Here is a 246,094-nt window from a genome sequence, read left to right as displayed (position 1 = left end):
TCCTTTTACAAAAGGAAGTGTATTTGCCAGCACATAGCAAGGGAACAAAGGAGGACTGATAATGTTGCATTTACACCTGTAGCTGCTTCCATTTTACAAATCTGTATATTTAAGTGGTGCCAATTGAATAGTGACCACCAATGAGGGATTAAGGGGAATTTCTCCCTTGATCACTCATGTAAAGCCCTGGGTCAAATGAGCACTTTAGAAAAAGTTGTACCTGCCTTTGAGCTGGTGCAAAACCAGATGGGATTTTTTTTTAACACAGACATGTATTCCCTGTATGAAATGGGAAGATTTTTGGCCAAGCCAAGCCACACCTCCTTGAAATCTCTGTATCCTGGTGATCTCCAAATGTAAATAGTGGCTTTCTGAAATGGCCATGTGGACATGTATGTGATCTGCGTGTGTAACTGCTGCTACATACATGTGGAAGTGAGGCCTTGGGATGCTGTTACACGGAAGAGTCTCTAGTAGGTTAACAATGCACTGACCAGGAATAAAGAGCAGGTCAAAAATCCCTACTAGACAGTGTTGCCCTGAAAAGCCAAGACAGAGTAACTAATCACAGCATGAATCAAACGTGACACATTGATTCTAGTACAGAATAAACAGCACATCTACATACTAGTAAAAGATAAGGTTACATCAAAGAAATCAGTTTTTTGGACTTTTTCATATTTACATTTATTTATTAGGATTTATTTACCGCCTTTTTGAAGAAATTCACTCAAGACGGATTACAGTAAGAATAGATCAAACATGAGCAATAGACAATTACAGCAGTAAAAATATTCAAATAACAATACAAAGTATGGCATAGTTACTACGTACAATGTCAACAAAATACATAATAGAACATTTTAATTGAATTGATAGTGAAGGGTAAGGCAAAGTTGTAACATATAGATAGGTAAGAGAGTAAGTAAGGCGACAGATTTGAAGAAAGTTGCACATGAGGTCAGAGAGATAGTAGTAGTAGTAGTAATAGTGGTTAGGTGCATACAAGTTACAAAAGAATCATTTCTGTCGATTAACAATCACTTCCACCAGCAGGCCTCTACCCGCTCCATCTATCCATACAGGTTTCACAGACTCTGCCACCCCTTTTCTTCCCCAAGGCTGCAGCTGCCACACACTCTCCCACCCACCAAGTCTTTAATTTAGCATGTTCCAATTGGTTGAGATGTGTCTCCTGGAGTAGCGCAATATCTATTCTCTGTCTCTGCAGCTGTTGTAAGATTTTTGACCTTTTAATAGGTGAGTTAATCCCTCCTACATTCCAAGTTACAACTTTCACCATATAGAACACTCTTTTCCCCAAGCCTTATAGACAAGATACTTAGTAAGCAGCCCTTAGGGGGCGTCCCAGCCAGCACCCCTCTCAGGCATCCGTGTCCTCGAGGTCAACAAAATGTAACATGGTCTCCCACCAATAACCCGTGTTCTTTTCTTCTACCACCCAGTCGACCCCTGACCAACCCTGTAATAGCAGGTTCCTCCTCCCTCCTCTTCCCATCCCCCCCCCGACCCTTTACCCCCCTCGAACCACGTTCCCCTAGCGGAAACCATCATTTTTAACGCCTCCCCATTCTCCCTCCTATTATAACAAAAGTACCTTATACCAGCTACCCATCCCCCACCATCCCTTAACAGAGAAAAAGTTAGAAAGAATAATAATAAAAGAAATGAAGAAAAACAGGCATTTCAATCTCTGTACATTCATGCTTCACCATAGCCTTGCAGATTACTTCTCCTTTGTTTCTATAATACTTTCCTCTGCTTTGTGGTAGAGTTGCACCTTCTCTTTGTGCTCTCTATAGTCCAGTGAGACCACTATTCACCTTGCTTATTTCCTCATATAGATGTATTGTATCAAACGACATAGTCAGTCATCTTGGCCCATCTTATGATGGTTCAACTTCAGAGTCCTCTTTTTCAAGTTGTGCCATTTCCACCGACTCATAAATCTTTGTCGTCCCCTTGTAGGTAACTTTAAGAGTGGCCGGGTACATCAGCACGAAACAAATCTTCATAGAGAACAGTTTTGAGGAAATAGGAGCAAAAGTCTTGCGCTTCGCTGCCACAATGGAAGAGTAATCCTGGAACCACAAGACTTTTTTGTTGTCATAGTTCAAAGTCTTACCCGATCTAATACGCTGCAAGATAGCTTGCTTATGGGCCAAGTTCAGCACACACAGTATTACCACTCTTGGCCTGGGTACGTTGTGTTCCCACTCGATGTGCTCGCTCCACGCATAACGGCCCAGGGCCATCTTGCAGCTGTAGTTCTCTCGTGAGCCAGCCCTCCCAAAAACTTCCCAGTTCTCTGTCCGTGATTGACTCAGGTAATCCCACTAACCTTAGGTTGTTTCTTCTCGATCGGTTTTCTAAGTCATCTAGTTTTTCTTCCAGTGATTCCACTCGGGCCCTTAGTTTGTCCTGCGATCCCTCAACTGTCAAGACCCGATCTTCCAGGGCGCTCGTGCACAATTGGAAGGCCACGCATTCTCTAGCCAATTCTTCCAATTGAGTATGCATCCTCTCCAACTTAGTGTCAGTCAGAGTCAGGCGTCTTTCTAAAAAGTCCTCTAGCACTGTAGTCATTTCCGATGTTATTTCAGCAATCCAGGTGAAAGACACCGAGGGGCCCGCCGGGCTCACGGGAGCCGCCATCTTGTCTTCCGTTTGCCTTCCCCTGCTCTTCTCTTTACTCATATTTCTCGCCGTCATTCTGTCCTCCAATACCTCAACTCGGGTGCAACTATGTCCTACTGAGTTTGTGATAAAAAATTAGTGCAACTGGGGGAGCTGATCTGCTGTACAGACTCGGAGGGAGAATTTGGGGGTCGGAGAAGCTCTCAGCAGCGGCTTCTCACGAACATGGTGTAATGTGATCCCTCCCATGTGCACATTTTATTTACATTATACAAAAACTTCATTGCCCTATTCTGAATATGCTGAAAAATCAGTTGGAATTAGCAAGTATCAGCCTACATTGAGGGGCTTACGGTTATCCAGCCTGGTACTGCAAAGACGAAGAGCGTATTTTTTCTAAGAACATTAAGAAATGTCTTAGTGATTGAAGAAGTTTGACAGTTTGGAATTATCCCAAGTGTAGTAATGGTCTACATGATAATAATCTTAATTCCACCTTTACTGTCTGACATGGGAGTGACAGATTTCTTACCTGACAATGAGACAACTTCTGTTCCAAAGATGCAGTTTTAACGTAGGAGACAGAAGTCAGGTATCTTAATATCTGGGGAAACGGTTTGAAATGAACTTCTGCCACTTGTTCCTAACTCCAGAGCAACTAGGATGTTCTGCAATTTAGATTGTAAGCTCTGTTGAGCAGGGACTGTCTTTTCATGTTCATTTGTACAGCGCTGCGTAAGTCTAGTAGCGCTATAGAAATGTTTAATAGTAGTAGAAGTAGTAGGTTTGTTGGCCTGGAGCAGAGAATACAACAGTAACTCTATTCGGTCATCCAGCTCTGCTTCCCCCCTTCCGCTTCCTTTTTGTCCACAAATAAGTCCTTACTGCATAGTTACCAGTCCTGTCCTTCCCCTTTTTTTCCTTCATTGAAACAGAAACGCAAACCATTAGGCACACTAGGCTCCTGCCTAGGGCAGCAAAGAGCAGCTGCAGTTAAAGCAAAACAATAGATCCTGACAGCCACAGAAAATGCAAAGAACCACCAATGCACACTTTTACCTGCAGGAAAGATGGGCAGTTGTCAAACACCTCATTTACTTGATCAGATGGTTTTTGGAAATTATTCTGTATATACTGTATTTAGGAAAGATTACTATATAAAAAGTGATACGCAAGTTTGCATTTTTACAAGTGATCATGATTGTTCATCTTAATTATCAGATTCTCAGGGGAGACGGTTGGCAACTAAAAGTTAATTGAAGGAGGTGCAAAGCTGAAGGTTTGCCTGGGACCCTGAGCTGTGGAGGAAGTACACGACCCATTCAACTCCGACTCCAGTTCCCCCAGTTATTAGGCTTTAAATTGTTTTTTTTTTTTGTTCTGGGTGTAAAATACTGTCATTTAGCAGTACTTTAGTTCCAGGGCAAATATATGTGTATGTATAAGCATAAATTTACCATATATTATCATTTTGAAGCAGGAGTAGGAGTCTGTACATTTTTACCAACTCCGACGTCACCCAAAATTGCTTCCGTCTCGTAGCTCTGTTAGGACTTTGCACTGGCCTTAAGTTGGAGGCCATAAACACCCAACATCAATCGAGATAAAACGTGAACAGGAAAGCAATTTGTGTGAATAAGTTAAAAAGGGATACTGCAGCACAAAGTTGGCAGACATCAAGATACATGTTCTGTTTCCCAACAGATAGTAGGACTTGGTGCTGCCATGAGATAAATAGCACAGGTTAATAACTCATTCCTTAGTGCTGGCTCAGGAAAAGCAGGAACCATGCTGCACCCTCTAGAAACCCTTCTACCTGCTTGAGCAATACAAGAGAAAAGTCCCTAAAATGACCCTACAGGGCAGAGCTGGCAGGTCACAGTATATAACTGTCAGCTAAGGGACCCTGAGCCAATGCAGCTTTGACAAACGTCCTATTCTTTGCATAGTAGCAGCAGGACAATGATGAAACGCACACAGCAGCACTGCCCACCAATCACGTGACCTGGGGAGCATGTGATCTCTCGATGGTCACGCGGGTTGATGCTAATCACGTGCCGCATGTCCCCGGGGAAGCTTCTATGCAGATGCGGGGCTGATATAAGTTCTCAGGGGTACGAGGTAAAGAGCTGAATATGTGAATTCTGAGCCTGCAGTAGAGATAGACGGGCAAGGGAGGGCTGGAGAGGACAGAGCAGGAGGATTGGTTGTTTGCATTGGGATCTAGTTGCTTAAACTGATTTTTTTTGTACTTGTTTGTTTACTCAGGTCAGGTGCTCAGATCCGGAGATCGTGTCTCTTCTGCAAGAGGAACCAGCCCCAGGCTGTCTCTGTCTGCTGGCTTATAAGGTAAAACCCCAGATCCCACTAAAAGTGGATCCTGGAGATGATTGGAGCTGACTCTGTGGGTGCTTGAGCACCCCCAATATTGAAAAAAATTCCTTGTATGTGTCCAGGGAGGGGTTATTTCCATTGGGCTTAGCACCCCCAATAATTTTGAAAAGTTGGCTCCAATGCGGGAGATGTAGTGGATCTGGGTTTTAATCCACTTCCCAAAATAATATTCCGTCAAGGCAAACCAAAGAAAACAAACACCAATTAAATACCAGATTGTTTTCAAGTCCCTTTTTGGCCATGCTGAAGTCGAGGGACACATCATGTTGGATAATTCTGTATGGATAACTTGGCTCTTTGACTTTAATAACTATTTTAAAATGTGATTTATTGAAGTTTTATTTAATCCGCAGGATTGGAAACTGATGGTACAGTCCTGAACTCAAGGCTCTTTCTCCCCACAGGTAGGCGACTTACCTGCCTGCAAGAATGTCGGTGCCAACTGAACACAAAAAGTCTCCACGGCCCTTAGAAAGAGAGCTGCTGGCAGCTGCTACTCCACAGGGCAGGCGGAGCGCTGCTTATATGGTGTTCGGATGTTTCCTTGGCTTGGCTCTGTTGCTCCTTTGCTGGGATTCACCTGTTTCTGGAGCAGTTGTGGGTGGCAGGGTCCTCCAAGCGGCTCCTGTGGAATGGAAGACGTACAGACATATCCACGCTCATGTAGGGGAAGAAAAGCAGGCACACAGGCATGAAGAAGTACCAGCGATGGAGGCTGAGACACCTCCACCACCTCCACAGTGCAATATCTGCCCAGATAGCAGGTTTGATTGTGCACTTGGGAAGATCCTCACAAAAGCACAGTGTGAGGCCCGGGGCTGCTGCTTTCTCCCTACTGGCAGCAACCCTTATTCGGGGCAACCCTGGTGCTTCCTGCCATCCAACTACCCCAGCTATGAAATGAAGAATCTTACTTCTACAGACAGAGGCTACACGGCCACCCTGAGTCGTGCGTTGCCCACCTTTATGCCAAATGACATCCCTGTGCTGCAGTTGGAGGTGCTGTTTGAGACTGCAAGTAGGCTGCGTTTCACAGTAAGTAGCGGCGGTGTGGGGGAATCCAAGGCATGAAAACGAGGGGGCATGTAACCACTGACCACTCTGGCTACCAGCAGCTCGAATAAATAGGGCCTTCTGATTCTCTAAGCTGGAAATATAAGTATTTTCATAAGGCGGTGTTTGACATTTTTGAGGCATAAACTAAACTTCTAAACATCTTTTTTTTTTAACTGTTTAACTTGACAGGCAACACACTTTATAGAAAGAGTAATATACAAAGTGGTAAAAAACAAAAGGCATTACATCCCAACAAATAATCAGCAGGACTGCATAGACCACTCCCTTTCCCACCCGCTACTTCTCAGTGGATTTAACTGTTGCGTTGTTAGATTTCAGCATTCTATATGACTGAATTTCTTGATGAAACTGTATTCTGCTGGAAACTCCCTGCTCCTAGGCCAGCAACAGGTGGAGAACACTTCCACTATTGTCAGCCCAGCCTCTGGACAGCACCTCCCCCCCCCCCCCCCAACAGATTCTCAACCAGCGGAAAGCTGGTGTTGCAGTTCAGGTTAGCGGAGGGGCAATTTGCAAGTGGGAGATTTTCAACTTTGTCCCAGGTTGGCCAGTCCACAGCCATCTTGTAAGTCCATGTCAGTTGTCACTTGTCCGCTAGAATCGCTGTAAGATAGGGAGCGCGGTTTCCCTGGAAATACACAGTAATTCTGCAAAATATCTCTTCACTGTGTCCATCAAAGATCTCGAGGGAGGGTTCACAAGACGTAAGATCTCGAGGGAGGTTCACAAGACGTAACTTCTGATCTAATTTTCTAGAATCTTTGTGTGTACATGAACAAACTCCTCCGGGTCAGTACTGAAAATGACCTGTGTGGTACGAGTCCTATAATAAATGCTTAACGTTTGGATGTATAAATTGTTACAGCCCTTGTGTGGGCTTGGGCAGGTTCTGAGGAGAGGAGAATATTTTATATGGAGAACGGTGAAGTTCAGCTGTTGCCCATTCAAGAGCTGATGCGCAAAATTGTATGGTAATATTAAGTGTAGTGCCAGCATCGCCGAAGATCCACATTTCTCATCTATGTTAAGTGATGCAGCCTGTGGTTCCCCTGAAAACTAACCTGTCCGTGGTTAAGGCAGCATTGCAGGTCCACAGATCCACTAGTTGCGCCATCTTCTTTCCCCAGACTTATCTAATGTTGTCTTCTGTGTGACTGCAAATCTGCTAGAGCTTCCCCTAGTTCCTCCAGGGTTATCGTATTCAGTTTCATCAGCCCTTTACACTGAGCTTCGAGTTCCACTGGCTCTGTTCAGTCACAGCCTCACCAGAAACCCAAAGTACATTCCCTTGGAAACATCAGTGCAGTCTCGGCCGTCACTGTGGGGGAATTCTTGCATTCCCACCACTGTTCTCAGCGCGGCTGCCTGCTCACATCCAGGTCTTTTGGGGTGTCCTGCAATGCTCTAGGCTGAGCAAAACCTCCACGTTGCTTGTGGTGAGCAATGTCTGCCGTTGTCACCAGCTTGGCCCCTCCCCTGTACTGCTTTCTGTGAAAGAACAAGAGGTCGAAAACATCTCTTTCCTGTCCTTAGTTGTGAATGGCTTATGGAGCTACTACACTTGTGCAGGGCTGTTGAGAGGGGGAGGCGGGGGGAATTGGCTCAGTCGTGCAAAGGGGGCCCGGCGCTGGGGTCTCTCTCCTGCTCCTGGCGGGACCCAGGTGCTCGCGTCCCGACAGAAGCAGGAAACTGGCGCTGGGCCCCCCTTGGAGGTTGGGGAGGACCTGGCGGAGAAGACACAGCGGGATGTCTGGTTTGGTTGGTGGGGGTCCCTGCCAGCAGAAGATGTCTTCCTTCAGCGCTGCTCTTTCCTCAGCCGCATTGCCCTCAGGCCGCCACGTGTAGGTGACGTGAGAGAAAAAGCTGCCGCAGAGGAAAGAACAGCGCTGGAGGAAGACCTCTTCTGCTGTTGGGGCCTCGGGATCCCCGCCAGCCCAAGGTATTTGCAGTTGGGGTAGGCGGGTGACGATTCTGGGTGGGGGGGGGGGGCGGCAACACTACTACTACTACTATTTAGCATTTCTATAGCGCTACAAGGCATACGCAGCGCTGCACAAACATAGAAGAAAGACAGTCCCTGCTCGAAGAGCTTACAATCTAATAGACAAAAAATAAAGTAAGCAAATCAAATCAATTAATGTGTACAGGAAGGAGGAGAGGAGGGTAGGTGGAGGCGAGTGGTTACAAGTGGTTACGAGTCAAAAGCAATGTTAAAGAGGTGGGCTTTCAGTCTAGATTTAAAGGTGGCCAAGGATGGGGCAAGACGTAGGGGCAAGTACCTGGCAGAAACCCAAATAGTAGCAACATTCCATGCAGAACCCCAAAGAGTAGCAAGATTCTAGAATTCTAAAGAATAACAAGATTCCATGCAGAATTTCAAAGTGTAGCAACATTCCATATAGAATCCCAAAGACTAGCAAGATTCCATTCAGAATCCTAAGTGCATAAGTATTGCCATACTGGGACAGACCAAAGGTCCATCAAGCCCAGCATCCCGTTTCCAACATTGGCCAATCCAGGTCACAAGTACTACTACTACTACTATTTAGCATTTCTATAGCGCTACAAGGCATACGCAGCGCTGCACAAACATAGAAGAAAGACAGTCCCTGCTCGAAGAGCTTACAATCTAATAAAAGAGCTAAAAACAATAGTGTGCCTATACCACGGCTTAACAGGTCCTTTAGAATATTATAATTCTAGTAAAAGTGGCCCGTTTCGGAGAGCAATGAAGCAGGCGCTAGCGAGGTTTTGTTGTTTTAGCGATGTTGGCAACAGCGGTGATCCTGGGGGAGGGGGGCCTGCCCCTGCCCAGTCTCTCCGGCGGCCCTGCACTTGTGAAGGTTTCAATGTCAGGCCCTAGATGGGATGAGGTTACCTCACCTGTGCTGAGAACATTAACCTGCCTGGAAACAGGCTGTGGAATTCATGTAAATAAATTAGTCATTGTATGTACTTGTTTTTCAATATCTCATTAGTAAAAAAAAAAAAAATCCTATGTGCAAATGAATTATTTTAGCATTTCTTTGGGGTTTTAAATGATAAAGCTCCAGTTAAGAAACAAGTCTTTCACCAAATGATGCAGGAAAAATCCCCCTGCCCCTCAATCTCTCTCTTTCTTTCTCTCGGATCTGCTTTTGAGCTTTTTTCCTGGACTTTGAAAGCTGTAGGGGCAAGGATAAGGAGAAAGGTGTGTGTGTGGGGGTGGGGGGAGGGGGGAATCCAATAAAGACTTTATGAAAAAAAACATCATAAAACAAGCCATATCAGTCTTACATACCAGTATCCAAAACAGCAATACCAAATCCAAATTTCATTTTTATACAGCATCAAGACCCCCTCTACCTGCCAGCATTGAACCTATTTCATCCTGCTGTTTCTCCCCCCCCCCCCCTAATTCTAACTACAGTTTCAAGCCTCACTAAAGTGTACAATACATAGCAACAGCAGCCACTCCCAGTACTTGGCCCGTCTTGCTTCCCTGTTTTAAAGCTTTTCTGCCTACTCAGCTGGTAAAGGGATGGGCTTTGATACACCTCATTTCTCTGGTGCAATTAAAGCAGTTTGCATATTACATGCAGGTACCTTCTAGTAGGTTTCTAACCTTCTGTTCCTGGAGCAATGAAGGTTTAAGTGACTTGTCCAGGGTCACAAGGAGCCACAGTTTGAAACTGAACCCAGTTCCCCAGGATCTCACCTGACTGCGCTAACCATTACACCACTCCTGCACCCCAATAAAAATTGTTCATTCTGTTATAGTAGTCCAAATACCTAGGGGAGGGGGAAGAGGGCAGGTGGTGGTTTTTGTGGGAGGGGAAGGGGAGAAGGCAGGTGGTGGTTTTTGGTTGATGGGGGAAGATGGGACAAAGCAGGTGGTGGTTTTTATGGGAGGGGAGGGAAAGAGGGCAGATGGTGGATTTTGTGGGAGGGAGAGGGATGAGGGCAGGTGGTGGTTTTTGTGGGAGGGGAGGGAGGAAACAACAGATGTTTTTTTGTGAGGGGGAAGAGGGGAGAAGGCAGGTGGTGGTTTTTGGTTGATGGGGGAAGATGGGACAAAGCAGGTGGTAGTTTTATGTGGGGGGAAGAGGGTAGAAAGCAGGTGGTGGTTTTTATGGAAGGGACAGGGGAGAGGGCATGTGGTTTTTGTGGGAGGGAGAGGGGAGTGAGCAGGTAGTTTTTGGGGAGGGGTGAGGGCAGGTGGTGGATTTTGTGGGAGGGAGAGGGAAGAGGACATGGTCTTTTTTGGGGGAGAGGGCAGGCTGTGTTTTTTTGGGGGGAAGGAGAGAGCAGGTGGTGTTTTGGGGGGGAGAGGGAAGAGAGCAAGTGGTGTGGGTTTTTTTTGGAGGGTAGAGGGCATGTGTGGGGTTTTTTTGTGTGTGGGGGGGGAGATGGTAGAGAGCAGGTGGTGTTTTGAGGGTAGGGGAGAGTGTGGTGGTAGCTCCTGGAAAAAGTGTGTTTGAGTCAACTGAAAAAGGTCATCATCAATAGGATCTGGACCATGAAAACACTGAAAAATAAACGCCTAAATGTATCTGTTTCCTGCCTTGATTTCCAGTTCATAAGCTTGATAATCTCTCTGTTTATTCTATACTTCAGCCTGGCACAGGACTGCTGTAGTGGACTGGGAAGCCCTTCCCTAATGGTATCTTTGTTTTTAGATCAAAGATCCAGCTAAGAACCGCTACGAGGTTCCAGTCCAAACCGCGTCTGGGAGTGGCTGGGCCGCTGGGAAGCTGTACGATGTCCAATTCTCTGCTCATCCCTTTGGTCTCATTATACAAAGGCGATCCAGCGGGCTGGTTCTGTAAGTGCTTTTACTGATGTCACAACTGTGGGACAGAGCTGGAAGGGGTGTGGAGAGCCGAGTCGGACCTAACGAGCTCTGTGGTGAAAGGTCCTCCAACTTCCCAGGTCGTTGATACAACTCTGGAATTAAAAACCTGAATGTCAGTTGTTAAAAAGAGCAAATTATTTTGTGTTTTTTTTTTTTTTTTGAATAGTCGTGTTCTATTTGTGTCTTTTATTTATTTATTTATTTAAAAAAAAAAAAAAATGCCTATCCTGCACCATGCCATGGTTCAAGGCGGGTTACAACTGTTACATACATAAGTTTACATGTCCAATACTAGACAAACGACATTCCCTAATGCAGGAAAATCATAACATCTTTAACATCATGTCTATGTTAGTTGAATGCTGTAATGCATTGTTTATTAGCCAGCTCATTTTCGAAAGTGATCGCCGGCCATCTTCCGACATAAATCGGGAGATGGCCGGCGATCTCGGAAAAGCGACGAAATCGGTATAATCGAAAGCTGCTTTTTTGACAGCATCGCCGCTTTCCCGTTGCCTCGCCGGCGAAAGTTCAAAGGGGCATGTCGCCGGCGAAGCGAAGGCGGGGCATGGGCGTGGCTGCAAGATGGCCGGCTTTCGCGGATTAATGGAAACAAATGGCGTTAAGCAGTATTTTGCCGGCTTGGTCCTCTTATTTTCACGACCAAGCCTCAAAAAGGTGCCCCAACTGACCAGATGACCACCGGAGAGAATGGGGGATGACCTCCCTGTAGTCCCCCAGTGGTCACCAACCCCCTCCCACACTAAAAAATACAAATCAAAACCTTTTTTTTACCAGCCTGTATGCCAGCCTCAAATGTCATACCCAGCTCCCTCACAGCAGTATGCAAGTCCCTGGAGCAGTTTTTAATGGGTGCAGTGCACTTCAGGCAGGCAGACTCACGTCCACCCCCCCCCCTACCTGTTGCACTTGTGGTGGTAAATGTTAAGCCCTCAAACCCCCCCAAAACCCACTGTACCCACATGTAGGTGCCCCCCTTCACCCATAAGGGCTATGGTAATGGTGTAGAGTTGTGGGGAGTGGGTTTGGGGGGGGATTTGGGGGGCTCAGCACCCAAGGTAAGGGAGCTATGCACCTGGGAGCTTTTTTTTCGTATTTTTTAAACATTTTTAGAAGTGCCCCCTAGGGTGCCCTGGCATGTGAGGGGGACCAGTGCATTACAAATGCTGGTTCCTCCCACGACCAAATGCCTTGGATTTTGCCGGGTTTGAGATGGCCGGCATTTTTTTCCATTATCGCTGAAAAACAAAACCAGCCATCTCAAACCTGGCGAACTCTAGTATTTGGCCGGGCTAAACCATATTATCGGAAAAAAAAAAAGATAGCCGGCCATGTTTTTCGAAAATACGGTTCCGGCCAGCTGTTGCGCCGCCGCCAAAATAGATCACTGGAAATCTATTTCGCCGGCGACGTTCGATTATGCCCCTCTAGGTGTATCATTAGTATTATGCTAACATTTTTATTTATTTGTTTGTTACATTTGTATCCCACATTTTCCCACCTATTCGCAGGCTCAATGTGGCTTACATAGAACCGTAAAGGCATTCACCAATTCCGATATGAACAAATACAAAGTAATTTCGAGGTAGAATAAGGTTCGTATGTGACAGACACGTTAGGGGATCGTAGAAAGGAAGAGTTATTTTATGTTTGTTCCGAGCCTTGGTTTCGTTGTGTTGCAGGGTGTAGACATTTATGTTGGGTGGGTAGGGTATGCCTTTTCGAACAGGTTAGTTTTGAGAGATTTCCGGAAGTTTATGTTGTTTTCACGGCTGTTGGTAATGGAGATTTAGGTACATTCGCGATGATCCCGCTATGTTCCCGGTTGGTAGATCTTTGAGGTCTGTCATGTATTATATTGTATTATATCTCTGATATTTGAATTCGAACGCTGTTAAATGCAGTTTCACGGTAGTTCTAGTATTTGGTTTCAACTTATTGTTTTCAAGTTTACCTCATTTATTGTATTTATGTTTATGCTTGGTTATTTTATACTAGCCGTTGAGCCCGTGACAACGGGTTACTTTTGGAATGGGGGGGTTACCGAGCCCCCCCCCCCCCCCCGGAGTCGCCGCCCCTCCACCCAGCCCGAGCAGCACTGTAAACTTGCAGCAGCAGGCACATCAGCAAAGCTGCCGTCGGGGCGGGCTTCCTTCTCTGCCTGTGTCCCGCCCTCGTGTGACGTAACGTCGGCGAGGGCGGGACAAAGGCAGAGAAGGAAGCCCGACGGCAGCTTTGCTGATGTGCCTGCTGCTGCGTGCTGATGTAAGTTCACAGTGCTCTGGCCAGATGGAGGGGCGGCGGCGACTCCGGGGGAGGGGGAGCGGTTCCGACGTCTGCAGCATGCCAGTAGAGACTTCCTTCTCTGTCCCGCCCCCATCATCACGTATTGAAGCGGGGGCGGGGCAGAGAGGGAAGTCTCTACTGCGCATTTGCGAGTGAGTACGGTCACTCGCCGTTTATATGTTTGATTATTGTTATGCTGTTAACAAAATTGTAAGTTTTATGTTAAACTGTACCTACTGTACACCGCCTTGGGCGAATCTCTTCATAAAGGCGGTTAATAAATCCCAATAAATAAATACATTTAAAACTCTAGGAAACCTGAGGCAGCACTGGAGTTTCCTTCTGTGCCCGAGATGCCCTGGCACCCCCCTCCTCCACTTTCATTCTTTGTGTGGGGTGGAAGGGTTTCTGCCTTGCACTGAGTGTGCTGTGTGTTCCTGTGTTTCAGCTCATTATTACCCATATTTTCTTCCTCCCTTTCCCAGCCTGAACACCACCGTTGCTCCCCTCTTCTTTGCTGACCAGTTCCTCCAGATCTCCACCTCGCTGCCCTCCCACTACATCTTCGGGCTTGGCGAGCACTTGACTTCACTGATGCTGAACATCAACTGGTCCAGAGTCACTCTTTGGAACCGGGACATGGCACCCAAGGTAAAGAAGGCAAAAATGGGGGTTAGGGGCAAGACTGGGGCAACAGTTTCCCTAGTCCGATTGGCGTTGCAGGAACCAGGGAGACATGTCTGGCCAGACGTGGGTCAGGATCCCATCGGGCATTTCTTACTTTCAAGTTTAAGTAATTTTCTATCCCACCAATCTGCAGTGTGTCTTGGCAGCTTACAAGCTAAAAATGGGGAGAAAAGGAAAGAACACATAATATAGTAACCCAACTAACAGGCTGGCGCAAAGGGAAACTGGGGAGAACTACAATATTGATTAGGAAAGGAAAGGAAAAAGGAAGGTAAACACATTCCAAGCTTCCAGAAAAAGGTAGGTCTTCAGGTCTGTTTTAAGCTGTTTTAAGGGAAGGTCTTTAGACGTAGTGGCAGTTTGTTCCAAAGCTGGGGAGCTTGAACAGAGAAAATTGAGTGACGCAGTGCGACAGTGGGAATAATGGAAAAGGGAGGGGTAGTTAAAAGGCCCTGATGAGATGAGCCCAGGGGTCAGAGTGGGCAGTAGGAAACAAGATATAGCAAGAGAAGGAGCATCCGGGCAGTGGCGTAGCAAGGGCGGGGCGGTGGGGGCGGTCCGCCCCGGGTGTCAACGGGTGAGGGGGTGCATCCGTCCACCCCCCCCCCCTGGCATAGCGCCACACCCCCCCCCCCCCCGACACAGTCCCCACCTGCCTACGAGCTCCATCCATCTGCAGCGCTGCTATAAAGAAGAAATCACTTCGTCGGCCCTTCCCTCACTCACTGTGTCCCGCCCTCTGACGTAACTTCCTATTTCCTCAAGAGCGGGACACAGTGAGTGAGGGAAGGGCCGACGAAGCGATTTCTTCTTTACAGCAGCGCTGCAGATGGATGGAGCTCGTAGGCAGGTGGGGACCGTGTCGGGGGGGGGGGTGGCGCTATGCAGGGGGGGGGTCCACGCCGGTGGGGGGGGGGTGCCATCTTCGTCTGCAGATGGACGGAGCTCGTAGGCAGGTGCGGACTGTGTCAATGGGGTGGCGCTGCACCGGGGGGGGGGGGGGTGCAGCGGCGATCCGCCCCGGGTGGCAGCCGCTCCCGCTACGCCACTGCATCCGGGTTATCCCCCATATTCAGCAGTTCAAGCAGGAGAGGTCACCTGCAGTCCTGGGCGGGATTCAGGACAGAACTTTGTTTACACTGATTGCCTTGCTGGTTCAGATGCTGATATTATCTCAGCTTCATTATTGTAATGTTCTTTATTTAGGCCTATGTGTTATTAAATCAACTTACTACTACTTAACATTTCTAGAGCGCTACTAGGGTTACGCAGCTCTGTACAGTTTAACAAAGAAGGACAGTCCCTGCTCGAAGGAGCTTACAATCTAAAGGATGAAATGTCAAGTTGGGGCAGTCAAGATTTCCTGAGTAGAGGTAGAGTGGTTAGGTGCCGAAGGCGACATTGAAGAGGTGGGCTTTGAGCAAGGATTTGAAGATGGGCAGGGAGGGGGCCTGGCGTATGGGTTCAGGGAGTTTATTCCAAGCATGGGGGTGAGGCGAGGCAGAAAGGGTGGAGTCTGGAGTTGGCGGTGGTGGAGAAGGGTACTGAGAGGAGGGATTTGTCTTGAGAGCGGAAGTTACAGGTAGGAACGTAAGGGGAAATGAGGGTAGAGAGGTAAGGAGGGGCTGAATGCTTCAGCCCACTTAATTTACAGGATTAAGAAATTTCATAGTGGGTTTCACCTTTTTTAGCAAAACTACACTGGCTGCCTGTAAGGGCGCAGGAATTGTTTAAATAAGCTTGCTTGTTGGTCTCTCTTTTGAATTAGTAATCAGCTTCCCGATGGTTCCGTCATTGAGTCATTTTTCTCGTTTACAAGATCAATTGTTGCTTCACCCACCCACATCTGTGACTTTTGTTTTTAAATTTAATTCTCTACCTTTATTCATAAGAACAAATTTAAATTATCTACCATTTCGTAAAAAGCTGAAAACTCTTATTTTGTAAAATTAGATCAGAATGGTTTGGGGGTTTGTTATAGCTTTTTCATTCTTTATTTATTTTTGTTTTTTGCTTTTATATTTTTCTGTTTTTATTTTATTATTTTGTAATGTGGTGTTCTTTTGTAAACTGCATTGGAACTTGAAGTGGGATAAAGCAGTCAATAAATGCTGTATTGCTAATGGTATTGCTGAAGCTTTAGGGCCAGATGCACTAAACTTAACGAGCCAGCAGCATGGTTTTTAAACTAGTTCTATCTGGTTTAGCATGCAAGTAGTAAACGGGACGTGCACAAAAGGGTTCTCTGAGCCATTTTCCTGTCACGGTAGCAGCTAACGAAAATGGAATGCAAAGCTATTATAATGAGCTAATTACTATTATAATGAACATGCAATGCGATGCACTACTGTTTCTGACCCCATGCACAAAAGCAGTCCCTAGTTTTACTGTGGAAATTTTAACGGGAGGTCTGGACCTGCCGGTTCTTCATTATTGCAAGTAGGAGAAGGGGAGAAACAAGGCAGGAAAGATGGAACACACACAAAAAAAGTACACCGGCTTACACGCAGCTTCTTTGTGTGTATGAAAGCCGTGCCATGATTCTTTTCTCAAATGATATTTTACAGGCAAGAAATGGGGGGGGGGGGGGGGGGCAGTAAATGTAAAGCATAAAAGTAATGGTGACTTACCAAAAATGCAAGGAAGACAAAGGTCAGACAGCCTCTGCTGGGAAACAGCATCCCCCATGCTTAGAAGCACAACAGAGAGACCAATTGGACAGTGTCAGCCTGGGATGTCCTGCCCACTCACTACTGGAGGGGGACACCAGGAAGTTCAGGTCCAATCAGCTCACAGCTCTAGAGTGATGTCATCAGGGAAGCCCTGCAGGAAGGAGGAGTTGGGACAGCAGCCAGCCAATGAGAGTCCATCTTCAGAGAGATGTGCATTCCAGGATGTCAGCCGGCCAATAGAAGGAAGCAGCAGGAATAGCTGGAGGTGGAACCAAGCCCAGATGCTGATTCCTCAGAGCTGAGAGCAGCAGCGAGCATATTCTAGGCTTTTTCCACTTTTTCCCAGCAGTGGGGAGGCAGGAAGCCCCAACACAGGTCTGTCCACCCCCCCCACCCAAAAAAAAAATGTGCTTTTGTGCTTGGAATTAAAAAAAAAAAAGGGCTACATTTACTGCTTTCATACACACAGCTTGTCTGCGTGTATGAGAGCTGTCTGTAGCTTGCGCAGAGCAACCATGCATAGCGATTGACTGTTCCGCGCAGCTCACCGACTGGCTTCCCCCATATTGCATGCAAATGAGCTGGGTCACAAAAGCAAAGAGCAGCTCATTTGCATGTGATTCTCTTTGTGAATCCCTCTGTGTTTCTAAATCGGTAAATTTTTACCGATTTGGAAACGCAGACGGATTTTTAATGGGACCTTTGTGCATCTGGCCGTTTCCAGTACAGCTGAAAGCAGGGGATGCTGAGAATTTGCTACTTGTATTTGTAAAGAGGGCAAGGAGAAACCCGATCCTGTGGCCAGTACAGATTCCATGGCCTGAACTGAATCCAGGGTTGACACTCTGCTCTGTGTCTTTAGTCAGATGGCAATCTTTATGGCTCCCACCCTTTCTACCTTGTCATGGAGGGGGACGATTCTTCGCATGGCGTTTTCCTGCTGAACAGCAATGCGATGGGTAAGTGCCCTATTCCCAGAGGTTTTCTCCCCCCCCCCCCCTCTCTCTCTCGTTTCTTAGTGTATACTGGAAAGATCAGTGGCTCTTGGCCATGACCTTCCTTCCCATGGGAAAAGGGCTTCCTGTTTTCAGATTTCTACGTGCCTAGTTAAAGGTGAATATGGTAGATAAGTCTGTAAAGCCTGGGGTTATGCGGGTCAGGAGTGAGGTGTACTAGCAGGGCTGTAGGTACCCTTTCTTTTTACAGATGTGAGGCTAATCCCGGTATCTCTTTCCCAGATGTGGTTCTGCAACCCGCACCTGCGCTGACTTGGAGAACAATTGGTGGAATCCTGGATTTCTATGTCTTCCTAGGTCCAGAGCCTAAGAGTGTCGTGCGACAGTTCCTTGATGTGATTGGTAGAGTATTACAGCAGCTTCCACCCACGAAGTGTCACAAAAGCTAGCCACTTAGCACTCCTGTGGCCTTTTTTTTTTTTTAAATAAATGGAGTGATCTGATCAATTGTCATTCCCAACCACTCCTTCTTAAGATGGTGGCTGTGCCTTCCAAAAATGGGATTTATATCTTAGTTTTGGGCATGAAGAATTAAAAGGGAACGAAGGTTTGGTGCTCCAGTACAGAAGCAGGAACAGAGATAAACACAGGGTTCAGGAGATAAGAGCAAAGAAGGAGGAGATAGGGAGAGTTGAGAATGTGGGGAGAAGGATGGAAAGAGACAGTGTAGAATATGGGGGTGATGAAGGAGAGAGACAGGTCAGAATACAGGGGTGGAGGAGAGAGACAGTGTGGAATATGGGGGGGGGGTGGAGGAGAGAGACAGTGTGGAATATGGGGGGGGGGGTGGAGGAGAGAGACAGTGTGGAATACGGGGGGGATGGAGGAGAGAGGCAGTGCAGAATGCAGGGGGGGATGGAGGAGAGAGACACAGTGCAGAATATGGGGGATGGAGGAGAGAGACAGTGCAGAATACGGTGGGGGGTGGAGGAGAGAGACACAGTGCAGAATATGGGGGATGGAGGAGAGAGACAGTGCAGAATACAGTGGGGGGTGGAGGAGAGAGACACAGTGCAGAATATGGGGGATGGAGGAGAGAGACAGTGCAGAATACGGGGGGATGGAGGAGAGAGACACAGTGCAGAATATGGGGGATGGAGGAGAGACAGTGCAGAATATGGGGGGGGGGGGGGGGGGGAGATGGAGGAGAGGGACACAGCAAGGCAGATGATCCGCAAACTCCAAGATGGAAAACAACAAAGCAGATCAGTGGAAATTAAACATAAACTTTATTGGATAAGCACCTTTAATTAAGACTAAGCCCGACACAGGCCGTGTTTCGCCCAGCAGGGCTGCGTCAGGGGCTAAATAAAACAACAAATAAAGATGGCCAGGCATTAAGTACAGTGTATAATATTTCTAGTAGGAAACTTACTGAGATCGAAGAGAATGTCTTGAGTAAAGGATTGTCATTTGTACCAGCGCCTAAATATAACGCATTCAAAACCAGGATTGAATTGTTTAAGTTTATAAGAAAACTAAAAATTATGGAATTTTTCTGCAAACATGAAGCTAAATATATTGATCAATCAATAGTGAAAAATGATAGCAAATGGGTTCCACCTGGTAACACACACCACTTGATACAAACATTTGAAACTGTTGTTCTTAATGACATAACAACACTGGAAAAACAAAGTAACAGAAGCAGGATCTTTTATAATATGACTGTTTCTTTTACACGTCTCTCCTCCATCCTTTCTACTACTACTACTACTACTTAACATTTCTAGAGCGCTACTAGGGTTACGCAGCGCTGTACAATTTAACAAAGACAGACAGTCCCTGCTCAAAGAGCTTACAATCTACTAGACAAGTGAACGGTCGGTCCGATAGGGGCAGTCAAATTGGGGCAGTCTGGATTCACTGAACGGTAAGGGTTAGGTGCCGAACGCAGCATTGAAGAGGTGGGCTTTAAGCAAAGACTTGAAGACGGGCAGGGAGGGGGCTTGGCGTAAGGGTTCAGGAAGGTTGTTCCAAGCATAGGGTGAGGCGAGGCAGAATGAGCGGAGCCTGGAGTTGGCGGTGGTGGAAAAGGGTACTGAGAGGAGGGATTTATCCTGTGAACGGAGGTTACGGGCGGGAACGTAAGGGGAGATGAGGGTAGAGAGGTAGTGAGGGGCAGCAGACTGAGTGCATTTGTAGGTAAGAAGGAGAAGCTTGAATTGAATGCGGTATCTGATCGGAAGCCAGTGAAGTGACCTGAGGAGAGGGGTGATACGAGTATATCGGTTCTGGCGGAATATGAGACGTGCAGCAGAGTTCTGAACAGACTGAATGGGGGATAGATGGCTAAGTGGGAGGCCGGTGAGGAGTAAGTTGCAGTAGTCCAGGCGAGAGGTAATGAGAGCGTGGACGAGAGTTCGGGTGGTGTGTTCAGAGAGGAAAGGGCGAATTTTGCTGATGTTAAAGAGGAAGAAGCGACAGGTCTTGGCTATCTGCTGGATATGCGCAGAGAAGGAGAGAGAGGAGTCAAAGATGACTCCGAGGTTGCGGGCAGATGAGACGGGGAGGATGAGGGTGTTATCAACTGAGATAGAAAGTGGAGGAAGAGGAGAAGTGGGTTTTGGTGGAAAGACGATAAGCTCGGTCTTGGACATGTTCAGTTTCAGGTGGCGGTTGGACATCCAGGCAGCAATGTCGGATAAGCAGGCCGATACCTTTGCCTGGGTCTCCGCGGTGATGTCTCCTCCATCCTTTCTCACACATTCTGTTGAGTGAAGAAAAGTTTTCTCCGATTCGTTTTAAATTTACTACATTGTAGCTTCATCGCATGCCCCCTAGTCCAACAGACGGTTCAAGTCATATCTCCTCTCAGCCGTCTCTTCTCCAAGCTGAAGAATCAACCATATTCATTACAATCACGGCTCCACCTTTGTCTGCTGGCTTAATGATGATACTAGGGTCTTTTTGTAATAACTTGACTGTAGAGAAGAGAAAGATGCAGTCAAGGTATTACAAAAAGACCCTAGTGTCATCATTAAGCCAGCAGACAAAGGTGGAGCCGTGATTGTAATGAATATGGTTGATTCTTCAGCTTGGAGAAGAGACGGCTGAGAGGAGATATGATAGAGGTCTATAAAATAATGAGTGGAGTTGAACGGGTAGACGTGAGGCGTCTGTTTACGCTTTCCAAAAATACTAGGACTAGGGGGCATGCGATGAAGCTACAACGTAGTAAATTTAAAACGAATCGGAGAAAACGTTTCTTCACTCAACAGAATGTGTGAGAAAGGATGGAGGAGAGACGTGTAAAAGAAACAGTGAGGAGCCCAGGGTGTTCAAAACAGCTGTGTAACCAGTGGCATTTTAGTCTACAGCAGGGGGTTCTCAAGCCAGTCTGATTTTAAAGATACCCATAATGAGTATGCATGACATAAATCTGCATTCACTGCCTGATAAGAAACACAGACCTTAAGAAATATAAGAATATTTAGAATTCCTAACACTAATTCCGGTCATTGCTAATATGAGAGGCCTAATAAAAACGAACAGATGTCAGATGGTTTCAACACTCTCCAAATTGTGGCAAAGGCCAGTTCACTACCCAGCTGTAGATGTCATCACAGAACTTAAAATATACAACCTTAAAGATGGCAGCAGAGTTATGTTCTCGATGGAACCAGACCTGTTGCAGGAGATGGTGCCTTGATGGGATGGTCTTTCCGAGGTGCTGCATGCCCCCCCCCCCCCCCAAAAAAAAAAAAAATATATGTACTGTTTATCATTCATGGCTTTCAAGTCCCGATAGCAACGTAGCTGGTGAGTAGGTGAGGGGCCTTTTGTTGCGGTTCTAGGCCCAGTCATATGGATGATCTCCACGTCATCTCCAGATATCCCCAAAATAGGGTACCAGACTCCAGGTGGTCCTGGAACTGCATAAACAATGGTCTTTCTTCAAGGGCTCCTACGTTCTTCCAGTCAGGTTCTTGGATAAGTCACTGCACACATGGTTCTATCAGTGTAACAGTCATTAGCACAGAGAATGTATATGAAATCACAATCCTGCACCACTGGCTTGGTCAGATTAAGTTCTGTGATACACGTGTTAAACTGTGACTTGGGCTATAACCCCTACAGACCCACAGTGCAGAACTGGGGAAGGATAGAGTGATAAAAGCATTTTGGTGGATGCTTGGAATGCTCTCCCACGGGAGGTGGTGGAGAGGAAAACAGTAACGGAATTCAGACATGCGTGGGATAAACATAAATGAATCCTGTTCCGAGGGAATGGATCCTCAGAAGCTTAGCCGAGATTGGGTGACAGAACCGGTGGTGGGAGGCGGGGCTGGTGGTTGGGAGGCGGGGATAGTGCTGGGCAGACTTATACGGTCTTTGCCCAGAAAAGGACAGGTACAAATCAAGGTAAGGTATACACAAAAAGTAGCACATATGAGTTTATCTTGTTGGGCAGACTGGATGGACCGTGCAGGTCTTTTTCTGCCGTCATCTACTATGTTACTATGTATATGCATTTGCTCTACAGGGTGGACATGTGCCTTTGCTCTGATGTGCTGACGGAAGGGCATTGCAGTAAATGTCCAGTACTTCTCTTTCCATAGCTCTCTCAGGTGCTCAGTGATGGTCACTTGTTTCTCCATAGGTTATCCCTTTATGCCGCCATACTGGGGCTTGGGTTTCCACCTCTGCCGCTTTGGCTACCCGTCCTCCAACGTGACCCGCAGCGTGGTGCAGCGGATGAGAGAGGCAAAGATGCCCTTGGTATGTCCCTGGTTGGGGGTGAGCCGTGCATCCTGTCATATTGAACGTCTGAATTTAAAATAAATCTAGGGAGATCTCATCTGCACTGCATATTTACCATGGGAGGAGGTCTATCAGTTAAGCGATTGCTGGGTTGAGTGTTCCCCTGGGAGTCTCTTTGTCCCATTACCCTCCCTTCCTCCCAGTAGCTCCACTGACCACAGAATAACAGGACACAGAATCTGTATTCAGTTTAGGGCTCTCACCCGTTGAATTCTTATACGCTGGGGTGGGAGTGGTTGGAAAGGGCATGAAGGAGTCCCTGTAACAGTGTATCCTGCTCTGCACTTGGGGGGTAGTGGAGGTGGGTGTTCAGGAGATGGGTGAGGAGGGATACTGGGAGATGGCTGGCCTGCTGCTTAGCAGAATTCTCTTCTAACGATGGTCTCTGCTCCTACAGGACGTTCAGTGGAATGATTTGGACTACATGGACGGCAGGCGGGATTTCTCTTACGACCTGAAAAACTTTGGTGACCTCCCAGACATGGTGAAGGATTTCCACCAGAAGGGCATGAGATATATTGTCATAGTGGTACGTGGCCCCCAAGCTCTGTCTCTGGAGATATCTCGACCTAGTTACTTCCCTTCTTCAGGGACATTTCACACGTAGGAATCCTTAGTACCTCTCAGGCCTGTGGAGCCTGTACACCAGCCCTCTGTCTCCAGCTCCTCTAGCTTTTTAACTTCCATCCCCGACTCTGACTCCTACTATGTGTAATAAACTTAAGAGAAATTTGAATAATTACAAAAATGTAGGATATTTCTTCATGTAGATCACAAAATATATTTGAAGTTTGAACAAAAAAATTCTGTCAAATGAAAAAGTTTTTCTTTTGAAGCTGGAGTCGGTACGTTTTTTTTTTTTTTTTACTGACTACACCCAAAATTGCTTGACTCCGCCTATACTGCCCTAGTCAGCAGGATGGAGACACTATGGGGCTCAAAGCTAGAGAAAGTCCCTGGGCTCCAATCCCGGTCTGCTGTTGATGTCTCTCTTTGGTCTGTCTGCTGCAGATGTTGAAATCGGGTGGACGCACGGAGCTGTGATGTGCTGGATTCCATGTTTGTCCTCCTCTTCCTGTCTGCATATTCTTTTTGCGCAATAAAGATGATTTTTCATAAAGCGCTTTGATAAAAGGTATTATATGAAATGGGCATCTTTCTTGTTCTGTTCGTTCTACACAGGATCCAGGCATCAGCAGCACAGGGATGCCTGGCACCTACCCTCCCTACGATGATGGGCTAAAAAGAGGTGTCTTTATCCTGAATTCGACAGGGCAGCCGCTGATAGGCAAGGTGAGAGCCAGAGCGAGGTGGGAAGGGAGAAGATGCTGAAAGATGGTGGGGAAAGTGGAACAAGGAGAAATGCTGAGAGGGAGGAGGAGACCCAGATGTGGAGCCAGGAGAGCTGCAGTTTTGGAGGAGAGCTGGAGTTAGGAGAACTTTGGATAGACAAGAGCAAAGATGGAGCCAGGGAGGGGAAGAACGAGGGAGAGACATGGATGTGGAGCCAGTGGAGTTGTTATGGTTTGAAGAGAGCTGTTTCTGGCAGATGCTGGTACAGTCTGAGGGGTATTTTTGTCGCATCTCCCTGCTTTTTTCACTGGTTCCTCAGTGTGTTGGTATTGCCTGTCTCTTCATACACTGTAATTTTGGTATTTCAGTGGGTCTTGTTTAGCAGTGTCACAGTGAGCCAGTTAACGGTCTCGGTCAGAATCAACGTCCGGCACTTGAGAGTTGACTGACATTGTTCATGAAGTTTATTGCTTTGAGCTGTCCGTCATTTGGTCATCTCTCTCTCTCTCTCTCGCTCTTTCTCTCGCTCTCTCACTCTCTTTCTCTCTGTCTCTCGCTCTCACTCTCTTTCTCTCTGTCTCTCACTCTCTTTCTCTCTGTCTCTCGCTCTCGCTCTCTTTCTCTCTGTCTCTCGCTCTCTTTCTCTCTGTCTCTCTTTCTCTCTGTCTCTCTTTCTCGCTTTCTTTCTCTCTGTCTCTCGCTCTCTTTCTCTCTGTCTCTCGCTCTCTTTCTCTCGCTCTCTTTCTCTTTGTCTCTCTTTCTCGCTCTCTTTCTCTCTGTCTCTCACTCTCTTTCTCTCTGTCTCTCTTTCTCTCTCTGTCTCTCACTCTTTCTCTCTGTCTCTCGCTCTCTTTCTCTCTGTCTCTCTTTCTCTCTGTCTCTCGCTCTCTTTCTCTCTGTCTCTCGCTCTCTTTCTCTCTGTCTCTCGCTCTCTCTCTCGCTCTTTCTCTCTGTTGCTCTCTTTCTCTCTGTATCGCTTTCTTTCTCTCTCTTTCTCTCTGTCTCTCGCTCTCTTTCTCTCTGCCTCTCTGTCTCGCTCTCTTTCTCTCTGTCTCTCTTTCTCTCTGTCTCTCTTTCTCGCTTTCTTTCTCTCTGTCTCTCGCTCTCTCTCTCGCTCTCTTTCTCTTTGTCTCTCTTTCTCGCTCTCTTTCTCTCTGTCTCTTTCTCTCTCTGTCTCTCACTCTTTCTCTCTGTCTCTCGCTCTCTTTCTCTCTGTCTCTCGCTCTCGCTCTCTTTCTCTCTGTCTCTCGCTCTCTTTCTCTCTCTCGCTCTCTGTCTCGCTCTCTTTCTCTCTGTCTCTCTTTCTCTCTGTCTCTCTTTCTCGCTTTCTTTCTCTCTGTCTCTCACTCTCTTTCTCTCTGTCTCTCTTTCTCTCTCTCGCTCTCTGTCTCGCTCTCTTTCTCTCTGTCTCTCTTTCTCTCTGTCTCTCTGTCTCGCTCTCTTTCTCTCGCTCTCTTTCTCTTTGTCTCTCTTTCTCGCTCTCTTTCTCTCTGTCTCTCACTCTCTTTCTCTCTGTCTCTCTTTCTCTCTCTGTCTCTCTTTCTCTCTCTGTCTCTCACTCTTTCTCTCTGTCTCTCGCTCTCTTTCTCTCTCTCTGTCTCTCTCTCTCTCTCTCTCTCTCATACAGGTATGGCCAGGTCCTACAGCATTTCCTGATTTCACCAACCCAGAGACTTCCAATTGGTGGCGTGATATGGTGAGGGATTTCCATGCCAAGGTGCCTTTCGATGGTCTGTGGATTGTGAGTATTGTTCTTCCATTCCCGCCTCATACTTTTGTCCAGTTGCAAAGACACAATCTCCCTGCACATCTGGGACTGTCTTGGTCTGAATTTTTTTTAACATTTTAAGATGAATAATATTTATTTTCATCCTTTTATTACTCATCCAACATTTTAGGGGGTACTGGGCTTTAAATGGCCACTTGTGACAGACTCCTACACGTCACGCATTCGGGTACGTGTGCGTACATTCGTAGAGGCCTGGACAAGCTCACACTCCTGCAGATGTGGAATCTGTGGTTTATCTATTTAAGCGGGGCAGGAAAGTTGGACATTGGACAACCACTAAGAACAACTACTACTACTATTTAGCATTTCTATAGCGCTACAAGGCGTACGCAGCGCTGCACAAACATAGAAGAAAGACAGTCCCTGCTCAAAGAGCTTACAATCTAGTAGACAAAAAATAAAGCAAACAAATCAATTAATGTGTAGAGGAAAGAGGAGCGGAGGGTAGGTGGAGGCGAGTGGATACAAGTGGTTACGAGTCAAAAGCAATGTTAAAGAGGTGGGCCAACATAAAAATACCGGTCACTAGCGACACAATATAACCAAAGACCGTAACGGACATTACCTGACTCTTCTTCCCCCTTTCCCTCTCTAAGTTCCCCCCAAATGTTTCCTACCATACTTATATCTCATTATAACACAATATCACTTTGTATTCATTCATACTATGTATTTGTTCAGTCCGTAACCGGCCAACGCCGTTAACGGTTCTATGCAAGCCACACCGAGCACAGGATGAAAACAGAACATGATTCATTGTCTTGAGTAATCGGGGGCCGTTTGAACTCATGTATTCCTTCTCCCAATGACAGGACATGAACGAGCCCTCCAACATGGTGTATGGCTCTATGGATGGCTGCCCTGACAATGAGTTGGAAAGACCCCCATATGTCCCAGGTAACCCCAAAGAGAACCTCCAGGAATATTTCTCTGCATTTTGCTGCTCTTTGATTCTCTGTTCTTATTCATGGAGAGTGGGGGGCTTAGTGGTCAGCCCTGCTCGCCCCCTTTGGAAGCTGTGCAGTTAGAGAGAAGTGCGTACGATGAGTCACGTTCTTCAAGGTCTCCTACGTTCTTCCAGTCAGATTCTTGGATAAGTCACTGAACTCATCATGGTTCTATCAGGGTAACAGTCATTAGAATATATGTAGAGGTAGTGTTGTGTAGGGTTCCCACACCTGTTGGTCAGCATTTTACAGGACCAGGACACTGTACCAGTGACTTCACAGTGAGAATCCTGAAAGGTAACTTTAAAACCATACAAGAACGTAAGACCTTTGAAGTCAGAATGATTGAATATTTTAACACCCAACAGAAAGGACTTAACAAGGATCTGGGGTTCCTAGCCCATTATAAACCATAAAGCTGTATGTCTCTGTTGATCACCCCACCCCTCACCTATCCACACCCATCCTGTTAGAATATCAATGATATGCTTTGATGTCCCCATGCATACCTCCGACCCACCCCCATCCTCCCAACCTGTCAGACTGTCATAGTAATGCTTGAATGTTTTCACTTATATACACTGTCAGCTAGCACATTTGCTTATTTCCGATCTGACGAAGAAGGGCAACCTTCGAAAGCTAATCAAGAAATGTATTAAGTTATGTCCAATAAAAAAGGTATCATCTTATTTTCTTTTCCATGTTTTATTTTGTTTGATTTCTATTGATAACCTAGAATATATGTGAAATCACAAGCTTGGTCAGATTAAGTTCTGTGATACACGTGTTAAACTATGACAGAAGGCTACCTCTCACGCTTTTGTCATGTACTGCGTTACCACAGATTGTGTTGGTTGTGCTTAGCACTAGAACTAGGGATGGCCATGCACAACTTCCCAAATCTTCTTAATCTCTAGCTGGGACTTGAATGCACACTCTTTGAATGCTTTCAGGACCTGATTAATTTGGTGGGGGGGGGGGGGGGGGCTTGTGGCTGCCTTATTTATTTAATTTCTTTATATACCACCTAGAACTAAGTGGTTTACAGTTTCTTTCAGGTACTGGCACTGTCCAAGTAGTACCTGGGGCAATGGAGGGTTAAGTGACTTGCCTAGGGTCACACGGAGCTGCAGTGGGATTTGAACCTGGTTCCCCAGGGTCCGCAACCCCGCTGCACTAACAGTTGGGCCACTCCTCCACTCCACTTATGGTTATGCCTTTGTCTGTCTTCTCTGTAGGGGTAGCTGGGGGCAGCCTGAGCTCGGTCACCATTTGTGCCTCCAGCAAGCAGCACCTGTCCAGTCACTACAACCTACACAACCTGTACGGACTGACCGAGGCCATCGCAACCCATAAGTGAGTGATCATGATGAGCTCCTACAGCGTCCTCTGTCTCCACACAAGTACTGCATGTCAGGGGCATAGCTATACTTCGGCAGGAGGGGGGTCCACAGCCCGAGGTGAGGGGGCACATTTTAGCCCCCCCCCCCACCCACCGGTGCCGCCCCTTTCGACCCCCCTCTTCCCGCTGCTGCCAACCCGCCACTGCTGCCGTCAGGTCCCTTTGCTGGCAGGGGTCCCCAACCCCCGCCAGCCAAAGTCCTCTTCTCCGGCACGGCCTGCTCTTGCAGATCAGCAACACGGCTGCGCCGGAGAAGATCAGCAACGCAGCTGCGCCAGAGAAGAGGGCTTCGGCTGGCGGGGGTTGGGGACCCCCGCCAGTAAAGGTACCCAACGGCGGTGGGGGAGGGTTGGCGGCAGAAGGGGGGGGTCAAAGGGGTTGGCGGCAGGGGGGCCCATGCCCCCGTGGCCCCACGTAGCTACGTCCCTGCTGCATGTCTCTTACGGCACATCACTGCTGTGTGCGGAGAACCCTTCCTTCCAATTTGTAGCAATGGGTCATGCAGTGCAGACTACAGCCACGGGGGGGCAGCACCACACATTTTCAATTTTGTTAAAGCCTCTTACTTATAAATACATTTGTAGCCATTTCTTTGGAGTGGGGGGTGGGGGGGGGGGATGAAAACATTCAGGTGGAAGGATGACCACATCTTTGTGGCAGTGAAGACCCTGGATTAACTGCAGACGCTCCCCGTGTGTGGTTCCAGAGCTGGGAAAAGGATTTACAAAAGCTGTGTTGAGCAATTGATTCCATCCTAGATGGGGTGGGTGGGGGGGGGGGGGGGTTGGTGGTGAAGCTAGATCAGGGCTGCTCTAAGATTTGAAGATTCTGGGTCTGGTACTCCGGATAATAACGAACAAGGGTGGAAAGTACTGTCCGAACCAGTTGGCCCCCTTCCCCATCCTACTCTCCCTCTCTGCCCTGCCCCCTCCAAGCACTTTCCTTCCCTTATGCATAGGGTGCTGCCTAGCTGATGATGTCTCTCTTCCCCCCTCCCTTGTTCTTCTGCATCGCTGATAATACCCCTCTTTCCCCCACTCCCTGGCTCTTCTGCATGCTGCATAGCTGATAATACTCACCTGACCCTCCTCCCTTCCTGTTATCTGTGTTGTGTAGTTGCTAATTTCCCCCCTCCCCCTCCCAGTCTTATTTGTGCTGATGATGCTGCTCAGGCCCTTTCTCTGCCCCATGTCCTAAGCTGCCTGGTCCTTCCCCTGTCTCTTGCTTGGCACTCTGTGTAGCGGCCCCCTCCCCCCTCATAGAGTACAGAAAGCATCTCCTCCACCTTCCCAGGTCCAAATCTTGGATCCTAAACATTGGGATATAAATGTCATACTGCTAGCAGGGCCAGCTCAAAGGACTGTGGCTCCCTGAGCCAACGTTTCCATTGGCACCCTCCACCCATAATGTGATACCTCTCTCTCTCCACCCCCCTCCCCAGCTCACGGTGCTGGTGATCAAGGGCGCCAAAGTCGCAGTCCAGCCTCTGTCCCTCTAGGAGTCTGTACTCACACCCCCCTCCACCTCTCTGCATCCCCCTAGGAACCCCATACTCCCCCCCCCCACCCTCCCATAAGACTCTAGGAGCTGGGAGCACAGGGTTTACCTCTCACTGGCACATTCCTCCTGTTCTGAAGAATAGTTTTTATTTGCCAGGGTTGAATGCTTCTGCTCTCTCCTTTGCACAGTTCTCTGGTTGATGTCCTGGGGAAACGCCCTTTTGTGATCTCCCGGTCCACATTTTCAAGTCATGGGCGTTACGCTGGACACTGGACTGGAGACATTTCCAGTACCTGGGAGCACCTGTACTATTCACTGCCAGGTAAGTTGCTGCTTTACTGGTTGGAAATGGTCAGCTCTGGAAAATGCAATACAGGGACCAGGGATTGACTGACGCAGCCATGAAATTCTCTCCCCTGTCATCAGCTGACTTTTACCTCAGGCAGCCACTGGGGTTAAAAACATGGTAGAGAAGCTCCAAGGTTAGAATCCTAAGTGGAAGGAATGGGGGGTAACCAGCAAGGAGTGGCAGGTACAACATAAGTACATAAGTAATGCCACACTGGGAAAAGAGCAAGGGTCCATTGAGCCCAGCATCCTGTCCACGACAGCGGCCAATCCAGGCTAAGGGCACCTGGTGAGCTTCCCAAACGTACAAACATTCTATACATGTTATTCCTGGAATTGTGGATTTTTCCCAAGTCCATTTAGTAGTGGTTTATGGACTTGTCCTTTAGGAAACCGTCTAACTCCTTTTTAAACTCTGCTAAGCTAACCACCTTCACGTTCTCCGGCAACGAATTCCAGAGTTTAATTATGCTTTGGGTGAAGAAACATTTTCTCCGATTTGTTTTAAATTTACTACACTGTAGTTTCATCGCATGCCCCCTAGTCCTAGTATTTTTGGAAAGCGTGAACAGACGCTTCACATCCACCTGTTCCACTCCACTCATTATTTTATATAAACAGAGGCGTGGAAATGTTTTCAGGTTACCCACAATAAATATTCATGAGAGAGATTTGCATGCACTGCCTCCACCTATGCAAAGTGGCAGTTACAATCTTAAACAGGATGCTGGATAGTCCAGCACTGGTGGGTGGCCATTGATTTAAGGGTGTGGTAAGTAATTTTCTCTCCGGCTTTCCTCCTCTCTAATGTAACAAGCTGGGCTGCTTCTTGGGCAGTGGGAAGCTCCTGCATCAGGCGGGAAGGGCTGGTGTGGATAGGAAACCAGGCTGGTGACTGATGGATTTCAGGATTCCCAGCTGCAGGTGGTTCTGCAGAGCCTAAAATAGGCAGGATAGCAGATTATCCTTAGAGGTGTGTGAGGTGACGCCACCCTTGAGTTAGATCCCATTGGACCAGTTTTACATGGCTTTGGTAGGTGTGAGCTGCACTGATGTGTCTCTTCATTTCTGTGCATGGTTGGATTATTACGCTTGTGTGTACACTGGACAGATAACTGTGTGTCATAATGAAGATGCTCAGTTAGTCCTAATTTTAACCCACTGACAAATCCTTCTGTGAATGGGAATAAAGCCAGGCCAAGCGCAGCCCTGTTCCTCATACCTCAGAGCTGCTCTGTCACGTCACTCTGCATACCAGGGATGTTTCCAGGTACAGCTGCATCACAGCACGTTTGCCAGCAGCCCCCTCCCCCCCCCCCCCCCCCCACCAGCGCTTTTTGTCTCAACACATACAGGGTTGGAGCTAAGGTAAGAGGGGCTTCTGGCTGACTCCCAGGGTTTGCACTGCTACACTCTGTCTCAAGGTTTATTAAGGTGATTAACCGTCTCGGCCATGTCCTAAAATGAAGATTCAGCGGTTTGTAGAACAGGTGGGCTGTTTAACTCTTAGCAGTTAGTCTTGATTTGCAGCTGATTGACTGAGGCACAGGTAGATAAGAGTCATTTTATAACGTATGGGGTTGTTATGTGCATAAATTATAAAAATGGAAAGTATGCGAATACCATCCCATGAGAGGTTGACATTTTTTTATTTTTGTTACATTTGTACCCCGCGCTTTCCCACTCATGGCACGCTCAATGCGGCTTACATGGGGCAATGGAGGGTTAAGTGACTTGCCCAGAGTCACACCAATGTGGCCGCGCAGGCTTCTGCTTCTGTGAGTCTGACGTCCTGCACGTACGTCAGACTCACAGAAACAGAAGCCTGCGCAGCCTTCTACATGGAATGTTGCTAGTGGAATAGCAACATTCCATGTAGAATCTCCAATAGTATCTATTTTATTTTAGTTACATTTGTACCCTGCGCTTTCCCACTCATGGCAGGCTCAATGCGGCTTACATGGGGCAATGGAGGGTTAAGTGACTTGCCCGGAGTCGCAAGGAGCTGCCTGTGCCTGAGGTGGGAATTGAACTCAGTTCCCCAGGACCCAAGTCCACCACCCTAACCACTAGGCCACGCCTCCACATGTACATTTGCGGCCATTCGGAGGCATGCGTGCGGTATAAAATAATTCATAAACTGAACCCCTGTCCCAGCCCCTCCCCAGGTCACACTTAGCCACTGGGAGTTTTTCTGCAGTACAAAATTACCCCAGAGTGACCTCTTGGACTCGGACAAAGTCAGTTGACATATCGGGGATTAGAACTCTGAAGTGCATAATTCCTGTCTCTTGACTCTCCCCAGCGGTGTTGCTTTTTAATATGTACGGGGTGCCACTGGTCGGAGCAGACGTTTGTGGATTTAGTGGTGATACAACAGAAGAGCTGTGTGTACGATGGACCCAGCTGGGAGTTTTCTATCCGTTCATGAGAAATCATAACGATGAGAGGAGCCAGGTGAGCAGCAGTTGGGGGCGAGGAGAAGCCTGGTCACAGGAGTGGGCAAGAAGGGGGGACCAGCCTGGTATCAGACTGGAGGGGGGGGGGTGTGCTGCCCTCTGATCAGTTTAGCGAGCACATAAACATGAAAATCATGAGGTGGGGGGCGCTGAAAGTAACCCTGGCCTTCGATGCAGAGATGACTGAGGGGGAGCTACAGACAGATATACCCAGAAGAGAGGCCTGGTGATAGGAGGGAGGGAAGGAGGGCTGCACAGATACCTGGGAGGAGGTGGGGGTGTTCAGTTTTTGATAAAATGTAAATGCCAGCTGCCTAGTGTCAGAGGAAACCTTTGAGACACCAAACAACAGTCTTTAAGGAAATAAGAATAGTAATTTTGGTAATGGCTGTGAAGGAAGAGGCCAGAAGTCAGCTACTCCTCAGCCGACTGCATGTGAACCCAGGTAGCAGATTGTGAACAGTACTGAGAGAAATTCACTGGAGACAGGACACCAGGGACCCTGCAGAATGAGGAGCTGTGATAAGGCATTTACACTGGTGAGGGTCAAGTTTGGTTTTGTACAGGGGAACACCTTTTTGGTTGGAGATGTCCAACAAATCAGTCTCCAGGCCCCGTCCCCAAGCTCTGTATTGGGCAAATTATTGGTTGAGCTGTGGCCCCGGTGGCCTGTTCCACTTCCTCTGCCGTTTATCTGAGGATAACATATCTTGTAGACCCCCTGTCTTCTCACCATTACAGTAAAATCACAGAGGATCCGAAGAGGTTCTCTAAAAGGCAGGTTGGGATGTGTGAGAGACGGGACTGCACCTCTCGGCCTTTCTTGTGTGGCCCTGGGACTCTGGCTGCAGCTTTAGCTCATGATTGAAATCCCTTCCAGCTACTGGGACCAGGGGCACCTCCAGCTTTCACAGACAGACAGACTCACAGTCTCACTCTCCCATTCACCCTCACTCCCTTAAGTATTCTCTCTCTCTCTCTCTCTCTGTCTGTCTCCCTCGCTCTCACTCTCTCTCCCTCTCTCTCTCTCCCTGTCCCTCTCACTCTCCCTCTCTCTCACTCTCCCTCTCTCCCTCTCTCTCTGTCTCTCCCTCCCTCTCCCTCTCTCTCTCTCTCTCTCTCTCCCCCCCCCCTCTCTCTCACTCTCCCTCTCTCTCTGTCTCTCCCTCCCTCTCCCTCTCTCACTCTCTCACTCTCCCTCCCTCTCCCTCTCCCTCTCACACACTCTCTCTCTCTCTCTCTCTCTCTCTCTCTCTCCCCTCTCTCTCTCTCTCACTCTCCCTCTCTCTCTGTCTCTCCCTCCCTCTCTCACTCTCCCTCCCTCTCCCTCTCCCTCTCTCACACTCTCTCTCTCTCTCTCTCTCCCCCCCCTCTCTCTCTCACTCTCCCTCTCTCTCTGTCTCTCCCTCCCTCTCCCTCTCTCACTCTCTCACTCTCCCTCCCTCTCCCTCTCCCTCTCTCACACTCTCTCTCTCTCTCTCTCTCCCCCCCCTCTCTCTCACTCTCCCTCTCTCTCTGTCTCTCCCTCCCTCTCCCTCTCTCACTCTCCCTCCCTCTCCCTCTCTCACACTCTCTCTCTCTCTCCCCCCCCCCCTCTCTCTCTCACTCTCCCTCTCTCTCTGTCTCTCCCTCCCTCTCCCACTCTCTCACTCTCCCTCCCTCTCCCTCTCCCTCTCTCACACTCTCTCTCTCTCTCTCCTCCCCCCCCCTCTCTCTCTCACTCTCCCTCTCTCTCTGTCTCTCACTCTCTCCCTCTCCCTCTCCCTCCCTCTCCCTCTCCCTCTCTCACACTCTCTCTCTCTCTCTCTCTCTCCCCCTCTCTCCCTCTCCCCTCTCTCTCTCTCCCTCTCCCTCCCTCCCTCATACACAAACGTTACCATGCAGCTGAGTGACTTCTGAATTTCTTGTCTTTCTGCTTTCAGTCCCAGGAACCCTATGTTTTCAGCGAAGTAGCACAACAAGCTATACGGAAAGCCTTAAACCTGCGCTATTCGCTGCTGCCGTACCTCTATACCCTCTTCCACAAGGCACATACTGCTGGAGAGACCGTGGCTCGACCCCTCTTCCTTGAGTGAGTGTCTCAGGTCTGGACATTAAATCCTAGGCTACGACAGCACAAGTGAGTGTGTGGCTGAGAAAGTGAGCAGGATTCCAGCGTGTGTCCTCCTTGTCCCCGATACCTCACGTGAGCAGCACGTCAAACATGCATCCTGCTGGTGTTTGGGCCTGTATGACCTCTGCCGCTGAAAAGTGTTTCTCCCATTCCTTTCCTTTTCAGTCTTCCTCTGTTAATCTTTTCATTGTAAGAAAAACGTTTATTGAAGCCTGGTGGAGGAGGTGGAAAGATGAACAGAAGTCAGACAGAGGATGAACTGTGTAGCGATGAGGGTAAAGCCTTTAGTCACATGGAATCTGTGGCTTGGCACCAGGAATGAAATTGGGAAGACCAGTCGGGCATCATGGTCCTTGGTTTCTTCTCTCCCGTGCAGGCCACAAGGCTCTTCCCATCACTCGCTGGCAGGCCTGGATTTGACACTTTGGCATCTCTGGCAAATGCCATTAGGACCAATCCAGTTACAGGTCAAATGGACTGGGGGGGGGGGGGGGGGGAGGGGCTGGTGTCTTGGAACTGCCAGTGCTGAGTTTTATTCTAATCTGTCACTGCCCCCTAAGCGGCAAACCTTCTCCCTCACGCGCAGGCTGTACAAACCTTAGATCTTGAGAGAGGCCCAGGCTGACACGTCTCCTCCTGTCCCTCTCCGATCTCCTGTGTCTAACATGTAATATCACCTTTCAGATTTCCTTCGGACCCAAACACCTGGACTGTGGATCGCCAGTTAATGTGGGGGGAGGCTCTTCTCATCACTCCAGTCTTGGAGAAGGGGAGGACTGAAGTCACCGGCTACTTTCCCCCAGGGACCTGGTATGACACAGCAGCAGTAAGTGTAGGACCCAGTTCCTAGAGTTTCGTCAGTTTAAGATAACTTGTCTGCTGTTTTGCTCCAGGAGCGATACAACGCGTATAAAGTATTATATGTACACTAGTAAAAAAGGCCCATTTCTGACACAAATGAAACGGGCGCTAGCAAGGTTTTCCTCGGAGTGTGTATGTTTGAGAGAGTGTATGTGAGAGTGACTATGTGTGAGAGAGAGTGAATGTGCGAGTGTGTGTGTGAGAGAGAGTGAGTCTGGGTGCGAGTGTGTCAGAGAGAGAGAGTGTGTGTGTGTGAGAATGAGAGTGTGTGCAAGTGCTTATGTGAGACAGTGTGTGAGAGAGAGTGTGTTTCACACAGATACAGTGTGTGCGAGAGAGAGAGAGAGAGAGTGTGTGTGAGACAGACTCTCTGTGAGACTGAGTGTATGAGACCAAGAGAGTGTGTGAGTGACTGTGTGACACAGACTGAATGTGATACAGTGTGTGAGAGAAAGACATTGACTGTGAAAGAGAGTGTGTGAGAGATTGTGTGTGTGACAGAGATACCTCCCCCCTCCCTCTCTGGTGTCAGCCCCCTCCTCTCTCTCTGGTGTCTGAACGTTACTGTGCAGGACGCTGAGCTCTGGCTGTGCTTCAAGGAACTGACCAATCCTATTTAATAGAATGCACCTCCAACATTCTGAAGCCGAGAAACCTCGTGTGGTTGGTCACTTCTGCTTGTGACGAACCCGGAAGTACGTGATGTCAATTCAGGAGATGGATACAGAGAGCAGGAATGCCTCAGCCATGCAGTCAGCTTCAGAAGGTTGGAGGTGCCTTTTATTATATAGGATCATTAATTAGCCGAGATTGGGAGGCAGAGCCGGTGGTGGGAGGCGGGGCTAGTGCTGGGCAAGACTTCTACAGTCTGTGCCCTGAAAATGACAGATACAAATCAAAGTAGGGTATACACAAAAAGTGGCACATATGAGTTTATCTTGTTGGGCAGACTGGATGGACCGTGCAAGTCTTTTTCTGCCGTCATCTACTATGTTACTATGTTGTGTTTTTTTTAGTTCATCAGTATCCTTTACAGATCACATAAAATATATATATAACTCATAGTAGCATAACATACAGACAAAAGAAATCATGCACCAATACTACTGAAACCCTGTTCATCAAAGCAAATATATCAAAAGTAATGACCTGAATATGAACAACACCAAAAGCCACAGGAAGATCAATGTGCTGGTAAAGTCGAAACATGCAAGTACTTGTGACGTATCAGAGCAGAGCAGAAATGCTGGATAAAGGAGGTTCTGCCACTAAGAATCATGGGAACACTGGCAAATACGGTAAGTCTAAAAGCAAAGTCCTGTACATAAGCACCGCCATACTGGGAAAAGACCAAGGGTCCATCAAGCCCAGCATCCTGTCTCCGACAGTGGCCAATCCAGTCTTCAAGAACCCAGCAACCCCCCCCCCCCCCCCCCCACAAATAAAAAAAATTAATAATGTTCAATGGACTTTTCCCTCAGGAATCTGTCCAAACCCCCTTTAAATTCTGTAAGGTCAGCTGCTGTCACTACATTCTACGGCTACGAGTTCCAGAGTCCAACTACACGCTGAGTAAAGAAAAACTTTCTCCTATTGCTCTAAATCTACCATATTCTAGCTTCATCTTGTGTCCCCTGGTTTTGTTGTTGTTTGAAAGTGTAAACAAATGCTTCACATCTGTCCGCTCTACTCACTTCTATCATATCACCCCTCAGCCGCCTTTTCTCCAAGACTATAGATGCAAAAGATGTCACCGTTGGAACAGTCCTGTGCTGTGGCCAGTTTTGAAAACAGCAGGGTCTTGAGCTGTCGCTTAAACATTGGGGTGTGTAAAAGGGGCCCCAGGAGCTTATTTATTTATTAGGATTTATTTACCACCTTTTTGAAGAAATTCACTCAAGACGGTTTACAGTAAGAATAAGTCAAACATGAGCAATAGACAATTACAGCAGTAAAAATATTCAAAGTATGGCATAGTTACTACTTACAATGTCAACACAATACGTAATAGAACATTTTAATTGATAGTGAAGGGTAAAGCAAAGATGTAACATATAGATGGGTAAGAAAGAAGGAAGAGTTAGAGAGGAAGGTGACTGATTTAAAGAAAGTTGCTCCTGAGGTCAGACAGATGGTTAAATATTATCTCAGTTAGGGTAGGGTTGGATATTCCAGAGATTATACACCAGCAGTGGAAAAAGTGAAAGACTGGATTTTTGCCAAGGAAGGAGAGTTGAGTACCTTCAGAGCTAGGTTGATAATTTGTTAGAACTGTTGATAAACGGTGAGGGATGCGAGTTACAGAGACATTAAAACATCAATAGCCATACTTCGGCTCCTTTCGCTACCCCCTTCTATCTCACTTGTACTTCTTTAAGGAGCTGAGTCTTCAGGACCTCATGGAATTGTAAATAATGTGGCGGCTCTTTCGCCTTTTGCATCGGACTATTCCAGTATTCTGGAATCACTCCCGCAAATGATGATGATCTTATTTTTTTAAATCTGTAGATCTTTGGCTCTGGGATCACTAAGTTCTGGCATTGGCCTAATCTGAAATCTGGTGTTCAGGGCCGGCCCTCCCAGTGCTCGACTGTGTTTTTGGCGCATGGCCGTACTTTACAGCCCCTACTGGACTTATGTAAACGAGGCCCTGCAGTGAGCGTCTACACAGGATCCCATATCCCTCCACATCCCCCGTAAATCACAGGGCCCAAGGCAGAAATGTGGAACGATAAAGCCTATCGCTGAGCTGCATCTCTTACATCTTCAGACAGGATTGAGGCCTACAGTTGTTTCCCTGTTTAAACACCCTTAACGCCAGCCCTGACATGCAACTTATTAGGCTGGGTAAACACTGGTAAGCCCGAAAAGCTGAACAGTTTAAACTTGATTCATAAATCTTTGATGGGCTCTCTCTGTCCCATGATGATTTTCCCATGATCTTTGGTACCAATTATTATTATTATTATTTTTTTTTTAATATATTTAAATTTTTTAATTAAAGAGAGTAGGGCCTGCTGCCAACCTTTAAATGTTCTCTAAATTATACGGTACGTTTTTCGGCAGTTCTAAATATCCATATTGCAGTAGTCCAGGCGGCTTAGTACCACGGCCTGCATTACTGTTCAAAGGTCTTGTGAGCAAATTTTGTCATGTCATTTGTGACTGGGCCTCTGCTTTTCACCACTGCTGAGTCCAAGATGATTCTCAGAATTGTCATTTCACTACAAAGCACAAGTTTTATCCTTCACATCTAACCTCTGACGAGAAGCTCATTGTAAGAATATTGCAGTATTGATAAAAGCTTGAGGGAAAAAAAATCACTTCACTTGTGAGAGTGGGGAGATTAGACATGTATGTATAACTACCTTTCCTTTTTATTTGTCCCCCCCCCCCCCACCCAATGCTGTTTGTTTAGGGAATTGCCATTCACAGCAAGGGGCAGTGGGTTGATCTGCCAGCTCCTTTGGATTCAATCAATGTCCATGTGCGGGCCGGGTACATCCTTCCTGTGCAGGTGAGATTCCGGTACTGCAGCGTTAGTGTGTGCTGGGTACCGCCTCCCTCTGCAGGTGAGACTCCGGTACTGCAGAGTTAGTGTGTGCTGGGTACCTCCTCCCTCTGCAGGTGAGATTCCGGTACTGCAGCGTTAGTGTGTGCTGGGTACCGCCTCCTTCTGCAGGTGAGACTCCGGTACTGCAGAGTTAGTGTGTGCTGGGTACCTCCTCCCTGTGCAGGTGAGACTCCGGTACTGCAGAGTTAGTGTGTGCTGGGTACCTCCTCCCTCTGCAGGTGAGACTCCGGTACTGCAGCGTTAGTGTGTGCTGGGTACCTCCTCCCTGTGCAGGTGAGACTCCGGTACTGCAGAGTTAGTGTGTGCTGGGTACCTCCTCCCTGTGCAGGTGAGACTCCGGTACTGCAGAGTTAGTGTGTGCTGGGTACCTCCTCCCTCTGCAGGTGAGACTCCGGTACTGCAGCGTTAGTGTGTGCTGGGTACCGCCTCCCTCTGCAGGTGAGACTCCGGTACTGCAGAGTTAGTGTGTGCTGGGTACCTCCTCCCTGTGCAGGTGAGACTCCGGTACTGCAGAGTTAGTGTGTGCTGGGTACCTCCTCCCTGTGCAGGTGAGACTCCGGTACTGCAGAGTTAGTGTGTGCTGGGTACCTCCTCCCTCTGCAGGTGAGACTCCGGTACTGCAGCGTTAGTGTGTGCTGGGTACCTCCTCCCTCAGCAGGTGAGATTCCGGTACTGCAGCGTTAGTGTGTGCTGGGTACCTCCTCCCTCTGCAGGTGAGACTTCAGATCTCCTTAGACACACACTGGAAACAGCAAATATCTTTCGGCTCCAAGGTGAATTTTTTTTGTTTGTTTCTTTGGTTTCATGCTAGTTTCCAGGCTACACAACAGAAGAGTCACGTAGAAATGGAATGTACCTGGTTGTGGCGCTGACAGAGGACGGAGAGGCCCGTGGCGAACTTTTCTGGGACGATGGGGAAAGTCTGAACACATTTATGAAGGAGGATTATACTCAAATCCTATTCCTGGCAAGCATGGTGAGTGGACAGTGGCTGGAGGGAAAACCCTATCCCAGCAAGCAGTTACTGCGCCTGTAAAGGGAAGGCTGGGAGGAGCATCAAAGGCTTTGGCATTGCGGGAACAGGGAGATGATATGAGGGAAACTTACAGGTCATAATTGGCTAACTTGTATCCCTCCTCCAGTACAAAATCACATCATTTCGTTAGGAAAGAGACTTAACAACTGCTTCCTCTCCCACATCTTAGCCAAAATTGGGTGGCGGAGCAGGTGGGGGAAGAGAGGTTGGTGGTTGGGAAGCGAGGATAGGGGAGGGCAGACTTATACGAGGTCTGTGCCAGAGCCGGTGATGGGAGGCGGGAAATACTGCTGGGCAGACTTGTACGGTCTGTGCCCTGAAAAAGACAGGTACAAATCAAGGTAAGGTATACACATATGAGTTTATCGTGGGCAGACTAGATGGACCATGCAGGTCTTTTTCTGCCGTCATCTACTATGTTACTATCTGCACAGTTTTCCCAATCGCCGCCCTCTCATTCTCTTTCACAGGTATTTTTATTTCTAGAAGATTTTTGAGTGAAATGCCCTCAGGCTGTAATTGCTCTGAATTAACCTAGGCCAGCGCCTTTGTACAGATCGCGGCTTTCCAGCGCTTACCTTGTCTTCTCTCTGACCTGCACCACCTCTGCCCTCTCTCCAATAGTCTTTTGCTACAGATTGACTGGCTAATTAATTGATTTCATGCAGAATGTGGTGCTGAGTGAACTGATCCACGTAAACAGCCAAGTGGATGGACTGATGCTGCAAGAGCTGAAAGTGCTCGGAGTCCCGAATCCCCCCCAGAAGGTTCTGGTTAACGGAGTCTCCAGCAGCGATTTCTCCTATCGTCTGGACACAAAGGTAACCCACTTCCCTTGCAAGGTCTGTAACAGTAAAGCAGTGGGAAATGGCATAACCTGGAAACTCTCTCCAGTGTGGGGTAGGTAAGAAGCAGGGCCGTGTGTAGAAGGGTAGCTGGTTTTCAGTCCTACTCGAACCCGAATGCATCCATATTTACCTGCAAAACAAAGTGTTTGCACTGGCTCTCGGGCTCAGGCTGCAGCACAATGCGTTTTTAAGTCCGACTGCTCCGTGCACCCTGCAGAGGAAGGAAAGAGAGCAGTAGGCTCCCGTTGGCCATAAACTAGCCAAGACCATTTCTGTCCCATTCTGGGGGCCAGTGAAGGTACTTGAGCCAGTGCACTTTCGCCAGCCCTGACCAGTCTTGTAGGTTCGGTAGAGTCCCTTTTTTGTTTAAGGATCTGGCTCTTGCAGTCCTGTGTGTTCTGTACTGGTACCAGCTCTGCTCATACCTGTCAATGGTGAGCTAGACTGATTCCACTCCCTCCTCTGCGTTCTCCCCCCCCCCCCCCCCCCCCCGAACAGCCCTTCCTAAACTCATTGATTCTTCTGTGCCACGTTTCATTGCAAGATCTAGATCCACTCACTGTTCATAGTGCATTAACAGAACCATGGTGGCCATAGGAGCCGACTCTGTGGGTGCTGTGGGTGCTTGAGCACCCCCAATAATGAGAACATTCCTTGTATGTGGCCAAGGACATGTTATTTCCACTGGGCTTAGCACCCCCAATAATTTTGAAAAGTTGGCTCCTATGATGGTGGCAGAGGTAATAGCTGTTCAGCCAGCTAGAAGACGTGAGGATCAAGTGATTGAATGTGGGAGGGAAGCCTGGGTCAGGCTGCTGTGACAGAAGAGCAGGGCTAGGCCGGAGAGGGTGGGGGGAGGAGGAAGCGAAGAACAACTAGGGGTTTGCTAGCTGTAGGTGCAGTGAGTTGGGGGTGGGGCAAGGCAGAGAGATTGAGGGATGGAAGAGAGATGGAAGGATCTAGATCAGAGAAGGCAGAGAGATTGAGGGATGGAAGAGAGATGGAAGGATCTAGATCGTGTGGCTGAGGTGACTGAAGCTGGCAGAGGAGTGGATGGAGAGGGAGGGATAAGGACGATGAGGAAAGAGATGGGAAAGAATAAGCTGTGAGGTTAGGGTGAACAAGGGAAGATAAAAAAAAGCTGAGATATGACAGAGCCACTGTCCTTGTTCCTTTCCAGGTCCTGAGCATAGAGAACCTCTCTCTTCCCATGGGAAGGCAGTTTGTGATCGCGTGGATATATAGCTGAACTTCCAAGACCCACCTTTCTTCACAGATTCGCTATGCGCCTTTGTTTTCTTGGCTGCTGTTCCTGGAGTAATAAAACTTGAGCGGGGTGGGTGGAGGTTGAACTGATCTGCTTAATTACTTGTTGGAAGTGTGGAAATGGTTTGTGGTTTATTGAGCATTTGATTATACCACCTTCCACAGAAAAAACAATCAATGTGGTTTACTGTGAACAAAATTACCTAGAGTGAAGAAAGGAAGTACAAAACAGGGCCCTGCCAGAAGAAAAGCCTAAAAGCAAAGACTAAGACTTATGTAACCCAGTGGAAAACCTGCCGATTTCTAATTTGGAAACCAGTTTATACCAGTAGCCATTGCAGTGTATGTGGCTCCAGCCCTGGGGTGAAGGATGAGTTGCACTGACTGGTGTGTGGGGGGGGGGGGGGGGGGGAGATGATAACCTCCACTACCTGCTCCTCACCTACCTGGACCCCAAAAGTCTGCTGTGGCATTTTTCAGGATCGTAGCTTGAGGCTATCTGAGGTTAGGCTGTGTTTGAGCGCACACAAGCTCTGAGCTACCTCTTGGAGCTGCTTTGCTGTCTGATTTGGGGTTTCCTGAGTCGGTCGCACCAGCAGAATTTGCTTTCATTAAAAGCGTTCTCCAACCCTTGAGGGTCTCGCCGTGATGCTCTCTCCTCCCTGCCTCTTTTTCCGGAACAAGCACATGTGATGAAGTGGCAGCAGAGGGTCATGAGAGTAAAATACCTGGAAAAGATATTAGGTTGAGAGACTCTTGGTCAGTATTGTTCTGGAAAAGTCTTATTTCCATATTTCTCATCTCAGCGGTGGTGGTGGTGGAGAAGGGGGGGAGGGTTAGGCCTGAAATGAATTGCTAGATGGCGGCTGTGCCTTTTGGGAAGGGAGAGGATTTTGCACTTTTGTGTCCTCTCCTGCCTGTTCTAGGAGAAAAAAAATCTAAATAAAAATATGATTGGTGTAAACAGTTGGGGTGATCTGATTTTCAGAGCTTGGGCGCAAGGCTTCCCCTGAACCCTCCTTGTCCCTCTTCCCCAACCTGAGGTCCTTTTGCATTCTAATAAGAAATGAATTAGATATTGGAACTGTGTAAAAATTCATTTTTGATCCAGCTGAATCCTAAAATGGGTTTCTCAAAGGCAGGCCCGTGCCAAGGGTCTATGCCCCCCCTCCCCGCAGACGAACTGTTGGCACCCCCCCCCCCCCCCGCAGAAGAACAGTTGGCGCCCCCCCGCAGAAGAACAGTTGGCGCGCGCGCGCCCCTCTCCCCCCCCCCCCCCCCGTGAAGATGATCGCTGCGCGCCCTGGGGGCCTTTAAATCTTTTACTTGCAGTCGCAGCAGCGTCTGTGAAAGCGGAGCGCTGCCGACGTCTCCCTTCCCTTCGCGCTCTTGGTTCCCTCAGTGTCCGCCTTCTTCTGACGTCAGAAGAAGGCGGGACACTGAGGGAACCAACGAGTGCAAGGGAAGGGAGACGGCAGCGCTCCGTTTTCACAGACACTGCTGCGACTGCAAGTAAAAGATTTAAAGGCCTCGGCGGCGCGGGGCGAGGGTAAGCACTGCGGCGGCGCCCTCCAGAGGTGGGCGCCCTCCTGCGGTGCTTACCCCGCTTACCGCATCGGCACGGCCCTGCTCAAAGGACCAGACTGTACAACACTGATTCCTAAACTCCAGCCAGTCAGGTTTTCAGGATATCCACAATGAATATGCATGAGAGAGATTTGCATACCATGGAGGTAGCGTGTGTAAATTGATCTCATGAATATTCATTGTGGGTTTCCTGAATACCTGACTGGCTGGGGTTCCTCAGGACTGGTTTGAGAATCACTGCTCTACATTACTGAAGCAACGGTCAGCTCTTCCTTCAGGGACGCACACACACGATGCAACAACATGTTCAGTCTGTCACATGGTCCCCATGCACAAGAGACTTGTGTTGTCATGAAAAGTGCTGCTACCTTGAAGCTCAGTAATTCTTTTGGGTCGGTATCGAGGTCCACGGAGAGTCCAGCTGTCTACCATGCTGTGTATGAAACACATTTAAATAAAAGAGTAAATAAATCTGTTCCAGGCAGTCTCTGAGGAATCCCGTTCCGCCTCCTAGTTTAGCCTCCCACGGGCTGTAGCTGAGCTCTCCTGGGTCCCTGAAAAACCTGCTTCTCCACTTAATGTCTCTCTCCTCCCTTTCTGCTTCCTTCCTCCTGGAAGACTCACTATGCCTGTGCCTGACAGAGTGCAGAGGACACCCAGCTGCAACACTTCTGACTCTGGTGAGACCGTCTTGGATTTGGGGGTGTCACTGACAGGAACAGGAGAAGGGGAGAGAGGGAGAGTGTAGCAAAGGGTAACCAGAGAGAGCAGGGTGGAAGATGCAGATCATCTGAAAAGGAAGGAAGGCTAAGAGCGAGAGTGCCCCAGGGAGCCCCTGCTACATATCGTATGGGTGAATAAGAAGCTAGTCTGACCCTGTCGAAAAGAGAGCGCTGAATAATGGTCCTGTAGTAAAAGTGGGGGGTGAAGGGTGAGAGCTTCAGTACGAGGCTAGGGGGGGCATTTTATTAACCCTGTATTACGTTGTCAAGTTAAAGTAATTGTATACAGAGAAATACAGGTGAACAAGAGGCATTTGAGAGCTTAGCTCAGGTGCTGCTGAAATGATAAACTGTTGAATGGATTATGTCAGCATTTGTGTCCAAAGCTCTAGAGAGTTGTAAAATTAAGACTGGGAAAAGGATAAAATTGACAGATCTAAAAGGCCTGTCATATAATGAGTACTTAAACCCGTTTCACTGATGTATTTTGAGCCATTTCAGCAGCCGGCTACCCCTCCACACTGCACAAAGTGCAAGTTCTTATTACTGACAGGGTCAGCCTAATCACTAAAGCAAACTAGGTCATTTGCCTAGGGTGACAACACCTAAGTAACAGTAAAGCTAGGTTCTGACAGTCACATAAACCATGTCATTTTACTCAAGGGAGGGTCAGCAGTTTTCAGGGATGGTTAATGTGCTAGTCATGTGTGATGAATTTAATTACGAAAATCTCAGGGAGGCCTGAACAATGATGGTGAAGGCTCCAAGCTGAAGGGAGCTGATACCCTTCACTGGCCCGGTATGCTGGACTGCTTCCCTCTGAGTAGCTGCGGTCAGGTCCAGTGCAAGATACAAGATAACATGAGCTGATGCTTATGGGGGAATGTTTTTCGAAGCCAGATCATGAGGTCAACAGTGAGGATGTTCTAATGCCTTTGTATCTCTCCATGGTGCAACCGCACCTCGAATATTGTGTTCAATTCTGGTCGCCACATCTCAAAAAAGATATAGTGGAATTAGAAAAGGTGCAGAGAAGGGTGACGAAAATGATAAAGGGGATGGGACGACTTCCCTATGAGGAAAGGCTAAAGCTTGGAGAAAAGATGGCTGAGGGGACATATGATAGAGGTCTATAAAATACTGAGTGGAGCTGAACGGGTAGATGTGAATCACTTGTTTACTCTTTCCAAAAATACTAGGACTAGGGGGCACGCAATGAAGCTACAAAGTAGTAAATTTAAAACAAATCGGAGAAAATATTTCTTCACTCAACGTGTAATTAAACTCTGGTATTTATTGCCAGAGAATGTGGTAAAGGTGGTTAGCTTAGTGGGGTTTAAAAAAGGTCTGGATGGCTTGCTAAAGGAAAAGTCCATAAACCATTATTAAAATGGACTTGGGGAAAATCCACTGCTTATTTCTGGGATAAGACCTGGATTGGCCACTGTTGGAAACAGGATACTGGGCTTGATGGAACTTTGATCTGGCCCAGTATGGCAATACTTATGCAGTGGAGTGGAGGAGTAACCTAGTGGTTAGTGCAGTGGACTTTGATCCTGGGGAACTGAGTTCAATTCCCACTGCAGCTCCTTCTGACTCTGGGCAAGTCACTTAACCCTCCATTGCCCCTGGTACAAAATAAGTGCCTGAATATATGTAAACCACTTTTAATGTAGTTGCAAAAACCTCAGAAAGGCGGTTTATCAAGTCCCAGTTCCCTTTCCCTATTTTACATGGAATGTTGAAACTATTTGAGATTCTACATGGAATGTTGCTATTCCACTAGCAACATTCCATGTAGATCAGCAACGCGGTCGCGCAGGCTTCTGTTTCTGTGAGTCTGACATCCTGCACGTACGTGCAGGACGTCAGACTCACAGAAACAGAAGCCTGCGCGGCCGCATTGCTGATCTGCAAGGACAGGCTTCTACATGGAATGTTGCTAGTGGAGGAGTAGCCTAGTGGTTAGTGCAGCGGACTCTAATTCTGGGGAACTGGGTTCAATTCCCACTGCAGCTCCTCATGACTCTGGGCAAGTCACTTAACCCTCCATTGCCCTTGGTACAAAATAAGTACCCAAATATATGTAAACCGCTTTGAATGGAGTTGCAAAAACCTCAGAAAGGTGGTATATCAAGTCCCATTTCCCTTTCCCTTATGACATCACAATATCAGAAGTGAGCCAAGTATTGGGCAATCAAGCCATTGTGACATCACTGATGAGGTTGGCTCTTATTGGTGGAATGAGTGGAGGAGTAGCCTAGTGGTTAGTGCAGTGGACTTTGATCCTGGGGAACTGAGTTCGATTCCCACTGCAGCTCCTTGTGACTCTGGGCAAGTCACTTAACCCTCCATTGCCCCTGGTACAAAATAAGTACCCAAATATATGTAAACCGCTTTGAATGGAGTTGCAAAAACCTCAGAAAGGTGGTATATCAAGTCCCATTTCCCTTCCCCTACATAACCTTATGTGAAGACACAGAGAGGGAACATCAGAATGCCCCAGGAACATAACCATTTGAAATTAAAATGGCCAAAAATTGTACAAGAAACACAATTTAGCAGAATAAGGACAGCTCAAGCAGGTAAACTTGCGCACTCAGCTTCAGCCAGGACCCCCATTTAGTGGTTAAATTTAGCTTCCCCAGACTGCCTTCTGCTTGATTTGTACAGCTTATAATTCTACGCACACTGATATAGGCAGTTTAAGGTAAAAGGCCATTCATTTTTGGTCATTTCAGTATTCAGAAGCTTAGTGATAAGGGATGGGGGTGACGGGGGCTGAACATTGGATTAAGCATGCCACAAAGCCTGAGCTGCATAAACAGTAATCCACAGTGGCTCAGATTATATCCTTAGTAATGTGGACTGTCAGAGCGGTGCAGACTGGAGAAGTGATCATCTGTCATACTTGTCACCAGAGTAAATGGTGGGACAATTTATTTATTTATTTGTTACATTTGTATCCCACATTTTCCCACCTATTTGCAGGCTCAATGTGGCTTACATAGTACCGTAAAGGCGTTCGCCAATTCCGGTGTGAACAAATACAGTAATGTTGTGGTAGAATAAGGTTCATGTGTAACTGACACATTAGGGAATCGTAGAGGGGAAAAGTTCTTATATGTCCATATCGAGCTTTGGTTTTGTTGTGTTGCAGGGTTTAGGCACTTAGGTTGGGTATGCCTTTTTGAACAGGTTGGTTTTTAATGATTTCTGGAAGTTTAGGTGGTCATATGTTGTTTTCACGGCTTTTGGTAGTGCGTTCCACAGTTGTGTGCTTATGTAGGAGAAGAAGCTGGATGCATAGGTTGATTTGTATTTGAGTCCTTTGCAGCTCGGGTAGTGGAGATTTAGTTACGCTCGTGTTGATTCGGATGTGTTTCTGGTTGGTAGGTCTACATAGTAACATAGTAACATAGTAGATGACAGCAGAAAAAGACCTGCATGGTCCATCCAGTCTGCCCATGACAAACTCATGTGTGTATACCTTACCTTGAATTTGTACCTGTCCTTTTCAGGGCTCAGACCATATAAGTCTGCCCAGCAGTATTTCCCGCCTCCCAACCACCAGTCCCGCCTCCCATCACCGGCTCTGGTACAGACCGTATAAGTCTGCCCTCCCCTATCCTAGCCTCCCAACCACCACCCCCTCTTCCCTCCAACTGCTCCGCCACCCAATTTCAGCTAAGCTTCTGAGGATCCATTCCTTCTGCATAGGATTCCTCTATGCATATCCCACGCATGTTTGAACTCCGTTACCGTTTTCATCTCCACCACCTCCTGCGGGAGGGCATTCCAAGCGTCCACCACCCTCTCCGTGAAAAAATACTTCCTGACATCTTTCCTGAGTCTGCCCCCCTTCAATCTCATTTCATGTCCTCTCGTTCTACCGCCTTCCCATCTCCGGAAAAGATTCGTTTGCGGATTAATACCTTTCAAATATTTGAACGTCTGTATCATATCACCCCTGTTCCTCCTTTCCTCCAGGGTGTACATGTTCAGGTCAGCAAGCCTCTTTTCATATGTCTTGGAACGTAAATCCCATACCATCCTCGTAGCTTTTCTTTGCACCGCTTCCATTTTTTTAACATCCTTCGCAAGATACGGCCTCCAAAACTGAACACAATACTCCAGGTGGGGCCTCACCAACGTCTTATACAGGGGCATTAAAACCTCCTTTCTTCTGCTGGTCACTCCTCTCTCTATACAGCCTAGCAATCTTCTAGCTACTGCCACCGCCTTGTCGCACTGTTTCGTCGCCTTCAGGTCCTCAGATACTATCACCCCAAGATCCCTCTCCTCGTCCGTGCCTATCAGACTCTCCCCACCTAACACATACGTCTCCCTTGGATTTCTACTCCCTAAGTGCATCACTTTGCATTTCTTCGCATTGAATTTTAATTGCCAAACGTTAGACCATTCTTCTAGCTTCTTCAGATCTTTTTTCATGTTTTCCACACCCTCCGGGGTGTCCACTCTGTTGGAAATCTTGGTGTCATCCGCAAAAAGGCAAACTTTACCTTGTAACCCTTCGGCAATGTCACTCACAAATATATTGAACAGAATCGGCCCCAGCACCGATCCCTGAGGCGCTCCACTACTCACCTTTCCCTCCTCCGAGCGAACTCCATTCACCACCACCCTCTGGCTATGAGGTCTGTCATGTATCCGGGGCTTCGCCATAGATGATTTTATGAACCAGGGTGCAGATTTCGAAAGCAATACGTTCTTTAATTGGAAGCCAGTGCAGTTTTTCACGGAGGGGTTTGGCGCTTTCAAATCGCGTTTTTCCAAATATAAACCTGGCTGCCGTGTTTTCAGCGGTCTGAAGTTTCTTTATAATTTGTTCTTTGTATCCTGCATAAATTGCATTGCAGTAGTCTACATGGCTTTGATTGTATCAAATTGCAGAATGTTTCCCTTGGGAAGAATGGTTTCATGCGTTTGAGTTTCCACATTGAGTGGAACATTTTCTTTGTTGTAGATTTCACTTGGTTCTCTAGTGTAAGGTAATAAACTGTTTTCATTGTGATCAAGTCAGTTTTTCCCAAAGACTTTGCACCATTTTTCATAGTGAAAAGCCTGCATATTTTCAGCGGGTACAAATTACCCACCCACATTACACCTGCTTTTTGAGTGGTTTTTTTTCCATCAAGTGTAACACAGAGCTGAGAATGCAACCTTCCTGAATTACATTCCTCCGACAGCCTCCAGCTACCTTCAGGAAAAACCTCCTCAAAATGTGCCTAAAAGTTCTCTTAGCGGCTTTGAGAGGCAATTTCCAGGCCAATTACTTTTGCAGGTAAGATGACTCTTTCCCGGCTTAACTGCTTTGGAAAATGTACTGATCGTTAGCAGAGAATGCAAGAGCAGGTTGCATTACATCCAAGCTTTCAGCAGGATTCAAGTCTGTAAGTCCAAAAGGGGGTTTCCATACAACATGAGCTTCTCACTTTAGAAAGAGAGTTACTATCTGTCGTACAAGGACCAGGATGGGAAGGCAAAGAGGAGCATTGCAGAATTCTGCCTCTGTTCTCGGGCTTCCTGCTCACCAAACTCTGCCCAGGTAACTGTGTCAAGTCCCAGAGACCAGTGACAGCCAAGGGGAATAGGAGAGTGCCACAGAATAAAAAGAGCATGAGCCACGTACCCAGGAGTAAAAGTGCCACAGAATAGAAAAGGGAAGAACCACGTAACCAGGAGTAATAAAATACCATAGAGTAGAAAGGGTAAGAATCGCATACAGGGGCATAGCCAGATCTCACGGTGGGAGGGGGCCAGAGCCCGAGGTTGGGGGCACATTTTGAGTGCCGCCCCCCCCCCCACCTCTCCTTGAAACCTCACAAACACCTTTGCTGGCGGGGGTCCTCAACCCCCGCCAGCTGAAGCCTTCTTCAGCGCGGTCTCCGGTGTGCACAGGAGGAGCAAGAAGAGCAGGGGGCAGGCAGCAAACGCAGCTGCGCCGGAGACCGCAGAGTGTCAGCGTGCACAGAAGGAGCAAGAAGAAAGAAGAGCAGGGGGCAGGCAGCGAACGCGGCCAGGGGCCGCTGAGTGTCAGCGTGCACAGAAGGAGCAAGAAGAAAGAAGAGCAAGGGCAGGCAGTGAACGCGGCTGTGTCAGAGACCGCACTGAAGAAGGCTTCGGCTGGCAGGGGTTGGGGACCCCCGCCAGCCAAACCAGGGGCCTGGTCAAAATTTGCAGGGGCCCAGGCCCCCATGGCCCCCCATAGCTACACCCCTGGTCACATACCCAGGAGTAATAAAGTGCCACAGAATAGATAGGACAGGAGTCACATAACTATAGTGACATAGTAGATGACAGCAGATAGAGACCTGTACAGTCTATGCAGTCTACCCAACAAGATAAAACTCATAATATACAGGTATGATGTGATACTACTTGGTCTTGATTTGTCATTGCCTTTTTCACGACACAGACCGTAGAAGTCTGCCTGGCACTGGTTTTGCTTCACAATTACTGGTGTTGCATCTAATCACTGCTAAGCTTGTTAAGTACATAAGTAATGCCATACTGGGAAAAGACCAAGGTTTGGTTCCATGTCTTCTGTACAGGATTCCTGTGTGTTTGTCTCATGCATTTTTTAAATTCCGTTACTGTTTTCATCTCCACCACCTCCTGTGGGAGGGCATTCCAAGTATCTACCACCCTCAAACACGCGTGGGATAAACATAAAGGAATCCTATTCAGAAGGAATGGATCCTAAGGAGCTTAGCCGAGATTGGGTGGCAGAGCCGGTGGCGATAGGCGGGGATAGTGCTGGGCAGACTTATACGGTCTGTGCCAGAGCCGGTGGTGGGAGGCGGGACTGGTGGTTGGGAGGCGGGGATAGTGCTGGGCAGACTTACACGGTCTGTGCCCTGAAAAGGACAGGTACAAATCAAGGTAAGGTATACACAAAAAGTAGCACATGTGAGTTTGTCTTGTTGGGCAGACTGGATGGACCATGCAGGTCTTTTTTCTGCCATCATTTACTATGTTACTATGTTACCCTCTCCGTGAAAAGTACTTCCAGACATTATTATTGAGCCAGCCCCCCTTCAACCTCCATTCAGGTCGTCTAGTTCTACCACCTTCCCATCTCTGGAAAAGGTTGTAAATTAATACCTTTCAAATATTTGAACGTCTGTATCATATCACCCCTGGCCCTCCTTTCCTCCAGGGTATACTTGTTCATGTCCTCAAGTCTCTCCTCATACGTCTTGTGACGCAAATCCCATACCATTTTTGTCACTTTTCTCTGAACTGCTTCAAGTCTTTTTACGTCCTTAGCAAGATAAGGCCTCCGAAACTGAACACAATACTCCAATCGGGGCCTCACCAACAACTTGTACAGAGGCATCAATACCTCCTTTCTTCTCCTAGATATACCCCTTTCTATGCAGCCCAGCATCCATCTGGCCATAGCCACTGCCTTGTCACATTGTTTCCTCACCTTGAGATCCTCAGACACCGTCACCCCAAGGATTTTGTCCTGAGCTGTACTTAATCACGTAGGCAGCTGATCTGACGCCTACTCTCCTCTGCTGAGCAAGTAATTCTCTGCATACTCTCCAATTGAAGTTCAATCCACAAGCCAGTGTATCATTCGTAATCATGTGAGAACAAACTCATCTTCAAAATCCTGATTCCCTTCCCAACATGGAACCATGTTTCGCCTTCAGAAGCGTCATCAGGAGAACAGAGTTGAAAATTAAAAACCCAAATCAATTCCCATGCTCTGAACAACAGTATATAACTATCAACCCTAAAGTCTACGTTTTAAAATGACATCTTGCTCTTTATTCTCACAGCTGCCCTGGAAAAGAAATCTTCACTCCAACTTCTCAAACCTTCACCGAACACCAGCACATGCGCATTATTTACCAATCAATCTTTATTGGTAGAACCTGTTCCTATTTCTGATTGGCTGAACTTCCTTCCTCCAACATCAACCATTCAATCTCCCTGTTCAAATATCTTGGCTCCACTGTGTCCCATGAAAAAAATGAATTTTTGTTCTTTCTTAGTTACCCATCTAGGTAAATTAACTTTAGTGAATACTACATAACGTAAATCACATGAGATTCCGTTTCAGTAGTGAGTATCATATTGAGGGGCATAATCGAACGGGGGTGCCCATCTATAAGGGTGGCCATCTCTAATGACAGCCCCGTAAAGCGGCGTACCCGGCCATATTATCGAAACAAGATGGCTGGCCATCTTTCGTTTCGATAATACGGTCGGGTCCGGCCAAATCTCAACATTTGGGCCGCCCTTAGAGATCACCGGCGTTAGAGATGGCCGCCATTGGTTTTCGCCGATAATGGAAACTAATGGCGGCCATCTCAAACCCGGCCAAATCCAAGCCATTTGGTCGTGGGAGAAGCCAGCATTTGTAGTGCACTGGGCCCCCTCACATGCTAGGACACCAACCGGGCACCCTAGGGGGCACTGCAGTGGACTTCACAAATTGATCCCAGGTGCATAGCTCCCTTACCTTGTGTACTGAGCCCCCCAAAACCCACTACCCACAACTGTACACTACCATAACCCTTAAAGGGTAACGGGGGGCACCTACATGTGGGTACAATGGGTTTGTGGTGGGTTTTGGAGGGCTCCCATTTACCACCACAAGTGTAACAGGTGGGGGGGATGGGCCTGGGTCCGCCTGCCTGAAGTGCACTGCAGTACCTACTAAAAACTGCTCCAGGGACCTGCATAGTGCTGTGATGGAGCTGGGTATGACATCTGAGGCTGGCAAAAAAATGTTTTACATTTTTTTTTTTTGGGTGGGAGGGGGTTGGTGACCACTGGGGGAGTAAGGGAAGGTGATCCCCGATTCCCTCCAGTGGTCATCTGGTCAGTTCGGGCACCTTTTCAAGGCTTGGTCATGAACAAAAAAGGACCAAGTAAAGTCGACCAAATGCTCATCAGAGCCGGCCTTCTTTTTTCCATTATCGGCCAAGGCCGGCCATCTCTTAGCCATGACTCCGTCCCACCTTTGGTACGCTGCTGATACGCCCCCTTGAACTTTGGCCGGCTCTGCGATGGAAAGCAGTTGAAGCCAGCAAAAATCGGCTTTCAATTATACCAATTTGGCCGGCCTTAGGAGAAGGCCGGCCATCTCCCGATTTGTGTCGGAAGATGGCCGCCCTTCTCCTTTGAAAATAAGCAGGATTGTCACCTAATACCAGGGAGGAAGGCACCACTACATCAGGTCTTTTGAACGATAAGACCCTTGTTTTACTTGGATTTAATTTCAGTTTGTTCATGGATGCCCAATCCTGAATCCTATTAATTCCTGAGCTAATAATATTAGGTAACTCTGAAATATTAAAAGGTCCCGGTAAGAGAACTTCCGGTTTGGCCTCCATTCAGAGCGGATGCAAATGAACTTCGCTATGCAATCCTTACTCTTCACCCTCTCAATTGGAGCTGCTGCAGGGGTGTTTTTACATAAAAGAGTTACCGGAGACCGGAGGAGATAGCCGGACACAGTGATATGCCAAGGATTTTGAAGGGAAGGGGCACCCCTTCGATTAAGGAGGTGTATGCAGGAAAGGTCCTGAAGCCATGCGTTGTCAGAGGAGGGAGTCCGACCAGAATTGGGGTGACAGAAGGAGGTAGCACCCAACCTACTCCCCCGAGGAAAGTGGCTGATGATTCACTTGCAATGGTGCTGGCAGAGCTGTGGGTGACTAAACTAGAAATTGCAGAGAAGGTGGTGAGCAAGTTGGAAGTTAAATTGTGGGAGGTGGTGGAGTGCATGGACAGCTTAGAAGGAAAAATGTTCAAAGATGGAAGTGATGTGAATGGATGATATGAATGAATTAGGTATGGTATTATTTATATGCTTAATTAACAAATAAATATTTTGTATTGCATGGGTGATTTCTGGAGTATATTTATATGAAAAGGAGGCCACAAGTGGCCCACTCCCCTTAAAAATCAAATGATATCTGGGTAAACCACAAAAGATGTCTTCTGTAGTTGGCTCTTGAAACAGGCCAAAGCACAACCTGACCTTTTAGAAAACCCAAAGCCAGTCCTTTCTGAAGACCTGCCTGGAGAAATGCTAGGATGTGTGTGATCTAGGCAGAGAGGAGAGAAAGTCTGTGCTCAGAACACCAGCCCTTGAACGTCCTTCATACCCTTACATATGCTATGGATGTAGAACGTTTCTGAGCCTGAAGCAAGATAGCAATGACTCAATCAGAATAACCTTTTAGTCTCAACTGAGCCCTTTCAATGGTCAAGGCGTAAAACCAAATGGGCACAGACAGATCCTCTATGTGCACCAGATCTTGCTTCAGTAGGCCACGTATCTGTGGAAAATGGAGACAACCCCAGTTCAGCAGTTGAATCACATCTGCAGCCAGTCTGGGACAACAAAGAATTATTTGACCCCAGTGCAATGCGATCCTTTTCAACACATGGCCTACCATGGGCCAAGGAGAGATGACATACAGTAGATATGTCTCCAGCCATGGCTGCAAAAGGACATCAATCCCCATTGAGCCTAATTCTTTACAATAGCAGAACTTGAGCACTTTGACATTCCTTTTCATTGCCATCAAGACCAGAAGTGGAGAACTCCATCAGTCCACTGTCAGTTGAAATACCTGGCTGGATAGTTCCCATTCCCCTGGGTCCAAGGAGGGCCTGCTGAGAAAGTCTGCCTCCAAATTCAAGGACCCCATGATGTGAGCTGCCAACAAGCTGAGAAGATTTTTCTCCACCCAACTCATGAGGGAGCATGCTTTCACCACCATCGGATGACTGTGGGTCCCACCTTGTTTGTTGATATTAGCCACCACCATCACATTGTTGGAGAAAACTTAGACTGGGGCCCCCGCCAGAAAGGAAGCAAAGTCATGTAAGGCATTCTGCCTTGCACTGAGCTCCAAGCAATTTATCGACCACTGAGCCTCTTGTTCGGTCCGTGTACCGTGTGCCAGATGGAACTTGTAGTGAGCTCCCCAATCCAACTTGCTGGCATCTATTGTCACGACCTCCCATTGTGTTATCGGAAAGGGAGCTCTGACGGTCAAATTCCTGGGTGACAACCACCACTGTATACTCCCTCTGACAACCAAGGAAGATGAAGGTCATACTTCTGTGACACCTAAGACACCAGTGTCTCAGGTTTCTAATAGGAAAATGTCACATCCACTGTCATGTTCTTCCCTTCAGCCTAACATCAGTACCACAGGAAATCACAAAATGCCTATTTATGGTAGCAGCACACTTATGCAAATTATTTGGATGATTGTTCAAAGGTACGTTTCAGGAATGAGCCATAGAATCAATGAACAGAACCATCTGAGTGCTGGAGTCACTATCGTTCATCATATATTACCCCAAATCCATAAGAGTAGCTGTACTGGGCCAGACCAATGGTCCATCTAGTCCAGTATCCTGTTTTCCAAACAGTGGCCAAGCCAGGTCACAAGTACCTGGCAGAAACCCAAATTGTGGCAACACTCCAACTACAAATCCCAGGGCCAGCAGTTGCTTCCCATGTCTTTCTCAATAGTAGACTATGGACTTTTCCTCCAGGAATTTGTCCAAACTTTTTTAAAACCCAGCTACGCTAACCGCTGTTACCAAATCCTCTGGCAAAGAGTTCCAGAGGTTAACTATTCATTGAGTGAAAAATGTTTCCTTCTATTTCTTTTAAAAGTATTTCCATGTACTTGAGTGTCCCCTAGTCTTTGTACTTTTGGAACGAGTAAAATATCGATTTACTTCTACTCGTTTTACACCACTCAGGCTTTTGTAGACATGAACACTCAAGGCTCTGCCTCTGCTCCTGAGCTAATAAAAGTTCAGGTAGAAGAGTGCAGCTCTCTGCTTCAACCCCTCTTCTCCCAGGCAACCTGCGAGGAACAGGAGAGGAAGGGGTGAGGTTACAGTGCATAGGCCAGAGCACTTTCAGCCAGGAACTTGTCCAAACCTTTTTCAAACCCAGATACAGTAACCTCTGTTACCACATCCTCTGGCAACGAGTTCCACAGCTTAAGTATTGAGTGAAAAATATTTCCTCCTAATTGTTTTAAAAGTATTTCCATGTGGTGGTTGGGAGGCGGGGATAGTGCTGGGCAGACTTACAGGGTCTGTGCCAGAGCCGGGGGTGGGTGGCAGGGATAGGGCTGGCCAGACTTATACGGTCTGTGCACTGAAGAGGACAGTACAAATAAAAAAAGTAGCACATATGAATTTATCTTCTTGGGCAGACTGGATGGACCGTGCAGGTCTTTTTCTGCCGTCATCTACTATGTTACTATGTAACTTCCTCAAGTGTCCTCTAGTCTTTGTACTTGAGGAAGTTACATGGAAATACTTTTAAAACAAATAGGAAGAAAAAATTTTTCACTCAACGAAATCCCACTTAAGCCTGTTATAAGAACTCCCATTCTGGGTCAAGCTAAAAGTCCTTCAAGCCCAACATCCTGTTTCCAACAGTGGCCAATCCAGGTCACAAGTACTTGGCAGGATCCCCAAAAGAAAGTAGATTCCAAGCTGCTTATCCCCAAGCCCAGCTTAATAATGATTTATGGATCTTTCCTCCAATAACTGTCCAAACCTTTTCAAACCCAACTACCACATCCTTTGGCAACGAATTTCAGAACTTAATAATGGTTTGAGTGAAAACAAATATTTTCCCCTTCTCAAATGGACGTAATAGGGGCTGTGGTGGACACGATTTAGGCAAAAACCTTTCTTTCCACAAAAGTATCAGCATCCTGGTATCTGTACAGGAAACATAATGAAGAATCAGCCTGTGAAATGTTGAGAATGGGTTGGGGCTTTATGGCTTCAACATTGCTTACCACTCCCTTGGGACCTCTCAATATAAGACAAGGAGTGGAGGAGTGGCCTAGTGGTTAGAGCACCGGTCTTGCAATCCAGAGGTGGCCGGCTCAAATACTACTTACTACTACTACTTAACATTTCTAGAGCGCTACTAGGGTTACGCAGCGCTGTACAGTTTAACAACGAAGGACAGTCCCTGCTCAAAGGAGCTTACAATCTAAAGGACGAAATGTCAAGTTGGGGCAGTCTATATTTCTGAATAGAGGTATAGTGGTTAGGAGCCAAAGGCGACATTGAAGAGGTGGGCTTTGAGCAAGGATTTGAAGATGGGCAGGCTTACAATCTATTAGATTGTAAGCTCTTTGAGCAGGGACTGTCTTTCTTCTATGTTTGTGCAGCGCTGCGTACGCCTTGTAGTGCTATAGAAATGCTAAATAGTAGTAGTAGTAGGCAGGAAGAGGGCCTGGCGTATGGGCTCAGGAAGTTTATTCCAAGCATGGGGTGAGGTGAGGCAGAAAGGGCGGAGCCTGGAGTTGGCGGTGGTGGAGAAGGGTACTGAAAGGAGGGATTTGTCTTGAGAGTGGAGGTTACGGGTAGGGACGTCCTAGAGAAAAGGCAATCTACATTGCTCTAAAGGTTTTCAGAGGTCGATTGTCCAATAAAATCAATTCTGTTCCAGACAAACATTGGGTAATGATGTTCCACGTGAACAAACAGGGAGGAACACAATTGAACTTCCTGTGGTGGGAAACTGCCATCTCACCAAGGAACCATCCTTTCCTCAAGTGAGAGTAGATATATTTAGGAAGGAGATATTTATGATTGCAGCACCTACAAAGCGGAATAGCCCTGCAGCAACAAACGTTTGATGCTCGATTAGTTCTTCCTTTTAGGAAACAGTTAAAAGCCTTTTTTTTTTTCAACAGAGTTTTTGATGCTGTTTAATTCTGATTTGCTGATCCGTATGAATTATTCCATTTTTATGCTGTTTTTATTGTGAATGTTATTACTGAAGTGTCTGTTTTGATATTATTATGAACGTTATTTTGTTAAACCACCTAGAATGGTGCAGGTTATAAATTAATTAAATAAATAAATTAGAGACAGGTACTTCGTTGGAAAGAACTACATTCCAAGCTGAGTAGAATCCTAAGCTAGCAGAAGTGATGCCTGCACAGAGGGGTAGCAAAGAAGAGAGTCCATGAGTAGAGAACTCCCCTCCCCCCCCCCCCCCCGGGGCATCTGTTGCCTCTCTGACCAGTGAGGTTCCTCAGTTGTCCAGTCCCTGGCTTGGAGAGAGGTTTTCCTGTATGCATATCTGCCCATTCCTCTACTAAATCTCCGAAGGGACCAGGGAACTGTGTTACATGGAGATCTTCATTGATCTGGTCTCCAGGCTTATGGAACTGTCATCTGAACCAGTGGCCCACCCAGTAGCAGCACACCTATGGTGTGTCTGGCAGGGATTCCCTAGGTCCACCAGCTGAAAACTTCCAACAACTATCCCTTCTGCATACCTTGTAAATAAAAACTGGAGGTTGGGAGGCAGGGATAGTGCTGGGCAGACTTATACGGTCTGTGCCAGAGCCGGTGGTGGGAAGCGGGGATAGTGCTGGGCAGACTTATACAGTCTGTGCCAGAGCCAGTGGTTGGGAGGCGGGGCTGGTGGTTGGGAGGCGGGGATAGTGCTGGGCAGACTTATATGGTCTGTGCCAGAGCCGGTGGTTGGGAAGCGGGGCTGGTGGTTGGGAGGCGGGGATAGTGCTGGGCAGACTTATATGGTCTGTGCCAGAGCCGGTGGTGGGAGGCGGGGATAGTGCTGGGCAGACTTATACGGTCTGTTGCAGAGCCGGTGGTGGGAGGCGGGGATAGTGCTGGGCAGACTTATACGGTCTGTGCCAGAGCCGGTGGTTGGGAGGCGGGGCTGGTGGTTGGGAGGCGGGGATAGTGCTGGGCAGACTTATACGGTCTGTGCCCTGAAGAGCATAGGTACAAATCAAAGTAAGGTATACACAAAAAGTAGCACACATGAGTTGTCTTGTTGGGCAGACTGGATGGACCATGCAGGTCTTTTTCTGCCGTCATCTACTATGTTACTAATAGCAGATGGCATGCAGGTGAGACAAGGAGAGACCAAATCACCCTGTGGGACAGGGAGGGGTTCTTCTCCTCACCCATCTTGGGTCCAGGCCCACCCAAAGTTAGGTGTCTAGCTACGCCCCTGAATTCAGAGCCAGGGAACTCCTTCATATGTCAGTATCAGATCCCTGACTCTTACATCCTAGATGTATCTCCCTGAGACTGTGTCTCATAGAAGAGACTCCACTGCACAAGTTTATGGTTTTAGTTGGAAGAGTTCTGCCATCTGATGTGAGGGGAAGATCTGACACTCTTCTTTCTGTCTTGCAAGATGACGACACCCACTTCCGGAGACTGATATGTTTTTTTTTTCTCAGACAGTACCTGTTACAGGTATTCAATTTTGATTGTGGCAGAGCTGGGATTATAACTTGTACTCCGCTGTAAACATAGTCCCACACCCTGCTGTCTAGTTGATTTATAAACAATCAGAACTTCAGATATAAATAGTCTATGTGAATTCCCACATGTTCACCTCTGAGCTGGCTAATATTTAATAAGGGTTGGAATGGGAAAACAAGAACTTGCAACTTCCTTTTCTTCTCTACTCTTGGTCTGCTTTTCTCTCGGCTTTTGTGGGCAGATGCCACCGAGTCTGCCACTGGTCTCTCTGATCCTTCTGCAGGCTCTGAGTTACATCTTCAGGTTGGGCACATTTTATTTTCGGTATGGCTAGAACCTGATGCTGACGAGAGGCTTTTACGGGTCCGGAAAGGCTGCTATAGAGACTGGAAGGTAACAGAGCAAATGAAACCTTCTGTTTGTGGGTAATCAATTGAAAGAATTGTATCCATTTTCCTTGTTGTGTAATCTGTACTACTCAGTTTCTGGTAGTGACGGCTCTGCTCCATGATTCACAGAAGGTTCTTTGATGTCCCCATGCATACCTCCGACCCACCCCCATCCTCCCACCCTGTCAGACTGTCATAGTAATGCTTGAATGTTTTCACTTATATACACTGTCAGCTAGCACATTTGCTTATTTCCGATCTGAGGAAGAAGGGCAACCTTCGAAAGCTAATCAAGAAATGTATTAAGTTATGTCCAATAAAAAAGGGATCATCTTATTTTCTTTTCCATGTTTTATTTTGTTTGATTTCTATTGACAACCTTAAGAGTGGACTAACACGGCTACCACACTCCTCTACAGAAGGATCTGAAATTTATACAGAAGTCACACTCTGGATTCTTGTATTGTTCAACTGGACCTTGTGCTCCTGTAAAAATCTGGGGTTTCACAGGAGCTGTCCTGTGAATCCAGGGGGAGGAATATGGCTGCGATCTGTACCCTCCACTTTCCAGTTTCCCCTTCCTCTGCATCTCCTCACAGTTTCCCTTTTTCTCTCTACAGTATGTAGATTTGCCATCCTAATAGTTATTCTGCTGTCTTGAAATGAAGAGAGGAAATGTCCTGGTTCTTTGTGGGGTTAAAAAGAGGGTTAATTGACTACAGCAAAGGAGAACCAGGAGAAAAGCCAGGGGTGAGGAACTAGCAACTTAAACAGGGATGAATGTGGCTCATTTCCTGCTGATCACAGGCACTGGGATGGGGGGGGGGAGGTGTCAGGAATCAGGGTGCAGCTTTGTCCATGGTTTAGAAGAATTGAGGACCATTTAAAAAATCTTCAAGACAGCTCCCTGGAGACTATAATGTCTTTAAAGAAGAAATTAAGCTGGAAATATCTTGAGGGGAGATTTCTCTGGTCTTTGTACACACTGGGTTCAGGCATTGTTCGACTGATTAATTTATTGATGGGTTTTCCAAAGAGTTTTTGTCCTGTTTATCTTCTCCCATCGCTGAATATTCTGATTCAACATTGTGTCTTCCTACAGGTAACGAGAGGGTAAAGAGTCGCCAGTGGCCCGGTCTGCGCAGTTGTGCCAAAGATGAGCCAAGAGACCTTTATCTATGTCTGCTGACGTCTACTCTGGAATTTTCGCTTCTCTGTGCGATCCGCAGCTGACAGTGAGTATGTAAAGGGGACCCAGAGAAGTGCAAAGCCAGCAGGACTCCTGTCTGAAATATCACGTTCCATTGCTTTCCTCTTCTGCAAGAAGGAAAGTTGCTGAACTCGGAGTGGAGGAGTAGCCTAGTGGTTAGTGCAGTGGACTTTGATCCTGGAGAACTGGGTTAAATTCCCACTGCAGCTCCTTGTGACTCTGGGCAAGTCACTTAACCCTCCATTGCCCCTGGTACAAAATAAGTACCTGAATATATGTAAACTGCTTTGAATGTAGTTGCAAAAACCTCAGGAAGGTGGTATGTCAAGTCCCAGTTCCCTTTCCCTATTTGAGATTCTAGATGGAATGTTGCTACTATTGGAGATTCTACATGGAATGTTGCTATTCCACTAGCAACATTCCATGTAGAAGCCTGTCCTTGCAGATCAGCAACATGGCCACGCAGGCTTCTGTTTCTGTGAGTCTGACGGCCTGCACGGCCGCGTTGCTGATCTGCAAGGACAGGCTTCTACATGGAATGTTGCTAGTGGAGGAGTAGCCTAGTGGTTAGTGCAGTGGACTTTGATCCTGGGGAAGTGAGTTCAATTCCCACTGCAGCTCCTTGTGACTCTGGGCAAGCCACTTAACCCTCCATTGCCCCAGGTACAAATAAATACCACTTTGAATGTAGTTGCAAAAACCACAGAAAGACAGTGTATCGTCCCATTAACAAGATTCCAGGCCCAATCTCAAAGTGTAGGAACATTCCATGTAGAACCCCAAAGAATAGCAAGATTCCGGAATCCCAAGGAGTGGAAGAGTAGCCTAGTGGTTGCTACTATTTGAGATTCTACATGGAATGTTGCTACTGTTTGAGATACTACATGGCATGTTGCTAGTGGAGGAGTAGCCTAGTGGTTAGTGCAGTGGACTTTGATCCTGGGGAACTGAGTTCAATTCCCACTGCAGCTCCTTGTGACTCTGGGCAAGTCACTTAACCCTCCATTGCCCCTGGTACAAAATAAGTACCTGAATATATGTAAACCGCTTTGAATGTAGCTGCAAAAACCTCAGAAAGGCAGTATATCAAGTCCCATTTCCCTTTCTCTTATGACATCACAATATCAGAAGTGAGCCACGTTATTGGGCAATGAAGCCATTGTGACATCACTGATGAGGTTGGCTCTTATTGGTGCAATGAGTGGAGGAGTACCCTAGTGGTTAGTGCAGTGGACTTTGATCCTGGAGAACTGGGTTCAATTCCCACTGCAGCTCCTTGTGACTGGGCAAGTCACTTAACCCTCCATTGCCCCTGGTACAAAATAAGTACCTGAATATGTGTAAACCGCTTTGAATGTAGTTGCAAAAACCTCAGAAAGGCAGTATATATGGAAGAGTGGCCTAGTGGTTAGGGTGGTGGACTTTGGTCCTGGGGAACTGAGTTCGATTCCCACTTCAGGCACAGGCAGCTCCTTGTGACTCTGGGCAAGTCACTTAACCCTCCATTGCCCCTGGTACAAAATAAGTACCTGAATATATGTAAACCGCTTTGAATGTAGCTGCAAAAACCTCAGAAAGGCAGTATATCAAGTCCCATTTCCCTTTCTCTTATGACATCACAATATCAGAAGTGAGCCACGTTATTGGGCAATGAAGCCATTGTGACATCACTGATGAGGTTGGCTCTTATTGGTGCAATGAGTGGAGGAGTACCCTAGTGGTTAGTGCAGTGGACTTTGATCCTGGAGAACTGGGTTCAATTCCCACTGCAGCTCCTTGTGACTCTGGGCAAGTCACTTAACCCTCCATTGCCCCTGATACAAAATAAGTACCTGAATATGTGTAAACCGCTTTGAATGTAGTTGCAAAAACCTCAGAAAGGCAGTATATATGGAAGAGTGGCCTAGTGGTTAGGGTGGTGGACTTTGGTCCTGGGGAACTGAGTTCGATTCCCACTTCAGGCACAGGCAGCTCCTTGTGACTCTGGGCAAGTCACTTAACCCTCCATTGCCATATTGAGCCTGCCATGAGTGGGAAAGTGTGGGGTACAAATGTAACAAAAATAAATAAAATATCAAGTCCCATTTCCCCTCCCCCCCTTTTCCTTTAGAAGTGAGCGTGACTTATGTACAGTCATTTCAAACAACTTCATGCCATGTTATAATGGAAACAACAGTAAAGAAAAAAAATGAATTTCATCTGTCATTGATAACGTTCACTATTTTTCAGTACTGAAATATAACGCATACTCTTTGTGCATTGTTAATGACATTGTTCCTGCAGTTACATTTTAAAAACCAAAGCAACTCAAAATGGTCCCTTTATTCGTGCAGCTGATTAGTTTAGCATTGTATGTAAGGGGCTATTAGGTGTTCAAAGATTTGCTTTTATTGTGATTATATTTTATTGTTGTTGTATATTAGCAAGTAATGTTTTTTATTTATTATTTTGTGCTAATTTAATTGTATTTTATTATTTGCTTGTTTTTTTATTCTTGATTGTAAAGCACTTTACATAAGTACATAAGTGTTGCCACACTGGGACGGACCAAAGGTCCATCAAGCCCAGCATCCCGTTTCCAGCAGTGGCCAATCCAGGTCACAAGTACCTGGCAAGATCCCAAAACAGTATAATACATTTTATGCTGCTTATCCCAGAAATAAGCAGTGGATTTTCCCCAAGTCAATTTAATAATGGTCTGTGGACTTTTCCTTTAGGAAGCTGTCCAGACCTTTTTTAAACCCCACTAAGCTAACTGCCTTTACCACATTCTCTGGCAACGCATTCCAGAGTTTAATTACACTTTGAGTGGAGAAAATGTTTCTCTGATTCTTTTTAAATGTACTACTTTGTAGCTTCATCGCATGCCCCCTAATCCTAGTATATTTGGATGAGTAAACAAACCATTCACGTCTACCCGTTGCACTCCACTCATTTTATAGACCTCTATCATATCTCCCCTCAGCCGTCTTTTCTCCAAGCTGAAGAGCCCTAGACGCTTTAGCCTTTCCTCATAGGGAAGTCGTCCCGTTCCCTTTATCATTTTTGTCGCCCTTCTCTATACCTTTGATGGGCTTTTAGTTCAAAGGACAGTTAAGGAAGTTTTACAAATAAAATAAATAATATGCTATGAATGAATACTGAAGCTCATTGTCTCCTTCACTTTCTCTCTCTTTCTTTCTTCTCTCTTTTTTTTTTTGTTGTTTTACTTTTACTTCCAACCCTCCCCCCTTCCTCTCTATTAGGAGTCAGCCATGGACGATGATGGTCCCACAGACCTGGAGCTTAAAGAGATGGAAGAGGAAGAACTATGGGAAATGATTGAAAACCATCGGTGCAAGATCGTGCACAGCCTGACTCCCAGCCGCCTGACCCCCTACCTGCGCCAGGCCAAAGTACTGGACCAGCTGGACGAGGAGGAAATTCTGCACAGCCCCCGTTTTACCAACACTGCTATGCGCACAGGTCAGAGGGTGGAGCACAAAAACCGTGAAGGATGCAAAGCAGTCACTAGGGGTCTGAGCACTGCAAGAGATCGCCATGGACAGGGCTGCCAAGAGACTGGACTGGGCCCCACCCCCCCCCCCCGAGGTCGCCGCCACCGCTCCCCCCCCCCCCCCCCCCCCCCCCCCCCGAGGTTGCTGCCGCTCCACCCTCCACCCACCCCCCTCCGTCTGCCACTGGGCCAGGTCCCCTGCATTGAAATCACAGCACCTCTCACCTCCGTGTGAAAGCGTTGCAGGCAGCAGGGCAGCAGATCGCCTCCCTTCGACCCTCCTTCCCTCCTTGTGTCCCACCCTCGCGGAAGTTACGTCAGACGAGGGCGGGACACAGGGAGGGAAGGAGGCCCGAAGGGAGGCGATCTGCTGCCCTGCTGTCTGCAGCGCTTTCACACTGAGGTGAGAGGCGCTCTGATTTCAATGCAGGGGGCCCGGCCCGGTGGCAAACGGTCGACGACAGAGGGCGGGTGGGACTGTGGTGCCGGGCCCGGGGACTTTTGTGCCCCCTGCCCCCCCCCCCTCTCAGCGGTTATGCCCATGGAGAAGCTGAGCGATGTACTGAGGCAGCGTTTCACCATGTCTGGCATGGCTGGGTCCACTCCTTAGTTCTTGCCCTGTGGTTAAAGGTGTTTGCTACGCTTTCAGGAGTGTGTAAATAGTACAGGATGCGTCTCCAGATCCCTGCTCAGTTAAATCCATCTTCTAATGCAGCTGTGATTTCTGTTGCACCTTCCCTTCTCATGCTAGCAAAGGTTCCCTCCTCTGTTTACATTATAGGGTGATACTCAGAGAAATACTGCCCTGAGTACCACCGCAAATCAAGCACATGTCCAAGATATTATACCTCGGTACATGCCATTGGTGGCGTTGTCAGGGGCGTAGCCAGACACCCAATTTTGGGTGGGCCTGGGCCCAAGATGGGTGGGCAGAAGAACTCCACCTTGTCCCACAAGTGATTTGCTCTCTCCCTCTTTTGCCTGAATGTCATATGGTCTCTCAAACATCCCCCCCCCCCCCCCGCATACCTTTTAAATACCAGATTTTCACTGGCAGCGAGCAGCAACCAATACACACTGCTCACGTTGGCCTCACAGCATGTATCAGTCGCTGATCTGCTCTTTACAAGGTATGCAGGAGGGACCGTTGTTGGGACTTTTCAGCTGGTGGGGTTTGGGAATCCCTGCCAGTCACATCATAAGTGGGTGAGCCTGGGCCCACCCGGGCCCACCCTTGGCTACGCTACTGTGTTGTCCTAGTCATGCATCAGTAACCTTCCTTCTAATGACTAGAAATCAACAAATTCAGCTGGTCACAATGGCTGAACTGGAATTTCATGTGAAGAGATCCAGCTCTCGGCACTCCTCACGCACACCTCCTCTTCTGATGCAACTATAAAGCACCCGCGTCCGAGTCGGAGACTTTGATCTAGATTTTCTTCATTTTGAAGGTTTCCTACTGGATTGTTTGACCACCCGTGGGAAGAATGGGGCCATTGCTTTTTTGGAAAGCCTAAAACTTCACAAACCTGACATCTACACCTCGATAACTGGCAAGGAGCCCTCTTTGGACCTCAACAGCTTCAGTGGTAGGTGACTTCTCTCTTTTCACATTTCAGATCAGATCGTTCTGAGAGCACTGTACAGAGGAAGGTGCTTTTTTTTTTTTTGTTACATTTGTACCCCGCGCTTTCCCACTCATGGCAGGCTCAATGCGGCTTACATGGGGCAATGGAGGGTTAAGTGACTTGCCCAGAGTCACAAGGAGCTGCCTGTGCCTGAAGTGGGAATCCAACTCAGTTCCACAGGACCAAAGTCCACCACCCTAACCACTAGGCCACTCCTCCACTGTTGCTACTATTGGAGATTCTACATGGAATGTTGCTATTCCACTAGCAACATTCCATGTAGAAGTCGGCCCTTGCAGATCACCAATGTGGCCGCGCAGGCTTCTGCTTCTGTGAGTCTGACGTCCTGCACGTACGTGCAGGACGTCAGACTCACAGAAACAGAAGCCTGCGCAGCCTTCTACATGGAATGTTGCTAGTGGAATAGCAACATTCCATGTAGAATCTCCAATAGTATCTATTTTATTTTTGTTACATTTGTACCCTGCGCTTTCCCACTCATGGCAGGCTCAATGCGGCTTACATCGGGCAATGGAAGGTTAAGTGACTTGCCCAGAGTCACAAGGAGCTGCCTGTGCCTGAAGTGGGAATCGAATTCAGTTCCTCAGGACCAAAGTCCGCCACCCTAACCACTAGGCCACTCCTGAGATTCTACATGGAATGTTGCTATTCCACTAGCAATTCCATGTAGAAGTTGGCCCTTGCAGATCACCAATGTGGCCGCGCAGGCTTCTGCTTCTGTGAGTCTGACGTCCTGCACGTACGTGCAGGACGTCAGACTCACAGAAACAGAAGCCTGCGCAGCCTTCTACATGGAATGTTGCTAGTGGAATAGCAACATTCCATGTAGAATCTCCAATAGTATCTATTTTATTTTTGTTACATTTGTACCCTGCGCTTTCCCACTCATGGCAGGCTCAATGCGGCTTACATGGGGCAATGGAGGGTTAAGTGACTTGCCCAGAGTCACAAGGAGCTGCCTGTGCCTGAAGTGGGAATCGAACTCAGTTCCCCAGGACCAAAGTCCACCACCCTAACCACTAGGCCACTCCTCCACTGTTGCTACTATTTGAGATTCTAGCGCAGGCTTCTGCTTCTGTGAGTCTGACGTGGAATAGCAACATTCCATGTAGTAGCAACATTCCAAGTAGAATCTCCAATAGTAGCAACATTCCATGTAGAATCTCCAATATTAGCAACATTCCATGTAGAATCTCCAATAGTATCTATTTTATTTTAGTTACATTTGTACCCTGCGCTTTCCCACTCATGGCAGGCTCAATGCGGCTTACATGGGGCAATGGAGGGTTAAGTGACTTGCCCAGAGTCACAAGGAGCTGCCTGTGCCTGAAGTGGGAATTGAACTCAGTTCCTCAGGACCAAAGTCCACCACCCTAACCACTAGGCCACTCCTCCACTGTTGCTACTATTTGAGATTCTAGCGCAGGCTTCTGCTTCTGTGAGTCTGACGTGGAATAGCAACATTCCATGTAGTAGCAACATTCCAAGTAGAATCTCCAATAGTAGCAACATTCCATGTAGAATCTCCAATATTAGCAACATTCCATGTAGAATCTCCAATAGTATCTATTTTATTTTAGTTACATTTGTACCCTGCGCTTTCCCACTCATGGCAGGCTCAATGCGGCTTACATGGGGCAATGGAGGGTTAAGTGACTTGCCCAGAGTCACAAGGAGCTGCCTGTGCCTGAAGTGGGAATCGAACTCAGTTCCCCAGGACCAAAGTCCACCACCCTAACCACTAGGCCACTCCTAGGATTTTAGGGTATTACATGGAAAGATCTGTAAACGACGTTCCTTGGCTATGCATTGATTCCTTCTACCCTTTCTTTGCAGGCCTGATCGAGACCTCCAAGTTGACAGAGTGCCTGGCAAAGGCGGTGGGCAGCCTGCAGGATGAGGTGCTGCAGGAGAAGTGCCAGAAAGTGAATCTCCTTCACCAGTGTCGCAAGATGAAAGAGAAAATTAACCTGCTGGAGGCTACGAACAGGTCTCTCCAGGACATTGAGGAGGAGCTGCATCGCCTGAGGACAGACTGCAGCAATCACTACCATGAAATACTGAAGCTGAAGGATGAGAAATATGACCTGTCTATGCGCTATACCAGTGCTCTTCAGGAGAAGGACTTGGCTATCACCAGATGCCAGGAGCTGCAAGAAAAGGTGCTGAGGAACGGGCGAAACCTCTCGGAAAATACATGGGGCACACGAAAAGCTCCAGATAGGGAACACACTGATAATACCGCACAACTGCTTTCTGATGCGTGGGATAAACACACAGGAATCCTGTTTAGAAGGAACGGATCTGCGGAATCTTAGCGGAGAACGGGTGGCGACGCCAGTATTTGGAGAGTAAAACCGGTTCAGGGCGGACTTCTACGGTCTGCATCCTGATTGTGGCTGAATAGATATGGATGGGCTGGAGTGTAAATTTTAAGGGGTTTCGACGTTAGCTTCAGAACTTAGTACAAGAACAGTGCTGGGCAGACTTCTACGATCTGGGCAATGAGAATGACAAGGACAAATCAAACTCGGGTATAAAGTATCACATACCATGAATAATGAGTTTATCTTGTTGGGCAGACTGGATGGGCCAGTCAGGTGTTTATCTGCAGTCATATACTATGTTACTCTTTGGGGTTCTACATGGAATGTTGCTACTAATTGCGATTCCGGAATGTTGTAACTCTTTAGGATTCCAGAATCTTCAGAACTTTTAGTACAAGAACAATGCTGGGCAGACTTCTACGGTCTGGGCCCTGAGAATGGCAAGGACAAATCAAACTCGGGTATAAAGTATCACATACCATGAATAATGAGTTTATCTTGTTGGGCAGACTGGATGGACCATAAGGTCTTTACCTACCGTCATTTACCATGTTACTCTTTGGGGTTCTACATGGAATGTTGCTACTAATTGGGATTCTGGAATCTTGTAACTCTTTAGGGTTCCAGAATCTTGCTATTCTTTGGGGTTCTACATGGAATGTTCCTACTAATTGGGATTCCGGAATCTTGTAACTCTTTAGGGTTCTAGAATGTTGCTATTCTTTGGGGTTCTACATGGAATGGTGCTACTCTTTGAGATTCTATACGGAATCTTGTAATTCTTTAGGATTCCAGAATCTCCAGAACTACGAACAGGTCTCTGAAAGACATTGAGGAGGAGCTGCACCGCCTGAGGACAGACTGCAGCAATCACTACCATGAAATACTGAAGCTGAAGGATGAGAAATATGACCTGTCTATGCGCTATACCAGTGCTCTTCAGGAGAAGGACTTGGCTATCACCAGATGCCAGGAGCTGCAAGAAAAGGTGCTGAGGAACGGGCGAAACCTCTCGGAAAATACATGGGGCACACGAAAAGCTCCAGATAGGGAACACACTGATAATACCGCACAACTGCTTTCTGATGCGTGGGATAAACACACAGGAATCCTGTTTAGAAGGAACGGATCTGCGGAATCTTAGCGGAGAACGGGTGGCGACGCCAGTATTTGGAGAGTAAAACCGGTTCAGGGCGGACTTCTACGGTCTGCATCCTGATTGTGGCTGAATAGATATGGATGGGCTGGAGTGTAAATTTTAAGGGGTTTCGACGTTAGCTTCAGAACTTAGTACAAGAACAGTGCTGGGCAGACTTCTACGGTCTGGGCAATGAGAATGACAAGGACAAATCAAACTCGGGTATAAAGTATCACATACCATGAATAATGAGTTTATCTTGTTGGGCAGACTGGATGGGCCAGTCAGGTGTTTATCTGCAGTCATATACTATGTTACTCTTTGGGGTTCTACATGGAATGTTGCTACTAATTGCGATTCCGGAATGTTGTAACTCTTTAGGATTCCAGAATCTTCAGAACTTTTAGTACAAGAACAATGCTGGGCAGACTTCTACGGTCTGGGCCCTGAGAATGGCAAGGACAAATCAAACTCGGGTATAAAGTATCACATACCATGAATAATGAGTTTATCTTGTTGGGCAGACTGGATGGACCATAAGGTCTTTACCTACCGTCATTTACCATGTTACTCTTTGGGGTTCTACATGGAATGTTGCTACTAATTGGGATTCTGGAATCTTGTAACTCTTTAGGGTTCCAGAATCTTGCTATTCTTTGGGGTTCTACATGGAATGTTCCTACTAATTGGGATTCCGGAATCTTGTAACTCTTTAGGGTTCTAGAATGTTGCTATTCTTTGGGGTTCTACATGGAATGGTGCTACTCTTTGAGATTCTATACGGAATCTTGTAATTCTTTAGGATTCCAGAATCTCCAGAACTACGAACAGGTCTCTGAAAGACATTGAGGAGGAGCTGCACCGCCTGAGGACAGACTGCAGCAATCACTACCATGAAATACTGAAGCTGAAGGATGAGAAATATGACCTGTCTATGCGCTATACCAGTGCTCTTCAGGAGAAGGACTTGGCTATCACCAGATGCCAGGAGCTGCAAGAAAAGGTGCTGACGAAAGGGCGAAACCTCTCGGAAAATACATGGGGCACACGAAAAGCTCCAGATAGGGAACACACTGATAATACCGCACAACTGCTTTCTGATGCGTGGGATAAACACACAGGAATCCTGTTTAGAAGGAACGGATCTGCGGAATCTTAGCGGAGAACGGGTGGCGACGCCAGTATTTGGAGAGTAAAACCGGTTCAGGGCGGACTTCTACGGTCTGCATCCTGATTGTGGCTGAATAGATATGGATGGGCTGGAGTGTAAATTTTAAGGGGTTTCGACGTTAGCTTCAGAACTTAGTACAAGAACAGTGCTGGGCAGACTTCTACGGTCTGGGCAATGAGAATGACAAGGACAAATCAAACTCGGGTATAAAGTATCACATACCATGAATAATGAGTTTATCTTGTTGGGCAGACTGGATGGACCATAAGGTCTTTACCTACCGTCATTTACCATGTTACTCTTTGGGGTTCTACATGGAATGTTGCTACTAATTGGGATTCTGGAATCTTGTAACTCTTTAGGGTTCCAGAATCTTGCTATTCTTTGGGGTTCTACATGGAATGTTCCTACTAATTGGGATTCCGGAATCTTGTAACTCTTTAGGGTTCTAGAATGTTGCTATTCTTTGGGGTTCTACATGGAATGGTGCTACTCTTTGAGATTCTATACGGAATCTTGTAATTCTTTAGGATTCCAGAATCTCCAGAACTACGAACAGGTCTCTGAAAGACATTGAGGAGGAGCTGCACCGCCTGAGGACAGACTGCAGCAATCACTACCATGAAATACTGAAGCTGAAGGATGAGAAATATGACCTGTCTATGCGCTATACCAGTGCTCTTCAGGAGAAGGACTTGGCTATCACCAGATGCCAGGAGCTGCAAGAAAAGGTGCTGAGGAACGGGCGAAACCTCTCGGAAAATACATGGGGCACACGAAAAGCTCCAGATAGGGAACACACTGATAATACCGCACAACTGCTTTCTGATGCGTGGGATAAACACACAGGAATCCTGTTTAGAAGGAACGGATCTGCGGAATCTTAGCGGAGAACGGGTGGCGACGCCAGTATTTGGAGAGTAAAACCGGTTCAGGGCGGACTTCTACGGTCTGCATCCTGATTGTGGCTGAATAGATATGGATGGGCTGGAGTGTAAATTTTAAGGGGTTTCGACGTTAGCTTCAGAACTTAGTACAAGAACAGTGCTGGGCAGACTTCTACGGTCTGGGCAATGAGAATGACAAGGACAAATCAAACTCGGGTATAAAGTATCACATACCATGAATAATGAGTTTATCTTGTTGGGCAGACTGGATGGGCCAGTCAGGTGTTTATCTGCAGTCATATACTATGTTACTCTTTGGGGTTCTACATGGAATGTTGCTACTAATTGCGATTCCGGAATGTTGTAACTCTTTAGGATTCCAGAATCTTCAGAACTTTTAGTACAAGAACAATGCTGGGCAGACTTCTACGGTCTGGGCCCTGAGAATGGCAAGGACAAATCAAACTCGGGTATAAAGTATCACATACCATGAATAATGAGTTTATCTTGTTGGGCAGACTGGATGGACCATAAGGTCTTTACCTACCGTCATTTACCATGTTACTCTTTGGGGTTCTACATGGAATGTTGCTACTAATTGGGATTCTGGAATCTTGTAACTCTTTAGGGTTCCAGAATCTTGCTATTCTTTGGGGTTCTACATGGAATGTTCCTACTAATTGGGATTCCGGAATCTTGTAACTCTTTAGGGTTCTAGAATGTTGCTATTCTTTGGGGTTCTACATGGAATGGTGCTACTCTTTGAGATTCTATACGGAATCTTGTAATTCTTTAGGATTCCAGAATCTCCAGAACTACGAACAGGTCTCTGAAAGACATTGAGGAGGAGCTGCACCGCCTGAGGACAGACTGCAGCAATCACTACCATGAAATACTGAAGCTGAAGGATGAGAAATATGACCTGTCTATGCGCTATACCAGTGCTCTTCAGGAGAAGGACTTGGCTATCACCAGATGCCAGGAGCTGCAAGAAAAGGTGCTGAGGAACGGGCGAAACCTCTCGGAAAATACATGGGGCACACGAAAAGCTCCAGATAGGGAACACACTGATAATACCGCACAACTGCTTTCTGATGCGTGGGATAAACACACAGGAATCCTGTTTAGAAGGAACGGATCTGCGGAATCTTAGCGGAGAACGGGTGGCGACGCCAGTATTTGGAGAGTAAAACCGGTTCAGGGCGGACTTCTACGGTCTGCATCCTGATTGTGGCTGAATAGATATGGATGGGCTGGAGTGTAAATTTTAAGGGGTTTCGACGTTAGCTTCAGAACTTAGTACAAGAACAGTGCTGGGCAGACTTCTACGGTCTGGGCAATGAGAATGACAAGGACAAATCAAACTCGGGTATAAAGTATCACATACCATGAATAATGAGTTTATCTTGTTGGGCAGACTGGATGGGCCAGTCAGGTGTTTATCTGCAGTCATATACTATGTTACTCTTTGGGGTTCTACATGGAATGTTGCTACTAATTGCGATTCCGGAATGTTGTAACTCTTTAGGATTCCAGAATCTTCAGAACTTTTAGTACAAGAACAATGCTGGGCAGACTTCTACGGTCTGGGCCCTGAGAATGGCAAGGACAAATCAAACTCGGGTATAAAGTATCACATACCATGAATAATGAGTTTATCTTGTTGGGCAGACTGGATGGACCATAAGGTCTTTACCTACCGTCATTTACCATGTTACTCTTTGGGGTTCTACATGGAATGTTGCTACTAATTGGGATTCTGGAATCTTGTAACTCTTTAGGGTTCCAGAATCTTGCTATTCTTTGGGGTTCTACATGGAATGTTCCTACTAATTGGGATTCCGGAATCTTGTAACTCTTTAGGGTTCTAGAATGTTGCTATTCTTTGGGGTTCTACATGGAATGGTGCTACTCTTTGAGATTCTATACGGAATCTTGTAATTCTTTAGGATTCCAGAATCTCCAGAACTACGAACAGGTCTCTGAAAGACATTGAGGAGGAGCTGCACCGCCTGAGGACAGACTGCAGCAATCACTACCATGAAATACTGAAGCTGAAGGATGAGAAATATGACCTGTCTATGCGCTATACCAGTGCTCTTCAGGAGAAGGACTTGGCTATCACCAGATGCCAGGAGCTGCAAGAAAAGGTGCTGAGGAACGGGCGAAACCTCTCGGAAAATACATGGGGCACACGAAAAGCTCCAGATAGGGAACACACTGATAATACCGCACAACTGCTTTCTGATGCGTGGGATAAACACACAGGAATCCTGTTTAGAAGGAACGGATCTGCGGAATCTTAGCGGAGAACGGGTGGCGACGCCAGTATTTGGAGAGTAAAACCGGTTCAGGGCGGACTTCTACGGTCTGCATCCTGATTGTGGCTGAATAGATATGGATGGGCTGGAGTGTAAATTTTAAGGGGTTTCGACGTTAGCTTCAGAACTTAGTACAAGAACAGTGCTGGGCAGACTTCTACGGTCTGGGCAATGAGAATGACAAGGACAAATCAAACTCGGGTATAAAGTATCACATACCATGAATAATGAGTTTATCTTGTTGGGCAGACTGGATGGGCCAGTCAGGTGTTTATCTGCAGTCATATACTATGTTACTCTTTGGGGTTCTACATGGAATGTTGCTACTAATTGCGATTCCGGAATGTTGTAACTCTTTAGGATTCCAGAATCTTCAGAACTTTTAGTACAAGAACAATGCTGGGCAGACTTCTACGGTCTGGGCCCTGAGAATGGCAAGGACAAATCAAACTCGGGTATAAAGTATCACATACCATGAATAATGAGTTTATCTTGTTGGGCAGACTGGATGGACCATAAGGTCTTTACCTACCGTCATTTACCATGTTACTCTTTGGGGTTCTACATGGAATGTTGCTACTAATTGGGATTCTGGAATCTTGTAACTCTTTAGGGTTCCAGAATCTTGCTATTCTTTGGGGTTCTACATGGAATGTTCCTACTAATTGGGATTCCGGAATCTTGTAACTCTTTAGGGTTCTAGAATGTTGCTATTCTTTGGGGTTCTACATGGAATGGTGCTACTCTTTGAGATTCTATACGGAATCTTGTAATTCTTTAGGATTCCAGAATCTCCAGAACTACGAACAGGTCTCTGAAAGACATTGAGGAGGAGCTGCACCGCCTGAGGACAGACTGCAGCAATCACTACCATGAAATACTGAAGCTGAAGGATGAGAAATATGACCTGTCTATGCGCTATACCAGTGCTCTTCAGGAGAAGGACTTGGCTATCACCAGATGCCAGGAGCTGCAAGAAAAGGTGCTGAGGAACGGGCGAAACCTCTCGGAAAATACATGGGGCACACGAAAAGCTCCAGATAGGGAACACACTGATAATACCGCACAACTGCTTTCTGATGCGTGGGATAAACACACAGGAATCCTGTTTAGAAGGAACGGATCTGCGGAATCTTAGCGGAGAACGGGTGGCGACGCCAGTATTTGGAGAGTAAAACCGGTTCAGGGCGGACTTCTACGGTCTGCATCCTGATTGTGGCTGAATAGATATGGATGGGCTGGAGTGTAAATTTTAAGGGGTTTCGACGTTAGCTTCAGAACTTAGTACAAGAACAGTGCTGGGCAGACTTCTACGGTCTGGGCAATGAGAATGACAAGGACAAATCAAACTCGGGTATAAAGTATCACATACCATGAATAATGAGTTTATCTTGTTGGGCAGACTGGATGGGCCAGTCAGGTGTTTATCTGCAGTCATATACTATGTTACTCTTTGGGGTTCTACATGGAATGTTGCTACTAATTGCGATTCCGGAATGTTGTAACTCTTTAGGATTCCAGAATCTTCAGAACTTTTAGTACAAGAACAATGCTGGGCAGACTTCTACGGTCTGGGCCCTGAGAATGGCAAGGACAAATCAAACTCGGGTATAAAGTATCACATACCATGAATAATGAGTTTATCTTGTTGGGCAGACTGGATGGACCATAAGGTCTTTACCTACCGTCATTTACCATGTTACTCTTTGGGGTTCTACATGGAATGTTGCTACTAATTGGGATTCTGGAATCTTGTAACTCTTTAGGGTTCCAGAATCTTGCTATTCTTTGGGGTTCTACATGGAATGTTCCTACTAATTGGGATTCCGGAATCTTGTAACTCTTTAGGGTTCTAGAATGTTGCTATTCTTTGGGGTTCTACATGGAATGGTGCTACTCTTTGAGATTCTATACGGAATCTTGTAATTCTTTAGGATTCCAGAATCTCCAGAACTACGAACAGGTCTCTGAAAGACATTGAGGAGGAGCTGCACCGCCTGAGGACAGACTGCAGCAATCACTACCATGAAATACTGAAGCTGAAGGATGAGAAATATGACCTGTCTATGCGCTATACCAGTGCTCTTCAGGAGAAGGACTTGGCTATCACCAGATGCCAGGAGCTGCAAGAAAAGGTGCTGAGGAACGGGCGAAACCTCTCGGAAAATACATGGGGCACACGAAAAGCTCCAGATAGGGAACACACTGATAATACCGCACAACTGCTTTCTGATGCGTGGGATAAACACACAGGAATCCTGTTTAGAAGGAACGGATCTGCGGAATCTTAGCGGAGAACGGGTGGCGACACCAGTATTTGGAGAGTAAAACCGGTTCAGGGCGGACTTCTACGGTCTGCATCCTGATTGTGGCTGAATAGATATGGATGGGCTGGAGTGTAAATTTTAAGGGGTTTCGACGTTAGCTTCAGAACTTAGTACAAGAACAGTGCTGGGCAGACTTCTACGGTCTGGGCCCTGAGAATGGCAAGGACAAATCAAACTCGGGTATAAAGTATCACATACCATGAATAATGAGTTTATCTTGTTAGGAAGACTGGATGGACTGTGCATGTCTTTATCTGCCGTCATTTACTATGTTACTAAGTTACTCTTTGGGGTTCTACGTGGAAGTTGTTACTAATTGGGATTCCGGAATCTTGTAACTCTTTAGGATTCCAGAATCTTCAGAACTTTTAGTTACAAGAACAGTGCTGGGGAGACTTCTACGGTCTGTGCCCTGAGAAAGGCAGGGACAAATCAAACTCGGGTATAAAATATCCCATACCATGTAAAATGAGTTTATCTTGCTGAGCAGACTGGATGGACCATTCAGGTCTTTATCTGCTGTCATTTACTATGTTACTCTTTGGGGTTCTACATGGAATGTTGCTACTAATTGGGATTCCGGAATCTTGTAACTCTTTAGGATTCCAGAATCTTCAGAACTTTTAGTACAAGAACAATGCTGGGCAGACTTCTATGGTCTGTGTCCTGAGAATGACAAGGACAAATCAAACTCGGGTATAAAGTATCACATACCATGTAAAATGAGTTTATCTTGTTAGGAAGACTGGATGGACTGTGCAGGTCTTTATCTGCCGTCATTTACTATGTTACTAAGTTACTCTTTGGGGTTCTACGTGGAAGTTGTTACTAATTGGGATTCCGGAATCTTGTAACTCTTTAGGATTCCAGAATCTTCAGAACTTTTAGTTACAAGAACAGTGCTGGGGAGACTTCTACGGTCTGTGCCCTGAGAAAGGCAGGGACAAATCAAACTCGGGTATAAAATATCCCATACCATGTAAAATGAGTTTATCTTGCTGAGCAGACTGGATGGACCATTCAGGTCTTTATCTGCTGTCATTTACTATGTTACTCTTTGGGGTTCTACATGGAATGTTGCTACTAATTGGGATTCCGGAATCTTGTAACTCTTTAGGATTCCAGAATCTTCAGAACTTTTAGTACAAGAACAATGCTGGGCAGACTTCTATGGTCTGTGTCCTGAGAATGACAAGGACAAATCAAACTCGGGTATAAAGTATCACATACCATGTAAAATGAGTTTATCTTGTTAGGAAGACTGGATGGACTGTGCAGGTCTTTATCTGCCGTCATTTACTATGTTACTAAGTTACTCTTTGGGGTTCTACGTGGAAGTTGTTACTAATTGGGATTCCGGAATCTTGTAACTCTTTAGGATTCCAGAATCTTCAGAACTTTTAGTTACAAGAACAGTGCTGGGGAGACTTCTACGGTCTGTGCCCTGAGAAAGGCAGGGACAAATCAAACTCGGGTATAAAATATCCCATACCATGTAAAATGAGTTTATCTTGCTGAGCAGACTGGATGGACCATTCAGGTCTTTATCTGCTGTCATTTACTATGTTACTCTTTGGGGTTCTACATGGAATGTTGCTACTAATTGGGATTCCGGAATCTTGTAACTCTTTAGGATTCCAGAATCTTCAGAACTTTTAGTACAAGAACAATGCTGGGCAGACTTCTATGGTCTGTGTCCTGAGAATGCAAGGACAAATCAAACTCTGGTATAAAGTATCACATACCATGTAAATGAGTTTATCTTGTTGGGCAGACTGGATGGACTGTTCAGGTCTTTATCTGCCGTCATTTACTATGTTACTCTTTGGGGTTCTACATGGAATGTTGCTACTATTTGTAGTAGTAGTAGTAGTAATTGGGATTCCGGAATCTTGTAACTCTTTAGGATTCCAGAATCTTCAGAACTTTTAGTACAAGAGACTTCTACAGTCTGTGCCATGAGAAAGGCAGGGACAAATCAAACTCAGGTATAAAGTATCGCATACCATGTAAAATGAGTTTATCTTGTTGGGCAGACTGGATGGACCGTTCAGGTCTTTATCTGCTGTCATTTACTATGTTACTAAGTTACTCTTTGGGGTTCTACATGGAATGTTGCTACTAATTGGGATTCCGGAATCTTGTAACTCTTTAGGATTCCAGAATCTTCAGAACTTTTAGTACAAGAACAGCGCTGGGCAGACTTCTATGGTCTGTGACCTGAGAAAGGCAAAGACAAATCAAACTCTGGTATAAAGTATCACATACCATGTAAATGAGTTTATCTTGTTGGGCAGACTGGATGGACTGTTCAGGTCTTTATCTGCTGTCATTTACTATGTTACTATGTTACTCTTTGGGGGTTCTACATGGAATGTTGCTACTAATTGGGATTCCGGAATCTTGTAACTCTTTAGGATTCCAGAATCTTCAGAACTTTTAGTACAAGAACAATGCTGGGCAGACTTCTATGGTCTGTGTCCTGAGAATGGCAAGGACAAATCAAACTCTGGTATAAAGTACCACATACCATGTAAATGAGTTTATCTTGTTGGGCAGACTGGATGGACTGTTCAGGTCTTTATCTGCCGTCATTTACTATGTTACTCTTTGGGGTTCTACATGGAATGTTGCTACTATTTGTAGTAGTAGTAGTAGTAATTGGGATTCCGGAATCTTGTAACTCTTTAGGATTCCAGAATCTTCAGAACTTTTAGTACAAGAGACTTCTACAGTCTGTGCCATGAGAAAGGCAGGGACAAATCAAACTCAGGTATAAAGTATCGCATACCATGTAAAATGAGTTTATCTTGTTGGGCAGACTGGATGGACCGTTCAGGTCTTTATCTGCTGTCATTTACTATGTTACTAAGTTACTCTTTGGGGTTCTACATGGAATGTTGCTACTAATTGGGATTCCGGAATCTTGTAACTCTTTAGGATTCCAGAATCTTCAGAACTTTTAGTACAAGAACAGTGCTGGGCAGACTTCTGTGGTCTGTGCCCTGATCATTTATTTATTTATTACATTTGTATCCCACATTATCCCACCTCTTTGCAGGCTCAATGTGGCTTACAATGTGTCCTTGTTAGTAGATAGTAGATTAGGAGGTATCATGACTGAATAGATAGGGGTGGGCTTGAGTGTAAATTTTAAGGGGCTTCACCGTTAGCTTCAGAACTTAGTACAAGAACAGTGCTGGGCAGACTTCTACGGTCTGTGCCCTGAGAAAGGCAAAGACAAATCAAACTCGGGTATAAAGTATCGCATACCATGTATAATGAGTTTATCTTGTTGGGCAGACTGGATGGACCGTAAGGTCTTTACCTACCGTCATTTACCATGTTACTCTTTGGGGTTCTACATGGAATGTTGCTACTCTTTGAGATTCTATATGGAATCTTGTAATTCTTTAGGATTCAAGAATCTTCAGAACTTTTAGTACAAGAACAATGCTGGGCAGACTTCTATGGTCTGTGTCCTGAGAATGCAAGGACAAATCAAACTCTGGTATAAAGTATCACATACCATGTAAATGAGTTTATCTTGTTGGGCAGACTGGATGGACTGTTCAGGTCTTTATCTGCCGTCATTTACTATGTTACTCTTTGGGGTTCTACATGGAATGTTGCTACTATTTGTAGTAGTAGTAGTAGTAATTGGGATTCCGGAATCTTGTAACTCTTTAGGATTCCAGAATCTTCAGAACTTTTAGTACAAGAGACTTCTACAGTCTGTGCCATGAGAAAGGCAGGGACAAATCAAACTCAGGTATAAAGTATCGCATACCATGTAAATGAGTTTATCTTGTTGGGCAGACTGGATGGACTGTTCAGGTCTTTATCTGCTGTCATTTACTATGTTACTATGTTACTCTTTGGGGGTTCTACATGGAATGTTGCTACTAATTGGGATTCCGGAATCTTGTAACTCTTTAGGATTCCAGAATCTTCAGAACTTTTAGTACAAGAACAATGCTGGGCAGACTTCTATGGTCTGTGTCCTGAGAATGGCAAGGACAAATCAAACTCTGGTATAAAGTACCACATACCATGTAAATGAGTTTATCTTGTTGGGCAGACTGGATGGACTGTTCAGGTCTTTATCTGCCGTCATTTACTATGTTACTCTTTGGGGTTCTACGTGGAAGTTGTTACTAATTGTAGTAGTAGTAGTAGTAATTGGGATTCCGGAATCTTGTAACTCTTTAGGATTCCAGAATCTTCAGAACTTTTAGTACAAGAGACTTCTACAGTCTGTGCCATGAGAAAGGCAGGGACAAATCAAACTCAGGTATAAAGTATCACATACCATGTAAATGAGTTTATCTTGTTGGGCAGACTGGATGGACTGTTCAGGTCTTTATCTGCTGTCATTTACTATGTTACTCTTTGGGGTTCTACATGGAATGTTGCTACTATTTGTAGTAGTAGTAGTAGTAATTGGGATTCCGGAATCTTGTAACTCTTTAGGATTCCAGAATCTTCAGAACTTTTAGTACAAGAGACTTCTACAGTCTGTGCCATGAGAAAGGCAGGGACAAATCAAACTCAGGTATAAAGTATCGCATACCATGTAAAATGAGTTTATCTTGTTGGGCAGACTGGATGGACCGTTCAGGTCTTTATCTGCTGTCATTTACTATGTTACTAAGTTACTCTTTGGGGTTCTACATGGAATGTTGCTACTAATTGGGATTCCGGAATCTTGTAACTCTTTAGGATTCCAGAATCTTCAGAACTTTTAGTACAAGAACAGCGCTGGGCAGACTTCTATGGTCTGTGACCTGAGAAAGGCAAAGACAAATCAAACTCTGGTATAAAGTATCACATACCATGTAAATGAGTTTATCTTGTTAGGAAGACTGGATGGACTGTGCAGGTCTTTATCTGCCGTCATTTACTATGTTACTAAGTTACTCTTTGGGGTTCTACGTGGAAGTTGTTACTAATTGGGATTCCGGAATCTTGTAACTCTTTAGGATTCCAGAATCTTCAGAACTTTTAGTTACAAGAACAGTGCTGGGGAGACTTCTACGGTCTGTGCCCTGAGAAAGGCAGGGACAAATCAAACTCGGGTATAAAATATCCCATACCATGTAAAATGAGTTTATCTTGCTGAGCAGACTGGATGGACCATTCAGGTCTTTATCTGCTGTCATTTACTATGTTACTCTTTGGGGTTCTACATGGAATGTTGCTACTAATTGGGATTCCGGAATCTTGTAACTCTTTAGGATTCCAGAATCTTCAGAACTTTTAGTACAAGAACAATGCTGGGCAGACTTCTATGGTCTGTGTCCTGAGAATGACAAGGACAAATCAAACTCTGGTATAAAGTATCACATACCATGTAAAATGAGTTTATCTTGTTAGGAAGACTGGATGGACTGTGCAGGTCTTTATCTGCTGTCATTTACTATGTTACTATGTTACTCTTTGGGGGTTCTACATGGAATGTTGCTACTAATTGGGATTCCGGAATCTTGTAACTCTTTAGGATTCCAGAATCTTCAGAACTTTTAGTACAAGAACAATGCTGGGCAGACTTCTATGGTCTGTGTCCTGAGAATGCAAGGACAAATCAAACTCTGGTATAAAGTATCACATACCATGTAAATGAGTTTATCTTGTTGGGCAGACTGGATGGACTGTTCAGGTCTTTATCTGCCGTCATTTACTATGTTACTCTTTGGGGTTCTACATGGAATGTTGCTACTATTTGTAGTAGTAGTAGTAGTAATTGGGATTCCGGAATCTTGTAACTCTTTAGGATTCCAGAATCTTCAGAACTTTTAGTACAAGAGACTTCTACAGTCTGTGCCATGAGAAAGGCAGGGACAAATCAAACTCAGGTATAAAGTATCGCATACCATGTAAAATGAGTTTATCTTGTTGGGCAGACTGGATGGACCGTTCAGGTCTTTATCTGCTGTCATTTACTATGTTACTAAGTTACTCTTTGGGGTTCTACATGGAATGTTGCTACTAATTGGGATTCCGGAATCTTGTAACTCTTTAGGATTCCAGAATCTTCAGAACTTTTAGTACAAGAACAGCGCTGGGCAGACTTCTATGGTCTGTGACCTGAGAAAGGCAAAGACAAATCAAACTCTGGTATAAAGTATCACATACCATGTAAATGAGTTTATCTTGTTGGGCAGACTGGATGGACTGTTCAGGTCTTTATCTGCTGTCATTTACTATGTTACTATGTTACTCTTTGGGGGTTCTACATGGAATGTTGCTACTAATTGGGATTCCGGAATCTTGTAACTCTTTAGGATTCCAGAATCTTCAGAACTTTTAGTACAAGAACAATGCTGGGCAGACTTCTATGGTCTGTGTCCTGAGAATGCAAGGACAAATCAAACTCTGGTATAAAGTATCACATACCATGTAAATGAGTTTATCTTGTTGGGCAGACTGGATGGACTGTTCAGGTCTTTATCTGCCGTCATTTACTATGTTACTCTTTGGGGTTCTACATGGAATGTTGCTACTATTTGTAGTAGTAGTAGTAGTAATTGGGATTCCGGAATCTTGTAACTCTTTAGGATTCCAGAATCTTCAGAACTTTTAGTACAAGAGACTTCTACAGTCTGTGCCATGAGAAAGGCAGGGACAAATCAAACTCAGGTATAAAGTATCGCATACCATGTAAAATGAGTTTATCTTGTTGGGCAGACTGGATGGACCGTTCAGGTCTTTATCTGCTGTCATTTACTATGTTACTAAGTTACTCTTTGGGGTTCTACATGGAATGTTGCTACTAATTGGGATTCCGGAATCTTGTAACTCTTTAGGATTCCAGAATCTTCAGAACTTTTAGTACAAGAACAGCGCTGGGCAGACTTCTATGGTCTGTGACCTGAGAAAGGCAAAGACAAATCAAACTCTGGTATAAAGTATCACATACCATGTAAATGAGTTTATCTTGTTGGGCAGACTGGATGGACTGTTCAGGTCTTTATCTGCTGTCATTTACTATGTTACTATGTTACTCTTTGGGGGTTCTACATGGAATGTTGCTACTAATTGGGATTCCGGAATCTTGTAACTCTTTAGGATTCCAGAATCTTCAGAACTTTTAGTACAAGAACAATGCTGGGCAGACTTCTATGGTCTGTGTCCTGAGAATGGCAAGGACAAATCAAACTCTGGTATAAAGTACCACATACCATGTAAATGAGTTTATCTTGTTGGGCAGACTGGATGGACTGTTCAGGTCTTTATCTGCCGTCATTTACTATGTTACTCTTTGGGGTTCTACATGGAATGTTGCTACTATTTGTAGTAGTAGTAGTAGTAATTGGGATTCCGGAATCTTGTAACTCTTTAGGATTCCAGAATCTTCAGAACTTTTAGTACAAGAGACTTCTACAGTCTGTGCCATGAGAAAGGCAGGGACAAATCAAACTCAGGTATAAAGTATCGCATACCATGTAAAATGAGTTTATCTTGTTGGGCAGACTGGATGGACCGTTCAGGTCTTTATCTGCTGTCATTTACTATGTTACTAAGTTACTCTTTGGGGTTCTACATGGAATGTTGCTACTAATTGGGATTCCGGAATCTTGTAACTCTTTAGGATTCCAGAATCTTCAGAACTTTTAGTACAAGAACAGTGCTGGGCAGACTTCTGTGGTCTGTGCCCTGATCATTTATTTATTTATTACATTTGTATCCCACATTATCCCACCTCTTTGCAGGCTCAATGTGGCTTACAATGTGTCCTTGTTAGTAGATAGTAGATTAGGAGGTATCATGACTGAATAGATAGGGGTGGGCTTGAGTGTAAATTTTAAGGGGCTTCACCGTTAGCTTCAGAACTTAGTACAAGAACAGTGCTGGGCAGACTTCTACGGTCTGTGCCCTGAGAAAGGCAAAGACAAATCAAACTCGGGTATAAAGTATCGCATACCATGTATAATGAGTTTATCTTGTTGGGCAGACTGGATGGACCGTAAGGTCTTTACCTACCGTCATTTACCATGTTACTCTTTGGGGTTCTACATGGAATGTTGCTACTCTTTGAGATTCTATATGGAATCTTGTAATTCTTTAGGATTCAAGAATCTCCAGAACTTTTAGTACAAGAATAGTGCAGGGCGGACTTCTACGGTCTGCATCCTGATTGTGGCTGAATAGATATAGATGAGCTGGAGTGTAAATTTTAAGGGGCTTCAACGTTAGCTTCAGAATTTAGTACAAGAACAGTGCTGGGCAGACTTCTACGGTCTGTGCCCTGAGAATGGCAAGGACCAATCAAACTTGGGTATAAAGTATCACATACCATGTAAAATGTGTTTATCTTGTTGGGCAAACTGGATGGACCATACAGGTCTTTATCTGCCGTCATTTACTATGTTACTCTTTGGGGTTCTACATGGAATGTTGCTACTAACTGGGATTCCGGAATCTTGTAACTCTTTAGGATTCCAGAATCTTCAGAATTTTTAGTACAAGAACAGCGCTGGGCAGACTTCTATGGTCTGTGACCTGAGAATGGCAAGGACAAATCAAACTCTGGTATAAAGTACCACATACCATGTAAATGAGTTTATCTTGTTGGGCAGACTGGATGGACTGTTCAGGTCTTTATCTGCCGTCATTTACTATGTTACTCTTTGGGGTTCTACATGGAATGTTGCTCCTAATTGGGATTCCGGAATCTTGTAACTCTTGATGATTCCAGAATTTTCAGAACTTTTAGTACAAGAGACTTCTATGGTCTGTGCCCTGAGAATGGCAAGGACAAATCAAACTCGGGTATAAAGTATCACATACCATGTAAATGAGGTTATCTTGTTGGGCAGACTGGATGGACCATAAGGTCTTTACCTACCGTCATTTACCATGTTACTCTTTGGGGTTCTACATGGAATGTTGCTACTAACTGGGATTCCGGAATCTTGTAACTCTTTAGGATTCCAGAATCTTCAGAACTTTTAGTACAAGAACAGCGCTGGGCAGACTTCTATGGTCTGTGCCCTGAGAAAGGCAAGGACAAATCAAACTCGGGTATAAAGTATCACATACCATGTAAAATGAATTTATCTTGTTGGGAGATTGGATGGACCGTAAGGCATTGGAGCCAACTCTGTGGGTGCTGTGGGTGCTTGAGCACCCCCAATATTGAGAAAATTCCTTGTATGTGTCAAGGGAGGGGTCATTTCCATTGGGCTTAGCACCCCCCCAATAATTTTGAAAAGTTGGCTCCTATGCCGTCATTTACTATGTTACTATGATGCCCAAGCTTCCCTTCTGCAGTGAAAGTGAGGATGGGAAGAGTAACTTCACGGTTAGGGAAGCGGCTGGGGTTCAAATCTCAGTGACACTCCTTGTGACTTTGGGCAAGTCACTTTAATTATATGTGTTATTTGTTAAACATCAAGGCGGTGTCAAGTATAATTTAAATGCAAATAGACAAACAATATTATATCTTTGAAGCACTTCTTAAAAAAGGAAAGCAAAAATAAAATGTAGCACAGAGAGAAGGGAAAGTGCTCAGCACAACAATTTAAAACCCAAGACACTAATTAGCTGTAAACAGAACTATCCCGGTCCTGTCTCAATCTATGGGTTATAAGGCCTGTCTTAAATTTTCAATAAGAAGCCTCCTGTCTGAGCTCTGAGAGAAGGGAGTTCCAGAAAGTAGGGACAATCCAACTAGATGAGAGGTATTAAGCCAGGTCTTACGAGTTGGGATTAGTAAATAACTACCTCAGCAAAGAAACCTGGAAATATAGTGGAGTTCCTGAATAAAAAGCTCGGTGGGTTACAGTCAAAGGTTATCAATAGAAATCAAACCAAATAAAACATGGAAAAGAAAATAAGATGATACCTTTTTTATTGGACATAACTTAATACATTTCTTGATTAGCTTTCGAAGGTTGCCCTTCTTCCTCAGATTGGAAATAAGCAAATGTGGTAGCAGATAGTATATATAAGAGAAACATCAAAGCATTACTTTGACTGTCTGACAGCGTGGGAGGGTGGGGGTGGGTAGGAGGTATGCATGGGGACATCAAAGCATTTCATTGATATTCTAACAGGATGGGTGTTGGTAGGTGAGAGGAGGGTAATAAACAGAGAAATAAACAGAGAAATACAGCTTTATGGTTTATAATGGGTTAGAAAACCCAGATCCTTATTAAGTCCTGTTTGTTGGGTGTCAAAATATTCAATCATTCTTATTTCAAAGGTCTTACGTTCCTGTATTGTTTTAAAATTACCTTTCAGTATTCTTACTGTGAAATCACTGGAAATCCTCTCACCTACCAACACCCATTCTGTTAGAATATCAATGAAATGCTTTGATGTCCCCATGCATACCCCCACCCTCCCACTCTGTCAGACTGTCAAAGTAATGCTTTGATGTTTCTCTTATATATAGTATCTGCTACCTCATTTGCTTATTTCCGATCTGACGAAGAAGGGCAACCTTCAAAAGCTAATTAAGAAGTGTATTAAGTTATGTCCAATAAAATAGGTATCATCTTATTTTCTTTTCCCTCTTTTATTTTGTTTGATTTCTATTGATAACCTTTAAGAGTGGACTAACACGGCTACCACACCTCTCTACTTAGTCAAAAGTTTAAACTTAATGCATGCTGAGGCTGGTATTTCTTTGGTAAAGGAGTTACACGATTTGAAGACTTCACACGTTATAATAGTCTTTCATGGCTGCATTTTGAATTAATTGCAACCTTTAATCTGATACAACAGGCTTCCCAGTAACAAAGAATTGCAGTACTCTATTCTAGTGATCACAAAAGCATGTAGCACTATGGTAATCGTCAAAGAACACATTTTGCTCAGATAAAAAAAAAAAAGAGTTTTCACCGCTTTGGACCTGTGCAGAGTAAAGTGGAATGGAGCCGTGTTAGTCCACTTTTAAAGGTAATAAACAGATATAAATCAAAACGGAGAAAAGCAGAGAAGTGCTAGTTTAGTATCCCATTTCACTCCTAATGAGGTAACGGTATCCTTTGATGGCAGGTGGTTGAATTGTAGGGAGAAACACAGGGGGCTTAATACCAGAAACCCACATAGCCTTTGCCCCAGGTACAACTGGATTATAAACTCTCTGGGGCAGGAAACACACTGAAGGCAGGTTACACAGGTCAGGTGCAGCAGCTAAGTTTAGAAAGATGAGTAATTAAAGTCAAACTTTAACTCCCATTGCCATCTTCTGTTTCTGTTTAATCCTTTAACAAACATTAGTGTGGTCGGGTTTTCATAAATGTTTAGCCCACCCGCCTCCTTTTCTCAAGCCAGGGCAGTGAGGTGGAATTCCTGCAAGCTGAGGTCAGTCCCAGTGATGTTTCTGGAGCTGGTCTGACTTTCTGTCTAATGTCCATATCTTGTCACTGTTCACACTCTGTCCTTCTCTCTCTCTCTCTCACTTTGGTCAGATTTACATTGTGAAGGAGCAGCTGCAGCGAGCACAGATGGACTCCTTCTGTGAAAAGCAGCAGTCCATACGGCTGAAGAATGACCTGCAGCCCAAGGAAGATGAAATCCTGAGACTGCAGGAGGACAACGAGAGACTGCAGCAGTCACTTGAACAGTACGGAAAACACAGCCAGGTAGCTGCACTGTCTCATCTGCCCTTTTATCCCCAAAGTCAATCAGGTTCTGAACCCCTCCAACCCTCCCCACATAACTGCTAACATAAATGCACTGTGATTCCCCCCCCCCTCAGCCTCTGCACTGACCCCTCCCTTTTCTCCCTCTAGCAAGAGGAGAAAGACGCTGCCTCGGAAAACACTGACAAGGCCGAAGCCGGAAAACTGGAGCTAATGATTCGCATCAATTCTCTGCGAGGCAGGGCAGAGACAGCTGAGAAGCAGAAGAAGCAGGTGATTCTTTGCCTCCCCCCCCCCCCCCCCACACACCCCATTGCCATTAATGCAGGGGCGAAGCTAGGTGAGGCCACGGGGGCATGGGCCCCCACAGATTTAACTCTAGCCCCCTCTAATTTCACCCCCCCCCCCCGCGGCAGCCAACAACATTCCCCCGGCACTTTCAATCCCCGCCGTCGCCACCAGGTACCTTTGCTAGTGGGGTTCCCAACCCCCAGCAGCTAAAATCTTCTTCAGCGCCGGTCTCCGGCGCATTCACTGATCTGTTTCTGTGAGTCCTGACATCCTGCACATACGCACACAGGACGTCAGGAGTCAGGACTCACAGAAACAGATCAGTGAACGCGCCGGAGACTGACGCTGAAGAAGACTTTGGCTGGCGGGGGTTGGGAACCCCGCCAGCAAAGGTACCTGGCGGTGGCAACGACAGGGGAGAGTCGGAAGCTGGGGGGGGGGGGGGTCGAAAGTGGTGGGGGAGGATCGGCAGCGGGGGGGGGTTGGCGGTGGGCTAAACTGTGCCCCCCTCCCTCGGGCTGTGGACCCCCCTCCCTCCGAGGTCTGGGTATGCCCCTGCATTAATGTAAGTTAATGCCTCCACCACCTTGTGTCTGGCACAAAGCAGATCGAGCGTGCCACACAATCCCCAAAAGCTTCTGCTTCTTACCACCCTCACCGCTGCGCTAACATTCGTAAACTCGTTTCTGCCCCAGAGGTGAAAGGTGCTGCTTAGGCAGTTCTAGAAATCGTCATCTCAGTCAGTGCTAATTCGAGGATGGCATCGTGGTGCCAAGATTCCATGATAGAACACTGCAGTAAGGTTGTCATCGCACACGCTCATGTTTAGGTGACACTCTTATGCCATTTCAATGGCAGGCGTGCATTGAGGTGCCCAGGTGTGCAAGTGATGCGTGTCATTTCTAGTATTGCTCCGTGCATATGTAAACCTCCTATGTAATTAGGCGCTGTGGCACTCAGGCACTGCTTTATGGAACAGCACATAGAGGGGGATAATCGAACGGAGCGCCCAAGTTTTCATGAGGGCGTCCTCGCAGGACGGCCCTGTAAAGGGGCGGGGCAACCCGTATTATCGAAACAAGATGGACGTCCATCTTCCGTTTCGATAATACGGTCGGGGACGCCCAAATCATGAAATTTAGGTCGACCTTAGAGATGGTGGTCCACGATTTTCAGCGATAATGGAAACCAAGGACGCCCATCTCAGAAACAACCAAATGCAAGCCATTTGGTCGTGGGAAGAACCAGCATTCGTAGTGCACTGGTTCCCCCTGACATGCCAGGACACCAACCGGGCACCCTAGGGGACACTGCAGTGGACTTCAGAAAAAGGTCCCAGGTGCATAGCTCCCTTACCTTGGGTGCTGAGCCCCCAACCCCCCCCCCCCCCCAAAACCCAAAAATGTACACCACTACCATAGCCCTTAGGGATGAAGGGGAGCACCTACATGTGGGTACAGTGGGTTTGTGGTGGGGTTTGGAGGGCTCACATTTACCACCACAAGTGTAACAGGTGGGGGGGGGGGGGCCTGGGTCCGCCTGCCTGAAGTGCACTGCACCCACTACAACTGCTCCAGGTACCTGCATACTGCTGCGATGGCTGCAGAGAGGCTGGCAAAAAAGTATTTTAAAGATTTTTTTGAGGGTGGGAGGGGGTTAGTGACCACTGGGGGAGTAAGGGGAGGTCATCCCCGATTCCCTCCGGTGGTCATCTAGTCAGTTTGGGCACCCCTTTGATGCTTGGTCGTGAAAAAAAATGGACCAAGTAAAGTCGGCCAAGTGCTCGTCAGGGACGCCCTTCTTTTTTCCATTATCGGTCGAGGACAACCATCTCCTAAGCACGCCCCAGTCCCGCCTTCGCTACACTGCCGACACGCCCCTGTGAACTTTGGTCATCCCCGCGACGGAAAGCAGTTGAGGGCGCCCCAAATCGGCTTTCGATTATGCTGATTTGGGCGACCTTGTGAGAAGGACACCCATCTCCCGATTTGTGTCGGAAGATGAGCGCCCTTCTCTTTCGAAAATTCACCTGATAGTGCCTGTCGATTAATGTCTCACTCTGTAGCCTGAAGTCTTCGCATTACAGTACCAGAGGCAGCTGGTCTCAGTGGCTGCCTCCAGCATGCACCAGGCCCTTTTCCTCTGACCTGTACCTGGAAGAGGTGGTATGGGTCAGAGGGGAAGGGACCGTTGGGATGCTGGAGGCAGCCAGTGAGTAAGGCTGTGCAGCTGCTGTCATTGGTACTGCAAAAACTTCCGGTTAGAAAGGGAGCAAGTGGGCAGTGACTGGTTGGGGGGGGGGGGGGAAGGAAAGGAGGGGGAGGTATAACCATAGGGGGCCTTGAGGGGCCTTGTAGTGGAGGGAGAGCACGCAGGGCCAGAAGAGAGGTGGTACTGTGTGGAGGGAGGGGGAGTCCAGATTCTTGGGCAGCTTTCTGGATTCTCAGACAGTTGACATGAAAAGTTGAAGGGTCCAGATTCTCAGGAGGTTGGGATTGTTGCCATCCGGATTTCCAGATTTCTGCTGTAGATAGCGCATAACTCTAGGCAACAGCTTATAGAACTCCCCCGAAAACCTTCCACTAGAAGCCTGAACCATCCTTCAGGTGCAGCTGCCGCAGTTCAGCTCCTGTCAGTACGAGCAGCCACTCTAGTGTTTCAGACTCACCTGTTCCCCTCCTTTCTGCTCTGTCTTTTTCCCTCTTGGCCTGTTCAGTATCTGGAAGAGAAGGAGACGATTTTGGTGGCGTATCAGAAGACGAAGGTGGACTGTGACATGTACAAAGAGAAAGTGGGAGACTTCTTGATCCAAGTGGGAGATCTGAAAAAGGAGCGGGACCAGGTAATAAGAAAAGGAGAAAGGGGAGTGGGATGTCATGTACTGTCTTAAGAGTCAGCCTTGATGTGATAATGCTTTGAAAACCTTGTGGCGTAGCCAAGGGTGGGCCCGGGTGGGCCCAGGCCCATCCATCTTGGGCTCAGGCCCACCCAGTAGCAGCACACCTATGATGGCAAGGATCCCCAAGCCCCAGCAGCCGAAAACTCCCAACAACCGTTCCTCCTGCATACCTTGTAAATAGCAGATCTTCGTCGGCAGTGAGTAGCAACTGATACATACTGCTCAAACCAGCTCCACAGCCTTCCCTCTGATATACTTCCACCTATGCGGAAACAGGGAGTTGCATCAGAGGGAAGGCTGTGGGGTCAGCTTGAGCAGTGTGTATTAGTTGCTGCTCGCTGCCGGTGAAAAGCTGCTATTTAAAAGGTATGCAGGGGATGGGGGGGATGTTTGAGAGACCCATATGGCATGCAGGCGAGTGAGGGAGAGACCAAATCACTTGTGGGACAAGGCGAAGTTCTTCTGCCCACCCATCTTGGGCCCAGGCCCACCCAAATTGAGTGTCTGGCTACGCCCCTGCCTTGAGCGGGTTACTGCAGTGTGTATGAGGTCTCCGCAAATGTCTTTTCTCCTCAGATTAAAACATTAAAACCCAAAAAGAGGGACAGAACTTTAAACGAAATACAGAGTAAAGGGTACAAGTCAGATGCGCAAATGAGGTCCTTTCTCTGAGCTGCGGGTTCTTGCATTTAGGGTGATGTTGGCAGTGAGAACAGATAGAACCACAGCAAGTCGACCCCGACCAGAGGGAAAGTGAACAACAGGTGAAAAACATGGAATTCTGTGCGGAATCTTCTCCGGCTCTGTTCAGCTCTCTGCGTGTTTTTTTCCAGGCCTATGAAGCCCGGGACTTAGCTCAAGGGCAGGTCTCAGAGAACCTGGCAGAGAAGGACTCCTTACGACGGCAGATTCTGGAGCTGAAAGAACAGATATTTAAACTGCGTCTAGAGGTTCGGACGCTGGAGGACAAGCTGGTAAGACGTGCGTGTGGACATCCTGCTTCAGACACAGAAGCGCCACTCCTGCACCCAAAAGGCTGTCTTTTCTTGCTGAAACCAAGGCTAATATTAGCCGGGATCTGCATTAATTTGAAAATGACAGGCAAGCCCCCTGAAATTCCAGATTTTTCCTGTGTTGTTAATAATGTGAACTCTTCTGAAAAAGTGTCTGCTTCTCTGAAACACTTCCCCCTATTTTAAATCATGTGCACGCTTTAGGAAACAGTTCACACTCTTCTTTTTTTTTTTAATTTTTTTTTATTTTATTCATTATTAACCAATTACAAATAGTTGTTTCCTTCTTGCAAAAAGTACAATCATAACTGTAATACACTGTTCGCTTTTCTCAATTATTACAACAGTTAAATGAAGTCCCCCCCCCCCCCCAAACTCTCCTCTCCCGTCCCCCTTGGCATTAACATCATTAAACATCATTAAATCCCTTTCCATTGTTCATATGGGTTCCAAATTTTTTGAAATTTTTGTAGATGTCCCTTTCGGATAGCTGTCAATTTTGACATTTGGTAGACGTGGTGTAGTCTATCTTCTACCACCTGTAGTGTGGGAACTTCCTTCTGTCTCCACGCTTTAGCTAGAGCAAGCTTGGCTGCCCCCAGAAGCTGAATAGTCAGTTTATGACTGTGTGTCGGGCTCTTTTCAGGTCGAACATTCAGTAGACAATACATAGCATTCCCCGGGTAGACTAGCTTTAACATATCTTGTATCCATCCTAGAATTTCAAGCCAAAACCCCTGTACCTTGGGACACTCCCACCAGATGTGCCAAAATGTACCCATCCCCCCACATTCTCTCCAACAGTCTGTCGAGAGATTTGGATAGAATCTATGGAGTCGCACCGGGGTATAGTACCATCTATACAAAATTTTAAATCCATTTTCTACCAATGGCTGGGCGATGGATGGTTTCAGCAGGTATCTATAACACCCCGCCCACCACTGCTCTGTCCCCTGGAGCTGGAGATCCTCCTCCCAACATTTTGTGTATTTGCCCTGAGGCGAGGAAAGGAGAAGCAATGCTCTATATAATCGAGTTATACTACCTTTAGTTCACACTCTTCTGACAGTGTGTTCACTTGCACACTGTTCACACATGCATGCATTGTTTTTGACCAGACATCCTTTTCTATTTTGCTGGTGGCCAGGAACATGGAGAACAATTGAACAGTCCAGCTGTGGGAGGTAGGCATCAGAGGCTAGTCAGGATGGATGCCATTTGCCCCAAGGAAGACATGGACTGCAGCTCCTTAAACACCCAGGAGGTTCGTCTTGTGCTTTTCCCCCTCTTCTCAGAGCTGAAAGTGACCTCAGACTTCTCTGTCTGCCCTTCCTCGTCCCCCTTCCTCACAGCACAGAAGTGAGCTCTGACAGCAGCACGTTCACGATATCTTCATTTCTTTTGCAGTCCTGGCAAGATGTCAATAACCACAGGAGTGGTGACCTGCAGGACAGCCTCCATTCCTGCAGAATGTCCCCGGGCAGTTCCATGTCCTTCAGGTAAAGGACCTGTTTCATCCAAGCTACGAGTTTCCTCTTCTTCTCTTTGGTCACTAAAGCTGGATTTCTTTCCACTGATGAGTGCATTTGCTACACTTAACCCCCACCCCCTGCAGCTGCCGGTGCGGTAATGCTGACACAGCCCATTCAGAGTGAACGGACTGTGTCGGCATCGCTGCACGGCTTTGTAAAACGGGGGTTTAGTGTGGATGTGCCCCCTTCTCATTTTCTTCTCTTTGTGTGAGTGGGGGAGGGGGGCTGAATTTCTTTTGGTTGATTTCCTTTTTCCTTGTTTTGGTTTCATTATGTTTTGGGGGTTCTTTTGCCATTATTATTTATTGCAGTTGTATGTATCCCACATTTTCCCACCTATTTGCAGGCTCAATGTGGCTTAGAAAAACCTGTTATGGCATCGCCATTCCAGGAGATAGATACAATTGGTGTTATAACAGATTCATGGATGAGGAAAAAGATCTAAACAAAGTTATAAAAAGATAGTTAATAGAATAGGGTGAGGTGTTATAATTAAGCTATGGATCCCCATTGTAGGCCTTGTTGAAGAAGTGGGATTTACGAAAGCTAGTTATGTCGTTTATCGTTTTCAGATCAGTTGGTAGTGCATTCCATAACTGCGTGCTCATGTAGGAGAAGCTAGTCGCATGTGTTAGTTTGTATTTTAATCCTTTGCAGTTGGGGAAGTGTAGATTGAGGAATTTGCGGGCTGATCTGTTAGCATTTCTAGGAGGTTGGTCCACGAGGTCTTGCATGTAGCTCGGGGCATCTCCGTGGATGATTTTGTGGACAATCGTGCCAATCTTAAACGCGATACGTTCTTTAAGTGGGAGCCAGTGCAGTCTTTCTCGTAGGGGTCTTGCACTTTCATATTTTGTTTTGCTAAATATGAGTCTGGCTGTGGTATTCTGGGCTGTTTGAAGTTTCTTGATAATTTGTTCTTTGCAACTGGCGTACAGTGCATTGCAGTAGTCTAAGTGACTCAGCACCATTGATTGTACCAAGTTACGGAAAATGGATCTCGGGAAGAAAGGTTTTGCTCGTTTGAGTTTCCACATGGAATGGAACATTTTTTTCGTTGTATTCTTCACGTGGGTTTCAAGTGTGAGGTTTCGGTCAATGGTGACTCCCAGAATTTTCAGATTGTCTGAGACTGGAAGCGAAACGTTTGGTGTGGCAATGGTGGAGAAGTTACTTGTATTGTGTTGTGAAGTGAGTGTGAGGCATTGTGTTTTTTCTGCATTGAGTTTTAACTGGAATGCATCAGCCCAGGAGTGCATGATATTTGGAGGCTTTGATTGATCTCGTTGGTGATTTCCTTCAGATCGTGTTTGAATGTGCCATTTGCAAATAATGCGTGTGAAAAATGAAATGAAACATGGCGAAAGAATACATTTTTGGGAGGTTTGTTTTGAAATGAAAAGAAAGAAGCTTGTTTCACAGCATTTTTCGTTTTGCTTCAGGAGGAACGCCCAGACCCAAAGCTGGTGTACGGTGTCCCTCTCCTCACTGTCATATGCCTCAGGCTCTGTCACTCCCAACAGGGACCCGTTTCACCCTCCGGCGTTTTCAAGTGAGAGCACAGAACGACTCCTCCCATGAAAAAGCCGGAGGGCGAAACGGGTCCCCGTCGGGAGTCTGAAGTCTGGGTATGTGATAGACCCGCGTTCGGAATGCAGAGACTTAAAAGCTATGTTATTGCATTTTCAATGTTTTGCTAAGAAGATTTGTGGATAACTTTGATTGATCGTGAGCAAAAAGTAAAAAAAGAAAAACAAGAAATAATAAATAATAAAGGAATAGGAGGTTTTTGGTCTGTGATGAGCCATAGTCCAAAGTGGGCCGTGAGAAAATATTGATGACCGAGTTCATCCTAGCGCCTGGGAATTTTGAGACCTTTTCCTTCCAATTTTAATTTTATGTTGATTTTGTATTTTGATCCTTCAACATACTGTATATTTTAAGGGCTATAAAAAGACTTTGGGCAGGGGAAGCGATAGGATTTTACCCAGCGTGAGTATAAACCCCCCCTCAACAATTAGAAAGACACACTGGGATAGAAGAAGAGAGTTTATTAGCATCTCACCCAAGGCAGTACAGGCAATTAGGCATTCATACCTGGAACATGGTGGAACAGCGCTTCCCGACACACAGCAGGTGCAGTCTGTCCTCTCTCTTCAGCCTTCTGCTCTGATACCCTTGCAGACTGCCCTTTTTATACCCTGCTGGCTCTATTCATTCCTATGGACCCTAACTTTCTCACCAGAACGCTTTGGCCCTTATCAGTTGATAAGAATGACTTCACATGTCCCCCAAGCCTTCCTCCAGCCCATAGGCGGTCAGTGGCCCAACTGTTTGGGGAGGCTAAAGGGGGTGGGGTTAGGGGTGGGGCCAGGGGTGGAGCTTAAATCTATAATTGTCTGATAACACGCAGAAAAAATAAATAAATAAAAATAAAAGTCACAATTAATACCTTTTATTAAATTTAGATATTAGATATGTATCATATGTCAAAGAATAAAGTGGTTGCTCAAAGCATATACTAACCACAATCGCTCAACTGCAAAACACTATGCACAACTTTGTCCAAAAACACACTCAGAACCTTACTGTACCATAAATATTACACTGGGCAGAACCTAATACACCAATATACCACCCATACGGAAAATGCAGACCGTCAACAATATGAAACAAGGGATCATATCATCACAATTCTCATGTAGAGCCACAAAACACCCTAATTCACATTTAATGTGGGATAAAATGCCATAAATAAGTAAATAAATATAAACTTTTAATGTTGAGCACCTGATTCTCAAAGTGGACATATTCCAAACACTATAATGAAAATAAAATGATCTTTTCTACCTTTGTTTTCTGGTGACTTTTTCTGATCATGCTGGCCCAGTATCCGTTCTGCTGCTATCTGTCCTCAGTGCAGGTCAGGAAGTCATCCTCCTTAAATATCTCCCTGGCAACCCAGGACACCTCCAGCCAACCCCCCCTGCCTTCCCAGCAGTAAGGTAAACAAACCATAAACCAATTTCTACAACTGCTAGAGGGCTTTCACTGCAGCTCCTGCTGTGAGGATGGAGGTAAATCAACAATTTAATCCCCTCAGAGCAGCTGGACTCCACAGCTGATCCATTCTGCTACAGCAGGGGGGAGGCTTAGCCTCTCCAAGCCTCTTATACCGGGCGGGCGCCTATGCTCCAGCCCCCTTTTGGATGTTCTCATCTTACTTGCACCTGACCTACTGCTATCTTCCACTAGCCAAAACATCTTTGCTCATGACTTCTTGCAGGTGCCAGTCCCACCATTGTTGATAGAGCAGATTCCCCCTCCCTCTATCTGCTCTCAATTACCTCATTTCAGCATTTGCTACAGTGAAATGTATCTGTGTCAGAAGTGATCTGTGATTTTTAGAGGCCTAGCTCTTAGCCTGAGCCCTTGGCCTTGGCCTGTATTTCACTGAGAGCAAGTGACAGCATATTTCTACATGTTTGGGGGTGATTATCTACAGTTCGTTGTTGATATTATTGCTTGAAATTCTGTAGAGGAGTTTTGATATTGGTGGAAGTTAAAATTGAATGTCAAGAAGTGTAGAGTGATGCACTTGGAGTGCAAAAACCCAAAAGAGAGAGATATCAGATAGGAGGGGAGAAATTAGTAAGCTCGACACAGGAGAGAGACCTTGGGGTGTTGGTGTCCGAAGATCTGAAATTGAAGAAACAATGTGACAAGGCGACGGCCGTGGCCGAAAGGATGGTAGGCTGCATAGAGAGGGGTATAACCAGCAGAAGAAAGGAGGTGTTGATGCCCCTCTACAAGTCGTTGGTGAGGCCCCACTTGGGAGTATTGTGTTCAATTTTGGAGGCCGTAAAAAGACTGGAAGCGGTGCAAAGAAAAGCTACGAAAATGGTATGGGATTTGTGTTGCAAACCGAATGAGGAGAGACTTCCCAACCTGAACATGTATACCTTGGAGGAAAGGAGAAACAGGGGTGACATGCAGTGGCGTTCCGAGGGACGCTGACACCCGGGGCGGATCGCCGATGCACCCTGCCCCCCAGGTGCAGCGCGACCCCCCCTGTCGAAGAGACACCCCCACCCCGGCAAAAGAACCCCCCCCCCCCGCAGTAACCTGTTCCGGGGCAGAGGGAGCATGGAAACCAACGACGCTGACCGGCGCGCGGCACCCCCCCAGCGGCGTGCACCCAGGGCAGACTGCCCCCACCGCCCCCTCCCCCTTGGTATGCCACTGGTGACATGATACAGACATTCAAATATTTGAAAGGTATTAATCCACAAACAAACCTTTTCCGGAGATGGGAAGGTGGTAGAACTAGAGGATATGAATTGAGGTTGAAGGGGGGGCAGACTCAGGAGTAATGTCAGGAAGTATTTTTTCACAGAGAGGGTGGTGGATACGTGAAATGCCCTCCCACGGGAGGTGGTGGAGATTAAAACGGTAATGGAATTCAAACGTGCGTGGGATAAACACAAAGGAATCCTGTTTAGAAGGAATGGATCTATGGAATCTTAGCGGAGATTAGTTGGCAACACCAGTAATTGGGAAGCAAAATCAGTGCTGGGCAGACTTCTACGGTCTACACCCTGATAGTAACTGAATAGATATGGTTGGGCTTGAGTGTAAATTTTAAGGGGCTTTGACATTAGCTTCAGAACGTTTAGTACAAGAACAGTGCTGGGCAGACTTCTACGGTCTGTGCCCTGAGAATGGAAAGGACAAATCAAACTCAGGTATAAAGTATCACATACCATGTAAAATTAGTTTATCTTGTTGGGCAGACTGGATGGACCGTTCAGGTCTTTATCTGCCGTCATTTACTATGTTACTATGTAAACATGAGCATAAGCAGTGTAGATTGTATATTCTGCTCAACGGGCAGCCAGTGAAGCCACATCAGAGCCAGCGTGATATGGTCTGAGTGAACCACCCCAGCTGTAAGCCCTGCAGCCGCCGCAGAACCAGCTGCAAAGAGGGAAGAGCAGAAGCAGGCAAGCAGATGGGACCTGGTATTTATTTATTTTATTTATTTATTAGAATTTACTGCCTTTTTGAAGGAATTCACTCAAGGCGGTGTACAGTAAGAATAGATCAAACATGAGCAGCTGGCAATTAGAGCAGTACAAATATTTATTTATTTATTACATTTGTATCCCACATTTTCCCACCTATTTGCAGGCTCAATGTGGCTTACATAGTACCAGAGAGGCATTTGCAGACTCTGGTGTAAACAATACAAAATATGGCATGGTATACTACTTGCAATGACTACACAATACGTAATAGAACATTATAATTGGTAGTGAAGGCTAAGGCAAAGTTGTAACATATAGATGGGTAAGAAAGTAGGAAGAGTTAGAAAGTAAGGTGACTGATTTAAAGAAAGTTGCGCGTGACTAACAACATGTCAGGATTGCAGGAGGTCAAAATTATTGCTGGACATACTTATATTAATATGAAATCAGTTGGACAATATTAAACCACCTTCGGACCTCTGATAAACTCTCCCCCCTCCCCCTCAGGAACCATTGAGGATGAAATGGACCAAATGGTGCTCAGAGAGGCCTGATAGCCCTTAGGTTTCTCAATTACTCCTGATTAACATACCTTTTGTTCCATCTGGGAGCAGGGCTTCAGAGCAACCAAAGCCAGACATAGAGGCTCCATGACTAGTAACTTCAAACAGGACAACCTGTGAAAGTTGTCACCTTTCCTGACTTCAGAAAGTATCTGGAGTTCTGTAAAGGAAATAACTGGGAAAGAGAGAAGTTTTTGATCTCTCTCTGCTCCTGTTCCCCCTCAGTTCTTATTAGGTATAAAGCAGAGCTCACTACGGCTCTCTCTCTCTCTCTCTTTCTCTGTGCAGCAGAGCACAGAGCTCAGCTTGGAGTCTACTGCCTCCCCCCCTTTCTCTGTCCAGGGCACTGCTCTCTGTCCGGGGGCATCTCTGCCCTCTCTCCCTGCAAGCAGAGCACACCGGGCTCTGCATGCACTTCTTCTTTCTCTCTCTTCCTTAAACACACACAGATACAGGCATATACCAGCTACCTGTGCTAAATGCTGTGAGCCAATGCATATATGCAAATATAATATACTTTATATGTCCAAATCCGTGTGGATTGCGTATTCTTTGGGAACCCACTGCCTCTGTGAAGTGGACCCCGGGACCAACCCTAGACAACGATAGCTGACATCTTGGGGGCTCGTCTCGGTTTCAAAAAGAGGATCTCCAGCTGGGTAAATAAGACATTGTTTTGCTTTTACACACCTTCTGTTTGGAGCATTTGGCTGAAGGAACTGGGGGTTACTTGATCTCTTTCAAGGGGTGCTCCGATCTCCACTTGCTACAATACTGTAAATAAGTGGGACCATAAAAACAGGCAGACGCCAGAGGGTGGTGGTAAATGGAGTTCGCTGAGAGGAGGGAAAGGTGAGTAGTGGAGTGCCTCAGGGATCGGTGCTGGGGCCCATTCTGTTCAATATATTTGTGAGTGACATTGCCGAAGGGTTACAAGGTAAAGTTTGCCTTTTTGCGGATGACACCAAGATTTGCAACAGAGTGGACACCCCGGAGGGAGTGGAAAACATGAAAAAAGATCTGAAGAAGCTGGAAGAATGGTCTAACATTTGGCAATTAAAATTCAATGCGAAGAAATGCAAAGTGATGCACTTAGGGAGTAGAAATCCAAGGGAGGCGTATGTGTTAGGTGGGGAGAGTCTGATAGGCACGGACGGGGAGAGGGATCTTGGGGTGATAGTATCTGAGGACCTGAAGGCGATGAAACAGTGCGACAAGGCGGTGGCCGTAGTGAGAAGTACTCACCTCCCTGCCCCTCCCCCCGCCAGCCCTCTCTGAGCACTGGCAACAATGGGGTGAATTCAGCACCTCTGTTTCCTGGAATTTAGAAAGCACTTGATAGTAGTGACACTGAAAAGTAACTTCTGGATAAAAATGCCGATGCTCTTGTTGTTTACTGATGAGAATTGGTACTGATTATTCACTGAAATGTGTTGTTGGTTCGCTCTGTAGTACTTAAAGTATTACTGCTGAATTTTATGGTATTTTATGTTTCTGTATTGCTTTGAATATTGCGCTTGTACATTTGTAACCTGCCTTGAGCGCTGGAAGGTGCAAGCTGTACATTTTTAATATCCTATATAATAAAACTCACCCTCAACGTTCTGAGGACACTGACGTCACTGTCAGGTCCTCCGGGCACTTCCTTCCGGTTCGAAGCCTTCGTGGTGGTGAAGCCACCGAAAACACTGTGTTGGGGCCCCGCCCTCGCCTCAAACATGATGACGTTGAGGGCGGAGCAATGGCGTCAGTGGCTTCACAACAAACGACACAGCAGATTGAAGGTGGCGTGCCGAGGTCCGCAACAATGGCGGCCAGTGCCATCAGAACGCCGAAAGGGGTGAGTAGGGAGGGAGGGGGGGAGGTTCGGAAGGAAACCGTGCTAGCGCCCATTTCATTAACGCAAGAAAAGGGCGTGTTTTACTAGTTAATAATAATAGTGCAGATCCTGAGCATTGACGGTAGGGAAAGTGCAATGCACCGGTGATGTGACCTTAAGACCAGTCCTGCGTTCCCACCTCACGGTTTCTCTTCTTCCTCTTCTGTTGCAGCAGTTCCCAGGAGCTCTTCACGTCTGTGGAGAACGCAGATGACACAGACTCGGAATATGAGATGCTTCCACCGAGCGGTATGTGACCGTGTTCTGGCCACCAACAGTGTCCGTGAAGAGAAGACGCAACTGAGCTGGAGCAGGGGTCCCAGGCCCTGGTATGCATGCCAGACTGAGGACTGGAACCCTGCTCGGAGCTGATTTCCACAAGGTTGCCCCACTTCATGGGATAGAAAAGACTGGCTGGTGTGCTGCAGGACTAGGTCAGGGTAGGGGTAGAATTTTTAGACCCTGTATTCCAGTGTGTCTCAAACACAGTGGAATGAAGGTGAACACAGAGAGAGGGGGAGGGGGAGAGGAAAACAGTTTGCTAGGAGACCCCTAACCTAAGGGAAGTAGGCTGGCAGGGAAGGAGAGACTGTTAGGAGACCCCTAACCTAAGGTAAAGAGGCGGGCAGGGAAGGAGAGACTGTTAGGAGACCCCTAACCTAAGGGAAGTAGGCTGGCAGGGAAGGAGAGACTGTTAGGAGACCCCTAACCTAAGGGAAAGAGGCGGGCAGGGAGGGAGAGATTATTAGGAGACCCCTAACCTAAGGGAAGTAGGCTGGCAGGGAGGGAGAGACTGTTAGGAGACCCCTAACCTAAGGGAAGTAGGCTGGCAGGGAAGGAGGAGACCCCTAACCTTAGGGAAAGAGGCGGGCAGGGAGGGAGAGATTATTAGGAGACACCTAACCTAAGGGAAGTAGGCTGGCAGGGAAGGAGAGACTGTTAGGAGACCCCTAACCTAAGGGAAGTAGGCTGGCAGGGAAGGAGAGAGTGTTAGGAGACCCCTAACCTAAGGGAAGTAGGCTGGCAGGGAAGGAGAGACTGTTAGGAGACCCCTAACCTAAGGGGAAGTAGGCTGGCAGGGAAGGAGAGACTGTTAGGAGACCCCTAACCTAAGGGAAGTAGGCTGGCAGGGAAGGAGAGACTGTTAGGAGACCCCTAACCTAAGGGGAAGTAGGCTGGCAGGGAAGGAGAGACTGTTGGGAGACCCCTAACCTAAGGGAAGTAGGCTGGCAGGGAAGGGGAGACTGTCAGGAGACCCCTAACCTAAGGGAAGTAGGCTGGCAGGGAAGGAGACTGTTGGAAGACCCCTAACCTAAGGGAAGTAGGCTGGCAGGGAAGGAGAGAGTGTTAGGAGACCCCTAACCTAAGGGAAGTAGGCTGGCAGGGAAGGAGAGAGTGTTAGGAGACCCCTAACCTAAGGGAAGTAGGCTGGCAGGGAAGGAGAGACTGTTAGGAGACCCCTAACCTAAGGGAAGTAGGCTGGCAGGGAAGGAGAGACTGTTAGGAGACCCCTAACCTAAGGGAAGTAGGCTGGCAGGGAAGGAGAGACTGTTAGGAGACCCCTAACCTAAGGGAAGTAGGCTGGCAGGGAAGGAGAGAGTGTTAGGAGACCCCTAACCTAAGGGAAGTAGGCTGGCAGGGAAGGAGAGACTGTTAGGAGACCCCTAACCTAAGGGAAGTAGGCTGGCAGGGAAGGAGAGACTGTTAGGAGACCCCTAACCTAACGGAAGTAGGCTGGCAGGGAAGGAGAGACTGTTAGGAGACCCCTAACCTAAGGGGAAGTAGGCTGGCAGGGAAGGAGAGACTGTTAGGAGACCCCTAACCTAAGGGAAGTAGGCTGGCAGGGAAGGAGAGACTGTTAGGAGACCCCTAACCTAAGGGAAGTAGGCTGGCAGGGAAGGAGAGACTGTTGGGAGACCCCTAACCTAAGGGAAGTAGGCTGGCAGGGAAGGGGAGACTGTCAGGAGACCCCTAACCTAAGGGAAGTAGGCTGGCAGGGAAGGAGACTGTTGGAAGACCCCTAACCTAAGGGAAGTAGGCTGGCAGGGAAGGAGAGACTGTTAGGAGACCCCTAACCTAAGGGAAGTAGGCTGGCAGGGAAGGGGAGACTGTCGGGAGACCCCTAACCTAAGGGAAGTAGGCTGGCAGGGAAGGAGAGACTGTTAGGAGACCCCTAACCTAAGGGAAGTAGGCTGGCAGGGAAGGGGAGACTGTCAGGAGACCCCTAACCTAAGGGAGGTAGGCTGGCAGGGGAGACTGTTGGGAGACCCCTAACCTAAGGGAAGTAGACTGGCAGGGAAGGAGAGACTGTTAGGAGACCCCTAACCTAAGGGAAGTAGGCTGGCAGGGAAGGGGAGACTGTCAGGAGACCCCTAACCTAAGGGAGGTAGGCTGGCAGGGGAGACTGTTGGGAGACCCCTAACCTAAGGGAAGTAGACTGGCAGGGAAGGAGAGACTGTTAGGAGACCCCTAACCTAAGGGAAGTAGGCTGGCAGGGAAGGAGAGACTGTTAGGAGACCCCTAACCTAAGGGGAAGTAGGCTGGCAGGGAAGGAGAGACTGTTAGGAGACCCCTAACCTAAGGGGAAGTAGGCTGGCAGGGAAGGAGAGACTGTTAGGAGACCCCTAACCTAAGGGGAAGTAGGCTGGCAGGGAAGGAGAGACTGTTAGGAGACCCCTAACCTAAGGGAAGTAGGCTGGCAGGGAAGGAGAGACTGTTAGGAGACCCCTAACCTAAGGGAAGTAGGCTGGCAGGGAAGGGGAGACTGTCAGGAGACCCCTAACCTAAGGGAGGTAGGCTGGCAGGGGAGACTGTTGGGAGACCCCTAACCTAAGGGAAGTAGACTGGCAGGGAAGGAGAGACTGTTAGGAGACCCCTAACCTAAGGGAAGTAGGCTGGCAGGGAAGGAGAGACTGTTAGGAGACCCCTAACCTAAGGGGAAGTAGGCTGGAAGGGAAGGAGAGACTGTTAGGAGACCCCTAGCCTAAGGGAAAGTAGGCTGGCAGGGAAGGAGAGACTGTTAGGAGACCCCTAACCTAAGGGGAAGTAGGCTGGCAGGGAAGGAGAGACTGTTAGGAGACCCCTAACCTAAGGGAAGTAGGCTGGCAGGGAAGGAGAGACTTTTAGGAGACCCCTAACCTAAGGGAAAGAGGCTGGCAGGGAAGGAGAGACTGTTAGGAGACCCCTAACCTAAGGGGAAGTAGGCTGGCAGGGAAGGAGAGACTGTTAGGAGACCCCTAATCTAAGGGGAAGTAGGCTGGCAGGGAAGGAGAGACTGTTAGGAGACCCCTAACCTAAGGGGAAGTAGGCTGGCAGGGAAGGAGAGACTGTTAGGAGACCCCTAACCTAAGGGAAGTAGGCTGGCAGGGAAGGAGAGACTGTTAGGAGACCCCTAACCTAAGGGAAAGAGGCTGGCAGGGAAGGAGAGACTGTTAGGAGACCCCTAACCTAAGGGAGGTAGGCTGGCAGGGAGGGAGAGAGTGTTAGGAGACCTCTGATCTGAGGAAGAGAGACTGCCTGGGTCTGTAACTAGATATATAACTACTCTGAATGAGTAACTTTCCCAGGAGTTATCCCCGACTACTACCAGTAACTAGATATATATTATTCGTTCCACTTGGGCACTTGAGCCTGTGAAACAGTGTTGTACTCTTAGAAAATTAGTGTGGTGTATATATACGCATGAACGCAGCCACCGAGAATACGTTACAGCTGCAATATATGATATATGTGAAAGCGTTGCTGGAAGCAGAAAGCGTGCAGAGCGGTGGAGTCATCAGCACTTACACACGTATGTTATAAAACACACGCATGTGTTCTCTTCTTACTGGCTCTCACCAGGCATATGTTATAAAACACATACGTGTGTACCTATTCTTATCAGAAGTTGCATGCATATGTTATAAAAGACACGCATGTGCTTCTATTCTTACTGGCACTGGAACTGGGCTGTGTGGGAGCTTTTGGGGAAGTTACTTTATAAAGGCTCATAGATGACACATCTGCACTGCTCAGATATGAATTTTGATGGGCGGTAGTGAAACTTTAAACTTTTCTGCTCTCCTATATAATTATCTACTTAAAGTTCTACTTAGGAGACCCCCCCCCCCCAGCCTGAAAGAGAAAAGTGAAGGAGAGAGAGGCAGGTGATGAAGAGACGGGACATAGAGAGAGAGACCCCACCTCACCCCCTCCAACCCCAGTATCCGCAGTCTGACAGTTGTGCAGTTTACAGGTAGATGTTCAGTATTGATGACCCCGAGGTAAGGCAGTGGAAGGCAGCGTCTGAGAAAGCTCCTCACATCTAATCAACACTTCACCCTTCTCTTCCTCTCTCTGACCTCTCCAGAATACTCCCCAGCGCCCTGTTTACAGCTGCTGGCTAAGGGGATCTCCCGGTCACCTGGCACTGAACCTGGCTACCTGTAAGTATTGTGCCTTTACTCTACTGGGCTTCTGGATCTGCTGAGAGTGGAAAGGTTACTGCATGAAATTCAGTTTATGGCACGTTCTCAGTCTTTCCACAAATTCCACAATGGGGCCGGAACGTAATACTTTTCCCTTTTGCTTTTCATTCGTTTGTTATTAAAAAAAAAAAGAAAAATGAAACAACGGACACAATTTAAAAAAATTTGAAAACCAAAAAAATGTTCTGTGTACAGCTTTCTGGGTTTAGACCTGACATTCTTCTCCCACACTCTTGACTGTGTCGAGCCAGTGGTCCAGTGAGCCCAAAGCCCAGCTCTGACAGTAGTCAATCAGACTTATTTGGAAGACATTTTGCCACAGATCCTAACGGAGAGCTCCATTCCTTCAGTCTCAGCTTCCAGCAGCGAGAGGTGGCATTATCAGTGTCCATCTGGCTAAGCATTAATGGAACTGTCTATGTAGGATCCAGCTCTGTGGGTGCTGAGCAACCCCAATATTGAGCAAGCTCCTTCATTGTGTCCAGGGAGGGGTCATAAGTACATAAGTATTGCCATACTGGGAAAGACCAAAGGTCCATCAAGCCCAACATCCTGTTTCCAACAGTGGCCAATCCAGATCACAAATACCTGGCAAGATCCAAAAAAAGCTCTGCCTGTCTCTTGGGCCCTGTGCGTGGAATGGGTAGCATTTCAGAAAATGCTACCCTAGAGGATCTGGATTTGAGCTTTCTACCTAAGAGCCTAAATTTGGCTTCCAGAACCTCTCTCCCACATTTTCCTATGTCATTGGTACCCACATGTACCAAGACAGCCAGCTCCTCCCCAGCACTATCTAAAATCCTATCTAGGTGGCGCGTGAGATCCGCCACCTTCGCACCAGGCAGGCAAGTCACCAGGCGATCCTCACGTCCACCAGCCACCCAGCTATCTATATGCCTAATGATCGAATCACCAACTACAACAGCTGTCCTAACCGTTCCCTCCCGGGCAGCACTTGGAGACATATCCTCGGTGCGAGAGGATAGTACATCCCCTGTTGGGCAGGTCCTGGCTACAGGAGTACTTCCTACTTCACCAGGGTGATGCTCTCTTTCTAGGAGACCTCCCTCCTCCAAGGTAGCACAGGGGCTACCAGACTGGAGGTGGGACTTCTCTACAACATCCTTGTAGGTCTCCTTGGCTCTATGTACCTCTCTGTCTCCCTCAGCTCCATCAAGTCTGCTACTCTAGCCTCAAGAGAACGGACACGTTCTCTGAGAGCTAGAAGCTCTTTGCATCAGGCACACACATATGACATCTCACCAACTGGGAGATAATCATACATGTGACACTCAATGCAAAAGACTGGATAGCACCCCTCTCGCTGCTGGACTGCTGACTCCATCTTAGTGTTTTGAGTTTTTCAATCATTTAAAACTTGCTACAGTATTAAGGATATTAGCCTAATATAAAAGTGTCTTTTAGTTTATATAGTATATTGTATGATTTATTTAGTGTTTCCTTCTTAGATGGTGATGAAATGTATTTAAAACTCTGTAAGAGCACTCCTTGCTTGTTACCCTAATTACAATAACTGACTATAAATGAAGAGTTGTCCTAGGGGTGGGCGGGAAGACTAAACTAGATCCTGCAGTGCCTGCTAGATTCTATCTGTTAATACTGTGGTACAAAGTTTTTAAAACTAAGTGGAAAAGACTATGGAGATTAGTTGATAAAATTTGCTTTTTTATATTTTTATTCTGCCTATCACTAACCTACAATTCCTCCTTTAAACCCCAATCTTTAAGTTCCCAAAGCACAAAGCAAAATAGCGTTCACTTACCAGAGAAATGTCCTCTTCTCTCGGAACTTCTCAGAAAGAAAGTTCAGTGGGACCTTTCCTCTGCTATATAGGTTTGAATCTAAGGGGCCTTTTGTAAACCCTTTTATTACTCAGCTCTGTTTGGTCTCAAGTATTCTTGATAAGGAGATTTAAAAAGATAAAACCTTCTCTCATAGAACTGGCTAAAGCTTGTCAGGCACTGATGGTTATAAGCTCTGTGTTTGGTTAGCTGGAAGACAGTTACTCAGGGTCCAAATCTCAGAATGACCCTCCTACCAGGGTTGTCTTTAGCCCTCTGCAGGGTGGGTGAGACTGTGTCCAGCAGGTGGCCAGTGCAGTCGTGCCCTTCATATCTGCATAACGGTGGCCGTGACTCCCACCTGGCTGGTTAAAAGTCTTGTGTGACTTTGATGGGTTTCACTGACAGCTGTTGCCTTCTTACGTCTTTTCCAGTTGACTTGTGTTTATCAAACGGGAGAAAATGTTTAAGTCAGAGCAGAAGGACGGGTCAGAATGTAGAACCTACTGAAGTATTTTCCTTTTCTCCAGCACTGTCCCTCGGAGACGGCTTGCCAGACGTATCCTGAGCCGCACAACTGTCATTGCCTTCCAAGGGGATGCTCTCTTGGAACAGATCAGCATCATCGGCGGAAACCAAACCGGTATCTTTATTCACCAGGTCACTGCTGGCTCGGCTGCTTCTGCGGTGTCACTAGCCCCAGGGAGTCACATTGTGGCGGTGAGTAACCCTGAGAATACCACTGCCTGATTCCTCCTCTGCCTTCTCTTCGTCTTCTTGCTATTTTTTCACATTGGGGTCAGAAGGGTGTGTTTATTCTACCGATGTGCCTCATAGGTGGATTACGATGTCATGGACCCAGCGTACAAGGCGATCCTGGAGGACGCCACTCTAGAGGAAGCTCTCTGGATTCTGAAAAGAGTGAAGGGTTTCTGCTGCCTGTCCATCAGATTCAACACTGACAGTAAGGATTCTCCTTTCTTATTCGTTGCGTTTACAAGAAACTTCATGTAAGGAAAGAGAATGTATTTAAGACAAAACCTCTGTCCATATCTTTGAATGTCATATTTCGGAGGGCAAGTTTCTGGAGCTCAGTAACATGGTTAGCAGTGGCGTAGCTACGGGTGGGCCTGGGTGGCTACTCCTATGTTCTTATGTGTTTTGCTTGCTTGTTTCCTTATTTAAGCCATTCTTAAGCTTTTGTCTCCTAGAAAGCTTTAAATATCCTAATTCTTCTGTGGTCAGTACATTTGCCTCCTTGTCATAAAAAAATAATTAAGTGCCCCAAGTAGATGCTCCCCTGTCTGAGAGCCCCCCCCCCCCCCCACCCCGGTCCAACTCCAGATAGAAATGAGTAGGGACAGGCAGCGGGAACATTTTCATTTTGTGTTGTTTGTGGGAATTTTCATTTTCTCTGGTTCCGATAATAGTGTACAGCCCCTGTGGAAAGAGAGTATGCTATTTCAGATAGAGGGCGCTCTTTTCCCGAGTTTGCACATGCACAATGATTCATACATGCAGGGTGGAGAGGAAAGAGTACACCCTCTTTCCAAATACTGACCACTATTATTGGGAAAATGAAAAAACACAAAATATCATGTTTTTTTCTGCTTTGGTAATGACACACAACAACATAGGATACGTCATTGACATTTGACAGCCCATCTCTAGAAATCAGCACCACAAACCTGGATGTCTATGGGCGATGAGTCCTGGATCTAAAAACTCTGAAAGGGCAGCAAAAGTAAGAAAAGAGATTGAGAAGCAAGTTAGATGAGGACCAAGAAGAAGAGGCGCCCTCTGGTGGCTGGATTTGAATGTTGCACTAGAACGATAAAGGCTAACTGGTCCCTCTGGTGGCAGGAACTGAGAGCTGCACTGGAATGATGATGGCTAACTGGTCCCTCTGGTGGCAGGAACTGAGAGTGCATTGGAATGATGATGGCAAACTGGTCGCTGAACTTGAGTGCTGCACTGGAATGATAATGGCTAACTGGTCCCTCTGGTGGCTGGAATTGAGTGTTGCACTGGAACGATAATGGCTAACTGGTCCCTCTGGTGGCAGGAACTGAGAGTGCATTGGAATGATGATGGCTAACTGGTCCCTCTGGTGGCAGGAACTGAGAGCTGCACTGGAATGATGATGGCTAACTGGTCCCTCTGGTGGCAGGAACTGAGAGTGCATTGGAATGATGATGGCAAACTGGTCGCTGAACTTGAGTGCTGCACTGGAATGATAATGGCTAACTGGTCCCTCTGGTGGCTGGAATTGAGTGTTGCACTGGAACGATAATGGCTAACTGGTCCCTCTGGTGGCAGGAACTGAGAGTGCACTGGAATGATGATGGCTAACTGGTCCCTCTGGTGGCAGGAACTGAGAGTGCATTGGAATGATGATGGCAAACTGGTCGCTGAACTTGAGTGCTGCACTGGAATGATAATGGCTAACTGGTCCCTCTGGTGGCTGGAATTGAGTGTTGCACTGGAATGATAATGGCTAACTGGTCCCTCTGGTGGCAGGAACTGAGAGTGCATTGGAATGATGAGTGGCCTAGTGGTTAGGGTGGTGGACTTTGGTCCTGGGGAACTGAGGAGCTGAGTTCAGTTCCCGGCACAGGCAGCTCCTTGTGACTCTGGGCAAGTCACTTAACCCTCCATTGCCTGCCGAATTGAGCCTGCCATGAGTGGGAAAGCGCGGGGTACAAATGTAACAAAAATAAAATAAATGATGGCTAACTGGTCGCTGAACTTGAGTGCTGCACTGGAATGATAATGGCTAACTGGTCCCTCTGGTGGCTGGAATTGAGTGTTGCACTGGAACGATAATGGCTAACTGGTCCCTCTGGTGGCAGGAACTGAGAGTGCACTGGAATGATGATGGCTAACTGGTCCCTCTGGTGGCAGGAACTGAGAGTGCATTGGAATAATGATGGCAAACTGGTCGCTGAACTTGAGTGCTGCACTGGAATGATAATGGCTAACTGGTCCCTCTGGTGGCTGGAATTCAGTGTTGCACTGGAACGATAATGGCTAACTGGTCCCTCTGGTGGCAGGAACTGAGAGTGCACTGGAATGATGATGGCTAACTGGTCCCTCTGGTGGCAGGAACTGAGAGCTGCACTGGAATGATGATGGCAAACTGGTCGCTGAACTTGAGTGCTGCACTGGAATGATAATGGCTAACTGGTCCCTCTGGTGGCTGGAATTGAGTGTTGCACTGGAACGATAATGGCTAACTGGTCCCTCTGGTGGCAGGAACTGAGAGCTGCACTGGAATGATGATGGCTAACTGGTCCCTCTGGTGGCAGGAACTGAGAGCTGCACTGGAATGATAATGGCTAACTAGTCCATCCATTCTACCCTGTTGAGATTCTTTCCTCTTGGTTAGAAAAGCATATAAATTCTCCCATGCACCCCAGCAGCAGCTCTCTTCTCCTCCCTCCCTCCACCTCTACCGTCTACTGGACCTCTTTAGATCAAGAACTTGCTGAAGGGAATCCTACTTCAGGCCAAGAAGAATGAGAGAAATGTCTTTTCACAGCTGTTCTTAGCTGTAACTATTCTGACAATCCAGGGCTAGTCCATAGCAGGTTACAGAGTCGTTGCCGGAGAATGTGGTGGCAGCGGCTGGCCTTACAGAGTTTAAGGGGGGTTTGGAGAGATTCCTGAAGGAAAAGTCCATTGAACATTATTAATTTTGGGGGGGGAGAGGGGGGGGTTGACAGGTTCTTGAAGCCTGGATTGGCCGCTGTCAGAGACAGGATGCTGTACTTGATGGACCCTTGGTCTTTTCCCAGTATGGTGGTGCTTATGTGCTTATGAGTCATACATTAAGAGTTTTACAGATCCATTATTGAACATTGCATGCAGTTCTGGTCATCCCATCTCTAAAAGAAATTAGAAAAGGTTCAGAGAAGGATGACAAAAATGATGCAGGGTAGAAGACCTCCCTTAAGAAGAAAGGCTGAACAGGTTAGGGCTCCTCCACTTCGAGGGAATAAGATAAAGATTTGTACAACCATGAGGAGTGTGGGACAGGTTAACAAGGAAAGGTTATTTCCCTTGTCAACCTGGGAAAACGTTCACATTTCTGTTTGAATATTGTGATGCTGAACCAGTAAAAATTATGTAAAAAAAAATCAGGGGGAAGTCTATACAATCAATGAGTAGATATGAAACTAATTTAGGAAAGCAGTTTCCACAACTCCATATTTAGTCTTTAGAATTTACTGCCAGAAGGCAGGGTCTAAGTTCATATCATTGCTGTGTTTAAAGAAGATTTGAACAGGTTTGTGGAGGGCAAGTCCATTAATACTTATCGGTCAGCAGGAATTGAAATCACTGTCCACTTATGTGTAGAAATGAATGACAGTGAATGATCTGCCTGGAACTGCTAAGTGACTTGAACTGACATTTCTCTTGTTCAGGATACAGGAAACTGGTGAACGACATGGAGAATGAAGTAGTGACTTCGGGCGACTCATTCTATATCCGGGTGAACGTGAGCATGGAGAAATCAGCAGGCTGCAGTCTCCAGGTGCAGTGCAATGAAATCCTCCACATCACAGACACCATGTACGAGGGCAAATGCCAGTGGAGAGCTCATCGGGTGAACCCGTTTTCCATGACTGACACGGACGGTGGCATCATCCCTAACTATTATCTGTAAGTGACTGCCTCAGGGGCCAGCCTTAACTAATATCAGGAAGTAACTCTCCCAGGAGCCGTCCCTGAAGGAAGTCTCTCAGGAGTGGAGGAGTCGTCTAATGGTTAGAGCAGCCAAACTAGTTCAAATCCCATTGTGGCTCCTTGTGATCCCTTGGTCAAGTCACTTAACCTTCCCTTGCCTCAGGTATAAATTTAGATTATAAGCCCTCTCCGGTGACAGGGGCATTTTCCGTATGAGATCTAAATCCGATTTTGGATTAAAAAATCCAGTAGCGAACATGGCCGTTTTCAAAGCAGAAAAACATCCAACTTTTTGTTTTGAAAACGATCACTTGCAGACATTTTTGCGCTCAGTGCGTCTATCTTTTTTGACCATTTTCAGAAAAAAAAAAATCCAAGAGAAAAATGCATAAAAACAAGCCATTGGGATATATGGAGGGGGTCATCATTCTTAGAAGACTGGCCACACAGACATCCCAGCAGGGCAGTGGGGCACCATAGGGGACACTGCAGTTGGCTTCACCTAAAAGCTCCCACGTACACATCTCCCCATTACCCTCTTATATTGTATGGTGAGCCCTCCAAATCCCACCAAAAACCCAACTGTACACCTCTACAATAGCCCTTATGCCTGCAGGTGTCACCTATATGTGGGTACAGTAGGTTTCTGGTGGGGTTTGAGGGGCTTACACTTTCCACCACAAGTATACCAGCTAGAGTGGGATCTGGGCCTGGGTCCCGTTCTCTACAGTCCACTACACTGACCACTAGGCTACTCAAGGGACCTGTTTTCTGTTCTAATAGGAGTGACCAAAACATCTGAAGCTGTCATAGAGGTTGGGGGTGGGAGGGGGTCAGTGACCACTAGGAGAGTAAGGGGTGGTTAGGCCTTAATCCTTCCAGTAATCATTTTGGTCATGTAGGGTACCTTTTGGTCACTTAGTCATGATTGAAATAGGTCTAGCCAAAAGTCTTAATTTTGGCCCTAGACATTTTCATTTGGTTCCATTATTGCACAAAAACGTCTGCCTTTTGGTGTTGCCCATGTCCCACCTAAAACACACCTCAACATGCCCCCTTTGAAATTTGCACAACTGTGGAGCAAAACGTCTAAAATCAGGGTGTCAAAAATTGCAACTTGGATGTGTTGGAGAGAAAAACATCCTTTCACCACCTTATGACATTTTGGGGGGCATTTTTTGGTTTTGAAAATGAGCCCCCTAGTGTACCTGATTGTACATCACTTCAATAGCCTGCAGGCTAATAGATAGTATAAAAGAAACTAAAATAAAACAAAAAAAAAATACTATGGATAAGTAAATCTCCCAGGAACTTTCCCTAACTACAATACACTAGTCCATATTCTGCTATAGAGAGAGTCATGGGAAGCAATTGCTTGCCCTGGGATTTGTAGTATGGAATGTTGCTACTCTGAGATTCTGTATGGAATCTTGTCACTCTTTAGGATTCCAGAATCTTGCTACTCTTTGGGGTTCTACATGGAATGTTGCTACTAATTGGGATTCCAGAATCTTGTAACTCTTTAGGGTTCCAGAATCTTGCTATTCTTTGGGGTTCTACATGGAATGTTCCTACTAATTGGGATTCGGGGATCTTGTCACTCTCTAGGATTCCAGAATCTTGCTACTCTTTGGGGTTCTACATGGAATGTTGCTACTCTTGGAGATTTTGCATGGAATCTTGCCACTCTTTAGGATTCCAGAATCTTGCTATTCTTTGGGGTTTTACATGGAATGTTGCTACACTTTGAGATTCTGCATGGAATCTTGTCACTCTTTAGGATTCCAGAATCTTGCTACTCTTTGGGGTTCTACATGGAATGTTGCTACTCTTTGGGATTCTGCATGAAATCTTGTCACTCTTTAGGATTCCAGAATCTTGCTATTCTTTGGGGTTCTACATGGAATGTTGCTACTCTTTGAGATTCTGCATGGAATCTTGTTATGCTTTAGGATTCCAGAATCTTGCTATTCTTTGGGGTTCTACATCGAATGTTGCTACTCTTTGAGATTGTGCGTGGAATCTTGTCACTCTTTAGGATTCCAGAATCTTGCTATTCTTTGGGGTTCTACATGGAATGTTGCCATGGTTTGGGTTTCTGCCAGGTACTTGTGACCTGGCTTGGCCACTGTTTGGAAAACAGGATACTGGGCTTGATGGACCATTGTTCAGACCCAGTATGGCTACTCTTATAAGTAACTCTCTGAGGACCATCCCACGTACCATTGGATCTTCCCCCAGGAGCCGTCCCTAAATAGTATGAGTAAGTAACTCTCCCCTCTCATATACCAGACCACTACCAGTGGGCATCTCGTATATGCCATCAGTGAATGCTCTATCCTCGCTATACCCCCCTGAAAATACATCATGTAGGAACACATTTTGCCTTGATCTCTTTTACTACAGGGCACAGCAGCTACTGATCAGAGCAATCCAGGACATGACATGGCAAAACTCAGCTTCACGGAAGGTAAGAAAACGCTCTTTGCATGTGTCTCTGTTAATGTGTGTTGCAATACATGCATGTCTGCTCTAGTATGTATGAGCCTGGTACGTTATGTGTGTGTTGCAGTACACCTGTGCTTGATACAATATGTATGAAGCAAGTGATTCAAACTAACCTACCCTAGGTAGACACCACTGCAGAAAGAGGCTGATGCTCTGTGCACTTCTAGGAGGTGAATTCCTCAGCATTTTCTAATCTAAAGATGAACTTTAAAAACCACAGTTCATCTGGAGTGTCTCCAAGTTATATCTTGTCCTTGGTGGAGCTTCCTACGCAAAAAGGGTGGAATTACCTAGTTGTAAAGAGTGGTGGCTAAGTCTGTGCATGCCGTCGGCTTTCAATATAATTCTACTAAATGGTTCTATCTAAGGATATTTGAGGTGAGTTGTCCTATGAGAGATTTCGCACAAAACTAAAAACTTTTCTATTTAAAAAATACTTTCTTTTCTAAGATGATTTGTTGTCCCTATTTTTGAATTGTTGTATACTCAACAATGCAATTTAGTTATTGGGATTTATTAACTGCCTTTAAGAAGAGATTCTCCAAAATACCATTCCCTTTCATCTTTGTGAATTGTATCTGTGTAGTATAAACTGTAAGCCACAACATAGAAGCGGATTTGATATCTGGATGTTTATGGGATATAAATGTAATAAAATGAAAATTGCAAAAAATGAAATCTCCTTCAGAAGTGACTAGACAAAAGCCAGTTTTATCAACTCACGTCCCTTGGTCTTGGTCTTGCTTTTTCTCCCTTGTTTTCGGTACCCTTCCGCCTCCCTTTGCTCACCCCCTTTTCTTTACCCTCCAGCTGACAGGTCCCCAGAAGTTGATTCGGGTTGTCAGCACAAAGAGGAGCATGATTAACCCCCTTTGGTCCTCCTTCGATAGCAGCATGAACGAAGGCAAGTACCTGTTCACTCGTCATTCTTACCATGTGATTACGTTTATTCCTCTTGAACCAGGATCTGTACAGAAGACTCTACATAAGCCCTCATACTTCTGCCTTCCTGATATAAAATTTGCTATATAGGATGCCACAGATATATGTCTTTGGCAGCATATAGTTAGATAAATATGCATCTGTTACATTTATTACATTTCATCAACTACTTTTCATAACCAACATCAGAACAACGTTTGAGGAAAAGTCAATGAAAAAAACAAACAAACCAGCAGAGCAATTCATAATAAAACAATAGAAACAAAGCAGTCTAATGAAACAACCCATATTGCAGCTTATCAATAAAGCCTGCCGTCACATGTAAACATAAGTACATAAGTAATGCCACACTGGGAAAGACCAAGGGTCCATCGAGCCCAGCATCCTGTCCACGACAGCGGCCAATCCAGGCCAAGGGCACCTGGCGAGCTTCCCAAACCTACAAACATTCTATACAATCAAGCCATTGTGACATCACTAATGAGGTTGGCTCTTATTGGTGGAATGAGCCACTATGACATCACAATAGGTTAAATCACTGCTCTATGTAATAAAAGTGAGCCAAGTAGAGGACATAAGTACATAAGTAATGCCACACTGGGAAAAGACCAAGGGTCCATCGAGCCCAGCATCCTGTCCACGACAGCGGCCAATCCAGGCCAAGGGCACCTGGCAAGCTTCCCAAACGTACAAACAAATAAGAATGAACATGAAAATAACACAACAGTAATAAACACAAAGGACTAATCACAGTCGCAGAACAAACCATCTCATTTACACAGCAAATTAATAAGAAGTTCCTTATATTGAGGTCATTCTATACTTTCTATGCTGTATGTTAGGAGTCATTTCATATTGCTGTGTTTGTTACTCTCAAACCATTTCCTGTTTTACAGTTGTACTTGGAGTTCTGCCTCACTGACAGTCTTTCCTCCCCCCCCCCCCCCCATGATACAGGTCCCTTTGGTGTCCCCCTTGAGGCTGGCAGCTGCTTCACCCTGATGCCTTACTCCATTGTGAAACCGCACAGGCCGGCCAAGTTGCGTCCCATCGTGTTCATGCCCTCACTGCTCGGGAGGATTCTGAACGAGAAGCTGAGGAACAGCAGAGACTTCGCCAAGACTGATCCAAGTATGTGCTTAACGCCTGTCCCTACAGGGTCCTCTGCAGGGTGGGGAGAGGGGCTCCATCTTTTGAGAAACAAGATAATATGAAATTAATGGCTCCCAGTCAGCTGCTGGTCACAGGAGATGTGCAGTGTCTGAGCCTGAACCACTCAAGACAGATGAAACCAGGGCCATGGAGAGGATGGGACAGGAGCCAGGGGTAGATTGTCACTCCATGAGGGATGTGCGGCAGGTCTTTCATTCACTCATAGGGTTAAAATACATTGCTGGTGCTGAGAATGTGAAAAGGATAACAATATATTTCATTAGTAAGATACACCCTGGCTTCTACCCAGCACACGGACTGCACGATGACGACACACATTTGGTTTCCGGTTTCATTTTGGAAAAATGGATAAATACACACTAATTGGAGTAGACTAGTGGTTAGTGCAGTGGACTTTGATCCTGGGGAACTGAGTTCAATTCCCACTGCAGCTCCTTGTGACTCTGGGCAAGTCACTTAACCCTCCATTGCCCCCGGTACAAAATAAGTACCTGAATATATGTAAACCGCTTTGAATGTAGTTGCAAAAACCTCAGAAAGGTGGTATATCAAGTCCCATTTCCCTTTCCCTATTTGAGATTCTACATGGAATGTTGCTATTCCACTAGCAACATTCCATGTAGAAGCTTGCCCTTGCAGATCAGCCACGCAGGCTTCTGTTTCTGTGAGTCTGACGTCCTGCACGTACGTGCAGGACGTCAGACTCACAGAAACAGAAGCCTGTGTGGCTGCATTGCTGATCTGCAAGGGCAGGCTTCCACATGGAATGTTGCTAGTGGAGGAATAGCCTAGTGGTTAGTGCAGCAGACTCTGATTCTGGGGAACTGGGTTCAATTCCCACTGCAGCTCCTTGTGACTCTGGGCAAGTCACTTAACCCTCCATTGCCCCTGGTACAAAATAAGTACCTGAATATATGTAAACCACTTTGAATGTAGTTGCAAAAACCTCAGAAAGGCAGTATATCAAGTCCCATTTCCCTTTCTCCCTTTCCCTTATGACATCACAATATCAGAAGTGAGCCAAGTATCAGGCAATCAAGCCATTGTGACATCATGATAAGGTTGGCTCTTATTGGTGGAATGAGTGGAGGAGTAGCCTAGTGGTTAGTGCAGTGGACTTTGATCCTGGGGAACTGTATTGGGCAATCAAGCCATTGTGACATCACTGATGAGGTTGGCTCTTATTGGTGGAATGAGTGGAGGAGTAGCCTAGTGGTTAGTGCAATGGACTTTAAGCCATTGTGACATCACTGATGAGGTTGGTTCTTATTGGTGGAATGAGTGGAGGAGTAGCCTAGTGGTTAGTGCAGTGGACTTTGATCCTGGGGAACTGAGTTCAATTCCCACTGCAGCTCCTTGTGACTTAACCCTTCATTGCCCCTGATACAAAATAAGGATCTGAATATATGTAAACCACTTTGAATGTAGTTGCAAAAAAAAACTCAGAAAGGCAGTATATCAAGTCCCATTTCCCTTTCCCTTTATACTCATAAAACATCCACATTTATGCACAGAAAATGTAGTTATATATAGAGTGGGGTGAAAAAAACGTCACCCCCTAGAGTTTTTTGCCGTTTTCTCAGCAACCGCTTAAATTTCAATGAGAAATGTTACCCTAGTTATTTAGTCATCATACTCACATTATGTGTTGATGTTACTGATATTTTAGCGTTACTACCTAGCGAATTTTGCCCGTTAAAAATGTTCAAGCTAAAACATAGTAAAATCACATCATTTGAATGATACAATTAACAATGTGTTAGGATTTCACAGTCAATGTGAATGGCTCAAAGTGTCCGTCCCCAGCTTTAACACAGCCCTTCAGTTGCTTTGGGAAGTTCTTAACAACCTCGTCAGTCGGTCCCTGTGTCAGGCTGTCCCAGTTCGTCTCCAGCGCTTTCTTGAGTTTGGCGAATGTTTGTGGCTTTGGGTGGAGGTTGTGATAGGCCTGAATTCAACATTGCTCCCCAGACAAAAGTCTCTGTCACTCTGATCCCTTTAACAGTAAGCTGGTACCCTGGGTTTTTTGTTTTTTTTCAAATAATGGTAGTTTTACAGTGCAAACATTTTTCATTGAGCAAAAATCACTGGGTGATCATGCTAAATGTTTGTAACTTCACCGTGTTTAAAGATAATCTAATTCCACTCAGCACATAAACCTAGATAGCTGTAAAAATTCACATTCCAAGCAGTCGTTGAGAGAACAGCAAAAGGCTCTAGGGGGTTACTTTTTTTTGCCTCAACCTGTACATTAAAAATTATAAACATTAATCAAATTTTATGTGCGTTAGTCTCTGAAACAAAGAAAAAAATACACCCAAAGATCACCAAAAAATAAAAGCTGAAACGTATCCAAAGTTTTCTATGCACACTCCTATCAGATTGTGCCGTTGGATTATTACTGTCTATCAGGATATATTATACGACATTCCACAATGGTGCAGTTCTGGAATTTTGGAGCAAGGCTTGATCCAGGAATTTTCTGGGGGTGACACCCTGGTTTAGCATTTCGTGGAGCAGCACCAACCTTGGATGGAAATTTGAGAAGGGATTTAATTATCCCTCAATGCTCTGATCTATGAATACCACTTACTTCAGTCCTTGTGAGTTACTAAATCCTGATCAGGAATCACAGTCCAGAACTAGGGCCTCCCACTTTGCCATCTATACCCCTTCAGTCCGTTCAGAACTCTGCCGCACGCCTTATCTTCTGCCTGGACCGATATACTCATATCACCCCTCTCCTCAAATCACTTCACTGGCTTCCGATCAGGTACTGCACACAGTTCAAGCTTCTCCTAACCTACAAATGCACTCGATCTGCAGCCCCCCCCCCCCTACCTCTCTACCCTCATCTCCCCTTACATTCCTACCCGTAACCTCCACTCTCAAGACAAATCCCTCCTTTCAGTACCCTTCTCCACCACCGCCAACTCCAGGCTCCGCCCTTTCTGCCTCGCCTCACCCCATGCTTGGAATAAACTCCCTGAGCCCATTCGCCAGGCCCCCTCCCTGCCCATCTTCAAATCCTTGCTCGAAGCCCACCTCTTCAATGTCGCCTTCAGCACCTAACCACCATACCTCTATTCAGGAAATCTAGACTGCCCCAACTTGACATTCCGTCCTTTAGATTGTAAGCTCCTTTGAGCAGGGACTGTCCTTTTTGTTAAATTGTACAGCGCTGCGTAACCCTAGTAGCGCTCTAGAAATGTTAAGTAGTAGTAGTAGTAGAGAGGCTGCCCTTGGAGCTGCTCTGACCCTCTTCCCTCCTCTTTCCCAGAGTTCCTTAGTGATGAAGAATATGAAACATGTCAGCAGAACGGAGACATCATCGGAGAGGTGGTGGGCGAGGCGTTTCACTGCTGCGTCATGCGACAAGCTGTGGATGCCACGATGAAGAAGGTATAAAGTGGATACCCTTGGGCATTTCATTGTAAAGAGCAGACTTTGATGAACGTGCAGCCTAGAGTTAAAGATTTTCAGACCCCAAACCCATGCCAGCATGAGTCTGAGAAATGTCACTTCCTAGAATATGGCTCTGGCCGTGTCTCCCCTCTAGAAAGAAATGAGAGGGGGCTCCCTGGTGAGATAAGCAGCCTCAGACTTAAAGGCTGATGACACAACAGCTAAAGGGGTTCATGGTTTCCTCAGTGAGCGGGAAAGGCAGACAGCCCGAAAGAGACAGGTGAAGGGAGAGATGGGCCAACCTGGAGACATTGTGAGAGAGTATGGACTGGGACTTAATAGCAGGGGCGTAGTCAGACCTCGCGGTGGGAGGGAGCCAGAGCCCGAGGTGGTTGATCTGCCGCCCTACCGCTCCCCACCCACTGCCACAACAAATACCTTGGCTGACCGCCAGCAAAACCAGGGGCCCACAGGAAATTTGGGGGGGGGGGCCCAGGCCCCCGTGGCCTCACATAGCTACGTCACTGCTTGATAGTGGGAGAGCGGAGTATGATGGACACACCCTGTGCTTGCATCTGTCCTCTGCAGAACGTCCACTGCCTCTTGGATCTGAGCGTAGATTGCGTCAAGGCTCTTCATCGGATGGAGCTTTACCCCATCATCCTGCACATCCCTGTCAGTGAAAAGAACGTCAAAAGACTGAAGTAAGTATTGAACACCTAAACCTGGCCTGGGGGAACTCCAGCCAGTCAGGTTTTCAGGATATCCATAATGAATATGCATGAGATTGATGAAAGCAGTGCATGCCAATCATCTCATGAATATTCATTGTGGATATCCCGAAAATCGAACTGGCCTAAGATTATGCCGGGGGGGGGGGGGGGGACTGTGCTGCCAAGTGCTTCTCCTCCCTACTCTGTGTAGGAGCGTCTCACACACTTTCGACAAGCACTAGTACAGCCTATGAGGTGAGGATGAATCAAAGGCCTTATCGGGAGGATTTTGCAGGCTCAATCTTCAGTCAGCAGTGATCAGCTTTTTGCTGACAGCTGCCGGCATTAAACCTGAGAATTCAATGCCAGACCATGTTCAGGCTCTGGGTTTGCGCAGACGGCTAACGCCTAGCCGATTAAGTGCAATATTCACCATTTAACCGGCTATGGGATACCACATAGAGATAGGGCTGACTTTTATGGGGTCCTATTTACACAGTGACCTTGGCTGGTTAAGTGGTGAACGTTGGTCCCTTAACCTGCCAAGTGCTGACGCTTTTGCCATAGGCGCTAACCAGATATTCTCAGCAGGCGTTAACTAATTTAGAGCCACTGAAAATGAGCAGTTAGCGATTTAACTGGCCAATTTCTGGTCAGTTAAGTCCCCTTGAACATGGACCTGTTGGATTTGTGCATCATCAGAACCCGAGAAGCACTTTAACTGTAAGAAGAACAGTTGCAAACAGATTTTTATAGTGGGAGATTAATTCTAATGAAAGGGTCTCAGCGACCCCCGTTAAGATTCACTATTATGGATCCGAGCAAGGTATAAAGCTCATGCAGTATTTGCCTCTTGCCCCCAGCAGAAACCTGTGATATCACTAGGATTGTGACCATGCTGCCTCTTGCTTCCTTCCAGGAGACCTCTGCAGCGGCCCATCCTCCCAGAGGACCTGCTGCTGGAGTGCTCGCGGAGAGAGGAGGTGCAGCTGGACGCTCTGCCTTCCCTGCACTGCACAATTGCTCCGGACAGGTGGCACGACCTGGAGTCTCTGCTTGGCTGCGTGAAAGAGGCTGTGGCTGACGAGCAGAAACGCATCGTGTGGGTGAATCACGACCCTCTCCAAAGTCCCTGAGACAGGGAGACATCAAAGACATGCAAGAGATACTGGAAAAACGTCATGTCAGCAGAGTCACCCTGGCGTAGCCAAGGGTGGGCCTGGGTGGGCCAGGCCCACCCAGTAGCAGCACACCTATGCTGATTCCCTAGCCCCACCAGCTGAAATCTCCCAACTACTGTCCCTCCTGCAGACGGCATGCAGGTGAGACAAGGAGAGACCAAATCACCTGTGGGGCAGGGAGGGGTTCTTCTGCCCACCCATCTTGAGTCCAGGCCCACCCAAAGTTGGGTGTCTGGCTACGCCCTGAGCCTGGACCCTGCCTGGTTAGGAAGAACAATCTTTTTTTTAATTATTTATTTAAAACAGCTACTATTTTCATATTCTATACGGGCACTACCTAATGTCTCTGATGCTACTCCTCCAGCTCCCTTTCAAGCCCAGAAGGGGCCACGTCTAGAGCTGATCCAAAATGGTCAGGAGACCAAAGGCAGAGAACCAGCCATAAAGCTCTTTCTTCCTCCAAAACATAAGGAGCATTTCAACTCCTTTGAGAACTGTTGCATGGAGAGAACCTGAGTGCAAATTACACCTACTGAGATTCAAGGGGAGACGGGGGGGGGGGGGGGGGGGGCTCCGCTGGGAATGCTGCCCCCTAGGGTGACTAGTGGGCTCATTTTCGAAAGAGAAGGACGTCCATCTTTCGACATAAATCAGAAGGTGGACGTCCTTCTCCCAGGGACGTCCGAATTGGTATAATCGAAACCCGATTTAGAACGTCTCCAACTGCACTCCGTCGCAAGGACGGTCAAAGTTCAAGTTCAAGGCGGTGTGTCGGAGGCGGGACTTGGGCGTGGAGGTGTAGCCTAGTGGTTAGTGCAGCGTGCCTAACACTTGGACGTCCTTGACCCATAATCGAAAAAAACAAGGCCTTCCCTGACGAACACCCGGATGTGTTTTTATTACGAATAAGGCACAAAAAGGTGCCCGAAATGACCAGATGACCACCGGAGAGAATCGTGGATCATCTCCCATTATTCCCCCAGTGGTCACTAAACCCCTCCCACCCTCAAAAAACATCTTTCAAAATATGTCGTTCCAGCCTCAGATGTCATACTCAGGTCTGTGACAGCGCATGCAGGTCCCTGGAGCAGTTTTAGTGGGTACTGCAGTACACTTCAGACAGGCGGACCCAGGCCCATACCCACCCCTACCTGTTATGTTTGTGGAGGGAACAGCGAGCTCTCCAAAACCCACCACAAACCCACTGTACCCATATATAGGTGCCCCCTTCACCCTGTAAGGGCTATGGTAGTGGTGTACAGTTGTGGGTAGTGGGTTTTGGGGGCTCAGCACACAAGGTAAGGGAGCTATGTTCCTGGGAGCATTTTATGAAGTCCACTGTAGTGCCCCCTAGGGTGCCCGATTGGTGTCCTGGCATGTCAGGGGGACCAGTGCACTACAAGTGCTGGCTCCTCCCACGTCCAAATGGCTTGCATTTGGATGTTTTTGACATGGACGTCTTTGGTTTCGAAAATTGCCGAAAGTCAGAAACGTCCAAATGTCTCTGGCGGTATTTTCGAAACAAAAGATGGCTGTCCATCTTGATTCGAAAATATGGGTTTCCCATCGCAACTTGGACGTCCCTTTTGAAAATGCCCATCCACGTGGTTTCATAGCAGGTCCTGAGGTGTCTGCTGTGGGAGCATTCCCTGACCCAGTGGTTCCCAAACCTGTACTAGGGGAGCCCCAGCGCTTCAGGATTTTCAGGATATCTGCGATGGAGGCAGTGCATGCAAATGTAACTCATGAATATTCATTGCAGATATCCTGAAAACTGGCTGGGGTGCCTCCAGGATCAGGTTTGGGAACCACTGGACTGGCAGATTGGCTTATGTTGGAAATGTAGAACTATTTGGGACGAGCCTGTAGCTCCACGTCCAGGGGACACGCTAAGGCAGTATGCATGCAGGGAGATGGAGTTCTGCTCTCTATTGTGTTCCCTGCATGCAATGGGGCAAACTCAGGCCTGGCTTAGCTTGTCTCCTGGACATGGAGCTGTTGGCTCACTCTGCCCATTAGCTGTATTATTAGCCCATATTTGTGCCGTCTCTAGGTAGAAACATTTCTTTGTCATGACTTATATTAGTTTGGCTGAACATTTCCTCTTGCTCCTTGGGGTTTTCACCTCAGCTGGAACTGAAGCCTGGATCTGGCCTCAGGAGGTTTTAAGCTGCAACTGGCTGGGTGTTTTTCCTTTATTTATATCCCCTCCACACTTTCATCCAGTCATTGCAGTGACAATCCTTGGTGGGGGTGTCATTATACACTTCCAGACCATTCAGAAGCGTGTGGAAGAGCAGCTTAATGGTCACAGCAGAGGGCTGACACCCCAGGAACTCCACTTCAAATCGCACTGATGCTCCTTGTGCTTTTGGGCAAGTCACTTAACCCTCCATTACCTCAAGCAGGGGGCATAGCCAGACCTCACGGTGGGAGGAGGCCAGAGCCCGAGGTGGAGGACACATTTTGGTGTGCCGCCGCCAATACCTTGGCTGGCGGGGGTTACCAACCTCCGCCAGCTGAAGCCTATGTCTAGCACCGGTCTCCAGCTCCGTCGCGTTGCCTGTCCTGCTGTCACGACCCGCACGCTCCTCTTAGCGAAATTGAGCGTGCTCATTGTCACTAAAAGGAGTGTGCCGGTCGTGAGGGGAAGAGAGAGCAGGGAAGGCAATACGGTGGCGCCGGAGACCGGCACTGGATGAAGGCTTCAGCTGGCGGGGGCCAAACCAGTGGCCCAGAAGAAATTTGAGGGGGCCCAGGCCCCCATGGCCCCACCTAGCTACACCACTGGCCTCAATTACAGACTTAGAGCGGGAGCCCTCTAGGGACAGGAAGAGACCCACTGTACCCAAATGTAACTTACGAAGAAAGGTGGGGGCTTAATCCCAACCCCTTGCACTCAAGGGTCCTAAATGCAAGCAGCCTCTGCAGTGACGTTGACTCCCTTTCTCACATTGCTCTGAGCGCTCTCTCTGCAGTTACCCATTCCAGGAGGCAGTGCGTGAGGTTGGCTGGTCCTGGATTTCTGCCAAGCTCATCCTGGTGCATTACAGGACCTGCAGCACTGGTTTCAATGGATAGGATCATGGACTACAAATCCCACACTGCTCTGGGATGTAAGTTGAAATCCAGGAGTGGCCAAAAAGTCTCCCTCCTGGAATGGGTCACTTAGCAGCTCTGCCAGCCCCACCAGGGAGCAGAATATGTGATCCAGGAATTGAGCCCAGGCCTCTCTGCTCCCCAGTGTACTGCTTGTTATTTAATTTTAAAACTGTTTTTCACAACTCCGCGTCTGTAAGAAGCAAATCCGTCTGCACTAGCAGCTGATAGAAAACATTACTGCACAGTAGGGAATCAATTAAACAATGGGGAAAAGGTTGTTCAGTGAATAAGGCGTCTTTATGTCCAGAGAGTCCTGTATGCTTTGCCTTTTCCAGCACTGAGCACATTTGGCTCATGTATCACGCGTGTAATTAGCATAAACGATCTGACACTGGAAATGCTCTCTGGTAATGATCGCATCACGCTTTCTTGTGCAGAACTGGAAATCATGATGCAGAGGTTTAAAGATATAATTTCCAAGATTGCAATTGCCAGTTCCTAGGGTGGAAAACCAGACAGTTTATCACTGTGCTGAGGGCCCCCCGGCAGATTCAGCTCTGTAAGGGTTGCATGTATTTTAAAGATTGTAAATTCTGCACTTTTTGTTTTGTTAAATTAAAAATCGATCTATTTTTTCAGTGCTGGGGTTTGTGTACACTGGTGTCCCTTTTATAGGAATAGTCTCAGCCACAGCACAAATCTAGATAAACTGATGTCCTCTTCCGGGGGGGGGGGGGGGGGGCTCTCCAAAAACAGTTCCTAGGACATGCATGACATGATACCTGGATAGAAAACACTTGACCCAAAAGAATTCTAGTGCACTCATGGTGTTAAGCAAACTGTAGATTTTATTAACAGGGGGTGTGATGTTCTTAAAGTCATTCTATTCCTGGGGGGGAGGCAGTAAAAAGCCAGGAAGACTGCGCTATATGAGAAGCCACCTTCCTGCCTATTAGGGAAGTTCAGTCTGTGGAGTGCTGGGGGCTCCCAGTCTCTTCTACAGTTCATTGTAAAGTGGCCAGCACTGGGGGTTCAGCTTCTCTTCCAAAACACCGTCTGGGGCACACACCCAGGGATCATGGGTGTCCCACTGCCAAGCCAACAGCTGAGTCTTCAGTTGCTGAAAGATCTCTCTATACTTGGGGTCGGAGACCAGATTTTGAGTCTCAGCCGGATCTTTCCTCTGATCAAATAGTTCCCAGCGGTCCCTGTAGTAATACTGATGAAGGGTTTTGAACCAGTGGGTGGGCTGCCCTGACTTGGTCCGGTTGAGCAGGTCCTGGAATGTGGGAGAGATGTAGAAGTCTTGGTCGATGGGAAACGGCATTTTGAAATTGAGGTTATGAATCAGGTGGAAGTCTTGCTGCTGAATGGATCTCATAGGATAGTACATGGTGACCTCGTGATGGTTTTGGCTGCTGAACACGGTGGCCCACGGCTGCTCCGACACCAGGACTGGCAGGAGGGACTTTCCCGTCAGCTTGACTATTTTGTTGCCAAAGATGCTGTAGTTTGGATATGAGATTGAGAACCAGTCCAAAATGGTAGGGGTGATATCTGGAACAAAGGGGAGAGGTGTATGAGCTAATCTTGTTGAAGAAAGAAGCAAGGACAGAAAAACAGCAACAGGCAAGGGAGAATGACAGAACCTGAAACCAGGCATGGAAGAATGAGTGAACCTGGAACCAGGCACAGAGAGTGAGAGAACCGTGGAACCAGCCACAGAAGAGTGAGAGAACCGTGGAACCAGGCACGGAAGAGTGAGAGAACCATAGAACCAGGCACGGAAGAATGACAGAACCATGGAACCAGGCATGGAAGAATGATGGAAGCATGGAACCAGGCACAGAGAGTGAGAGAACCATAGAACCAGGCACGGAAGAATGACAGAACCATGGAACCAGGCATGGAAGAATGATGGAAGCATGGAACCAGGCTTGGAAGAATGATGCAAGCATGGAACCAGGCACAGAGAGTGAGAGAACCATGGAACCAGGCACGGAAGAGTGAGAGAACCTAAAACCAGGCACAGGAGAATGACAGAACCATGGAACCAGGCATGTGGGACAGTAAGAGAACCTGGAACCAGGCACGGGAGAATGACAGAACCATGGAACCAGGCATGGGACAGTAAGAGAACCTGGAACCAGGCACGGGAGAATGACAGAGCCATGGAACCAGGCACTGGAGAGTGAGAGAACCCGGAACCAGCATTGGGGGAGGGCTGGCAAGAACATGGGATCAGGCATGGGGGAGGACAGAGGTACTGGGGCAGGAGGGAGGGGGAGGAGAGTGGGGAAGGAGAGTTCAGAGCAATGTGGGAGGGGGAGGAGTCTGCTTGCCCCTCCTACCATCCTTGTTCCTCTTTCTGTCCACAGCTAGAGGTATAAGTTCTACCAGCTACTGTATTTACTGCCCCATCTGCAGGGGGAGCCCCTGCATTTCCTAGCAGCCAAGTCAGTGACCTGGCAGAAAATCACCACTGAGACAGCAGCAACATGAAACCCAGCCATGAGTTCTGAGGGTGACTGTGATTATTCTATTTTAGTGTTTAATGGTTAGTGACTTTTTTCTTATTCTGTTATGGGTTCTTTAATTTTATTGTTTTAAGACTGTATCGCTGTATTTTTATAATGTAAGCCATTGGTGAGGAGAGGTATTTCAAATAAATAAATAACTTCAACGTTACAATGGGGGGGGGGGGGGGGAGTGGCAGATTGTGGAACTGGATATGGGGGATGTCGGGAACAGGTGCACTGTACACAGGTTATGTTAGGAGATTCATAATGGTGTGCATACAGAGAAACACAGCCTGTCCTTCAGAAGTCACTTTACTTCTGCAGTAAATCACTGTCAAATACTACATTATTTTAAATTGTCACAGACCAGTTGAACACTGAGCAATGTTGTGGTTCACACTTGGCAGTGAACACTGGGCAACCCCCATACCCAAAGACGCAAAGAAAAATATCCATACCCAAAGACGCAAAGAAAAATGCGAGCGAACTAACCAACTATAGACCAGTCACAGCCATTCCCTTAATAACCAAAGTAACAGAAGGAATGGTAACCAAACAACTCACAGAATATCTAAACAAATTCTCTATACTGCATGACTCCCAATCAGGATTTCGTTCCAATCACAGGACAGAAACAGTATTAGTTACGCTCATGATGAAATTCAAACAAACGATCGCAACCGGCAAGAACATAATTCGACATGTCCAGCGCCTTCGATATGGTTGACCATGGAATCCTACTACACATCCTGGAATACTTCGGCATCGGAGGCAATGTTCTTAACTGGTTTAAAAGATTCTTAACCACACGCTCATATCAAGTCACATCAAAATCTACTACATCAACCGCATGGACACCTGAATGTGGAGTTCCACAAGGATCTCCCCTTTCACCGACTATATTCAACCTAGTGATGACACCTCTGGCCAAACAACTATCCAACCAGAACCTCAACCCATACATTTACGCCGATGATGTAACGATCTACATCCCATTCAATCAAGACCTAAAAGAAATTTCTGACAACATCAACCAAAGCCTGCAAATCATGCACTCCTGGGCAGATGCCTTTCAGCTAAAACTCAATGCAGAAAAAACCCAATGCCTAGTACTTACCTCTCAATACAACACGAGCAAATTCACCACCATTAACACACCAAAGATAAACCTACCTATCTCGGACACCTTGAAAATCCTTGGTGTCACCATTGATCGACACCTAACACTTGAGAATCACGCAAAAAACACAACCAAAAAGATGTTCTAATCAATGTGGAAATTAAAAAGAGTAAGACCATTCTTCCCGAGGACCGTCTTCCGTAATCTGGTTCAATCTTTAGTCCTCAGTCATCTAGACTACTGCAACTCGCTCTACGCTGGCTGCAAGGAGCAAATACTCAAAAAACTCCAAACAGCCCAGAACACAGCAGCCAGACTCATATTCGGCAAACCAAAATATGAGAGTGCTAAACCCCTACGAGAGAAGTTACACTGGCTCGCACTCAAAGAGTGCATCACGTTCAAAGTATGCACCCTAGTACACAAAATCATCCATGGCGATGCCCCAGCATACATGTCAGACTTGATAGACCTACCATCCAGGAATGCTAAAAAATCTTCTCGCACATTCCTCAATCTTCATTTCCCCAACTGCAAAGGTCTAAAGTACAAACTAATGCACGCATCAACCTTCTCTTATATGAGCGCACAGCTCTGGAACGCATTACCACGTAACCTGAAAGCGGTCCATGAACTAACCAGCTTTCGGAAGCTACTAAAGACCCATCTCTTCGACAAGACCTATCACAAAGACCAAGTCATGTGAAACTCACACTTATACCATGAATGTAAATCAAGGCCTCCTGTCTCTTACTTTTATGCTTTCCATTACCATCCAACACAAACCCTGCTGTAACTCCAAATGCTTAACCTCTTCTCATTTCCACTATCCATGATGTATTGTAAGCCACATTGAGCCTGCAAAGAAGTGGGATAATGTGGGATACAAATGCAATAAATAATAATAAATATAACCTTGTCACAGAAAGAGTCTTACCCAGGAGGCTGGCAAAAGCCTGGCTGACTTGTCCCCAGCGTTGCTGGTGCCACGGAGATGATACCAGCATAGGTTCTGCCATGCCAGACCTGTACAGATTGGTCCTACCATTAGGAAAAGGGATACCGTTGTCTGAGCTGTAAATCACCAGGGTGTCGTTCTCAAGCCCAGCACCTCGCAGTTCTTCCAAGACCAAACCAATACCTGCAGGCAAAGACAGAAGCTGCTAAACAGCGAATAGCCCGAGAGAGGCTAGGCAGATGGGTAGACTTCTACACAAGCAAACAAGGTCTCAAGCTGCTCCGGTGTTAGATATCCAGGAGCCCAAGGCAGAAACTGGGAAGAGAGCCTCAGAGTCCAGGCTATGCCTCCTTCAGCTTGAGACAGGCTTGGGGCCCTCCCTGTGACATGGGAGCCTAGGCCAGTTGTCCAGGTTGCCACCCCCTAACACTGGCCCCGCAGCAGAGCTCTTTACACATTCCTGGGTGGGGGCAAAAGCAGCTGAAGGAGGAATGGGGAGAGTCACAGAGTACCCAAGCGGCAGCCCCACCCTTCTTTCTCCCCTAACTGGTCACCTTCATCTTAAAAGAAGTAGGGTAGGCCAATGGAACCAAAAGGAAGTCTCACAGTTCAAAACAAGAACTGAACAGACCCGATAGAGCCCTGTTTCGGTGAAGATAAGGAGGCGTTACCTTGATCAAGTCGGCTAATAGTGGTATACTGGGCAGCAATGTCAGCCCGGGCTGCTGGGGTGTCTGGAATGAAATCTGGGACCTGCAAAATCCAAGAGGAGAAAAAGAGGATGAGTGGGAGCTCAAGCCTCCCCATCCCCCACCGGAGCAGATGACGGCCTAGTGTTTCCCCACATCATCACTGCAGATAAACAAGAGTCATCCAGTTGCAAAAACCCCTGTATCCTACCTTGACCTGCTCTGATGAGTAGTACAGGGGCTTCCAGTCTGAAATGTAGCCCATCCCACTCTCCCCATTCCCAAACTTCTCACAGAATACTCCATACTGAGGCTGAGAATGGCCACATCGATGGGGGTCATGGAAGGCAACATAAAGGAAGAATGGCCTGGAAAAGGCAAAAACAGAGCCTTCCCTGAGTAACTTGAGTCCTCCTGGACTTCTCTCATGCCTTCTCCTCTTGTCTTCTCCACTTCTCACCCTCTCCTCTCTCTTCCACCCAGCGGCGTAGCCAAGGGTGGGCTCGGGTGGGCCCAGGCCCATCCACTTTGGGTTCAGGCCCACCCAGTAGCAGCACATCTATAATGTGGCTGGCAGGGATTCCCAAGCCCCACCAGCCGAAAACCCAAACCGTTCCTCCTGCATACCTTTTAAATAGCAGATCTTTGCCTGCAGCGACTGATACATACTGTTCGCACCGGCCCTGCAGCCTTCCCTCTGATGTATTCTCGCCTTTGTGGAAACAGGAAGTTACATCAGAGGAAAGGCTGTGGGGCCAACATGAGCAGTGTGTATTAGTTGCAGCTCGCTGCCAGTGAAAATCTGCTATTTAAAAGGTATTCAGGGAAGGGCGGATGTTTGAGAGACCATATGGATGCAGGCAAGAGAGGGAGAGATGAAATCACTTGTGGGACAAGGCGGAATTCTTCTGCCCACCCAAATCTGGGTGTCTGGCTATGCCCCTGCTTCAACCCTCTCTCTTCTCTCTTCCAATTCTGCTCTTGTCTTCTCCATATCTCCCTCTCTCTTCGCCTTTGTCATTCTCTCCACTCTTCCCCATCTCTCCTCCACTTATCCCCCTTCTCCCTTGTCTTCTCCCTCTCTTCCCCCTTTTCCTTCCACTTCTCCTCGTCTTCATATCTCCCTCTCTCTCTTCTCCTTTTGTCAATCTCTCCACTCTTCCCCATCTCTCCTCCACTTATCCCCCTTCTCCCCTTGTCTTCTCCCTCTCTTCCCCCTTCTCCACTTCTTCTCTCTTCCACGTCTCCTGTTGTCTTCTCCATATCTCCCTCTCTCTTCTCCTTTTGTCATTCTCTCCACTCTTCCCCATCTCTCCTCCACTTATCCCCCTTCTCCCCTTGTCTTCTCCCTCTCTCCCCCCTTCTCCACTTCTCCTTCTCTCTTCCACGTCTCCTGTTGTCTTCTCCATATCTCCCTCTCTCTTCTCCTTTTGTCATTCTCTCCACTCTTCCCCATCTCTCCTCCACTTCTCCCCTTGTCTTCTCCCTCTCTTCTCCCTTCTCCACTTCTCCTTTTCTCTTTCACGTCTCCTGTTGTCTTCTTCATATCTTCCTCTCTCTCTTCTTCTGACTCCTCCAGTTCTCCCTTTGTCATTTTCTCCACTCTCCCCCTTCTCTCCTCCACTTATCCCTCTCTCTTCCCCTTCTCCCCTCCCTCCCTTCCCCCCATGCCTCACCTGTCTTGCCGACTCTGCAGGAACTTGCGCACCAGAAGCTTGATGCGGGTAATATTGCGTCCCACCTGCAGGACGGAACTATTCTCTTCTGTATATGCAAAGTCAAAGGGATACACCGCCTCAGGCCCCACATGCTTCTTTCCAATGATACCTGCAAGGAGGGGACAGTGACTCAAGAGCAGTTGTGATACAGGAGGTTGTCCAACAGTCATGAAATTATTTTACGATATCGCAGAGCTCTGGGTCTGGGACCCCTTTGACACCACATAACACAGGAACAGGAGGTGGCACCAAAGTCCATACCTGTGTAGATCCCGCTCTGGCTCAGCAGATGGGGCAAACTCCACACCTGGTCGAAGGAGTCAAAGTGATGCACATCCTGATGCAGGCCGTACATCCCATTCTGGTGCTGAGGAGACAGAAAGATCAGCCTCCTGGCACCAATGTACCCTCAGAACTGGCCCTCAACCGATCAGATTTGCCCTTTTCATATTGTTCCTGGAAGGACGCTGCTCATATTGAATAGCTTGTAGTATAAGGTTTGCTGGATTTAATAGTATTTAAGTTGTCAGAAATTATTCCATTTCCTTTCAATGTAGTTTATTCACTACTAGAAACCAGTGGCGTAGCCACAGGTGGGCCTGGGTGGGCCGGGGCCCACCCATATAGTGCTCAGGCCCACCCAACAGTAGCACACGTTTAGCGGTAGCTGGTGGAGATCCCAAGCTCGACCAGCTGAAGAGTTCCCCCTGATGGTAACAAAAATGCTACTCTCCACGATACTGGCACTTACACACGCTCAGTTTTCAGCGCATGCCTGCTGCATACTGCCAAGGTGGAAAGAAGCATTTTCCCGCCAGCTGAAATATTTTTTTTTGGGTGGTGGTTGGGAGGGGGGAGAACACTTGGTGCCCACCCACCTCTTGCCTAGGACCACCCATAATTTGTTGTCTGGCTACACCCCTGCCTATCTCCCAGCAGACCACACTGGTGCTCTGAGCCCGGGTTCACTCCTTACCTGTGGCAGGCCACTGAGGATGGCAGCCCTACTGGGGGAGCAACTGCTGACAGATGTGAACGCGTTCTGGAAGAGCAGGCTGCGCTGGGCCAGGGCGTCCAGGTTGGGGGTCTTGATGGCAGTGTTGTTGTAGACCTGACTCTCAAAGCCAGCATCGTCAGCTGTCAAAAGAGGGATCACACACATGGTAACAGTTATACCCTGTCCAAGGACGGTCTCACCTTGTCCTCCTCAGCCATGTGGCTAGTATTTACCTTTCTGCTCCACTCGGGAGGGAGTTGGAAAATTAAACTGACAACTTCACACTATCGCACAATGCATGGTTTTTCTTGGTACCCCCCCCCCCCCCCTCCTTTGCCTATAACCTGTGCCACTGTTGGTTTCAGATTATAGCTCTGCACAGCACCAATAAGCTTCGGGCCACAGAGTTCCAGCAACCAGAACCTCCTGTACTGTTGAGCCCAAGCAGGCAGGAGCTCCAGGATGACAGAGCCTGAGCACCAAGAACCTCCCAAATCACTAAGCCAAACCCCCAGAACCTTCCGTTGTTCTGCTCCCATATTCATGGAGGCAGGTTGTTTATTTGTTGATATGTCTATGTTGGACGTTGTTAATATCGGGTTGCATTGCCTGTGTCTTTAAGAAAAGCAGGAAGTGCCTTTGGACTACAAATATGGCTTCCTGCAGTGCTCTGTAATAGGCTTTTCCTGAGCACATGTCCCAGTTCCCTATTGGCTATGGCTACCTGCACATTCTCTCTCCATTGAGTAATAGGAATCCGTCTGCAGCAGGCTTGTTATGGACTGAATCTAACACTATGCTTGCTGCTTTAAGCCTTTCAAAAGCCTTGCAACATCCTCAAATGTTCTGCCAGCATTACTCATCAACTTCTCTGGTTGCAGGGTGAGCTGGTGGAGCACAGACTCCCTTAGGCAGAGACTCTTGTGCATCACTACAAACTGTAGGTCATATTTTCTTTGACTTGCATTAAAGAAGTTTTGATTCCAGAGTTCTGAGTCTTCACAGTGATATTTCTGCAAGGACTGAACACCCGCATCTATGAGCCTGAGCCCAACCCCCACCCCCACATCAATAAGCCCCCAAACCCTAGGAACTTCCAACATTATTGAAGCCTGAGCCCAGCTCCCCAGAACCGCCTCCTGCATCCATGAGTCTGTGCCCAAACTCGGGGACCCTCCATGATCCCTGCGACCTGGATTCTTCTGGGCCACCAAAGCCAAGACCCCAGGACCGGCCACTAAAGCCTCTCAGTGGCAGCACCAACCGGAGACCTGGGGATGCAACTTGGACCAGGGAGACTTGAGATCCGGATCCTTTCCGTGCACCACCAATGTTTCGGGATCGGGACCCCCCCGAGTCTCACCGATCAGCAGCAGCACGTTCCTGCCGGTGCAGGAGGCGGCGAGAAGGAGAAGCAGCAGCAGCGAGCCCCAATCCCAGCCTCTGCCCCCGGCTCCCATGCTGCACAGCCCGCTCCCTTTTCCGCCTTTGGGGGAGTCCCCCCTCCCCCGCCTGGACTGGCTCCTCCCGCCGCCGATCACATGAGACCGGACTGGGAGGAGGGAGAGAGCGGAAGAGCAGCAGCGGCCGGTGCGATCGGGTCCGGGGCTCCGGCTGTGGAAGAATTTCTGCTCCTATCGGTACCGCTGGCTGCTCCAGTAAGTTACTACACTCTGCCGTCCCCGGGGATCCAGAGCCCTCCCCCCCCCCCCCCCCCATCATCCCGATATCCAGGGAACAAACGGTCTCCCAGTATAACCAGTGCTCTCCCAGTACACTGTGAAAAAAAGCAAGTAGGCAGTCAGTCTGTGAAATCCAGTTCAGAAGAAAGGTGAGCAAAGTAGTCCAAAATTAGCCAACTCACCATTTCACAGTGTCCCACTTGGCCAAGTTTCACCCTCCTTCCTTGAGGTGCTGGGACAAAAGATGAAATCCATAAATCAATGTAATTATTACATTATAAAAATGGATACCATAAGTAATAAATAATAATTATAAATAACCAATAATAAAGATCACTTGTAAGTAACCCCCCCTGCCCCCCCCCCAAAGTAACTCCTACATATCAGTAAAAGTGGTGTTGTGCAAGATGAGTGACGGGACCACCGGATGGCGACCATTGCGCTTGTGGCACTGCTGTTCTTACCAGACCCTGCAGAAAAGGTTGCCAGTCCTGCAGTGGCTTCCCCGCTACTCCCTGCACTGCCTGAAGCTTGATGTCATCGCTGGGTTCACCATTGGGCTGACTGTGGTACCACAAGGACTGGCCTATGCTGACGTGGCTGGGCTACCTGACCAGGTGAGCCACATTGAACCTGGCATGCCGGAGGCTGTTAATATTACAGCTCGCCTGGTGTTGGACTCTCAGGATGCTTCGTTAACGAGTTCTTTCTCTTTCTGTACAGTATGGGCTCTATTCCTCCTTTATGGGCTGCTTCGTCTACTGCCTGATGGGGACGTCCAAAGATGTGACGCTTGGGCCCACAGCCATTATGTCCCTCTTGGTCTCTTTCTACACATTTGGGGACCCTGCCTTTGCTGTCCTGATGACCTTTCTGTCTGGCTGTATCCAACTGGCCATGGGTCTTCTGTGCCTCGGTAAGTCCTGGATGCAAACCAAGCGGCTGAAGGTCTTGGCGGGTTACTTGTAGCCGGACACTTTCCTGCCACTCCTTACATGTACCACTCGCTGCTCCAGTAAGTTACAGTCTCTCCCCCGCTCCCCTCCCCGGGATCTTAATCTGCTCCCCCACCCTTCTATGCTGTACCCATGACAAAAGACAAGACATATTTTTGATACTGTTTCACGGTAGTTTTAGTAATAGTTTTTCATTAGAAATCAAACAAAATAAAACATGGAAAAGAAAATAAGATGATACCTTTTTTATTGGACATAACTTAATACATTTCTTGATTAGCTTTCGAAGGTCGCCCTTCTTCCTCAGATCGGAAATAAGCAAATGTGCTAGCTGACAGTGTATATAAGTGAAAACATTCAAGCATTACTATGACAGTAAAATAGATACCATTGGAGATTCTACATGGAATGTTGCTACTACTGGAGATTCTACATGGAATGTTGCTACTATTGGAGATTCTACATGGAATGTTGCTATTCCACTAGCAACATTCCATGTAGAAGGCTGCGCAGGCTTCTGTTTCTGTGAGTCTGACGTCAGACTCACAGAAGCAGAAGCCTGCGCGGCCACGTTGGTGATCTACAAGGGCCGACTTCTACATGGAATGTTGCTAGTGGAATAGCAACATTCCATGTAGAATCTATAGAAATCAAACAAAATAAAACATGGAAAAGAAAATAAGATGATACCTTTTTTATTGGACATAACTTAATACATTTCTTGATTAGCTTTCGAAGGTCGCCCTTCTTCCTCAGATCGGAAATAAGCAAATGTGCTAGCTGACAGTGTATATAAGTGAAAACATTCAAGCATTACTATGACAGTAAAATAGATACCATTGGAGATTCTACATGGAATGTTGCTACTATTGGAGATTCTACATGGAATGTTGCTATTCCACTAGCAACATTCCATGTAGAAGCCTGCGCGGCCACATTGGTGATCTACAAGGGCCGACTTCTACATGGAATGTTGCTAGTGGAATAGCAACATTCCATGTAGAATCTATAGAAATCAAACAAAATAAAACATGGAAAAGAAAATAAGATGATACCTTTTTTATTGGACATAACTTAATACATTTCTTGATTAGCTTTCGAAGGTTGCCCTTCTTCCTCAGATCGGAAATAAGAAAATGGGGTAGTTGATAGTATATATAAGTGAAGCTTCAAAGCATTTCAATGACAGTCTAGCAAGGTGGGGGTTGGGTACATGGAAGTATTTCATTTCATTGATAGTCTAACAGGATGGGTGTGGATAGTTGTATTTCTCTGTTTATCACTCTCCTCTCAACTACCCACACCCATCCTGTTAGACTATCAATGAAATGAAATGCTTTGATGTACCCATGCATACCTCCCACCCACCCCCGCCTTGCTAGACTGTCATTGAAATGCTTTGAAGCTTCACTTATATATACTATCAACTACCCCATTTTCTTATTTCCGATCTGAGGAAGAAGGGCAACCTTCGAAAGCTAATCAAGAAATGTATTAAGTTATGTCCAATAAAAAAGGTATCATCTTATTTTCTTTTCCATGTTTTATTTTGCTTGATTTCTATTGATAACCTTTAAGAGTGGACTAACACGGCTACCACACCTCTTTACTTAAGTATTAGTTTTCAATGTACTGTTTTCAAGTTTGTCTCAGTTATTGTATTTATGTTTATTCTTGGTTATTTTATATTATTGTTATGCTGTTAACAAAATTGTAAGTTTTATGTTAAACAGGACCTGCTGTACACCGCCTTGGTGAATCTGTTCATAAAGGCGGTTAATAAATCCCAAGAAAGAAAGAAAGAAAAAATTCACATGATCCGATTATCTGCTCTGATGCAATTCTGGTTTCCTCATTGGATGTGTTCAGGATACTCGGACAGGTGTCTGTGTACATAGGGAGGGGCACTTGGCTTTGGGCTGACCGGTTTCTTTCCTTACCAGAAGAAGCTTTCTTTAAAGTGAAATCTAACAGTAAAAACAGTTGCTTTGCGGCTTTCACAAGGCTCTGCATTTTCTCCACTTGTCGATCAGGGGCCTTTGGTTTTATATTATTTGCCTGTGTGTGGATGACGTTCAAATTCTTGTCCCATCTGTTTCCTCCCCTCATTGTAACCAATGTTTGGCTTATGACTTTGTCCTGGTTTAAGAATTCAGAGGTGCTAATGTTTGGCGGGTTGGAATAGTCTCAGCTGATGACACAATAGCCCCTCTGAAGGATTTTGTCAGGGATGTGGGGGGGGGGGGGGCAGTAGATACCAGCGTCTCCCATCAATTTCAGATCTGATCTTAAGCTGCAGATGGTCAGGCAGTTACATCCTTTTGAAACTGGGTCTGTGTTGAGTACTGTCCTGCATGCCCCGTAGGGCTTACAATTAAACTCTTGTGGCCTTTGCAGTGTCTCAGGTGGTTGCTGGTGTGGGGTGAAGGGAAGGTATAGGGTGAGCTGCCCTGGCTCCCCATTTGAGGGTGGCTGCAGTTCAGACTAGGGTGCTCCGTACTGGAAGCTTGATTAGCTGTGGGTGAGAATTGGGTGGTATCTGTCCTCTAAGGTATTATGATTAAACTATTCCAAAGCAATCTTCAAGAGTGAAAAAGTATTTTAACTGCTGAAATTGGCTGTCTGAACACATTTTTTGTGCAATTTCAGTCTGCAAAAAGTAACATAGTAGATGATGGCAGAAAAAGACCTGCACGGTCCACCCAGTCTGCCCAACAAGATAAACTCACATGTGCCATTTTTTGTGTATACCTTACCTTGATTTGTACCTGTCTTTTTCAGGGCACAGACCGTACAAGTCTGCCCAGCACTATCCCCGCCTCCCAACCACCAGCCCCACCTCCCACCACCGGTTCTGGCACAGACCCTATAAGTCTGCCCAGCACTATCCCCGCCTCCCAACCACCAGCCCCACCTCCCACCAACGGCTCTGGCACAGACCCTATAAGTCTGCCCAGCACTATCCCCGCCTCCCACCACCGGCTCTGGCACAGACCGTATAAGTCTGCCCAGCACTATCCCCGCCTCCCAACCACCAGCCCCACCTCCCACCACCGGTTCTGGCACAGACCCTATAAGTCTGCCCAGCACTATCCCCGCCTCCCAACCACCAGCCCTGCTATTAACAAAACAACAAGGAATGGCAGAAACGAGACAAAACAAAAGAAGCTGTAAATTGTCTCCTTCTGCAGCCCACTTCCGTGGTAGCAGAGGAGACCCCGGGGCAGGAGCATGGAATAAGGTTGGAAGATGTACCCGCAGGGTTTGTCATACACTCATATATATATCCACAAGTCAAAAGTCCCCCCAGCCATGTGAAAACTGTTCTTGAAGTATGCACTCTTCCACCTGGACAATCCCTTAGAATCTGCTCTGGGTCTGAGAGATTTTATAAAAAATAAACCCTAAACAGTACACTGCGATTCACATATGTAGAGCCCGCTGATGTTATGGTGATTAAGACTTCCTCATTTCTGACTATAACCTATTAAACTGGCTTTATTTATCACAGATTGAATATCACAATTTAACTGAGGGCTCACATGTATTAGTTTATCAATTATTTATTTATTTTTATTTTGTTACATTTGTACCCTGCGCTTTCCCACTCATGGCAGGACGTCAGACTCACAGAAACAGAAGCCTGCACAGCCTTCTACATGAAATGTTGCTAGTGGAATAGCAACATTCCATGTAGAATCTCCAATAGTAGCAACATTCCATGTAGAATCTCCAATAGTATCTATTTTATTTTTGTTACATTTGTACCCTGCGCTTTCCCACTCATGGCAGGCTCAATGCGGCTTACATGGGGCAATGGAGGGTTAAGTGACTTGCCCAGAGTCACAAGGAGCTGCCTGTGCCTGAAGTGGGAATCAACTCAGTTCCCCAGGACCAAAGTCCACCACCCTAACCACTAGGCCACTCCTCCACTGTTGCTACTATTTGAGATTCTACATGGAATGTTGCTATTCCACTAGAAGTCGGCCCTTGCAGATCACCAATGTGGCCGCGCAGGCTTCTACATGGAATGTTGCTAGTGGAATAGCAACATTCCATGTAGAATCTCCAATAGTATCTATTTTATTTTTGTTACATTTGTACCCTGCGCTTTCCCACTCATGGCAGGCTCAATGCGGCTTACATGGGGCAATGGAGGGTTAAGTGACTTGCCCAGAGTTACAAGGAGCTGCCTGTGCCTGAAGTGGGAATCAACTCAGTTCCCCAGGACCAAAGTCCACCACCCTAACCACTAGGCCACTCCTCCACTACTAATTGTGTTAATAAATTAATATGGAATTTCTCTGATGCTGTTTGACAGACTCACAGGTTTGATTATTTAGGAGAACTCTTTCTGAGTCTGAGAGAGGCAGCCAGACCTTCTGGGTTGTGGCACAGTGGTGCTATTTTTCTCCTGACCTAATGGGATCTTTACTACATCAGGTCTCTCTTGGGACATTGTTTCCAGGTGGTTTCCTGTATTTGTGGAGTTTCCATAGCTTTTGATAGAAAAGTGGTGGAATCTGAACTCTCGTCCTTCCTCTGTACTACTGGTTTGAGCACTGGGGCATTTCCTGCTCTCTGGCACTGTTCTAAGATGGTACCTTAACCAGATCTTTCCCTCTGCAGGTTTCCTGCTGGACTTTATTTCCTACCCTGTGATCAAAGGATTCACCTTGGCTGCTTCAGTCACCATTGGATTCAGTCAGATCAAGGTACATCTGGGTGGGGGAAGTGGGTGACAGTTCCAGGGTGGTGGGGGGGGGGGGGGGGGGGACAGGATACAGCACTGGATGGGAGGCTGGTAGAAAGTTTGTTGTTCCCCCTAAGTTGCTGTTCCAAGCTTAAAGTACCATAATTAAACTCTGGAATTCGTTGCCGGAGAACGTGGTGAAGGCGGTTAGCTTAGCAGAGTTTAAAAAGGGGTTGGACGGTTTCCTAAAGGACAAGTCCATAAACCGCTACTAAATGGACTTGGGAAATATCCACAATTCCAGGAATAACATGTATAGAATGTTTGTACGTTTGGGAAGCTCACCAGGTGCCCTTGGCCTGGATTAGCCGCTGTCGTGGACAGGATGCTGGGCTCGATGGACCCTTGGTCTTTTTCCAGTGTGGCATTACTTATGTACTTATGTGCAGCTGTGAATTGCGTTTGTGCCCCCTCCAGCTGCTGCTTCAGGTTTCAATCTGTCAGAAGCTGAGTGGCCAGTGGCCTGTTTCTGGCATCACTGTGTTTATGCTGTGTGTAAAATGAATGTCAGGGAGACCGGGACAAGAGTGTAAAGCTGACTGTCCCCTGGGATTTGGGGAGGCTTTCACTCCCCCCCCCAAACCTGAGCAGGAACATTGCCATTTATTTGATGCCTATGATATGGGGATACATCACATCTCTTTGGGGGAGGGGGCATGGGAGGCTGCAAATATTCTCCTTTTCTATGGAGTGGGGGTTTCCAGCTGGCTCCAGGTGTCTGACTGGATATTTCTCTAGTACCAGACCACAAAAGAAGTGACACGGACAAATGCACAGTCCTGTGCCGTGTGTGCACACTTCAGTGTGCGACAGTGCACACCTGGGGGTGTCAGGCCATAGAAATTGAGAGCAGATAGTTCCTTCAGCTGGATTATAAGAGCAGGGAGGGGGGGGGGGATCCTGGGAGATTCACCCAAGGGATGTGAGACCTCAGGGAGAGCTGTGAAAATGCCCCATCTCGCACGGCTATCTCTCCGAAATCACTCTCCGCAGCTTTATAATGTCTTCTGTGATTTTCACCATTTTCTCTGATTTTGTAACCGTTTGAGGAAGTCTTTCATTTCCACGTGCTCACACACTGTCATTGTGCAACTCTGAGATGCTGTCTGATGTGGGGCAGCTGTTAGAGGCACCTGACTCGGCCCCTGATCTCCTTCCTCCTTCCTTTTACATTTGTGGTTGGCCAGCGGAACTGTCTCTCTGTGGTCACTGAGAAACTTCATGTGATAAGATCGAGGTCTCTCACTCTAATCATGGCAGCGTCCTCTGTGCCTGCTCTTGACTGTTTATCACACTTACCCCCACCCTGTTCAGCAGACACTTGGGATCCCACGGCTTCCGCTGAGATGCAGAAAAAGTAACGGCTCTGAAGAGCAGGGAGTGGATCAGAACAGCACCAGAACCAGAGCTGCACAATGTAGTTTTGTTTCAACCCCTACGCCAAGCCCCCTCCCTACCCATCTTCAAATCTCTGCTTAAAACTCACCTCTTCAACGCTGCTTTCGGCACCTAACCTTTCGAGAAATATAGTATGCCCTATCAGATTGACTCTACACTTGTCTTTAGATTGTAAGCTCCTTGAGCCAGGGACTGTCCTTCCATGTTAAATTGTACAGCGCTGCGTAACCCTAGTAGCGCTTTAGAAATGTTAAGTAGTAGTGTTTCATTTTCCACCTCATTTGCAGGATTTCTCGTTTCATTCTATACTTGATTTGACTCTTTGAGGGAGGGGTAGTGAGTGGGGCTTCAGGTGCAGACCAGGTTACAATGTTCTCTCTGTTTGGTTTAAACAGAACCTTCTGGGTTTGCACAATATCCCTCAGCAGTTCTTCCTGCAGGTGTACCAGACCTTCCGAAGAATCGGTGAGACCAGGTGAGACCTTCCCCCAGCTCCTCTGGCCCTTCTTGGATTTCTTTTACTGGGTCCTTGTATAACGTGATATGAATTTGATTTAAGGAGGAAGGAAATGATTATCGTTCTATCTCATGTCAGGAGATTTTCCTGCTCTTTTCATCATGATCTGTTGCAAATCAGCAGGTTCAGGTCACTTTTTTTGTGCAGAACCTTTCAGAGCCATGGTTGATGTTCACCCAGATGGAATTCTGATGGGTCCAATCAGAGGAAGGCTCTGAAGGGATGTTGTACATGTGATTCATGCTGGAAAGAACTAAAAACAAGCTGGAAGTAGCCTGCACTCATGCTCCTTCCCTTTGATGCGTTCTGCCCCCACCCCCCACCCTTGCTACCTCTCTTGTTACCATCTATCCTGCTACCTGACCGGTTTTAGGTGGACAAAAGTCACACCTGGATGGTGAGTAGACGTGAGACTCGGGTACTTCTATCTCCTGAGCCCTGCTGTTAATAACTTTCTGGAGACGGCCTTCTGCCGTGACCTGCTCTTATTTCTCTTCCTGTAGAGCCGGGGATGCCACCCTTGGGGTTCTAAGCATTGCGGCCCTCTTGGTGCTGAAGAGGATGAAAAGTCATATTCCAAGGGTGCACCGAGGGATGCCTCTGTGGCTTAGGCTCTGTTCTTTGATCGTCTGGGTCACAGCAACAGGTACGGGGGAAGGGGAGGAGCCTTGTTCAGCGCCACCCACATCTGCACGAGACAGTATGACATCACTTCCTTTCTTGGATAAGGCATGAGAAGCATCTCAGTATGGCCAACAAACACACGTGGAAAGTGAATTTCTATTAAAATTAGAATCTTGCAAAGCCAGTATAGAAATAATGTTCAGTGTTTATTAAACCCAGCTGAGACCCCCTTGCAATCTTGTGCAAGTTGTTTCACCCTCCTTTGCTTTAGATATAAACTTCTAACGTAGTCTTCTAGGGTGGGGAAATACAAAACTGTAACTTGCCTCGAGCTACCAATAACGGCATGGGCTATAGTACGATAACAGACAGTGCTTTAATTTTGTTTTTCTCCTCTCCTCTCAGCCCGTAATGCGCTGCTGGTGATCGCTGCTGGCCTCATTGCATATTCCTTCCAAGTGATGGGGTCCCAGCCGTTCATATTAACAGGGAAGACAACAGAAGGTCTTCCCCCCTTTCGGCCGCCCCCGTTTTCCAAGGCCTCCGTGAATGGTACTGTGCCTTTTGTAAGGATGGTGCAGGTGGGTAATGGCGAGGAGTGAGTTGGGCTGAGTGGGGAGGGGTTCTTCTGTCTGATTCAGTGCTTTTTTTCTCCTGTAGGATATGGGAGCTGGAGTTGGCATCATTCCCTTTATGGGACTCCTGGAAAGCATCGCCATCGCCAAGGCCTTTGGTAAAGTCCCTGCCACTTCCTTATGGGAGATGATTTTATGCCTCTTTTATTCCTTGATGTCCGGGGTTGGGGGGATCATTTCTTGGCGGAATACTGCAGAGGATTACCATTGTCTTCTGGTCTTCCCTGGTGGCTCCCTCATTTGGACAGGTACTAGCCAGGCCTGATCACTGCTGATCAGTGAGGGGACAGATGCTGCAGACTGATTGCCTTCTCATCCAGCTGGGCCTGATCTTTCTCAGCTTCCAAGGTCTGCGTTCAGGCTCCCTTAGATCAGCAGAAATGGCACCCTGTAAGGAGACCAGTCTCAGAAACAGAGGTGTTAGGTGCAAGAGCAGTAGGATGACCTGAAATACAGACTTATTATCTAACAATAGTTCAAAAATGACCTGTTTTTATGACATTTCTAATGATGGTGTTGTGTCTGGAATTTCATTGCGCCAGCTTCTGACTAAGCATATTAATTAAGAGTCACAGCGATGAGAAATCTTTGTGAAGCAGACATTTAATATAAGCTCTGTTCTTGGTTTGTATATACTCAGTATAGATGATATAGGATGTGTCTGCATGACATTGCTGTGTAGTCTCATAAATTCATTGATTGGGATTTATTAACTTAGCTGATATTAACTTAGGAAGCACAGGAGATGCAGGGAACTGTTGGATGGGAATGAAATGTCCATATTCTACCTCCCTCTCTGTTTTTCAGCCTCTCGGAATAGTTACAGAATTGACCCCAATCAGGAGTTGTTAGCAATTGGTGAGTTCTGTGTGGGGATCATGTATCGTAATTGGGGTGTTGTGAGATAGGGGAAGGGGTGAGGCCACAGTGCATAGAGCAGAGCAAAGACAGACCCCCTCCTCTCCCTAGGGAACAGCTGGGGGAGGGGAGGAGAGGTTGGCATGGAGAACAGGGCATAGCTTTCTGTTTCTTCCTGAATAATTCTCTAATTGGTGTTCTCTTTCTAAACTTTCTGGTGCACCTCCAGCTTAAGCAGTCACCCTATACCCCAGCTCAGCTGAATGAGGGAGAGGATGCTACTGCACCAGATACAGAGATCCATGTACAATCCTCTGCGTTTTAAACTTTGAAACGTTTTGGCTGGCTGTTGTGGGATGTCGGAGCCTCCTGAAATTGTTCTGCTCAGTGGATGAACTTGGATCCTCTGACTGTGTCATTGTATTTTCCACAGGAATTACCAACATCCTTGGATCCTTTGTGTCATCCTATCCTGTCACAGGCAGCTTTGGGCGGTAGGTGACTTGTCTGTCCCTCACAGGCAGCTGGGGGTGCTCGCTGACTCCATATGCAATGTGTACGAGTATTTGTAGGTTTTTTTGAAAAGAGAAAGTTCAACTAAAATATATTGATTCTGTTGTTTGACAATGCCCTCCCGCGGGAGGTGGTGGAGATGAAAACGGTAACGGAATTCAAACATGCGTGGGATAAACATAAAGGAATCCTGTTCAGAAGGAAGGGATCCTCAGGAGCTTAGCCTAGAATGGGTGGCAGAGCTGGTGGTTGGGAGGCGGGGCTAGTGCTGGGCAGACTTATACGGTCTGTGCCAGAGCTGGTGGTGGGAGGCAGGGATAGTGCTGGGCAGACTTATACGGTCTGTGCCAGAGCCGGTGGTGGGAGGCAGGGATAGTGCTGGGCAGACTTATACGGTCTGTGCCAGAGCTGGTGGTGGGAGGCAGGGATAGTGCTGGGCAGACTTATACGGTCTGTGCCAGAGCCGGTGGTTGGGAGGCGGGGCTAGTGCTGGGCAGACTTATACGGTCTGTGCCAGAGCTGGTGGTGGGAGGCAGGGATAGTGCTGGGCAGACTTATACGGTCTGTGCCAGAGCCGGTGGTGGGAGGCAGGGATAGTGCTGGGCAGACTTATACGGTCTGTGCCAGAGCCTGTGGTGGGAGGCGGGGCTGGTGGTTGGGAGGCGGGGATAGTGCTGGGCAGACTTATACGGTCTGTGCCAGAGCCAGTGGTGGGAGGCGGGGCTGGTGGTTGGGAGGCGGGGATAGTGCTGGGCAGACTTATACGGTCTGTGCCAGAGCCAGTGGTGGGAGGCGGGGCTGGTGGTTGGGAGGCGGGGATAGTGCTGGGCAGACTTATACGGTCTGTGCCGGGGCTGGTGGTTGGGAGGTGGGGAGAGTGCTGGGCAGACTTATACGGTCTGTGCCAGAGCCAGTGGTGGGAGGCGGGGCTGGTGGTTGGGAGGCGGGGAGAGTGCTGGGCAGACTTATACGGTCTGTGCCAGAGCCAGTGGTGGGAGGCGGGGCTGGTGGTTGGGAGGCGGGGATAGTGCTGGGCAGACTTATACGGTCTGTGCCAGAGCCGGTGGTGGGAGGTGGGGCTGGTGGTTGGGAGGCGGGGATAGTGCTGGGCAGACTTATACGATCTGTGCCAGAGCCGGTGGTTGGGAGGCAGGGCTGGTGGTTGGGAGGCAAGGATAGTGCTGGGCAGACTTATATGGTCTGTGCCAGAGCCAGTGGTGGGAGGCGGGGCTGGTGGTTGGGAGGCGGGGAGAGTGCTGGGCAGACTTATATGGTCTGTGCCAGAGCCAGTGGTGGGAGGCGGTGCTGGTGGTTGGGAGGCGGGGAGAGTGCTGGGCAGACTTATATGGTCTGTGCCAGAGCCGGTGGTGGGAGGCGGGGCTGGTGGTTGGGAGGCGGGGATAGTGCTGAGCAGACTTATACGGTCTGTGCCAGAGCCGGTGGTGGGAGGCGGGGCTGGTGGTTGGGAGGCGGGGATAGTGCTGGGCAGACTTATACGGTCTGTGCCAGAGCCGGTTGTGGGAGGCGGGAATAGTGCTGGGCAGACTTATACGGTCTGTGCCAGAGCCGGTGGTTGGGAGGCGGGGCTGGTGGTTGGGAGGCGGGGAGAGTGCTGGGCAGACTTATATGGTCTGTGCCAGAGCCAGTGGTGGGAGGCGGGGCTGGTGGTTGGGAGGCGGGGAGAGTGCTGGGCAGACTTATATGGTCTGTGCCAGAGCCAGTGGTGGGAGGCGGTGCTGGTGGTTGGGAGGCGGGGAGAGTGCTGGGCAGACTTATATGGTCTGTGCCAGAGCCGGTGGTGGGAGGCGGGGCTGGTGGTTGGGAGGCGGGGATAGTGCTGAGCAGACTTATACGGTCTGTGCCAGAGCCGGTGGTGGGAGGCGGGGCTGGTGGTTGGGAGGCGGGGATAGTGCTGGGCAGACTTATACGGTCTGTGCCAGAGCCGGTTGTGGGAGGCGGGAATAGTGCTGGGCAGACTTATACGGTCTGTGCCAGAGCCGGTGGTTGGGAGGCGGGGCTGGTGGTTGGGAGGCGGGGATAGTGCTGAGCAGACTTATACGGTCTGTGCCCTGAAGAGCAAAGGTACAAATCAAAGTAGGGTATACACAAAAAGTAGCAAATATGAGTTATCTTGTTGGGCAGACTGGATGGACCGTGCAGGTCTTTTTCTGCCGTCATCTACTATGTTACAATGTGTCAGTGAGATCTGTCGAGCTCTTATTCGCCCTTCCTCCTCACCCCTGAGGAATGACATGTATATTATTTTTTTATTTTGTACACGTGATATACCGCCAAGCAGTTTCATGCCTAGGTTGGCTGCCACCCAGGTCGAGTCACCGCTGCACCCCACCCCCTCGACATATCACCCTCCTCCCCCTGAAGCACATCCCCCACCTCCCCCTCCTCCGAAATGCATCAGCCTCACCACCTGGAGCTGCATGGAATAGTTGCACAGCCGTCGGCTTCGCCAGTCCCCTGCCCCAGAAGAGGAGGTAACGTCAGAGAGGGCAGGGAACTGCTCCGTGCACCCCCCTTGCTTGCCTGCACCCGGGGTGGACCGCCCCCACCGCCCACCCTTGGTACGCTAGAGCACATAAACAACATGAAGAAACACAGGGAAGATAGGGTACGTGAGCAGTTCCGAGAAAAATGAAACAGTGGAGAAACAGGTAGAGAAGTGATGAGTCTTCAAAGCTTGTTTAAAGGCTGCTGGGAGTGAGGGTGTTTCCTAAGTCATTCCAGAGTTTGGGTCCAAAATATCCAGCTGCAGAGGCTCTTCTCCCCTCTCTGCAGTGATGATGGAGGGGTAATGGTTACAGAGCGGTACCTGCAGTGCCCCCCCCCCCCCCAGCCCTCGTCACCCACAGAACCTCAGGCTGTGTTCCTGGTGCTGGGTGCAGCCTGCTCTCATTTCTTCTGTTTAATGTTTTAGGACTGCGGTGAACGCAGAGACCGGGGTTTGCACCCCTGCTGGAGGGTTAATTACAGGTAAGAGCTGCCTCTATTAAGTGGAAAGATGGGGTGAGGTTGGGGAAGTGTGGTGTAGGGTTGTCTGGTCCTGATTATCAGCTATTAGACTACATAGCTGACTGCTTAGGGCATCAGGGACTGCACCAAAGGTTTCCCCCTCCCCCCAACTGTTCTCCAGTGCTGCTGCCATTTCTCTTTTCCCCCTTCTCCCTCCGTGAGTAATTTCTTGCAGTGAGAGTGAATTCTGTAATGGCATCTGGGTGCCTCAATTCCGTCATAAAATACGAGTGTAATCCAGTTTTAGGGTGCAGAAAGAGTAGACGCCTCCAGTCACGCCAGCCATAGACCTGACATAATTGCGGTTGTCCAGATGTGGTGAGGCTGTGCTCACAGGATTTTGTAAGTAGTGTGAGTAACTGCCCCCCCCCTTGATTTTTACACCCACCCTGCAGAAACGGACACTTACCCAATATTCAAAGCATTTCTGCTCCTAGCTTTGAGTTATGCCCATAAATTGGCCTCTTAGAAAAACTTACTAGGGCTGAAGTGCATAAAGTTTACTCAAAATTGCACTAAACTGTGAAATTTAGGGGCGTGAAACTTGAGCAGTAACGGGGGCGGATTTAGGGCAGGGAAAAGAGGTTGAGAGCTTAGCAGTGATTTTCAGAACTAGACTCATAAATTAGACGCATAGATCTAGGCAAACAAATGGTAGGTTTAAATTTGAGAGTGTTGGTGCCAGTGGCGTAGCTACGTGGGGCCTGAGGGGGCCGGGGCCCCCGCAGATTCACCCCAGGACCCCCCTCCCGGCGAACCCGCCCCCGCCGCTGCCTACCTTTACTTTTGCTGGCGGGGGATCCCACTCCCCGCCAGCCGACGTCTTCTCAGTCCTTCCTGCTCTTCAATTTGTTTGCTGACGTCCTGCACGTAATTGTACGTGCAGGACATCAGACTCAAAGAACAGTTCTGTTCTCTGAGTCCAACGTCCTGCACGTACAACGTGCAGGACGTCAGCAAACAAATTGAAGAGCGGGAAGCGACTAAGAAGAAGACGTCGGCTGGCGGGGAGTGGGATCCCCCGCCAGCAAAAGTAAAGGTAGGCTGCAGCGGCGGCGGGTTCGCGGCGGGAGGGGGGGCGGCAATGTCGGCGGTGGGGGGGCGGCGCCGGGGGGAGGGCTAAAATGTGCCCCCTCCCCCCGGGCTCTGGACCCCTCTCCCACGGAAGGCTGGCTACGCCCCTGGTTGGTGCACAAAATTATCTATGGAGATGCCCCTTCCTATATGGTCTCTCTTGTTAACCTACCGCCCAGGAACTCCCGAAGATCGGCCCGCTCGTACCTCACTCTCCATTACCCTGCTTCCCGTGGCCTCAAATATAAGGCCATCTATGGCTCCTCTTTTCCTTATCTCAGCACTCGACTGTGGAACGTGCTGCCTCGGAGATCAAAATCACTTCAGATCACCCGACCTTTAAGAAAGGTCTCAAGACCTTCCTTTTTGGCAGAGCGTTTACCACGAGTCCTGCAGGAGCTGCAGCCTTTTAGCCCACAGCTCACGACCCCGTGATACCCAATCACCCACCCTCTCTTCCATTCCCTCATCAGATTTCTCTCTCCCCCTCCTGTGATCCTGTCCACTGTACTTTGTGCTATTGTGTTATGGTTTGTTTAATAACTATTGTACGCCACATTGAGCCTGCCCATGGGCGGGAATATTGTGGGCTATAAATGTTGTAAATAAATAAAGAAACTTTAAGCTGCAAAATTAAGATGACTTTTCAGCTGAATCATATGCTCTTAAGTTTAGCTGAAAATAGGGCACAAAATGTAGGAGCTGAGCCTTTTCTGACTATTGGGCTCTGCATATTTACGGGCCTGAGTGGCGTATAATGCAGGCACCCAGTTATAGATCAAGGTGAGTTACTTTCAGGTGCAGAAGGTAATTTAAGGAGTCCTTTTACAATTAACACACGCTAAATGCCGCATAGCAGGACCCCTAAGTTTGGACCTGGGGAGATAGAGGGTTAAATGAGTTGCCCAGGATCAGAAGGAGCAGAGGTGAGAATCAAACCCTTGCTCCCCTGGTTCATAAGCAGCTGCTTTAACCGTTAGGCTCCTCCTCCCTCTTCCAATGCAAGGAGCAGCCCTGGGTCCTGCTAGGCTTATACGGCACCGAGTGCAGCAGCAGGACCCCCTGACGGCAGTCCCGCTGCTTCTCGTACTGAAAGACACAGGACTGCAGTGGAGACCATGAGCCCAAGATGGTTCAGACTCCAGAGAGGGAGTCGTGCTGCTGCTGTTGGTTCTGTCGTGTCGCACACAGCAGGACCTGGAACTTGGAAGAGAAGGAAGACGTGAGGTGCTGCCTTGGATAAGGGCAATCATGAGGCAGAGGCACATGAAGGGAGTGGGTTTAGACATGGCCAGCGTTACGGGGGTGGCTAATAGGGTAGTTTTGGGGCTCCCTCTCCCCAGTTTCAGCCCTGGGTCCCTGAAGTCTAACGCCAGCCCTGGGGACAAATGTTCAGGTTTTTTTCCTTGACAATGAATATGCATGAGCAAGATCTGTATGCAAATGTATCTCATGCATATTCATTGTGGACATCCTGAAGCCCTGACTGGTGACAGGATTACCACTGAGAGGTTTGTGAAATCAGTTGTGTGCGTGTGTCCCCAGCTCCGTGTCAGTCATGTCTTTTCTATCTTCCCCAGGTGCTCTTGTCCTGCTCTCACTGGCCTACCTCACCCCTCTTTTCTTCTACATCCCAAAAGCTGCTCTCGCCGCTGTCATCATCTGTGCTGTGGCTCCCATGTTTGATACGAAGGTCTTCAGAACTCTCTGGAAAGTGAAAAGTAAGGACGTAACAGAGAATCCCCTTCTCCTCTCTGCGTGCGCTGCGGAGGTGGGAGACAGGCGTAACGTGACTGCGGTGACTTTACAGAGACGTTACAGTAGTTAGAAACCGGTGTCTGGGAGCTGGGGCTTGGGCAGGGCTGGGTATGAGGACAGAGCCTGAGGGGCAGCACTGCAGCCAGTGGGAAAAGGCTCTTTGTACACTCTTTACTGACACAGGTCTGGGGCAGAGACTCTTCAGTCCAAGCAGAGACCTGAAGACTTACAAAACATCCATAGCATTTCCAAGCTTAGCCTCCGCTACCCAGTCAGAAACAAATTCCTAGAACAGAACACAGTCAATACCTGAATGAATCCTGTCCCGGGGCTGGAGACGGGGCACTGAAGGAAATTTTCCCTCTGTTGACACCGCTGGCTGGTCTCAGTGCTTTATTTGCACGTTATACGGTGTTTCATGTGGCAGGATAAGAGGATTTGGGACCACAGTGACTGATGGTGCTGAGGCTGTTCTACCAGAGGTACCAGATCCCCTGTCCCTGGCACTGCTTGGCTGTTAGAGCAGCCTGTCTGGGGGGAGTGGGGGTATCTGAGAGGGAAGTGGGGCATCTGGGGAGGATATGGGCTGTCTGAGGGGGAAGCAGGGAGTCTGGATGGAAGTGGGGTGTCTGAGAGGGAGGCAGGTTGTATAAGGGGTAACCAGGGTATCTGGGGGGGGGGGGGGGAAGTGGGTGCAGTTATTCTTTTTTGTTTTTTTTTTCCAGAGTTGGACCTGGTTCCATTCTTTGCCACATTCCTTCTCTGCTTTTGGGAGGTTCAGTACGGTATCCTGGCCGGAGTGATTGTTTCAGGAATTCTCCTCTTGTACCCGGTGGCCAGACCACAGATCAAGGTGCGTTCCTGTAACTGCAGTGACGGGAGGGGGGAGGGCAGATGACAGTCCCAGGAATGGGAGCCAAACAAAACAGAAAAAAATGTCACAAGCTAGAAATCATTTGTAAAACAGGCCTGGGCTTAGACGGAGATGTCATAATTTACTTTACATAATTCTTATGTTCTACAGTTACCCAAAAGGATTTTATTCGTATTACAATAAGAAACAAAACAGCACAATACTCAAATATAATATATTCCTGCTTAAAGAAATTGTCACAGCCCTTGGCCGTGCTTTGTGCCCTCCCGGCTTACCGGTAGTGGGTCAGGTCTGGCAGGAGATGTGGCAGCAATCTGACAAGGCGGGGCATCGGCATCACGGCCTTCGGAGCACCCTACAGCGTGTTCCTAGGCAGGCATGTGCTCCGGACCCTCGTCTAATGGTGACATCAGACTCCCAGTTCTTCTTAAGGAGACAGCTGCTCAGTTCCTTCGCAACAAACAGATTACTGTTCCAGCTTAGCCTCATTTCGTGCTCCTAACCTGCCTTGTTCTCCAGCTCCAGTCCTGCCACGGTATCTCTAGATTAAGCCTTTCCACTGCGTTTCCAGTTCCAGCCTCCCTGCTCCACTCCCCTGCTCGGCTCGATGTTCCTACTGGTAACCCTGCCTCCTTGTGTGACTCGTCTGCTGTCTGTCTGGGCCTCCTGACCTGTGGGTTGGGAATCCGGAGGCAGTCCAAGGGTCCACCCCTCAGACTATTGACAGAAATCATAATTAATCAATTAAAACATAGAAACTTCTTCAATGGTAGGTTTCAGAGTCCTTTATAACATGTAAAGCTTTGGATTGGTCTAATTTCCAAAGGGACATCATTCCAAATTGACGGAGTTTAATAACTTACATAGTAACATAGTAATATAGTAAATGACGGCAGAAAAAGACCTGCATGGTCCATCCAGTCTGCCCAACAAGACAAACTCATATGTGCTACTTTTTGTGTATACCCTACTTTGATTTGTACCTGTCCTCTTCAGGGCACAGACCATATAAGTCTGCCCAGCACTATCCCCGCCTCCCAACCACCAGCCCCGCCTCCCACCACTGGCTCTGGCACAGACCGTATAAGTCTGCCCAGCACTATCCTCGCCTCCCACCACCGGCTGGCTCTGCCACCCAATCTCGGCTAAGCTTCTTAGGATCCATTCTTAAACTTAAACAAGAAGTAAAACTTACTTTGTTTTTTAAACCTTTAGGATTAGGAAAGTGCAACTGTAAGGTGTCCCGTAGGTTATAGTTGCATCAGAAACCACATATATGAAGGTGCTGGTCTGTAAAGAATCTTTAAATACTATAACACAGATCTTAAAATGGATCTGGCCCTCCAGTGGAAGCCAATCATATTTGCGAGCTGAGAATATTAAGCGGGCCGCTGTATTTTGAACTGTTTGAATCTTTTTAAGATGAAAAGGAATCACTTCCCATCACTCACCATGCAACGTGGCACGGGTCACCTAACAGTACGAATATTCCCCCAGGCCCGATTAAAAACTTGCTCATAAATGCTTAGGAATTTGTTCTACAGCTTTCGTCACCAGTGATCTCACACACACGTGTATGGGGGGGCACTGTCCCCGTAGAGGTTTAGGGGCCCCCTTCAAAGGCTGAGGTGCCTGGTGTCAGCTTCCTCGGGTGGGAAGAGCATTGAGCTGTGAGGTCAGGCCCTGGGGAAGAACATTCTGGGATTTTGCAATCAAAAACAGGAATCGGTTTCAAACCCAGAGGAAATTTACAAGCAAACGAGAACAAAAATCAGCCGTATAGTAGGGAAAAATTAGTATATTACAGGGAGAACAGAGTCCCTTCAAAGTAGTCAAATCGCGGGAAGATTGTGAAAAACTACAAGAAGACCTTACGAGACTGGGCGTCTAAATGGCAGATGACGTTTAATGTGAACAAGTGGAAAGTGATGCATGTGGGAAAGAGGAACCTAAACTATAGCTACGTCATGCAGGGTTCCACGTTAGGAGTCACAGACCAAGGTGTCATCGTTGATGATACGTTGAAACCTTCTGCTCAGTGTGCTGCTGCGGCTAAGAAAGCAAATAGAATGTTGGGTATCATTAAGAAAGGGATTGAAAACAAAAATAAGGATATTATTCTGCCGTTGTAGTGCTCCATTGTGCGACCGCTCCTCAACTATTGTGTTCAATTCTGGTCGCCGCATCTCAAAAAAGACATAGTGGCATTGGAAAAGGTGCAGAGAAGGGCAACAAAGATGATACAGGGGATGGGACGGCTTCCCTATCAGGATAGGCTTGGAGAAAAGACGGCTGAGGGGAGATATGATAGAGGTCTATAAGATAATGAGTGGAATGGAACGGGTCGATGTGGAGCGTCTGTTTCCGTTTTCCAAAAATACAAGGACAAGGGGGCATGCGATGAAGCTGCAGTGTGGTAAATTTAAAGCGAATCGGAGGAAATTTTTCTTCACTCAACGCGTAGTTAAACTCTAAGTCTCAAACACAGAAACGTAGAACAAGACAGCACATAATGATCGTAGAGGGCAGTGACTGGGGGTCTTTTTTTAACATGCTGGGTTTTGCTGACTAAATTAGACCTGTCTAGTCAGCGCCAGCCCCAACCCCAGCCCCTATAGCGTATTCTTTTCTATTAGTCGGTATTTTATGAATTGATTTACTATAAGTAACCAGAATCCATAGGCGGTCGGTGGCCCAACTGTTTGGGGAGGCTAAAGGGGGCGGGGTTAGGGGTGGGGCCAGGGGTGGAACTTAAATCCATAATTGTCTGATAACACACATAAAAAATAAATAAAAATAAAAGTCACAATACCTTTTATTAAATTTAGATATTAGTTATGTATCATATGTCAAAGAATAAAGTGGTTGCTCAAAGCATATTCTAACCACAATCACTCAACTGCAAAACACTATGCACAACTTTGTGCAAAAACACACTCAGAACCATAAATATTACTCTGGGCAGAACCTAGTACACCAATATAAATGATTAAAAAAAAAAGAATTGTAAGAATTCTAATGGTACTTGTCAACATGCAGCATTTCCTTCATCCCCTTTGACCTATTTGGTTGTTCTCAAACCAGCTTCCAAATCCACTAGCTGTTACAGGAATGTTTTTTTCCAAACAGGGAAAATATTTAATTCCTTTCTGGTTTTCCAGCTCAGTCTGAACATGCCCTGAGCCATATTACCCTGGCTAGTGAAATTGAATACCTTTCAAAAAAGATATGAAATCAACAGCAATATTTCTTAGGTCATAAATTCTACTGAAACTATCTACAAATGGCTACCACTTGCTCCAAATAATATTGAAATTACTGCTCAAACAAGGGTTCAAATAGAGCCTTGTATAACATACTGGCCAAGTAAAAAAAAAATTAAATATTTTGTTATTTTTGTAAGTTTCATGCAGATCTCTTTGTTTAACTAAGTTATATTTAATTTTTTTTTACTTCTTTCTTTTGTTTTAAAAAACCTTCCTTCAGTCAGTCAGCACAGCAGAGCAGCACTTACCTCTCTGTCTCCTGAAATCCAAGTGGACCCCCTGGACCCGGGGCGAATTTCTAGAAGGAAGTGGGAGGGATCATCAGACAGAGAGTACTCTCTGTTTTTCTTCTTCTCCTACTACGTGTGCCGTCCCGCGCGTTCCCGCCTATGCGGAACAGTACACCACGGGACGGGAGCGAGCCAGCGCGCGAAGAAGGCTGACGTGAGCTGAGGAGGACCTGGGCGAGCCCAGCCGAGGGCGGGGCGAAGAAAGAAAAAGAAGCCGCTAGCCGCACGTCCGTCTTGTCTTCTGATTCGCAGTAAGGCAGCAGCACAGGACCAACCGGCGCGCTGGTGAGAGCCCGAGCGGGCGGAAGTTTGGAACTCAAGGGCCTGGGGCTGGGCGGGCTGAATTTAGGATGGTGCGTGTGTCCGTCCGTGTGTGGGCATCGTCGTGGTCGCGCGCGTCGGCGGGTCTTAAAAAGACGATGCTGGGCCGAGCGGCGAGCCCCAGGGCCCACGGGCTGAACTGGGGGCTGATGCCGATGCGGTGTGTGTCATGTCGGCGGCGGCGTGGTCCGAATCTGACCAGCTGAGCTGTCAATCAAAATCCGACGGACTTCTGCTCCCCAAGCCTCTTATACCGGGCGCCTATGCCAGAATCCCACAGTTCATGTGCCTTTCTGATGCCTAAAACTGGGGATTTTTACCAAATTAACCCCAAAATGTGTAATTTCACATTAGCAGCTTATTGCCCTATCTCAGTGGCACCCCCAAGTGCCGGGACTCGGGAGTGTCTCCTACAGTTACTGTGAAGGTTCTACAGCTGCTGCCACTTAACTTTTTTGCACATGACAAACATTAACTGCAAAGGCTGAATTCAGTAAACAGGGGTCTTTTTATTCCATGTTATATTGGCACAAATTTACATATTATCTTATTCTCAAGGGAAGAAGCAGCAGAGCAGGGTCATAACGTCATTTATCTACCACTGAGAAGTGATTGAAAGAATCACATTATAATTCCTCAGTGAATGGCGCCATCTAATGGTGCAAGTGTGCATAGCAAACAAATAACATTCCAGCACCTAAATTACAGAGAGTCAGACTGGGGGGAGGGCATCATGCCTCAGTTTTGAGACCTTTTCGGAGCATACAAGCCTAAAGGGAGTGTGTGTGGGGGGGGGGGGGGGGGGGGGGGGGGGGGGGGGGGGGAGGGCAAGAGCAGCTCTTTTCCAGGATGTGCTGCAGCCTACGACCTACCCTGCTTAACAGAACTGCCCTGTCACATTGCATATCTGTGCCCGGCCTAGTGGTTAGTGCAGTGGACTTTGATCCTGGAGAACTGGGTTAAATTCCCACTGCAGCTCCTTGTGACTCTGGGCAAGTCACTTAACCCTCCATTGCCCCTAGTACAAAATAAGTACCTGAATATATGTAAACCGCTTTGAATGTAGTTGCAAAAACCTCAGAAAGGTGGTATATCAAGTCCCATTTCCCTTTCCCTTTCTTAACACCTCTTTCACTGGTTCCTAATTAGAGGTCTGCTCTACAACTCCATGTGTTATCTCATCCAGAGGATTTCCTTACTCTCCTAATCCCTAGGATTTCCTTGTTCCTCTAATCCTGAGGATTCCCTTACTCCCCTAATCTCAAAAATTCCCTTACTCTTCTAATCCCAAGAACTCCTTTACTCTCTTAATCCTGAGGATTCCCTTTCCTGATCTCGAGGATTCCCTTATTCTCTTTTTTTTTTTTTTTAATCTTTTTTTTATTGAGAACAAGCAGAGCTTTCCAATACAAACATATAACAATTGTAAACAGTAATACTAACAGGAAAGTAACTATAGGATATAGTACACATATTATTCACTCCATAAGTATTATGCCGAGCCATCCCCAATTATCCCAACAAGGTGCTTGTAATTTTTCAGTTTTATTCCCCCCCCCCCCCAATTCCCAGCCATCCCACTATACCCGTTTCCTTTATACCTCCCTCCCCCCTCCCGTCCAGAGTTGCTCATTCAAAAAGACCTTTTAGCACCCATCGCAGAAATTCCAACAAGGGCACTAATTATAGGACGAGTTGGAATACATTCCAAGCAGCGCTTCCATATACCATTATACTCCTTAGTTGCCCTATTTCCCAGGTTAGCTGTTCTTTGGATCTCCCAGTCAGCCATCTGCTGGAGATGTCTATACCATTAGTACATAAGTACATAAGTAGTGCCATACTGGGAAAGACCAAAGGTCCATCTAGCCCAGCATCCTGTCACCGACAGTGGCCAATCCAGGTCAAGGGCACCTGGCACGCTCCCCAAACGTAAAAACATTCCAGACAAGTTATACCTAAAAATGTGGAATTTTTCCAAGTCCATTTAATAGCGGTCTATGGACTTGTCCTTTAGGAATCTATCTAACCCCTTTTTAAACTCCGTCAAGCTAACCGCCCGTACCACGTTCTCCGGCAACGAATTCCAGAGTCTAATTACACGTTGGGTGAAGAAAAATTTTCTCCGATTCGTTTTAAATTTACCACACTGTAGCTTCAACTCATGCCCTCTAGTCCTAGTATTTTTGGATAGCGTGAACAGTCGCTTCACATCCACCCAATCCATTCCACTCATTATTTTATACACTTCTATCATATCTCCCCTCAGCCGTCTCAATGGGCGGCGATAAATGGCTTATCCATTGCTGCAAAATGACCTTCCTAGCCAACAATAGCGCCAGTAATATAAAATGACACTTGCTACTGTTCAACCCTTGCTCCTGCAGTTCCACATCCGATCCCATCAGCATAATTCCATATGTCCACTCATAAGAGCTTTGCAGCACCTTTTCCAACAATGCCACCACTCTAGGCCAGTACCCTTCAAGTTTGACACACTCCAGGAAATGATGCACTAAGGACCCCCTGCTTATATTACATTTGTTACACACATCTGTATCCCACAAACCCATTGCCTTCCCTTTGCATCTAGTGATATACGCATTGTGCAATATTCTATACTGAATCTCATGTAAACCCACGTTTGGTGTGACCCGGAAGGCCTGTTCATAGCATCTAGACAATTCTTGTTCGGATACTGCCCTCCCCAAACGTGTACTCCATTCCTCCTGCTGCGTATCAAAATACCGGGAAGGCCTGCGCTTTCTCCCCTCTTTGTACCAAAGGGACAGCGAGTTCTGTGCACTAAGTGTTTGCATAAACCATTGATCTAAAGCTGTAAAAGAGGCATAAGCACCACTTTTTCTCCTCTGGGTGTCCAAATAGTGTCGTAGTTGCAAGTATGAATAAAAATATTTTGGGGGGAGATTCCATGCTTTTTGACATTCAGAGAAGGTGGGGCATCCACCGTTCCCCAATTCAACCACTTGCCCAATATATCTGCAGCCCCCCCTGAACCAACCCTCAAAAGGAGACCCTGGCTGACTCGCTGTAAACTCAGGATTACGCAAAATTTCCACAAAAGGGGATGTGCCCTGTGCCCCTCCTATTCTATTCCTCCACCAATCCCAAGCCTTTTTTAATGGCCGGACTAATGCAGAAATTGTAGTTTTTCTACCCCTGCAATGAAAAGTGTTAAAGATCGAGATCCCCTCCCGTCCGCTATCCCAGGTCCCTACAGGTGCAAATTTGGCTTGTCCCGTGTGAATCTCATGTACCCATCTCATAAGTGCTGCTACATTGTACAGGCGCAAGTCTGGCAGACCCACTCCCCCTTTGTTACGATCTCGCGTCAGCTTATTGTAACCTATTCTTGCTCTACGGGCTCCCCATATAAAGGAAGTTATAACACTTCTATATGTCGCTTCATCCTTCTGCAAAACCCACAATGGCATCATTTGTAGCGAGTATAAGATTTTTGGCAAAAGTACCATTTTTGTCAATGCCACTCGTCCTAAGAACGATACGGGTAAGTCCCGCCACCTAGCGCACAAAGCCTTGATATTATCCAGCTTCTCAAGTACATTTTTAGTATACATCATATGGGCATCTAAATGCAAGTGAATCCCCAAGTATTTCAGGGCCCCCCGTGCCCATGCAAAAGGAAAATCAGGCTGCTGCCTGCACCTACAATTAGCTGACAATGCCATGGCTTCAGATTTGTCAAAATTAATTCGGAGCCCCGAGAAACTACCAAAATTTTGTATCAGCTGCACTAACACAGGGGTCCCCTTAGTCGCTTGTTCCAGAAAGATCATCATATCATCAGCGAATAGGTTTATTTTATATTCTTGTGCTCCCACTGTAATGCCCTGCAATTCCTTTGATTGCCTGATTTTACATGCTAATGGCTCCAATGCCAAGACGAAAAGCATAGGGGATAGTGGGCACCCCTGCCTCGTACCCCGCTCCAACTTGAATTTTTCAGTAAGGCTTCCATTAATTAAAATTTGTGCTGTTGGTGATTTGTACAAAGCCCTAGTGCCCCTCAAAAACTCCCCATAAATGCCAAATTGGGGCAGGACCCAAAACAGATAGTCCCACAATACTTTGTCAAACGCTTTTTCAGCATCTAGACAGGTGATTATGGCATCCCCCTCTCTCCCCTTTGTCTCCTGCATAGCCTTCAGTACCCGTAAGATATTTGTGGAGGCATACCTCCCTGGGACAAAACCTGTCTGGTCTCCCTGCACCAAAAGTGGTAGCAACTTTCCCAGCCTCGTTGCCATAATACTAGCAAAAATTTTCACATCTTGATTGAGCAGTGATATAGGTCGGTATGAACCCAGCTGTTCTTCATTTCTCCCAGGTTTCGGTAAAACTACTGTGGTAGCATGTGTCAGCTGGCCCCGTATGCTGCCCCAGCCCACAAAGGGCCTGACAAAGTTCAACAAAGGGACCCACCATCTGAACTCCCAGTATTTTATAGAATTCAGCTCCCAATCCATCCGGCCCCGGAGCTTTTGCTAGCTTTAGCTTCTTAATAGCTTGCTGTATTTCAGAGCCCTCGAATGGAGCATTTAAAGATTCTAACTGTTGAGACGACAGTTTTGGCAGATTTAAATCTTGAAAAAAACTTTCACGCTCTCCCATGTCACTTTGTCCCGCATCATACAGGGACTTATAAAAATCCACAAATGCCTTTTGAATATCTTCCCCTTTATTAAGTGTATTACCTGACTTGTCTTTAATACTAGTAATTATCTTTTTTGCAGATCTACTCTTTACCATTGCGGCTAATAATTTCCCCGTTTTGTTGCCCCATCTATGTAAATTATATTTGTAAAGCTGCACATCCAGGCTTGCCCTCTGATTAAGCACCTCATTGATTTGCTTTTTGAGCTGCCAAAAGTTTTCTCTGCTGCTGGGCGTACTAGCCCTGACCAATTCCGCTCTCGCCACCTGAATCTTCCCTAGCAAATTGATGAGCTCTCCGTCCCTTTCTTTCCTGGTGCGGCTAGAGTACGCTATTATCCTACCTCGCATTACTGCTTTGCTGGCCTCCCAAAAGATCACAGGGTCTACCTCAGATGCCTTATTGGTCTGCAAGAACTCCTGCCATTCCCTTATGAGATATTCCCGAAATTTCGGGTCCTGGTATAATGCAGGATTCATTCTCCAACTAGCTGCCTGACTCTGTCTTTGGCAACCACCCCAATCAACCCATACCATGCTATGGTCTGATACTACCCCGGCCTCTATTCCTGCCGCCCAACATTGTGATAGCGATGTGGCCGGTAGCAGCACATAGTCCAGACGTGCCTGCACTTTGTGTACCTTAGAATAAAAAGTATACTCATGTTCATCGGGGTGTAGAACCCTCCAAGCATCTAAAACACCCAGCTCCTTCATCAAAAAGTTAATTCCCCTGCCACTCGCTTCTTTATGCCTAGGTTTTGGGGGACTGCAGTCTATAAGCGGATCAGCGGTAATGTTAAAATCACCCCCCACTACCAATTTATATTCGTTCAGTGGTACAAGTGCAGCCAATACTTCAGAAAAGAATTTGTGGGAGTACACATTTGGGGCATAAATTGAACACAAGGCCATTTTAACACCCTGAATCGTCCCCGCCCAAATCACATATCTCCCCTCCGAGTCTTGAATAACCCTATGCTTAGTACATGCCAAAGATCTGCTAACCAGAATAGCCACTCCCCGTTGTCTACTATTATAAGAGGCAGTTGCCAATTCCCCAACCCAACCTTTCTTTAATTTCATATGTTCTGATTGAGAAAGGTGCGTCTTCTGCAGGAGCAATATATCCACTTTCAAGCGTCTGCTATAACTCAATATTTTTGTGCGCTTAACAGGTGAGTGTATCCCATCTACATTTAGAGTAGCTATCCGAATATTACTCATCCTCTATCCTACAGTTGAGATATACTTTCCAAACAATTTCCTGGTAAACCCTTCTGGAGGTGACCTCCCAGCTCAGCCCCCCCCATACTTTATATGCTGTTCTTGCTGTGACGGCCTTTTCATCTACAACCAAATCCCGGACACACTGGACCTCCCTACCCACCCCTCTTCTATGTCTCCCCTGCTCCCTCCTCCCCCCTCCCTCGCCCCCAATAATGAGAGAAACCCCCCGATTCAGGTAGCTCCCGCAGCCACACCACCATTCTCCTCCTTACTTCCTCTGTCCAGTCCCCCTCCCTTCCCTATTCACTTCGTATTCCCCCTCCCCTTGTAGTCTGTTTTACTCCCCCAATCTCCTCATACCGCATGCAAACTGCATTCAGTCCACACATTCTAAAGGTTCTCAACCTCTTTTTTTGGTCACTTACATCCGCTGCCCCTTACAATGCAAATTTTCCTGCATCAGATACAAAAAGGAGAAGGGGTAAAAAAACAGAGAAAAAGAAAACTAAAAACATGTTAACCGTAAACAGGAGCTAGTCACCACTCAGGCTGTCAGATGGCAATCACTAAAGTAGTGCTGTACAGGGTTGCCAGGTGGAAAATTTTTTTCTAGCCCAATCCAGCCCAAAAACCAGCCCAAAACCCGCCCAAACACAAACCCCGCCCCTGACACCCCCACCCCTGCGTCATCACCCCCGCCCCCGCCGTCATCGACCCCGCCCCCGCCGTCACCGGCCCCGCCTCCCACGTCACCGGCCCCGCCTCCCCGTCATCGACCCCGCCTCCCACGTCATCGGCCCCGCCTCCCCGTCATCGGCCCCGCCTCCCACGTCATCGGCCCGCCCAAAACGTCACTAACCCCGCCCAAAAAAACGTCACTAACCCCGCCCACCCGCGGCCGAAAAAGGCAAAAAGCCGCCCAAAAAACCGCACAGAAACCCAAAAAGCCGCCCAAAAAACCGCAACCCGCTGCGGGCAAAAATTTCCTGCGGCGGGTCGCGGAAAACCGCCCAATTGGGCGGTAAAACCGCCCACCTGGCAACACTGGTGCTGTACTTTTTCCTTATCTCTCGCCCCCTGTCCTAGGCCAGCACCACTGATCTTGAAGCCTCCTGGACTTTTCAAACTCACAAGTCTTCGGTCTCCGCCCAGACTGCCAGATCGTCTCTCAGCTATTTTGGTCTATGTGTATTCTGAGCCTTCTTATCTTTGTATAACAAAAGCCCTGGTTCCATTCGGGATCTGAGACTGAGGCCCCGCTCTCCGGTTTTCCTCACAAACAGCCAGCAGCCCGGGCAAAGAAGCTGGGCCATTTTAACCTGGCTAACCAGCCCCCCCTGAGAAAAAAAAACCAAACAAACTTCACCATTTAACAGACCCAGATTCCTGATTGCCTATTAGACATGCTCATTGTTAGATCTTGCTCGCAAATGTACACAAAGTGCCGCACGAAAGACTCCTGAAGAAATTGCAGAGTCATGGAATCGGAGGTAGGGTATTATTATGGATTAAGAACTGGTTGAAAGATAGGAAGCAGAGAGTAGGATTGCGTGGCCAGTATTCTCAGTGGAGGAGGGTAGTTAGTGGGGTCCCGCAGGGGTCTGTGCTGGGTTCGTTGCTTTTTAATGTATTTATAAATGACCTAGAGATGGGAATAACTAGTGAGGTAATTAAATTCGCCGATGACACAAATTATTCAGGGTCGTCAAGTCGCAGGAGGAATGTGAACGATTACAGGAGGACCTTGCGAGACTGGGAGAATGGGCGTGCAAGTGGCAGATGAAGTTCAATGTTGACAAGTGCAAAGTGATGCATGTGGGTAAGAGGAACCCGAATTATAGCTACGTCTTGCAAGGTTCCGCGTTAGGAGTTACGGATCAAGAAAGGGATCTGGGTGTCGTCGTCGATGATACGCTGAAACCTTCTGCTCAGTGTGCTGCTGCGGCTAGGAAAGCGAATAGAATGTTGGGTGTTATTAGGAAGGGTATGGAGTCCAGGTGTGCGGATGTTATAATGCCGTTGTATCGCTCCATGGTGCGACCGCACCTGGAGTATTGTGTCCAGTACTGGTCTCCGTATCTCAAAAAAGATATAGTAGAATTGGAAAAGGTACAGCGAAGGGCGACGAAAATGATAGTGGGGATGGGACGACTTTCCTATGAAGAGAGGCTGAGAAGGCTAGGGCTTTTCAGCTTGGAGAAGAGACGGCTGAGGGGAGATATGATAGAAGTGTATAAAATAATGAGTGGAATGGATCGGGTGGATGTGAAGCGACTGTTCACGCTATCCAAAAATACTAGGACTAGAGGGCATGAGTTGAAGCTACAGTGTGGTAAATTTAAAACGAATCGGAGAAAATTTTTCTTCACCCAACGTGTAATTAGACTCTGGAATTCATTGCCGGAGAACGTGGTACGGGCGGTTAGCTTGACGGAGTTTAAAAAGGGGTTAGATAGATTCCTAAAGGACAAGTCCATAGACCGCTATTAAATGGACTTGGAAAAATTCCGCATTTTTAGGTATAACTTGTCTGGAATGTTTTTACGTTTGGGGAGCGTGCCAGGTGCCCTTGACCTGGATTGGCCACTGTCGGTGACAGGATGCTGGGCTAGATGGACCTTTGGTCTTTCCCAGTATGGCACTACTTATGTACTTATGTACTTATGTTTTAAGATCCTGGGAATCAGTGAAGTACAAGGTCTTATTGTCATGCACTACCCGTACTTTCGCCGGGTACATCATTGTAAATCTAATCCCCTTATCAAACAGGATCTTGCAGAACTGTCCCATGCGGCGCCTCTGTTCAGATACTCTAGCCGAGTAATCTTGAAAAAGGAGAATCTGTGTGCCATGGTACTCCAAGGTTCTGTTAGCTCTGTAAGCCTGAATTATTTGCTCTTTATGTCCATAGTCTAAGATTCTTATTAGCACTGGTCTAGATCGCTGAGCTGTTTCTCGGTGGGCTCCCACTCTATGGATGCGTTCCACCCGAATGGTGTCTTGTATTTGCTCCAGCTTCAGCTGTGCGAGGAGCCATTTTAAAACGGTGTCTCTCAGCTCCTTCTCCGGCACCGACTCTGGTAATCCGATCATTCTGATGTTGTTACGCCGACTCCTGTTCTCCAGATCATCCGTAAGTAGTGCCAACTGCTTTGTGTGTGTTTCTAGCAATCCAACCCGATTCTCCAGCGATTCAGCCTTGTCCTCTTGCCTGCTGATTCTCTCTTCTGCTCCCTGTATGCGAGCTGCCTGCCTTTCTAGTTTCTCATTAATTGAGTCCACCGACGCCTGCAATTTCGCCATGCGGTCGTCTAACACTGCCGTAAGCTGTTTTGTCAGCTCCTGCACAGCCTCCGCTTGCAGGGTGATCACCGCATTGCTGGGCGCCGCCGCTGCCGCCATTTTGGGGCTCCCGGGTTGAATGCGTTCTCGAGTCGGCCGCGGAGTCTTGGCTGGCATACCCCGCAACACTATGTTAAAGCTGCTTCTATTGCCTCCGTCAGAGCCTCACTGCTTACGGTACACAAACCCGTAAATTTTAGCACTCAGGGGTGTGGAGAAGTCGAAGATTTTGCCAATAATATTGCAATAGGAACGGAGCTGGACTATGAGCGTCCTTTCAGCCCGCTGGCATCACGTGACCCCCCCCCTTATTCTCTTAATCCTTAGTATTCTCTTAGTCCCCTAATCCCGAGGATTCCCTTACTCTCCTCCTGATCCCAAGGATTCCCTTACTCTCCTGATCCCGAGGATTCCTTTAATCCTGAAGATTCTCTTACTCCTGTAATCCTGAGGATTTCCTTACTCCCCTAATCCCAAGAATTCACTTACTCTCCTGATCCCGAAGATTCCCTGACTCCCCTAATCCTGAGAATACCCTTATTCTCCTGATCCCGAGGATTCCCTTATTCCCTTAATCCTGAGGATTCCCTTACTCCCCTAATCCCAAAGATTCCCTTACTCCCTTAATGCCAGGGTTCCCTTAATGCCAAGGATTCCTTTACTCACCTAATCATGAGGATTTCCATACTCTCCTGGGGAACTGAGTTCGATTCCCACTGCAGCTCCTTGTGACTCTGGGCAAGTCACTTAACCCTCCATTGCCCCTGGTACTTTGAATGTAGTTGCAAAAACCTAAGAAAGGTGGTATATCAAGTCCCATTTCCCTTTCCTAATCCTGAGGATTCTCATAGTCACCTCACACTTTCTCAAGCTTTAACTGTCCCTCAGCAGAGGCCTATAGAACATGTCATTTTATGCCAGCAGCATGCTGATGGTGAGAAACAAACTCAGCACCTAAGAATCCACAATCCAGGGCCTTGCAGAACTTGAGTTACATTGAGAGCCCCTGGCTGGATCCTCCCTTCTCCCGTCATCCCTATAGTTCTGCTGCATTGCTGCTGTGCTTAAGAGGAGCTGACCCCTTAGCTGCAGCGCTTCTGCTGAAGTAACTCTAGCACAGGGCCTGCCAGCCCCCCCCCCCGGCAGTGATAGGCCTTGTGCTGTCCCTCTACCCTCCACATGGGCTTCTGTCACCGTGGATATCTGTGCGAGGGGCAAGTTACTGTCACAGGGCCCTGTTGTTTCTGGAGGGTTACAGGCTCCACGATAAAGTTACTTTAGCAGAAGAGCTTCTGCTACGGGGCTGACTGCTCTTAAGCATGGCGGCATTGTGGCTGCAGGCTCGGATCGAGACATGGAAGTGGCACTCCAACTCCTTTCAGAATTTGGCACTGGAGACATTTTCCTGTATTGCCCAGTCCTAAATCAGTGGGGGAACCTATATGCCCTCTGTCCATTGGGTTGTCTAGGGGTATCTCTGGCTGTGCCTCTCTACAATGCCTTTGTGCAAAGATGGCAGCTCCCAAGGACCCTGGGCAATTGTGAGAAGCAGTCCAGGATGGAGACAGAGGCTCGAAGTGCTGCAGACTGGGTTTTACTACTTAATTTTTATACCCAGCATTGAGTTGGTCTCTTCTGTCTTTTATCCATCCTTCATGTCACTTCTCAGACCTTGCGATACAATCAGGGCTTTTTATAAGGGGGTACTTGGGGGTACTGAGTACCAGCACCGTTTCCATTGTCTGCTAAAATTGAGCCGTGGACCCCAAGGTTTAATGAAAGAGCTCAGACCCTACACACCAATTCTGCCTTGTCATAGATTCTATGACTGGTTGCAGGGGGCCTGGTTATTGTGGGGTGGGTCCCTCAGTGATCACCCCACCCCTGAAGGGTGGCCTGGCATTTGAGTACCGGCACCTTTTTCGCTAGAAAAAAATGCACTGGATATAATATACATTACTTTGAAGCAAACAGTACAGCAGAAGATAGAGTATCATTCTGGGTAACTGGGCCATGGGAGAGAAAGAACGTGATACTCCTGGGCTCACAGCTCCCACGGCAGGAAGTCTCTCTGGTGCAGTTGCATTTCAGTGCTCTGGGAAGACATCAGGTAGTGAATTTGTCCTGTTTTCTGTGTTCTGACTGCAGGTATATGATCACGAGGATCTTGTGGTGAAACCACTGAATGGTTTGAGCTTTCCAGCCACTGAATATATTCGCGATAGGGTGTATGAGGTTGCCCTGGCAGGTGAGAGAGGTTGGAGATGACAGGTTCATCAGGGGCCTGTGACAGGGTATCATGGCTAGGAGGGAGTGATGGTGGACAAGGGTTCTGTGAGGTATATCTGGAGAAGGTGGCAGGTAAGGAGAGGGTGTGGTGCTGGTAAGTAACTGTTATATGCCAAAGGGCAGAAGATAATTTGCTTTGGAAGCTGCATGAATGATCCTGAAACAGAAAGTAATCCTGTCAGTATTGTCTGCCTCTTTTGAATTTTTTTTTCCTGCCAAAAGGCAAGTTATGGGAGGGGGGGGGAGGTCCAAAAGGGAAAGATGAGAAGGAAGAGCTAAGAGGCCAGATCATTAGAAGCAAGTTGTAACTGCCCTGTGCTCTGAAGTCCTGTTGCTTCTCCTTCTCCCTCCAGTGGAGAAATCCTGGCCATAAAATGTTTTGCACTTTTTGGGGATCTTGCCAGGTATTTGTGACCTGGATTGGCCACTGTTGGAAACAGGATGCTGGGCTTGATGGACCTTTGGTCTGTCCCAGTGTGGCAATACTTATGTACTTGGGATTCTGAATGGAATCTTGCTACTCTTTGGGGTTCTACATGGAATCTTGTTATTCTTTAGAATTCTAGAATCTTGCTACTCTTTGGGGTTCTACATGGAATCTTGTTATTCTTTAGAATTCTAGAATCTTGCTACTCTTTGGGGTTCTACATGGAATGTTGCTACTCTTTGGGTTTCTGCCAGGTAATTGTGACCTGGATTGGCCACTGTTGGAAACAGGATGCTGGGCTTGATGGACCTTTGGTCTTTCCCAGTATGGCATTACTTATGTACCACTGTCCCTCCCCCCTTCCCTACAGTGCTAATGTCTGAGATCTGGGCTGGGGCTGGCAGGGAGGCTTCAAGTGACACATCTGGTTCTCTGTCTCCGCAGTCTCTCCACCACGCTCCGTTGTCCTGGACTGCGACCACGTGAGCAGCATCGATTATACCGTTCTGGCTGGACTGGAAGATCTTCAGCGGGAGTTTGAGAGGAAGGGGGTCTCTCTCACCTTCTCTGACCTGCAGGTGTGTGCGCCATCTGTTTCTACCCCAGGGAACATTTCCTCTAGTCCCTGCGTGTCTGCACCCGGGTCTTCAGAGATGGACCCTCCACACGCAGTCCAGTTTGCTTAGAAATGGGAAGTTAGTTCCAGGAGATGTGCAAACGATACAGACAGCCACGAAAACATTTCACCCGTGTTAGTAAACGCGTCAGGGGACGGTTCTGGCCCTCATATGCTGGTCAAAAGTATAAAGTTAGTCCCCCCAAAAAAGGCATAATCTTTTCTTTTTTTTTGTTTTGTTTTGTTTCTAATTATTACTACTTTAACCAAGGAGTTACAAGGACAGTACAAATCACTGATATTTCTTACAAGGAGGTATTGGTTTACGTAAGCCTGAGAGGGGAAAATATAGGGGCAGATATTTAGCCCGCGGTGGTCAGTGTTTTGCTGACCGTCACCGGCTGTTCTCCCAGGCACTGGATATGGAGACATATATGGGCTGGATAAAACATAGCTGGTTAAGTACCACGATGAACCGCATAAAGGTGGGACTGTGTTTTATGTGGCCTCTGGGCGGTTATCTTAGCTGGTTTAGGGCTGAATATTGGCTAACTACTGACTCCGCCCCTGCGATGCCCACTAAGTAGGCCATGGACAAGTGATTGCAACAGCCGGAGCTGCTTCTGGACGTTTAAATGAGGGGCGTAGCCAGACCTCGGCGGGAGGGGGGCCTGAGCACGAGGTGGGGGGGGCCATGCCCCCCACGTAGCTACGCCCCTGGTTTAAATCACTTTCAATATCGACTCCATAGAAAACAGATATTTCAAAAACAAACGTGTCATGCCATAGAACTAAGAGGTGGTGACGTGAAGGCTGAATCCCAGTGGAACGTGAGCGGACTGATGGTGATGAGCTCTGTACAACTATACTGCTATGGATTTACAGCCTGCGGATTCTTTTGGATTCGCAATAGGTAAATGAGACCTTTATTAGAGGTCCTAAAATCTACAATGATTAAAATATATACAATGATTAGCTATATAACTAAAAAGAAACAATACCTATCTATAAACAATCATTACATCACTGGTCTCCGATACCTCGGTTTTCGTCAATAATCCGTCCGAAAACAATTGGCGAAATCCAAAGCCGACGAAAACCGAGGCAATTATTTCCATATGAATCAATGAGCAGGAGAACGCGTGGGTCGCCCTTTGTTTTCGCAAAAATTAACAGCGAGGTCACGTGGGCACGCTGACGAAATCTGAGACAAATTTTTTCGCGGAAAAAATCTACGAAAACCGGAATCAACGATAACCGAAGTCAACGAAAACCGAGGTATTACTGTATCTAAGCGATGCTAAGAGTTCCTAGACCAGGAAAAGAAGCAATAAAACAATCATCACTGGTCCTTACATCATCCAGGCTCTTATCATCAGCTGGGGCGGCCCTGTTCACAGCGAAAGCCAGGAGTTTCTTTGAACAGGAAACAAGGTTCTCTGCGCAGTTCGTACGTTACTCACAGATGAGCTCCCAATTTCACTGAAAGAAACTCCCCTTTTTATTAGGCTTAGAATTCATGTTCAGAGCTGAGGAAAATTACAGAATGCTTCTCAGTTTAGGTAAACAAGCCATACTGTGGGAATGTGGTCACATGTTTCCCAGTCCAGGTGGCCAATCTGAACTTGAAAACAAGCTCCATCCTTCCCTTCACATAACAAATTAATTAGAGCTGTGTCTTATCTTCTACATTCCAACTTGATTTTACACAATCAAAGTTAAACAATCATTTTTAAACAAAATTACTTCTAATCACAAATACAGACCCCGAGTGCACTTGTTGGTCAAGGCAGATAGAGTTGAAAAGCAATCTCTAAAATCGTTTTTATTACAACCACCCTGTGCCCACAGCAGAAAAGCAGCGAGTAAACTCTTAAGACTGATAAAGGCTCCCAGACCTTGTCACTGCTACAGACATTCACTGTGCGCCTGTGACATTCACTGAGTGCCTGTGATAGAAAAGTAGCTCGTAAACTGCTCCCAGACCTCATCACTGCTACGGACATTCACTGTGCGCCTGTGACAGAAAAGTAGCGCGTAAACTGCTCCCAGACCTCAGCACTGCTACAGACATTCACTGTGCGCCTGTGACATCCACTGAGCGCCTGTGACAGCTGTGCCACTGCTGATTTACTCTTTAAGTAAGAGTTAACCCTTGAAATATGATGTTTTATTAGCTTCCCTGTTTGCATACTGTCTGATCTCTGGTACAGGCAAAGGTTGAATCCGCCTTTCATCTCCACGCACTGTCTGCTCACACTGACTGACCCCTGGCCTGGAGCAGGTGCCATATATAATACTGAGTTCTCCATAGGCAGCAGCTCGGTGGGGGCAGGGGGTGCTTGAGCACACCGCTACACTGTCCAGGGAGGGATAATCTTGTGTTTAGGGCATCAGTCGTTAGGAGAAGTTGGCTGCAGGTTTTCACACCGGTTAAAGCGCCTTTTGGTGTCCCTGTTTAAACAGAGGTTATCACATCACATGACTTAGGTACACAAATGTGGAATGCACTACCAAAGAGTGTGAAAACGATCCATGACCATCTAAACTTCAGGCGATCATTAAAGACCTATCTGTTTTGCAAGGTCTACCCTACTGACCCAACTTAAATAACTCAACTCTGCAATGCATCAAAACCTTACATCATATTGGACATTATATATTCCTTATTTCCTTGACCCTTATTGTACTTGTATACCCTTACCTGACCCTTATTTTATACTGTATTTGTTTAACATCTACCAGACCTGGCGTTCGCCTTTACGGTATTATGTAAGCCACATTGAGCCTGCTAATGGGTGGGAAAATGTGGGATGCAAATGTTACAAATAAATAAGACAGTTCAGCCCACAGTTCTTACATTTCTTGGGGTTCACCTGCCAGAGAGTTACATCTAAATTATAAGCTCAAAGCGTAGAATTTCTACAGTAAGCAGGACCCGTCAGTCCTCTGCTGAGAATGGTAACAGCTTCCTGCCCACATTGCTTGAATTTCATCTTTCTCCTTTTCTCTCTCGCACTCTAGGATCCTGTTCTCCGGGTTTTGCTGGCTGCCGAGTTCACAGGACCTCATCAGTTTCATAACCAGGAGGAGGCCAGAGGTTAAGGCTCCGTTCCGTGAATTGGGTTGTAAGTAGAAATCCAGTAATGCTGGGGGAATACTGAACGTGACTGGCTGGAACTGGTGACTGACTGGCATCGTTCACAGGAAAGGAAGACCAGCCGGACAGGGACAGTGGTGGACACTCATTACTTCTCCCCTGCCACCAACTACTCAGCAGAGACACAGCCAGTGCGACAGGAAGTCTCCTCCGTGGGCAAATTGGTTCTGTATCACGGCAGCCTTTGGAAACCAATCACTTATTTCTGGTGCTACAACCACTGCCAAGGATGTGCTTGGAGCAGGTGCAGCTAGGGATATGAGGTCAGTGGCCTGAGATACAGGACATCATTGGGTCTGATGTGTAAAAATCTTCAGTGACTTCGCATGACATGTAGTCGTTTTGAAGTGACAGACACAGAATATCCTCATTGGATTCTGGGATTGTGGTATTAACAAGACAGTGAGGGAGTCACAGGAGAACGCGGGTGGAGGCTCTGGGGCACAATGTTAAGGGACACTGCCCCCACCCCCCGTCCCCTCCACCAGGAGCACTGGAAAAGATGTTGAAGAGGCAGTGGAAGAAATAGTCAAAAGATATACTGGGTCAGCAGTAAAACTGCCAACGAACCCCAGTACGGCAACCAGGATAAAATGCATCGGCACATCGACCCAATGCAGCAACATTTCGGCATCTGCCTGCATCACGGGTAATAAATCCTGTTGGACAAAACCACAGAGCTCTGCTGACTGTATGGAACTGAGAATCAGTTTTCTAATGTCACGTAGTACTGCGTGACTTCACCAATTGTACGGCTCTGTTTTCTCCTGGTTGCCATACTGGTGTTCACTGGTGGTTTTACTGCTGGCCGGTGCTATTTCTTTTCGCCCAGGAGCACTGGGACAACTGTCAGATTTTATTCACAGCGGGGTCGAGGGAATATCTTGCAGTGAAAATACAAAGATTGTGCCAAATTATTGAAGCAGTCGTAAAATGATCATTTCCTGTAATTGTGGAAACTCCACCTATTTATTTGGTATGAGGTTAAGGGATTGCTAGTGGAGACCGTATCGTTTTAATACACATTAAATCCAGCTATGCGCACAATACCTTTTTTTTAAATTTTATTTTATCTTTATTGAATTTTAATTTTTACAAAGAGTAAACTTTGAACAGATATACCAACATATCCACACCAATATTCACAAAAAATATATTTTAAATAGACAAAATGAACATTGTCCACTAAAGATAATGTCTTTATATTGGATTATAGTCCACAATATAGCTGGTGGAAGCAAAAATTATAAGTGCCATTGGAAGATGGCTTATATACAGGAAACATCAATAAGAATAATCGAGTAGGGATTGACCCCTATCTTACAAAATGAACCTCTTAGCCTATGACTGCTCTTCAATACTCTGCACATTAAGAAATTCTCGCAGCTGTTCAGGTTCATAGAAAATATATTTCTTTTCTTTGAAAAAAAGCAAACATTTACACGAAATCTCAGCTGAAAAATTGCTTTTTTTCTCCATGGATTCTTTTTTCATTTCCAAGAATTTTTTTCCTTCTGATTTGCGACCATTTAGATATGTCCGGAAATATAGATATTTTTCCACCTTTAAACTCTGGCTGTATTTTTTTAAAGTATAATTTCAACAAATTATCTTTGTCCTGCAAAAACACAAATGATAACAATACCTTTTTAATACCCTTTTTCAAGACTGTAAATGTTAAATTACAGTTCTAAAGACAAACTGACAGGAAATGTGGGTGACACTAAATCACAGCTCTATAGACCCCCTGGTGGCATGGAGGAGAATGTAGCACTATATCACAGCGACCCAGTAGTGGCATGGGAGAGAATGTAGCACTATATCACAGTGACCCCCTGGTGTGCAGCTCACACGGAGAAACCATTATTAATACCAAAATATCAGTGATTCTAGGAAGGCTGGAATTTGTTTTGCCAACAACCTCGTTCATTTTCGTGGATGTAAGAATTATGCCAGAACTTGGTCATGAGGCCTGGCTGTTTCACTAAATAGTAGTCTTAAAAGTGTCAAAGTTGTCCGTGACAGCGCCTGAATCAGCATTTCTAGCAGATTTGCAGCATGCTTTGCACAGATATGTAGGGCGGTGTTGGCTGAGTAATCATATTGACCAGGTATTTATCACCTACCCCCTAAAGGTGTAGCAAATGCTCAAAACATTACAGTGTTTGATGATTGTTTTCTATGGTCTGTGTTATCGTAATATATAAATTATTTTATATTTTAAAATTTTAATCCAAAGAACTTTTGGCAAGTGGCATTATATAAACATTTCAAATCAATAAAGATCTCGGAGAAATTCCATCCCAGTGAGGAGTTGTCTCCCTCTATTAGACGATTATAGCTTTACATCTTTTTTATCCTTTCTTTCCTGTTCCTTAAACTGGGAGGAGGGCGGGTAGAGAACGGGGTAGGGGAGCCTGGGTAATAACAGTAGCGGGGGGGGGGGGGGGGGTATATTTGGAATTAAGGGGTTCTTGTAGTCCACGCTCTTGACGGACATTGGGTTGTGACCTGGACAGGGATTTTCAACTATTTCCATTCTGCAACCTTGGTGCTTATTTTATGGGGAGTGGAAGTTCGGGTGGGGGAGGGGAGTTTTTCAGGGAGTTTGGGTTTCAGGCTCAATGAGGTGGTGTTTGAGTTATTAACATGACTTGTGGTCATTTGTGCTTAACTATATAGTTAATGACCTTGGCACTTGGTTTCTTATTCTACTACTAATACAAAATTGTTTAATTTAATAAGGTCTAAGGTGGGAAGGGGAGGGATAAAATCAGTTACAATCTGTATGATACCTGGGAACAGAACATGTCATGTTAATCCTTAACACGCTTAACTGTTTATTCAAGGTTCACTGCCTTGTGTTTTGCATTGTCTTTAATACAAAGATTTGAACTAAATAAATCAAGGTTGAAAATCAGTTCCCCTTTATGCTGAGATCAACACACTACCATAACATAACTTAATATATTATTAATGTTAATGCGCTTGAGGGATCTGATAAAAAGACAAGACTCTGAGGTTCCACGTTAGGAGTTATGGACCAAGAAAGGGATCTGGGTGTCGTCGTCAATAATACACCAAAACCTTCTGCTCAGTGTGCTGCTTTGGATAGGAAAGCGAATAGAATGTTGAGTATTATTAGGAAAGGTATGGAGAACAGATGTGAGGATGTTATAATGCCGTTTTATCGCTCCATGGTGCGACCACACCTTGAGTATTGTGTTCAATTCTGGTCGCCGCATCTCAAGAAAGATATAGTAGAATTGGAAAAGGTGCAGCGAAGGGCGACTAAAATGACAGCGGGGATGGGACGACTTCCCTATGAAGAAAGACTAAGGAGGCTAGGGCTATTCAGCTTAGAGAAGAGACGGGAGACATGATAGAGGTATATAAAATAATGAGTGGAGTGGAACAGGTGGATGTGAAGCGTCTGTTCACGCTTTCCAAAAATACTAGGACTAGGGGGCATGCGATGAAACTACAGTGTAGTAAATTTAAAACAAATCGGAGAAAATATTTCTTCACCCAACGCATAATTAAACTCTGGAATTCGTTGCCGGAGAACGTGGTGAAGGCCGGTTAGCTTAGCAGAGTTTAAAACGGGGTTAGACGGTTTCCTAAAGGACAAGTCCATAAACCACTACTAAATGGACTTGAGAAAAATCCACAATTCCAGGAATAACATGTATAGAATGTTTGTACGTTTGGGAAGCTTGCCAGGTGCCCTTGGCCTGGATTGGCCGCTGTCGTGGACAGGATGCTGGGATCGATGGACCCTTGGTCTTTTCCCAGTGTGGCATTACTTATGTACTTATGTAGAATTGCCACGTGTCCAGTTTGGGTCTGAGACCTTACCGCCAGCCATTGACCTAGCAGTAAAGTCTTACACGGTAACCGGTCAGTAATGACCTACGTGCGTCAAATGCCACTTGTCACATGGCCAATACGTGCGGCCAAAAATAAAAATATTTTTCAGATGTGCGTATCGGACGCACGCTAAAAATGAAATTACTGCAAGAGCCACGCACTAGCCAGGCGGTAACTCCATTTTAGGATGCGTCGGGTGCTCATAGATGCTTATCGCGGCTTACTAAAAGGACCCCCTAAGACTGGTAACTTCCTGAATAGTGCAGAAGGAAGATGATACCCCAATGAAGCAAGGCTGCAAGGGTTGCACTGGAAAGGTGCTCTGAATACAAAAAGTATTGGAGGGGGTGCCCTTTGATATCTCAGGGGTCCTTTTACTAAGCCGCGTAGGTGTTTACGCCAAAATGGAGTTACCACCCGGCTACAGTGTGGTTCTTGCAGTAATTTCATTTTTGGCATACGTCCAATACGTGTATCTGAAAAAAATTTTATTTTCGGCCGCATGCAGGTCATTACTGCCTGGTTACTGCGTGAGACTTTACCGCTAGGTCAATGGCTTGTGGTAAGATCTCAGACCCAAAACGGACGTGCGGCAATTTTGATTTTGCCGCATGTCCATTTTTGGCAAAAATTTTAAAAAAGGCCTTTTTTACAGGCGCGCTGAAAAATGGATCGGCGTGCACTCAAAACCCGCGCCTACACTACCACAAACCATTGTTCAGTGCGCCTTTGTAAAAGTACCCCTTCATTTGCAATTCAGCATTCTTCTAATTAATAAGAGAAGAAATACATTAAATCAAGGTCAGGTATACACAAAAAGTGGCACATATGAGTTTATCTTGTTGGGCAGACTGGATGGACCGTGCAGGTCTTTTTCTGCTGTCATCTACTATGTTACTATGTTACTATGTTAATTACCTAATTCAGCAGTTTCTTGCCATTGAAGAACAGAAGTACATACAGTTCCTTATTTTATTTATGCTTGGGACACTGTACAGGCTGACTAAAGAGGGTTTTTTTTGCAAATCCCAGCATTAACCGTGAGAAGGAGCAGTTCTCCAGGTGGGAAATAGGGGATCCCAGCCTGGGAGCAGGACCAGTGAACAGCTGTTTGGAGCCAAAGATGGTAGCCTGGAGAAGTTCTCCTTTGGAGGAGAGGAGGTGGACACATTGGTGTAGCAAGGGAGGGGCGGTGGGAGCAGTCCGCCCCTGGTGCACGCTGCTGGAGGGGTGCAGAGAGCAGCCGTGCACCTGTCGGCTCCACTGGTTCCCTGCTCCCTCTGTCCCGGAACAGGTTACTTCCTGTTCCGGGGCAGAGGGAGCCAGCGGAGCCGACAGCCGCGTGGCTGCTCCCAGCAGCCAAGGATGCACCCGAGGGGGGGGGTTGATGCGCTGGGGGGGGGTGTCATTGTGCCGGGGGGGGGTGTCATGCTGCAGCCTGGGGGGACGGACGCCGCTGCACCCGGGGGGGGGGGGGGGGTTGCGCAGCGGCAATCCTTCCCGGGTGGCAGATGACCTAGGACTGTCATTGGGTGGACAGACAGGGAGGTCTGACCCACAGGAGGATCTGTTTGCTGCAAAAGTGTTGCACACAAAGCCTTAGATTGTTACACCCTGAAGGGATGGATATGGACAGGGGGAGCTGAAAATATGAATTATTGAGATCAAGAAGATACACCATATCTCTAAATTGACTTTGGAGTTATAATTTGTATCTGATACCAAGTTGGATTACAAAGTAACTGTTGGAGATAAAGAGTTTGAACTGCCTGTTGCAGAATATTTTAAATTACAAATCCTTGGTGTGGAGAGTGTTCTTTTGAGAAATATATCGCTCCCGTACTGTGGAATGTGTTCTCAATAAAGAAAACCCCAGCTTAATATCCTACGGCAGCACTGGATGGAAGGGGGAGAGAGAAAGGGGCAGATGCTGGATGGAAGTAGGGAGAGGAAGGGGGCAGAGAAAGAAGGCAAATGCTGTATGGAGAGGGCAGCAAGGACATTGGATGGAAGAGGGGAGAGAGAGGACAGATGCTGGATGGGGCAGAATAAGAGGGCACATGCTGGATGAAAAGGGTGAGAAAAAGAGGGCACACGCTGGAAGAAAGTGGGGAGAGAAGGAGAGAAATGCTGGGCACCGTGGGGGAGGGGGGGGTTCAAAAGTAGGAAAGGATGCTAGATGCCATGGGGGCTGACTATTAAGGAGATGCTGGAGCTGGGGGCAGAGTTCCCCTCCCCCAAACTAAAGATGCTCTGCTGCCCCTACTCATCCCAATAGTCTATCACTCCCTCCTCTTTCACCAGGGCTCCTAATTCTCCAACTCCAGGTTGCAGAGGTCAAGACCAGAACCAGGGATCGAAGTCCAGAACCTCCACCCTACCAGGAAGGAGGCTCTGCCTATTTCATAACGTTTGTAAAGGGAACACGAGGAGGTTTAATGACAGGAGATGGCATGACATCAAAAAGCTGAAGCCATCTCCCCTGGGCTGCCACCATATTGGTGTACCTTAAACAAGCTAACAGTTAACTGAGAATAAAAATCCAAATACGTGACTCTGCAAACAAGAAAAATAGGTAAAAAAAAAAAAAAGAGAAAACATCTCTAACTTCTTAGACCAGACGCTGCCTTCATTTACTGCCACCTAATCACTTTCTCTCACCTCCTCCAATTTGGTGCATAGCATCTTATCCAATTCAAATCTTGTCTCTCCCAGGCACTCGGTTTAGAGCTGAAAAACTGACAATGATTTTTATGTTGTTTTAGTAATTTAAAAATTGATTTCATGATATACATGTACAGGAAGCTTTCAAATAAAAAAGAAAAAAAAACACACACATAGGCAGCCATAAGCATTTGCTGTTGTTTTTATGTAGGAATATCTTTATTGTTAGAATGAGAGGGCATGAAATGAGATTGAAAGGGGGGGGGGGCAGACTCAAGAAAAATGTCAGGAAGTATTTTTTCACAGAGAGAGTGGTGGATGCTTGGAATGCTCTCCCACGGGAGGTGGTGGAGAGGAAACCGGTAACGGAATTCAAACATGCGTGGGATAAACATAAAGGAATCCTGTTCCGAGGGAATGGATCCTCAGAAGCTTAGCTGAGATTGGGTGACAGAGCCGGTGGTGGGAGGCGGGGATAATGCTGGGCAGACTTATACAGTCTGTGCCAGAACCGGTGGTGGGAGGCGGGGCTGGTGGTTGGGAGGCGGGGATAGTGCTGGGCAGACTTATACGGTCTGTGCCCTGAAAATGACAGATACAAATCAAGGTCAGGTATACACAATAAGTAGCACATATGAGTTATCTTGTGGGGCAGACTGGATGGACCATGCAGGTCTTTTTCTGCCGTCTTCCACTATGTTATAATCAAAAATAAAAGCATACAGTGCAGCAATGCAAATGGCAAAAAGGTAAAAACAGCTTAAACAAATATTATAGCTGTTAGAAACAGCAGTTATAACATCTGTATTTTGTGCTCATTTTTCTACACTGGTCTATACAATACTGACGGCCAAATTTCAGCAAGGATATCCAGTTTCTTGATGGGTTCATTTTAACTGTTGTTGCAATCTGCCTAGGGAAGTCTGGCATTATAAAGATGGAATATACTGAAATTAAATGGAAGTAGAATTAAACTCTCCTTTCATTGGGGCACATGGAATCAGATCTTCATCTGTTTGTAGAAGTTTACATTTTAGATCCACAAATGGATTATTCTGTTTTTTAGGCATGTTTTTAGGGACATGGGGTTTTATAAGTCAAAATAAAAATGTTGTTTCATGCAGATCTCTTTTGTTTAAACATAACTAAATGGGCGATAAGCCCCTAATGCAGTCCATTGGTTTTCTTATATTTTGTTCTTGTAATGAATTATACTGTGCCAAAACTTAAAACTCTTATCTCTTCTCTCTGGTTGATAATAAAAGGAGCTCATTGTGAACATTATCCACCCTAAAAGATTGTTTTCTGGCTGTACATGAGGAATTGTGATATTCATTAAATCCTAATACAATATTCAAACTGTGATAGAGAAAAAGCAACCACTACTGGCAGGACTGTAGGTAGAGCACTCCCACTCAGGTGCTGCTCATAAGATGCACACCATGGTGGTCTTTAGGACTGTGGCATCCAAGTGGGGTGCATCAAAGGCAGAAGTAGCAGTAATATACAGCAGAAGAGCAAGTGATACTAAGTCAAGTTGCAGTGGAGGCCGCAGCATCAGCCCCAGCAGAGACAAGCTGTGTGACGTTGACTGACCGTGAGGGTCACAGTGTTGGTCATATAGTGCTTCAGAGATAGTAGAAGGCTGTGATTAGAGTGCCATAGGGATTGTGCCATGGGGCCTAAGAGTTTGGTGTGCAGTGGATGCTGGAAAGTAGGAGGATGCATCAGAGAAGAGAACATTAAGAGAGAATCTGCACTGGGGAAAATAAGTGGAGTGGCCTTGTGGTTAGAGCAGTGGGCTGAGAGCCAAGGAAACCAGGGTTCAAACCTCAGTGCTGCTTTTTGTGATCTTGGCCAAATCGCTTGACCCTCCATTGCCTCAGATACAAAATTACCTTCACTCATGGGCTGTGTCAGCACTACCACATGGCTTAGTAAACGGGGGAGGGGGGGGAGGTTAGATTGTAAGCCCTCTGGGAATAGGAAAATACCCACTGTACCTGAACGTCAATCACCCTGAGGTACTCCTGGAAAAGGTATGAGCTAAAGCCAAAAAAACATTAGGGATTAGCTGGGGGAACACAAGGAGCATTACAGATAACTGACTCAGACTGTGCGCATTGTGTGGGTATGTGGATGATTTGAATTTGAGACTATACCATGCATAGGATGGGTGACAAAGGAATACAAGGGATTGGGGTCGGAAGTGAGTCAAAGAGGACTGCTATATGGGGGGAAGAGGGGATGTGGATAAGGAGAATAGTACAGAGTCAAGGGAGAGTAGCATTTTTATTTCCAATGAGATCCTCCCCTGAGCGTTTTTTTTTAATTTTATTAGCAATTCAAATATACATCAAAAGAAATTTGAGTCAAGATTCAGAGATTCAGTGGATAATTACACCAAGTGCAAAGATAACACGACAAATTGTGATATTGAATAAATAAGTGTGTGTTTGTGTCCCTAGTCATGCATCCAAAGGTTATATATAATCTTTTCAAGATAGCCGGTTAATCATTTAACTTTTTAGTGGAACATGACCACAGAGACATGGGATGGTCGCTTTTTCAATGTGGTGATACTAGGACCCAGCTAAGGAACAGGTTATTTTGAGTTAATCTTCACTGGAACGAACTTGCTTTCCTTGTGCCATTACTATCTAGCTGGATAGGCAGTGTCTTAAAAGGTGGAGGATAAAGGAATGTTTTTTTTTACATTTTGTCTCATACTATCCCAAGCAAACTCGGGTTCAATGTGGCTTACATTTGAAAATACAGTGAGACAGACCAATAGAATTCAGTTATATCATAGTAACATAGTAACATAGTAGATGACGGCAGAAAAAGACCTGCATGGTCCATCCAGTCTGTCCAAGACAAACTCATATGTGTATACCTTACCTTGAATTGAATTTGTACCTGTCCTTACCATGGGAGCAAGTACATGCATATGTCTGAAACATTTAACAAAGATGAGATTACCATATATACCCAGCTGGGCATTTAAAAATCTGTCCTTTAATGATGCTGCTGCACGTTCAGAAATCATAGCCATAAGTATAGGCAGTTACTCAAAGATGATCACAATCACCCACCAGAACAGGCATCCATACACACATTGCAAAAGTAAACAACAACTTCTACAGAGTACATCCAAAATGTAATTTTTATTTTCTCATTCCAGTTTCCAAAATTCCAGACAACAGATGTACAGATCATCAGGTCCCTAAGCAGTCCAAAACAAGTAAAAAAGAAACAAACAAACAAACAAACAACACAGTTTATACCTAATTGTTCAGCCACCCTTAGGGTTCACCTTTGGGTTTAAAAAGCAAAACTATGTGCATGTAAGGGACTGGATAAATGAATTAAGTTTACAGCAAATGCCCTTAATATGTAATACTTGGTATCAATAATGAAACAGTGATGACATATTCACATAGCCTGAGCCAACAGATGTATTTTCCATTGAACATAATTAAGTTTGCATGAACTTGGCGGCTAATAAAGTGCTGAAGTGGAATTGTACATTTAGACTGCCTCTGGACAGAACTTCTGCATGAAGGAAACCCCTACCTCATTATTCAATACATATCTGTGAAATAGTAGTAATAAGAAAAAAAAAAGCAAGTTTATTTTTATAATATACCACTGCATTCCACAAATAAAAAAGGAGCAAGTTCCCACATGCCATCTTTTTCCTTTTAATGCATAGGAGCCGGCTCTTGAGCACCCCCAGCCCTGAGAAAATTCCTTGTATGTGTCCAGGAAGGGGTTATTTTGAAAAGTTGGCTCCTATGCTTTGATGTACATACAGGGAAAAAAAAAAGATGTTAAATGCTCCCAGTTTCAACCTAATAATTTTTTTTTAATTGCACTTATAAATAGGCTGATTATTAAGTACCTGATTCTCATAATATGATGTCTGTCTTGGTAGCCCTTTACTAGGTGAAAAACCATCTCTGCCAGAACACAGGGAGTCCCTAGCCAGCCCCTGCAAATGACATAGCATAGTAACATAGCAGATGACGGCAGAAAAAGACCTGCACGGTCCATCCAGTCTGCCCAACAAGATAACTCATATTTGCTGCTTTTTGTGTATACCTTACCTTGATTTGTACCTGTGCTCTTCAGGGCACAGACCGTATAAGTCTGCCCAGCACTATCCTCACCTCCCCAGCCCTGCCTCCCAACCCCAGCTCTGGCACAGACCGTATAAGTCTGCCCAGCACTATCCCCACCTCCCAACCACCAGCCCCGCCTCCCAACCACTGGCTCTGGCACAGACCGTATAAGTCTGCCCAGCACTATCCCCGCCTCCCAACCACTAGTCCCGCTTCCCACCACCGGCTCTGGTACAGACCGTATAAGTCTGCCCAGCCCTATCCCCGCCTCCCAACCACCAGTCCCGCTTCCCACCACCGACTCTGGCACAGACCGTATAAGTCTGCCCAGCACTATCCCCGCCTCCCAACCACCAGCCCCGCCTCCCGATCTTGACTAAGCTCCTGAGGATCCATTCCTTCGGCACAGGATTCCTTTATGCTTATCCCACGCATGTTTGAATTCCGTTACCGTTTTCATTTCCACCACCTCCCGCGGGAGGGCATTCCAAGCATCCACTACTCTCTCCGTGAAAAAATACTTCCTGACATTTTTCTTGAGTCTGCCCCCCTTCAATCTCATTTCATGTCCTCTCGTTCTACCACCTTCCCATCTCCGGAAAAGGTTTGTTTGCGGATTAATACCTTTCAAATATTTGAAAGTCTGTATCATATCACCCCTGTTTCTCCTTTCCTCCAGAGTATACATGTTTAGTTCAGCAAGTCTCTCCTCATACGTCTTGTAACGCAAATCCCATACCATTCTTGTAGCTTTTCTTTGCACCGCTTCAATTCTTTTTACATCCTTAACAAGATACGGCCTCCAAAACTGAACACAATACTCCAGGTGGGGCCTCACCAACGACTTATACAGGGGCATCAACACCCCCTTTCTTCTGCTGGTCACACCTCTCTCTATACAGCCTAACAACCTTCTAGCTACGGCCACCTCCTTGTCACAGATACTATCACCCCAAGATCCCTCTCTCCGCCCGTACCTATCAGACTCTCCCCGCCTAACACATACGTCTCCCGTGGATTTCTATTCCCTAAGTGCATCACTTTGCATTTCTTGGCATTGAATTTTAATTGCCAAACCTTAGACACAATGATTTAAAGTGTAGAACAAATTAGATGAAACCAACACTTCCTCTGTGTACATCTGTATGCTGCACAAGCCAGCATGTTTGAAAATATAAGTGAGATGAAACAAAAATGCCACCAAAGAAGGACAACGAGGATGCAGCAGGCCATAGGTTTCCTTGCTTTGTTTTTGAGTGTACTAGATGACGGCTGGGCGGGGAAGAGGAAACAAAGGCTAACCTAAGTAGCTTCAACTTTGTGCCGTCATCCGGTCTCCTGTTTTGTTTTTTTCTTCTCCAGACCCAACCTCCTTGGTATGGCGCGCTTTCTTTTTCACCCTCTACTTCCGCCTTCTGGGTGAGCGGCGAGCGCTATAGGCTGAAGTCTGTCCTACTCTAAGGAGGGATGAGGAGGGGAGGAGCGCCGCCGGGCTTCCATAGCTCTGATAGGACAGCAGGGCAAGCGCTATCTGCATACTGTGTGCTGATTTGGTAGAAGTGACGTAGATTTGGGGGCGTGGCGCCTGGACTCGGATCATCTTAACCCGAGCTGCAGGTCATCATCATCACTGTCGTTCTTCTCATTCAATTGGTGCATTAGCAGGGGTGCAGGTAGGCAGGTGCCTGTACTGCTGCTTTGCTGTTCGTGATCCTGACCATCTTCTCCCCCCCCCCCAAGGCGGGCAAGAGAACAGTCGGTGTTTGCTGAATTTCGCAAAACTCCAGTTTTTGGGAGGATTAAGGTAGGTCAGTTATTTTCCTTCCTTCTGCTGGGAGCGGGCTTAAGGCAAAAGAGAAATTAGTCCTGGCATCTAAATTGAAGAAGAGCAGTGGCTGGGGGGGGGGGGGGGGGGGGGGGGGGGGGGGGGGGGGGAGGGGGTATGTGAGGGTAGGGTGGGGTGGGGAGGGGAGGGGATCCTGTGCTAGCCTTCGCAGTGGGTAGTTGGTTGATACTAGAAATGTGCAGGTGATAATGTTATGTCTGATCGTGCTTGCACTTGAGTTGATAGTATAAATATTTACTGGTGTAACAGATGGGGAACTGGCAGTGGTTTTTGTTTTTTTTTTTGTTATTCATAAGCTAAGTTGAGAGTGGCAGTACTATGAGGTTCCCTGGCAGTGCCTCTAAAAAAAAAAGTTTGAAATTCCGATCAGGGCTCTGGATTTGGTAGCAAAAATATTCCTAAAAGTCTGCAATAGGTAGATAACTGTGATGCATAATTAGCATCGCATCAGAACATGCGGTAATGTTTGGCCAGAGTCAGCAGACCCCCAAGGGCTGATGCACAAGGTGTTCAGCAGCTTTGCTCTGGGCTTTTATCAACATTGCGGTTTTAATAAGCGCAACTGCTAGTTTTAGATTAGATTCTGGAGCTTTCCCTGGGCTCAAGAATGAGTGGGACGAGCTGGTTTCCTTCTTTGTGCTTGGATAAGCCTTTCTTCCTTCCCTTAACACCCCCAGCCTAGGGCAAAAGGTCTGCAAAACCCGTGCATTCTGCCGGATGACTCTATTGCTTAGTCTGTACGGCAGAAGAGGGGTTAATAAGGGGGTCTAATGCGGACCCCGGTCCCTGGAGCAGAGAACTATCCTCCGGCAGCTATTCTGAAAGAAGGAACGGATTTGAAACTATGGCGCCCGTAGGCAGAGGATTTGAGGAGGGGGGATCCCGAGCCCCACAATGTCCGTCTCCGTTGCTTAGTCCAGCCCCGCCTGCCAGTGGGTGTCAGTAGTGTTGCTGCTTCGTTTCGTTGGAAATGGAAAACGAAACTTAGGCGGCCGGGGAGCGGCTCAAGTGATGTGAGAGGAAAAACGAAACTGCTGCGGCTCATTTCTCTTTCTTTTTCCATCTTGTTTGAAGGTTCCTTAAAGACTGCGAGGAGGTGTTGTGGCTCCAGGATGCGGTGCCCACAGTGTGACCACCTTTCTCAGGATGTGGCCCCCAAGTTCTGCAGCAACTGTGGGCAAAGGTTGACTCCCCTGCAGAATAAGCAACAGAATACTGCCATCACTGGTAATTTTGCCATTTCCTGCCTGCTGGGGGGGTTGGGACTGGCCCCTGCTATTTCCTGGCAGGCTGGGGGGGGGGGGCTTTGCCTGGGACTGGCCCCTTTTATTTCCTGGCATGCTGGGGGGGGGGGGGGCTTTGCCTGGGACTGGCCCCTGGTATTTCCTGGCATGCTGAGGGGGGGTGTTGGGAGCCACTGGGCCCAGGTATCTCCTGGCCTGCTGGGGGGGGGGGGCTTTGCCTGGGACTGGCCCCTGCTATTTCCTGGCATGCTGGGGGGGGGCTTTGCCTGGGACTGGCCCCTGCTATTTCCTGGCATGCTGAGGGGGGGTGGGGGGGCTTTGCCTGGGACTGGCCCCTGCTATTTCCTGGCATGCTGGGGGGGGGCTTTGCCTGGGACTGGCCCCTTTTATTTCCTGGCATGCTGGGGGGGGGGGCTTTGCCTGGGACTGGCCCCTGGTATTTCCTGGCATGCTGAGGGGGGGTGTTGGGAGCCACTGGGCCCAGGTATCTCCTGGCCTGCTGGGGGGGGGCTTTGCCTGGGACTGGCCCCTGCTATTTCCTGGCATGCTGGGGGGGGGCTTTGCCTGGGACTGGTCCCTGCTATTTCCTGGCATGCTGGGGGGGGGGGCTTTGCCTGGGACTGGCCCCTTTTATTTCCTGGCATGCTGGGGGGGGGGGGCTTTGCCTGGGACTGGCCCCTGGTATTTCCTGGCATGCTGAGGGGGGGTGTTGGGAGCCACTGGGCCCAGGTATCTCCTGGCCTGCTGGGGGGGGGCTTTGCCTGGGACTGGCCCCTGCTATTTCCTGGCATGCTGGGGGGGGGCTTTGCCTGGGACTGGTCCCTGCTATTTCCTGGCATGCTGGGGGGGGGGGCTTTGCCTGGGACTGGCCCCTTTTATTTCCTGGCATGCTGGGGGGGGGGGGGCTTTGCCTGGGACTGGCCCCTGGTATTTCCTGGCATGCTGAGGGGGGGTGTTGGGAGCCACTGGGCCCAGGTATCTCCTGGCCTGCTGGGGGGGGGCTTTGCCTGGGACTGGCCCCTGCTATTTCCTGGCATGCTGGGGGGGGGGCTTTGCCTGGGACTGGTCCCTGCTATTTCCTGGCATGTTGGGGGGGGGGCTTTGCCTGGGACTGGTCCCTGCTATTTCCTGGCATGCTGGGGGGGGGGGGCTTTGCCTGGGACTGGTCCCTGCTATTTCCTGGCATGTTGGGGGGGGGGGCTTTGGGACTGGCCCCTGCTATTTCCTGGCATGCTGGGGGGGGCTTTGCCTGGGACTGGCCCCTGGTATTTCCTGGCATGCTGAGGGGGGTGTTGGGAGCCACTGGGCCCAGGTATCTCCTGGCCTGCTGGGGGGGGGGGGGGGGTTGGGAGTCACTGGGTGCACTGTGTGTTGGGGACGCTGTGAGGTGCATCGTAGGTAGGAGCAGGGGTTGTAAGTATTTGAACAGGACAGTGTGGGGTGCACCGGATGCTGGAATCTTCTGTGTTTAACAGGTCTGGGCATGAAACAAAACTGAAAGCAGGGTTCACAGCCAGAAATGTACACCTTCCTGTGTGAAGGTGGAGATGAGCATTGTTAATTTCTGAGGGGCCCAAATTAAAATACGAATGACCTTAAGTATGCAATAGCATTGCTGAAAGTAAAGCTATTGTGTACCTGTTTTTAAACTCTGTTTGAGACAGACTGGTGGGCAAAATGCTTTATTCTAGAGTGAATTAAATTAATGTTAACATTTACAAACCGATTTATTAAATTAAGCTGCAATGAGATTGCATGTTAAAAACCAGCCCTCGTACTAGAAAAATAGTAAAGAAATGGTTTGCAGATTGTGGTGACCTTAAAACGTGCACAGACCGGGAGATAAATGATGTCCTTATATTTTTCTTATTAATTTTGTTCTTAAATTTGTGCATATAGTGTCTTTTGGCATGTAATTCAGAAATTGTGTGTACAACGCCTTTAATATGAACAATCGTGATAAAGATACTCTGTCTTTATCCTGACGTATTTGTATGAAAGGATTACGGCTGTGGACAGGAAGGGCCGGGGGTTACCCGAGCTTCCTCGATGCTTCCTTGCTGTGGCTCTGATTCTGGTGGAACAGTCGCAGCGAGGGTGACAAAAGGGCAGCAGACGATGTAGCATCCAGGACTCGACACAAGTCGGGTTTTGGCCCATGAGGGACTTCTTCAGGAGGCTTTTGGATTTTATTTTTTATTTATTTTTTTTGTAACATTTGTACCCCGCGCTTTCCCACTCATGGCAGGCTCAATGGAGGGTTAAGTGACTTGCCCAGAGTCACAAGGAGCTGCCTGTGCCTGAAGTGGGAATCGAACTCAGTTCCTCAGTTCCCCAGGACCAAAGTCCACCACCCTAACCACTAGGCCACTCCTCCACTGTTGCTACTATTTGAGATTCTACATGGAATGTTGCTATTCCACTAGAAGTCGGCCCTTGCAGATCACCAATGTGGCCGTGCAGGCTTCTGCTTCTGTATGTACGTGCAGGACGTCAGACAAACAGAAACCTGCGCAGCCTTCTACATGGAATGTTGCTAGTGGAATAGCAGCATTCCATGTAGAATCTCCAATAGTAGCAACATTCCATGTAGAATCTCCAATAGTATCTATTTTATTTTTGTTACATTTGTACCCTGCGCTTTCCCACTCATGGCAGGCTCAATGCGGCTTACATGGGGCAATGGAGGGTTAAGTGACTTGCCCAGAGTCACAAGGAGCTGCCTGTGCCTGAAGTGGGAATCCAACTCAGTTCCTCAGTTCCCCAGGACCAAAGTCCACCACCCTAACCACTAGGCCACTCCTCCACTCCTCAGTCTAAGCACAATGTGGTACCGGTAACGTTCAGTATCTTGCTAATCCTTTTCTGAAACAAGCACGTGTAACTCAAAGCATTACGCGTGGTTGTTACATCCAAAAGACTCCTGAAGAAGGCCCTCGCGGGCCGAACCACGACTCGTGTCGAGTCCTGGATGCTTAATAAAGGTGTTTTGTTCGGACATGGTCTGCTGCTCTTTCTTTTGCCACCCTTGCTGTGACTGTTTTTGTCCGTGGGCCTACAAGGGCTACTGTTCTTCTGATTCTGGTGGGAAAGGTTTGTTTCTTGAAACCTTTCTGTCCCTCCCTTTTACAATGTATCAAAAACAGTTTACTGTGCAATAATAATAATTATAACTATGAAAACATAAAAGCAAATCACTAGGAGAGAGAAAAGGGTAGAATAGGTTAATAGAGGGCAAAGGTGATTCTCCATCCCCTGCTGTACACAGGCCCGTAGCCGTCCTGAAAGGCCTTAAGAGAAGTACGTTTTCATATCATGAGTGTGGGTGTTGTGGATCTCAGTGGGGGAGGGGGAAGGTAGCGTAAATGAAATTAGCAAGTAGTCGGCAATTTCATTGGATTGCTGGTTTAATCGTATATCGCTTTTTCGCTCTTTAGTTCAATCTTTAGTGCTATCCAGATTTGATTACTGTAATGCAGCCAGTGCCGTTTGATTAGAGGAGCTTGTCTGTCGTATGTTTAAGACCCTCGATTCAGCAAATCAGCTCCTCTTTTAATCAAACTGCATTGACTCCCAATAAATGCAAGAGTTACCTTTAAACTCTTTGTACTAGTTTATCAAATTTGATTTGGTCTTTTACCTGACTCATAAGTACATAAGTGTTGCCATACTGGGAAAGACCAAATGTCCATCGAGCCCAGCATCCTGTTTCCAACAGTGGCCAATCCAGGTCACAAGTACCTGGCAGAAACCCAAACAGTAGCAACATTCCAGAACCTCAAAGAGTAACAAGATTCTGGAATCCCAGAGTAGCAACATTCCATGTAGAACCCCAAAGAGTAGCAAGGTTCCATTCACAATCCTAGGCGCATGAGTATTGCCACACTGGGACAGACTAAAGGTCCATCAAGCCCAGCATCCTGTTTCCAACAGTGGCCAATCCAGGTCACAAATACCTGGCAGAAACCCAAACAGTAGCAACATTCCAGAACCTCAAAGAGAACCAAGATTCCATGCAGAAACCCAAAGAGTAGCAACATTCCATGTAGAACCCCAAAGAATAGCAACATTCTAGAATTCTAAAGAATAACAAGATTCCATGCAGAACTTCAAAGTGTAGCAACATTCCATTCAGAATCCCAAGTACATAAGTGTTGCCATACTGGGCCAGACCAAAGGTCCATCAAGTCCAGCATCCTGTTTCCAACAGTGGCCAATCCAGGTCACAAGTACCTGGCAAAATCCCAAAAAAGTGCAAAGCAATTATGCTGCTTATCCCAGAAATAGTGAATTTTCCCCCAAGTCCAATTTAATAATGGTCTATGGACTTTTCCTTTAGGAAGTCATCCAAACCTTTTTTTAAACTCCGCTAAGCTAACCGCCTTTGCAACTCTATGCAATACTTGTTAGAATTACCTTTATGTAATGCTCATCATCTGTCGAGAGACAATCTTCTCCTCTATTTTCCGTGTTGCAAAAATCTTTATTACAGATCTATTAAGCTACTAGGAAATGGAATTCCCTACCAAAGTCACTCAGATCTGTTACTGACTACTTGAAATGTTGTAAATTGTTGAAAGCATTCTTGTTTAGGGGTCCTTTTACTAAGCAGCGGTAAGCCCAACGCGGGCTTACTGCTCGCCAGGGGCGTAGCTACGGGGGCATGGGCCCCCACAAATTACGCCCTGGCCCCCTCTACATTTGAACCGCCGCCGCATCAGAAACCTTGTTTGCTGACTGGGGGCCCCAATCCCCGCCAGCCGAAATCTTCTTCAGCGCTGGTCGACTCCAGTGCCTTCGTTGTGTGATCTGACACCTTACGTCCTGCACGGGGTTACATGCACGGTGCAGGACGTAAGCCGTCAGAAACAGATGATCACACAACGAAGGCACTGGAGTTGACCAGCGCTGAAGAAGACTTAGGCTGGCGGGGTTTGGGGACCCCCCCATCAGCAAACAAGGTACCTGATACGGCCGGGGGGGGGGGGGCTTTGCGGGGGGGCGGTTGGCGGCAGGGGGAGGCAGCTAAACAGTGCCCCCCCTCCCACCGAGGTCTGGCTATGCCCCTGTTGCTCGCTATACAGGAAGAACCGCCGGGCTACCGCAGCAGCACGGCGGTAGTCCCCACCCCTAGGATGTCGTAATTTCTGGCGCTACAAAAACGTATTTATTTTTTGTAGTGCCGGAGTGTACCTGGGCGGTAACCTGGCGGCAACTGGGCAGTGATTAACGTGGGAGCCCTTACCACCCCACAAGGGCTTCCTCTGAAAATGGCTGCACGGCAAGTGCTTTACTTGCCGCATGGCCATTTCCTGCAGGAAGGTGAGACTTCCCTTTTACCAGAAGGATTCCCGTGAACCCCGTTCCCGTGCAGGTCTCTATCTTAGACTTTTCTCTTTTTTTTTTTTTTGTACCCTTTCTTTGGATTTTTGTGTGCAAGTATATAATGATACATCTTTTGTATGAAGCCCGTAACCAAAGTTTCTTAGGTCAGATCCTATATTTTCCATTCCACTGATACGCAAAAGTGGCGTCTTAACCGCTAATTCTGTCTCCGCAGAGAGTGAAGGCAGCAGCCTGTCCTCTGTGCCTGACCCAGAAATGGAGCTTGGAAAGGAGCTGAGAGTGGAAGAGGCTAAACCACAGGATGACAAACGGCCTTCTGCCGGAGGACAGGAGGAGGCTCCAGCATCCCCATCTGTTAATCCTAGTGGCAGCTTAAAAAAGAGAGTAAGTTTAAGCAATGCTCAGTTACAGAATGGCAGCTCGTCTCTTACTGTTTTCTGAAAGAACGGTGTTGTAAGTTAAAGTTGCTCCTGTTTTTGGATCGCAGAATGATCCTAAAAGTTTTATAACTTGCGATCTTTGTTTCCACATAATCCGAAAACAAGCTGTAGGTGAGATGTTTTTATTAGACTAAGGTAAGGCCCATTAGGTGGGCTGGGGGGGGGGGGGGGGCTCCTATATCCCCACTCCTTTCCTTTCCATTTGTTTTCAAATTTCCTGCTCCTAGTTTACAGGTTACATAGTAACATAGTAGATGATGGCAAAAAAAGACCTGCACGGTCCATCCAGTCTGCCCAACAAGATAACTCATATGTGCTAATTTTGTGTGTACCCTACTTTGATTTGTACCTGTGCTCTTCAGGGCACAGACCGTGTAAGTCTGCCCAGCACTGGTCCCGCCTCCCAACCACCAGCCCCGGCACAGACCGTATAAGTCTGCCCAGCACTATCCCCGCCTCCCAACTACCAGTCCCGCCTCCCACCACCGGCTCTGGCACAGACCGTATAAGTCTGCCCAGCACTATCCCCGCCTCCCAACTACCAGTCCCGCCTCCCACCACCGGCTCTGGCACAGACCGTATAAGTCTGCCCAGCACTATCCCTGCCTCCCAACCACCAGCCCCGCCTCCCGATCTTGACTAAGCGCCTGAGGATCCATGTGGAGGACAGTAAAACATTTCTGTATCTGGAGTACAAAGGTGGGAGGTGATGTGTCCAATGATCTTCCTCTCCTTTCCTTTTGTTAAGGACTTTGAGAGACAAAGGAAGAGTTTTCGGTCCCTGAGCCACTCTAGATTCAACCTCTGAACTAGAGAATGACACAGGGACAAAGTTTGTCCCCATCGCTGCCCTTTCCCAGTGGGCTCTGTCCTCATCTTCAGAAGCCTTGAACACTTATGATTTTAATATTTAAATATTTTTATTAAAGTATAAAAAGGAACAATATGCTGTGCAACTGTTGTGTATAAATTACAAATAGAGAACAATAATAACAATGAGCAGCTATAATAACCCTCCTTCCCACCACCACCCTCTACCCTTCCAACCCCAACAATGGCTACCCCAAGGAATCCTAATCCACCCTGTTAAAAAGTCCAGGGGTACAAAATACAACCCGTTCTGTATGCCCTAGAGGGGAGAAATATGCCCTATGTAACACTTATGATTTTTTAAATCTGTGGCTGAATAAGAAGTCATCAACAACCTCAACATTTAGTCTAGCTCTTCTGTCTTCCACAGTCCCTCCTGCAATAGAAGATGTATAGGATCCCCCCATGCAAAGTTTGCTAGTTGTGGTCTGCATGTTTGCTTGTTTTTCCAAAAAACAAAATATCATTGTCTGCATCGCTGAAAGGTAAATAACAGTCCTTTTCATTAACGGGCTCCAAAGTAGGAAATGACACGAGGACGGTGTTTGTCCCTGTCCCCGTGTCATTCTCTACCGAGTCTGAACTGCTGCTGCTCCAGTTACAGAGGGAGGAGGAGACCCTCTAGTTGGAATTTCTCTTGGACCAATGCCGAAATCTACCAGTGGGCAGCAGCACCTGGTTAGTGGTAAGAAATCCCCACACGTTAGAGGGTGAACGATGTAGAAATGGGTTTAGCTTGTGAGCTGTGGCACACAGCATCAAACATATAAACGGCGAGTGACCGTACTCACTCGCAAATGCGCAGTAGAGACCTTCTCTGCCCCGCCCCCACGTCAATACGTGATGACTGGGGGCGGAACACAGGGTCTGTACTGCGCATTGCTTAGGGAGGGACACCGCCGTCTAACGCTCCCCCCCACCCGAGTCGCCGCCGCCACCCACCTTCTACCCGGTCGGGCCCTCGCTCCACTATTGAAACAGCGAGGGTCCGGGAACGCAGCACTGAGCTCTGCTGAGCTGCTGACATCGCCCTTCCTTCTTCTTCTCTGCCTCTGTCCCGCCCTCGACGACGTTACGTCACACGAGGGCGGGACAGGCAGAGAAGAACGAAGGCCGACGTCGGCAGCTCAGCAGAGCTCAGTGCTGCGTTCCCGGACCCTCGCTGTTTCAATAGCGGAGCAAGGGCCCGGCCGGGTGGAAGGTGGGTGGTGACGGCTCGGTGGGGGGGGGCGCGAACTCGGAGGGGGAGGGGCAGCGGCGAACTCGGCGGTGGGGGCGGGCCTTTCAACCCCCCCTTCCTATAATAGCCCGTTTTTACGGGCTCAAAGTCTAGTATTAATATAAATGGAAAGTAGGGTATTTAGCTATTCCAGCCTGATGCAAAGATGTTTTTAAGCGAGTGCGCCAGGTCTGAAGTGGCAAAGTAGGGTTAGCTTACCCTCTGCATCAGAGCAGAAAAGGTAAAAGACCCCCCAATTATTCCCTCCCCTCCCCCACACCCAACATTAAAAAAAAAAAATCCCTGATAGTCTTGTCTATCCCCCTCAGTGTACCTTCAACAGGCAGGAGCGATGGCCATTTGCTTCGGCCTCCATTCCACCACCTTGGGAAATGGCCGTGGCCAATCCTGTGCAGTGCATCCTGGAACTGTACTGCATGAAGCAGCCTGCCTTTCCCTTACTTTGGAGTCTTCATCCAGACTACCAAATCAGGGAAAAATTCCCTTATTTGGCATACTGACCTCATGCAGTGTGTCCAGAGAGCCACCATGTAGGGGTCAGGCACCGCCGTTTTTCAAGATGGCAGGAGCAAGTGGACATTGCTCTTTCTTCCTCTTGCAGGTACGCTGGTGATGGTGGTGGTGGGGGGGTTCCAGGAGGTTTTGGGAGGGGGTACATTAGACTACTAGGGCTGAAAATGTCGAGAGGGGAGAAGGGTGCTACTAAACTACCAGGGAAACTTTTGTTTTGTTTTTTTAATGTTGGTGGCGGGGAGTGGGGGTGGTGTCAGGTTGAGAGGGGATTGCTAGACCGCCAAGAATGTGTGGTGGTGGCGGTGGTAGACCCTGTGACTTTAATTTCCTGTCTAGAGGGCGATCAAAACTTTTTAATTTTTGACCGAAACCAGCCGAAACTCATCACCGGGTTTCACCTGAAAACGAAAACTCAAGTTTGGTTTTGTGAATGTGAAGCAGTGGGGGCTGCTAGGGATTGTCGGAGCTAAACCCACGGTATCCAAGCCAGAATTTCATTATTTAAACCTCCAACAGACAGAGATTGCAGTTAATGAAAACTGAAACTAAAAGCCACAGTCGCTTTTACAGGGCTGGCTTTGCGCCACGCTTGGAGTGACAGCTGACATCATAACTCCACAGAGAGGCTAATTCCGAAGGTGCTGATCATCCAAATTTACAGACTTAAATTCCTGCTAAAACTTTGTATCAAAAGTATTGGAGCACTCTGTTTACTATGCAAGATCATAACTGCATTACTTGCAATCACGGTACGAAAACAAGAGTAGCCCCCCCCCCTCCCCCCAGACCACCTTACAATCCTTGGTGGTCTAGTAGAGTAGTCAGGACAGGAGCAGTGGTGCATTTTGAGAGCAGAGCTAGAATGGGCAGGGAGTAACGGGGGATCATTCCTGCTCCAACTGCACCCCTAGACCATCTGGGATTGTAAGATAGGTCCCGGGGGCACTTGGAAGTTCTGGGAGGAAGGGCAAGTCCTGTTTGGGGGGAGGGGAGGGAGGGCAACAAATAGGACAAGGCACAGATTTTTGGCTTCCACCAAAAACACATGGTCATTTTTGGCTGAAAATTAAAATAACCTTTTCACTGAACCCAAAACCGGGCAGAGAGAAGATTTTGGGCCAGTTTCGGTTATGGTGCTGAAACTAAAATTTGGTTGACCTCTATTCCTGTTATTGCTTGAGCCAGTCACCACTTGCACACCGATAGGAAGGGGGACATTTTAGCAGTGAGTTGCAGATTCCTGCTATGATTTTAATGTGGCAGTAATTTGCAAATTCATTGATTACTGCGTTGTCGTGATAAATATTTTCATGAAGCCATGTGCTCAGTCTCGACCACGTGGCCCTTGTGTGAAATCCCAGCTGCCAGGATCAAATCAGCCCATGTTCACAAGGTGAAAAGTATCAGAGGTGCAGACAGCTCTCCGAAATAATTCTACTTTTCCTGTTTTATTTTGTTTCGATGTAGAAAAAGAGGAAGCGGAAGAAGAAAAGCCAGACTCAGCGTGAGCGTACAGAATCTGTGCTCTTCAGCTCCGACCTTGACAGTTTGGACTCCATGGTAGGAACTTCTGGTAAAAACCAATGCACAGGAGATCCTACTTCCTGTCAGAGCATGGCTGCTCCTGGTACCAACATATGCAGTGGAGCTGCATCCTGCCAGAAGACCACGATTACACCAGCTAGTGATATATGTACCGGCCCTGTGGCCTGCCAGGACAGCGTGGCTGCACAAGGCACCGACGATAGTATCGGCCCTGTGGCCTGCCAGGACAGTGTGGCTGCACAAGGAACTGACGATAGTATTGGCCCTGTGGCCTGCCAGGACAGCGTGGCTGCACAAGGCACCGACGATAGTACCGGCCCTGTGGCCTGCCAGGACAGCGTGGCTACACAAGGCACAGACGATAATACCGGCCCTGTGGCCTGCCAGGACAGCGTGGCTGCACAAGGCACCGACGATAGTACCGGCCCTGTGGCCTGCCAGGACAGCGTGGCTACACAAGGCACCGACGATAATACCGGCCCTGTGGCCTGCCAGGACAGCATGGCTGCACAAGGCACTGATGATAGTACCGGCCCTGTGGCCTGCCAGGACAGCGTGGCTGCACAAGGCACCGACGATAGTACCGGCCCTGTGGCCTGCCAGGACAGCGTGGCTACACAAGGCACCGACCCCTCTATTGGTGGCCAAGAAAAATATCCCACGGAGGTGCCTGGGCAGGTCTCATCTCATCAGTCGGAGAGAATTTTTGGACAGGAGCCGGCCGCAGGAAACCAAAGCAAAGAGCATCAGTCAGCCAGGCCTGTGTCTATAGAATCCCTTGAAGCTTGCAAAAACCAGTGTGTCCACGTCCCTATTCAGGAGGAGGGGGAACGTCCAAGGAAGACCGAAGGAGGGGAGGCTGCCAAGATACCCGGGAACAAGAGAGGAGATCAGCGTGAAAAGGCTCAGAAAGACGAAGAGGAGTCTGAGAAGAAGCACAACGTTCAGAAGAAACAGCAGGTGGAGTGCTCGGGTGTAAAGGTAACTGGCCAGATGAGGATCCCTGCAAATACCTGTTCCTCAGGATGGGGGAGGGTCCTCGCATCTCTCTCTGAAGATAACGGGGATGGGAAGGGTCTGCTCGAACCTTCACCCATAGACAAGGCCAATTTGTGTGGTTTTAGTTGGGAAATTTCATAATTGGCCTCTCGGATTTATCCAGATGAGAAATTAGGGGTTGAGCTGTGTCTTGCTCCTATAAAGAGGGTGGGTGCTTTCTGCATCATTTTGGATCCATTTGAAGTATCTGGATCCTTCAGCATAGTTATACTGGCTTTTAATACCCTGTGGGCTTGTGAATTGGGAGCTAGAGACACTTTTTATATTGTGTTTTTAAACAGATAGTGTAACCATTTTAGGTCAGCCAGAGTCCAAATGGTGTTGGGGTGAGGTGACGAGATGTTACCCCCTTCCCCACACAGGTTTTTGAGGTTCTTAACCTTGGCCAAGAAGGGCAGGTCATTTTGCTTCTTCATCAGACGCTATAACTTCCAAGCCGTTTTGTTAATTTTGTTCTTTGGGTTTCACTAGTGGTGTGTTTTCCCCATTCTTTCCCCATTACTTGGGTCTGATGCCTGTCTCTGTCTCCCTATAGAAGAAGGGTGAACGGGGAGATCAGGAGAGCTCGGCAGAAGGATCAGAAAAAGATGCCCCAGGTAACCAGAAGGCAAAGAGCCAGCAGAAACAGTCTGTTCAGAGGTTTGTATTTCCATTTTCTGTTTCAGATTTGTAGTTGACTGTTCTTAGTGGAGTAAATGTATAACAGTATGATGCACCCAATATCATTTAGAGAAACCACAATAAAATTCACACCCATATTAAAATGTTTCCTTAATGCAAAGTTCAGCAAATGAAATCCAGCCCAAACAGCCTGTCCTGCTTTCTGGTGGAATAAAACGTGGGACGTGGCTCTGAAACTCTTGCGTTTGAGTCAGAAATAGCTTGTTTCCTTCCCTCAGTAAGGAAGAGGTTTGGCTTAATCTGCTCTTTGCTCTTTAAACACAGACTAGCCGTTGAGCCCGTAAAAACGAGCTAGTATAGGAAGGGGGGGGTTGAAAGCCCCCCCCCCCCGCCGCCGAGTTCGCCACCCACCTTCCACCCGGTCGGGCCCTCGCTCCGCTATTGAAGCAGCGAGGGCACGCAGCACACAGCTCTGCTGCTGAGCTGCCGTGGCCTTCCTTCTTCTCTGCCTGTGTCACGCCCTTGTGTGACGTAACGTCGTGGAGGGCGGGACACAGGCAGAGAAGAAGGAAGGCCGACGGCAGCTCAGCAGAGCTGTGTGCTGCGTGCCCTCGCTGTTTCAATAGCGGAGCGAGAGCCCGACCGGGTGGAAGGTGGGTGGCGGCAGCGACTCCGGGTGGGGGGAGCGTTAGCGACGGCGGTGTCCCTCGCAAATGCGCAGTAGAGACCCTCTCTGTTCCGCCCCCGTCATCACGTATTGACGCGGGGGCGGGGCAGAGAGGGTCTCTACTGCGTATTTGCGAGTGAGTACGACACTCTCCATTTATATATATTGATGATATTGGGAGTTGCTCAGGGCTGTAGCTTTTCTGATGCTGCAGGTGGTAAACTGCAATATTTTGTGTTTTTTTTTTTTAATTAAATGCACAAATAATTGTACACTGTAATTTTTTTTTGTTTTTGTTTTGTTGCAGATCACTGGATAGTGGGAATAACGTTACCGTCTATTTTCATGCCATTCTCTCGAAGGATTTCAAGCTGGATCGCGAGAAACATAGAATAGTGGTCAGGGCAGGTCAAATGACAGACTATGAAAACTGGAAAGATGAAGTCTGCGAGATGTTCGTTGTGAGGTGAAGAAAAAGCCATGTTTTATAGATTTAGGAGTTACTGTGGGAGGCTGAAGAACTTTAAAATAAATCACCTTGCTTCACTTTACAGGGTTTGATTAAATCCTTCACTGTGGGCCTAAGGTGCGCTAGCGTTTTTTTTAGCACGCGCTAAACAGCGACATCCGTATATTCCTATGGATGTCGCTAACGATTAGCGAGTGCTAAAAATGTTAGCCTGCCTTAGTAAAAGAGGCCCTGTATTAGCTCAAAGCGAGTTACAGAGGGTCCATCAAACCCAACATCTTGAATCAAACAGTGGCTGAACCAAGTCACAAGTACTCGCCAGGATCCCTTGTTCTTACACGCATAATACTGGCTCATGGACCTTTCCTCCAGAAACTTGTCTAAGCCCTTTTTAAATCCAGATATTTTATTTGCCTTTGATTGTTACATCCTTCAATAACAGATTCCACAGCTTAATTGTACGTTTTTAAGAGGAAGAAATACTTTCTCCAATTATTTTTAAACGTGTTACATATTAGTTTTGGGACATGTCCCCTTGTCTTACTGCCCTCTGAGATGGAAAATACCTGTTATACTTATTCCACCCTACTTGTGATTTTTTTTTAATATGCTTCTATTGTAACCCCCTCCCTGTCCTCTTTTCTCCAAGCTGAAGAGCCCTAACCTGTTTTCATAAAGGAGGTCTCCATCCTCTTATTTGACTCCCCTTCTGTGGAGGAGTAGCCTAGTGGTTAGTGCAGCGAACTTTGATCCTGGGGAACTGGGTTTGATTCCCACTGCAGCTCCTTGTGATTCTGGGCAAGTCACTTAACCCTCTATTGCCCCTGGTACAAAATAAGTACCTGAATATATGTAAACCGCTTTGAATGTAGTTGCAAAAAACCTCAGAAAGCCGGTATATCAAGTCCCATTTCCCTTTCCCCCTTTCCCTTATGACATCACAATATCAGAAGTGAGCCAAGTATGGGCAATCAAGCCATTGTGACATCACTGATGAGGTTGGCTCTTATTGGTGGAATGAGTGGAGGAGTAGCCTAGTGGTTAGTGCAGTGGACTTTGATCCTGGGGAACTGGGTTCGATTCCCACTGCAGCTCCTTGTGACTCTGGGCAAGTCACTTAACCCTCCATTGCCCCTGGTACAAAATAAGTACCTGAATATATGTAAACCGCTTTGAATGTAGTTGCAAAAACCTCAGAAAGGCGGTAGATCAAGTCCCATTTCCCTTTCCCCCTTTCCCTTATGACATCACAATATCAGAAGTGAGCCAAGTAGAGCAATCAAGCCATTGTGACATCACTGATGAGGTTGGCTCTTATTGGTGGAATGAGTGGAGGAGTAGCCTAGTGGTTAGTGCAGTGGACTTTGATCCTGGGGAACTGTATTGGGCAATCAAGCCATTGTGACATCACTGATGAGGTTGGCTCTTATTGGTGGAATGAGTGGAGGAGTAGCCTAGTGGTTAGTGCAGTGGACTCTGATTCTGGGGAACTGAGTTCGATTCCCACTGCAGCTCCTTGTGACTCTGGGCAAGTCACTTAACCCTCCATTGCCCCTGGTACAAATAAGTACCTGAATATATGTAAACCGTTGCAAAAACCTCAGAAAGGCGGTATATCATGTCCCATTTCCCTTTCCCCCTTTCCCTTATGACATCACAATATCAGAAGTGAGCCAAGTATGGGCAATCAAGCCATTGTGACATCACTGATGAGGTTGGCTCTTATTGGTGGAATGAGTGGAGGAGTAGCCTAGTGGTTAGTGCAGTGGACTCTGATTCTGGGGAACTGAGTTTGATTCCCACTGCAGCTCCTTGTGACTCTGGGCAAGTCACTTAACCCACCATTGCCCCTGGTACAAAATAAGTACCTGAATATATGTAAACCGTTGCAAAAACCTCAGAAAGGCGGTATATCATGTCCCATTTCCCTTTCCCCCTTTCCCTTATGACATCACAATATCAGAAGTGAGCCAAGTATGGGCAATCAAGCCATTGTGACATCACTGATGAGGTTGGCTCTTATTGGTGGAATGAGTGGAGGAGTAGCCTAGTGGTTAGTGCAGTGGACTTTGATCCTGGGGAACTGTATAGGGCAATCAAGCCATTGTGACATCACTGATGAGGTTGGCTCTTATTGGTGGAATGAGTGGAGGAGTAGCTTAGTGGTTAGTGCAGTGGACTTTGATTCTGGGGAACCGGGTTTGATTCCCACTGCAGCTCCTTGTGACTCTGGGCAAGTCATTTAACCCTCCATTGCCCCAGGTACAAAATAGGTGCCTGTATATGATATGTAAACTGCTTTGATTGTAACCACAGAAAAACGAAATAGCAGGTCCTCTTCCCTTCCTTTTCTCTGGATCTTGTTAGAGGTGGAGTGACCAGAACTGCACACAGTACTCTAGGTGTGGTCACACCATGGAATTACAATCAATATTTTAATTCTTTTGTTCCTTTCTGAATAATTTGTAACACCTTGTTTGCCGTGGCATACTGAGCTGAGGATTCCAGTATGTTTGCAATAACTCCAGGATCTTTTTCCTGGGTTGTGATTCCTACTTAGAATTGGGCATCATGTACCGGCATTTGGGATTATTCTTCCCTATACATCACTTTGCACTTGTCCATGTTTCATGTCATCTAGGTGCTCAGTCCCCTTATCTGACAATGTTGTCTTTCAATTTCTCACAAAACAATTCATGATTTACTTTTAAATAGCTTTGTCATTTGCAAATATAGTCACATCAATCTTTGCTCTGTTCATGCTGTAATCATCTTAGAAAACAGAAAAACAAAAACATTCTTTAAAAAATCCAAGACTTAATATGGAATATTTTTTTATTTATAATCTTTTCTGCTTGTCCTGATTATAATGTAAAGTGGATGAATTTCAGAAATACAGGTCAGGCAATGCACAGCTCATTTGTGGAACTGATGAGCTAAGTTCTTTACTTTATAACTTAATTTATTTTTTGGGATGTAAAGTATGATGATTTGGAAGTCTGCTTTGCCACGTTTGCATGGCGTTGAATCTCGGAAACACGGGTCACAAATAATACATTATAATCAAGGGAAGTAGAAAAGAGTTAAAATTACAAATATAAAAAAATATATTTAATATTAAGGGCCCTGTTTACTAAGCCACGCTGTAGGTGCTAACTTTTTAGCACATAATAACAATAAAGACACCTATTCTATTCCTAAGGGTGTCGGTGGGTGGAGGTTCACCTTACTTTGCTGTTGGTAGTATACATAGGGAGAGTGCTGAATGTTCAGGCTGGTTTTCTCAGTTGGAATATACTGGATATGAGAGAAAAGGAACTCTTCTGGGTGACCTTTCATCAGATCACAGCGTGGTAGGGAGTTTTGTTGATGAGGGTCAATGCCAAGGTTCCCAGCTTTTTCAGCAGAAATAAGGAATGTGGCACAGAGGCTTTAGATTCTCTTCTTCAGCATTGGCCGAATGACACGCTCCGTTGTCTTCTTGCCATGGCCAGTGGTTGGCCAGATTCTAGGCTGCATCTCTCATCATCCAGGACTAGGAATTCTAGTGCTACCGGATTGGTATGCGGTCATGATACAGTTGCAGGTCGACAGCCCCCTTCATCTGTTGGACCGGAGAGGTCTCCTGGTATAGGTCCAGTGATCATGAAGGATCTCTCTCCATTTGGTCTTATGGCCTGACTCTTGAGAGGTTTTCTGGAGAAGGTAATTTCTATATTACTCCAGGCAAAGAAACGGTCGATCTCAGTTGATTATACAAGAGTTTGGAGAACGTTTGAGACCCGGTTCTCTTGTAGGAGTGTGGTGCCATTGTTGGCATCATTGTCTCACGCTCTGACATTTTTGCAGGTCAGTCTTGACAAGGGCTTGGCCTTGAGTTCCCTGAAAGTTCAGGTGGCAGCCTTAGCTTGTTTCTGGGGCCAATTCCAGACGTCTTTGGTGGCACATCCAGATGTGGTTTGGTTTCTGAGCTGGGTTAGCCATTTGCGTCCCCCCAGGTGGTCAGTCTGTCCCCCTTGAGAGTCTCGTTCTGGTTCTCCGGGCCATTCAGAAGCAACCATTTGAGCCCTTGGATCAGCTCTCCTTAAAGGGTCTTATGCTGACAGCAGTGTTTCTAGTGGCCATTACTTCGGCATGGCACGGGTCAGTGTTGCAAGCACTGTCATGTTGGGACCTGTTCCTCCAGTTTATGGAGGCAGGAGTCACGATTAGGACGGTTCCATCCTTTCTGCCTAAGGTGTTCTCAATATTTTATTTAAATCTGCTGATTTTTTTTTTTCCCTCTCCTCTTTCTGCCAGGAGGACTACTCAAAGGAATATTGTCTTTGTTCTACGGATGTGTACAGGATTCTTCTCCGGTACTTGGAAGTCACCAATGAATTCTGGCACTCTGATCGTCTTTTCATACTGTTTGCTGGCTCCACAGGAGTGCAATTAGCATTTTTTGTAGAACTGCCGTTTATTTCTGTTGATGAGATTTGTAGGTCAGCTACATTGTCCTCCTTTCACGTGTTTTGGAAGCATTACTTCTTGGACGTTTTGGCTCGAGGTGATTCTTCCTTTGGAGCCTTTCTGCTGGCTGCGGGGATTTCTAGGTTCCGTCCTTCTTCTTGAGGACTTCTTTGTTACATCCCGCAAATCTCTGGATTGATCTGCAGGATGACATGGAAGAAAAAAATTAGTTTCTTAACTGATAATTTTCTTTCCTTTAGTCTCAACGGGTCAGACCAGAGGCCCGCCTGTTACCGGGCTCAGCATTTCAGTCTTTGTGAATGAGTATATTTCTGTCTGGGTGTTTTCAGACGCAATATAGCAACGTAAAAGAAAAGTGAACGAAGGGGCACACTCCGGTGACACAAACTCTTGTGTGTTGCTTGTTGTTTTCACTGTAGGCTTAGTTGTTCGCACTGTTTGGAGTTTGGCTTATTCAGTTCTTTTTTGACAGAGAAAGGAGATGCTGTCTTCTTCCTTCTAACCTTACTGCTTTATCGAAAATACTGGCTGCTGCACAGGGTATTTTGTGGCTGAGCTTCTGGCATTCTCTCTGGTGTCCACCTTCTGGTGGATGGTCGTAATCCACAAGTCTCTGCATTGATCTGTTGGGACTAATGGAAAGAAAATGATCAGGCAAGAAACTAATTTTTCCATTTATAGAATGGCACTTTGTGGAATTTTGGCATTTACACACGTGTCAGTATTCAAAACATTTCCATATGTAACTAGTACAGTGTAAATGTTAGCGCCTCTGTTACACAGTTGCTTCCATAGTACTGTTGAATATACAAATGCACTCTACGATGGTCTGACCTCAAAGGGTCTGCACCAGCTCCAATTGATTTCAGAACGCTGCAGGAAGCGACATGACGACATCACATCATTTCTGCAAAAACTTCACTGGCTACCAGTACAATACAGGGCTAAATTTAAAACTCTGTCTGATCTTCAAGGCCCTCAAAGGAAATGTCCCTGAGTACCTGAAGAATCCTCTCCACACCGCCAAGGACACTAGGGTCCTCTCAAGGACTATCACTAACCACACCTTCTCCAAAAGATATTTCATGATGTGGTACCCGCAAGCGAGCTTTCTCCGGAGTAGCCTCCACACTTTGGAATGCACTCTCTGAAAGGCTCCGCTTTACACAAGATGCAGGTGAAAGCTTGGCTCTTCAACCAAGCCTTTAATGGAAGAAGTAACTAACTTGTTAGTCTCACTCACACACACAAGGAGTGACTCGGGCTGTGTATACTGCAGCAAGACATGTTTATCCACTCCTACCCTGGCTGAGATAATATTTAACCATCTTTCTGACCTCGTATGCAACTTTCTTTGAAGGATAAAGCAAAGATGGAGCATATAGATAGGTAAGAGAGTAAGAAGAGTTAGAAAGTAAGGTGAGTAATTTAATCTGTCAATTAAAACGTTCTGTTACGTATTGTGTTGACATAAATAGTATATTATGCCATACTTTGCATTTTTGCTTGAATATTTTTACTGCTGTAATTGTCAATTGCTCATTTGATTTATTTATTTATTTTTTTAATGTTTGAATATTTTATTAAGCATCATTACAATACAACAATGTAAACTTCTTCATTTTTCTCCCCCATTTCCCCCCCCTCCCCCCCTCCTCCCCCTCCCAGCTCTATGTCAACTGTCCTTATTGGGTTAATCGCTTAAATCGAGACCACAGTTCAGAAGATGGGCTGTACCTTCCCATTCTCTTGTCCGTTAGTTGCTCCAATTCCCCGACCAGGGAAAGTTTCAGAGTCCAGTCCAGCTCTGAGGGAGCCACCTGTTTCTTCCAGTGCATTGCAATGACACTCTTAGCCGCTGTTAAACAAATCCTCTTAAGGCGCCTCTGCCATTTAGTTCTCTTTTGTTACCGAGACCCAAAAGACACCAATGCGGCGTACATTGAAACGGCTTGTTCGTACTTTCTGAAATTTTTGTCGTTACTGTCTTCCAGAATGTTTGTAAAGTCCGGCACGACCACCAAATATGCAAAAAAGTCCCCTCCTCATCTCTACACCTCCAACACAGTGAGGATGCCGAGGAGAACATAGCATGTAGTCGATGTCATTTGATTTATTCTTACTGTACACCACCTTGAGTGAATTCTTAAAAAGACTGTAAATAAATCCTAATTAATTAAGCATTGTCGGTGGCCTGCCTGAAAATGGGGCCCTATGTTTTCTGAGCATCTTGTATGGTGTGTGTACCACCCCCCCCCCCCCCCCCCCCCCCCCAATCCCCACAGGAATTTAATAAGCAGCTGCCCAAGTGTTAAAATTATTGTTCAACATGCTCAAATTGCCCGTGACTTGTATTGCCTTAAAGTAGGAGAGGGCACTGTTTGCACTGGTGCAGAGCAGCAAACGGGCGGGCGGGGGGGGGGGGGGGGGGAGTAAAAAGTGGTGTGTTGAGTTTTCCTGTGATGACGTCTGGAGAACTGCTTCTCTTTGTGACTTCTTTCTGTGTTTAACACTCAGGGAGCTAGAAGGTCATGGATTTCTTCTGGAAGGCCACGCAGCTGTTCACAAGCAGGATATGAATAAATATATTCCCTACAAATATTGTATTGTACGGAGCGAGAAGAAAGTAGATTATGAATTTATCTACAAACCCGATGGTCCACCAGGTATTCCTGTGAACCGCTGCTTGTTTATAAAGACAGATCATCTTATTGATGGAGGTAAGCAGTGTGTTCTGGCATCCAGCATGGGATTATGGATTATTTATTTATTTATTGCATTTGTATCCCACATTTTCCCACCTCTTTGCGGGCTCAGTGTGGCTTACAATAAGATATGAATAGTAGAAATACATTTGTAACAACTTGGATATGGAATACATTGTGCAGAGTTGTGTGAGACATTCGATTATCATTAGGAATATAACAATGGGACATCAACATAGAAACATTGGAAGAAGACAATGGGACAATGGATTACGGGATGAGGGATCAGAAGTGGATGTATGTTGCATTGATGAACAGTGAGTATGGACTCTGTGTTTTGGTTCTTTCCGTAAGTTTGTTCAAACAGGTACGTCTTCAGTAGTTTTCGGAAGGAAGCTTGTTCATTAATCATTCTTATGTTGCGCGGTAGTGTATTCCAGGCCTGCGTGCTCATATGGGAAAAGGTTGACGCGTGTAGCGTCTTGTATTTCAGGCCCTTGCAAGTGGGGAAGTGGAGGTTGAGGTATGTTCGGGATGACCTTTTAGCGTTTCTGGGTGGTAGGTCTATTAAATCAGACATGTACGCTGGGGCTTCGCCTTAGATGATCTTATGGACTAGTGTGCAAACTTTGAAAGTAACGCGTTCCTTAAGTGGAAGCCAATGTAATTTCTCTCGTAGTGGTTTCGCCCTTTCGTATCTTGGTTTTCCGAGGATGAGCCTGGCTGCTGTGTTCTGGGCTGTTTGAAGTTTCCTCATTATTTGCTCTTTGCAGCCCGCGTATAGTGAGTTGCAGTAATCCAGGTGGCTGAGGACGAGGGATTGCACTAGGCTGCGGAAGACGAATCTTGGGAAGAATGGTCTTATCCTTTTCAATTTCCACATGCCGTAGAACATCTTCTTGGTTGTATTGTTTGCGTGGGTTTCGAGTGTTAGGTGGCGATCGATGGTGACTCCAAGGATTTTTAGTGTTTCTGAGACTGGGAGGTTTAGGGTTGGTGTGTTTATAGCGCTGAATTCATTTGTGTTGTATTGGGAGGTGAGTATCAGGCATCGGGTTTTTTCTGCGTTTAATTTCAGGCGGAATGCGTCTGCCCATGTGTTCATGACGTGTAGACTTTGATTGATTTCGTTGGAGATTTCTTTGGTGTCTTGTTTGAATGGGATGTATATTGTTACATCATCGGCCCACCTGTCCCTCCTAGCTGACTTACGTTCTGTGATAGCCCTTGCATTAGTTTTTTTACATAGGTTCCTTTCCATTGTTTTGCTTTTATTGTACACCTCTCTGATTTTTCACTGAAGGGCAGTATATCAAGTTTTTTTTTTTTTAACTCCTCACAACGTAATCCATAACTGAGTAGTAACAAATTGTATTTCTATCACTCACAACTTATTGTAAGCCACACTGAGCCCGCAAAAAGGTGGGAAAATGTGGGATGCAATAAAATAAAAATAAATATCAAGTTTTTTTTTTAAGTTTTCAAACTATGCAGAGTAGATAAAAACAAACTGAATAAAAAATAGAGAGAGTGTTAATTAACGTCCCTCCTGTCATATATCATTTCCTCATCAATGTGTCATATGAAAGCTTGCACAGATTTCTTAAAACTAAAGCCAACCATCAGCCCCTGCATTAAGTTTCCAAAGAAACTCACGTAGAAGTGCTAAGTACAGCCATTTGTTTTCTATTGTTAAGTAGAGGAGTGTGGTAGCCGTGTTAGTCCACTCTTAAGGTTATCAATAGAAATCAAACAAAATAAAACATGGAAAAGAAAATAAGATGATACCTTTTTTATTGGACATAACTTAGTACATTTCTTGATTAGCTTTCGAAGGTTGCCCTTCTTCCTCAGATCGGAAATAAGCAAATCTGCTAGCTGACAGTGTATATAAGTGAAAACCTTCAAGCATTACTATGACAGTCTGACAGGGTGGGAGGATGGGGGTGGGTAGGAGGTATGCATGGGGACATCAAAGCATATCATTGATATTCTAACAGGATGGGTGTGAATAGGTGAGCCTTTGATCTTTGACTCTCTTTGCTTGTGAAATAAGCTGGATTTACAACTGAAAAACCTCCCATCTGCATCAATTGGAACAAAGGACACCAGGATCAGAAACTGCTAACTAAACCCCCACTACAACTTTTGAGATAATGTTCATATCTGTAACTTATACTACTGCGGAAGCTTCTCAGCATTAAAACTTCCAAATAATTTCACAGGAGTGAGACACATCCATCTACTGCATGTCTTTGATGAACAGAAGTGCCTGTTAAATATTAGATACTGGACTTTAAAAACCAAATTACCAAGCATTTCCCCTGGCTACATTCCAAGGTATGGTTATGGTACAAATGCCTGAACCTCCTCAGATAATCTCCTCTTCCCCTCTCCACTACCTGCAGTAATTCCAAGCCTGTGCTTACCATCTAAGCAATTGCATAAGTTAAGCAAAACAGCTGCCATAACGTGTGCTGAGTTAATCAGGCACCACTCTGAATTGACCCCCACGGGGACCGCATGAGGCAGCAGATGGCGCTCGGGGAGCCCGTGCGGGTCCGGCGAATGGCACTGCTGTCGCCCTCGGAGCAGGGAGAAGGATCTGAACTTCTCCCCACAAGGCTCACGGGACAGCGACCCCGCGCCCAACTCTGCCTCCTCACCCACCCGCCCACCCAGAGCTGGGAGAGACAATTGAGCCTCTCCCATGGGGACCACACAGTCTGTGTGGAAGCGGTCCTGCGCCCGGCTCTACTTCCTCGCCCACCCTGTTCCTCAGAAGGCAGCAGTAAAGGGGAGCACTGTCCAGTGGAGCTGCCCCAGGAGCATGGGAGTTATGAAGGCGTGAGGACGCTCTGAGGGAATCGCCGAGGCCACCGAGGGCTCAGTCGACCGCACCGAGACCAGAGCGCAGCAGCAGCGACGAGGAGAAGGGGCAACGCGGCAGAGGCCCTGGAGACGGGCTCCGAGGGGCTCAGAGCAAAGCAGTAGTGGCAGCCCCAACTTAATTCTCGAACTCAAACCACACTACCCATTCTCCAATCCTCTCCCACACATCCCTCCCTATTGTCCTACTCTCTCCAACTGGATCATCTCTGTGATACTTCATACCATACTCTGTGTTATCTCTGTGGTACTTTGTAGCACACCTTGTACCTTACTTTGTGTTATTTCTACTGACACTCTGTACCACATCCTGTAAGCTGCACTGAGCCTGCTATCAAGCGGGAAAGAGCGGGGTATTAATGCCATAAATAAATACCAACAGGACCTCTATGGAAGAAAAGCAGGAGAATGTGGCTGGGTTCACATGAGGCTCTGCAGATAATACAGTGGCCTAGTGGTTAGGGTGGTGGACTTTGGTCCTGAGGAACTGAGTTTGATTCCCACTTCAGGCACAGGCAGCTCCTTGTGACTCTGGACAAGTCACTTAACCCTCCATTGCCCCATGTAAGCCGCATTGAGCCTGCCATGAGTGGGATAGCGCAGGGTACAAATGTAACAACAACAAAGAAAAATACACTTTTTGCTTATTTACAATCCAAATTTTATTGACTTTTCTACGCAGTCTGTATTGAGGCAACAGTCCTCAATTTTACTTTGAACTTCTTTCTTTTATTTTGGCTGGAGAAAAGAACTTTTATCTTCCCTTCCTATTGCAAATAACTCTCCTCATGCCCTGTGACCGGTACTGGATCTATATTTACATCTAACCCTCCTCCTGGAAAACAAAGAAAAAGCCTAAAGCAACCTGCTTCAATTGGACCATCCAAGGATATCAGGACCAGAAACTATAAAGTTCATACCTACAATCCCTGAGTTAGTTTTATTTTAACCACATAACTATTTCTAAAACTCTGCCCTGGGATACGTGACAGACCTCATAGACCTGCCAACCAGAAACACAATAGGATCAGCTCGAACTTACCTAAATCTCCACTACCCAAGCTGCAAAGAAATCAAATACAAATCAACGTATGCATCCAGCTTTTCCTATTTGGAACGCACTGGCAAAAGTTGTAAAAACAACGTATGACCGCCTAAATTTCCAGAAATCACTAAAAACAAACCTGTTCAAAAAGGCAAACCCCACCGACCCAACATAAAAGCCTGAATCCCTGCAACGAAACCAAAGCTCGTAATGGACGTAACTTAACTCTTCCTCTCTAAGATCCCCTAATGCATCTGTCACACATGAACCTTATTCTGCCACAACATCACCTTGTATTTGTTCTTTCCGGAATTGGCGAACGCCTGTATAGTACCATGTAAGCCACATTGAGCCTGCAAATAGGTGGGAAAATGTGGGATACAAATGTAACAAATATAATCTAGTCACTAACGTACAATAGGGCATCGCCATTCACAATTTTAAAAATGACGGTACAAAGTTTAAACTGTCCCCTGGCAACTACTGGAAGCCATAAGTACATAAGTATTGCCACACTGGGGCAGACCAAAGGTCCATCAAGCCCAGCATCCTGTTTCTATCAGTGGCCAATCCAGGTCACAAGTACCTGGCAGAAACCCACAGAGTAGCAACATTCCATGTAGGACCTTAAAGAGTAGCAACATTCTAGAATTCTAAAGAATAACAAGATTCCATGCAGAGTTTCAAAGTATAGCAACATTCCATTTAGAACCCCAAAGAGTAGCAAGATTCCATTCAGAATCCCAAGTACATAAGTGTTGCCACACTGGGAAAGACCAAAGGTCCATCAAGCCCAGCATCCTGTTTCTATCAGTGGCCAATCCAGGTCACAAGTACCTGGCAGAAACCCACAGAGTAGCAACATTCCATGTAGGACCTTAAAGAGTAGCAACATTCTAGAATTCTAAAGAATAACAAGATTCCATGCAGAGTTTCAAAGTATAGCAACATTCCATTTAGAACCCCAAAGAGTAGCAAGATTCCATTCAGAATCCCAAGTACATAAGTGTTGCCACACTGGGAAAGACCAAAGGTCCATCAAGCCCAGCATCCTGTTTCTATCAGTGGCCAATCCAGGTCACAAATACCTGGCAAGATCCCAAAAAGGTTCAGTACATTTTACGCTGCTTATCCCAGAAATAGTGGATTTTCCCCAAGTCAATTTAATAATGGTCTATGGACTTTTCTTTTAGGAAGCTGTCGGACCTTTTTTTAAACCCTGCTAAGCGCTTTTACCACATTCTCTGGCAACAAATTCCAGAGTTTCATTACACATTGAGTGAAGAAAAATTTTCTCCAATTCGTATTAAATTTACTACTTTGTAGCTTCATCGCATGCCCCCTAGTCCTAGTGTTCTTTGAAAGAGTAAACAAATGATTCACGCGTACCCGTTCCACTCCACTGATTATTTTATAGACCTCTATCATATCTCCCCTCAGCCGTCTTTTCTCCAAGCTGAAGAGCCCTAGTGGTTTCAGCCTTTCCTCATATTTCCTTTATCATTTTTGTCGCCCTTCTCTGTACCTCTTCTAATTCCAATGCAATAATAAAGTATAGAAATTCAAAAGTTAAAAACAGACGAAAAAGACAAATATTTTCTCAAGTCAAGATAAGAGATGTGACCCATAGCAAGAAATGTACTGGATTCTTTATGTAGACCACCTGTACCATGTCCCAGAAGAGGATTTGCTCCGCTTCCAATCCTGGGTAGCGTGGCTTTATAAAAGACCCCCTGAGTGTTTAGCATGACAGTATCTAAGTACACCCAGGAGCAATCCCCTCTTGTGCTTCAGGTGGTACAAAATGTCAAGGAGAGGGATTGTACAGAGAATAGTGTTACTCTAAATGATGGAATTGCATTTTTTTTAATTTATTTAGAATGGCACCAGTATGATGACATCATTTGCGCCAAGCCTGATTCTAACTTCCTGAAACAATTTAAGAAAGTTTTCGGTTGGGATGATAAAATGAAAGATGTGGTTCAGGGAAAGGAGATAGCTGGAAGGAAAATGCTGGATAATATCTTTTCCATCCTTGATACCTGGAACACTGTGAATCTGAAGAATTTCCTTTCCCATCTGCGTCAGTTCTACTTTGTAACGTCAAAGCAAATGGTTTTTGAGAGCAACGCAGCTGAGTGGAAATCTCTTCAATTTGGACCAGAAAAGGTGACTTTTTTAAAAAATTGGGTTAAAGTTCATTGTTACGTTAACAGGAAAACATTTTCAACACTTCTCTATAGGTGTGTTACTGAAAGCTCCATTTTGCACAGAATGTCGAAGTAGGAAGTGGAACATTCGGTTCAGAAAGTTCACTTCCCCTGGTATTTTACAAAAGGCTATGCTGATTATGTGGAGCCTTTTGTAAAATATGTAGAAGGATGCTGGCAAATACAAGTGTTTTTATTTATTTTTTCTGTTTCTCTTAGCATGTACACAGGAGAGCATAGATATTGAAAAATATTCTTATCAAACAAGAGAGATCACTCACAGCTTCAACAATGAAGTGCTAGCACTAGGGGTATCTGTGTATAACAATGAAACTATGCATTTGTAATTTAGGTGTGAGTGCATAGATCAACCCTAGAGCTGGTGTTTAAATGTCAGAGGTACACAAGTGACAAAGAAAACGGAATTTCCTTAGTGTCAGCTCCAGACCATGCCCTACGAGTGGTTGTGTGTCCTACCAGCAGATGGGGAGACTAAGACATACTGAAGTGCTCTGGAGCCTTGCACCCCTTAGTCTCCTCAGCAGATGGTAGGTAGGTGCTGTGGGCTCTGCATTACTTAACAAAAAGAAAAAAAAAAAAAAAAAAAAAAGGAATTGCTCTTCTCCTGGGGTTTCTAGATTTAGGACACTGTTTACAAAGGTGCGCTAGCGTTTTCAGCATGCGCTAACTGTGTAAATGCCTATAGGAATATTACGGCCATCTACACTGTTTGTGTGCACTGAAAACGCTAGCGTGGCTTTGTAAACGGAGCCCTTAGATTTACAGGCTTGTTTAAAAACAAAATAAATTAAGAAAGAAAAGCGAAACTACTTGATCCCTTCTCAATAGCACTTTTTTTTTGTGGGGGGGGGGAGGGAAGAAATTAGCAATTATACAGCCTCTGGGACCTGTCTAGCCGGTTATTGTGGGGGATCCGCATTCCTGCCACTGTCCCCCAGTGGTGATTCTACTTGCGCTCAGTTGGAGGCACTTGACCTCCCAGCTTGGTCTCGGACTCTTCCTGTGGCAGGAGTGAGCCAGTCATTGTCGCCTTCAACCCTGGCCGATTTGGCGGCAGAGGCCCGTCACCGTTTTCCTCCGAGTTCGTCCTGCTTTTTACACCAGGCTTATTGCCTTAACTGCAGTTGTGCCCAGCCCCTCACAGGACATGGGGGAGGGGGGTGTCCTTTGGCACTAAGTGGCCTAGCCAGCTTTCGCCTGATCAGGAAGTGGTGGAGGACCTCTTGGCTCATCTGCTGTTAGAGAGCTCATCGAGAAGGATGAGTGGGCCTGAGGGGTCTTGGAAGAGGACTCGGAGCTTCCTGTGGAGGAGGATCCTTCAGTGGTCCATCTTTTTCACCGACAGGAGCTCCCCGTGTTGCACTGCCTAGGGTTGCAAGACAAGCAACCAGTAGCTCCCCCACAAAGGGGACCCGGTTCTCAAGGGCACCTGTCAACCTCCTAAGGCGTTCCCATACAACAAGGAGCTCATTGAGGTGCAACAGCCAGGTGCTCTTTTGTGCACGGTTCAGGCTATAGCTCAGTTGAATCATTTGCCTACGGAGGAGCAGGGCCGTTTTCGGGAGCCCAAGGTTGATGCTTTGGTTACGGCTGTGACCAAGAAGGTGGCAGTACCCGTGGAAGTTGAAGATGCTTCTCAAGGATCCACAGGATCAGCACCTGGAGATGCTTCTCAAGCACTCTTTTGAGGTGTCCACCTTTGCCTTTTCGAGCTATCATTTGTGGTGGTTATGTGGTGAGGGCTTGCTTTTATTGGGCCAAAAATCTTCTGAATGCTCCAGAAGAGGCGTTGGAGGACCCGTCTGATTTAGAGATGGGCAGGGCCTTTTTGTCCGGTGTCCTTTTATGATCTGGTTAGGGCCCTCAGCTAAGAACCTGGTGCTGTTCATGGCCAAGCACCGATTTTTGTGGATCTACCAGTGGGTGGTGGATGTAGCATCCAAAGTCCACCTTGGGCAGTTGCCTTTTTGGGGTCCTTCTCTTTTTGGAGAAGATCTTGAAAAATTGGTAAAGGTGGAGTCCAAGATGCCACGCTTAATGGAGCTTTGTGCCTGCCTTCCTGTAGTGTGTCCCATGGCCGGTCCCGGGAAGTTCAGTGCTGGTTCTCCCATTTTGCAGGTGCCTCGGGGTCGAGGTTGAGCTTGGTCAGGTCTTTCGGGGGGGGGGGGGGGGGGAAGCATTGGGGAAGCCGTGACAGAGCTCTTGGAGCCAGCTTCCCGTCCTGCCAAATGAAGGTTTGCAGACCCATCCTCTGGTAACTCCCATTGGGGGACAATTGCAACACTTTTTTACCAGAGTCCACAGCACGTCAGACCGGGAGATGTTGCACCCTCTGTTGGAGTTGTGTGGCATTGTTCCACTACTGCTGTACTAGAGGTTCTGGCAGGTATTCTATTTTGTGGTACCCAAGATGGAGGGCTCCTTTTTGACACATTTTAGACCTCGGTGACGTCAACAGGGCCCTCTGGGTCTTGTTCCGCAGTGAGTTTTGTGATTGTGGCGGTGCACAAAGGCGAGTTTCTCACAACACTGGACCCTTTCTGAGGCTTACCTCCACATTCCCATTCATCCGGACCATCACAAGTTTTTGTGATTCTGGGTTGTCATTATCAGTTTTGGACCCTTCTGTTCGGTTTGGCCACAGTGCATCAAGGTGATATGTTCTATGGCAGCGATGATTGAAGTGGTTCTGTGGGCGAGGGCCTTGCTGTACTGCTGGTCTCAATCAGGCAACCTTCAGGCTCTTCTCCCCTTGCCCAGGCTGGTTTGGAACAGTCTGCTCTGTGCTCTGGTGGCTGGACCTAGCTTGGCTGTTAGCTGGCATGCCTCTGGAGGCACCAGCCTGAATCCTGGTGACAACTGATGCCAGTCTTGGGAGCGCACTTTCTTGGTCAACTGGCCCAGGGCCATTAGTCGCAGGAGAAGGCTCAGTGGTCCATCAACTGCCTGGAAACCAGGGCCATTCTCTGACAATGCCATGGCAGTGGTGTATGTCAACCATTAGGGAGGCAACCAAGTTGTTGTCCTGGGCAGAAACATATCTTCTTTAGATCTCTGCACAGCACGTGGCCAGCATTTCAAATGTGCAGTCGGATTTCCTCAATTGGACCCTTCTGGAGCCGGGGAATGTTACCTCTCCACGGAGGCTTTCTGCTCTCTTGTCTGCCGGTGGGGGACTTTGATGATGGATCTTATGGCCACGGCTAAGAATGCCAAGGCAGCATGATTCTTCAGTCAAGGAGCCGATGTCGGAAGGCCTTGATGCCAGGGGTGTATCTGCTTGGGGCCACAGGGGCCTGGGCCCCCGCAGATTTCGCCCTGGCCCCCCTCCCCGCCGTCAACCCTCCCCCGCTGCGTACAACGTGCTGCGACGTCAGACTCCGAACTGGATTCAGCGAATTAGCACTGCAGCGTTACTTCCTTGCAGCATGGCCACGGAGGAAGACGAAATATGAAGATTTCGGGTTGGACCTCGGCTGGCGGGGGTTGAGGCCCCCCGCCAGCAAAAGTAAGCAGCAGGGGAGGGGGGTGGAGAGAGGTGGCGGGGGGGGGGGGGAAGAGGGCAGGGAGGCAAAAATGTGCCCCCCCCCTCTCTGGCTCTGGCCCCCCCTACTGCCGGATTCCAGGTACACCCCTGCTTGATGCCCTTGTCCAACCATGACCATGGTGTGGGCTGTGGCCCTTGGTGGGTCATGTCCGGGTCCTCTCTCATGACTCTTCTGCTGTATCAAAGTCCAGTAGCAATGTCAGGCATGACTTGATTCTCACAGCATGGCTCCCAAGTGGGCACTGTTGTTGAATTGCGGTTATATAGCAGATGTAATATCTATGTTGTTGACTTCTAGGAACGATAAAACTAGAGGACATGAATTGAGGTTGCAGGATGGTAGACTTTAAGAGTAATATCAGAAAAATCTTTTTCATGGAGAGTGTGGTTGATACCTGGAATGCCCTCCCAAGGGAGGTGGTGGAAAAAAATTATCACAAAAATAATACGGGAGCAGATAAGGTGTAATAGAACATAATGAAACCTATAATACAATTTTCACGTTATAAGGGAACGGGATAGAGTGGGAAATAATTTAAAATGCAACTAAGATTCATAAGGAGGGTAGGGTGTGCTAGGACTAAATGAGATATATTAGTGAGGGTCATATCAGGACAACTGGATTTGGCAGTGAAACTGGCCCGAAATCTTGGCCAAACAGAAAATCTCTCGCCCCTGCCACATTATAACTTTCCGTCTCTGCCTCCTCTCCTCCCCCACCCCCCCAGGCTGGCCAACCACCCGTCCTCCTGTAGGCCTCCCCAGGTGTACTTCAAGAATCTGTGGTGGTCTTTTGGCCTCTTGGCATGAAGCCCACCTGGCTATCAAGATAGCTGTGGGAGGTCCTGGTGGCTGTTTTGAGATTTGCTCCTGCTTATATGAACATAAGAGTAGCTATACTGGGTCAGACCAATGGTCCATCTAGTCCAGTATCCTGTTTTCCAAACAGTGGCCAAGCCAGGTCACAAGTACCTGGCAGAAACCCAAATCGTGGCAACACTCCATACTACTTCCCATGTCTGTATTAATAGCAGAGTATGCACTTTTCCTCCAGGAATTTGTCCAAACCTTTTTTTTTTTTTTTTTTTTAAACCCAGATATACTAACTGCTGTTACCACATCTGGTAAAGAGTTCCAGAGTGAGAAAAAATGTCCTATTTGTTTTAAAAGTATTTCCATGTAACTTCCCTAGTCTTTGTACTTTTGGAACGAGTGAAAAATTGATTTACTTCTACCCATTCTACACCACTGAAGATTTTATAGACCTCAATCCTATCTCCCCTCATCCGTTTCTTTTCCAAGCTGAAGAGCCCTAACCTCTTTAGCCTTTCCTCATACGAGAGGAGTTCCATCCCCTTTATCATTTGGGTCACTCTTCTTTGAACCTTTTCTAATTCCGCTATATCTTTTTTGAGGTATGGCGACCAGAACTGAATGCAATACTCAAGGTGCGGACGCACCATGGAGCGATACAAAGGCATTCTAGTATTTTCTGTCTTACTCACCATCCCTTTCCTAATAATTCTTAGCATCCTGTTTGCGTTTTTGGCTGCCGCTGGTTCTAATCTCAAAATGGGCCATCAGGGCTTCCTGCAGCAGTCTTTCAAGGATGCCACAGGAAGTTAGGGCCTATGGGTGGTAAGGCAACTCAGGGTCCCAGGTCTCTGCCAGGAGAGGGGAAAGGCCGACACAATTGTTTTGGCTTCGGTTCCGGTCGAAACCAAGCAATGAATTTCGGCTGTGGATTTAGTTTTGGTCTAAACCAAAGCCACTGGTTTTTTGTAAATCTGACCCTGCCAGTGGTAACAGATGTTAGTTGGTGGTAAACCTAGGAACCAATAAGAAAGCTGGTACAATTTGGTCAGAAAGGTTTCTCAGTAGAAATAACGAAAATGAAATGTATATCTGAACAACTTTTTTAAATTCTTGTTTATTGCAATTCAAAACTTGAACAATAGTCAGACAGCTCATAATACAATATATAACACATCAATTTAGTCACCTTAGTTTCTAATATTTGTCCCCACGAACCTCCTCCCCTCCCTACCCTTCCCCCCCCCCCCTTAACGTTAAACATTCAATATTTTGCTTCTTGCCACAGGAGTGAGAGCGTCCCAAAAATATCTGAACAACTTAAAATGCAACACATCACAGCTAGGGAATTATGTGTGATGCTAGTGTGTCTGTGTGTTCCTCGTGTTCTCCACATGTGTTATGTACGTGGGAGTAATTAGAAATATGATGACAGATAACGGTCATCCACAGCACCCACTATCTCCTCCTCTCCCTAAGGGGTCCCACGCTATCTTGAATTCAGATACGTTTTTTTTGTCTCCACCACTTCCACCAGGAGTCTATTCCACATATCCACAACCCTTTCTGTGAAAAAGTATTGTTAGATTACTCCTCAGCCTATAACCTCTTAACTTCATCATTCCAGAGTTTTCCTTCATTTGAAAAAGGTTCACCTCCTGTACTTTAATGCCACGGAGATATTTAAACATCTCTATCAGAGTTGTGGCGAGAGGGGCCAGATTGAAGGGTGGAGGGGAAATTGAAAGGAGGTAGTTTGCAGGGTGTTGGGGCATTTTGTAGGGGGTAGATTTTGGAGGTGGAGACTTTGCTGGGTGTTGGGGAGTTGTGGAGGGTACGTTTTTCAGGGGGCAGTTTGCAGGGTGGTAGGACAGTTGCAGGGGTAGTTCTTGGGGATGGTGTTTATGCTGGGATGTCTGATTTTGCATTGAGGGGCAGTTTAGGGGTTGGGGGAAAGAGCGGGAAGAGGCAGTTTGAAAGTTGCAATTCTCTAAACTGCTGTGTTTAACTGTATGTAAGTTGTGTGTGTGTTTTTTTTTTTTTTTTTTTTAACTTCTGAAGCTGGAACAACTTCTTGCATATAAATGCATTGGAACGTTTGGGGGGGGGGGGGGGGGGGGGCTTATTTATTTGGAATCCCAGTCTGATATGGCTCATTTTCAAGCTTGCTGTATCTCTATCGATTTGTTTCCTGTGTACAAAGTTTCATCCTAATCTGTAAACATTTTGGAGAGTTATTTTCACAGACATTCACAACTTTTTTTTTTTTTTTTTTTTTTTTTTTTAATTTTTATTTATAAGATTTTCATTAAACATTCAAGTATAACACTTTCACAGAAAAGTAAAATACTGGTACAACATAATTTGAACGCAGTTCTCGTAATAGAGAAAAAAAAAAAAAGGAAAAACATTACTACCATCTTTACTCAAGTCCACAATTGTGGGTTCAAGATTAACTAAATGGAATTTTCTTTAATTGCAACAATTTTTAGAAGTATTTACTTGGCTTAACCTATGACAGCACCAGAATTAACATATTTAACCAAGAGATTTATCCTCCCTATACTTTTCTAGCTGTTATAAAGGCTGTTAGTTGGGAAGGTTCAAAGAAAACAAATTTATTCGACTGATAATTAACCACACACTTACGGGGGGGGGGGGTAGCTTAAAAAAAAAAAGGCAGCACACACAACCCCTTTTCTATAATTCTTTCCAACTTTCGCTGGCTGATAAGAATAAAAAAGAGGTTTTTCTGTGGTAACTGTTGCTTCCTAGTTATATCTGTCAAGTGGTTCTTTAGTGTCAGGGGCCACCAGAGTCATTGCTTTTGAAAGGAAGAACGGAGAATATTTCTGTCTTTTTTTTCCTGTTTTCTACCTGGTTTGTACAGACTTTCCTTTTTGATAGTTATTGGTGGCTATTGCTGTTACTCTTTTTATAACACCATAAAGCTTTATTAAGAGTATCAGAGAGAATTGTTGGAGTTTTATTGAGGGTGTGGACATTCTCCGTCCGTATCGCCTCTTCTGTAACAGGTTCCTCTGAGGTTCTCTTCACCTGCAGCACATAATTATGGTCTTTGTATGCCTGTAAGTGAAAGCTGTGCTTTTTGGCCTTTTTTTTTTAGGTGAAGGGATTGATTTTAGATTTCATGAGTAACCTAGCGCAGCCCTTTCTGAGCAAGGACAAGGATGCAACAGCGGAGACTGTGATGGGGAAAAGCCGACTGACAACAGGGCTGCTCCTGCTTATTATACGTGAATATTTTGAACTTCCAACTTCTAAAAATCAGCTGACCCAGCTATGTCACCTCCTCTGTCTGGAGAAGATGTCAGAAGGGGCCTTTCTTCAGGAAATCAAGAGCATGAAGGAGACCTCTTATCTATCGTGAGTAATTCATTGATTGTCTGGGGAGAGGACTGTCCAGAAATAATGAATAGTTAACTGTTTGATAGTTTGAAATATTATGCATCGTCCAGTGTGCTCACCCCTTCCTCTTCTTCTTCGTTGTCCTCCCTGCTCTCAGGCACACACATATCCCTCTCCAACATGTAAATACCCTGCAGCTTAGACAGTGCTTAGCATTGGACTGTGTGTCTTCAGAGGACTGGTTTAGGGAAGACCCAGCAGAACCTCTTAATGCTTGTTCTGTGTAATAAAATCGCTGTCCACTGGGACCTTGTGACCTACTGCAGAAATCTCCTTGAGATGCCAGTACTTGAAATGAGAACCCTGAGTGTGGAAGTTTAAGTACATAAGTAATGCCACACTGGGAAAAGACCAAGGGTCCATCGAGCCCAGCATCCTGTCCACGACAGCGGCCAATCCAGGCCAAGGGCACCTGGTGAGCTTCCCAAACGTACAAACATTCTATACAATCAAGCCATTGTGACATCACTAATGAGGTTGGCTCTTATTGGTGGAATGAGCCACTATGACATCACAATAGGTTAAATCACTGCTCTATGTAATAAAAGTGAGCCAAGTAGAGGACATAAGTACATAAGTAATGCCACACTGGGAAAAGACCAAGGGTCCATCGAGCCCAGCATCCTGTCCACGACAGCGGCCAATCCAGGCCAAGGGCACCTGGCAAGCTTCCCAAACGTACAAACATTCTATACGTGTTGTTCCTGGAATTGTGGATTTTTCCCAAGTCCATTTAAGGTGGGCAAATACCCAGAAATAGAGTGAAGAGTTTAGGTCCTACCGCCTGGGGAGCGTTTTCAGTGTGCTTTTTGGACAAGTGATGTTAGTGGAACTTTGTAGTGTGCCAGGGTTACTGTTAATATTCTGATCAGCAGAAGGAGAGGTGAGGACAGATGCAGGACAGAACTTTCACTGTTCGTTTGAGGACTGACACCACACTGCAGTATGAGACCAGAGCGCTAACAAATTAGCAGCCCTGGTTGCTTGATTGACAAGTGACTACATTTTGACCTGTTTCCACATTTTCTTTGTAAGGAATTAGGAAAAAGTCTCCCTTTCTTTCTGAATTGTGTTCCCGTGGGGAGGAAGGGGCAGGAATCTACAGACCCTGTTCTTCCTGACTGGCTCCTTGGGGCCACTCTCATCCCATTACAGAATGAAGCAGTATCTGGTGCACTTGTGCCAGAGATGCATCGATGAAGGCTGTCTCACCTGGGTGCTCGTCATCCCTTTACTGCATGAATTTTCTGCAACCTCCAATCCCGACAACTTTTCATCATTGGGGGCTTCTCTCGAACATGAAGACTGCTGGAATGGGCTACAAGGATTCCCATTCAATGATCTTCGAAAGAAGCCTTCTTATCATGAGTAAGTGTCCCTGCCTTCAGCAATTCATGCCATTCTGTCCTGCCTCTTTTTCTTGTTTAATTTTAGTCCGTAGTAGGAAACGTTTATAGCATCGGTTGTTTTTTAAATTATTTGAGATGGAAAAAGTTGCATTTTATTCCTTTTGGGGAGGGGGGAGAATCTTCTGTGTTCTCTGCTATAATTGTGAAGCTGTAGTTCTCTCTGCTAACAGATGTTGAAGTTTGGAGGGTGGGGTTTGTTCTATCCACTGGGATATTCAGGCTAAGGGTCTACTTGATTCTGTGGTTATATCTATTGTGATTAAAAAAAAAAAAACCCCAAACATTTAAAATATTCAGCGAGATGGTATATTAAACTTGTCAAAATAGTTACACTGAGGCAGAGGACATGTAAGCCAACCATTTGGGGTCTGAGATCCAGAGCAGTGAATTTGCCTGCCTTTTAATATAAAAATATTTGAGGATCTTTTTGTGTTCAGAAGCTTGTCCAGTTAATTCCGCTAAAAAAAAACAACCTATTGACAGCAACTTCAATATTGTATAATATTTACAGTATTTGGAGTTCCTTATTGCTGACTCTTTGGTATTAAAAAAACCCCAAAAAAACTGCTCAGAGCACAGTACAAAATATTAAATTATACAATCCATATTTCCAATGTTTATAAGGCAGAACCCCGCCCTCATCAACCTAAATATTAACAACCAGGACTGCTCAACCCAGCAAATTTACCCCAAAGCAAAATGAATTATTTTATCCACTCACAGCATTGCGTACTTAAACAACCCCCCCTCCCCCAACAAATAACCACCAGGCAGCTCTATTCTGCCTAAAGAGGCAATAGTGACTACCGGAGAAATAAAATTCTTAAAGCTGGGGGGGAGGGGTATGAGGTGAGGGACATGATTGCATTACAATACATCTTATAGACCTGCAACAGTGCATCCCATTGGCTTAGTAAAGTCACATGACCTGACAGTATATTTTGGAATTCACCCTGCATCCTACCAGTCAATGTTAGTTTCCTGTTGGGAGGCAGGTGAAAGGTTCACAAATAGTAACACAGTAGATGACGGCAGAAAAAGACCTGCACGGTCCATCCAGTCTGCCCAAGAAGATAAATTCATATGTGCTACTTTTTTATTTGCACGAACTTATCTTCTTGGGCAGACTGGATGGACCGTGCAGGTCTTTTTCTGCCGTCATCTACTATGTTACTATTTGTGAACCTTTCACCTGCCTCCCAACAGGAAACTAACGTTGACTGGTAGGTTGCAGGGTGAATTCCAAAATATACTGTCAGGTCCTGTGACTTTTACTAAGCCAATGGGATGCACTGTTGCAGGTCTAGAAGATGAAGGTATGCAGAAAGGCTGAGATGACGTTTAATTTTGTCTCTAAGCGTCTCTGGTTTTCTTCTTTCTGTAGTGTCCTGTCTCTTATGAAGAGCAAAAAACACCTACTGGAAATGGACAGAACCCTGATCCGGTCCTGGTTCTCTTTGCTACCTGAGAAGCACCTTAAAGATTTCCTGACAGAAATGCCCATGGATTTACTAGACGTTTTTCTGGGAACATATTACAGGCTGCAAGAAAGCACCGTGAGCTACAGCGGAGTTGAGGTTGGTCTTCATAGAGCCACTTTCCAGATGTCTTGCAACTGGCTCACAGGCGAGCCACAGAGAGCTGCTGTTCTACGTATTTATTTAAGAAAGTTTAGGCTACTGTATTTAAAGGAGAACAGCCATCAACTCCAGAAGAAAGTCTAACCTCTAAATTAAAAGCAACGAGGTAGAAATTCATAGAAACATGACGGCAGACAAAGGCCAAATGACCCATCCTCTGTAACCCCTAATTCTTCCTGTTCCTAAGCGATCCCGCATGCTTATCCCATGCCTTTTAAAATTCTGTTTATTAGGATCCCTTTCTCCACTTTTTCAAAGGCATCGTTCCTTCCTTTCTTCCAAAAGTGGTACCGGCGTTTCATCTCAATCCGTTTAGCTTCCATCCTTTCGCAGAGAGGATGAAGAGGCTCAGTATTCTTCCTTAAAGCTTCTTGATGTGTGTAGAGTCCTTTTATTTGTTGTGTTTTTGTATCCCACATTTTCCCACCTCTTTGCAGGCTCAATGTGGCTTACAATACATCATGAATGGTGGAAATGTATTAGAAAATAGACATTTAGTGTTACAGAAGAATCTTGGGTGACATGATAGTAGTATAATGAGCAGATATTATAAGACAGTTCTGAATATATGTGGAAGTCCCAAATGAGTTTCGCACATCAACCAGACTGTGCTTTTTGGTAAACGGAGGCTTGTGACCTATGGCTTCCATGTTCACAATTGCTAGATTGCTTAAGGAGACTTATCGTGTCAGCTTATTTGCTTCTGGAAAAGCAGGTCCCTTGGGCCTTGTGGGCTCTTTCTATGAAGTGTGCAGAGGGTACATTACTGTCTCTAGCGGATATTTGCAAGGAGGCTGATGCTGCATACCTTTGCCAAGCACTACGGGATGGATGCGCTCGGAAGCCGGTTTTGGGGCTTTGGCCCTCGGCCGCAGCGCCAGGATCCCACCCATTCTAGGGATTGCTTTCATACCTTCCACAGGTTCTTGAATAGTGGGAAACTATGTGATGGGGGGAAGTGACGTCACGGGAGCGATGGCAGCCTAAACGCTGAGCTCCTGACTGCCCATAACAAAAACGGAGCGCTTCCCTACCGTTTAAAGAGGCTGGTGAGCGAATTTTTGGCAGCAGTGAGCCTCTGATAGTGCAGACACTGGGAAAACGGCTGCGAAGTGCCCCGACAAAAGCTGATTGCGGATCCATCCTTCGCGTGACATGGGAGGGCGGCCTAAACACTAAATCCTCAAGAAGGGAAGGGAGAGAGTTTCGTCCGCTGGTCCCGTGCTAATCAGTGGGAACGAGGGACTGATCGTGGACCTTCCGGCGCGACAGAGCTAGAGAAGATATGGAATCGAGCGCTGCAGCGACGAACCTCTCCCAATTCGCCTACACGGGAACTGCGAGGCAAATCACTATGGCGGCCAGTGAAGAGGAAAACGCAGGGAGCGGAGACGCAATCCCTCCACAGAGGACATGTTTCCGATCAGATAAGTCGAGAGGAGGAATCCCTTCCAGAGCTACGAACTCTGCTACATGAAATTTGCGCTGATTTAAAAGCGATGCGAGCCGATTTAGCCAAGATGGGGGCAGATTTCAGAAGCGAAATTAAAGAACTGGGGCACAGAGTTGAAGAAACGGAGACCCGGCTTGAGGAACAGACAGAGACTATGGGGGCCTTAGACCGGAAAGTGACTGAGAGAGACTTGGGGCATGAAACTATAACCGACAAGATAGAAGACCTGGGAAATCGCAGCCGGCGGAATAATCTCCGGTTTCGGGGGCTGCCGGAATCTCCCACCTATCAAGACAATGAAACAGTGATCCAGCAGATAGTCTGTGCACTGGTGGCAACCCCCGAATCGCCTCTAGAGCCTGAGCAAGTACTATTGGACAGAGCCCATAGAGCCTTAGGGGCTACAAGGAATAACCTCCCCAAAGGTATTATCGCATGTTTTCGCGATTATAAGCTAAAAGAACGTGTTCTCCATGCAGCTCGGAAACTATGTGATGGAAGGAGAAATTAGGTTTTACCTGATAATTTTCTTTCCATTAGGTCCTTCCCACTATTCCAGAGGCCCACCCAAGGTTTCCGAGATTCAAGAGCTGTCTCAGCTCAGTTTTCCAGCTGCTGGTTGATGGACACAACTATCACACAGGTTCTGGAACAGTGGAAAGGACTAATGAAAAGAAAATTTACCAAGTAAGAACTAATTTCTCCATCCATGCTGCTGCTTCCACATATATAGCTGCACTGTGTACACACAAAATATTTAAATGTTGTGGTCAGCACTTAAAGAAAACATGTTGGGTTTCAAATATTAACTTGTCTGTGTTTTTCGAATAGACTAGTTGCTAGAATTGACATTTCTGTTTACTTTTCCAGATGGTGGAGACTCTCTTAACAAAGATATTGCATATTATGAACAGTAACCAGAACAGGTAATTTTTAAATTTGGGCCTTGTGTCCTTCAAACACATGGAAGTAAAGCCGTCTTGGAAACATGGCAGCCTTTAGGAGCAAACTAGTCTAAGCCCGGGACCTGTGATGGGTTGTGTGAGCTGTGAGGCCGTGCTCTTCATGTGGGGGGGGGGGGGGGGGGGTTCACAGCCGGAGTCTTTGCTGCCATGTTCAGTGGACTGTGTCTTTGTATTGTCGTATTGGTGCTGGGATTTTACGAATTATCAATAATTGACATTAATTGAAATTTACATGCACATTTTTAGTCATGTGGCTCCAAAAAGGGCAATGGAAGAATCAGGGGCGTCTGTGCCTAATTTAGAGGTGAGGATTTACATCAGGGTTTATTTGGTGTAAATCTTTGTGTCTAAAGTTGGTTGGTGGTCCTGGCGCTAAGTATGTTCTATAAACCATTTATAGAGTTAGCACTTAGCATGTTATTCGATGCCATTTATAGAATTTGATCCTTTATTCTATCAGTCCTTCTTATCTTTCTTCCCTAATAATAGTCTGCTCTTTGGAAGTCCGAAGACTCTTCCTCCCTCCTTGAATTTAGCTTCTCTTACATCTGTTTGCTCTTCTGCACCCTCTCTATGGAATTCTCTTCCTAAACATCTCCATCTTGAAGGATCCTACCCATGATTTAGGTCCTTCTTGAAGACTCACCTGTTTTCAGTTGCCTTTGATTAATTTCAACATTAACTACTCCCTGCAGTATATTCATCCCCTCCTTGGAACAAACAGTATTTTATGTAAATTTATTTCTTGTACTTTTTCTTCTTTTTACTTTCCTATACTATATTGTAGTTTCTTTCTTATTATTTTTGTTTGTTCACTGCTTTGATGCCACCTGCAAAAAGCGGTGTATTAAGTCTAATGAACCATAATTACAGTGTCACCAAGAGCTCTTTGCAGTTTCCAGGCCCTCTCACGAATCTTCCCTGGACGTGCTGGGATTCTCTCGCTGGTTTACATAAGTGTTGCCATACTGGGAAAGATCAAAGGTCCAAGCCCAGCATCCCGTTTCCAACAGTGGCCAATCCATCTCTACAAGTTATGAATCCTCTTAATCCATAAATTAATCTGAATATACTGATAAATATGGAAAGAGAAATCAGTCTAAATATAAGTGAAAAGAAACATATCTATATCTCTATATCTCTCTGTCTCTCTCATGACAGCAACACGTTTAGCAAATTTGATCAGTCTAGATGTAGATACGGCAATATGTAGATAGGTATATACTGCTTTTATAACGCTAGTACAGCCGGAGCCCAGATTGAGCGTATCTAGTGAGGTTTTAACCTCTTCACAGCATCTCTGCGATGGGTGATGCTTACCCAATGAATCTCACACAATCAGTTGTCAATTCAGCAAACTTCTTTTATTATCTTCAAATGCGGACAAAATCTTAGCAGAAGCCGTGCACTAACAGCTTACTAAAACATGAAAAAAGGAAAGATTAGAATTGGGGAAAAGCTAGCAGACACCCGACTTCTCAATTGTTCACTAGACTCTCCCCACTGGGGGCTAAGGCGTTCTCTCATTTAGAAGTGTTTTACACATCTATGTATACCTCCTTGTCACGAAACGCCTAGCCACCTGCCTGGGGTTACCCATTGGCCACTTAGAGGGTCTATCCCCAGTACAGTTTAGGTCTTGCAGCCCCACCCCGGCCAACATCTGTCCTCCCCCTGGTACTGAATCAATCTCTTTCTCTCTCTTCCAAGAGTGCAACATCTTTTCTAATCTCCCCATTACCCCCCACCCCAGTCCAGCTTCTCTTCCCCTCTCATCAATATTTTTTTACCCTTCTCTCCCCTAACCGCGACTGTGGCATGTTCTCTCTCCTTTCACCTTCATAAGGCCCAATATGGCACTCCACTCCACCCCACCTGCCCCCAGCCCTCCAATCTTGCGGTCACCAGCAGCCTCAGCAATATGAAAACACACTGACTTTGGCCTGTCTCTACACTGCTTTTTGCAGGGGTTAGATGGTTTCCCAAAGGACAAGTCCATAAACCGCTACTAAATGAACTTGGGGAAAAATCTACAATTCCAGGAATAACATGTTTAGAATGTACATTTGGGAAGCTTGCCAGGTGCCCTTGGCCTAGATTGGCCGCTGTCATGGACAGGATGCTGGGCTCGATGGACCTTTTGGTCTTTTCCCAGTGTGGCAATACTTATGTATCCACCCCCCCCCCCCCCCCCCCCACAGAAGCCCTTCTCTGTACAAGAGTTCTGTTCCTGCGTAGATGGGAAGCTGCAGAGAGAAGGGCTTCCAGGGCAGGTTGAAGTCAGCGTGTTTTCTCATTGCTGAGGCTGCCGGCAGCAGAAAGATTGGAGGACTGGGGGTGGGTACAGGGGTAGTGGAGAGCGATACCAGGCCTCTCATGGGGGTAGAAGGAGCAAGAACATGCTAATACTGAGGAATGGAGTGGCAAGCAGGCTTTTTGGAGTTCAACTCTGGTCAAGGCAGCACAGCTCGTTGGGGGGGGGGGGGGATGGGCAGTGCCCCTTCTCATCCTCCCAAACTATGCCTATGACGTGGCCAACAGTATGCTGGTTTTTCTTTGTTTTTAAATCATTGATAATCACCTTGTTCATATGAGTTTGATTCCCACCTCAGGCACAGGCAGCTCCTTGTGACTCTGGGCAAGTCACTTAACCCTCCATTGCCCCATGTAAGCCGCATTGAGCCTGCCATGAGTGGGAAAGCGCGGGGTACAAATGTAACAAAAAAAAAAAAATGTATGTTTGTTTTTTCTTAAAGGACCCTTTGTTCCTTGCCCCAGTCTCCTTCAGTGGCTTTGATATTTTGGCCTTCTAATTTTCAGAGCTCTTCAGATGGAGTCTGTAAAGACGTGTTTAAGTATCAGCGGTAAACTTCATGAGATGATCTGCAAGAAAACAGACTTCTTGAATTTTTATCTAGTACCAGCCCTGTCTGCTGAGGTAGTTGTAAAGGCAAGCACGGTGAGTACCTGCAGAAAGATGAATTCCTTGTCAACCCTCCAGACCAGTCCAGCAACTGGACGCTTGGGTTATGTCGCCCACCAGCAGATGGAGAGTGAGAACTGTATAAGAGCACTGTGCAACCCTTACCTAGCCAATATATTCTCAGTCTCAGCAGATGGTGGCCGCACAGCCTGTGCCGATCTGGTGGGGAGGGGGGACCCCTTAGGGTCTAGTGTATGTATATTTTGTTTGGGAGGTTGGCCCCAATTTACTAAAAAAAATCCTGGCTGTTTTCTGCTTCTTGTTTGCGCCTATTTAGGGGTTGGGCCATTGGGGGATGTCACACCTGGGTGGCTAGGTCCCTCCCCCTGAGCCCCCCGTTTGCTGGAAGGACTTAATGCCTTGGCCCCAGGGTTTACCGGGTGCTTTGAGAGCCTGTTCCATGGCTAGAAGCAGCTTAAAAAAAAAAAAAAGTTGTCAACGGATAGCTTCTGGCTATTTCTGAGCTAGCCCAGCGGTGCAGTCAGTCCAGGACCCTGTAGGAGCAGGTCAGTTTGGCAACTGTGTCATGAGTTTCCCAGTGGCTTATGGGCACAAGGATCTTGAGCACTAGGCACTAGATGTAAGTTATGTGGAGAGCCTAAGTTGCTGCTGCCTCCTGTTTTGGAGGGTGCATCTAAGAGCGCCTTCGAGGCTCTGGTTTCCCCACTTGACACAGAGGAGGGAGGGAGGGAGTGAATGTAGCGGCATTTTCAGTTTCAATGGGAACCACCATTGCTGGGCTTTTGCGCGCCTTTGAGCATCTGTCGCACCCGACTCCAGAGAACCCTCCCTGACTGTGTCTATCATGGCTGGGGGAGACGAGGAACATGGTGGTGGCACGGGATTTCCCCCTGAGCTCATTTGGGCACTCTATCAGGCTGGGAGGTTAGGTGTACCCACTGAGCCACTTTTGCCTGCCCGTTCTGCTCTAGAGCTAGCTAAATGGCTCAGGGTGCCAGAAGATTTTTGAAGAATTCGATTCCAGGTTATTGGAGGAGGATGTCCTCCACAGTCCAGAAGTTGGTGGTGATGTCTTTCCCCTTGGGGATGACCCCTCTGTATGCATATTCCAAAGGGAGGAGTTGGCAAAGCTCATTTCACGGGTCTCTTTGGTCCATAATTTTGAAGATAAAAATGTGGTGGAAGGCTCACCGCTAAGGTGGACCTTTTGGTCAGGGGTTTTCAGAGGCCACCCAGCAGTTTTCCTGTGAACCAGGATCTCTGTGAGATGATTCATGTGTATTAGGACTCCCTAGACACATCCTGTAAGGTGGACTGAGCGATGACCAAGCTTCATCTTATTCCCTCTGTGGACAGGGACTTTTTTGATCTTCAACAGTGGATGCTTTGGTGATGGCGGTTCCCAAGAAGACCACGATACCAGTAAATGGCAGCGTGGCACAAAGACCCCCCCCCCCCCCCCCCCCCCCCCCCCCCCAAGATCGTAAGATGGAAACCTTGCTTAAGTTCAGTTTTGATCTGTCAGTGCTGGCTGTCCAGGTGGCTATAGGTGGGGAACTAGTCACAAGAGCATGTTTCCGCTGCTTAGAGAAGGTGTTGGGATGACCTGGTCGCAGACCGTTGGGTGCTGGATCAGGAGGTGGCTAAGTTGGAGATGGGTTCTTGACCTCTGCAAAGAACATGGCCCTGGTGGTCTTGGCTTGTGGGGCTCTTTGGCTGCAAGGTTGGGTGGTGGATAATGTCTCCAAGGCTAAGTTGTATTCCTTGCCATTTGGTTCCATGCTCTTTGGGGAGGAGCTGGATGTTAATTAAAGGGGTTAGGCAAGGTTAAGGTTCCTGGCTGCTGGAAGTGCTCGGCAGCTAGGGGCAGACAGTCTAGGCACTATCGTCCAGGCAGGTCTAGCAGAGGTTAGCGTAGTAGTCTCTTTGAAAGAACTCCGTTCGTTCAAGGAGGGGGCTGAGATTCTGGCTTTGTTGGCTTGGGTCAGTCCATAATTCCTAATGAAGATGTCGAGGGTCCTCTGGTAGGGAGCAAGGCTGGGGCGTTTTTATCAGAGGTAGACCCAGATTGCTTTGAAATGACACCTGGATGCTCGAGATTGTCTGTCTCGGCTATGCACTAGAGTTCGAACATCCTCTACCCAGTTTGTGTTTGGAATCTCCATGTTGGGCTCGGTGGAAGATCAAGGCCATCAGAGATATCTTACACAGACGTCTTCTGCAGGTAGTGGTCACAGTACCTCCTCGAGCACGGAACAGGCTCGTATTCCATCTGTTTCATGGTGGCAAAAAAGGAGGGTTCCTTTTCCCCTATTCTGGATCTAAAGTGGGTAAACGGAGCCTAAAAGGTTCCTTGCTTCCAACTGGAGACACTCTGCTGGGTCATCGTGATCAGTGTGGGGAGTCTTTCACGGCTTGAGATCTCATGGAGGCGTACCTGTATATTCCTATCAGCCAGCTGCACCAGCATTTTCTATGTTTTTTTTTTTTTTTTTTTTCTGTCTTGAGGCAGCATTTTCAATTTTTTTGCATCCTTTCAGTTTGGCCACAGCTCCTCAAACCTCTTCCAAGGTGATGGTGTGGTTGCTTCAGCGCTGGTAAAGGAAGGTATCTTGGTACCTCCGTACCTCAATGATTGGTTGACCCATGACAAGACTTTTCAGGAGAGCAGGCAGGCTGCTGTTAAGGTGGTGCAGTTATTGTGTCAGTGGTGAAACTGGCCAAGAGTCACCTTGTTCCAACTCTGTGTCTAGTGTGTCTGGGAATCCATTTTGATGCTCGAATGGGCAGGGTGTATCTTCCCTAGGCGAGAATCTGGAGCCACCTTTCCTACAGAACACCACGGGCCCAAGATTATCTGCAGGTGCAGGGTTCGATGGTGGCATCACTCAATCTTGTACAGTGGACCATGGCTTATACAAGACCTCTATTGTGGGGTGCTGTTACCTTGATGGTCACCGCAGGATCTGGAGGTGCACTTGTCCCTCAGGGGGATGGTGAGATGCATTCTGCAGTGGTGGCTGAATTCTGTCACTTTGCAGCAGGGCATGTTTTTGGATGTCCCACATTGGATAGTAGTCACCATGGATGCCAGTCTGTCCAGCTGGGGTGCTGAAGTGGTAGAGGGTCATTGGTCACTGACTAAAGCTCAGTGGTCAATCAACAGGTTGAAGACATGGGTGATTTGTTTGGCCATGTACTCTTTTCAAGGGCATCCTGGAAGGCAAGTTGGAGTTCTTTCAGAGTCATGGCGGTGGCTTATATGAGCCATCAGGGAGGAACCAGCAGTCTTCAGGTGGGGCTGGAGACTTCAGAATTGTTGGCATGGGCAGAAAGACACGTTCGGGACCTGTTAGCAGCACATGTGACAGGGTAGACAGTAGGGAGATTTCTTAAACAGGTACATGCTGGATCCAGGTGAATGGAGTCTGGGCCAGGAAGCCTTCAACAGAGTAGTTCAGGCTTGGGGAAGATCTGTGGGCAGCCAATGCCTAGTCAACATGATTTTTTAGTTTTGCAGAAGGCTTAGATGTTTTACTTCTCCCTTGGCCCCTGCAGGGTCTCCTGTATGCGTTTCCCCCTTGGGCTGCTGATCAGTCAGGTCATTCAGCGCATAGAGTGCCGGACTGGTCTCGGTACCCCTAGTATGAAAATTTGATGCGCTTGATCCTGAGAGTTTCTCTTCCTCTCGTAGGGGTGAAGCAATTGGTGCAGGTGCCGGTCATTCTGCTAGACTTACCTCCATTCTCACGGCTTGGCTCTTGAAAGGGAGCACCTGTGGGAGAGAGGTTACTGTTCGGGACTGATATCTACGATGCTGAAGTCTCGTAGGAGGTCTACGTCTCTGGCCTTTTGTAAGGGTGTGGTGAAATTTTGAAAGTTGGTACCAGGAGGAAAGCATTGTTCTGCTCTGGGTGTCTGTGGCAGACATCTTGGATTTATTTGTAGAGTGGCTTGGTGAAGGGTTTGGCCTTGGCTTTATTGAAGGTTTAGGTGGCGGTCGTGGCTTGTTTTCGAGGTCCAGTACAGGGTAGGTCTTTGGCTTCTCTTCCAGCTGTGGTACGATTTTCTTTAGGGAGTGAAGCTGGTTCATTGTTCTTGTAGGCTACTTGTTCCGCAGTGGGACCTCAATTTGGTCTTGACAGCGTTGATCTTAGCACCCTTTGTGCCTCTTGCATCTTGTTCTCTTGAGTATTTTATCTTGAAGTTGGTAGTCTTAATGGCTGTTTCTTCTACACGCCGGATTTTGGAGTTGCAGGCCCTGTCATGTCAGGAGTCTTTCCTTCAGTTCTTTAACGATAAGAGTAGTGTTGTATCCGGTGCCCTTTCTTCAAGTTAGTCAGTGTCATTACCTGTGCTGAGGGATTCTAAAGGGGATAAGGAACAGAGGCACCTGTTTCAACTGGGTGATCAGAGAGGTTTGTCAGAATATTTGAAGAGGACGGAAGATTTTTGAAGGTAAAATCGTTCTGTTTGGAGGACACAAAAGGAGCTGTGGTGGCCAAGGCTTCAATTTTCCCGTTGGCTTAAGGAGGTCATTGCATTGGTTTATATTATGAAAGCTTGCCCAGTGCCACCATTGCTTAAGGCTTATTGTGTGTGAGGAATGGCGGCATCTTGGGGCTGAGAGCAGTTTGATTCCTCTCAGGGATATTTGTTGGGCGGCGGTTTGGTCATCTTTGCATTCCTTTGTGATGCATTACCGTGTGGATGTGTGCGCAAGGTAAAGTTGCAGCTTTTGGTGCAGGAGTGCTGTTGTCTGGCATCCTTAGGTCCTGTCTATAGTTCTGTTTACTGTTTTGGTACATCCTAAGTGTCAGCTGCTGGACTGGTCTGGAGGGCTGACAAGGGAGGCGAGGTTGGGGCATGTTTTCAATGCACCTAGACTTAAAAAGTTACATAGTAATTTATGGAACCTTGAAAGTCTAATTGCTTTGAAAATGAACTCCATTATTTCTTACCTGCTAATTTTTAGGCTCTCCAGACCGGACCAGAACCCTCCCTTGGTTTGGTTGCAGACATCAGGATAGGGGTGGGATCTGGAGGACTTTGATGATACAAGTGGTTACTTGTACATAGTTGAATTGGGAATTCTTGTCTCTAAGCTGCTGTTGGCAGGTGTTTAAAGAAAATTAATATATATATATTTTTTTTTCGTTTCCGAATTGGCATACAGAAATGGCTGAATGGCGGAGTTCTGTTTGAGAGTGCGATTGAATATACTGAGAGAAAAGCCATGGGGGCTTAGTGTTTTCTTCCATTATCTGCTTTCTTAGTGAAATACTGTCTAGGTAAACATTGCGCAGTGTTCTTATATAGTTCTAAAAGTTAAGCGTTCTCGGTCTCCATCTGCTGGTGGGCGAGTTTAACCCAAGCGTCAGCAGCTGGACCAGTCTAGAGGGCCTAAAGGAAAGAAAATTAGCAGTAACAACTAATTTGTCCATCCCTCCGCCCCCAAAATCTCTTCAAATGTTAAGTGGCATTTGAGTCTAAGATAACGTTATACTATTGTATACTTAACTCTTTCTGAGAGAGATCACATGGTATCTTCTCCAGAGAGATGATAATTGACCAAAATGGAAAGCAGTGGTGATGCTTCACCTTCCAGATGTTGCTCAAGCATGTTCACAGCCACTCAAGGCCTGTAGCGCTTTCTCTACACCTGACTTTGTCCATGGTCTGCCCAACTTTGGTCTGAAAGCTGAGAGTTTTAATTACATTATAAAACCTTATATTCCTCATTTCCTGATTAATTGGCCAATCTAAAGCAGACCAAGAACCACATCTAACAACCTTCAGCCTGTAATTGTTAGCAGCGTTATCCCTGGCATGTAGTGTATTGTGCTGACACAAGGGCCTGGTTCTGTGGTCACTACCCAGCATCCCTGTGCCTGAAAGTGCTTCCTCTCTCTAGTGCTTTCCTCTTGAGTTCTCATTTTCTCTCTTTGTGCAACCCCAGAAAATGAGAGAACTACTTGGAAAGGAAGCGGAGCAGATGGTGCCATTGACAGAGGAAGAGGAGAAGTCCTTGAAAGTTACGAGAGAATGGTTTCGAAGAGTTTTCCCAAGGACATTAACAATGTATCCATGGACTCTTAACGATGAGCTTCAGGTGCGTAGGGAAATACAACACGTAGGGCCAATCTTACTGCAGTCCAGCCTTTCTCTTCCGCCTGCTGTTCTGTAGCAATCTGGGGGAAACTTTCAAAACTGCCCTCACTGGTGCAAAGTCTGTGCATACTTTTCTACACCCTGTGTACCAGGTTTCAGAGGGGAGTATGATGGGAGAGTCACATACACATGGTCACTTCCACCTGCTTCACGATATTGACCCTTCATCTCTATCCTCCCATGTTTCAAACCTCCTCTCTACTGTGGCACCACCCACGTCTGTCAACGAGGCTGTTTCTTCTTACAACAATACTCTATCCTCTGCCTTAGACACTCTTGCACCTTTGATGACCCGCCCTGTAAGGCGTACAAAACCCCAACCTTGGCTGACTTCTAATATCCGCTACCTACGTTCCTGTACCCGCTCTGCTGAACGCCTCTGGCGGAAATCTCGGGCCCTTGCTGATTTCTTACACTTTAAGTTCATGCTGACCTCCTTCCAATCTGCTCTTTTACGTGCCAAACAGGATTATTATATCCAACTGACCAACTCTCTTGGCTCTAATCCTCGACTTCTCTTCACCACATTGAACTCTCTCCTCAAGGTGCCCCCTCCCCCAACTCCCCCTTCATTATCTCCTCAGACCCTTGCTGAATTCTTTCACAACAAGGTTCAAAAGATAAACCTTGCTTTCTCTACCTCACCACCTCTCCCTCCACTAGTCCGTTCCCCTCTCTCGCCTTCCCCTCATTCCCTTTCCTCCTTTCCTGAAGTTACTATTGAGGAAACTACACTTCTCCTTTCTTCCTCAAAATGTACCACCTGTTCCTCTGATCCCATTCCCACCCACCTTCTTAATGCCATCTCTCCTACTCTTATTCCTTTTATCTGTCACATTCTCAACCTCTCACTTTCCACTGCAACTGTCCCTGCTGCCTTTAAACATGCTGTGGTCACACCTCTCCTTAAGAAGCCTTCACTTGACCCTACTTGTCCCTCTAATTACCGACCCATCTCCCTCCTTCCTTTTCTCTCCAAATTACTTGAGCATGCTGTTCACCGCCGCTGCCTTGATTTTCTCTCCTCACATGCTATTCTTGACCCATTACAATCTGGTTTTCGCCCTCTCCACTCAACCGAAACTGCGCTTACTAAAGTCTCCAATGACCTATTACTGGCTAAATCCAGAGGTCAATATTCCATCCTCATTCTTCTTGATCTTTCCGCTGCTTTTGACACTGTCGATCACAGCATACTTCTTGATACCCTATCCTCACTTGGATTCCAGGGCTCTGTCCTTTCCTGGTTCTCTTCCTACCTCTCCCTCCGCACCTTTAGTGTTCACTCTGGTGGATCCTCTTCCACTTCTATCCCTCTGCCTGTCGGCATACCTCAGGGTTCTGTTCTTGGTCCCCTCCTCTTTTCTATCTACACTTCTTCCCTTGGTTCATTAATCTCATCCCATGGCTTTTCCTACCGTCTCTATGCTGATGATTCCCAAATCTACCTTTCTACCCCTGATATCTCACCTTGCATCCAAACCAAAGTTTCAGCGTGCTTGTCTGACATTGCTGCCTGGATGTCTCAACGTCACCTGAAATTAAATATGACCAAAACCGAGCTTCTCATTTCCCCCCCCCAAACCCACCTCCCCGCTCCCCCCGTTTTCTATTTCTGTTGATGGCTCTCTCATTCTCCCTGTCTCCTCAGCTCGAAACCTTGGGGGTCATCTTTGACTCTTCTCTCTCCTTCTCTGCTCATATCCAGCAGACCGCCAAGACCTGTCGTTTCTTTCTTTACAACATCCGTAAAATCTGCCCCTTTCTTTCCGAGCACTCTACCAAAACCCTCATCCACACCCTTGTCACCTCTCGTCTAGACTACTGCAATCTGCTTCTTGCTGGCCTCCCACTTAATCACCTCTCCCCTCTCCAGTCGGTTCAAAACTCTGCTGCCCGTCTCATCTTCCGCCAGGGTCGCTTTACCTATACTACCCCTCTCCTCAAGACCCTTCACTGGCTCCCTATCCGTTTTCGCATCCTGTTCAAGCTTCTTCTACTAACCTATAAATGTACTCACTCTGCTGCTCCCCAGTATCTCTCCACACTCGTCCTTCCCTACACCCCTTCCCGTGCACTCCGCTCCATGGATAAATCCTTCTTATCTGTTCCCTTCTCCACTACTGCCAACTCCAGACTTCGCGCCTTCTGTCTCGCTGCACCCTACGCCTGGAATAAACTTTCTGAGCCCCTACGTCTTGCCCCATCCTTGGCCACCTTTAAATCTAGACTGAAAGCCCACCTCTTTAACATTGCTTTTGACTCGTAACCACTCGCCTCCACCTACCCTCCTCTCTTCCTTCTCGTTCACATTAATTGATTTGATTTGCTTACTTTATTTATTTTTTGTCTATTAGATTGTAAGCTCTTTGAGCAGGGACTGTCTTTCTTCTATGTTTGTGCAGCGCTGCGTATGCCTTGTAGCGCTATAGAAATGCTAAATAGTAGTAGTAGTAGTAGTAGTAGTAGAGAGATTGGACAATGCTATCTACATGTCTTTTGACTTAAATACCTCTCCCCCCAAGCCCAGAACCCCTCTCCTCCCTGCAGCTGAGAATACCTACCCTTAAATGAATAGCTTTGAAAATGTTCCTCTTTTTTCATAATTGTTCATTTATATTGATAAAAGCTGAGCATGTGTGCAACATTGTATAAGGTAAAGACGGGTAAATCACAACTCAGATGCACTGTGAAGCCAATTTACTAAACTGTGTTAACCATACAGGCACCATGTCAACTCAACGTGACGTGGAATGGGCAGGGGTATGCATTGCAATCAGTGTGGGGGTAGCTCATGTAAGTTAAGTGTTAACCTGACGCTGTTGGCTGCACTGTTATGTGCAGCGCAATTAATGCATGTTATAAAAAAATGTTTCTCTGTATTGACAGAATGGAAACGTGATGGGACACCCCCAGCATTTAACACAGGGGGATTGGGGGGGTCATTATTGGCAGTGGGCGGGATGGAGACCAACATTAGCACCCACCATGCCTGGGAGGGATTCTGCCCCCTCATGCACAGAGGCTTTCCAGTCACCACACTTTAATTTTGGCAATTAGCCCATGGGTTAACTACAAAACCTTACCACAGACGATTGTCTCTCTTCCCCTGCTCCTTCTTTGCCTATTTCCCCTTTCACCTCTTTCATTTTTATTCCTTCTGTCCTGTCATAAAATTGGTGTTCCTTTCCTATTCCCATTTAGTGTTCTATATCAAGCACCCTAATAAATATAAAGATAGTAATTAGGACCCCATATAATTAAAGCCTCACTGTAAGTTTTATGTACAGATGTTCCATTCTTCGCTTGCATTACTGAATTTGTCTACAAAGTTTTGAGATTAATTAAAAAATGGATTGATTGGAGGTAGATAAATTGATCTGGGTGTTTAGCAGAACTTCAGTTTAAGGTGGCTGTTTGTGCAGCCTTGAGTTTATTCGGTGATTTAGCCAGTTCTGTGCCAACTACCAGCTAAGGTTTAACTAAACCCGAGCGCTGCATCTTTTTATCCAGGCAAAATGTTCTGTGGGTGACAAGTTGTCCAGAGAAATTGCATCCTGTGACGGGGATGGAGAGGGAATTAAAACAGATAACACTGGACAAAATTTCAGTGAAAAAATTAAGCAAATGTACTAATACAAAGCTGACTAAGGCTTAACTAACCCAAACTATTGAAAGTATGTGGTATCAGTTTGAAAATTTTTTATTTTTTTTTCTTCTGTTTATAGTGGAGAAAAAGACCTCAGTAGTCACTGCATGGCGACAGAATAAATGCACTCAATGGCCGCATTTCATTGACTCCGTTATTATCACTGGTCATAAAAAACACTTGTGTGTAAATATGGACTAAAAATGAAATGAAATATAACCCATCAGAAATAGAATCGTGATGCTTAAGAATTGCTTAAACAAATGATGTTACTTAGCTTTTGCATTTTTGCCCAACGGGGCTCTCCATTTCACTCTGCAATATAGCTTCCTCGGGGGGGGGGGGGCGGGGGGCAAGTAACCCATGGCAAATCATGATGCCTTAACAATGGCATACTGTGCTCAAATGGCACACAAGTGGAGTTTTTTATGACCAGTGATAACAGAGTCAATGAAATGCGGCCATTGAGTACATTTATTCTATCGCCACGCAGTGACTACTGAGGTATTTTTATCCACTATGAACAGAAGGAAAAAAAAGTCTTCAAACTGATACCACATACTTTCAATAGTTTGGGTTAGTTAAGAGGGAATTAAAATGCCAGAGTTTCGCTGTCTCTGTAGTTACTCGGACAAACCCTTCCGATATCAAACTCCTGTGGTTTTTTTTCCTGCATCATAACATATAGTAACGTAGATGACGGCAGATAAAGACCTGTGCGGACCATCAAGTCTGCCCAACAAGATAATCTCATTACATATTGTCACGAAACACCTAGCCACCTGCCTGGGCTGCCTCCTGGCCATTTAGAGGGTCTAATCCCAGCACAACTCAGGTCTGCCTTCACCTGCCACTTGTGCTCTACATTAGCACCCTCCTCCCACCAACTGGGTCCCAACCACCTCTGGGTGAGTCTCCCGCTCTCACAGTGTTCCCCAGTGATTTCTAGGTTACTGGGGCCAGCTCTTAACTGGTTAAGTTACCTTGCCAAAGGACCTCATAAATAGCCGTCCTCTCTATGGCCAGTTTAACTGGGTAAAGTGACTATTGGTACTTAACCTTGCTAAGTCGTCCGTCAGCTTATACCTGGATATTAATGTTGGTACCAGCCGTGACCCTCATTGAATAACTGGGTACAATCTCAGCAGCTGCATTGGGAGTGGGGGGTTTTTAACGCTGACTGCCGTTCACTGAATATTAGCCGCTGAATTTGTAACTGAGGCATTGGAGGGTTAAGTGACTTACCTGAAGTGACAAGGAGCAGCAGTGAGATTTGAGCCAGGCTCCCCTGGTTGCCAGCCCTCTGCTGTGACCACCACTAGGCTACTCCCCTGCACTTTTTCTTGTGTAAGCTCTATCCCTCTGTTCCAGGACCTCCCATTCTTCATTCTCCCCTTACTGGATCCTGTTGAGGTAACGTGTAATGTTTTCTGCACTGAGAATCTTTCATATACTGCAGTAGAGCGAGGAATCTTTTTCTTGTCCCTGTGTCTCAGGTTGTGGTGTGATCTCCCCAATCTCTGTTTTTTATCTCGTTTCTAGGAGTTGGTTTTGATCTGGTTCTTTGTCAGAAGGTTTTTTTGGCTCTCTGATAACACATTCAACCTTATTTGCTAAGGATAGTTAACTCTGACCCCATTTTGACATTTTTCTTTCATATGTTTTTGTGTGTTTTAGGTTCGGAATCGGTTTATGACTCTGAGTTTTCATACCGATCAGCAGGCTGAGTCCTGGAGAAATCCACTTCTGTCAGACCTCGAAGGGAGAATCAAACAGGTAGGGGTGGAGAGTTGTTATATACCATAACGTGGGAGCCCACCCTCCCTCTAAGCATAGTCTAGGTCTTAAGAACATAACAATAGCCATACTGGGTCAGACAAATGGTCCATCTAGCCCAGTATCCCAAGTACCTGGCAGAAACCCAAAGAGTGGCAACATTCCATGTAGAACCCCAAAGAATAGCAAGATTCTGGAATCCTAAAGAGTGACGAGATTCCATGCAGAACCCCAAAGAATTGCAAGTTTCTGAAATCTATAGAGTGATAGGATTCCATGCAGAATCTTGAAGACTAGCAATATTCCATGCAGAACCCCAACCCCAAAGAAGAGCAAGATTCTGGAATCCTAAAGTGTGACAAGATTCCATACAGAATCTCAAGGAGTAGCAACATTCCATGTAGAACCCCAAAGAATAGCAACATTCTGGAATCCTAAAGAGTGACAAGATTCCATACAGAATCTCAGAGTAGCAACATTCCATGTAGAACCCCAAAGAATAGCAACATTCTGGAATCCTAAAGAGTGACAAGATTCCATACAGAATCTCAAAGAGTAGCAACATTCCATGTAGAACCCCAAAGAATAGCAACCTTCTGGAATCCTAAAGAGTGACAAGATTCCATACAGAATCTCAAAGAGTAGCAACATTCCATGTAGAACCCCAAAGAATAGCAACCTTCTGGAATCCTAAAGAGTGACAAGATTCCATACAGAATCTCAAAGAGTAGCAACATTCCATGTAGAACCCCAAAGAATAGCAACCTTCTGGAATCCTAAAGAGTGACAAGATTCCATACAGAATCTCAAAGAGTAGCAACATTCCATGTAGAACCCCAAAGAATAGCAACCTTCTGGAATCCTAAAGAGTGACAAGATTCCATACAGAATCTCAGAGTAGCAACATTCCATGTAGAACCCCAAAGAATAGCAACATTCTGGAATCCTAAAGAGTGACAAGATTCCATACAGAATCTCAAAGAGTAGCAACATTCCATGTAGAACCCCAAAGAATAGCAACATTCTGGAATCCTAAAGAGTGACAAGATTCCATACAGAATCTCAAAGAGTAGCAACATTCCATGTAGAACCCCAAAGAATAGCAACATTCTGGAATCCTAAAGAGTGACAAGATTCCATACAGAATCTCAAAGAGTAGCAACATTCCATGTAGAACCCCAAAGAATAGCAACATTCTGGAATCCTAAAGAGTGACAAGATTCCATACAGAATCTCAAAGAGTAGCAACATTCCATGTAGAACCCCAAAGAATAGCAACATTCTGGAATCTTAAAGAGTGATAGGATTCCATACAGAATCTCAAAGACTAGCAACATTCCATGTAGAACCCCAAAGAAGAGCAAGATTCTGGAATCCTAAAGAGTGATAGGATTCCATACAGAATCTCGAAGACTAGCAATATTCCATGCAGAACCCCAAAGAAGAGCAAGATTCTGGAATCCTAAAGTGTGACAAGATTCCATGCAGAAACTCAAATAGTAGCAATATTCCATGCTACCATTCCCAGGGCAAGTAATATTCCTCTGCATTATGAACATAAGAATAGCCATACTGGGTGAGATCCATGTTCCATCTAGCCCAGTATCCTGTTTCCAACAGTCGCCGTTCCAGGTTACAAGCACCTGGGAGAAACCCAAATAGTGGCAACATCCTATGCTACCAATCTCAGGGCGCCAGCCAGTGTTGAGCCTATTAACAATGGAGGAAAATACTGAAATTTAACAACCTGCCACTTTGGGATTTGTTCCTGTTGTTTTGGGTTAGAAACTAAAGAAATGTTTCAAATTAATTAGCGTATCTGCATTTAAAAAGGGTTTGGACAAGTTCCTAGAGGAAAATGTCCATAGTCTGCTATTGAGACCAACATGGGGACGCTAATGCCCTGAGATTGGTAGCATAGAGTGTTGCCACTATTTGGGTTTCTGCCAGATACTTGTGACCTGGATTGGCCACTGTTGGAAATAGTCTTCAGCAGTGAATTTAGCCAGCAATTGCCTCTTTGACCTGTGCAACAGCTCTTTCCCAGGAAATAAGGGGGATGAGCTGAAGTGTTGAGGGTACAGGCAAACAGTTGGTGGTGATATGATGCTATTTTCTGGTGTAAGAAATACGATAGACTAAAGTCCCTGTCTTGCCCTCTTTCTGTCCTGCAACAGGAGGAGCCATTCTCTCAGATTGAGGTGTATTGCAAGTACCATGACACGTTTGAGAAGTTTCATCAGTCCATTGCCAAGTGCTTTGAGAGATGTGCGATTGAAGCCGTGCATTCTGTATGCCAGGTAATCAAAGTGAATTCACGATGAGTTCTGTTAGCACCAAATCTGTTAGGAGAGAATGTAAAACTGATGACAGAATAGATTATTAAACTGGAGAAATCAGGATGAATCAGCACAAACACTGAAGGCTTGTTTCTGAAGCGGAGATCTTCTTTCCATGTCCAGATCCTGGTATGGCGTGTCAGCTTGGTTTTTGACTCACTTCTGTCCCTGCATAGATTCTCTTGGATTTCCTCTAGCTAGGCTTGTCCAGCTGTGGTGCCTGTCAGGGCTGCTGAGGGGGGCGGGGGGGGGGGGACACCCGGCGCTGTAGTCCCGGCTGCCACCGGGCCGGGCCCCCTCCATTCAAATCACAGCGCCTCACCACCTCGCACTGTGTGAAATCGCAGCACCGGCAGTCTGCAGATTCAGCCCTTCGTGCCGTCCCTACCTCATATGATGTGGTGACGCGCGAGGGTGGGACACAGGGAGGGAAGGCCTGAATGAAGGGCTGCTGTGCTTCTTTCACATGGAGCGAGGTCGAGGTGAGGTGCTTTGATTTGAATTCAGGGGGCCCGGCCTGGTGGTGAATGGAGGGGGGGGGGGTGGAGAGGGCAGTGGCAATGATGACCTGGGAGGGGGGGGGGGGGTGGCAGGGGCCTGGCCCAGTCTCTCGGCGGCCCTGGTGCCTGTGCTTTCCTGATGTGTCAGGGCTTTTTTTGAGGGGGTACTTGAGGGTACTGAGTACTGGCACCTTTTCCATTGTCTGCTAAAATTGACCTGTGGGCCCCAAGTTTTAATGAAAAGAGCTCAGGCTCTACACACCAATTCTGCCTTCTCATAGATTCTGTGACTGGTTGCAGGGGTCTGACTATTGTGGGGTGGGTGCCTCAGTGATCACCTCACCCCTGAAGGGTGGCTGGCATTTGAGTACCGGCACCTTTTTTGCTGGAAAAAAATGCACTGCTGACGTGTATTAATGCATTGAATGTAGTACGTACTGACAGGGGTCTTACTCTCAGGCTTGTGTAAGAACACAAGAACTGCCATATTGGGTCAGACTAAAAGTTCACCAAGCCCCGGTGTCCTGTTTCCAACAATGGCCAATAATTTGCTTTTAATATATCAGTAATCATAATGATTAAGATTTAATCCCATGGCACAGCTTTCTGTGACTGAAAGAGTGGAATATAATCGGTGCTATATTAAAATCCAATTTTTCACTTAAAAATGTAATTCAACCATGACAGGAGGCCAGTATTAGAGTATTTGGCACCCTAAGTCAATCTTCAGCCATTTGCCTCTTCAAGTATATTAGAGGTCCCAAGGCCCCCACCCCCAAAGATTTTGATTATACTCATCATCCTTACCCCAGCTTCAATCTTTCCAGTGCAATCATCTAAAAATGCATAATTGGACATGAGGAAATTCAGCAGTAAGAAGGGCACTGTCTGCATTGAAATATACAGATATCTGTGAGATAATCAGCTCCAAGTCAAAGCACTGAATGTGCCCCAACTTTACACGGATAACTTATCCATACGAAAGTCAAAATGGCTGTTTGTGAAGTCCGTTTATATGGCTGAAAATGACCACAGAGGAGCTTTCTGAATGTGGAATGGACATGGCCTGTAAAGCCCAAAACACTGGGAAAAGTACCAGCACATCTGATCTGGTTACTGACCCCTTTCTGCCATGAGCCAAGTCTGAAACTAACAGGCCTTGAAGGCAGGAATTCTGTGTTCACTTTAGCTGTAATTAAATTTGCTGATGACACAAAGTTATTCAAAGTCGTTAAATCGCGACAGGATTGTGAAAAATTACAAGAGGACCTTACGAGACAGGGAGACTGGGCGGCTAAATGGCAGATGACGTTTAATGTGAGCAAGTGCAAGGTGATGCATGTGGGAAAAAAGAACCCGAATTATAGCTACGTCAAGCAAGGTTCCACGTTAGGAGTTACGGACCAAGAAAGGGATCTGGGTGTCGTAGTCGATAACACACTGAAACCTTCTGCTCAGTGTGCTGCTGCGGCTAAGAAAGCGAATAGAATGTTGGGTATTATCAGGAAAGGTATGGAAAACAGGTGTGAGGATGTTATAATGCCGTTGTATCGCTCCATGGCCCGACCGCACCTTGAGTATTGTGTTCAATTCTGGTCGCTGCATCTCAAGAAAGATATAGTAGAATTGGAAAAGGTGCAGCGAAGGGCGACTAAAATGATAGCGGGGATGGGACGACTTCCCTATGAAGAAAGACTAAGGAGGCTAGGGCTATACAGCTTGGAGAAGAGACAGCTGAGGGGAGACATGATAGAGGTATATAAAATAATGAGTGGAGTGGAACAGGTGGATGTGAAGCGTCTGTTCACGCTTTCCAAAATACTAGGACTAGGGGGCATGCGATGAAACTACAGTGTAGTAAATTTAAAACAAATCAGAGAGAATTTTTCTTCACCCAGCGTGTAATTAAACTCTGGAATTCGTTGCCGGAGAAAGTGGTGAAGGCGGTTAGCTTAGCAGAGTTTAAAAAGGGGTTGGACGGTTTCCTAAAGGACAAGTCCATAAACCGCTACTAAACGGACTTGGAAAACTCCAAAATTCCAGGAATAACATGTATAGAATGTTTGTACGTTTGGGAAGCTTGCCAGGTGCCCTTGGCCTGGATTGGCCGCTGTCGTGGACAGGATGCTGGGCTCGATGGACCCTTGGTCTTTTCCCAGTATGGCATTACTTATGTACGTATGTACCTTATTCCAAACCTTTGCCATATCACACTTGCAAAATGATAATTTTGTACTACAGTGAGCAGCTCAAAACTTCATTTCCTCTTTCTTAGGCTCACAACAATATTCTTCACAGACTGAGCGGATTTCACATGGAGAAGTTTGGCAGACTAGTGTCTGTGGTTATCACCAGCTCCTGGCCAAAGAATGGGAATGGGAAACCCCGGGATGACTTTGACAGGGTCTTGCAGCATCTACAGGAATGGCCGGATGTGCAGCACATCTTTAAACTGTATGGTAAGAGGCGCTTCAGCTTCATTTCGTGCGCTTGTAGGTACCTTTTGAGTGTTTCTGACCTCAGATCTCATCTGCTTTAACAGTCCATTCTGAAACTGTGACACTCGCTTGCAGGTTCTGATGAGAAGGTCTTGCATCAGCTCACAGAGGACGCCAGACATCTAATGGGGGTGGCAGACTCCGTGTTCCTGGAAGTGACAAAGAGCCTGATGAGTGGGACCCTGCTGGTCAAGCACTTGGAGTTAATCACCCACAACAAGAAACAGTTTCTCTGCATCTGGGATTTGAGTAAGGACCCGCTTTTTAAACATTTCTACTGTTAAACAGTTAACTTTCACTGCCAGGTGACTCAACCTGGCATCTGACGGTAAGGTCGTTGGGAGACCCCTGAGTCCCCTGTTTGTAGGCATTGCCAGAATTATGTCAAATTTACTATATTTATTTAAAATATTTATAAACTGTGGTGTACAAAGTAAAATACACATGAAATAAAAAAAACCAAACACAAAACAGAATCATAACAAAACTTGATGTTACTTAATCAGAACTTAGATCATTAACAACGTTATGTTATAGAGGTATTTTATTCTGCAAATACCATAACTGGTTCAATGCGGATCACAAAACCAAGATAGCCGGAAAACAATCCAGGAACTACAGATCAATTGTATTTGTTCACTTGGATTTAAATCACATTCATTCCTTAAATAGATTGGGTTTTAAGGGCTTTTCGAAAAATTAGATAATCTGATAATATACGGATCTGCGATTGCAACAAGTTCCGTATTAAGGCGGTCTGATAATGAAAAAAGAACATTCGACGTCTTATCTGTCTGGCTGATGGAAAACATGGTAACATTTGATTTGCAAGTTTAACCAATAGAACCTTTATGTAGAAGTGTGACCTAATCATACGTGATAAATTTAAACTGGGCCCTTGTGCTTACAGGGAGCCAGTGCGGTTTAGCAAGCAGCGAAGAGGCAGAATCGAACCTCCCAGTAGAATAAGTCATGCAGCCTAATTTTGAATGAACTGCAAAGGTTTTTGAGCAATGTCTTTGAACAGCCGATGTAAACAACGTTGCAGTAATCGAGTCTAGATGATGACGCTTGGACCAGTAATCTAAACTTCGTTGGTTCAACATAATTGTGTATTGCCTGTAATTACTTAATCATATAATATTTAAACAGTTTTTTTTTTATTGAACAAATAAAATACAAAATAGCAACAAGAAACAGATGTTAATATTTTCACCCCTTAATCCATCCCCACTTCCTCCCCCCCCCCCCCCCCCACCTTCTCCCCATACAGTCCAGAGTTGAATACTGAAAGGCTTGGACTCTTACAGCCTCCCAGAACACCTACAACATAATACATTCCAGTACATCCCCCCCCAACCCTCCACCCAAACTGATAACCAGGGGCGTATCTGCGTGGGGCTGCAGGGGCCTGGGCCCCCGCAGATTTCGCCCTGGACCCCCCCCCCCCACATCGCCGTTACCGTCCCCCGCTGCCGTTGCTTACCTTTGCTGGCGGGGGACACCAACCCCCGCCAGCCAAGTTCCGCTTCCACCTGCCGCTGCCTTAAAAACTATTTCTTCAGCTGGCAGGGGACCCCAAACCCCCGCCAGCCGACCCGAGGTGTTTAAAGTTCATCTTCGTCCTCCGTGGCCATGCTGTTGTT

The 246,094-nt window shown here is 46.7% G+C and overlaps 5 protein-coding genes across 11 annotated transcripts in view; 4 read left to right on the top strand and 1 right to left on the bottom strand.

Moving 5' to 3' along the window:
* Window positions 1–4,692: 4,692 nt before the first annotated feature.
* On the top strand, window positions 4,693–42,811 carry GAA (glucosidase alpha, acid). 3 transcript variants are annotated; one of them, XM_030208608.1, is made up of 21 exons: window positions 4,693–4,772; window positions 4,927–5,007; window positions 5,457–6,087; window positions 10,788–10,933; window positions 13,756–13,921; window positions 17,492–17,588; window positions 17,868–17,987; window positions 22,249–22,367; window positions 22,807–22,938; window positions 23,592–23,702; window positions 25,330–25,443; window positions 26,304–26,388; window positions 27,677–27,794; window positions 29,529–29,662; window positions 31,994–32,145; window positions 34,070–34,218; window positions 34,945–35,086; window positions 38,540–38,638; window positions 39,507–39,671; window positions 40,400–40,552; window positions 41,760–42,811. In XM_030208608.1, exons 3-21 carry the CDS (start codon window positions 5,482–5,484, stop codon window positions 41,826–41,828), a joined length of 2,877 nt encoding a protein of 958 aa, XP_030064468.1. In that variant the 5' UTR covers window positions 4,693–4,772; window positions 4,927–5,007; window positions 5,457–5,481; the 3' UTR covers window positions 41,829–42,811. The 3 variants fall into 3 exon arrangements, with proteins under 3 accessions (XP_030064468.1, XP_030064470.1, XP_030064469.1); XM_030208610.1 differs by having other exon boundaries at window positions 5,406–6,087; XM_030208609.1 differs by having other exon boundaries at window positions 4,710–4,779.
* Window positions 42,812–59,658: 16,847 nt separating this feature from the next.
* CARD14 (caspase recruitment domain family member 14) lies at window positions 59,659–122,672 on the top strand. 3 transcript variants are annotated; one of them, XM_030208607.1, is made up of 22 exons: window positions 59,659–59,847; window positions 60,946–61,078; window positions 64,299–64,518; window positions 66,001–66,138; window positions 68,035–68,360; window positions 87,790–87,963; window positions 88,114–88,236; window positions 90,971–91,096; window positions 91,987–92,127; window positions 93,314–93,430; window positions 93,574–93,665; window positions 101,340–101,416; window positions 105,516–105,591; window positions 107,966–108,155; window positions 108,273–108,399; window positions 111,863–112,100; window positions 114,531–114,594; window positions 115,443–115,536; window positions 116,532–116,705; window positions 120,028–120,149; window positions 120,741–120,856; window positions 121,785–122,672. In XM_030208607.1, the coding sequence occupies exons 2-22, from the start codon at window positions 61,022–61,024 to the stop codon at window positions 121,999–122,001; spliced, it is 3,009 nt and encodes a 1,002-aa protein (XP_030064467.1). In that variant the 5' UTR covers window positions 59,659–59,847; window positions 60,946–61,021; the 3' UTR covers window positions 122,002–122,672. The 3 variants fall into 3 exon arrangements, with proteins under 3 accessions (XP_030064467.1, XP_030064466.1, XP_030064465.1); XM_030208606.1 differs by lacking the exons at window positions 59,659–59,847; window positions 60,946–61,078; window positions 64,299–64,518; window positions 66,001–66,138; window positions 68,035–68,360 and adding an exon at window positions 72,547–72,718; XM_030208605.1 differs by lacking the exons at window positions 59,659–59,847; window positions 60,946–61,078; window positions 64,299–64,518; window positions 66,001–66,138; window positions 68,035–68,360 and adding an exon at window positions 76,006–76,177.
* Window positions 122,673–125,978: 3,306 nt separating this feature from the next.
* On the bottom strand, window positions 125,979–134,671 carry SGSH (N-sulfoglucosamine sulfohydrolase). Of its 2 annotated transcripts, none has more exons than XM_030208603.1 (8): window positions 134,513–134,671; window positions 133,129–133,289; window positions 132,414–132,519; window positions 132,111–132,261; window positions 130,646–130,802; window positions 130,417–130,498; window positions 129,725–129,928; window positions 125,979–126,705 (listed from the first exon to the last, which is right to left on the bottom strand). In XM_030208603.1, exons 1-8 carry the CDS (start codon window positions 134,607–134,609, stop codon window positions 126,146–126,148), a joined length of 1,518 nt encoding a protein of 505 aa, XP_030064463.1. In that variant the 5' UTR covers window positions 134,610–134,671; the 3' UTR covers window positions 125,979–126,145. The 2 variants fall into 2 exon arrangements, with proteins under 2 accessions (XP_030064463.1, XP_030064464.1); XM_030208604.1 differs by lacking the exon at window positions 134,513–134,671 and adding an exon at window positions 133,874–133,956.
* Window positions 134,672–134,891: 220 nt separating this feature from the next.
* SLC26A11 (solute carrier family 26 member 11) lies at window positions 134,892–172,876 on the top strand. 2 transcript variants are annotated; one of them, XM_030208601.1, is made up of 15 exons: window positions 134,892–135,448; window positions 135,555–135,747; window positions 140,417–140,502; window positions 142,334–142,413; window positions 142,959–143,101; window positions 143,485–143,660; window positions 143,740–143,812; window positions 144,522–144,572; window positions 145,006–145,066; window positions 148,018–148,073; window positions 150,767–150,907; window positions 151,670–151,797; window positions 167,111–167,210; window positions 168,123–168,256; window positions 171,319–172,876. In XM_030208601.1, the coding sequence occupies exons 1-15, from the start codon at window positions 135,239–135,241 to the stop codon at window positions 171,397–171,399; spliced, it is 1,713 nt and encodes a 570-aa protein (XP_030064461.1). In that variant the 5' UTR covers window positions 134,892–135,238; the 3' UTR covers window positions 171,400–172,876. The 2 variants fall into 2 exon arrangements, with proteins under 2 accessions (XP_030064461.1, XP_030064462.1); XM_030208602.1 differs by lacking the exon at window positions 144,522–144,572.
* A 10,899-nt stretch (window positions 172,877–183,775) lies between these two features.
* RNF213 (ring finger protein 213) overlaps window positions 183,776–246,094 on the top strand; it is a 250,730-nt gene continuing 188,411 nt past the window's right edge. Inside the window, 18 exon segments of the mRNA XM_030206876.1 lie at window positions 183,776–183,916; window positions 185,033–185,185; window positions 190,763–190,932; window positions 195,079–196,137; window positions 196,751–196,854; window positions 197,811–197,969; window positions 204,963–205,165; window positions 210,964–211,253; window positions 218,803–219,062; window positions 220,260–220,472; window positions 221,898–222,090; window positions 224,477–224,532; window positions 227,392–227,530; window positions 233,475–233,627; window positions 239,013–239,111; window positions 241,289–241,411; window positions 244,226–244,409; window positions 244,524–244,697. Of these exon segments, the coding sequence (XP_030062736.1) occupies window positions 185,071–185,185; window positions 190,763–190,932; window positions 195,079–196,137; window positions 196,751–196,854; window positions 197,811–197,969; window positions 204,963–205,165; window positions 210,964–211,253; window positions 218,803–219,062; window positions 220,260–220,472; window positions 221,898–222,090; window positions 224,477–224,532; window positions 227,392–227,530; window positions 233,475–233,627; window positions 239,013–239,111; window positions 241,289–241,411; window positions 244,226–244,409; window positions 244,524–244,697 (3,694 nt within the window). The 5' untranslated portion in view covers window positions 183,776–183,916; window positions 185,033–185,070.

The sequence above is a fragment of the Microcaecilia unicolor genome, chromosome 6 (genome assembly GCF_901765095.1).
Source record: "Microcaecilia unicolor chromosome 6, aMicUni1.1, whole genome shotgun sequence".
Taxonomy (NCBI): domain Eukaryota; kingdom Metazoa; phylum Chordata; class Amphibia; order Gymnophiona; family Siphonopidae; genus Microcaecilia; species Microcaecilia unicolor.
The sequence above is the reverse complement of the archived record's forward strand: the minus strand, read 5'-3'. Positions and strand labels throughout refer to the sequence as shown.

Excerpts from the sequence above, each read along its gene's own strand:
- CARD14 (XM_030208607.1), top strand. The coding sequence starts at position 61,022 with ATGTCTGCTGACGTCTACTCTGGAATTTTCGCTTCTCTGTGCGATCCG. Across the intron at positions 115,537-116,531 it reads CGATAGCAGCATGAACGAAG|GTCCCTTTGGTGTCCCCCTT; the intron begins GCAAGTACCTGT and ends CCCATGATACAG. Across the intron at positions 116,706-120,027 it reads CTTCGCCAAGACTGATCCAA|AGTTCCTTAGTGATGAAGAA; the intron begins GTATGTGCTTAA and ends CCTCTTTCCCAG.
- SLC26A11 (XM_030208601.1), top strand. The coding sequence starts at position 135,239 with ATGAGTGACGGGACCACCGGATGGCGACCATTGCGCTTGTGGCACTGC. Across the intron at positions 143,813-144,521 it reads CGCCATCGCCAAGGCCTTTG|CCTCTCGGAATAGTTACAGA; the intron begins GTAAAGTCCCTG and ends TCTGTTTTTCAG. Across the intron at positions 148,074-150,766 it reads TGCTGGAGGGTTAATTACAG|GTGCTCTTGTCCTGCTCTCA; the intron begins GTAAGAGCTGCC and ends TATCTTCCCCAG.
- GAA (XM_030208608.1), top strand. The coding sequence starts at position 5,482 with ATGTCGGTGCCAACTGAACACAAAAAGTCTCCACGGCCCTTAGAAAGA. Across the intron at positions 17,988-22,248 it reads ACAGTTCCTTGATGTGATTG|GTTATCCCTTTATGCCGCCA; the intron begins GTAGAGTATTAC and ends GTTTCTCCATAG. Across the intron at positions 23,703-25,329 it reads GGCAGCCGCTGATAGGCAAG|GTATGGCCAGGTCCTACAGC; the intron begins GTGAGAGCCAGA and ends TCTCTCATACAG.
- SGSH (XM_030208603.1), bottom strand. The coding sequence starts at position 134,609 with ATGGGAGCCGGGGGCAGAGGCTGGGATTGGGGCTCGCTGCTGCTGCTT. Across the intron at positions 132,520-133,128 it reads TCCTCAGTGGCCTGCCACAG|CACCAGAATGGGATGTACGG; the intron begins GTAAGGAGTGAA and ends CTGTCTCCTCAG. Across the intron at positions 129,929-130,416 it reads TATTAGCCGACTTGATCAAG|GTATTGGTTTGGTCTTGGAA; the intron begins GTAACGCCTCCT and ends CTTTGCCTGCAG.